The sequence below is a fragment of the Lacerta agilis genome, chromosome 11 (assembly GCF_009819535.1).
Source record: "Lacerta agilis isolate rLacAgi1 chromosome 11, rLacAgi1.pri, whole genome shotgun sequence".
In the NCBI taxonomy this organism is placed as follows: domain Eukaryota; kingdom Metazoa; phylum Chordata; class Lepidosauria; order Squamata; family Lacertidae; genus Lacerta; species Lacerta agilis.
The window spans coordinates 21,645,038-21,908,876 of NC_046322.1; the positions used below are offsets into that span (position 1 = coordinate 21,645,038).

Here is a 263,839-nt window from a genome sequence, read left to right on the forward strand (position 1 = left end):
GCAGATGGACCCGAGTTTTACTGCACTCGGACGACGCCATCTTCCCTCACAGCCACAGAACCTAACTGCCAAGTATCCTCACGCCACGATACAAGCTGTATTCTCAGTTTGTTCATTCAGACGATCTGGTACACGCACCAAGGGTTTTACTGCACTCGGGTCCATCTGCCACATGAAACCCACCAGAAAGGTTGCTAAGCGGTAGCAGTTCCATACGGCTTAGATGTCTATTCCAGGCCACCTTGAAGCCACCTTTTCCATTTAAAAGTTCAAGATGGCTTACTAAAGTTGCATTAAGAATAGGCCTGAAGTGCTTTACACCAGGGGGATAAACTTTTTGATCCACTAAAAAGGTGTGTCGTCTGTTAATCGGATGACCTTTTTAAAAAGCCAGCTGATGGAAAATTACACCTTAGAAGAGGCATCTCCCCCACCCCTTACACAGAAGGGAATGTCTCTCCTAAAAAAATGCTCTTGTGTTATTTGCTTTTAGATTTAAGATACTTAATTAGTCCATTTTAAACTCTCACTGGTTGACAGCCATGGTTAAAATAGTTGCTTAGCAAATTGGGTCCCAAAAATGGCATGGAAATTCTACAAGGAATGTGCAGTGGTGGCACAAAGATACCAGGTGATTCAGGAAAGTGCCTCTATATTTTAGGTGCCCCCCAGGATAGAGTCACTGCTACATGTAAGCTGTACTGCCACATCAAAGCATTTCCAGGCAGCTTATATTTTACTGGTGTATTAGGCCCTCACAAAGTTCCTTCTGATTTCACCTTTACATTGGTACCTTGGTTTGCAAACAGTCTGGTTTGCATACGTTTTGGATTACAAACATGTCAAACTAGGAAGTGCGTGTCCCGGTTTGCAAACTTTTTTTGGATTACGAACAATTTTTGGGGGGAGGCCCCATTGGCGAAAGCGCACCTTGGGTTACAACCTGTTTTGGTTTACAAATGGACCTCCGGAACAGATTTTGGTTGTAAACCAAGGTACCGCTAAAATAGTAGCACAGGACTGCATGGCTGAAATAAAGCAAATGGATGATTATGCAGTCTTGCTCCATAGTACATAGTCCCATGCTGATTCTTGTTGTTTGGATATGTTGTAGATTATGGCATTATTCGATAGAATGTTATACAAACATACATACATACATACATGGCAAGGAAGCTTCCTGCAAGCACAAGTTTGGATCCAGACTAAGTTGCAGTTAGGTTCTACTGAAGTCAACTGGAAAAGTTAGTAAGATTGATAGATTTCAGTGGGAACTGGCACTGTAATACTATCCATGTCTACTCAGAAGTCTCATTGGGTTCAGTGGTTCCCGTGAAATGTGCAACACCTTGTATCCAACCGGTACAACTCTTTCTGATTGCTACTAGAACTTGACCCCAAATCCAAGCCATTCTAATCATTCCATCACATGTGCTGCTTGGAATGTTGGAATGGTAGTTTCTATTAAGAGGTATCGTTATCAATATTTTGACTGTTAGGTGCACAAATGTCATGTTTTGAAAGACTTTTCTGTTGTGCTTTGCACTACATGTGTACCACGTTTCAACTTGTTACGTATCTTTGAAGTACCTTATCCATGACACTTTGAACTCATTTTGACAGTTAGCAAATGTCCTATTTTCAGTTCCCCCCCCCTACTAAACACATGTACAATATTTGAAATGTCAGGGTTGTAGCTAACGTAACAATTTCACTAGCCCTCATATTGAGAAAATGATCTCACTCTGTTATTAATTTGACCAGATAATGTACCAATATGCCATCTGTTAAAACATGTAAAAAGGAGCATAAGGCAGGTGCTAGTTTTCACAGGTCTTGGTCTTCTGTGCGGGGTTGTGCAGGGCAGACATTGCCCTCAATGCAACAATGTACCCAAAATGCAGCACTTTATTCTTTCTGATAGGAGTAAAAGGCAACTCACAACTAAAGGAGGAAGTAACGTGGGATCACTTTCCAAAACAAAATGGTAAATCTGGGATGGCATTTTGATGAGGACAATGTTATGCAATGAACTTGTATGTATGAGCAGTGCAAGTCCATCATAAATTGATATGTGTGCATCAGCCCTGCTCTCTGCCCTAAAGACCCCAGACATCAAAAATCAAGTTGTGTTTTTAACTGCATAGCCCTGTTCTAGACAGCTTATTGTTCATTGCTTTGGCAGGATGGAGAGAACTCGTTATTATATCTTCAAATACTCAAGTCTGTGAAATTTCATGGGAGTGTTGAAACTAGGGGTGTCCTTGCCTTGCCTTACACCTCCCCAGATCTTCTACTCTCTATGCACCCCCTCCCAAACATTGCCACAACCCACTATTATATTACTCTTGCTTACCACTGAACTGTAAGGTGTCCCCCTCAAAATATCCTCTGCCATATTACATCATACTCCTAGGAATGAATGCAACCATTCATTTATGGAGGAGAAAGTAAAGGGATTCAAATTGCAGGGGAATATTATGAGGGCAGTGACCAAATCTGTTCTTTCCCTTGGGGATCTCAACCATTAAAAAGCTAGCTTATTCCTAGCCGTCCAATCATAAACTGTTCTTTACTCCAGGTGACTCTAGTAATTAAGTATCAACACTGCTACCAGCTGCATAATGCTGAATTGTTTCTTGATCACAGAGCAGTGTTATGACCCTAACAGACAGATGTATCTGTTCCAACTGGTACTCCCGTTAGACACGAAGAATTACAAACACTACCGAGACCTTCTAAAAAGAGTACCAAGAGCTCTCCTGCAAAGTAGAAAAGCTCAGCAAAATGGGGTGAAGAGTTCCAAAGTAGAAAACAAGTGTTTTTGTCACAAATACTACAGGGAACTATCCTAAAGAGGAAAGTTTCTTTCAACCTCTTATAGGTTGTTGTGGTTTTGACATGATGCTGAAACCATAAACTTCCCTCATAAGCAAGCCTCTCTATAGAACAGAGAAACATGCCAGGTTGTAACCTGTCACTTAAAAAGCACACCTATGATGTGAAGTTTCTTTAGCTTAATGCCTGAAAAGCAATTTATTCAGGCAAATTGTTCCCTCTGCTGGATCAATGAAGCAAGCTATCAGACTAGTTTTGTATGTTGTGTGATACAATCCTCTACATTAAATTTAGTAATTTCTTTCTTTCTTTCTTTTTCCTTCCTTCCTTCGGTTTCCCAGAATATATGTAAATCATAGCTTACACCACCTCAATTTAAGATGCATGTTGTTTACCAAACAACCTTGTATTTTTAAGCATACTACTTTGCAACTCCTATTAAAATACAATTTTTTGTATGAGAAAAAGGAGAAAGCAACTATTACCAGTGCTAGAGACCTTACTTCCCAGTCTTACTATCTTGTGTTCATGCAGAAAAATGATACATTTCTTAAATTTTTAGACTGGTTTCTGTCGTAAGAGAATTAAAACTTGAAGGTAACAACAACCAGAACCCTGATCTGTTCTTTCCCCTCAGACTTTCGACACTGTTTTTTAATCAGCCTCAGTTCCAAAAACAAGTAAATAAAGCTAAAGCGACAAAGGCAAATCCTCAATATATATATAAAGCGCTGACCAAGCACCACAGCTTGTCAGCAACAAACTATTAACTACCATAACAATAAGAAAAAAAATTATACATAGGTAGTTGCAAATGATTTCAGTGCAACTCTCTAAAAATGAAATGTAGTGTCTTAATTTATCTAGAAAGTCAATCTTTAGTGTTAATAATTGTTAACATCAAGTGTGAACAAAATATATGAACTTCATTTGTTGCATTCCAAACTACATTACAGATCTCAATCATTTCAAGGACTGGCTCATTTAAAAAAACAGGGTTCATCACCAATGGCTTATCCAGATGAGAAAACTGGAAGCTTCAGCTGGTGACAGGAAACATGTCACATTTTGCAATCTCTTAAAGTTTTCCAAAGGCCTTTTTCGTATGGTATATGCAACAAAATATTTTATCCCACTTAAAGCTAATAAATGATACCGACATCTCAATTTGCAAAATACCACATCCAAAATAAGAATAGAAAATTGCACAAGGAGCTCAGGCAGCTGTTAATTTTATATGAACATAAATTGCAACCCAGTGTTGAACCTTGATAGATCTGAGTTCACATTGTGGTGACCCTGGGGCAAATAACTCTCACCATCTTATCAACATCACAGGACTGTTGTGATGATACAGCTATATAACCCTGTATATCTTTTACCTTGATAAATCTTAGCAGGAACTTTCCTATATATTTCAATATTGGTCAGATAAATGTAATACATTCATATTTTGTTTCCCAGTTATGCTGTCTGAGCCCAAACAATGATTTGAAAGAGTTCAGCTGAATATGAGTGGGAAATATTTTATTTGGCTGGATTCATCGGTGGTATCTAAAGACTGAACACAGTTCTTGTAGCTTCTGTATTACATTTAAAAAGTAGGGAGAGAAGTCAAATTCTGTAAAGAAGACGAAGGCAAATGGATGCTTAGAAAGAGGAAGACTGCAGGAGAGAAGTTCCTCTAAGATTTAGGCTTATTAAAAAGTAACGGTTATTTTATTTTTCCTTATTATATCTTTTCTTCTGAAGAACACACTTTTAAATTCTTGATGTGCAGTGCTAAATATTTATTTGTAAAAGACCTTTAACATTTGTCTCTCAAGGTTTGGTACATACTCAATTCAGGCACATGATGTCAGGTTCTAAAGGATTAATGGAACTCCAGAACTAATGGCTTCTACAAATACTGATTTGTAATTTGCTCTCTCAAACTCACTGCATGAGTAATAATCAAAGAACAGCAATTTTGTAAAATGTATTGCATCAAATTACCATGATGTAGATAAAAATCCTATTGATAATTATGTAGCACATATACTTTGGCAAAGAAAAGTATCCTGCTCCCCAATTGCATATTCCTAAAGAGAACTAAACCCTATTCCATAAATTCAAATTCTGCTCTTGAAAACATAATCAAGATAAGTTCACACTTTCTGCATTAATACTGAAACCATTTGTGTTGATGCCACAATTTAAAAACATTCCAACAAGGGCCACCCAATTTTATTGTCAGTTTTACAATGCATTCCTATTCTTCACAGAATGACATAGAAAATATATGCAAAGTCCAAGCAGTTTCCACATGATAGTATTATGCTCTTTTACAGTTAGCATGTGCTTTACTTTAGATATAAATTTCTTCTTCCAGTTATTGTGGTTCTGTAGTTGCAGTCAAATTCTTGTTTCAGGTAGTGTTTTCTGTTTTTATCAGTTCTTTGATGATGTTCAAAATCTTATCATCTGGGGAACAGAATGACAATAAGTGCCGAAGAATGGAAAATTCAGCCATATTTCCCAACCCCATCAAGAATTATAATCGTGTATTGTAGATTGTTTTGCTGCACTCTGCCTCCTAAAAGCAGCACAAAACATCATGAAGGTTGAAATGATAAGAAAGTTATGTTCAGCCTCTTCAGATCTGGGATATCAATGTACCTGAGGTCACTTGACTTTTCTCAAATTAGAATTGTGCACACAATTAAAGACATGGACCATAGATATAGAGTTCTCAGGTTATGGTTTAAAAACCAATAAATGCCCCTTCTTGTGTTTAAAAGAACAGGTTGCAATATACAGTACTCCCAAGAGCTATCATGTTTTTATTTCTAACAATTTTGTGCATTCAGATTGTTAAGCTATTGTTATCGTTATTTAGTGTTTGCAATGCTGTCCGATCTCCCTCAGTTTTTGCTCAGAAAGAAAAACTTGCATAAAATTTAGAAAGCGTGCTAAGGAATTTGGACACATTAAGCTGTTGAACATGAAAGACAGTGAAATGATGAGAGGCCTTGTTATCTGAAGCTATGCTATGTACACACAATGCATTGTGTGTGTCTCATACTAAAATAAACTCATTGTGACTAGGGGAAAATCAGAAATGGCACTAGTGTGCTTGTTACACTGGAAATTTGAGCTGCTAAGTCACTATTCTACCCAATGAAGGGTTGTTGTTGTTGTTTTAAAAAAAGGTTTATAGTTATCTTGTTTCAGTAAGAGTTTACCTTATCAGTTTTGCATTTTATTTTGTTAACTTATCCACAGAGGACTACTCTACTCATGTTCAACGAAAGACACAATACCAAATTCAAAAATAAGTTCACACTAATGTTTACTTGCATCTCTGTGGCATACAGGATGACCTATTTGTTTCAACAGATGGATCCTTTCTGAGCACACATTCCTTTGTGTGTATGAAAGATAGGTCCCTTTATTGAAATAAATGTAGGAATCCTTAAGAGTGGGAGAAGTCCATGGATGTATGGGGACTCCTGCGTCCAAACATAACTGAAATATTGCAGTGCACTAGCTTACACCAAGAAACTGCTCAGAGCTGAAGGAAGCTGTGCAAAAAAGTGACTCCCCCCCAGTGGTATATGGATATTCATCCATCATACATAAAATCTAAGAAAATGATGCATATGTTCTGCTATTCCACAAATTTTACATACACTGAGTTCAATATTTTTATGGCTGTGCTGGGGTTGGGGAATTACCTTCAAGTGACATTTTAGGGTTTTCAAGTTTTTGCTTTAAAACAGACTCAATGAGTGCTCTCAGTTGCTTGAAAATCACTGCGATTTTGACAGGAGCCTGTAAAAATAGGAATATTAAATCTTACATTTTTCTCTTCGGAACAGTTTGTATCGGAACATATCAGATCTTAAAAATACATTTCCCACATACAAAAAGAGAGGTTATGTCAGACGCTGTCAGACATAAAACTGCTGTTCAAAACCAACCATGGTTTGCTGGGGTGAGAACAAGTGAACGACCCTTCCCATCCCTCCTTCTTTTGCATGCCTAATTTGAGAGGAAACTGATTTGCTATATCAATTTCCTGCCACATACAAAATCAGGATGATTTTATCTGATTTGTAAAGCAGATTTATAAGAAGCATTTAAACTGGTTTTCTGGCTCTGATGTGATGGGAAACTGTGTTTTAACAAGTCCTCTCCCAAGTTGGGTGGGTAAAAGGGAACCTAAACATACCTGAAAATGGATCCAGCCATCAACAGACAAAAGCCGTTCACGATGCAAGACTTCTATGTCTCCGCCAAAAAGTAAAATTGGGAAGGGGGAAATCAAAGTAGTTTCTTTCAAGTATACCTTGGCATATCTTATCTGCATGAAAAACACAAGCAAAAATAAGTATGTTACTTGACGCAACTGCTGCTTCTGATATAGCATCATTGTTCTGCCACAGGGAATTGTTACACACTGCCCTTTGAAAGCATGTTGAAGAATTACACCAAATGCCATGGGTCACAATGAAAATTTGACAGTAGCAGTTCCCAAACCTTTTCTCCCACCGACGATGTGAAAGTTGATGAAGGTCATGGCAGACTACTTAATGATTGTTCTGCCTCTTTTGGCAATTCTAAAGCACTATGCTAGATGCTGTATGGTTTTTAATTGTTTTTTTATTGCTTCTTTTACTTCTTATAGTGTATTTTATTGTATTAAACTTGAATTCCATAAAATTCACACTGCAATAAAATAAATAAGCAATAAAAATACATTTAAAAATAAACAAGAATATTTAATACAGACATGCTGTGGACCACCTGGATGAAGCTTGCAGATCTCTAGTGGTCTGTGGACCATAGTTTGGAAACCACTGTTTTACAAAGTATCATAGATCTAAGATGTTGTAAGTCATGCCCACTTAAACCAAGGTGAGAAATCCTGGTCCTAAACAGCATATCGTTTTCCTAGCACTGCAAGACATCTAACTCAAGATTTGTTGCGCCATTCCCTCTGCTTGGCAGAATGTTGCAGATCTTACCTTTTCTTGATATATCAACCACCCATAGGTTTGCAGGTCCCTGTTCACAGAGGAAGGGTGCACTTGGGCTTTACCCTGAGCAGTCTCTGTTATGCATGCCAGCTTCTCGGTAATATCTACAGACTTGGCGTACATTATCTTCCCCACATTGTCATAAAGCCCGGCCGTCAGCACAGCTTTAAGGAGGACCATTTCTTGTAGCGAAAGGGAGTGTGTCCCTTCATGGTGACAGGAGGGCGCTGCAAATCCTGCTGCCCGCACCACCCTGATTAGCTCTTTTTTAACATCCTGAAATAGATGCATAACAATTCATTCACTATTCAAACAACAGAGTTTCCAACAACGGCAGCCTATTTTCTTTTAGTTTATCAGGTAAACTACACTTGATTAATGAAGATACTAAACACATTTACATAAGAGATGAGAAAGTTGATTGCATTTCATTTTAGTTTCTAAATATATTATAAACAGATAACAAAATTTACGATTTCTGCATGCTGTTTCTATTATTAGTTTAGTTATTAGCCTATAAAGTTCACGGCCCAAATATCACGCATTACTACAGCAATTTAGAGCCTTGATTGCAAAAGGGGTTCCACACCAATCAGAAAGAGGAAATGGAGTTTAGCCCCATCTATTGTGCATTATTTGCATGGAAACAGATACCACTTTTTCCAATGACATCTAGGGTTACGGTTGTTTTAGTTGCTAGATGAGAACATTAAGGCCCCACTCCACTTGAGCATGTGGCTTAAATGAACATGTATGGGTAGGAAAGAGGCATGAGTGCATGAGCTCTGCCCCCACCCACAGCATTTTAGAATACTGGAAACATGAGCAGCCCGAGTACATGCGTTTTCCCCTTTGCAAACTGTCACCCTCTAAGTTGTGCAGAGTGAAGAGGAGGAGAAGACCTTGTTCCAACGCGCCTTTGGGAATTGACTGCTTTTAATGAAAGTGCTGGTGTTGTGATGTTTTGATTTTAATTATTTGTATGTTTTAAACATATTTTTACGTGTATATGGTTTTAATTATATTGATGTTTAATTGTTTTTAATGGTTGTCTTGTCAATGGTTTTTGCAGTTCTAGCTTTTATCTGTAAGCTGCCTCGAGTCCTGTCAGGGAAAATAATAATAATAATGTGTGGACATGTGGTGTTCTCCCCACCTTGTGTGTTCATTTAAGCCACTTATATACCCCTAAATAAGGCTGAAGTGTTTTAAATGGCAAAATTGTTGCTGGTACCTCCAGGGTCAATAGCGAAGTTCTGTTGAGGAAATTTCTCCTGCAGTAAGTCATTTCAGCACGGTATCCTCCTTCATGACGAGCTTTCTTCCACCTAGGCAAAAGAACAACAACCAGCTCTCCTAATTATTATAATATAAAAAACTCATGATGTAAGAACACAAAACAGCCACAGTCGAGGAATATGGGAAGCAGTGCTTCAGAATGGAGCATGCTTAGTCCTCATTAGGCTGTTTTTGGGTCCCCCCCCCCTTTCCCTTCCCTAAATATTTTTGTAGCTCTGCAAACCTTTGTGCTTCATTGATACTTTCCCTCTTTTGTGGGGGTGTAGTATTATAGCACTGCTGCAGTTCCTTAGCTAGAACCCCACCTCCCCCAGGTTAGCACTATGGCAGCTGCATTTGCAACATAGACCATTTCTGTTGGCACTAAAGGCAGTTTCTTCTGAAACAGAAGACACAGTGAGCAGGGAATTCAGCGACCATAACACCGTATACTTCGCACTTCCCCAGTTTCAAAAGTGTAGCACAGCACTATGACAGTAATGGGAGGGCAGACTAGTTAAGTTAACCCTAAGCACCTTGTATAGTCTGGATAATAAATAATAACTAAAGGTTTATCACAGAATGCATTTTGATCGAAATGCTTTAGGAAAGAATACTTGAGTTACCCCAGATATGCCTGGTAAATTGTTAAGTGATCTGAGTTTGCCAAAGCCAGAGATGATTTCGCAAGGTCTGCTTCATCTTTTCTTCCAATTGGTGTAGTAAATGGAGATTTTTCTGTCATTACTGCAGCAAGAGTGGCCTGCAGACCATAATAAAATATGATACATTAAATCCAATAGCAATTACATCTTTATTCCCACCGGTATCTATTTCATTACGCTTGCATGAGAAGAAGAACCAAAGTGATTACACCACCATAGAACTCTAGTACACAATTCAAAGAATTCAAAGGGACCCTGAGGATCATGTAGTCCACCCCCCCCCCCCGCAATGCAGGAATATGCAGCTGTCTCTTATGGGGATCGAGCTTGCAGCCTTGGTGTTATCAGCACCACGCTCTAACCAGCTGAGCTATAATTCGTCAGTGGAAAAATGAAAGCAAGGAGTTAGCATTATATGTGATCATAGATTTCTGAAAGATTTGGAAAGTGAAAGGCAATGGCACATAAAAGCTGCCCAGATCCATCTCGTTCAACCTTCTGTTTTTAAAAAAATGCCAAGTTGGAAATTTCTGAAACATCCTAAGTAAGGCATGATGAAGACAGCTATTTTCTTTATCCCACCAGACTTTTAATTGAGCAATGTTTCAAATATATTATTGAAAAATACATCCTATTTGGGTATTGTTACAAACTTCAGAAACATGGTGCACTCAAGTTTGCCCTGAAACAGCTAAAGTGGTGTGCAGATGTGTAAATAGATAGATAGATAGATATAGAGATACAGTGGTACCTTGGTTCTCAAACGCCTTGGTACTCAAACAACTTGGAACCAGAAGTAAGTGTTCTGGTTTGTGAACTTTTTTTCAGAAGCCGAACATGCTCTGTTTTGAGTGCCACACTTCCGTTTTGAGTGTTACACTGAGGTTTGTCTGTTTTTGCTATTTATTTTGCATTTTTGTTTTTGCGGTTCTTTTTCTTGTTTTTGTGACTGTGTGGAACTCAGTTCAGCTACTGACTGATGGATTGTGTGACTGCAGTACATTGTTTATTGCTTTCATTTTATAGATCAATGGTCTCATTAAATAGTAAAATTCATGTTAAATTGCTGTTTTAGGGGTTGTTTTTAAGTCTTCAACAGATTAATCCATTTCGCATTACTTTCTATGGGAAAGCGCGCTTTGGTTTTGGAAAGGACTTCCGGAACGGATTAAGTTCGAGAACCAAGGTACCACTGTAGATATATGCCTTAAGACCATAACAGGCCCTCAATATTAACAGTTATTTTGCAAGCACTGATATTGCCTAAAGTTTAGAAAATAGTTGATGTAATGGTGGTCAACTTACCACTGGTTCCAAGCAGCCAAAAATAGCACCAAATATCAGCATTTTACCAATCTTTACATTGACTGGTAATGCTGCAAGATGTTGGCCTAAAGGAGTCAGTTTTGGCTCACTTAATTCACAAGCCCCAATCTTCCGCAGAACGTTCATGGCATTGCCAACTACTTGAGGCTGAGGTGGGTCTAAGGCCTTGGAGAGGAACTCTTCAGGAGATCCAAGATTACATTTCTGTAGATGACCCAGGAGCAAGGAAGAGATAAATGCATCTAATAGCATCCTATAAAACATCCTATAATAATAAAGTATAACTTTATGGATATATGTCCTCCACCAAAATACACCTTTACTCAAAAATATTATTTTTTACTTGCATTCATGTGCATGGCAATATAAAACTTGAACATCTGCTCCTGCCCTCTCCCTGCACAGATCAAATAGGTGCTTAAAACATAAATAATATATATATTTTTGGCGTTCCTGCAACTTCCTGTAGGCCTTCAGAAATCAAACCCAGCATCTTATGCTTTCCTGATAAATCAGAAGCATTAATAATTGAAACAGAAAAGCTCATACCATGATGTGAAGGCACAGTTCTTCCAAGGGCACCCGCAATATTTCTGGAACGGAGTAGTCTGCAAAACTTTCAAATCTGCAAAAACCACAAAGGAGAGATGCAGTAAGATGTGGTTCATACTGCTAAATCTGCCGTGTCATTATGTATACAAGCGTAACACAGTGTTAACTAAGCTGGCAGCCATTTCATTGACTGAGGATACTGGCAAGTTAGTTCTAATCAAGATCTGACTAGTTTGGGCGCCTGTCAATGTCTATTGTGAAACTCATTGTGGGTGAAAGGGCCTTTTGCACTTACCATATTTTTCCGTGTATTAGACAATGTTTTTTGACTCAAAAATCTTCAAAAAATTGGGGTCATCCAATACATGGATAGTGGTATGGGGGGGGGGGAGAAGCGGCGTGCCTGCTAGCCAGACGGTTGGCAGGAACGGAACTTCCCCCGATGCCGCTGTGCGCGGGAAACGATCTAAGGAGTGTTTCTTGCCCGCAGCTGGGGGGGGGGGGAGCTCAACAACTTTGGGCCATCTCCCCTCATTTTCTTAAAATTGAGACCCCAACAATAGGGGGGGGTCCTTATACATGGGGGAAAATGACGGAAAAATACGGTAAGTATTATGCAGAGAAATATTTTGGGGGCAGAATACATGTAGTCATTTAACTGCCAAGTGAAGTACCATAATAGATTATTTGCAATCATTAGGCTTTGAATATATTTAAGTATTTTTACTTTTATTTTTTTAATTCTCATTGTAAAGAGCTTTGGGATTTTTGCTGTGGGAAAAGATGCATAAATTCAATAAACCTAAGCCAATCTCAGTGCTGTACTTTAAATAGATGGTTCTGAGCTAACACAGAACTACTTGCTTAGCTTCTAAATCTTGATGGCCAAGGCAGCCTTACCTATCTCTGGTGTACATTCGGAAGCAAAATCCATCCCTCACGCGTCCAGCTCTCCCTTGACGTTGCAGTGCACTAGCTTTACTGACAAATGTCTCCTCCAATGAGCTCATTTGACTGCTTTCATGGTACCTGGGTTAAAGGTAATGAAACACAAATTTCCGTTAAAGCTTCTACATGAAGAACTTTCTCTGCAAGCAGATCTGGTGGAACACTTCTGAAGATTCGGCAAGGTCTGCTTTATCTTTTATTCTACGAGTCACATCAAAATAGTTGCAATTACAGATGCTATTGACCTTCATAGAATCTACCTCAAAAGGGAGCATGGTGTTTTAAAATGCATGACGTGAATGAATTTTCTGGGAAGTAAACCTCACACTACTGTGAGAAATCAAAGTAGCTTAGAAACTTCTGTTCCTGTGAACAATGAAGATAACAAGAGCATTGGTCTTTAATTGAAGAGTCAGGGCTCAAGAGTAAAGATTTGAAAGACAGGATGATATAGGATGGATAAGCAGACAGACCAGGGCAAGCTGGATGGAGGCGGCAGCAGGGAGAGGAAATGTATTACCGGTAATATATTTTTTAAATGGGTTCAATGTAGCAAACTAGGATTTAAAAAATGGCCCTTAGTCCAAAAAAACCTGATGATTGTCCCAGACAACCTCACACTATAGCTGCAATTGGGTTCAGAAGTACTGGCTGTGGACTCTAATGTAGGAACATGGCAACTTGTTCAGAATCCTTAAACGGTCTAGTTGTTCCCCTGCCCACCTCCCTAATATTCTTAAGAGGGTCTCTTCTCTAGTCTTCAAAGAGTAGCTGGAAGTGGGTAGGTAGAAAAAGGCCCTCCTTTCCTTCCACTCTGTAGCTTTAATCTGAAATCTTAGACGCAGTACTACACCCACAGCTCAGAAACTGCTCATGCTAATGAAATTCTCTGTCACAAAATGTGCCTAGAACAATGGGAGTTTTGAGCACTGCGCTCACGTTACAAAAGCACTTCAATACCAATTGTCAACACTTGAGTATTACCTATTTTCCTTTGTCCTTCCAGCATCAATTACAAAAACAACATCAGGTATAGTAATACCTGTTTCAGCAATATTTGTGGCCAAAACAATCTGTAAAAGAAACAAACAAAAAAAGTTAGTGTTTCATTGTTAGTGTGCTGTTTTCCATTGTTATGGGGTGTGTGTCCTGCTTTTTCTATGTTGGATGGAATGTTAATATTTCATATGAATGTTTTGTCAGCACAACAGCTGATGTATTTATTAAGATGCTTTCAAACTAGGGTCTAGGGACCAGCAAACCATCATGCACTAGAATCTAGGTAAAGCCACTCAGTATTTCATCATGAATCAATATAGATGATCTTCTACATTCTCAGCAATGCAATTTGTTCACTTCTGAAGACTTTACTAAAAGCACTATGAACACCCACTTTCCATCTCCTGGAGAAACATTACTTTGCCCAGTAACTATCACCCCTTACTTCTGAAAAGTTATGCATGCCAATAGTCAACAAATTGTATGCATATTTATTCAGAACCAAGCTCCAGTTTGCTAAGAGGGACTTGGTTCCAAATAAAGGTGCAAAAGATTGCCACCTTTGAGGAAGTGATCTTGCTTATTACCCACACATTGTGCACAGGCAGACACGATTCTATAGCATAAAAGGGATGCTGGCAGCATATGTACTATTTGGCAGCATCAATCATGTTCCAAAAGATGTGACGTGAAGGCAGCCTGTTACACCAATAAAGGCAGGAGGAAACATCAAACTGGAAGGCAATATGAGAAAGACATCACCAGAGCGTAGGGAGTTATAGAAACCATACCTTTCTAACACCAAACGGGGGCAACGTAAATGCAGCTGCTTGGTCTTGGGTGGACAGAACAGAATGCAGTGCTATTAACTGGTGCCTGAAAGGATTGTGTAAACAACAACAACAACACTGAATGACACATTGCGTTTATTTCCAAGACTGCATGCATGCATATAAAAAGTAAACAATGGTCATTATGCTAATTCATATGTGGACCCATTTTAGCATTAAGACTTAAGAAAGGCTCACATGACTGCATTTAAGGAAATATGGCTTGAATGCTGCCCTCCTCCAACTGATGGCTTCTTACAAGTTTGGGAAGGCAAAATCCCATGCATGTACGGCTTGCCATATTTTCAGGCTTATATTTCTTTCAGCACCTTCAACCTTCCTCCAATACACAAAGCTGACTTTATGCATCACTGCCCCGTCTCATCCAGCATGGTGTGCAGCAGGTGGTGGGAACTTTTGGCCCTCCAGATATAGCTGAACCACAGCTCCTGTAAGCCCTAGCAAGGAAGGGATGATGGGAGTTGTAGTTCAACAGTAGCAGCTCAATCTGGACGGCCAAGAGTTCCCCACACCTGAAATGAACAATGGTTACATTAGCATTTCCTAAAAGTGTTGCAGAAACATTAATATTTTCGTCCATCGAATAAATGATAGCAAAGGGGGCTTCTCTGGAGAGGGCATTCTGGGTCCTGACTTGTGTAGCACCTAAAAATTTCTCCATTAAACAGGTGAGGCTCATATTTTCAGCTAGCAAATTGGTTTAGCCTTTCCAGAAGCTAATTAAAATTACAAACATACACACAGCACCTATTTCCCATGCGAACTGATAAAGTGGTTTTTCAAGAATTATTAGTTTACCTCTCCCTTATATTAAACCTTCTGTCAGTTGAAATGAGGTCATGCAACTGTTGGATATGAGCAAGGCCTGGCAGAAAAATCAAGACAGCTCCTTCTACATTTTTGAACTGGGGAGTTCTGTCTATAGAGGAAACAAAATAGAAAAATATTCACATTCAGATTTTTTTTTAGACTCCATGGTTAGACATCCACTGTTAAGGAAAGCAAACAATTCAACTTCGTATTTATTTTATTCATTAAATTTATACCCCACCCTTCCCCACAAAGGAGCCCAGGATGGCCATTCATACACAGAACAATCTTCTGTATGTTAACTCAGAAGTTTAATGAGACTTATGTCCAGATAAGTGTACAGCAGGGGGGGTCACATGGCAACGGTGAGTGCAGACAGAGGCAAACATTCCTTTTTAAGAGAATAAGCATATTGCTAAATTGTCAGGACAGTTTACAATAAGCTCTAAGCAGTTTTATCTCTAAGTTAGTGGAGGGATGGATGGATGTGGCTGTTTCCTTTGCATAGCAAGCTGTGTTCCTGCATTGCAAAGCCAAGGTTTCTAAGCTGCACACACACACACCCTCCTTCCATCCAGGCAAGAAAAGGCATTATGACAGGCAAGTGTCTTCAAGGAGGGCTTGCTGCAGGGCCAGTGAGGAAGTGTGACCAAGGTCCAGATAGAGAAGTCTAGAGCACTGTATTTGATCAATGGGTGTGAGATTCACCAATCCTGATATATAGGATACTTGTTGGCACACATCTGTCTCAAGATGCAATGGAATGCGCCTTAGGGAGTGAAGTCAAACCTGAAAATCGCAGCGTCTGCTGTGGCTGCAGAGATCAGTAACTTGTAACTGCCATTTTTGCTGTGTTAGCAGCACTGAAGTGACCCATCCCGAGTCCTGTTGTATGGAGGTCCTGGGATGCCCAGAGAACAAGACCTCCAGATTTGTGTAAGGTTTACTCCATAGTCTCTCTCCCCCCCCCCCCGAACATGTCTCACAAGGACATATATTAAGGATAGCGGCCTTAATATATGGCATTAAACAAAACATTTTGGTCTGTAACTTTGTAACAGCTTGAAAAAGAATTCCAAAAAGACATACCTAGGAATGCAAGCAACTCCAAGATGAGGTCAAAGTTTATCTTGTAGGGATTCATATAAAAAATGGCTTGACGGGTTCGACTGCTAAATTTTTGGTAGTAAGGTCCTAAATCAATACCTGGTGAAGCCTGAACTGGAATATGTTCCTAAGAAAGGGGGGGAGGGATGAGAAAGAACAGTGGAAATGTAAGTTCTGAAATGGGTTAACAAAATGAGTATTTGTTTATAGCTTGTTTTATAATACTGCAACATGGATGACAAATTCATAAACATAAAAATGTAAAAACAGTATAATTAATGTTATATTAACTATGATTACTAAATAAATATTTTACCTAGAAACCGAGGTCAAATGACACTGTTCAAAAACACATTTCATCTATGCTGTATTTTGGAAAGTGGTTTGTCTGTTCTCTATGCGACTGGACACTTAGGATAATGCAACCAAATTTTGCACAATGATTCCTGAGATCAAGGAGGTTTGGGTCTATGTTTGGATACAGTTGGATACCATTTTGAATCACAATGGCAGACTTAATCTTTCAAAACTGCACAATTTTTTTTTTGTTTCTTAGAATTCCAGAGCAATGCCAGGTATGAGACTTCTGGTTAAAAACATTTGTGGTAAGTCAAAATGCATAACCTCCAAATTACTTCGATATATCAGGGGTCAGCAAACTTTCAGCAGGGGGCCGGTCCACTGTCCCTCAGACCTTGTGGGGGGCCAGACTATATTTTGAAAAAAATATATGAATGAATTCCCATGCTCCACAAATAACCCAGAGATGCATTTTAAATAAAAGGACACATTCTATTCATGTAAAAACACGCCGGTTCCCGGAACGTCCGCGGGCCGGATTGATAAGGCGATTGGGCCGGCCCTGGCCCCCGGGCCTTAGTTTGCCTACCCATGGTTTCATTCTTCTGATCTGCCTTGGCTTACACAGTGTGTGAAGGACCAACATGTCATTCCACAGATACAACGTGACTGAAACCATTAGCAGTCCCAAAAGACCCTTTATTATAAGGGTTTAGTAAGAGAGCCAGTGAGCCTGTGTTGAACAGCAGATAGAATTTTGGACTTGAACTGCTGAAACCTGGATTCAGATCCCTGGTGAGTCGTGAATCTCACTGGGTGACCTTGGGCCAATTACTATCTCTCAAATAACCTACCACACAGGATCCTCATGAAGATAAATAAGGGGCAACCTCATGTATGTTTCCCTTTGAGAAGAATATGGGATGCAAGTGTATCAGTAGCATGGTTATCATATACACTCATCCTCTACGTAACAAGATCAGAGAAGCCCATTTTGGCGTTCTTAAAATGCATGTTCAGAATCCACTTTCAAACTGTTCTGCACTGCGATTTCAGTACTGTATGATGTTGAAATACTGTTCATGAAAGGAAATGAATCCTCTGTGGAGAAAGTGTCTCACCTGGTATTTTGTAACTCCTCCTCCTTTGCTAGTAACATTTATTGTTATCTCCTCTTCTTCTTCCAAAAATTTCTGACAGTATTCAGAATCTTTCTCAAGAATAAAACCAGTTTCCTCTATCACATCTTCAACATGGAAAACCTAGAGTTGTGTAAAAACGAATTATACTTTGAATGTTATTTTAAACAAACCCGAGCAGGGTTTTGAGCATTATGAAAGGAAGGGACCAGCTTTTTATTTTTGTTCAAATAGGTACCTATAAAGGCTGATCTGAAATAATGGATAATTTAAACTTTGGCACAAGGCTCCTCTTGTCATGTTGTGCTGTGAAACTATACAAGAGCAGCTCATGTTAAACATTTTCTCCCCTCAAAACATGGGTTCAAGCAAAAATAAATCAAAAATTCATTACTTGGTTCAGGTATAACTTTCAAACATTATATGGCATTTCATTGCAGGAATAAAAGAAATATGGACACATGGCTTCCTAAGAAGATTTCTTAAACGAAGAGTCTTTTCAAATAAGGACTCAGGCTTATAGCCTCTTGTTGCAAGAATAGGCAAGAATAGATTTTAATAGCACACCAAAGATATGAGTGCAATTGTATGTTTACCTCTACAGGATAACTTCTTCCTGAAATTCTTAGTATGGGACAGTGAGTGAAATAGCTGGAGAATTTCTCACTGTCTACCGTGGCACTCATCAAAATAAGATGCAGGTCTGAACGCTTGTGCAAGATCTCTCTCAGGATAATTAGCAAGAAATCTGATTGAACACTTCTTTCATGGACCTTGGAAAAAACAGAACGAAAAGCGAGTTAATGAATGAGACAGAAACAAGGGCTTTCTATAAAACATGTTGCTTTGCACTGTTCCAGTCTTCTGCGGGTAACTGTGAAAGTGTTGCTAACCTCATCTACTATAACATGAGACACGTTAGAAAGAAGAACATCTTCTTGCAGCTTTCGAAGAAGAACTCCTGTTGTACAGTAAAGCAATCTAGTGGCCTCGCCTGTTCGGGATTCCATACGGATTTGATAGCCACACATGGAATTCTTAATTTAAAAAGAAAGAAAAACAGGTTAGTATATAAAGGGTGAGCCTGTTGTAAACTTATTACTGACTGGATTTTGTGCTGTATTTTGAATAAAGTCTTACTCCTGGGGAAAAAATTGTATGGATCTAGTGTTAAAATGATTGCTTTATATAGTCTACCTATTTGACAAAAACACAGCACTCTTGGGCTTAGTCTCCTTAAACACTAAATAGCCAATGCAAGATGGTTTTTCAGTAGGGTTTGGTTTTTGGTTTACAGTGCTAACTAAATACAGATTCCCAGCTAGTCTATCCTGGTGATGCTTTCTTAAAGGATATGCAATAGCTTCTCTCTGCAGTACTAATCGTTTTTGCAAATACCAGCATTAGAACAGTATAACAGTAGGCCAGTCATTAGGAGAGATGCTTCAAGTGAAATCCACAGCAAGGAGGTGCTCTACTTGAAATCCCTATGATTAACAGGTCCCATTATAAACTGATAATTTGAAAAGGCCTAAGTCAGAGCACACGGCCACCCTCCCACAGGCAACTTACTCTTCCTCCAGGTCCACTTTCGCAGCCCAGCTCTTCACATACTCTGGTTGCCAAACTCACTGCCGAGATCCTTCGGGGCTGGGTGCAAACAATATTGCACTTATTCAGATTTCGTTCGTTATGCAACAAGTCCTCCAACAAAAAATGTGGAACTTGGGTACTTTTGCCACTGCCTGTTTCGCCAGCCACAACCACAACTCGGTGCTTTTTAAGAGTTTCTATGAGGGCATGTCGGTATCTGAACACAGGTAACTGCTCCCTCTCCTTTAAAAGCCTCTGGTATCTAGGCGTATTCTGCAGTTTCTTAAAGAGGGTCCTAGCAGGTTCCAGGTCATCTGTAACTGGGCTGTCGAGAGAGAGACCACTAAAGTCCTCTTCGGAAACTAAGTTCTCCCAAGAGTCTTCTGCATCTTCCAATATTTGGGGCTTGCTTTCCAGCGGCTGCTGGGGCTGTTGCTGTTTCAGCTTGTTTAGCAGTTTAGCAATGAACTGGTCACGGGGTTTGTTGGTTTCCATCTTGTTTTCTTCTTCCTTTTTCTTTTCAGTGTCACTCCATTCTAGCCAAACCTCCCTGTACGTGGGAGGAAGTAACTGATGGACTGACTGCAGAAGAGACAAACAAACAAGCAAACAAACAACTTTAACTGAGGAAAATATGCTCTGGGCCTGGTAACAGGACGTTTACAGTGTGCATGTTTACTGATCCACCAGCCTCCAAAGGTTACATGTTCACATACATGAGCTACCAAATGGTGAATCGGCAAGTATGAACCAACTCCTGCAAGGTGTGCTTCCCTGGGTTCCTTTGGGAGGAAGGGCAGGATATAAATCTAGTAAATAAAAATAAATACAACTGAACGATTTTAAATGTTGTCCGCACTAGGAACAGTTTTCAGAGTTCAATCATATACAAAACCTCACCTGTCCTTTGGTTAATTGGTAAAGTGCTAATGTAGCAGCCAGATGTTGAGCCTGCATGCTGTCCTCCGTAAGGATTGTTGGAATTGCTGTCATTGTTTCATCAGCCGACTTGGTAACTCTCACCCTTAAGAAGTTAAATCAAACTGTATAAATTCATTTTAAGTCATTCAGCAATCATATCTACTTTGAATAAAGGATGGCATTCAACTGCAAGATTTGAAAAGTTAACCCTTCTACACATTTGGGGTTGTAAGTGATACCACAGAGGTACAGTGGTACCTCAGTTTTCGAATGCCTCCGTAGTCGAATGTTTCGGAACTCGAAAACCCGGAAGTAAATGCCTCGGTTTTCGAACACGCTTCGGAAGTCAAACAGGAAACATGGCTTCCGTTTTGAGTTTTCCATATTGAGGCTTCCGCATTCAGTTTTCAGACGTTTCGGAACTTGAACAGACTTCCAGAATAGATTACGTTTGAAAACCGAGGTACCACTGTTACCCCTCGACCCACTTTATACTCCACATAGTCATATGTTCATTCTATTGTGTTTCAACAAACATCCTCATTTAAAAAATAATGATTGGGGGTGGGGTGGGGGGTTTCCACTTAGCAACTCCCTCCTAATAAAATCCCATGCTGATGGCTGAAGGTGGTGGTGTTTAGAATGGTACACTGTTTGCCTCTCCATCTGCCTCCATCAGCAGAATTTCATGCAACCGTGATAGGGCATATATGTGTCAATGCAGCCCACTCTTAAAAGGGGGGGGGGGGAGAGAAACACCTTCACCAAACTACTTAATCTGTACCAAATACTGACTGGCTGAGGGTGGATAGGAATTAAAATTGAAACTGAAGGGAGGGTGGAATGAAAACAGCACTTGGAACACTAACACTATTTGCTAGGGACTGTGAGAGACTGCTCAAGATCACCTTTATAATAAAAAAGCATATGCTAAGACTTTGTTCCACATTATGGATTCACTATAGCAGGGGTCCCCAAACTAAGGCCCGGGGGCCAGATGCGGCCCAACTGCCTTCTAAATCCGGCCCGCGGACAGTCCGGGAATCGTGTGTTTTTACATGAGTAGAATATCTATTCTATTTAAAATGCATCTCTGGGTTATTTGTGGGGCCTGCCTGGTGTTTTTACGTGAGTAGAATGTGTGATTTTATTTAAAATGCATCTCTGGGTTATTTGTGGGGCATAGGAATTCGTCCATTTTTTTTTTGAAAATATAGTCTGCCCCCGCCCCCCAACAAGGTCTGAGGGACAGGGGACCGGCCCCCTGCTGAAAAAGTTTGCTTACCCCTGCACTATATAGTCTCAGGCAAACAGTTTTGCCTCTGCCTCAGTTTTTCCAATTGGAAAAAAAATACCAGCAGCCTTATTCAAATACATATTGTATGAATGAGACCAGAATTAAGTCCATCTATTTTAAAGATGGGTATTTTATGTGCATTCAGTAGATATACAGCAAGTCATTAAGTATCCATTCATGACCATACTAAAATTAATGGGAAAGGCATTAAAAATTATCAAGCAAAGTCAAAAGGAAAGTTAACATCGGTAGCAGTACATACCTACATTTCCAATATCTTCCTGCTGGAACTTTTTCAAAAGATGGGTTTGGGCACTTGGGATAATGTTTTCTGCACCAGTCAATCAAAAACTGTTTCGGAGATTTCCCAGTCCAGCTTCGAGCAGTATAATCAAAATTCCTCACATCCTGAGGTTCTTTCTTTTTCACTAACATCAATCAATAAATCATTCATTATTTTGCACGACAACACAGAAGTCATTAGCAGAATTAAAGGATGAATGATTTAAACACTAGAACTATGTGAGTCAGCATTGATTTATACTGCATAGCATTGATTGATTCTTGTGTTACCTGTTCAGTCCTGACCACTAATTCAGACTCCACACCGGTCTTGCTGCAGTACAATTTATATACAGCCGCCTGCTAAGCCTCTAAACACATGCATATAGAAGAATCTCTCTCAGTCCAAAGGAAAGGGTGTGGGGAAAGTCAGGAACCTAGCTTGTACTTGTGGGACAATGCAGAGTTAAGTCTGAACACAAAACACAGCCATTACCTCCAGCACCACGTGTTTGTTGTGGGGGAGGAAGGGAAAGGAGAATGTTAGCCGCTTTGAGACTCCTTCGGGTAGTAAAAAGCGGGATATCAAATCCAAACTCTTCTTCTTCTTCTTCTTAATAATTCTATTAAAACTAGGATGCCACATTGTGCAAGAATCCAGAAATTGTAGAATCCTGTCCTATAACACATTTATGAAAAACTAGGGCAATCAGTTCAATTAAAGCTACCTACTAGCGTGTATTTAGGGTATTGTGTGGCAAGGCCCTTCTAGTTCTTCCCTTCCCAAAGAGGTCAGGATTTGTCTAACCATGTGGAGCTATTACCTAACCATATTGGCTTTTGCTTTACTTGAATGTGTGAATTCACATGGACTATTATAATGTGAAACCATATGCAACATGGCTTCCCAAGAAAGGCGCAGTTGTTTGAGTCCCATGTTGTTTGTCTTTCAAGAGCATATGAAAAGGCAAAGCAATGATGTGTTTTGAGACTAAACTACTAGAGAAAGTGCTTCAGAATCTTACTACACACTCAAGATCAGGCCTGGTAATCCCTTGAGCACTCCAGATGCAGCCGAACCACAAGTTTTATCAACCCTGGCCATGCTTACTGGGATCAAAAGCAGCTGTAGTTCAGCAAAATCTGGAGGTCTAAAAGTTTCCCATACCTGCTCAAGGCAGTAAACCAACGTCAGGCTAAATGACAGGCCTTGCAGATGTTACAGACTCATGTCAGAAAACCTGTTACCTAAGAAAATCACATCACGCCATTTTAGGCATTCTCTCCCTTGCATTTCTACACAAGGATGGTAACCTATTCTAGACAATTCTCAATAAAGGTTTTATGTTGTTTTAAACAAACTGCTCCATACCTTTTTGTTCCTCAGGAGGAGCTTGAGGTTTTTCAAGCATGCTCAAATTCAAAGCAGCACCCATTTCAAGAGGCACGGGAACCTTTTTCTTGTCACTTGGTTTGTTCGTAACTTTTATTTCAGGATTAAACACGGGGTGTTCCTCCAGTACTGCCATTTCTACCAAGAAGGAAACATATGTTAGGTAAGAGCTTGGCTACCATAGTGGGAAGGATAAAGAGAAGGGAGTGGAATGCATATCTTTAGATGGCATGGGGGAATATCTTTTTGGGTTGAAGACCAGAAAATTCTCATTCCTATGTGTGTTAGTAATGTTTGAGAAGTGCCAAGTGGGCACGAGACACGGGTCTTGTCAGTCACATTCTGAAAACTTCCTTATGTGTGTTTGTGTAACACAGAAAGGCCATGCTCTGGATTTTGAACCTGCAAATATGAAGGAACTTATTTAGCTTTCCTTTGTACCAAGTGGAATGGGATCAATTGCTGTTTGCACACACAACTTGATCAATCTCTCATAATGGAAATAAAAAAGTCAACCATGTTTGTATAGCACCAACAATAAACATGCTTCTTCACATTCAATACCAATAGTGTATTTTCCCCCCCCCCCAACGTGCTATAGATAAATGAATTTTGAGTGCTCCTACCTTGTTGAATGCGCCTTATTTTCTCTTGCGCCACCTTCTGTCCTTGCTTGTTTTTGTCTTGCTTGGAAGAACTTGCTTGTTCTTTTGCTTCCACAAGTTTCCCAGCCAAGTGTAAATATCTTTCATTCTGTTCCAGATGAGCTACTTAGTTATTATGCAAGTGCAGATTAAATGGCACACAGTCTACAACAGGAGTGGGGGACACTTTTGGCTCCATGAGCCAGGTTGGCCTCATAGGGCCAAATCTAACAGGTGGCCTACCCATGGTGTCATTATGACAAATGATTGACAGCTGGGTGGGGATGTTCACCTACCAAAATGACTTCCCCTCCAATCTCAAATGGGGAGAGGGAGAAGGCTTACAAAAACCTTTGCAATCTCCACCCCCTCCACAACCCACTAAGATCAGAGTCTCTTCGTGCCAATCTCACTCTGATCTTTAATCTCTGCTCATCTCCACAACATCAGCTGAGAAGCAACTTTCCTTTTAGAGCTCATTTAATTTCCAAAAGTGAAAGATGATGGTAAGCATATTGTACTGCATCAACTAGAGAAAAATGCTCTTAAGCACTCAGTGTAGAGTTCTAGAACTATGAAAACCATGTTCCATTTTCTTAGGCCTGCAATTATGTAACAAGCTGCTTGATGTGCATGACAAAGAACTCACACTTTAATGGATACTTGAGTAGATGTAAACATAATGAGGTTGCGTTGAAATCAAGAAGTATTTAACCTAAGGTGGTGCTTGTTAGAATTCAAAACTGCCCATGCTTTTCAGTGAACAAAGATCTATATAAAATGGCTTATCAACTTACCGGATCAAATTTTTCTTCCTCTGAATTTTTCACAGATTCACTGTTCTCCTCGTCACTCTGTTGGTCTGCATACTGCAAGATCCATTCCTTCATGCTGATATCTTTGTGTTTTCCTGTGTTTACCTTTGGATAGTGTAAAAAATAACTTGATAAGGAGGATATACATGAATTATTCACTCTACTTTCTATAATTAGCCGTTCTCGATACAAGACAGGTGCTCTCCTTAAAGACATAGTCCTACATGTTTTTATTCTCAATCTATCTATGAATGGAGAGATGTTTTCTTTAAAGATCAGCTGATACTGATACACCTGTTTCTACCACTTCAGTCAGTGAAAACAGACCATAGATTAGAGTGAAGTGGTGCAATCCTTTGCATATTTAATTAGAATGACATTCCACGGTGTCAAACCGGGATTATTTATTAGTAGGTGAGTTTAGGATTGCTAGCCTAAGGTTTATTAAATTAAACTGTACACAGGAACATGACCTAGGAAAATATGAGATATCAACAAGTAATAATAAAACCTAAAATATTTTATTAGTTGTAAGGGAACCTCTTGTTTCAATTCCTGCAATATAATTTTTCCCATATATGATTTTAAAATATTCTCACACTATTCAGGGCAAAGAAATTAAGCAATCAATAAAAAATGAAAATTGACAAGTAGTTTCCTTACTCATTGATTTTGTATTTTTTAAGGCTTCAAAAAACCCTTCACGCGGTTTCTCCATATCCAATAAAGTACCTTTTTTTCATTGTTGTCTTCCTTCTTTTTATTGTTTGGTACCTGGGGAGTTTCACTTCGAGGCAAAGGAGAATGGAATTTTGCTCTAGCCTTCTGTTGTTCTTCACCAAACTGCTGACTGAAACCTTCAGGTAATGCATCTTTAAAAGAAAAGTTGAAATTTAAATAATGCTTATGCACATGCTCTTTACATGTGCATACAGTCACAATCACTGCTAAAAAAAATCATGACTGGGCAACTACTGCTATGCTCCAGTACAGAAAAAGGAGTTTAAACCCTCCCATTATTTTCATTGAGTTCTACTCCAATAATAATTTCAACACTAATTTTTTGCTCCCAAAGTAAGAGCACTTAGCTCCAATATATATTAACTATTCTCCTCCTGCTCATCTCATGAAACCTTTGTACCTACGCCCTATAACTATTTGAACTAAATGAGGGCAAATATATGTTGTCTGAATCTTGAAACCGCCATGTTTTAATATGTGTAACACCTACTTGATTTTTTATTTAGCAGTTAAACTCTGTGCAACACAGTAAAGGAGGCTTCCTCAACCTCGGCCCTCCAGATGTTTTGGGCCTACAACTCCCATGATCCCTAGCTAGCAGGAGCAGTGGTCGGGGATAATGGGAATTTTAGTCTCAAAACATCTGGAGGGTTGAGGTTGAGGAAGCCTGCAGTAAAGTAACTCCCCATGATAGTTCCAGGTAGTAAGCAAGCTGTAAGTTACTAGCATGAATTCAAGCTTCTATAACTTTCTTAACTAATTGTAAAAGGAGTAATACATAAAGACAGGAAAAGGTCAATTTCAGTTTCAAGCAGCACTCTTAAACTTCAAAGCCAGATTTCTCCTTTATATTTACCATCAGAAAGGTTTAAGCACAGCCAGTCTAGTGCAGAATGTAGATCACCGCCATACAAAATAGTATTTTTCATAGCTTCTTCAATATCTTCAGTCTTAAAAGAAAATCCTTGCAAAGCCATGTATACATCCTATAAAGAACAGTATGTTAAGGAATCAGAGGTTACTTGCCCCAGACTTTTTTTTATCTTGGAAACACTTGAAAAAGCAATCTCCATTTACTGTTATTACATACAGTGGTGCCCCGCTAGACGAAAAACTCGCTAGACGAACGGCATTCGTCTAGCGGAAGCTGCCCCGCAAGACGAAAGTCAATGGGGCTGCTTCACAAGACGAAAAATTTTCGTCTTTTTTTTTCGTTTAGCGGAGTGCGGCTGTCATTGCCGCTTCGCTAGATGAAAAACCCGCTAGACGAAAATTTTTGCAGGACGGCTGGTTCCCTTTCTTCCTTGTTTGCTGATGAATAGTAGGACAAGGCTGAATACAACGAAAAAGTCTACACAATTTCAATGAAGATTTTTTTTTCAGACACATGGAACTATAAAAATCAAACTAACTTGAATTATGATTAAACCTTTTCAGTGACTCCCCCGTTCTCAAACATTTGTTACTACATTTGTTTCTCATACTTCACCTGTAATTTCTTTGCTGTAAGTCTTCTAGAAATCATTCCCTGTTCACCACTTTGTTTCTTATGCTCATTGATTACACCAATAATTCTTTTCTCCAAGTTACTGTTAATCACTACCTGTGAAGGCAAAAAATAGTTACAACCAGAACAAGTTCTTGCAAACTGTTAACTGCAGTGCACAAATGCAAGCCCATTGAAACAGAATATACAATGAGGCATGAAATGTTCAGATTACTATATGAAAAGATTGATGCACTAAATATGCATCTATGTAAGGGAATTACTTAATAGCGTGTGATGCTTTAAAGGTGAAGGAATGCTTAATATTACTTCTGTACAATACTTTCACTTCGGATTAGTCTAACATAACAAAACATGCATCTTTCCCTCCAAATAGATGCCCTTACCTTAAGAATAGATTTATCTGCATTTGCGGAAGCACCGGAGTCAGATGATGAACCAAAGCTGTAGGTTTTTGGACCTGTGTAGCCAAACAAAAATTATTTGAGTAATATACAGAGGCAAAACTGACAATCAAAACAAAAGTACGTTTCCGAGCACAATTCAAAGTGTTGGTGCTGACCTTTAAAGCCCTAAACGGCCTTGGTCCAGTATACCTGAAGGAGTGTCTCCACCCCCATCGTTCTGCCCAGACACTGAGGTCCAGTGCCAAGGGCCTTCTGGCAGTTCCCTCGCTGCGAGAAGCCAAGTTACAGGTCACCAGGCAGAGGGCCTTCTCGGTAGTGGCACCTGCCCTGTGGAACACACCCCCACCAGATGTCAAAGAGAAAAACAACTACCAGACTTTTAGAAGACATCTGAAGGCAGCCCTGTTTAGGGAAGCTTTTAATGTTTGATAGACTATTGTATTTTGGTATTCTGTTGGAGGCTGCCCAGAGTGGCTGGGAAAGCCCGGCCAGATGGGCGGGGTATAAATAAAAAATTATTATTATTATTGCTTTCCTGATATAAATAACTGGAATACTTGTTTGTTATCAGTGTAAGACTTTTACATATACTAGACCACGCTGGAGCTAGAGCACAAGCAAGCAATGGCATGGGCAGATATATCACTGACATCATGCCAACAACACATGAATGGTCTAGCAGACATGAGGCTTAAACATGGCTAGAATCACATATGGAAAGCTTACATGGGTAATTAATTATAATAATAATAATAATAATAATAATAATTATATATTTATTTATACCCACCTTTTCCATGCTTCATTAGAAAACATTAATATAAGTAAAACTAATATATATGATTAAAAATATACAGATGATTATAATAAAAACAGCACAGCACCAACCCTTTTATTAAAAGCAGTCAGTTCCCCAAAGCCTGTTGGAATATGAAGGTCTTCACCTGCTGGTGGAAGGTTGACATTAACCTTCCATTAACCTACCAACTGTGCCCGTGTGGGTGGTGGGACAGAGAGAAGGACATTCCCTAAAGATCTCAAAACGTGGGCAGGTTTGTATGTGGGAATCTGGTATTTCAGATAGCCTGGATCTCGGTGCTGTATAGGCTGTTTGAACTGCGCCTGGAGTCAGACCTGTAGCTAGTGGAGCTATTGTTAACAAGGGAGCTATCTGCTCCCTAGGACCAGCCTGAGTCAACCACCCTGTTCTTTGAGCCCCGTTGGAAGTTTCTGAGCACTTTTCAGTGGCAGCTCCACCTACAGCTCATGACAGCAATACAAACATATGGGCTTTCAAACATGGCCTGCATCCTTAGCATAAATCAGGTTACAAGAAGCAATACGGTAAGGTGATCAGGCTCAAGACCGATCTGGTCCAGCATTTCATCCTCACAGCGGCCAAACAAGTTCCTTGGGGAAGCCCTAAGGCGGGACCCAAGCCCCACAGCGCTCTCCCCATTTGTGATTCCCAGCAACCAGCCTTCAGAGGCACGTTGCCCGCAGGCAGTGGAGGGAGAACAGCAGTCATCGCGGCTAGTCCCAACCTTCCTTGCAGCCTGTGGAGGCAGCAACGGAAAGCTCTTCACCTGTCGGATTTCTGCCTTAAACGAGCAGCGGAAAAGCTTAATGGATGCCCACTGAAATCCTACACGACACGCAACGCGGGAGTAAGTCCTATCGAGGCCGATGGGGCTGGCTTCTGAATAGGCGTGCGGAGATCCCTGCACCCTACGAAGGCGGTTCCCCCGGCAGTACCTTGCTTCAGGCGCGGGTCCTTGACAGCAGGGCTCGGGCGGGGCGCCGAGGTTCTCTTGCCGGCAGCTTCGCCGGCAGCTCCAGACTCGGCCGTGCCGGCGCCCACCGCTTTGGCCCGGGCTGCGGCTACCGCGGCGGGATGGACCGCCCCAGCCCCCGCGGCGCCGCTGCCGCCCTTGTGCTTTTTGTTCTTGCCGCCCATGGCTGACGCCCGCGCGCGCTCCTCTCCGCCGGGGAACCCGCACAAAGACCTCGCGCCGGCTCCGCTGGCATCCGGGCACGGAAAGCCTCCAGCAGGGACAGCCTCTCTGATTGGGCCGCAGGCAGCTACGGGCACGTCCTAAGCTTTTGACTCGTGTTTACGGGCACTTCCGCCCAAAGGCGTACGCCACTTCCTGTCGTGTTAGTAGAGAACTTCCGGTTGCTCTCTTTCCCACCTCCCAACTCCTCTTCCGCTAAAAAACGAAACGCCAACAACACTTTCCCGTCTCTACGCTCACAGAGATATAAAAAGTGAAGAGTCGTTGTAAAGTGGTTCTCTGGTTCTCAGCTGCTTTTTAATTGTTTTGTGCAATGTGTCGCGGTTCTTGTAACGTGGTTCTTATTGTGAGCCGCACTAGGATCCCTTTGGGAAAGAAAGGCGGATGTTAACTTTGACATAAAAAGAAGAAATAATATTTTTAAATATCCAGCGAGGCGGGAGAGCTGCTCGTAGAAATAAATGGAGACATTCTAAAGTAGTTGTGATCCTATCCCCACTGGATTTAAAGGTGGTTGTGGTGTTAACAGAGGCGTGCAAGGGAAATGAATAAGGCTGAGCAACAGCACCATATATTCGAAGCCCATTCTTTCGCTCAAAAGAATCTGCGTACGATTGCAAAACAATTTGTAAGATGAGCGCTTTTTTAATGTGCATTAAAAGTGTATTCTGGGTGAAGTTACAAATGTGTATATTTTTATTAAACAGGTGTTATGTTCTCACATCATGGTGTAAAATAAAACACATTCAATTTAAAAAAAAAAAGAATCTGCGTACGTGTACTGTTGTTTGGTCCTCATAAAGCTATAATTATCAGCAACCCTTCCCAGCCTCTCAGCTGCAGTGCACATAATTCTTTCAAGGGTTGTGTGTGGAATGTGCTTTAAAGGTACAGCATACTGTTTCACTTTAGGCAACCCCAGGCACGAAGTGCAGATGGTGACAGTGCAGCTAGAGATAAGAATGTATGCAAACGAAATCTAATAAAGTAAAATAATCTTAATACTTTTATTATTTATACCCTTTAGGTATAAATAAAAAGGCGTAAAAAAACCTTTGTGTTGTTTTTGGTGTAACAAAATAACGCAGCTCCCTTCAAGCGGTCCTGCGAGTCTGTTTTTCTTTATCTCTGAGGATCAGGGAGGCCCTTTTCAATGTCCGCCGGAAGTTCAGCCTAAAGGGCCGCTCTAGGGCGCACGACGCTATCGTACTGCGCGCGTTGCATAACGGGAGCGGCTCGCGTGTGTGTTTGCAAGGGGAGTGGGAAAGATGGCGGACGCCTTTGGGGACGAGCTGTTCAGCGTGTTCGAAGAAGACCCTGCCGCCGCTTCCGGCTCGAAGAAGCCGAAGGGGACAGCTGAGGCGACTGCCGCTGCCGCTGCTGTAGGCAAGGCCGGGTGAGGATCCAGGGGAGAGCTTGAGAGGGAGAGGCGGAAGGGCGAAGTTCCACCGTCACTATGGAGATGGCTGCAGTTTTGCGGGTTGTTGGACACAGGGAAAGGGACGCCCTCGAAGTGCCCTGAGAGACAACTAGAGGAGGAGGCTGTAGTTCCCTGTTCCTGTTAAACGTTTCTCCGTGATAGGGGATCGCTAACTGGATAAAGTTTTGGGAGCACCACACACATCATCCCAAAGCAACTTACAAACAAACCTCACATAGATACTTTACAGCCGGGGGCGGGGGAAGAAATACATTAAAAATAGCTCTTAAATTTCTAAAAGGCCGCAGGCCTGGTTATAGAGGGAAGCTTTTGCCTGGCGCCTAAAGATATATGATGGCGCCAGAGGAGCTTCCCACATGTGGAAGCCTTTTCCCCAAAATAATCTTCTCTGAGGTCTCACTTAAAGCTTGACATCTACAGGGTTAGTTTCCCTGTCCCCACAGTATTTCAGACTGTGTTGCCTGCAGCAAATAACAGAAAATTGGAATGAATTCTGCGCATATTTGAAAGGTTTATGCAATCCCCTCACTATTGGATAGCAGATGATAGAGATGATAACAACTGGCCCTGGGAGTATGAGGGAAGTCCAAGGGAGGAGGGGGGGAATATGGAAAATTGTTAGAGAAACATTGTTAGAGGATGTAAACATAGAAACACACACACATAGCAACAACTGGCCCTGTTGCCTCTAGTAGTGTCAGATACCGTATTTTTCGGTCCATAAGGCGCTCCGGACCACAAGACGCACTTGTTTTTTAAAGGGGAAAAACCAGGGAAAAAATATTTTCCTGGTTTTCCTCCTCTAAAAAACACGGAGGGGAGTGCTGGAGGGGAAGCCCCTTCACCCTTCACAGCGGCTCATCCCCGCTTCCTTAAAGGGACATGGGGACGAGGGGAGAAGATTTCTCCCCTCCTCCCCATGTCCCTTTAAAGCAACAGGGGATAAGCCTGCTTTTGGCGTCGGGGCACAGGGTGGTGGAGAAAGCAGCAGCATCCCCGCTGTTTCCTCCACCATCCCATGCCTTGCACCGATCCCAAAAGCCTGCTTTTGGGATTGGCGGGCAGCGCGTGGGGTGGTGGAGGAAATCCTCTACCAACCTCTCTGCCGCCCACCGATCCCAAAAGCAGACATCGCAGCTGCCTCCCCCCACCTCCCGCCGAATACGGCGGGGGATGGGGGGAGGCAGCAGAGATGTTGGTGGTTCGTGCAAGCAGCTCCGTTCACGGAGCTGCTGGCACGATCCACCAACATCCCTTTCGCTTCTTGCCGCCTCCCCCCATCCCCCGTCGCGTTCGGCGGGACGTGGGGGGAGGCGGCGGAGGTGTTGGTGGATTGTGCTAGCAGCTCCGTTCATGGAGCTGCTGGCACGATCCACCAAAATCCCCTTCGCTTCTTGCCGCCTCCCCACATCCCCCGCCGCGTTCAGCGGGACGTGGGGGGAGGCGGCGGAGGTGTTGGTGGATCGTGCTAGCAGCTCCGTGAACGGAGCTGCTGGCACGATCCACCAACATCCCCTTTGCTCCCCGCCGCCTCCCCCCATCCCCCGTCGCGTTCGGCGGGACGTGGGGGGAGGCGGCGGAGGTGTTGGTGGATCGTGCTAGCAGCTCCGTTCACGGAGCTGCTGGCACGATCCTCCAACATCCCCTTCGCTTCTTGCCGCCTCCCCACATCCCCCGCCGCATTCGGCGGGACGTGGGGGGACGTGGCGGAGGTGTTGGTGGATCGTGCTAGCAGCTCCGCTCGCCGAAAGAAGCTTCTTTCGGTGAACGGAGGTGCTGGCATGATCCAGCAACATCGCTGCTGCCTCCCCCCACCTTCCGCCGAACGCGACGGGGGATGGGGGGAGGCAGTGGGAGCGAAGCCTTCGCTCCATAAGACGCACAGCGATTTTCCCTTCCATTTTAGGAGGGAAAAAGTGCGTCTTATGGAGCGTAAAATACGGTAAGTGATGGGCCCACAGCCAACCAACTTTGGAGATGCTGGGTTTTTGCTGCTTGTTCTGGGAGTAATGCATGTAAACTCCACCAGGTCATGACCTCATCTGGCAGCTTCCTTCCACATGATTTTCACCATTTGCGAAAGTCAGTGGTTATTACAGAGAGAACTTCATATCTGAATCTCAGCATGAAGCATCATTTAAAGAAATAGGAATGTAGCATTTCATATCTTGTTGGAAATCTGTTGAGCTTTGTTTAGATTTTGAGAGTTTACTAACAATGACCCTTTTTGTTTATTTGTATTTCAGGAAACAATCAGATGGCAAATCTGCAGCATCCTCTAAATTTCCAACAAAAACTAAACGAGATGCAGAGGCTGATAGCACAGAAGTTCCAGTTTTTGAAAAGAAGCCAAAGTTGGAAGATACCACCACAGAAGATCTCAGGTAAGCATGTTACAAGCTTGAATGGTTGCATGATAACTGGCCAGCAAAGATTACAATAAGCACCATAATTGAGCTTTCATAAGTGTTTTGTAAGCATTTGCTTATATAACATTATTCTGCCATAAATAATCATATGAAGGAAAGCATGTTTGAAAACTTTGTGCCATGAATACTTGTTCTCTTGCTTAACCTAAAGGAAAGACACAGCTTGGAATTTTAGGACTTTGAAGTTGAAACTGCTTCTGTTGAATGCTGTGATATACTTTTTCTGTTGTGTTTTGTTGACTAACAAATTGAGTTTTTATCTCATGCATTTATATAATCACCTTTCTTGCAAACTTGTGATGGCACAAGTTCTCTGGTCGAGGCTTCTTTTATCGTTGTCTGTTTAATATTTTGGCTAGGTACTCATGAGTTAGTATTTGTTACTGACATTCAAACGTATATTTTTTTTTCCTTAAATGCCAAATAAATAGAATTGTTTTCTGATAAGTTTGAACTAAGTAAATGAATATATGGTGTAGCCTCCTAATTATGAATCAGTTGCATTAATACATATTTGAAGGGAGTTCTCCTGTCCTGGCTGATCTAAAGCAGACATGCTACTTACAGTGCAGTCTTTACCACAACTAAATTTCCAGTCTACTAAGGTTAGCCCTATGAATAATTCATGCATGGGCATCTGCCCACTTCCCTTCTTGGCTTTCCTCTTCCCCGAAATATCATAGACTGTTACCCCAGTCCTTTAAAGATGAGGAGAAAGTGAGTAAGACTCTGTACTGTTGTTTCCTTGAAGACCAGGATGACTAGTTTGCTTTATTCTGAACATTTTGAACTTGCTGCTGCTTTTAAAGATTCACTGTTTAAGTTTAAATGTTCTTAACATTATGTGACTAGCCTCTCTGATAAAATGCTTGAGGGACAGGGTGTAGAGTGGAATAATTAGCAAATGTTTATCCATCTTTAAAAGGTTAGGGCAGATAACTGGTATACTACTATGATGATAGGGGGGGGGGATGGAGAGCAGAGAACATGCAGGAGTGTAGCACAGTTTTTATGGTGCTTTGAGCCTGGGGCATTCATTACTTGCCCCAGGTGACAAGATGAGTAGCAAATTGTCTTGCAGTTTTTTAAGTTGGCTCCGGAATTGGCATATTGTGGGAAATGTGTAATAATGATTGTACTAGCTAAGGGGTTGACAAGCATTGTTTTTTCATAGTCCTTAGTTAGGATGTCATGATAATGACTTAAACCAACAACCTTCATAAATGTATGGTTCATTAATGATTGTTAGTATTAATTTACACTTTTCCTTACAGTTTGGCAGACCTGATGCCAAAAATAAAGGTACAAGCAGTTGAAACTGTTGAAGGTTGTACACATGAGGTGAGTTTAATGTCAGTGGTTGTTCTATTTTGCTACATATGCTACTACTTGTATGAATTTCCTGGCTCTTATAGTAGCTACTTTAAAAACTCTGCTTTTAGCAATGTATTGATGTTACATTTTAAAATGAAGTACTGCACTTTTCTCTATAGGAGTGAATAGCATCATTCGCTACATTGGGGGGAATTAAAAGAGGATATAATTGGACACCTTTGCAGTGAGGGCTATCTTTGTCTCAGTGATATGTACTCCTTGATGTTAAGTGTCTGAAAATGAAAACAATTGAGCTGCCCTTTGTCTTCGTAGCACCCAGCTTTCATCTATATATTTGTGTCCTCGTTGCATTTATTGGCTAAAGTAACTGGAGAACAGAAAGTGACTTGTATAGGTAAATAGTTGGTAATTGATTGCTGTTTTAGATATTAATATTAGATATTAATAGCTAAACAGAAAAAAACAGACAAAGTTTTAAAGCTTTATCTTACTTGCCTTTTAAATCTCACCGTACTAATTTGCTGCAGCAAATATGTCAAACCCCAGATGACGGGATAATTTTCACAGGGCTTAAAATGCAACATTTCAATGTTTTTTCTTGGCTTCTCCATTAGAGGAAGTTGTCACATTTCAGCTTCAAACAATATCATAATTGTTACCATTTTTATTTTAAATGTACCTGGATGTTAAATAACAAGTTAAGTGTTGCTGTTTTTATGGAGATACTGCACTGGCATTGGATAGAGCCAATTGCTAGTGGTAGCATTTATTGATGAAAAAATTGTTTGAGATAGGTTTGTTTCTGAAACAAAGGGTTGCATGCAACAAAGTTGTACCATTAGCACAAGGACTTCCACCTGCACACTGGGACTTCATCTTCTCTTCCTGTGCTTCTCCAATCTGTTTGGGAAGGGTGTGGGGAGAGAAGTTGGAGAAGAGTTCTCATTGCACAAAACAACTTTGTTGGATACAACCCAAAGGCACTGGGAGCTTTGTTACTGAGGGAGAGTCTAACATACTTTCTGAGCAATGTTTTAACAGTGTCTTAGTTCAGTTTAGTTCTTTGCTTTTTCTGCTAATTGTAAAATGTCTTAGAAGATCAGTGGTGGGAGAGGAGTACAGGTTTGAAAGGTAGCTGCAAATGTGCAGGAAGTTAATAAATTTCATCTATTAGTGTAAATATTTAAAATATTTTTTTCTTTAGGTTGCTCTTCCTGCAGATGAAGATTTTATAGCCCTGAAGCCAAGAACTGGAAAAGCTGCAAAGGTTTGTGTTTTGAATGTTACAGAACATGCAGGAGGGATATCTGGCTGGAACTTCTGGGTATATAAGTAGTTCAAGCAGGTTAACATTTAATAACATGACTGCACCCCAGATTTCCTGTGGGGATTACTTGTATGGCCTTAAACATATATTTGGTTTGATACTCTTTAAGTGTTGCAGAAAGCTGATGCAATGAATCACTCTGCTTTCTCAAGGCACTTTGGACAAAAGCATTATCCAGAGTTCTTTGTAAAGGTCCTTGTTTCTATCCCTGGCATCTGCAAATAGGACTAAGAAACCCTGGACAGCTGCTGCCAGTCAGAGTAGACAATATGGAGCTAGATGGACCAGTGGTCTTACTCTGTATAAGGCAGTGTTTTTCAACCACTGTTCCGCGGCACACTAGTGTGCCGCGAGATGTTGCCTGGTGTGCCGTGGGAAAAATTGTGTTTATTTGATTCCTATTCAAGAGAATTACTTTATATATAGTCAATATAGGCACAGAGTTAAATTTTTTAACATTTTCTATTGGTGGTGTGCCTCGTGATTTTTTTCATAAAACAAGTGTGCCCTTGCCCAAAAAAGGTTGAAAAACACTGGTATAAGGCACCTTCCTATGACTTTTCACTTGACCAGCCTTTTGTTAAAAGTGGTTGGAAAGCTCAGTTTAACATTGGAATGAGAGTAGCAATAATATTATTAGCTGGGACTCTTGATGTCATTCTAGCATTGGGATATTTCCTTTGCTTATGGGTTGGGTGAAGGTTTTTATTCACATTCTTGTTGTGTGTTTCTCCATTAACATGAAGTATAGTAAAATCTATTAATGCAGCTTCTTAGAAGAAGGTTGGCGAACAACAGAAGTCTTAGGATGGTGGTTTTAAGGCAGCGATCATGTGTTTCTCAAAAGTGCTCTATTTTTTCAATTTGAACTAGTCAAAAATTCCATGTAGACAAGCAAGATGGCAAAGCTCTCTTCACAATTATCTTTTAAGTGTAATTTCCATCATACATGGGGATAACAGTTTCCATAGTTTAGCAGTTGCATTCATTTCAGTATCCCAAGAGATGTACAGTGTTTATAATGTCAAGACAGCTTGCAGAAATGTGCTAGCTTGTGGGGATTAGTATCAGGAGTGCAGTTTCCTATGTTTTGGAGTTTGAAGTATATATGTGAAAAGCCTTTTCTAATAATAATAATAAGAAGAAGGCTCCACTCTTTAACAAATTCAGGAGAAATGTTTGAGTGATTTATGGTCAATTGTTCTAAAAATTTAATACAAAGTCAAATTCCACAAAGATACTTGACAAAAATTAAGGTATATGTGTTTATTTTACCCCCCCCCCCCAGGAATATCCATTCATTCTTGATGCTTTTCAAAGAGAAGCTATTCTGTGTGTGGATAACAATCAGTCAGTGCTGGTGTCTGCTCATACATCAGCAGGGAAAACTGTGTGTGCAGAGTAAGTAATTGTGTGATGGATTTAAAAATAAATGCAAAGGGGGGGCATATTGTAAGTTTTTCTAAAATACTCAGTGGTGGAAAGTAAAAAAATCACTTGCACATAACCAGGTGATTTTGGGCTGCTTTTTAAATGTGTATATCACCTCTCCAATTTTGTTGCTCACGGTGTTGGCAGTTGCATTCTTTCTCTACATGAATAGGTGTGGGAGAATCGGGATGTAGGAGAGAGTCTAGAGAGGTTGGCTGTTGGCAGTGTCTTTACTCTTTATTTGCATGACTTAATTTGGTTTTCCAAATGTCTTTTTCTTGGAAGGCTGCAAGTAGAAGAGAAAGGAAAGTGATTTTTGCCAACCCCTAGTACAGTATTACCTCCCACGCTGTTTTGGAAGGCTGGGGGGTGGCATTGGAGGTTGTAGAGGGATGGGGAATCACATAATTCCCCACCAGCACCAGCTTTCTGTGGACAGAAGACGGCTTTCTGTTCACGGAGGGTAAAGTCTGGATCTGATCCTTTGTCTCTCTTGTTTATTTTTATAGATCTGCCGTTCTTAGGCTCTTAGTGTTTGAGGCAGATTGCTAGCAGGTTGTAGAAACACCAAAGAGTGTGGAATTGGAATGCTTGAGATTTTCTCATCCATTCTCCTGTTTTACATTGACTGGACTACTATTTGCATTTATTGGATTTCAGCCTGTAGCTTGTTTCTAAATGTGTTTCCTTTACAAATCTGTTGATAGATCTAATAGCAATGAAAATGTTTTGAAGTATCTTTGCTTTTAATGAATGCTCAATTGCATATGCCCTGCAGGTATGCCATCGCTTTGGCTTTAAGGGAAAAACAGCGTGTGATATTTACTAGTCCCATCAAAGCTCTCAGTAACCAAAAATATCGTGAGATGTATGAAGAATTTCAAGATGTTGGTCTGATGACAGGGGATGTCACCATCAATCCGACAGCATCTTGTCTTGTAATGACAACGGAGGTAAGTTTGTCTAGGAGTTATCCTGTCCTGACACTGGTTTGATCTGCTGGAGTGTTGGTGGCTCATATTTATGTTTGCGAAGAATTCAGTCCCACTGTGTTCAATGCGGCTTATTCTTTAGTAAGCGTGTTTAGGATTGCAGTGTGCAATACCCAATTTGTGTTATTGAAGATAAAACAAATAGTTGTCTATAGCAAAAATAACTATGAAAAGTCAATATACTATGCTGAGCCATTTTAACTTCCCTCTGTCATTGAACCTTTCCTTGTCTGTAGTCTTAAGTTCCCATATAGCAACTATTTTTTATTATACAGTGGAACCTTCCAGGTTTTCAGTGTTCAGGAGCCGGTTTGTTCATCAACTAAGCCGTTTGAGAACTAAGGTTCCACTGTAATAATTAATAATATTTTTAAAATTAATATCCTGCTGATCCGGCTGGGTTTCCCCAGCCACTCTGGGCAACTTACAACATATATAAAAATACAACAAAACATAAAACAAAAAAAAGAGAATATCCTATACAAGCAACAAGCAAATAATTAGAAACCAATAATAACAATAACAATTACAATTAAGTACATTATGAAGAGAGACTTTGTCTGTGTGGGCAACCCTGTGTGGAGGACCTGTGCCACTATTTATTGCAGTGCCCATTATATATAGACCCAAGAGACTGATTCATAAAACCCCTGTTTCTGAATGGAACTCGCTTGAATAGGGAGAAAGGGTGAAATGGCTGCTGAGCGATACTGATGACTTTGTAACTTATAAAGTAGCACTCCATGTGTTGGCAGCTAAGAAGATCAGGAGGAAAGAACTAGATAAAATAGCGGTCAACTGCAAAAGGGATTCGAATATTTAATTTGGCACATTTTACTAGAGAATCTTCTGCTATTCTATTTTATGCAGCAATCTTAATAGTTGTGACCATGGTTTATATTGTATGTGTGGTGCCTGATGATTTATATGGTAATTGCTATTTTTCCTTTTGTTATTTTTCTGAATGGTGCCATGGCCTATGGCTAGCGCAATAAAAGTCTATGATGGTGATGATAACAATAATAACAGTTTACAGTTATACCCAACTTAAAATAACCGCCAGCCCCAACTAAACATTTAACCAACCCCAACCGGACAAAAACAAAACATAGGAACCAAAATTAGAACCGTTTAAATATTGTAAACCTTTTTAGCCGGTTGTCCCAACCCAAGAGTTGTTTCAGCAATGTCCCAGGAGCCTTTTAGCTGTGAGTCTGGGCCCCGCCTCCTAGGCCAGGTGGAAATGGAACTTGCAGGAGGAGGGAGCAGGCTTCCTTCCAGCACTCACAGCAGTTGCAATCCTTTATAAGTAAAGGATTCATGAAATTACAATTTAGATCCTGGGCCTTAAAGAAATCTTGCATGACAGTGTTATTTGTAAATAGGGCTTAGATTTTGGCCAATGTATTTATTTCTGTTTATAACCTGCATTGTTCTGTGGGCTGAAGGTGAATTATGGCAGTGGCCTTGTCACAGTCTTCTTTCCTAATTGAAATTTTCAGTTAGATGGCTCATATGCAAATTTCTTTTTCTTTTTAGATTTTGAGAAGTATGCTTTACAGAGGTTCTGAGGTCATGCGTGAAGTTGCTTGGGTTATATTTGATGAAATTCATTACATGAGGGATTCAGGTATTGCATTTTTGCTAATTGTGTATGGATTCAGGCATGCAGAAACCAGATGGAAATAATGTGATGGTGTGCTGTCTTATAACATTTCCTTTGGGTTTTCTGTTTCTAGAACGTGGTGTGGTATGGGAGGAAACCATAATTTTACTCCCAGACAATGTTCACTATGTGTTCCTTTCTGCCACTATTCCAAATGCACGCCAGTTTGCTGAATGGATATGCCATCTTCACAAACAGGTAAAGTTCTATATGTGAAATAACTTTTGGAATCATACTGCATTAGAAGGCAGTGATTTCTAGAGAATGATGCCTCAGAAGTTTCTAGTTAATTCAGTGACTTCATTTGGATGTTAAACTGTGGTTTAGTGCTATGTGAATGAGCCCAACCTCCTCCTGGCTTGCATGCATCACCTCCCTGCCCCCTTGGAGGAATTAAGAAGCTTTTTATCTCACTTTTACTTAATGTCTGAACCAGGAATTGTCCCTAACTTCAAATAATGGGCAGGTCCTGTGACTGAGCTTGCCTTCACAGGAAGGGAGTCATTCATCTTGTTGAGAAGCCTGTATTGGTAACCTAGCTCAGCTGGTTGTTATATAGAAGTTGAACATGTCAAATACACTGTGTACTGCTTATAAAGGCACTATAAATTTTGTAAATAATGGGTTTCTCTCTTCCAGCCTTGTCATGTGATTTACACAGATTATCGACCCACTCCGCTGCAACATTATATCTTCCCAGCAGGGGGAGATGGACTCCATCTTGTAGTTGATGAAAATGTAAGGAATTGTTCCATTGATTTTGGTGATGCCTGTACTTGTAATGTTAAATGCAAAAATGAAAGATGTGGAGTGAAGAATAAGGGCCAGTAGGCACATCCAAGGGTTTGTGAATGCCCACTATGATATTTGATACTTTTTAAATTGAACAGCAGATATTGAGCCATAAGCATAAACTTGTGCCATATGTGCATCTATGGCACATAAATCTTGTGTCATAGCAAAGTCTGCTTTTGAATACCCCTCCTAGTTTCCAAAATGATTTGCCATGCAGCATAGAAGAACAGAAAGCTGAAAATATTTTTGTGTTTTGAAAATCTTGAGATTCCTCCAGGCTTGCTAATAACTCCCTCTTGTGCCTGGATGGTAGGGATCAGTGCTAGGAAAAGGACTTCCTCTATTAGGATATAGAGAGAGTCTTTGGTTTAGTTTGGTATTTTTTGTATCAAATAATCCTACAGTGTGGGACTCCTTAAACATTAGATCATATTTTCTTATTTAGGCTGAATTCTTCGTTAAGGTGTTGTTTTTTAATGATAGTGTTCCAGCCTCTTGAGTGTATGATACATTTTCATTGTAACTGCCCTGGGTCTGAACCTTTTCAGTATGGTGATCACAAGACCAAATTTACTTGGAATAGTGGCCCATTGATTTATAGTCACGTGAATTTTGGAGCTAAGGTCTTCGACAACCATCAGTTTCATGTATTTTAATGACAAGCTTGCCTATTTTATAACCATTACTTGAGTAACACAAGCAAAACTTTCCTTAGCACCCATATTAATGTGGAATTTTGTTGAAAGATTGATAGTACTTGTAAAGTCAATCACAGCTTTTATGGGAATGTAGGAACACCAATCATTGATTGCATCAGCTATTAAAATCTAATTCCAAAAACATAGTTTTTCACAAACAGTGTTCGTTATAACAAACTATGAATGGGCTATTTTGGCAGGCATGAGTAGGATGGCTGAGCTTGCATTTTGCCAATGAGTAGGTCAATACAGGGTTAGATGATTGTCAGACATAGCTTCAGATCATTATTAACACATAGCCTGCTACTGTATTTCATCTTCATAGCAGTCATTGCTGGAAACCTTGCCTTGCAAAGATATGCACTACCAAATGGCAGCATCACAGGTGTTGCTCCATCAGCAAGATCAGGGTATTCAGTAGTCACTGAGTAGTTTTGTTAACATGAAGTCAAAATTCAGATAATTCAGCTGCTCAGAGTGGCTGGGGAAACCCAGACAGATTGGCACGGTTTTTTTTTTTTTATAGCCTCACATTTAAAAAAAATTAATTGAGGGTCCTATCACAAGACAGCTCAATTAGTTGTTCTTTTTATAAAGATAGCTTTGTAACATCAGTTGCAAATGGGTTTCACACCCACTCAAGCTTCTCCGCAGAAAAGCACTAGACAAATTTTGACTAAGCAAACTTCAAATCACCCTTGATTAAGCTATTAACTAATTTGGTTTGCCACAAGGCCCTCCCACAGTGAGCTGTCACTGGATGTGCCGCCAGAGAGCAATTTTACAAGTGTCAACAGCACATTATATTGTGCCATCAAAACCAAGTTGTATCATGGCATTTAAGGACATTAAGGACTAAAAGCAATAATTATGTTGGATTTCCTTATAAAGCCTGAATCCCGCTTGCAGTTAATGACTCACAGGTTGGGGAATACTGCTCTAGGGAGCTGTGCCGTTGTGTAAGTTATGCTGTGATTTTTAAAATACAGGGTTTTCTAGTTTCTGTGGGATCACGAGGTTTTCCACCTTTCCCTTCCAACAGCTTCTTGGCATACTGCACATGCTCAGTGCTCATTGGGCTGTTTTGGGTTGTTCCCCTGCTCATGGGCTTTTTTCGGAGGTGGCTTTTTTTGTACTTCTGCAAATCTTGGGATTTCTCTAAACCTGGTGACACCTCTCGCATTTGGATGGTGTTGTTTACATGTCAATAAAGTTCACTTTCCCTCCCCCAGGGTGATTTTAGAGAAGATAATTTTAACACGGCCATGCAAGTCCTTCGAGATGCAGGTGACTTAGCTAAAGGGGACCAAAAAGGCAGAAAAGGAGGAACAAAAGGTGGGTATTAACATTTCAGTGTAAAATGTGTTGTGAGATAAGCAGCTACTGCACTTACAGCAGTGAAAATTAATATATTCTGTCTCCCATCCTTCCACAACATTTATACTTATTTCCGACTTTGCTGTCTTCATAGGTCCGTCAAATGTTTTTAAGATTGTAAAGATGATAATGGAAAGAAACTTTCAACCAGTAATTATATTCAGTTTCAGTAAGAAAGATTGTGAAGCGTATGCTCTTCAAATGACAAAACTGGACTTCAATACAGGTGTGTACTAACTTCTTCCTGCATATACTTCTAATAGATGGTTTACTTAACAATGACCAAGATCTAAGCTACTTATGGTTAAATTCAACTAAATTTCTCTTAGAATGGACTCATTAAAATGAATGTCTATTATAAACATAGGTGCATTTGTTTCAATAGGTCTCTTCTGAGTATAACTTAGTTGGACACAACACTTAGTCTCAAGTCAAGTGTTGTGTGCTAACCCTTTTTATTTCAAAAACATGGCTTTTGAGACTTCCTCTGATTCAAAAGCAATTTGCTTTGCAGAATATGGAACTGTTGTTTAAGACAGAAACTAGTCCCCTTGACTTACAGAGTTAGGATCATATTACTGTGGAATTTGGCACGCAATGTGACAGTGTCTTTTGCAAGAATGCTGTGTCTGTTTTCACAGTAGTACAGTTTGCAAAATAAAATGTCTTTTTAATTTATGGACCTTACTCATAAAATTTTATTTAAATAAACTAATTACAGTTTGAATCTCTTTGTGTGCTTGGGAGCATTGCAAGAACACACTGCTGCTGAGCCCATTTTCCACAGTAAGAGTTACACGTGTCATGCTCCCAGGAGAGGTCTTTTGCCACCAACCACAGGACTGCAGAAGAGAAAAGTAATCTGTCAGTTCTTTAATGATTTCTCCAACATTTCATTGTTTGACAGATGAAAAAAATGGTCGATCCCAGAATTTTTGTATGTTCTTGTTACGTATAATTAGCATTTAATGAATTCTTAGATAAACTTGTTAAAAGTGCCAGAATCTGACTTATTTATGTTGCCTGTATTTACAATTTTATAATGGGTGTGGTGTAGAGGGTTCTTTAAAGAACCCAGAGCAGCCTCTGAGCTGTGTAACATGGCAAGAGAAACATCTTACCGATTTATCCCACATCCAAATTACTAGAGTATTTATGAGTCAAGCTATTTTGTAAATAGACTTTTTTTAGTGGGCTTTTTGGCGATACTTTTGTATCCATTGGGTTACAAGCATGATTTTTTTTATATATAGAACAAAAATGTTTATACAGATATTTTTCCTTTTTTCAGATGAAGAAAAAAGGATGGTGGAAGAAGTGTTTAATAATGCAATTGACTGTTTGTCCGATGAAGACAAAAAACTTCCTCAAGTGAGTGCTTAAGGATAATTAAGACTGTTCAGAATTCTGAGACCATTATTGTGCATTTTGAAAGTGGGACATTAAACTGAGTTTATGCTACATGGCCACAAAAAAAGTAATACCCAAAATCTGTTTCCATCTTAACATTCATAAATGAGTTTAGAAAAATAAAGCTCTCTGTAGTGTTGAATGGCCTGACTGGAATCCTAGGCAATGTAGACAAAACTATGTTGCCTTGAAAAGCAAAGTTCTGATGATGTGTTCAACGGATGTAAGAGTTAACTCTTAGATTGCTCTCTCTTCAACTTATAAGGAAATCCATGAATTCATTAACTGACTGAAATTGAAGTTCATGTAGCCACACATGCCTAAATTAGCCATCTGTGGACTCAAAGAAAATAGCCAGTCTTTGTAAATCCTCCTTTCAGTTAGCCTGGAGAAAATACTTGCTTACCACAAGCAGTTAGGCAAGTGACTACTTACAAGCCTGATAAATCTATGTAATTAAGTTTGATTCTTTCTTTCTTTTATGGGTGAAATATGTGATCCATATTTGTTCTCAGGTTGAGCATGTTCTTCCACTTTTGAAGCGAGGCATTGGAATCCACCATGGGGGGTTGCTTCCTATCCTAAAGGAAACCATAGAAATACTTTTCTCTGAAGGATTGATCAAGGTACGCACTATTAGGCATATATTGGTATTTTCCTTCACTTTATGTGTGTCCTTACACGTTGGATCTTTGTCACCACAGAATGCACCATGAAACACCAGATTATAAATTAAAAACCACAGCAAATTCCTTCATAAAATGCTTTTTAGGAGCTTTATAGCTGTTAATTGCTGGGTTTTGTGATGCAGTCATACGGACAGGGCATTTACCTCTGAACTAAACTAATGTGTGCAATATTGTAAGGTCCTACTCAGCAAAAATATTGCAGAGGGGCCAAAGGCGTGAGTTGAGCGAGAGCTGAAGGAACATTCTTGCTGACGAGCACTGTAAGAATCAAGAGTTTTTCTACAACTTCCTCCTTGACTTGAAGAGCAAGAGAATTTTTGACAGATTCTTTCAGTAAATTTTTGCGACTTTTTCACATTCAATCCAGCTGCTAACTAACAGACATCTCTACCTCTCTTTGTTGCCCATGCTACAGAATAGCTTAAAGAGCCCTCTGCCTGTTACTGTTCTGATACAGAAGAGCATGGCTAAATATCCTTGGGATCAGAGGTAGTACACTGGTCAGATGGTAAACGTCCAGAAGCCAGATGCCCCTGAGCCTTCAGTTGCCTAGCTTCGTTCTGAATTTGGGTTATAGACCATCCAAATGTAGGGAAATTTAGTTCAGTCTTGTTCATCTCATGTTCCAAAGCAGAGTTACTTTGTTCTTATTCATTGCTTTGCTTCCGTAGGCCTTATTTGCAACTGAGACTTTTGCTATGGGAATAAACATGCCAGCAAGAACAGTGCTGTTCACAAGTGCCCGGAAGTTTGATGGGAAGGATTTCCGATGGGTAAGCAGTTACAACATGCTGGATAAGCAAGATGCTGTAACACATAGTGAAGTCATGTACAGTCACTTAAGTTTATGACCCATCAGTCTGACTGCAGAAAGCTACCATTAGCATGCTGAGCTTAATTTAAGGGCTTCCTTTGTTGCTGATTCTAAAGACATTGTCTCCAAACATTTACATGTTGTTGTTTGGATTTCGCCTTTCGTTTATTTTTTTATATACACGCTTTGTTTCACCAGTTCTTTGTTACTTCGCAAACCTTAAGACTGCTGCTTCAGTTTTCTGTTGTTGCCTCCCTTCTCTCTATTAGTAACCCTACTCTTGGAATACTGAAATACTGTTGGCACAGTCACTTCCTATATGCAAAAAATGCTTTAAAAATGTATCTTCTTACTCAGCCTTTGTATCCCCTCCTCCTGCCTCGTCCCTCATGTAGCTTCCCTCCCATTTGGACTAAGAGCCTTGACTTCTTTTTGCACGTATGCCTATTTGTCTAATTTTGTTATCCTTTCAGATTACCTCAGGTGAATATATTCAGATGTCTGGTCGTGCCGGACGTCGAGGCATGGATGATAGGGGAATAGTTATTCTGATGGTAGATGAGAAGATGAGCCCAACAATTGGAAAACAACTTCTTAAGGTATCTTGATCTTTCACAAGAATATTGCTAAAGGTGTATAAGGAGCATAATGTGAAATACTGCTCTTTAATTTTAACTTTCCTCCAACAGTAGTTACTGTAGTGATATATTAATCCTGTATTTCATTTAGGATAACAGTTGTGCAAGGTTATGCTGTTGGTTGGTTTTTGCATTGGTCCCCTATCCTCCAGTCAGCTGAAGTACAAATCTTAACCTGTAATCTTTATGTGAATGGGAAGCTGGTGCTAGACTTCCATTTTTCATAACCGGAGGGTTCTAGATTTGATAACAAAGCTGGCTTTTAGTGACTTCTTGCTATAGATAAGAGTGAATTCAAACTAGAGTGATGTGGCACTTTTCGTGCATAATGTGGTGAGTGTTTGGTTTTGGGTTTTTAATGTTCTCCCTAGGGTGGAGAATGCATTGCACAAAAGAGAATGTTAGTTTCCCAATACACTTCCATACACGTTGCAGTTCCACACCTGTAATACAGCTAATGTCCCACTGTGTTTCTACACCAACAGCAGCAAGTGTGATGTGAGGAAATACATAGAAGATGCTGGGAAATGAAATAATCTGCACTACACTACATGTTATGAAGGAGGGGGAACTTTACACTGGCCTGTCATCTTTGGTGGCAGACCCATGTTAATTGCTGTATTTTGTGCTTTATTGTAGGGCAGAAAATGAGCGCCTTGTATACTCTAGTTGCTTTCGTTGGAAGATGCCAGTAATACTGCTCTATTAATATCTGTAATGCTCAGGCTTAAAATAACTTACAGATTTGAACCACTATTTGAAACTATTGTTGTAGTGGGAAACTGCCAGGAAATGGCATTTCCCCTGTCCTTTGAATCCATGAGGTGCATTGCTTCTAAAGCAAGGGTCCCCAAACTAAGGTCCGCAGGCCAAGTATGGGCTGCGCGAGCCGGTTATCCGGCCATCGCCCAAAGCTGACCCCCACTCTTACTGGCGCGGCTGCCCATCTCTGGTCGACGCAGCACCGGAAATAGCTTGTGCGCATGTGCAAGTGTAATTTCTGGCGCACTTCTGGGTCTGTGGAGGCCTGTGTGCACGTGCACAAGCTATTTCCGGCGCCGTGCCAGAAGTGTGCCAGAAATGATGTATGTGTACAAGCTGTTTCCGGTGCACGCAAGGGTGCGCGTATGTGGACACGCTCCCCCGACCTCCGGCCCGCTGTGCAATCAGCGCCGGAGAAACTGGCCTGAGGCCGGGTAAGTTTGCCGACCCCTGTTCTAAAGGCTTCGTGACAGTGAGCACAGAAGGGGGTGGTTATGGGGGTAATTTAAATTTAAACTACCGTATTTTTCTGTGTATAAGACTTAGGTTTTCCCCTTAAAAATAATGTCCAATATTTGGGGGCATCTTATACATGGGGGCCATCTCCCCCCCCCCCTCATTTTCTCAAATCGGAGTCCCCAATATAGGGGGCATCTTATACATGGGGGCATCTTATAGATGGAAAAATACAGTATATTAAGCAAAATTGAGCAAGTTGCATGTGTATGCTGGTTTAGATAGCAAACTGTATTAAGGGCCAATACTTTATCCTATAGCACAACAAACGTTTATGATTAATCTTAGTTATGGCTAATGTATTCCAGATTGTGGAAAACAGAGCAGTATTCTCTTACTTCCATTCAATTAACAGACTGTTTCAAGAAAGGTCAGCTGGAAAGCTTAGTTTGCAATGCAGGTTTGAGTCCTAAGAAGTTTGGCAATATGAAAGAAAGCCTGGATCTCTAAATTGCTCATTTTATAGACTGGGATCTCAAGAGGCCAGTGCCTGCATGTATGCAAAGCGTTTCCGTGAAGGGTGGGAGATCCTGCTTTTCAGAAGGCCATGGTGACTCGTTTGTTGAATAGTTCTCCCAAAAGTCCCTCCTAAGCTAGAGGAGTGATTTTTCAGGGAACGCAAGTAACAAGAGCAGCCCTGAAGAGCTGTAGTGCACATGCAGATGACTGTACACTGCCTTGACTCCATGCAGTAATTGGTAAACCTTCCCATGGTTGGTTGGTTGGTTTGCAGGCTTTTCATTTGTAGCAGCTTAGTTTTATAAAATGACAGTTCATTTGGAAATATAATTTACCTAGACTGGAATCCTGAACATATGTCTTTTTAATCTGTTGAAACCTGTGGGAGTTGAACATGATTCTGTGACCTCTTTGGCTCACAACTAGTGGCACTTCCCACGCTTTGGTCTGCCAGATGCTCCCTCTTAAATAACTGGCTGCCAGTTATTTAAAAAAATAAAAAAGCACCTCTCAAACCCAAGGGTTACTAACCAGTTGCGAAACTGCATATCTCACCGCCCTTACTGTTGGCTATTCTGGCAGTGGCTGGAGGGAGTTGGGAGTCCCACATCATCAGGAGGTCCACATGTTAGCCACCCCTGCTGCTCTGTTGTGTTCATTCCCATTCAGTTTTCCTTCATATTATTTCTTACTGGAGGAGCCTATATTTTACATTCGACCCCCAAAGCTAATCTTTTGTTGGAAATCGTCTCCTGATCTCTGTGTTTATGACAAGACAGAGACACAAACCTTCAAGCTGCTGGGAGTGGAATGTGTCCAGCCGTGTAGAGCCCATGTGTAAACATCAGCTGAACACACAGACTTAATTGCAGGCTTGTCTGGTTTTGCATCAAGCTCATTCGCATATGTTTCCAAGCATCTCCATGTGTGGGCAGGCTTTGAAAACTTAACTGACCTCAGTTTGCCAAAGGATGTGACCTGCCAGCCCAGAGCCTGGCATGGATGAATAGCCAGGGCAGTTCAGCAGCAGTCAGTATGTTCAATGCTTTGCTACTCAGAGCACAGCAGCTAGAATAATTTCAATTCAAACCCATTTTTAAACGTTAGTTCCTGGCAGGCTTATTTTACATTAGGCTTAAATCTCTCAGGCAGCATATTACGGACCTGCATTTCAGGAAGCTACAGTATCACGTCCTTAAATCTGTATGTAGTTCCCTATCTATATAGTAGAATTACATGCATTCTGACAGTGGTATCTTATAGGTTGTTTTCGTTACCAAATTTTTAAAATTATTTGCGATCAGGATTGCCTCTAAAGAAACACATCAGGCAGTGTTGTTCACCTCAGGCAGAAGAAGTGACAGCAATTCAGTGCTTCTAGAACGGTGGCAAAGGGTGGCCTGGATCTGGCTCCCCCCCCCCCCCAATTTTGCCAATCACAGTGGAATTGGCTGAGGTGCTAGAACCAGCATTACCAGGGCTACAGGCTGCTACCGTTTTATACCTTCTGGGAAACAGCACTGAAAGAGGTTGCATCTGCCTTCACTTTCACACAAACTGCAATTAGGTGTTGTAGTGGGGGTTGTTGCTGTGGTGGTGATAATAATAATCAGCCATTCCTGTAAACGTTTGGAAGTAAAGAGGGAGGGTGGGTAATAAATGCAGTTCTGGGCTTCAGAGCAGTGACAACACTGTGCCCAGAGAACTTACGTCTGAGTAGGCCTACTTAAGTGCACACTTGTCCTTAGGTCCTTTTCCACATTGAGGATTAGGGCTGGGAGGCAGATGAAGAACATGATGGCTCCAAGTCTTACAGAGAAGGCGGCTGCAGTGGGGGGAAATGTCTAGAACAAAGCACACATGAGCAGTGGTGCCAGGGAACTTGAGGGGTGGCTATGGCAGCATCTGGTTTACTTGGGGTTTCTTCAGCCTCTTCCCAGTATCCAAGCACTTCTCATTACTCTCTTCCTGCTCATCAGATGCTTGGGTTGGGTGTGTTTGGAGTGGGTGATTTTCATCCCCACCAGGGTGCAGAGGTTTCAACCATTGCCCAGCATCATGATGAGGACAAAGCAAATGGTCTGCTCATCCGGTCAGTCATGTGTTGAGTGGAGAGGGGGCAATAACCTCTCTGCCTCCATGTTAGAAGCTCTGCCTCCCCAGTCAGAGGCAGTACACTTCTGAATGCTAGTTGCTGGAAGCCACAGAAGGGGAGAGTGCTCTTGTGTTTGGACCCTGATTGCAGATTTGCCACAGGCATCTGGTTGGCCATTGTGAGATCTGGATGCTGGACTGGATGGCCCATTGGCCTGATCCAGCAGGCTCTTCTCACATGTCCCTGTGTACTATTCATACTAGTTTTTAATTGTATTTTATTGCTTCCTTTATTTCTTACTGTATTTGAATTCCATCTGTCTTTTAAAAAGCACTGTAGCTTTTAGCACAGTTCATTACAGTTGCTGAACAACAGGCAGGATTAAGTTCCCTAGCAATTTTCAAGTGGTCGGTGGGGAGGAGGTTTGGAGTTTCTGAGCATTCATTCTTCCTCTGAAAATTTAAAGCCCAGCAGCAAAATACAGGGATTCCTGTAAAGAAGGAGAAAAAAAGACCATGCAAGATAGATGTTGGTCCACCCTGTGTCATATAGTTTGAAGCCTACATAGCTATGCTTGGTGTGCTTTTCCATCTCTGGAAAATGTTGAGCTGCTAGTTTCCCCCCTTTTTCTTTGCCCACTCTGCAGGTGCCAGATTGCTTTATTGCCGAAATTAAGTTACTTGGCAACTGCTTTGTGTTTGCCAAATTGGTCATAGTACAGTATTTTATGGTGTGCTTTTCAGTTAAAAAAGAAAACATAACTGGGTGGGAAGGATGTTAAAGTAAAAGTGTTAGTTAAATGTTTATTATTTTAGCCATTAAGACCATAACAACAAGTAGTTTGTGTGAAAATGGGAAATTTCCTGGGAAGCTGTCATCAGTTTTAGGTGTAATGCAAGATGCACTCATTGAGTAAAACACATCAAAGCCCTGAATTCAAGTCTTTATTTTTCTTCCTTCACTGGCAGGTTCCTTGAAGTCACAAACTACAGCTGGCAATCTGATTCTATGCATCTCCTGCAATTTGCAACAACCTTTTGTAATTGGCATCCTACAACCATACAAAGGGGGTGGGACTTGTGTTTTGAGATAACTTTGGGCCAGTTCAGTCCTCATGGTAAACCTCATGGTTTATCATGACAGAAATGAGTTGCAGTAAGCCTTTGTGTCACCTGCTTCTCCTGCCCCTAGCACAATTGTGAGGAGAGGTTTTTGCTTCCATTTTTATTAACAGCAATTTAGTGTTATATTTCAACCTTGGTTAATCTTTGCTACAGTTTGTTTCAAACAAACCAGCTTCATAACCCATGATATGAAGTTGGACTTGTTTCAAACAAACCATAGTGAAGTTTAACCACAGTTTTATGAGGTTGGAAAGATTTTCAACTCATATCCACCCCAGAGGGAAGGAGTAAATACACAAGCTTGAGGCTTCTTGCACCTCAGTCACAACACAGCCATCCTTGACTTATCATGATGTCTTGAACCAGCTTTGTCTTTTGTTGAGTACCAGCAAAACTTTTGACGTATGGTCCAGCCTTCGTTGAATAGCTGAAGTATAGGACTGTGGGGATGTAGGTTCAAATATCACTGCTTGGCAATGATGCTAGGTGACTTTGAGCCAGCCCTACACTCGCATTGTAAAGTACATCATAGGCCTGCTGTGAGGATAGACAGAAGAGAGAGCAATGTAAATGTCTTGAGTGCCTTGAGGAAACATGGGATTTAATAAATAAATTGCCTCAAAATAAACTCCCTTCTTAGAGCATTACAAAATCACTAGCTGACAATGATTGGTATTCCATTCTACATCAATGGGAAGGTCTTTCACCCTCAAGGCAGAAAAGAATGACTTTTACCATTATTAAGCTGAGAGCTATCATTGGCCCTCATCTTCTCCCCTATCTCTTTCCCTTCTGTGCTTACTTCATTGTTTCTATCATGGTTTGTTTAAACCACAGTTTCCTGTTAGTTCCAAGTGTGTGAACTGTGCTGTAATCTTGGTTTCTTAACTAGGATGTGAAACCAGTGTTTCTGCAGTACCAAACACACAGTTGGGAAGTTACAGATAACACAGAAAGGTCAAACTAGGTTATTGCATGCAAGACAGTGCAAGCAGTGATAAAAGACCATTTCAGCAGCTTAGTACCCTCTTTGACCCATGGCACCAGCAAATGGAGCAGTTGAAGTTTGTAAGGGGATAGTTCTGTCCAAGCCTCTGTTGCTGATCACCCTGAGGAGCAGTGGGGTGTGTGTGTGTGTGTGTGTGTGTGTGGAGCCAATATTGCTAGCTCTTCCACACTTGATCCATTTACAATATGGTAAAAATAATGCTGAGCAGAAGCACACAATTTCTCCTTGTGGCAGCAGCTTTCCATCATAAGGACTGGTTAGCTTCTCCGTACAGCTGCCATTATTGGAAGCAGAAATATGCTTAAATGTTTGGTCCCTCAAATCAAAAGCTGTTCTGAACCGGTCATTCATAATCTATAATAGCTGCTAAGTTAACCTTAACCTAGCTACCTGAATTTTCTTTTGATACCAATATAGCAGGCGTCTTTCGTTGGTGAGTTAGTTTTTAAATTTGTTTTGTTTTTTTAAATCTTCCCTGGTTAGTAATCCTACATTCTTCTATTTTGTTGTCTCCCCCCTGCCTTCAAAAAACGAATATAGTCACTTAAAGTTGAAGCTATACATTCAACCTTTGCATTGTGTGTGTGTGTTTTTAAATTTCCTTAGAGATTATCCAGATAATTCATAATGGTTCTTTTCTGTTCTTTTAGTTGGATACCTATCAAATATTTAAGCTGATATTTTAAGAGGGTGGAATCATCATTAAATAATGCAAGTGAACGACTGACTTCAAGTTCAGATGTAGTTTTCTCTTTGTATGAGTTAGGATGATATTCTTACTTTTTGTGAGACTTTTCTCAGCTTTTATTAGATGGATTAACATGATCTCTCAAGTGTGAAAGGAACACTGCAGCCATAGGCCCTAGTCCAGTAACTTTTCTTTGCACGTGAATTTCTCCCATTTCTGGGAATGGCAGCTGCTCCATAGGCAACACACCCCCTGCCATTCCCAGGTAAGCGTTACAGAGATCCACTAGGTTTGTCTGTCTCTCTGTAACGCTTACCTTGAAATACCATCCTGGAACACTTGCATGATACTGTAAAGAATAATTTGGGGATTTGAAATGTCAGGCTTCCATTTGTATTCCCAAGATTAAGTGTTTTAAACATGAATGCTGCCTGCTTTTGCTCATCTTATTTCTCTATTTTAGGGATCTGCTGACCCTCTCAACAGTGCTTTCCATTTGACATACAACATGGTATTAAATTTGCTGCGTGTGGAAGAAATTAACCCGGAATACATGTTAGAGAAATCTTTTTACCAATTCCAACATTACAGAGCTATTCCAGGAGTAGTTGAAAGTAAGTTATGTGAAATACTTAATCGTTTCGTCAATTTGTCGACCATGATTTATATTCCATGGGCTTTCCTGCACAGTATTTGCCACAGAGCCAGTTAACCTGTTACTAATGAATATGAATTTAGTTGACAAGAACCATTATTTGCTCCAATTGCCAGGATCCTAAAAGCTTGGGAATGTTCCGTGGATTTTTCCATCTTATTCTCTTTTAATAACAGATGCCCGTGCTAAATCATAAGCTGCTTTTGCAAGTGACCTCCTTTTCAAAAGGAATTTGCTATCTTGCATCTGGAGTGGGTGGAGGCAGGAGGTTCTTGTTGAAAGAACACAAGCCCAAAGTCTCCTTAGATATTGCCTGCTTGTCAGATCCCCAGCCCCTGAGTATAGCTGAAGGAAGGTTTCAGATGTTCAAATCTTTAACAAACCAAGTGTTGAATGCTGCGAATGCAGCTTTCTGACAAGCATCCCTATATCTGTTTGCTGGCACAATTCTGTTGCTTTCACACTTTGTGTATTATATTTTCTAGCGTGTGCATTTGAGTGCGCACTTAAATTGTAACGTAAAGAAGTCCTTGAAAGGGAGCATCAAATATTCTCCAACAAAATAATTTTTAAAGCATGGGTGAAACACCCAGAGGCATCCTCATAGAGGATAGAAGAATGCTCTTTCACTGTTCTCCCCCCCCCCCCGCCCCCCAGTACCCATGCTGGCACTGCACCAGGTGCCTGTAACACCCTGGGGTGTTGAGGGCCCCTGCCAGGAAGAGGAAGGAAATGGAGGGGAAATGAGACAGTCTGTGGGGGGATTCTTCTACATATGGATAGTGTGTTTCCTTGGGGAATATTCTTGCCCATGGTTTGCTACAATATTGTGCGCTTCATATAATCTGTTTATTTTACAATATTTATTTGCAGAGGTCAATAAATTGGAACAGCAGTACAATGAGATTGAAATTCCAAATGAGGAAAATGTGGTCATTTACTATAAAATCAGACAACAGCTGGCTAAGCTGGGTAAAGAAATAGAAGAGTACATTCACAAGCCAAAGTATTGCTTGCCATTTTTACAGCCAGGGAGGCTGGTAAAAGTAAGTTGTTTCCCTCCCCCACTTGAATATTTTTGTAATGTGCATTCTGCTAAAGTAGAAACACAAGCATTTTACCATCTAGTTTTCTACAAGGCTCCTGTGCCATCATAATGTTGGGGTTTTGTGCCTGTGGGTTTTAACACTCCATTAATGAGATGCACAACATACATTTATTAACAATAAGTAATAGTAATAACTACTATATAATGAAACATTTCAGAAACAGTGCAACATAATAAAATTATTAATAATATCAAAACATGTCATCATACCAAGAAAAATATCCACAGGAAAGAAAAAGTATCTCCAAAGTTCACATTGTCAATTTTGTATTTATTTGTGTTTTGTTCTGTTCTGGTTTTATCTAGAGTTTTCTCCCCCCTCCCTCATTCATATAAACTTTATGTTTTGTTAGGAGTATGTTTCTGAGAGTTTTGCTTTGTGTGTGGTATTTGCTTTATCTGTTTGTTTCGGGACATTTAGCATGATTAGGGAGGGAAATTATATTTTTAAATCTTAGTTCGTCATTTCCCCCCAAAATTGGAAAAGTCATTTCTAGTCTTGTTTATAAAGGAAATACCTTCCTACTGTCACCCATGCACAGCTAGCTCCACTATGGGTCAGATTGCTGCCTCTCTGATACTAGGCATTGCACTACATAGGAGATTGATGTGATATATCTTGAGAACTGATAATGAAATGATCCCCCCCCCCAACTGCCCACTATTTGCGGAGTTATCCTACCCCTCCACAGCCAAATGGGTTTTGGGGCAGAGAAAAAAAATCAGGGAAAGCCCTGTTGCAGTAGCTGACTTCCACTAACAGGACTGGTTACTTGAATCCAGCCCAAATGACCAGCATATTGCTGTTTGGCAGCTGTTTACACATGTAGCTGTTACATTTATTGATTGTTAATTTTCTTGGCTTGGATCCACATTTGCCACCCCACAAACAGAAGGGCTTCTGCTGGAGTGGGGAGAGGGGTGGGCGTGTGCAATTTCCACTTGATTTCTCAGCTGTCCTTGAAGTGAACAATATAATTGCCAACTTTCTTTCCAAATTCACTTCTGGACTCTGTGATAGTTTGCAACCGTCTGTTTTACAAATGATGTAATTTCCCTTAAGGTCAGAATATGTTATAAATTATTGTTTCAGATGCAGCTTTATATACAAGCTTGATTTTGATTTTAGGTGAAAAATGAAGATGATGACTTTGGCTGGGGCGTTGTGGTGAACTTCTCCAAGAAATCAAATGTGAAGGTAAAACAGTATCCGATGGCCTTTTCTTCCACTGGTAGATAAATATATACCTGAATGGAAAAAAGCCATATTTTAAAATGACACTTTAAAGTTCAGAGTTCATACCTAATATGCTGCCATCTGCTCAAGGAATCCTGTATTTCCCTGTGCTTTTTTATTGCCAGTATTAGAATGACTTTTCATATTTAGATGCCGTGTAAACTTTGTTACTTTAATGTGGGAATAATGTCCTTAGTTTTTCTAGTGCTGCCTACTCTCACTCACTGTTTTTATAATTTTAAAGATATTAACGGTACCCAGATAATTTGTATTTTTGTATTTTTTTAAAAAAGGACAGACTGAAGAACAGTTAGAATGGTGACAGGCTAACTTATTATTGTTATTATTATTATTTTATTTTAACTTGCATCTTTCTCTTTTTCGCTGCATAATGCATGCTATACCGTATGTTACCAGCAGAATTTAAAAAGACTCCCTTTTGGAGTTTTCTGCATGACATACTTGGCTACCTGTTTTAAAGTGCAGCCAGAACTGATGATGTAACCGAGTATTGGTTGTTTTGTGTGCCCTTAGAGTATTTTATGCATATATCAGCCTGTTCCAAGTTTGAGTAAATAGCACATGTTTTTAAATGTTGGCTTAAAGCTGCTTTTCCACATATGGGTTGCATTTTCAAATGCAGTTCAGATGACACAAGTAAACAGAGCTCTTTAAACCAAAATTAAAACAGCTGCTGTAAATATCTTTTGTACGAAATAGGATGGTATTATTCACAACTGTCTTTATGAATAAATACTTTGATTATTGGGTAATCTAATAGTGGAACAAATCATGTGTTTCTGTTTACAACTGGCCATTTGAAAGCTATCTATGATACAGTGTGAAATTCTTACAATGTCTTCTGATATTCCTCTTCACATGCTATGCCCTGTCAAGCAAAGCCTCTTTTCTTTTCTCAAAAGGAAGTGAGACACAAATGTCCTTAGCGTGCTGTATGTTGAAGTGAGGTGTTTCACTTCTTGCCCTCTGATTTGATCCTTTGCCCAACAGGCTTCGGCTGTATCTGTCTTTTATATATAAATACTTGAAACGCAGCCATTGGCAACTAAATTGTGGTCTAGGTGAGCAACAGATCCCTTTCTGGCAAATACCTGCCCCTGGTTGCCTCCCAGCATATGGCAAAATACCCCACCTCTTCCAAGTTTTCTATGCATCAGGGAGAACTCTGAATTGGCTTCATACTGTGCTGGTTGGGACTTGAGAGAGACAACAGTTGCCCATCTCTCAAGTTATTAGGATTAGAACTTGGGGGAAGGAGGAGGTCTTCCAAGAACCTCTTCCAAGATACTGTGAAATATTCTTACTGTTCATGAGTGCCCCAAAAACTGTGTGGGAAGAGAGGCCAGGTCCTCTCTTGAGCCTTCTGCACATGCCAGTCAATTTTTTTGGGGGGGGAGCAGAAATCAGCAGTTACCACAAATAATAGCTGGTCCAAATCTACAGCTCAGGTCACTTTAGGAGAAGCAGCAAAGCTCCCATGAATCCTAATGACCTTTAGGGTTTGACCTGCTAGCATGACCCTATTAGTTATTTTCCTGTTTATCTTTTTAAAAGGTCATATATTTGCAGCAGAGATGATAGGGAAACCTTGCAAACGAAGCAGTTAGCAAACTCTTCATGGCTTCCCCCACTTCTTCTAAATTTTGTGCGTTAAAAGAAATATTGCTACATATCAGGGTTGCTAAAACAACCTGCTTTTGTCCTTCCTTAGCCATAATTTTTGTTAGAAATTAAGCAGTTTTGTATATTAATCCTTTAAAAACTCCTGGGTGGGTAATATTTAGACCTGGTGATTTGTCAGTTTTAGGTTTGTCAGTAAGACTCTAGCTCTAGAACTTCAGCTCTTGTCACAAACTGTTATCCTCAGTTCTTCAGATTCCCTTCTTGGAAAAAACATTTTGGCAGTTATATAATTTGCCCTCCATTTCCACAATGAAGAAAGATACAAATAATTCATTAAGCTTTTATACATTTTATGAAGGAAACCTTCTTGCCTCTAAGAGCTTCTTTGACTCTGTTCTTTAACTATGCTAGTATCCTTTTAGACCATTGCATGATCTTCAATATAGTAACTGAGCTTCTGTTTTGATTTTGAATAATCCTCAAGCTTTCTGGAGTTTTGACCCGCTTCAGATTTCCTGTCAAATTATGGCAGAGAGCCATAGACAGAGTGATCTGTGTAGCTATGGATCAAAAGAGGCCCACAACCATAAGCTAATAATTTTTAACACTACTTGTCATAGCATAGATTGACTTCATTTGATCAAGAACCTTATAGTCCACCTCAGCCAAGGAGCTAGTGTGGATTTATATAAATATTCTCAGGTTTATGTAGAATAATAACATTATGTGGAGCTATATACTTTGATATTATTCAAAGAATATTTAGAACTTAACTAATGGAAACATTCTTGTTTCTCACACTGCTTTTACTAGTGTTAAAGAATAACTCCATATTCATACTAACTTGGTTTCTTGCTACCACTGTAGCCTAACTCTGGTGAGCTGGACCCACTCTATGTTGCTGAAGTCCTCCTGCACTGTAGCAAAGAAAGCTTAAAAAATTCTGCCACTGAAGCTGCAAAACCAGCAAAACCCGAAGAAAAAGGGGAGATGCAGGTGAGATTCCCCCCCCCCATAAAGTAATTAAAACAACAATTGTATGGCTTTTCCCTTTTTGAAATATGGCAACCCCAAGTATGGAAGAACGATAGACATACATTGATAATAACCAGTAGGTCCCATGTCACTGCCTGGGGATAAGTGTGGTCTCAAATGTTTGGAGATTTCCCGCTGAAGAGTGGTTTGCCTGTCATTGGAAATCACACAAGTGGTTTTAATGTAAAAGATGGTGCAGTGATCTATGGGTTGTGAAAGTATAACTCGATGAAATTGCATCTCGCAGCATACCCTGCTGGGTAGATGGGTAATCAAGTTATTTACAAACCTATAAGGGCCGTCCCTAAAGTAGGAAGGAATGCAGTTGTGTACAATAAATGCAATAGGTGTACAACCAAATGGAAAAAGATTAAGATAAGCCCAGCTATTACCCATGAGGGTTGAGCTGCTTAGCTTGCTCTAAAAATATCCCAGCCGTCTTCCTAAAGAACGGCCCAAGGCCATGTGCAGTAAGTAGCAGACGTTAAAACAATGCTGTAAAACGGCACAAAAGTGTTGGCAGACTCTTCTGATTCCAAATTCAGCCCCCCCCCTCCAAGAGGCAGTTGGTAACTAGATTTGAGTTGATCATACAGTTCTGCAATGTAATGCATTGGTTTTTGTTTGGGATTTTAAAAAAACAAAAACAAAAAAATCCTATCTTATATGCAGTTCCTTGCCTTGCTAATAATACATTTCTCCAAGAAGGAATGAAAGTCTCTTGCATTTTCATTTGTTAATTTCCCCCCCCCCCTCCCATCATTTGGGGTTAACTTTCAAATGTACATTAGCTATATTCACAAGTGATTCATAAAAACGGGAAATGGCCTATAATTTATGTGTATTTTACCCGAAGACTTAGAAATATTGCATGAACTATTAGGTAGCTAGATGGATTCTTTTACATCCATAGCTTGTCTTCCTTCCTTTTTCTGTGCTTCAGCCATTCTCTGACAGCGTAACAGTGAATTTACATAGAACAGAGGATGCATAACAGTGATTTAGAACTCTTTGGTTAAAGCAACTGTAGCAAAGTTACTTCAACTCCCATCTCCCCCGCCCTGAAAAAAAAAGATTATTCAAGCTTATAGCAGGCTTCAGTGGTAAATCCCAAAATATGCCCCTTAATATTCTGTTGACTTTTTATTTTATTTTTAGGTGGGCTCGGAGAGTCTGTTAAACTATTTGTTGGCTTGACAGGAAAAAAAGTTCCCCTTTTCATGCAGCCATTAAACATTAAAGACATTTCCCCTTCACTTCATTCCAACACAGAGTTGACAATTTATTTTGTGGCCTTTAAAAAACAAAAAGTGTCTTTGCCATAATGAAACTATTCCAGTTGGCCCCAAGCTAGGCACATTCTGTCACTGAGCATTGTTAGAAGATAATTGTAGTGACTCCATCTGGGTCAGTAGGAGACGTTCTCCTGTCAGGCAGAGTTGTAAATATAAAATCATCATTTAGATGTCATCATTTTCCAATATATCTTAAAATGGAATTTATTATTTTTGGAGCTTGCCGCTCCCCCTCCCCTCTTCAGGAAAACTACTTGTGAAGCCAGTTGAACAGACTATGTAGGAAATCAATGCTCAAATGAATGCTGTAGTTCTTAGCACATGCAATAGGCACTATTTAAATACACATGTGTAGCATGAGCTCTGAAAACCCTACGTGTATTAAGTAAAAGAAGTCTAGGCTATGCTCAATGTATGCTGTGCACAAAACAATTTAACTGCTTAGCAATCTGAGATTAATGTGCATTTTTAGTTCATCTATCACCATATGTTTTAATAGGTTGTTCCTGTTTTGGTGCATCTTCTGTCAGCAATCAGCAGTGTTCGCCTGTATATACCCAAAGACCTGAGACCTCTTGATAACAGACAGAGCGTACTGAAGTCAATACAGGTACTATAACTTTGAAAAGCTGAAAGTGCATAGCACTTCTTTTCCAAAAACAAAGTACTTCACATTCATGATCTAGTTGCTATCCTTATTGTAAGATAAGTCAGTGTTGCTATTGCCCATATTGCAGATACCTAAGGCCACTGTGAAGTTCATGGCACAGGTGAGATTTGAACTCGATCGTTCATTATTTGTAGCCCTGTCTGTTAACCAGTATATGATATCAACTATCAGAGATCTGAAAACATCTTCTTTATGCCATGATGCAAACGAGATCATACTTTTAAACACTTTAAAAAAAGGCCAGATCCTAACATTTGCTTTTATCTGTCTTTTCTTTTAAGGAAGTGCAGAAACGGTTCCCTGATGGCGTTCCTTTGCTGGATCCTATTGATGACATGGGAATTAAAGATCCAGGTCTGAAGAAAGTAATCCAAAAAATAGAAGCGTTTGAGCACAGGATGTATTCTCACCCACTTCACAATGATTCTAATTTGGAAACTGTGTACAAACTTTGTGAAAGAAAAGCACAGGTAAGGAAAAGCTTTTCAAGTGCATCTTATTTTGAAGGGACAATAATTGGGTGATAAGAGTACCCATTTTGCATACAGGTGATCCCAGATTCAATCCCCAGCATCTCCAGTTTAAAAAAGGTGGTGGGTGAAGAGAGAGAGATCTGGCCAATCTGCTGACAGGTAGTAGATAATATTGCACTAGGTGGTCAAAGAATCTGTCCTGGTATTGGTCCTGTCAATCATTCCATTAGCCTTAAAGCAATGGGCCACAGAATTACACAGGTAAATTGGTGGTAGTTCCAGATAATTTGAGTCAGGAGGATGGAATATCTCTCGAAACACATTGCTGAAACACTTTTGTGAATTGGAAATGGTAGATTTTCCTTTCATACTCAGAAGTTCAAGGCAGATTCACTGTGTAGTCTTACTCTAAAATGAGAGCAAAACATGTGCATCTCATCTAATATGAAGGGTGCTCACATGTCTACACCATGACTTTTTCCTTCAAAATGCTTGCAGGCAGGGCGATGCCACCTCTGAGGAACATTAAAGGCAAAAGACACGATTTATGTCTGTGTGTATGTTTGGTAATTACAAGCATGTATGTGAATATTGCATTTGAGTACAAGAACCAGTTGTATAAACATTATATTAAGAGCTGCTCTGAGAAATTGCTGCATTTGATATTCTTCCAGATCAGATTGGCATAAAGAATTGGGAAGGCTTAGGGTTTTGGGGCTGGTGCTGACTGTCTGTTCACTTTCCCACAAGGCCCACGACTTGGCTCTTGTCCTTGATGGAAGTGTGTCTGCAGGCATCTTGGTGTAGTGCCTCATGTGGTCTGGATAGTGTCAATTAGTCTTTACAGGGCTAAGAATTCCAGCTGGGTTTGTTTTGTTTTTTCTCAAATTGTTGTAGTCTTATACTTGAGCATACATCTCTTGCTCCATCCCATCAGAATTGAGAGAGGGGGTCGGGTGGACCAGTGCTTAGAAGCAGCAATGTGCTGGTTGTGAGCCAATAAGTGGAAGCTGAATCCTGATACAACATGGGTGTTAAGTGTCCTGAGTTCCCTGGTAGGTGGGGAGATGGCCTGTTCTGGACAGTGTTGAAAGCGACCTCTTGGGGGTACTACTGGATCCAGCATTATCACTGGAGGCTCAAGCAGCTATGCCCCCCTTTCAACAGAAATGACTTGGCCACTCTGCTCCATGCTCTGGTAACTTCCAGGTTGGATTATTGCAACACATTCCACATACTTAGCTGGTCCAAAATGCATCATTTAGAACTCATATAACCCCTGCTTTAAAACAGCTGTGCTTGTTACCAGTTTATTTCAGGGACCAGTTCAGAGTGCTCATATCAGTGTTCGAAGCCCTAAATAACTTAGGTCCAAATATCTGAAAGACCACCTACTTTTTTACATACTCTGACAGGGATTGAGATTGGCAGATGGGGCTCTTTAGGTAATTTTGCCACCCATTGAAGTTCCAGTTGGGGGGATTGCCCAGGTGAAGACAGCCCCTAAGCTCTGGAATTCCGTCCTCACAGAGTGGTGCCTGGCCCTTTTATTCTCTTGTTTTCATTATATGGTCTTAAGACCCACCTCTTTACTGTGACATTGACATCTGGGAAATATATTTCTAGTACCCACTTTGTTTTGATTGTAAACTGTTCTAACTGATTTTAATATTGTATTTACACACTGTTGTAACCTGCCCTGGGATGTTATGGGGAAGGGTGGGTTAGAAATCTTATCGATAGTTACGATAGTAATGCATTCTTGCCGTGGAAAATTCTTCAACTTTTTTTGTTTTCTTGCTCACAAATCTGTTTCTCACTTTGCTTTGCAGATATATGGGTGGATATGTGGCCTGTGGAGATTGAAGTTTTACATTCACAATAAAACTCTGGGTTGTTTTTTTCAGGAGACAGGGTCAAAAGTGTCTTAATGCCTGATTTCTCGTAACACCTCTTTGCTTATGTTTAACTTCAGATTGCTGTAGACATTAAAGCAGCAAAACGAGAACTGAAGAAAGCCAGGACTGTTTTACAAATGGATGAGCTCAAGTGTCGTAAACGTGTTTTGAGAAGGTTGGGTTTTGCAACCTCCTCGGACGTCATAGAGATGAAAGGACGAGTTGCTTGTGAAATCAGCAGGTAACATATGTTACTGTTGTAGAAAAGACAGGCTAACAGATGTTTGTATGCAGTTTTCCTCTTATCTTTGTGTAATACAGTGGGACATTCTGACACTAAGGAGAAATCTCATGTTAAAACATATGGGGGGGGCAGTATTGAAGTGATCCTAGGTTATTGAAAGTAAAACATAGGGTAAATTTGAAGGACAGAAAAGCACAGTGAGGCTGGGATCCAGAGAACGCCATGTACCAGCAGGGCTTTGGTTTGTGTTCTTCCAAACAGCAGCCCCCACATAGCCACTTAAGCAAACTACTTTTGAAATTGCAGGTCCTTTTAGAAGCAGTTTATTTGAAATACTTTTACCCCACCATTTATCAGGGTGGCACCAGGAATCTCCTGCTCAAAGGAAGTAAAGTCAAAAATTGTATTGGGTGGGCCTAGTTTGTGAGCATACCTCAAACAACTGTCTGGATCCTACTTTAAAACGTTATGTCAAAGATACATGGTATCTACTTTTTAGATCTCTATATTAGTTTATAAAACAAGTATTATGCTGTTTGTGTCATCTAAGAGTGGCACTCACTCTCTGATAGCAACACCTTAACATATTTTGAATATTCAACACTATTAATTGGTACAAAAAAGCTGCCAACCCAGAACAAGAATGTGAAATCTAGAACTTTATGCAGTTTCTTTGTGTTCAGTGTTTAGATTCTGCAGAGTGTTCCATTACAGGAGGTGGACTCTCTGTCCTTGGAGGTTCTTAAGCAGAGCTTGGGTGTCCATCTGTCATGGATGCTTTAACTGAGATTCCTACATTGCAGGGGGTGGGACTAGATAACCCCCTGAGTCCCCTCCAATTCTATGATACTATTTATATTAACTTGCTAATGTTATCTGAAAATCAGAGGTGTTTTTTTTAAAGGTATCTTGGTGTAGCTTGGCAGAATTAACCCAATATATGTTGTGAATTTGTAATAGTAACCATTAGAGCATAGAAAATTATTTGGACACTTGGTATATGGTCCTTTTTTAATTTTGTTCTTTCTCTCCAAATAAACATGCTTAGCCACGTTTGTTTATTCCCTTCAGTCTCATAAAATACACTGGGCAGGATTCAGCTAGTGAGTTGTTAGTGGAAGCCCTGCACCAAGGTTTCTGCTTATGCACTGGCCCCCTCCTGTTCCCCCAAGCACCCCAGACATTGGCTGGGGGGCGGGGTGAATCTCCAGAACAGCACATGGGAGGAGGCGAGCGGGGATTGTTTGATCTGGCAAGCCAAAACCCTTACCCCCATAGTTCTAGCAGCAGAGTGCAATGTGGATTCTGTTCTTCTGGCTTAATCTCCTCCAGCAAGTCCAGTTTCAGCTTCTGAACACTACATGACATGCTAATCTATCTTGACCTTTGTTTCCAAATTTTGTTTCTCAGGACCCCTGTAGTTTTCTGGTATGCCATCTGTAAAAGTTGTGACGGCATACAGATTCTTCGCTTGCTTGCTCCCTCTCTTTTTCTCATTGGTAGTGGAAGGGCACTTTCTGGCTTAAATGCCTTTATTATTAATTCTTCTGCGTTTTGAACAGAAGCTACTGATCAGTTTTCCAGAGAATTGCTTTCAAATGTATAAAAAGACGAAGAAATATCTAACACTGTCAATTGCATTTCCTCTTCCAGTGCTGATGAGCTGTTGCTGACGGAAATGATGTTCAATGGACTTTTCAATGACTTATCTGCTGAACAAGCAACTGCTTTACTAAGCTGCTTTGTCTTTCAAGAAAATGTAAGTTGATTTTGCATAACTAGAAAAACCTAAATTTGATCAGCCATAATTTATATCTAAATGAATGTTTTGTTCTACCTTGCTTTCTAGTCAGAAAAGGGGGCTAAAAAACATTTGTAAAACTAATATACAATCCTAGATTCATGATGTATTAAGCTGAAAAAATGGGCATGGTACACCCAGGGTTAAGTAGATAAATAGGTACCGCTCCGGCAGGAAGGTAAATGGTGTTTCCTTGCGCTGCTCTGGTTTTGCCAGAAGCGGCTTAGTCATGCTGGCCACATGACCCAGAAAAACTTCTGTGGGCAAATGCCGACTCCCTCAGCCAGTAAAGCAAGATGAGTGCTGCAACCCCAGAGTCGTTCGTGGCTGGACTTAACTGTCAGGGGTCCTTTACACCCAGGATCAGGCACTACCATGCAGGGAGGGCAAGAGAGTCCTGGACTTTCACTGGGTTGAGATTTCCTCCTGATAAGTAACACCAGAGGAAGCTGGAAGCAGACAGTCAAGCAGACAGAGCCAGAGCAGAGAAAAAGGAGATTAAATGGCACCCACAACAATCGAGAAATCTCCTTCTACTGAGTTCCTTGTCTCAAAATAATTTTTAAAAAACTCAGTTGTTTTAATTTTCCTAGTTGTTTTTATTTTAATTTTCCTGTATTATAAAGTGCATTCCAAAAGTGTCATTGGTCAGGATCCAAAAAGTTTCAGAAAGCAAAAAAGCAGTTCTGTACATTCACAAAGAAGTTTCTGGTTTCTGTTCTCCCCCCACCCTACAGCTGGGTTGTCCTGCATTGCATCCCATATTGCTGCCAAAGGGAGCCCCTGCCCCTCTGAAGAACATAAGCAGACGTGGATGTGCACATGAAACACCCAAAGATTATTGCATATATTCTGACCAACGTTCAGTAGAGAGGCAAAAGACATTTCTCTGAAAGGTGGAAATGAAAATGCCACATAAAGAAGTATCAGAAACTTAGGTGGAATCCACTGTTGTGCAGGTGGTCTTCCTCTCACACAGTGTGACTTCGCTTTCTTCTCCTCCCACTCCAGCCCCCTACACACACACACACCAGAATCTACTCTGGAGGGGTCCCCTAATCATCTGGAGCAGGTACTGAGGGCATGTGGCAGGCTGCATAGAAGAGGAAGGTGAAGGCTGTTCTACTTTTGCATGGCCAGCAATCCGTATTTCTTTCCCCACGTCATTCAGTTGCATTTTTCAGTGATAAATTATTTGTAATCACTGGCTTCTATGTCAAATATCTAAAGAGCATTTTTTAAATTCTGTGGTTCAGTGGTAATCTCAAAGTTTATTTTTGTTCCAAGTTGATGTGTTGTAATATATTGGCATTGGGATAATATTTCACTGAAAGGAAATCCAGAGGCCCATATTCTGGACTGAAGTTTGGCACTATTATTATTGGTCTATTTTCTGCAAAAGAAGCTTTCTTAGGAGTGTTAAAGGATTGATGAGCACAATCCACCAAGCATTTGATCCCGCACGTTCTCTGCTTGTTTCAGAAAGACTTTGTACACCAGCTACATAACTTGTGGTCTTTAGAGAGAAAAAAATGTAAATTAATTTAAATAATGCCAAATGAATGGATATTGATGCTTTCTTCATCTTTTTTTCAGTCTAGTGAAATGCCCAAACTAACAGAACAGTTGGCAGGCCCCCTTCGCCAAATGCAGGTAAACTTCAGCAGATTTTTCTGGCATAGGAAATGCCGCATTCATTACTAAATGGTTTTACAAGCCATTAAAAGTCAATTACCTTCCCTTTCCTGCTCCGCAGCCTAAACATACACCATAGTATATATTTGAGATATTGCACTGGCACAGCTCTTGATATACCTACACATCATGCTAGCTTGGTACATTTAAAAATTAAATTTTATGGGGTGTTTTGGATATGATCCAAAATCTTTCTTGGTATCTTTTAAAGCTTGACTTTAAATTTTAATACCATTAAGATAGCTTGAGGGTGAGGGGAGTGGTTTTGGAATATTTTATCCAATGAGGGTTTTTGCGTACTAGTGATTTATCCAATATGGTTTTTGCATACCAGTGGGCCTGTTAAACTAGCATTTTCTTCTGTGTTTACCTATGAAGGCCCATGAAGACATCTGCCTGGCAGTCTCCACTTCCTCAGTGGCTGCATTTGGATTAACAAACCAAGATACTGCTTTGTAAACTGCTTGGACATTTTAAATCAGAAATCAGTCTATAAAACAATTATCCCTCATGCACCTCTCACACAGCTGCTCTTCTCCTCTCATCAGAAGCCAGGAAATCTCCAGTTAACTATAGTTTCCTATTACATCTAAACTGGAAGGTATGGTAAATGAACAAACCAAGGTGGTTTAAATTTGTCTTAATGTCCTGACTTGTTTGGATGCCATTAGTCATAGTTTCCTGGTTTAGATGTAAAGGAAAATGATCACTATCTGATTTCCTGGCTTGCTCACTTGTTTGAAGGGAGGAGTGAAGCAGGTATGTATGAGGCAACGCGATCTGTTCATTTCCCTTCATGTACCTGCGTGATCCTTAAGATACTCGACAGAGACCTTGGAAGTGGGTGGCTGCTTGGAAGTGCAGCTTCTTGCCCATGGCACCCTGACTGGGAAGTTGACTCCATGGAACAGCTCTCCTGGCTCTATGGTCTTTTTAGCACCAGACCTTTGTATTTCTGCAGGCTTTTTATACAACTAACGTGTCAACAAGAGTCTTAGCTTTCTGTGCAAGTTGTTTTATTTTTCAAATTGAGCTTCTTGTTAGTTGTATTTTCTCTTAGCAGAAATGATGTTTTTAATCTTATTTTTGAACATTGCATTTTCTTGTTCTTTTGTAAGCTACCTACGGAACAAGTGGGCCATATAAATCTAGTGCTGCCGCCACTGAAAATAATAATCTCAACTTGTTAACAGTCAATTGTCTGGCGTGCATATTTCAGGAAGATAACTTTCATTTGGTTTGTCTCGAATTTCCAAAATCCTCTTTAAAGGAATGTGCAAAAAGAATCGCTAAAGTGTCGGCAGAAGCTAAATTGGAAATTGATGAGGAAAACTACCTGAATTCGTTTAGGCCAAACTTGATGGATGTCGTGCACACGTGGGCCAATGGAGCAACGTTTGCTCACATATGCAAAATGACAGATGTATTTGAAGGTATGTGCACTTGTATTACTACTAATGCATCTGAAGTGTGGATGGTAGGGTAGTACAGTTGTTTGCGTGACACAGCATAGTATGAACCTTTGCAGCTATTCAGAACTGAGGCCTCCTAATCAGCAGCCTGTGGAGAATCTTTCTCTCTTGCCTCTCTCCCCCCCCCCACCATGGCATGCTTTCTGCTCCTATTCTTTTTCTCTTTCTCCCCAGTGTGTCCCTTGTGTTTTGTATCTCTCATGTGCACAAATGTAGACAGCCTGATCCTTGGTTCCATTGAATTCAGTGAAGCCTACTCAAATGTTAACTATGCATAGGATTGAAACTGTCTTTTAACCTTGTGTGGTTGGTACAAGAGGGAGAATGAGAAGTTGTTGCACCTTGTCCCAGGTTGCTTCTATTGCTTCCCAGTCACTTTGGACGCAGCAGAAATGTTATTGGGGGTAAAGAATAAGAGAGGCTTGAAGTCATTTGTGTCATATACACAATTTATTTGGTAGCAGTGAAGCAGACAATCAATTCTGTGGATGGTTGCATTTGCAAATGCCATATAAAAATGTCCCCCACCCTTCTTTCCCATGCAGATAGGTAGTAGCAATAAGTTTTGCCCAATAAGTGAACTTTTTGCTTCTAGCTGGAGATGGAGACTTGCTTGATGAGCCAAGTTTGACATGCAGCATCAGGCAGGGTGGGATAATTAAGCTTTGTAAGCTGCCCACAGTAGCAATTTTCATTGGTAGGGTAGAAATTATATAAAACACAGACAAGGCACTGACCATAGTAGCATAACCCCAAACCACCATCACACCCATTTTTGCAAACGCAGAGTAAATGGCACATTCTTGTTTCCATATGGCAGATAAGCAATCCCTTTAACAGAAGGAAGTAAGGAGTAAATACTGAGAGAAAGGCACTTTTTCTCTTTGTCATGACAAAGTCCATCTAAGTGAAATTTCAGTGGCCATGTACATCATGTTGTGGTTGAGAGACTGGAAAGTAGAAAGTTCATATAGTTCAGTATGTCTAGCAGAAAGGCAGATGGAGTATATTTAAATGTCCTTTACTCCATACATACATCCTCTGTTTTAACCATACAAAAATGCTTCTGTGGATGTAAAAATGTTCTTGGTTGCATTTTCATAATGAGCCCTGTAAGAGAAGTCAGTCTATATAACCAAAGTGATGGTTTGCTCAGAATACAGCATGCAGCAAACCCTTGGAGGATATATCCCAGCTTCTTTTGGCTCAGACTTCTGTCTTTTTGGTAATTGACTCCAGGTGGCTTTTTACTAGAGTTGCTGGATCCGGAATCAAATGATTAAATTTAATCTCTTGCTGAGACTGGCTGATAAAATTTCGATTTCATTTCTTTTTAACTTACAAACAGAAGTACACACATTCCTAGCCTATAGATTTCCACACCTTATACCTGCACCACCATGTATCTAAATGTATCCCATAATCTTTGAAATGAAGCCATTCATTTCCTTCATGTACACACAAAAATATGCAGGTGGTTAGGAAGAAGGAAACTTGGTACCCTGCTTCTTATGATGGTAGCCCGAGAGCTTCAATTAGAAGTCTGTGCAAGAAGAGTAAGTTAAAACCATTGCCGTAGGTTAACGTATACGTGATAACATTAGTTGGAACCCATCCTTTCTGATAACGCAAGTTGGGAAAATTAATATTTATGACCTTATGATTATCTGTTTGGGGGAAAACTATAGGACTGAGATGCTTCAGTCCTGCTTGAGTAGACAGCTTTACAACTACCTGGTAGAAAAGGATCTGCTATTCCTCATTAGAAAATGTCTGCTTTTACTGCAAGCCCTTTTTTGCCCATGCAGGGAGCATAATACGCTGTATGAGGCGGCTAGAAGAATTGCTTCGACAGATGTGTCAAGCAGCAAAGGCCATTGGAAACACAGAACTGGAAAACAAATTTGCAGAAGGTCTGTATGTTCAGCTTCTTATAAATTGCATGCATCTTGAAATGTAGAGTCTTTTCACAGGCAATTTTTAAATTTCTTATACAAGTCAGAGTGTCCCATATGTATTAATGGTAGGTTCCATGTATCCTTTACCTGCTGTGATCCAATTCTTTCATGGAGCAGATAACTGGGAAGCCCTTATACACACATTTGAGATGGAAACTGGGGAAATGATACTCAATTTGAAATTGATAGTGAGCTTCAACTCAGGTGCATTGTTAATGTGTCTTCTGTTGCTAGAATCAGCAATAGATACAGCTACTCTTATGACATCATATTATTTTCTTCCCTTAACAGGCATTACCAAAATCAAGAGAGATATTGTATTTGCTGCAAGTCTTTACCTATAAGTATTGTCCTGACATGGAGTGTGAACATCACTAATTATTCTTCAGAGGCAGAAGTGTAAAGTTAACGACAGAATCTGCCAATCCTTCCCAAGCAGGAGAGATGCTTAATATTCTTGTATGTATTTCACCATGAGCCTCATGCTAGCAAGCATATTACATACCATTGCTGTTTGTACATAAGTGTTACCACATTATTTTTAATTAAAAAAACAGCCAGAATACTGTGTGTTTAAAGCAAAAAAGCTTGAACCAATAGAGATTTAAAGTTAGATACCTAAGTGTTACTATATACATGTAAAGTGAGCATCCAAGAAGTATAGCAGCAGCAGTCCCTTCAAGAGGCATTTAATTAATTTTTTACATAGGTCAGAAATGCTTGACATTTTCTTTTTATAGAAGGGGAGATTCCACAGGGTAATAGCAGTTGACTTTATCATGGCTGGTGATTACTGCCATAGTGATTTCCACTGGTAGGTGTCTCGTGTAAGGTTGTGTGTGAATCTTCTTCCTCCTTCTGTTTAAATGTACGACCTCTGTCTTTGAAGAAATCAGATACATACACAGCCTGGATAAACAAATTGAACACATTAGGCAGTGAGACAGCTGTCAGAGAGAGAGAGAGTACAACAAAATGATTCTTTAAATATGCCTAATAGGTCTGGGCAGTATACCAATAGATTGTCTGAAACTGGAATGGCAGTCAGATTGCCATATCGGTATCATTTTGAGCTGGCAATACATTGTGGTGGTTGGGAGCTGAGGGCCACAGCACAATGGCAGCTTCACCTGGTGGTATATCACAGGTGAAGCAGCCACTGCTCCTGAGTCCGTCCCTCTGCCACCATTCAGCAGGTAGTTTTTTAAAACTGCTCCGCGCTCCTGCGAGCTGGAGACGGATGGCTTATTCAGCTGAGAAGCAATCTTCCTTAAACCGTCTTCACAAGCCAGAGTGGGGGCTCAGCTGTGCACCCCCTCAGCAGAGCAGTTTAAAGAAGCTGTGTGTCTGAACCGCCTTTGCACAGGAATGTGGGTGGGCTACCTCTTGCCAAGGCAAGTGTTCACAGGGCTGCCTTAGCATAGGTGGAGCCAGGGCTCCTTCCTCCACGTGCCAGGCGTTGGAGGAGGAAGCAGTTTTTCCCACCCGACGCTGACAGGAAGAGGCAGAAGCTGCACACCGTGACAATAATTGTCTCCATGGTCAGTACCGTATATACCCGAGTATAAGCCGACCTGAATATAAACCGAGGCACCTAATTTTCCTACAAAAACCTGGGAAAGCTTATTGACTAGAGTATAAGCCGGTTCACCTTTGCCGCTGTGGAGGAGGAGGAGGAACGAGCAGCCTGAAAGCAGCCCTTTGGGCTGCTCCTTCCTCTTCCTCCTTTGCCAAGTTTGCATTTATGCGAGCAGTTCAGGAATGGAACAAGCTGCCTGGGGAGAGTAAAGAACCGCCGTTCTTGTAGGCTTCTTAAGGAATGGTTAACTGGGGAGAGCAGGTGGCGGCACGAGCGGAGAGAAAGGGCTTCTTTCTCGCCACCCCCACCGCCCGCCTCACTCGAGTATAAGCCGAGGGCAGCTTTTTCAGCACAAAAAATGTGCTTAAAAAGTAGGCTTATACTCAAGTATATACAGTAATTGCCTTCTTCCTCCCTGCCTCTTTTCCTACATCATAACATATCAGGAACGTATCAGGAACTTTAGTTGTGTTGGAACTTTACAGCGTTGGAAAACAGGTATCGACTAGCTCAAATTGCCTGCCTTTCAGATAGAAAGGTAGACAGAGCCTGAGAAGGTGATTGCCTCTGGTTCACGTGAGCTGGACGGTGGGTGCTTAATCAGTTGAGGGATGGGTGGGAGGCTTCCCAGCACTCTAGGCAATGTATCTCAGTTGTGTCTTCATCCCCTAAGGTGGGGAGGAAGCAGCAGCTGAGATATATTGTCAACATCATGATATATCAGCATATCACAGTATTTAGCTGCTGATATATCACGATGTTGAAAACCACGTTGCCCACTCCTAATGCCTAATTTCTGCAGCATGTTTAAAGGCACTTCAGGCATCTTCCATCTTTGTTGTAAGAAAGGGAAGTGGGGCAAGTGCCAATAATGTATGCATGCTAGTCCAAAATGGACAGGCTTTCACTTTTGTAAATAGTTCTGGGAAGAGAGATGTACCCTATCCCCACCCGTACATCATGGTTTTTGAAGGAGTGGAAAAAGAAAAGTTGAGACTGGGAGTAGTGAATATACCGTATTTTTCGCTCCATAAGACACTTTTTTCCTCCTAAAAAGTAAGGGGAAATGTCTGTGTGTCTTGTGGAGTGAATGCATGGTCCCTAGAGCCAAATTGCCTAGGGGCCAAAAGCAGATCATGCTCTTTTTTTTTTTTACAAAGAGAGAAGGGAGTGTTGAAAGGAAGCCGCTGAACAGCTGTTCAGCAAGTGATGGGGAGAGAGATAAGGCTCCCTTTCCAGCCCCGCCCCCTTGCCCAGCCCTCCATTGTTGAATGCAGAGGGAGGCTGTTTGTTTCCCCAGCGACATGTGACTGGCTGATTAGATTATCTGTCTGTAGAAATGGCTGTAGGACTAGAAGCTGCAGAACTGAGTTGAACCCCATAAAAACAGGGCTTTGCCCTTTGCAAAAAAAAAAAAAAAGCTGCACCACTTTGAGCTGATCCTCAAAAAAACAACAACAGGGCTTTCCTCCTCTAAAAACTAGGTGCGTCTTATGGGGCAAAAAATACGGTGCTACTCCCCTTTCCCCATCTCACCACTGTCCCATGGAAACTACAGGAAACCAGCAATGAACTCATCAGGAGTGTGCAGGCATCCCTCCATCCACCCCGTTTCATCATTAAGTCTCAGCAAATGTAGTTTTGCCAGAAAGCTATATTGATCAATGGCGGAGTAACTTTGCATGGACTTACAATAAGTATAGCTACCAGTGCTCCCTGGATAAGTCCGGTCAACACATCACTCCAATGATGTTTGTAATCAGAAACACGGGAGAGGCCCACGTAGATGGATGCTGCAATAAGACCGAACTGAGACGTAGGACGCACAAGTCTTGCCCAATCGCCTTTCATTCTGGCCTGAAGATAAAGCTAAAACCAAAAGGACAAAAGTTTAGAAGGACAGAAGTCTAGCTAGTTAACAGGGTGGGCAGAAATAGGATGGGTCTTTTTTTAATACTGTAGTTCTAACTTGATATTCTGTTGATTTGCTAGGGACAACGTTAAGTGCAATACTTTTGTACCATAATGAACATTGTGCTGAGTTGTGGCCTAATTTTACACATGCCCTTTCTATTGAGCTTGCAAATTGGATTTGCACAATGTTTCATAATATGTGAGGCATATTCTCCTTAATTAGCAGCTATAGCACTAAAGGAACTATTCATTACTTCAATAGGAGGTGTGAGTAGGGAGATCCTTGCTTAACACAGGCAGGTATTAAAATGCCTAGATGGGAAATGAATTCACATTTAAATAATTTGTATACTTTCCCTTCAATAAAAATGTTCAAGGTGGCTTACAAATAAAAATACAAAGTAAAATACATGGCCAAAAACCCGCAGCATAAAACCATACAGGTTAAATGGAGTTAAAAGACTTGGAAAAATAAAAAAGTTCTTTGTCTACTGCCAGAGTGGTAGAGTTGGTACAAGCTGATGCTCTCGCCTGAGAAAATTCCACAACCACAGTGCCTCCACTGAGAAGTCCCCTTGCCCCTCAAATCACCACTGCCTCATCTCTGATGGCCAAGACTCCTGCAGGAAAGCCTCCAAGAAAGAGCTCAGAGACGCTGAGGGCAAGCATCAGCCCTCCTGAGGTGTGGGTAGAAATAGACTGGGAACTTGCATTACCTTACCTTTGCCTGCTGTAAGTCAGCAACAGAGCAGCTGAATTTGAACTAACAAGTTTCCGTGGTCTTAGAAAGCAACTCCACTTAACAATGCATTCATCAAAAATGGAGGTTACTGGAGCATAGATAAGAATGGCCAAGCTGTCTGTCTGAGACAAGTCATGGCTGGCACACCAGCCTTAGCTAGTATGACGAAGCCGCTCAAGTTTATCCCCAAACTCAGCCTGCTCAAATCATTTTCTCAGGCAGACAAATGGTCCATCAGCACTGGGGTCAATAGTATATCCCTCTGATCTGAAATGAGTTTTGTTTGTTATCCCTTACAGACCATTACTAATGCCAGACACCAATTCATTATTTCCAAAGCCATCACAGGTTAGCATCTACCAAAGGCTATAGTCTAGCAAGGAGCCCCCTGCCAAGAGCTCTGTGGACCTGCTCCTTCTTTTCACCTGCCTCTTGCTCTGGCCCAGAAAACAGAGGAGCAAATGCCACTGCCTGCTTCCTTTTTGGCTCCCTGTTTGGCAAGCAACTAGGTAGTAGTAAGGTGGAAGAGGAGAAGCAGCTGTAGCTGGTGATAATGATGGTGAGGAGAAGGGCCAAGGTGTCTTCCTATCACTCCTGACCACTGGCAAGGCTGGCTGCAGCTGATGGGAATTAATTAGAGGACATCTGAAGGACACCACACTGATGACACCTGCAGAACTACACCCTGGATTCAACTGGTCAATTCCTCCCTGCTTGATGTTATGAGCTACAATACAGACAGAGGAGACTGCACTTACCCAAATGTCTTATCTATTGTCTCATGCTGCAGAAACTCAAAATAAAACAAATCCATGAAACCAGACTAGATCAAGCTTTGGATAATCTACAGACTGACCTGTAACAAAGGCATAACCTTTTCTAAAACAGGCAGTAACTGGACTTGATGGGATACAGGTTGTGGCTAGCACGTCCATAGACAACTTCAACCATTCCTTGTACCTGTTAGAACCATTATGGTTGTATAAATGAATATATACACAGAGCATGCTCTATGTGAGCAGTAGGTGCTACTTTCCAAAGTTAAATATTTGGGGAATGCCTAATCGGTTTTTCAAAGCAGCTATTACATCATAGTTTTGGCATCCAAATCTTTCATTATGCTGGTAAAAAAGCTGAAGTTTAAAGCTGCATGGAGCAATGTTTAGAAAACCAGATAAAGGTTTTTCCACAGACCAAAGTTGTATTCCAGCTATGTTTTGTTGACAGAAAACTGAAGTTTCTAAGACAGTCTGCAGCCATATTTTAAAAAAATGTATACATGTGTTCATTATCAACAGCAAAGGTAAGTAATTCCTGCTGCTGAAGTCCAACATACAAAAATTACACAGTACAGTTTCAAGGCTAATACTGTGTTTCCTCAAGGCTTGTTTTTGAGACTAACTTCTAGAGCAATGTAAATCATTTAGTCCCAGTGAGAACTTGAGACAGCAGTCATGCTGGTGGTCTAAAAAGAGCAGGCTGGCAATACAGAGCTGGCATACTTCCTTCTTTCCAGCTTAGGAATTCCACTGAAGACATTGAAAAATGCATTCCTTTGCTAATAAGGTTTTTCCACACGCAAGCAATTGCTGTAGTTGGCAGAGGGACATTATACACATAAGAGGGAAGGTGGTGTATGTGGTTATGAGTGGGAGAGAAGGTGGGACCTAAGACAGTCCCTTAGAAGATTGTGGTCCATAAGCAAAGAGATTTGAGGGCCCGGGACACAAATCTAGGTGGTAGGATTTTGTGCTATTTGCCAAGCTGTCAAAACTGAACTGATGATTAAAATGCTGTCCCCAAAACAGAAATGTATCTACAAAACTAGGCTGAGATGGCAAAACAGGAAACTCAGATTTAATGTTTATTCATGGACTTTAGGAAAGTAGCTACTTGGGCCACAGCTATTTAAGATGTGGAGCTATGTTGCAATGAGACAGGAGGCACACGTTGGGCTGTTCATTCTACCAACAAGAAAAGCAGCTGGTGTACAAATCCAAAAGAAAAAGAGGATCCAGATGCTCACTTCTGAACAATGCTGGTGACAGTCCAGACCAGTGAGTTTTCAGGTTGTATAAGCACCTCAGTCAATCTCAAGTGTTGTAGGAAGCAGCTGGATAAGAACTAGTAACTCTATACAGCCAAGAAGCAGTTTCTGCATGTACTGTAGAGGGAAGTGAGGGGCAGATGGAGCCTGTCAACCTGGGAAGGTAGCCAGTCGAGGAGAAGGAAACTGATCCTAAACCTCCACTGCCTTACAACTATACTCATTTGGGAGACTGGGAGGAGACCCTGAGTAAAAATCCATACCCACTGCCTTGCAGGACATCTTCAGAAGGCTAAGGAGTAAACCCTACACAAATCTGGAGTGGAATCCCTAAGACGGTTGGATGGTGTCTTGTACACCCCCTTCCAGCAACTCCTGCAGCCAGGCTGGTGCCAAATGTATTGCTCTGCTTTCCTTTGGACCACATCAGCGAGGCTGAGAGAAGGGGGTCTTGTTATCTGGGCAGCCCCAGAGAAGTCACTTTGTTGCTGCTAATGCAGCAAAAAACATGGGAGGCAGCAGTTACAAATTACTGGTCTCTGCAGTCACAGCAGGTGCTGTGATTCTCCAGCAGTTTGACTTCACCCCCAGAGGTGCACCCCATTGTCTCCCGAGACAGACAAATGCCAACAAGAGCCTTCCAGAGTCGTCACGTCAAATAACTGACAATTTTCCTTGAAGAGCAGCAGCAGCTGCTGTTTGTTGCACATGCATACTTTCATTTTACATGCCTGTTAGCTGATAGGACAGGTTATCTGCTTCCTTCTCTGAATTTAGATGAACAGCTTGAGCTTGGCTGGCCCCTACCTTGTCATCACAAAGAGCAACAGCAGCCGCTGCCTCTCTGCGTTCTGTGAAACAAACACCCACTTATGCATGGAGGCTGAGATGCACACAACCAATTTATTAATTGGCAGCCCTTTTCTCCTTTTATTATTGTTTACACAAGTGATCTGGCAGCTTCAAGTCATAAAGACGGCTAGCTAATTCTAGTTATGTGTCCATTTTGACACAACAACAAACAGACCTGTAGCCTCCATTAAGTCACCCCCGTTCTGCCTCTCCCTGCCCCTGGCAAGCTATTCATTAAACAAACAAGACTGAAGTTTCAGGATGGACACCACTACAGGCAGTAAGTGCCCCAACATGAATAGGGCATCCTACTCCCTAGGTTTGGAGATGAGAAAACCCATTCCCACAGTCCCAGAACAAACCGGTAGGGCATGTGTAAATACACTTTCACTTGCTTTCCAGTAAAATAATAGCTACATTGCTTTGTTGTACTAAAAAATGTATTTGTGTACTTCAAAAAGATACAGCCTTCTAATCGGAGGCTGTCATGGTGACAACTGAGCACAAAAAGAAGGAACCCACTGTATAACGACAAACACAAATATAAAAAACAGGTCCAGGCCAGCATACAAAGACAATACATGGCAAACAAAGTACAGTGGGGCTTCGGGTTACAAACTCCGCTAACCAGGAAGTGGTTGCTCCAGGTTAGAACTTTGCTCCAGGATAAGAATGGAAATTGCACGTCAGCAGCGTAGCGGCAGCAGGAGGCCCCATTAGCGAAAGCACGCCTCAGGTTAAGAACCGTTTCAGGTTAAGAACGGACCTCTGGAATGAATTAAGTTCTTAACCTGAGGTACCACTGTACAACAGATAGTATTTGTGGTGCTGTGGGTTAAACCACTGAGCCTAGGGCTTGCTGATCAGAAGGTCAGTGGTTCGAATCCCCACAACAGGGTGAGTTCCCGTTGCTCAGTCCCAGCTCCTGCCAACCTAGCAGTTTGAAAGCATGTCAAAAGTGCAAGTAGATAAATAGGTACCGCTCCGGCGGGAAGATAAACAATTCCATGCGCTGCTCTGGTTCACCAGAAGTGGCTTTGTCATGTTGGCCTCATGACCCGGAAGCTGTACGCTGGCTCCCTTGGCCAGTAACATGAGATGAACACTGCAACCCCAGAGTCGGACACGACTGGACCTAATGGTCAGGGGTCCCTTTACCTTTACCCACTATTACAAGGCATGTAGTACTCCAGAATCATCAAAATAAGTACAATACATAATTAATGATATATTTTCATATATCTTTGATGCAAGAAAATTCTTGGAAGCGGCAGAGCAGCTGTAGCAAACAAGACTAGAGCCCAGTGATCCCAGTTTCGAAGAGAAACTCCTTCAGCCAGTGAAGTTAACAAGGTCCCACATTGGGTCCGACATGTTGAGGCACCTGTTGTGTGCTGGCTAGCAGAGCCTAAAAGGTCACCTTTAAAAAAGGTTACCCACCCCTGGCCTAAGAAGCACTTGCCTTACAAACTGAAGTAATAATGTGATGTGTTTCCAGCCTGCTAGCAGAAAAGTGATGACAGAAATCACTACATGTGGAAAGTGCTTACAACAGCGCCTGCCATAGAGATGCAAATGCCAAGGCCCCTGTAACATGCAGCCTGGCCCTGAGCAAAGGGAGGAACATTCATAAATTAGCAGCATAGCAGTTGAATTTCTCCACTATCATTTTTGTCTTTCTCTGAAGGCGTCCGTTTACCTTAGGTACCAGATGCTTTTACCTTTGGTGGTCTCTGCTTAAAAGTGCTTTTAATTTGCTAAATTAGAATACCCCCACAGCTCCATTCGAGATGTGTTTATAGAATGTGGTTAAGCTTTCACTCATAATGAAAACACAGCCTCTTCACCACATACATCCTGAGCGCAGTGTTCCTCCCACTCTCTGGTGAAATGCTCCACTTCTCCCACATGCACCACCTTTTAGAAGAAGCCACAGACCCAAGTGGAAGCAGAGAATGAATTGCTTTTGGAAAGGCATTTACAAATGTTGCAGCAAGCAGAGGTTGCAGTTAAATGGATTTTGGGAGTCATTGTTAATACTCTAGAAGATCTGATCACAAGAGGAACAGTAGAAAGCAAGTAATTCTTTCCAGCCATGATGAGGGGAGTGTTATTTCCTCCTCCCCAAATGTTCTTTTGTCACAGTCTACATCATGCAACCCAATGGAGGGCAATCAGTAATTTTATGTGGGTGGCAAGGAGGGAAGAAATGGGGAAAGCTAGAGGGAGGAAGTGTTCAATAGCAAAGGAGGTGCCCTGCACCATTTTGGCTCCACCTCTGCCCACTGTCCCCCTCACATACTACCCCCAAAGGAACATGGCCCTCAACAGACCTAACCCAACCCCACCCCTGCCTTACAGCAAGTTCTGGTGACATGGCCTCCAGAGATTCCTTGGCTCTACATGTGTCTAATTCACAAAGGAAGTACCTTCTCTCCTGTGCTAGGGACCTTATTTTCTAGCATCTCATCCAGTCTGATTGTACAGGAATAAAGTAAGCTAATCTGTGGAATCTACAGGATGAAGGGTGGTATACAAATATTTTGAACAAACACTGATGAGAGATGTTCTCATGAGTCTTACATGAAGATAGGAAAGGGGGCAGTTTTATCATCTGTGCTTATAAAACTGGATCTCAGCGTGAACTTAACGTTTATAGCCTGTTTAGATTTTTAGAACTCTTTTCTGATGGGGATTGAGTGACAGGCAGAACTTTGGGGAGAAAATGAATGTGTATAGGGGACTGGGCCCAGATTAAGGGGTGTACAAGATAATGTTTTAGCTTTCAAGTTTTTCTTTAGAATTAATCCATTGTGGTTTTAGCCCTTCTCTATAGCACCATAGGGGTTACAAACAAACCGAAAGCAGAACTATTGGAGACAGTGCACCAGACTATGCCTGCTGTTTACAGCCACAACTCTGGAATCCTATTAATCCTTTATATATTTTTTAACATGAAGAGGTCATATATTTTAGGGAAGCTTTTAATATCTGAAGGACTATTGTATTTTAATGTTTTGTTGGAAGCCACCCAGAGTGGCTGGGGAAACCCAGGCAGATGGGCAGGGTATAAATAATAAAATAAAATAAAATAATAATAATAATAATTCATAAGCACATCTTTTGCAATGACAATCATGGCAGGTAATTTTGCTGAAGTATAATTAGTGTTGAAATGAATAGGCGTTGTGTGTACACAGTCACTGTCAGCCTGTATACCCAGCTGCAGCTGCTGTAGCACTGTATATAGGCTGTAGCGTGCTAAAGAACTCATGGGGCACGCACTCCAGGCAGCATGATAAAGATAATGCAAAGCCACTTCATGAATTAGGTCCAGAAGCACACTTAGTGCAGAGCTGCATGTAAGAGCTTCATGCTATTGCTTTGAAGAGTAAGGTGAGTATTCATTGTCAGTTACATACACTCCACCTCATTTTAGGACAAGGGTAGAAACCTATGGCCCACCAGAGGCTGTTGGACTACAATTCCCATCAGCCCCAGCCAGCATAAACAATGGTCAAGGATGATGGGACCTATAAGGCAGGTGAGTGAGTCTTTCACACTCTGTTCTCGCACTCTAATATAAAACATCCTACATTTACCGGTACATGACGTATTTATTTAGTTTACAATTTATATGCTTGCATGTAACAGTAACTCTTGGGGCAACTAATAAAATATTAACATAATTGCTAAATGCTTTGATTAGGAAGCTGTGCAGATACAGCAATTCAAATTACAATGTGGGCAATCGAGTAAAATAAAAGCTTACCACTGCTATTTGACTGGCCAAAGAAGAATTTTGGCAGTTTTAGAAACTGCTTCCTTTCCCAAAAGACAAAAACTGCTGCTAGCAGGGTTGCAAAGCGTGTTTTTTTAAGGGTTTAAAATATTTAGGCCAAGATCCACCCATCCAAGAGAGCATATGCAACTGCTGCCCACTCTTCTCTATTTAAAATCAAAGATAGCTGCAGTGACAGGTTATAATGGGTTGTATTCAACTGACTTTTACTCAGAGTAGACAGAGTAAAGGAAAGATGAGATATAAATGTAGTGAATAAATAATCACTGCTCCACCCACTTTTGCCTCTGGCCCCCAGAAAGTTCCCCATGAGGGAATACTGCTCTCTGTTTGAAAAAGGTTCCCCACTTGCTTGAAAAGGAAAACATTCCATGAAAAATTAGGTTTTCATTCCCTCAGCTCTGAGTAGAAATGGGGGTGCTGTTCCCTTAAGCCGCAAAAATGACTGCAAGCAATATTAAAAGTGGCCTTATGTTTCTTATTTGTAATTATTAACAGCAAGAAAACTGTAGTTTTAAGAACATTTTCTGCGAAGATGAAGAGGCTGTGTCTGTCAGACCACATATTTCTTTGGAAGAGGGCTGGAAATAGCACACCAAAATTGCTTTCAGTTACAATAATGCAACAGGTAAGCTCTCTACCTCCAGCACCAAGACTTCTAATTCCAGAAGAAAATAGGTTCATCCTATATTCCACTGTTTTGAGACAGAAAATCCAGAACTACAATAGTTATCCAGCCTCTGCTTGAAGACCTTCAGTGAGGGACAGCCCACCAGCCCTCTAGGCAACTGGTTCCACTGTAGCTTAAGCCTATTAGATCAAGTCCTGCCATCTGGCACACCTATTCTATGTGATAACCCTTTGGGTCTTCCACAGCCCCACTCCTCAGCCTCAAGCCAAAACATGCCCAGTTCCTTAAACATTTCCTTATAGGATTTGCTTTCCACACCCCTGAATATCTTTGTTGCCATTTCCTGAACCTGTTTCTAATTGAAATATCCCATTTTTAAAGTGCAGTGCCCAGAACTGGATACAGTACTCCAGAGGATGTCTGACTGATACAGAATAAAGTAGAACTTCTACTTCCTGTGACTTGGAAACTATGGCCTTCAAGTTGAAACAAGGCAGACTCCTAAGGCACCATGGGACAGCATCATAAACTATTTTCTGCTAGGGAAAGTGCAAACGGGGAAAATGTAAAAGCTTTCCGTACACTGTTCATCTGTCCCACATGAAAACAGATTATTATTACTATTATTAAGTTGTATACTACTCTTTATCCGAAGATCACAACATCAAAATATAAGATGAGAACATAAAATATATAATAAAACAAAAACAAAAACCAATAACCCCCTTCTCACAAACACGTTTAAAAGGCCATAGAATATTCAATCAGTCAAAGGCCTGGCTATAGAAAAAAGTTTTTGCCTGGTGCCTCACACAAAGAAAAGGATAGCAAAAATGTTTCATGTGCAGTTACATGCACAATTTGTACATGGTTTTCCTACACAAGTACTGTTCTGTTTTTAAAAGTCATCATGCAGAAAACCAAGACCTAGAATAGTTATGTTCTCTTTATAAATCAGTGCAAAAACTAGGTCTTGTGTTGCTCAGTGATTGGCTTTGAACCAGCAATTAGACAGAACATAACCACTGTGATATATTTTATGCATGTGGAAGTAGTAAATGATAATTATTCAGAGTTGCCTCCTCAAGCACTTCAAATAAGACTAAAACATGGTTTATAGGCTCTAATAAGTAATGGTTATTACCATTAGACAAAGATTACAGTACGGAAATAGATACAGATCTCTGTTTCACTTAGGGCCAAAAGAGACATGACACGGCAGAGCCATGATTGCATCTCTCTCTTTTAAAGGGACACTTAAAAGGAGCTGCTTGGGCTCAATTTTACTCAGAGAAGTAGTGCCTGGGGAGGTGGTTTTCAGTTTTGTTTAAAATGCCCCACAAGCTACTGTTAAATCTTACTTTTGAGCAGGATGGGGGAAATATATTCTTTCATTCTAGGAAAAAGAATCCTTGTATCATTTTATATTTCCCAAAAGTATAAGAAGGCCTAGACTCGAGTAACAGCTCTGTGACAGCCTAGAAAGATGTGGCCACCTATCTCTTTGGCAACTCCCATGCCTTCAGGTTAATAGCAAACCTGTTGAGTCTTTGAGCATCTAAATTGAAGGCGCAGCTGAAGATGGACACAGACTCTAAAATTACACCAGAGCTGGTTCTGGGCTTGGGAGGAATCCCCATTAGCAAATAAGATGGCTTCTTTCTGCACCAACTAGGGACACAATGGGTGCCTGGATTGCCAACATTATGTTAATATTTTGGCACACGTTACAAACACGCAGGTAGCGCTGTGGGTTAAACCACAGAGCCTAGGGCTTGCTGATCAGAAGGTCGGCGGTTCGAATCCCCGCGATGGGGTGAGCTCCTGTTGCTCGGTCCCTGCTCCTGCCAACCTAGCAGTTCGAAAGCACGTCAAAGTGCAAGTAGATAAATAGGTACCGCTCCGGCTGGAAGGTAAACAGCGTTTCCGTGCGCTGCTCTGTTTCACCAGAAGCGGCTTAGTCATGCTGGCCACATGACCCAGAAGCTCTACACCGGCTCCCTCGGCCAGTAACGCGAGATGAGCGCCGCAACCCCAGAGTCAGACATGACTGGACCTAATGGTCAGGGGTCCCTTTACCTTTACCTACAAGCACAAGACCATAGATAAAGGTGTAAAATTCCAACTAATGAGTGGATTAAATTAAAGATTGCCACATCCTATATAAAAAATGTCATTTGCCTCTTGTGCAGTTCAAATCCACTAATAGCTCATTTCAGCAAATGCTTCACCTCGGTTTCTCTTCAATATACTGGGAACAGTGAGGGGAAAGGCCGCTTTCGATGCAGCTTGCAGCATTTTATTGCAGGTCCCACTTATATTGAGTTTGTGGGCAGCATGTGAAAAAAGGGAAGAACCCACACAGTGCAACCTTATATACTTCCTTTTTGGCTCTCAGAAGAGAAGCAAGATTTCTCTACTCAGTCCTGCTTCTGCTTTCCAAGAACACTGATTTCTAGTTGCTCTTTATTGTATGCTCCAAGTACAGTCTTCCTCTTCCTCTAAGGAGCTCAGAAATTACACCTGCATGAGTCTAGAGCAAATATTTGGTGGAGGAGTTACAAAGAAAGAGCACAAAGACCCACCATCCCATTTAACAGAAACTGGGAAATTAAACTTCATTGACTGGAGGCACAATGTAGGCCTATTTTGCTTTCAATTAGCCAACTGCTTTGAGGTTGTTGTTTTTTTTACAATCAAGCAGTATGTAAATTTTATGAAATTAAGTAATACAGTGGAAAGGGAGTCTCCATCAGGACATATAATCACAAATACTCTGGCTGGTTTTATGCTCCCCAAAGATTTCAGCTCATGTCTTGTGTATGTGGTTGACAGGAGAGGACCTCAGTTTAGAGAAAACATGCATCGTTGAAGTGTTAGTACTGCTCACTAGGGCCAAATGATGGATCAACCCCCACCCACAAATGTTTTGCTGCGTCAGAACAAAGACCTACCCAGTTCAACATTCTATTGCCAGCATCAGCCAGCCAGATGCTTCTGTGTACCCAGCAAGTAGGACATAAAGGTGACAACCTTTTCCTAACATGATAACTCCCAAATTAACTTCAAGGATCTGTTCACAGAGTCCCGTTAGCAACAGAGAACAGATGTATCTGTCTGCAAAAAGATCGAACCTGGCTTGCAAACAGCTATTTACCAGCTTACTTATGTAGAGCAAGAATTGATGCCAGTCAGGCAAAGGAGGGAGGTTTGGGTGGATAAGTATGGATAATGGATTCCCCAGTTCCCCCACCCAGGCCGTTGACATACCGCAAATTACTTCATCAGTATGTATGTTAAGACTAGCTACAAAATATGGGATAGCAACTTTTGGACTAAAAGGTGCATGTATGGACCAAATCTTCAAGACCCTGGCAAGACATGGGACAGCAACACATTTGCTCTGTCTTACTGGCTTCCATGGGCAGCTGGGAGATTTACCAGTACACCCCCTCCCCTTTCTCTTATTGCTTTATTTGTAAGTTAAGGATTCATGGCAGCTCAGAGCAATGTTGTTTTGCTTATCTTAAGACATATATATAAACAATCTCAATGATAAAACAGGGTTATCTGCTAGCCTTCCTGATAACATGCTGCCATATAGTATACATTGGGTGTGTAATAGGAGTATTTATTTAAATTGCTAGGCAACAAATCTAAAGGAGGCTTAAATTTAAGTCTGTAAGCAATTTTGTAGCATCTGAAGCAAAGGGATCATGTCAACACAAAGCAAACGGCACAGATTACGGTTAAGACCCATGTAAATATCTGCTACAAAACCCAGCAAACAGCTTATATGCAGACAACTGCCTGTGAACGTGTTTGGTCCAACATGAGTCTCGTATTCCGGGTACAGTTTATTTGCTGACTGCTACCTTCTTCATGAACTATGGAAGACAATGTAGCCCTGTCTCCTGGGATACCCCTACAAGGACAGCAAGTCATGAATCACCTCTATATAGGATTTTTATTTTTCCACGCTTTGGCTGGGTTGGGGGAGGGATAGGCCATTTTCAATAAACGCAAATGCTAAAGACACGACAACAGCTGCATTTTCATAGGCAAAGGACAAGTCCAATTTCCACGTCAAGTAAATCTTTCCACTCCTGAGTCAGTAAGATTCAGGGCAGCTGCCCAGCTAACCAGAAGTTAGATTCCAAACAAGAACGGGGAAGGGATCAAAATCCACATCATAAAACCAACTTTATTTACCTTAAAATCTTGCTAATGTTTCCCCTTTAAAAGCGTTTCTTCAGAAATTAGATTTTTTTAAATCTTTTCTTTTTAAGTCAATTTTGCATTTTATTCTTCAGTTGTTGCCCCCATTATACCAGTCAAAGAATAGACTACATTCTCTCAATTGTCCACAAGGGAATAAACATGAATCATTCCCTTCATTCAGTTCTCTCTAAATAGATGCAACCCCTTGCCGTCAGCCAGTTGTGCCCTGTAAGGAAGCAAAGGGGAGGGAAATGGACTATCATTAGCTCACTCCGTTAAAGGAACCTTCACTCATTAGTTGTCTGCCTTCAGTATTCTCAAGGCATGCTAGCGTGCAATTTTATAAATTCTTCCCAGATAACAGAATATCTGCGAACATTCAATAGCCAAAATAAAAACCAGCCCATAAGTGTTTTTGCTAGTTCCTTCACTTTGCCACTTAGCTCCTCACCAGTCTAACAAACAGATTGACCTGGCTGAGAGCTGTGCGAGAGCTTACCCTTTCAAAATGACTCAAGTCCAAGCCCCATGGGAGGGAGTTGAAAAGGAGAGGGTTTGTCTGAGTTCCCTCTGTCCCGTCCCCCCTGGCCCACTTCCCAAGGATTACTTTGCACACGACTACGTTACTACAAAAATGTCACTTTCATGTAGAAAGCAAGCGAATTTTGTTAGAATCATAGAGTCAAAGAATTGTAGAGTTGGAAGGGACCCCAAGCGCCATCTAGTCCAACCCCCTGCAAAGCAGGAATGTTAGTAGTGAGTGACATGTGTGTATGTGAAAACTGACAGATGGGTACACTCACTGCTGAAACCACAATACTGGAGCTATGGATATTGCTAGCCATGGATATTTGCACACACAATACATTATTAAGGTTACAAGTCTCAAATGAATTAACTGATTAATTAATTAAGGGAGGAAGGACTCTACTCTTTTCATTTTCCTACTGTGAACATCCAAAGCATTTTAGACAGAAACACAGAGGTACATCAGCTAAGCAAGCTGTGGCGTTGCTTGGTCATGCATAAAGAGCTCAGGATATATCAGCCAACAGTGGAAGGGACTCAAGAGCAGAGGATTAAATAGTTCAGCCTCTCCCCTTGATAAAAGAAGACGGATAAGACAGAGATTACACCTAGTTGTGAGCACATTTATCCTAGCATGTCACCTCCCTTGAAAAGGGGACACTACAGAAAATGAAACGTCTTCAGCTCAACTGACACATCTCCAGATATTTCTAATGAGTAGAAATAAGTCAGCAAACATGCAAGGGAGATGTGTGGGTGTGTCCTCACAGTTGCTGTCGAAACCTATCACCCTAATGACCATCTCCAGGTGTAAAAAAAAGGTCTTAAATGCTTTTCTAAGACAACAATTCAAATCTAAATTGCCTGTTACAGCAGCATCAGTATTACTGGAGAGGGAGGGGCAAAAGGAATTAACACTCTGACACAGACTGTGGCCGTTACAATCCTGGGATTGTGGTTCAGCAAACTGATTTAAGTAACTGACAAACTGTGGGATCTACCCGAAGGCCAGAGCAGACACTCCCACAGAAAAGAAGCTGCAATTTATTGCAATCTGGAATAAGTTAAGGGGTATAGTTTGAAGTGAATGGCAATGGGCTGAGGAGAGTCTTGGGAAATTCTATTGGTTCCTTCAGTCATCCTGGCAGAACTGTAATCTAGTTGCCAATGTGGTGGCTGTACTATCATAGCCTTTTTGGTTGGGTTGTGTGTGTGTGCATGCACAGTCAGTCACACTAACATAAGTCAGATTCCTCCAACCCTCAGGAGGCTGAAATTTCAGGCGACTGGTTATGATTAACTCAGGCTGTGAGTAATGCCACATGTTAGGAACTGGGGAGTCACGAGCAGCACACAACTGCAGCTGGAGTCAAGCATGCAAATGGCAAGTTGAAGCTAGTCAGAAAGTACATTTTTTGGGAGGAAGGTTATCAGATGCATAAGACTTGACACGGGGCCATTGGCAGAACTCTGTTGCCGCATGGAAAAGTTAGGAGCCGTGAAATGTCTACGGAGAGGGAAAGATGATCACATCTGTATCTTGTAAGCAGCAAACTGCAATAATAGGCAGAACCAGCCTTAGGGTAAGCCCTTTCTTATTGCACAAGACATAGCCACTAACTCGTTAAGGATTGAGAGCATTCCAAACAGGGAGAAGTTCCATATAAATTCTCAATGCTCTCTTTAGCTCATCCTGGTTAATACTGATGGGGTGTAGTAAATGGGAGAGACCTATTTACTACACCATCATTCGAATACATTATAAAGTGGTCAAGGATTAGATTGGTCTGCTTGTAAATGTAGCATTTTCCCCACCAATGTGCCAAGGTCAACCTAAGATAGACTTCTCTGTTATGCTGAACAACTAAACCAGTCTTCAAAATTGTCCAGCACATACCACACACAGCTTAGTACATCTCAATTCAACCTATTTTTCTGTAGAATGTTTTATGTGGCTAGTTGTGATCTGGGCATGCATGGAGGCATTTGCAAGACTAGCTCAGCACACCAAAGTCTACTAAAAGTGTGAAGTCTGTTCACTTTGCCATGCAAAATTGATAAAGAGAGTCACTCATCCCTCTGATTTTGGGCTGACTCCTCAACTTACTAAAGACTAAATAATAATTAATACACCCTTGGATAGATAGAAGCATATGAAGCATCAATGTTCTTTGCATTGAAATGACAGTGTTGGAGCACATGCGTTGCACGCATAAGGCTCTGGTTTCAGTACCAAACATCTCCAGCTGATGGATTTTTCAGTAGCAGTGCCAGAAAATTTCCCTGCCTTAGACAGCAGCTGCCAGGCAGAGCAGCTGGACACAGGACAGTTCTATAGCACAGCTCAAATCGGTCAGAGCCAGCAGAGACTTTTAAGACACCGCTGTCAGTAGTACTGCCACTGTCCACGACTGGATAATTTTATTCCGTATACTGTAAAGAAAGTTGACTTGGAAGCCTACAATTAGGCTCCAAGAACAACAACAAAAATAAGAGGTCTGATTTCAGGAAATAATCAGTCAATGCTTAACTATGGTTCCCAACCAAAAAAAGGAGGTATTTTTATTAATGTCACTACAGGCTAGATGATCAGGCTTGTAATTCTCTTGGGAATAATGCAGCTTTGAAATGCTTCAGAGAAATAATAAAACACTGCAAATTAAGTGCTCTTAAAAAAACACAAATATTTTCCTCCTGTGAACAATCCTACAGCAAGAAACCTTTCTATGCAAAATTTTAAAGCATTGTTTTTAACAGTTTTAATTGTTCAGGTTCTGATAAATCTACATGTCCACAGAGCCATTCTGGGAATAACTTGCAATATTCATTCCTACACACCCCACTGAAAAAGTGTGGACATTTTTTTGTATTCATTTGTTTGCTTAAATACACAGACATAAAGCTAAAGTCTCCATTTTGACTAGATTGCCCCATCTGCTTTGGTAAGTTACTTCTCTCCTGGCCAAAAACAAAGAGCAACAAACAGCTAGAATGTAGCTTATCAGGACTGGGGGGCAGTCACAAATTAGTATTTATGTTGCTGAAGCCTGTAAAACATTTGATGGGTGGATTCCCATCCCCTGCTTCCTTCCTTGCTTTGTTTGCTTAAAGTAGAGACTGGTTGCGCTGGATAGACCATCATCTGCATCACATTCCCTGCCTCATGCTAAGCCTACCCAAATCACCCAGAGCAAAGCATAAAGTTACAAAAATAATGTCTAGAACTCTCAGTTAGAAAGAGTCCTACTGCTTCTTACAAGCTTAGTTTGCCAGAGATAGTAAGGGAACAAGAGACTCTCCCCCTACAAAGCGAGCCTGGCCATGCTGCTTATTGAAGTGCCTCAGCTTCAGATAAGTGGCGTTTGCTGCATTTTATGAGCTGCTCACTTTTCAGGATAGGCTCAGCCATAGAGGCAGAGTAGACAGCTGCCTAGGGTGCCACACTTCAAAGGTGCCTTCCATATCAGAAGCTGTGCATTAGTCCCGGGTCTTGAATCACTGCTGGTGTGGCTGATAGCTGATACTAACTGAAAGCATCCTGGTGCCCTCTGTAATGTCACAGGTGGGCCTGGGATGCACTTTCTGAGACTTCCACCTAGGGTTGCAAAAAAAAAAAAAAGCCTGAACTGGCCTTCACACAAAGCCTCCCTGGAAAATTTAGGGAAAAGCCTACCTAACACGCAGTGGCCAAATATTCCAACCGTCAAGTGAAAAGATCTCAGAGGAAGCATCCACCCCACCCCAGTCTTTTTCATTTTAATGCTTCCCCTGCATAAACAGCCCAAACGAAATGCTGATGCAGCAAATGTTTCAACTTCATGCTATGCAACATAAACAGATCTTTTAAGCAAAAAAACCCCAAAAAACCCCATCATAACTGGCTGCTAAAAAGTATACTTACTGCTAGGAACAGCATGCAATACATGGAAAACGAAGAATGTCCAGAGTAAAACGACAGTCTGAAAAACAAGAGAATGGCCGCATACTTATTACAATTTATACATACGTCATTAAGATTTTGACACTCTGCAATTGTATAACAAAGTTCACCTTTGATTTGAAAATAAAGCTTCAACAAAGCTCACACAGGACGCTCCTTTATACTGAGTTAGGGCACTAGTACACCGAGCTCAGTATTGTCTGCACCAGTGATTCCCAAACTCCCCCCCCCCGCCCCCAACAGCCCACCTGAAAATTGTTGAGGGTCATGGATGACTGTTTAATGGTTTCTCTGCCTGTTGCATCAACTGAGGAACCATTTTAAAGGGGGTTTCAATGCAAGCCCTTTCCTGATCCTACTAGAGCAAGACATGGTCACAATGCCCATTAGGAGAAACTGGTGGGCAGTGGGAGTGTGGCACTCTCCAGCAAAGGAATAGTCGGAAACTCATTTTTACTCCCCCCCCCCATAAAATGTATATACTGTTTGATTGTTAAAAACAAAACACCTCAAGTCAGTTTCCAAAAAGAATGACACAATGAGGTTATCAGTAAAAACACCTATTAAAGCAGTTATTTTGCAAACCTGGGTCCCAGATGTTGTTGGACTACAACTCCCATCATCCCTGACCACTAGTGCTGCTAGCTAGGGATAATGGGAGTTGTAGTCCATCAACACCTGGGCACCCAAGTTTGAGAAACACTGATTAAAGCATTGAACAAACGATTAAAATTAATGGCAGATTAAAAACACATGGAAATATTTTACACATCTGGGTGGAAATGTTTTTAGAAAGGCTGGGTGAAAATGTTTTTAGCAGGCACAGAAGAGAGTTCAGTGAATATGCCCACCTGGGAGCTCCAAAGTATGGTTCCTGTAACATTAAAAGATCAATGTAAAGCTTCCAATTTTTCCTTTGAAGCCACGTTAGTACCTGCGCTACACATGATGCCACATATGACATCAGGTGTGGAGCAGGTGGGTGTGGTTTCCTAGGAGTAGCTTGATGGGAGAAACTGGGACCCCTGGCTGGCCAAACTGGACCTGTGGTCTGGAGGTTTCCCACCTCTGTGGTAAGGCTTGGTCTTATTATCCTTGCAATACTGGTGGAGGGGTGGGTTGGGATTGACAGAGGGCAAACAGCTTGCCTAGGAAAATTCACAACAGAGGTAAGCCTTTTCTGTTCTTGGATATAAGTTTGCCATTACTGAGAAACTACATTGTGCTTTATAAATATTCATGTCTTGACTACATTATAGGGGTTCCCATGTTTGTGCTTCGGTTTATTCATATCACAAACACACGAACATCACACTCGTCCCGGCACACAGACTACTATGGCCAAAACGATATCCCTCGGTGCAGCTTCAGCAAAAGTAACCTACTACGGCATCCAAATTCCAGCTGGAAATAGTATCTGTCACTTATTAACCTGTCAGCTGCACACACATTTGTTTTCTCTCTTCCCTCCTCCTGCCCCACAGTTTTAATACATTAAACAGAGAGAGGCAGAGGGATGGAGAAATAGACAATAGAAAGGCCTGCTAAACATTCCTTTGCAGGCAGCTAACCCCCTTCTTCCAAAAGCAGCTCTGACTCAGAACATTCCGTCTCCCCTGCCAGCCAAGAGCCTGAATGTTCATTCCAGGCTCCTCTCCAGTGCTGGTGAGCGTAAACTCCCTTGGTCTCCACCCTGCCACCTTTCCCACCCACCAGTCCCCAACCCCACCACTGGATAAATACTGTAAGCATTCCCCAAAGTGAAAGTACCCCACTGGTGGAAACATCAAGCCCTTACTTTATTGTATCTCTCCCCTCTCCTTCATCACATTCTTAAAAGACTTAAATCATCCCAGTAGCAGCCATACATCAGGCCTCCAGAGCTGTCAGAATGTATATTATTGTTTCATGACAACTGGCTTCACATATTTTTCTCTTGGAAGGGTTTATTTCAACAAGTCAGATAATACAAACCCAGAGTGCATATTTTATTTTGACTTCTCACTCTGGCTCATTAAGTCTAATGTTGACACTTCTTTTTAGAATAAGCTATTTAGGGCTGCGAAGGAGCCTCTAACACAAGGATGACTTGCACCAAAACCTATTTGTGGGGCCACTAAGCAGGAAATAATCTAGCATGGATTCTTCCCATGCACATATACATGTTGAAAAGCATCTAATGGGATCCATCTGAAAAGCACCATCAAGACAGTGGGAAGTTAGGATTTTAATGCCTTGACATAGTCTGCACACTGGATTTTGTAGTTCCGGGGTATGTCTGTTTTTACTGTAAAACTCTATATCCCCTGAAGCAGCTTTGCAGACATTTCATAAATGTCACGTGCGTTCTATTTAAAAAATAATAAAAGACAGCTTTACGTTCCACATAGTAATAATGTGACCCAATTATGTTAAGCATTTCAGCCTGTTACTACAAACTCACATTTCACACAATTAGAAGAGAGCAGAGGTTGAATCCGGGGCAGGGAGAAAGGGCATGAAAGTGAGAGGACTGGAACAGATGGAACAACATTAGAAACATTTTGGGTGGATCTTCCAAGCTGTTTCCAGAATAGTGAGATGGGGCAGGTGAGCAAATGACCATCTGGCATATTATGCTGCAATAAATCTACATTTGCCACAAATGTACATTCCATGTTGTCACAGTAGCCAAACAGATGTATATGAGAAGTCCATAGGTAGGGCATGTGCACAAGTTTTTATAGAATCATAGAGCTGGAAGGGACCCTAGTCCAACCTCCTGCAGCAATATGCAGCTATCTCCTATGGAGACTGAACCTGCAACCTTGCGAGTTATCAGCACCACACTCAATCTAACCAACTGAGCTATCCAGTAATCTCCAACTCATGATTCCCAGAAACTGGTATTCAGAAGCATGCTGCCTCTGATACTGATGATAGTACAGAGGCATCGTGATAAGCAGTTAATGACAGCCATCTTGTCCATGATCTTGTCTAATCCACTTTTAAATCAATCTACAGTAAATTGGCAACCATTTCTACATCCTTATGATAGCAAAGTCAGTTGACTGTGTGCATAAGTACTTCCTTTTATCCTGAATGTTCCAACTGCTAGTACCACTTCCTAGTCCACTTAATATTCCTAGGTTTTATTCCACAGCTTGGGGAGGATGTAGAAATAAATAATCTGTGTATGTGTAATATTTTCCCATAGGGAATTTATGGGGTTCCTTGTTACCAGTCCTGTGTGGTACATTTAAGATTAACCAACTAGGGCTGCAATCCTGTATATATTTACCGGGGGGACTGAATGCCCATGGAATTCAGAGGGCCTTACCCTCTGAGTAATGTACAGTTATTGTGACATGAATACACACTACAAATTGTGAAAGCAAGGACTCTTTCTGAAGAAAGACCCTCAGTGCTAAGTATTTACAGAATTGCAATATTTAAGTGTCCACTATTTCTTTGCAAAGGAGTAGGATAGGAAAAGAACCAGAACAGGTGGAAAAGAACCTTGATTTTTTTAAATCCCAGCAGAGAAGCAATTGTGGCAGCAGGGACCCGTTCTGAACCAAAATAAAACTTTTTTTTCAGTTTAGTAAGGTGTTAACTGTGAAATAGTTATGCTTAAATGTCTACTATAGTATATTTGCAAGGGAGGAAGTTGGGGGGGGGGAACCAGAACTTGGCCACAACCCTGTGACCTCTTAGTGGCCCCACCAGATCGAGTGGGCATCAGCTGCCATAACATACAGGCCAAACTGTAATGCTTCCTGAAACTTAACCAACACATCTATTGTATTGTTCACTGCTTACTGTGATTCTTGGAATTATTGTTGTCCTTATGTTGGGACAGGCTGGTTACTATCTCTGCAACTTACTGGAAGTATAGTACCACAGAATACCAGGAATAATTTCTTCAACAGGAATGGAGTATGAATTTCTTTTTTAAAAGCCAAACATGAAAGATAAATATAGATGTGTGTTTCTTATTCTTCAGGTTTTCAGAGTCACAACATGATTTAAATAGTTATGCATTCTTAAAAAGAACAAACTGCACAGCATATTCTCTTCTTAAATCATTAGGACAGGCCATCTTATGCTCAAAGTACAAGCACAGATTCCTGAGAACAACTATAGCAACCACTCTCAATTCATGTTCTATGTATTTACTTACATTTGTAAATAACCAGAGTATCACAGTGAGTTCATGATTTGTAATTGCTGTGTGTACAAAAAAACAAAAGTGTTTCTCTATAACTGTATTCTAAGATACATTAAGAGAAAACAAGCTAATCACCCACTATCTCCTAATGTGATACATGATACAAGAGAAAACATTGCCAATTTTCTGGGGTGGAAAATAGATTTCCCATCCTCCTCTGTGGCTTAATACAGAAATGACTTTTCCAAGGACACAGAGACTACAATGAAGCAAAGGTTAGAACACAATGGTCATATCAAACATAAATGAGAAGTCAGCCTTTCTGGCTTATCATGGTTTACTGACATCAAGCAATGATCTTCCCTTGAGCAAAACAAGCAAACAAAAATCCCAGGAAGCCTTGGCTTTGTGTTACATCTGAACTAGGATCGTGGTTTGTTTCTCCCTAGCAAGTCAATGGACAGTGCTCTCGAAGCTACTAACATGAGTTTGGCCAAACTACGAGAGGCAGTGAAGGATAGGCGTGCCTGGCGTGCTCTGGTCCATGGGGTCACGAAGAGTCGGACACGACTGAACGACTGAACAACAACAAAGCAAGTCAAGATTGCTAGTGAACGTGGAGCAATGGTTTGTTGTTGTGTTGCTGATTGTAGCTTGTTAGGGAACAGCAAAATACAATCTCTGGTTAGGAGGTAACATGAAGCCCATGCGTCCTGGTTTGTTTCTGCTCTTCACATTAAGGGAGGAGTGAAGTGGGAACAATTGTACCTGCATGCTGCTTGTTCTCAATAAATCATAACAAAGCAGAAAGTCTGGTTTAATGTCCTGTGAAAACATGGCCAACAGAGTTTGTTTTCTTTCCATAAATAGCTTTCTAGCAGAGTTCCCCACCTCACCCTCAATGAGAAAAGGAATATAGGTAACTGGATCCAGAATACAGAATTCTTACAAAACTTACAGATTGCATTAACGGGACTGTTTATATGCAACATGGACTGTTTAAGCACAGTTTAAGTATTTGGTCACAGCATTTCAGAACATTTTGCTTCAGCAGTACAGTATGGAGTTCCTGCAAATGCCCATCAGTGGGAATTAGGCACCTGCTTTTAAAGGACATTTTAAGCAATTACTCCCCTTAAGATTCCTCTGTCAACCACATCCAGAAGCTGTGTTCAGCTGGTTGCCAGGGGTCTGCTGGACTGCAAATGCTAATTTTCTCAATCATGTGCTAACCTGCTAAGCATAAAGCTATTTTCACATTTTCCCAGTAAAAGTAAGATTAATTGGTATTTTTAAGAACCCAAGGGGTGTATAATTCAGTGTACATCATGCACTCATTTTGGCACAACTGCCATTAGCTGCTAAAATAAAACGGAAGTACTGTGGCTTATCAACAATGGGACTACTAAATATGAGAAGTTTGTACTCTTTCCAAGGTTTACATTTGAACCAGACCTCATGTGGAATCTATTTTAAAATGACATTTCTGCTACAAAGAGCACCTCTGAGCATGTGCATGATAGATTAAAGAATGCTTTTGCTCATAAGAAATGTACTACATGAATATTAGAGCAAGCCTGTAGTTCTAACCCCAGAACTATAACCACAATCCAAGCTAACGGAAGACGTAAAGTATGGATTTTTTTTTCCAAAAGCATTATTTCAGAAAGCTGACTTAAGTGAGCATTTTTCTGTTTCTGTTTTAAAGAGCCAGCATTAAACAACACCTTGCCCTGAGTAATGGCCATATCTGATGGATCAGCCCTCAGTCTATCTAGCCCAGCACTCCTGTCTTCAGCAGACACTGGCAAATGGCCTATTATTTCTTAAAAGCCATCTACAATATATAGGACAACACAACACTCCATATCACACTAATGATCATTGCAATGTCTTTTCGCTTTTAAGAAATGCAATCCAGCAACTGAAATTGGGCCGGCGGGGGGGGGGGGGAGCATTTAGACCAGATGACCCAGAGTCCTTTCCAACTCTACAATTCTATGATTCTATTATTCAGAATTGACTTTGACAATATTGCCACCCTCAATGGGAATGTTACTGGTGATCATTCAAAATTTCTTACTTGGGCCTCAAAGCAACAGGTATACAGCACTGGCTGCTTCCTGTAACCAATATTTTTGAGTTCTCCTCTATTAAAAACATCAGTTTCAAAAACTTGCGTTCCATTCCTGTCATTTGTGATTCCAGAAGGGCTGAAAGAAAACCACCCTTCATGCTTCTGAAGGCACCATTTCCTATGCAGCAAGTCCTCTGAAGTTACAGGCAAACCCTTTATCAAATTGAAATATTTGCAAAATGTTATGAGCTACCCACCAATTCATCTTCCTAGTCAAAACTGACCCGAACACCTGGTTAAACAACTCTGCAGAGCTATCTCTGGAGAAACTTTTTGATGCATGCTGCAATTAAGAGTCTGTCAGGCTGGATCAGGATTGCAAACTCCATTTTTATGCTTGATTGCCAAGTACTGCCTCAATTGCACTAAATGCAAAGAAGCCAATTAATCAAGCCTCCCACTACTCATGATTGTTTTGCTTTTGAACATATATAACCTAAAAACTGAAGCAATGTTTTCTGTTCTCCAACTTAAAGACAGCAAATTTGAAAACATCTGAAGATCTTATTTCAGTGCTCTGTATAAAGAGAAACTCTATCCCTATCCTGGCTTGCGCCTGAAAATAGTTTCCAAAATACAGAGATGTATTACCTCAATAGCAAAACCCTTGCAGGGTTCATTTGATGAGAAAGACAGAGCTACCTTCTATTGTAGGCCGTGAAATTGTATCCTGAACAAACTACTAGCTTCCACCCATGGTATATATGAATATGCATCGCTCACCTCAAAGACTCCCATACACGAAATCCAACAATAAATCAGATCTGCAAGGTGCTGGTTGAAACCATTCCACAAGTTCAAGTGGAACTTTGGCATATTATAGGAGAGTGGGCGTCCAGCCCTGCTGGTAGGAGCCAAGATTTCTGTTACAATTTCTGAGAAAATGTCAGCATGGATATCACTCTCATTCAAGACCACTACTAAAATCACAGACAATGTGGAGAACTCAAAGTAGCAGTTTGCTTTAAATAAAGTAAGCCAAGAGAGCCAGAGCAGTGTAGTGGTCAAGTGCTGGACTAAGAGCTGGGGGGACCAGGGTTCCAGTCCCCACCCAGTTATGAAGCTCACTGGGTGACCTTGGGCCAGTCATTGTTTCTTAACTTAACCTACCGCACAAGGTTTGTTTTTGAATTGACAGATTGACAGTACACAATATTCAAAACAATTACAGTCTTTCTAAGTCATATATGGTTATATATAACATGGAATATGTAACAATATAAAAGGAAAGAATAAAATAAAAAAATAAAATAAACAAATCTTATGCACTCTTCAATCTTTTGAAATATGTTGTTGTTGTTTTTAAATATGTTGCACAGGATGGTGTATTGCCACTATGAAGAGTGCTATATATTCACATACCCAGCTGGAATACTATTAGAGGAGAGAAATTTACTCTGTTGTTAGCTGAAAATGACAATCTTTTAAAGTTGCACTGTGTTTCCTTTTATCAAGTTTTTAAATTGGGAACTATATTGAGTTATATGTAACATGTTTAGAAAAGCAGATTATTTTAAATTCTATATATTATTAAATAAATTAATAAGACCTCAAGTGAGGCAGATACGTTGTTGAACAAAGCTGGAAAAATAAATATCTGGGTGACAACAATTAAATTAGGGGAAGCGTATAAGGAAATGTATCATTACTCTACATCCAACTTCAAAAATGCATTCTAGAAAACAAAACAAAAAGTGGGGGATGCTATAATTGTAACTTGTCTGAAGTAGCAAAACCTCCCTTTGGAGCACTTTTTCCATATATGCAATATTAATTTTATTTTGAATATGTAAATTTTCTCCATGTTTAAACTGGAACAGTCAGTTTAACATTTATCACCCTAAATAAATAGAAGCATCCAAATGAATTTAAACTGAAATTTAGATTTAAAAGGCGGGACACCAACAACAGCAATAATACACATAGGTAAAGGTAAAGGGAGCCCTGACCATTAGGTCCAGTCATGTCCAACTCTGGGGTTGCGGAGCTCATCTTGCTCTATAGGCCAAGGGAGCTGGTGTTTGTCCGCAGACAGCTTCCGGGTCATGTGGGCCAGCATGACTAAGCCGCTTCTGGTGAATCAGAGCAGCGCACGGAAACGCCATTTACCTTCCCGCCAGAGCGGTCCCTATTTATCTACTTGCACTTTGACGTGCTTTCGAACTGCTAGGTGGGCAGGAGCTGGGACCGAGGCAACGGGAGCTCACCTCGTGGCAGGGATTCGAACCGCTGACCTTCTGATCGGCAAGCTCTAGACTCTGTGGTTTAACCCACAGCGCCACCTGGGGTCCCTTTAATACACATAGGTAGAAGCATCAAAATTTTATATATCACTCAGTTAGCAATTGTTAGAGTTCAGCTTTAATTTAAATAATCTCAAACTGTTCTTTGTAAATGGAGTTTTAGCCCATAATTACTAAAGTAACATTAGTTGGAATTAAAAGCAAGAAAGACAGCTTTGAATGATTTGGGTGGAGGGGATTAGGAGACCCAAGAATATCAAACTAGCCAAAATGAGGCAAGAGACTTAATGGAAAAGGACATTTTCCTAACTCGATGAGAGATGGATAATCAAACCATTTCCCCTAGAAGAGACTTGGATTTAAACCAAAAGGAGAGTTAATCTCTTGTGCAGTTCAAGGAGGCTGGACAAGATCATCCCTCTTAAACAATGAAGTAGCAGAGGCATTTCGTGCAAGCAGCACAAGTGGTTCCAAGCTGGAAACCAACTGCAGCATTAGCACACACTGGCGTGTAAGCAGCACACGAGCAAAGGTCATTGCAGAGATTGGCAATCAGGCCGGAGAGCAGAGCCAGAGAGAACATGGCTGAGCAATGAAACTCCTGGCTGACTCCAGCTGCCTGCTGAATGCTGGCCCCCACCCAGGCTTCCCAGCACAGCTCAGTTCCCTGGCTCCAAAGGACTCCCTGGCTGCCTAGTCTGATAGGGCCCTAGCCATACCCCAGCTTCTTTTTCTGAAAACCTTTAGAATTACATTTTGAGTTACCGGGTATTCAGGTATATTAGACTCAGAAGAAGATTTACACACACACACACACACACAACACAGAGAGAGAGAGAGAGAGAGAGAGAGAGAGCACATTCCAACGTCATCACATTCCTGCTATATTTTCCTACTTGTCAAACCCCAGGATTTCTTCATTTCCCACTGCCCCAGCTCTCCTTCCACTTGAAATATTCCTCCTCACTCACCCTATTCATCATGCTCTTCCTCTTTTCCAATAAACCTCTAACCTACCCCTCAATTTTCGTTAATCTTCTCCTCTCTCCTCTTCCTTCATATTCTCTCCTATTACATTCCTCCTTTAAATGTTAATGATACAAATTATTTTTATAATATACAGTATTTTATTTCAACTAGATAGATAGATAGATAGATAGATATGGTGTGTATGTATGTATGTGTATACACACACACACACACACACACACTCACACTGGACTGTAATAAAACCTCCAAGTAGTTTGCAAGAGATATTAAATTATCGTTTAAAAACAAGTAATTAAAAACATTTAAAAGATTAAAATAAAATTCACAGTAAAAAAATGCAACACATCAACATGGAGAGGCTTGCCTGATCAAAAATGTTTTAAGCAGGTGCTGAAAAAAGGTGCCTGCCTGGTGTCATAGCTAAGGAAGTTTCAAAATGGTGGTGTTCCCACACTATAAGATCAATTTCTACAACTGCAAAAGTAGTTTTATGTGGCAGATCAAAGCAGTCAAATGGGATAAGTTGATTCTGCAAGTAAACTGGTACCAAGCTGTTAAGGGCCTGTGTATTAGGTAGGATCAGAAGCACTGTAGCGTAGTGCGCCCAATTCCCAGAAGGATACCATGGTATTGAAATCTGCAGAGAGATCAAGAAGCAGCAGCAGCAAGGTCACACACACCCTGTCTCACTCTCAATCCCATGGCCAGGCCTGAAGACGGATTGGAATGGATTTAAATAAAAAGTTATTGAGAATGGATTACTGTGCCCAGACTATCTCTGTCCAGCAGCAACCATAGCTGGGGATAAGCATGCCTCGCCACTGATGACACAAGGGTTTCAGTCAAAAGGTGGAATCTAGCCCTAGCCCCCAGTATATGCATGTTATTTCAGGCATAATGCAACCCTATCAAGAACACTTAATTCCTGGACTGAGGATAACACAGCATCTGTATTATCAGGATTCAGTTTTGAATTAGACACCCACTTCCAACTCATTGCAGTGACCAGACACTGGACCAAACGTGCATGACCTCACCTGATTAAGATGACAAGAAGAAATAGAGCAGGGTGTCATCAGTATAGTGGTAGCACCCAATATGCTACTGAATTTGGTAGCATATATGCGTGCCTGACAGTTGTGACAGTTATTAACCTACCATTCACTTCTAAGAACTGAGAGATAATCTATACCACTTTAACCATCCATGACACCCAGAACAGGACACTGTAATATACAGCAACTGACATCACCACTTGATTTACCGTAATCAAGTTACCCACTGTAACCTCAAGTCTGCATGGGTAAATTATTAAATTTGTTGTAATATAATCCTTTGGAAACTCAGTGTTTCATCCTGCAAAAATTTAAGTATATTCATCTAAGAGGATCGTTTTGAGATATGTGGCATAAAAGCTTCCAAAATGCTAGAAACCCTGTGAAACTGTCAGCAAACATTTGTTACTGAAGAGTTAGCTGTGAAGTAGAAGAGTCCATAATTCACTGGTAGAACAGATACTCTGAATGCAGAAGGTCCCAGTTCAACCCCTGACTACTCCAGATAGGGCTGGTAAACACTCCAGTCTGAAAAACCATCCATGTAAACCAGAGATACGAGTAGTCGTTGTGTCCAGATGTTATTGAACTACAAAAAATCCCCTTCCAGAACGATCCTGCTCCTGAAATAAGAAAACACCAGACACAATACATCACATAATTTTGGATTGCCCTCTTCTCAACACCCTTTGCAGAGATCTCCTAGTGACTCCCTTACAGCTTAAATATTGATTTACAAGAGTCTGTAATCCAATATTTGTTGAGGGGTGATACTCCCAAATTGCCTGATTTACTCAATGGTGGCTATCTAGTCTTTCATTTATTGGAGTGATTGGATTATGTGATTCTATGATTTTGTTGTTTAAACTTATGCCAATAAAGGCCAATAACAACTACAACTCCCATCATTACTGGTCATAGGCTGGGGCTGATGGGAGTTGAATTCCACAACTTCTGGATTACAACCATATTGGATACCATGTTGGCTACCCCTAGTGTAGACAATACTGAACTAGATGAACCAACTGCCTGCTGACTCAGTGTAAGGTAGATTCCTGTGTCCTTATGTGAAGTAACTGACATATTTAATGCAGGGTTTTTTTTTGGAGCGGGCAGCAGGGGAAAGGAAAGGAAGGGGAAATGTCATTTGCACAGGCAGAATTCCATTGTGCAAATGGGCTGACACACTTGGATGTCACCCAGTGATTTTTTGTTTGTTCTTAGGAAGCACATGCAACAAGATAAATAAGAAAGAAGTAGGGTAAATTTCAACTAGTGCCCCTCACACAGACCTCTTTTGTTTGCCAGCTGGACTATTCATGGAAAAAACAAGTACACAAGGTCAAGTCAAGTGCTGCTGCTCTGCTTTCCTTCAGTGTTATAGTTACTATGCTGAGAAGTTGGATCAGCAAGTCTAGGAATGCTCAACTTAATATACCTGACCTTTCTACAAAAGAACTGGGGTGTATCATTTTCCACTATGAAAATGTATACAATTGGCAATACAAATCCCATATTAAATCCTAAAAATATTTTAAAGTGTATGTAGCACGTACGCCAGAGTTATTTTAGCTTCCTTCCAGTTTTGATGTTAGCACTCTAACCTCACCTACAAATAGAAAAGTTTTCCCTGGTTAAATTTTGTTGCTCTACCCTCCTGTAATACTTAAAGACACATTATGAACAGATGGGCACCTTATGCTAAAAATATATGTTTATACCTGCATTTGCTTTTGGCCATTTCACACATGACCCTTCCCTGCCATGGGTACAGAGAAAAAAAGGAGGAGAGCATAGCCATCATGCATGACCAGTTCAAATGGGTGTATTGTGCTATGGCTAAAATAAGTGGCTGTTTTAGTGGTGCACCCTTATTAATGATTTCAGCCATTTAAATATTTTATTAAATTAACTATTTGGTGCTTTAATCTGAATATATGTTATATGTTGCCTCTCTTCCTGGAAAGTGACTTTGAGAAAACCAATGGCTTCTCTGAAATATAAGGCAGTATACGATTTAACAAATATTACCACACATTGCTTTAACATTTCCTTTCTCCAATTTGAAAGCACAGCACATGCCCTATTAAAAAGTAAACCAAAACACTTAAAAAAAAAAAGACAAGGCTATCAGTATTGTGGAAGATCCACTGAAGAGAGGCAAATATACAGTTCATCCAATCACTGTTGGATTCAGCCATCTGCTCTTACTGTTAGAATGAAAGCAACTATAGTGCCACTTTGAATGACAAATTTTTTTTATTACCGTATACTGAGATATACACTGGATGAGAAACCAGCTTAACTGAACAGGGAGTTAAATGCAGCTTTTGCACAGACAAAAACTAGACAACTTGTTCTGAATCTGAAGGTAGCAACACAGTTATTTTTTTAGATCAGGTGAACTGCAACCCTGGGGAAATGTTATTAACATGAACTATTTATATTTACTGAAACATTTGTTGAAGGCTGATTTCAAAATAACCTTACGTACTTTGCTCCCTAGATGCTTCTTCTTCTTCTTTTTAAGTTTAAAAATACCAAGTGCCCTTCCTTAGGCCAGACAAAGGCGATTTAAATTTAGATGTGCATATTTATGTGCAGTTGTGGGAATCACTCTTTCAGTAAGGTTTAAAGTTGTATGTTAATTGCAGTAAGACAGCTCATGTTAGCACAGCAACTTAAAAAAATATATAGACCAATGCTTTGAGTAAAATGAAAACTGACACCAACATTTAGACATTATGGACATATAAAACATATAAAAAAACTTTAAGTAACAATTTTAAGATATTCTGGCCACTCAACGTGCTCATAAAGCTGCTGTTGAAACAGCACAAGCAAACAGCCCAAATAAAACTTCTCACTTTTACGAGCAATCCAGCTTCTCCCATAGGAATCATAACTCTGGACATAATCCAGCCAATTAAACACTCTCCGCATTGATTTCAATGGACAAGAATTAAAAATGTGGTTGTAATCCTATGCCTTTCTAGAGAGTAAATTCTACTGAACAGGACTTACTGCTGGCCAAAGATGCTTCAGACTATGCTGCAAATCTATCTGTTAACAGAAAACTGGACTTTAACTTAACTTTCATTGGATAATGCTCTTTGAGGTAAACAGCTTTGAAGGTTGCATTAGGGACAAACTCAACTGTAAATAATGTGTAAATATAATCTTATAAAACACATATACACCACTTATGAACAGAGTCGTGGTGTAGAACTAATGCAATCATTAAAGTGCCAGCATCTGTTAAGTTTCATTCACCTGGACATCTGTGGGCATATCCACATGTTCACAGAAGCAGAGTGCCAGTGCTAGTCTTGGATATTTTGGCATCTGTTGCAAAACGTTAAAATCACACTTGCAAAGCCCTTAGCATTTCAATGAGCTTCTCACCAACAACAGATGTCAACCAGATCTTGGTCACAGGACTTTAATGGGGAGCCAAGTCTAGAGGGATGGAGGAGTAGAAGTATGTGGCACTGCAAAAACCCAGGTGCTTTGCTGTTTTTCCCCCTCCCATGTTATGTGAAGCAACACAGGACAGGCACTTCTAAAATTAACAGCTGTTGAGTCTCACAGCAGCAAGCACATATTTGTCTTAATTGGCATTGCATTTCAATTGCTAGCTGACACTGTACTGCTTTTACTATAAGCAAGATTTAGTCAAGATGCTCAGAATGGATGTGGCACCCACAGGGAAAGAATCCCCATTGCTTTCCCCCTTACACTTGGAAACCTCCCATTTTCCCATTTTGTTATTATTAAATGTTTATATATTAAAACAATGCTATGAACAACAGAAAAACAAACAAAATGCAGATATAAGGTAATGGATACACAAATATAACATCAAACAAAATTTACAGAACTGTATATGTGAATATCTCATTATTTATAAATGCTATTTAGGCCACATAAATATAAACACCTATTGGAACATGAGTAATAAATGTTTTTTATGTTTATTATCAACAAATATTGCTATATCCCCTAGCATATACTTTGTACTTTTTTACTCCAGTAGAGAAAAAACCAACTAGTTTTTCCAATTACCCGGTAATTTATATTTTTGTCTGCCTTAACCTTCTCAAATTTTCTCTATTTGTCCATATAACCCGGGGACAATGCTACACACAAAAAAACCTGTGTGTGATACTTCGCTATATGATCTGGCTAGGGGAGGGGCAACAAGTAGAATAATTTGAGGGAAAAGAGGCAAGGAGAAAGAAAGAAAGAAAGAGAAAAGAAGAAAAAGAAAGGAGAGAAAAAAGAGAAAGAAGAAAAGAAAGAAAGAAAAAAAGAAAAAAAAAAAAACGAAAAAGAAAGAAAAGAAAAAAGAAGAAAAAGAAAAAAGGAAAAAGAAAGAAGAAGAAAAGAAGAAAAGAAAAAGAAAAGAAAGAAGAAGAAAAGAAGAAAAAAAGAAAGAAAGAAAGAAAGAAAAGAAAAAAGAAGAAAAAGAAAAAGAAAGAAGAAAGAAGAAAGAAAGACCACAGCTCACTTCCTTAAGATAGTCAACCTATATAAAGCAGGCACATGTTCTGAAGGGGACTCAAAGCAGCTGCCACCACCATGGGGCTTTTCTTGGTTTTGTCCTTCTCGGCAGCTTATTTCTCTTCAAAATTCAGACTGGTAAGTTAGTTCTACATCTGTTTTGTCTTCCCTCCCCAACACCTTCAGTGTAAGGAAAACAGGGCTGGCTTCTGATTCACAGGATCTCTGATATCCCTCGATACCCAACCAACCTGCATCCTACAAGACTTACCCCCCTCTTGTCAAGTTTGCAAAACCTGGCTGTCCAGCCATTCCCCATTTGAAGGAGTTACCACTGATTGCTAATGGCAAGTAGGTAGAATCTTTGCTGCTGTTAAAAGATTTCAAATTCAGGCAGGTAAGTTGGCATGTTGGTTAAGTTCAGAACATGCATTGAAAGGGGCAAATATGGCCACAGAAAGTGTTGCAGCAGAGGCAATGCTACTGCCAACAGTGTGCCCCAAAAGGGATGTCATGGCAGCTGGGCGAGAGCTAGGCCAGCCATGGATCCAGCTTCTGGAGAAGGGCTGATTTGGACACCTCTGCTGCACCAACATAGAGCTAGTACAGCAAAAGATTGCGGAAGCTGCCCATTTTCCACTGTGGCTGGCAGGAGGCACCTTCAAGCCACGAGTTAGGACTGCTCTGCCAAGGCAAAACTTTATTTTGCTTCTCTACATAATTTATATCCCACAGCAGAAATGTATGTTTCCAGGGCAGCTAATGAAGTAGCACAATAGAATAAATGTGCAATACTTAAAAAAAAATGAAATAAAGGATACAAAGGAAAACAGGAAGAGTCCGTTCAATTAGACTGCAAACTCATAATTATTCTGAATTAAAAATTAGCAGTTCTTAAAGCCTAGGAAAATGGAATGTTTTTGCCTGGCAACCTGTATTAAATTGATTATACTAAATTCAAGACAGAAGGGACAGAGCTACTTCAATTGCTGGGGAGGGGATGTATCTGAAAAACCTACCCTGCAAGAAGAAAATAAGCACATCAGGTAGAGAGGTTTTAGCCCAGCACTACCTCTGCCATGCTAGCTTCTACTTGCAGGGGGCTTTTAAAGTACAGTATCTCAGAGGGATTTTAAAAATGTGATCACCTCTTCCATCTGAAATGTTACAGATTATCCACTTTTCCCCACTTCATTCTGCTGCATCTGTAAAGCTAGACAAAAAGAGAACTGATTGGGAAAACACGCAGACTGAACAAGGTTTAAGCATACATAATTCCATGTAAACTATTGATATTTAGGTACTTGCTATTTATTAAATTTCTGTTAGTTTAATGGGACTTGGGCCCACCCAACATTTTCTTTATAGCATCTGGAAAGTATAACACCACAGAAAAGAATTCTCAGTTCTATGTCAATGTTCTATTTTCAATCATATGGCCGAAGTCCCATGTAGGTGGGATGAAAATAAAACCCTTTTCCATGCTGGGGTTTTTACTCAAGAGGAGATCCACTGAATTAATGGCCAATTAACTTCAGTCACTTAATTCCCATGGGTCCTACCCCTGAGAACAGTTAGCTGACTACATTGTGGGTCTCCCAATCCCACAGGTGTGATTACTTCTGGGCTGCTGCATGGATGTGATGCAGGCTCATAAACGTATCTATCTGTCATCAACTTTTGTGGGAACAGCATTAAACGTTTGCATGCCTATGCAGATCACACCATTGCAGTTTTGAGCAGCAACTATGCCAAAAGTGTTTGAATTAGGCTTAAGGAGCATTAAACTGATGTCCTAATGTTCAGCATGCCAATTGAATCAACATGAAATTCCATTGATGTGCTATCAGCATGTGCTTTAACACAATTACATTATCCTTTCTCTAACTGAAGCACAGCATATATAACACCATTTGATTAGTGTGTCTAATTCTACTTAGGTCAATCGGCAGATATAACTGGGGGTAAAGAATCAGTTCCACACTCAAGACCTTATATGGCTTGCCCTGATTATACATGTCGAAGGTAACACATCCTTATGCGGAGGTACTTTGATCAAAAGGAACTGGGTGTTAACAGCAGCTCACTGTTTCCCGTAAGTATAGAGAAGTATGTCTATTCTTCAAAGTTATTCCTGGTATCAGTTTTGTTGTTATTCTGTCAGGTCACAGCTTTTCCCTCCTAGTGTGAGCTGCTAGTAGTAGCTGCCTGCTGTAAGATCAAGATGAGAATGGCAAGAAAATCCATCAGATCAGGGTTGGGCAACTTGTGGTACTGAAGAATAGATATTGCAGGACTCCAACTTTCATCAGCCTCAGCCAGCATGGCCAGTATAGTCAGTAATGATGGGGGCTGTAATCCAGCAACATCCAAAAGGCCACTCTGCAGTAAATCATGGATTCGTGACTTAAAGTGCAATGTGATATTGCAGTGCGGGTTGAAAATCTGGGTAACATTTATTTTGTGGTCCCAAGTTCAAAGCAGTGCAGATTATTATGAAGTTACCACTTTTACAAAGGACACACAATTGCATGTCACTTGACTACTTAGTATTTGTGGCTGATTCACAAATGCATGCACATAAATTTGATTTTCCAGTGCTTGAAAGATTAACTGATGACTCACAGTTCAATGTGTACGCTTTATCTGTTGGCATTTAATCTTTAATGGCTGACATCACAGGTGCAAGCCAACACTTCATGATGATCGAAGATGAAGATGATTCCAGTAGGAATGTAATGTTTTTCCCCTTTGGTTGTTGTGCTAGTCAGTATACTGAGACCTGTAGGTAATTTACTGGTACAAAGCTGTAGCAGCTATTTTACAAGAGAAGTGGTTGATGATGTTTTATCAGCCAGCAAACTCCTGCAAATAACTTCTCCAGAGTTCCTCAAACTGTTGATTTCAAGGACAGGGAACAGAACCATTTATAGACCCAAGTTCATAGTGTTTAAAACAATGGAGAAAATTAATGAACTACTTTATAAAAATATAGTGTGAATGAAGCTTTTTTAACTTCTAGAAGTCTTAACTGATAGGTCTAGAGCAGTGTTTCCAAACGGGGGCCATATGCCCCCCTGGGGCCCCCCAGGATGATTCCAAGAGGGCCCCAGGTGAAAAATTTTTTTGGGTCAATTCAAAGGTCAAAGCTATTCAATGAAGGAGGTCAGATGCACCTCTGTTTGAGGGGGAATTCCACAGCCTAGGGCAGTGGTTTTCAACCAGTGTGCTGTGGCACCCTGGGGTGCCTTGTATGATGGTCAGAGGTGCTGTGGGCAACACTGGCCTCTGTCCCTCTTTCCTTCCCCTCCTCCTCTGATGCCCTCTTACGTCTCTGCCTCCCAAAGGCTTGCACAGCTGTTTGTTGCAGCAGCCCTGGCTACAAGCTCCCCGGTGAATGATGCTTCTGGGGCTGGCCAGAGGGTGCTTCCCAGGCCCCTGTAGGGCAGTGTCAGGAGGCAGCTATCTTTGGGGCAGGGGGCAGCAGCTAAGAAACCAGGGGCGGCAACTGTGGCTGCCCAGAGGACTCCCAAGTAGAGGGGAGAGGGGCTGAGGGAACTCTCCACAAGGGAGGGTGTTCGAAAAGAGGTGAGGGGCTGCCAGCTCTGCAGGCAAGGGGTGACATTACTGGGCTCCTGAGCCCACAGGGGTGCTGCAGAAAGAATGTAGCTGGTCAAGGGAGCCGTGAACTCAGAAGGTTGTGAAAACCTCTGGCTTAGGTTCTCCTAGAGACAATACAATCTTCTGGGTTACCATCCACTGAACTTCCAAGGGCAGCAGCACTACCAAGTGGAATCTCTGCTGATATTAACAGCCAAGAGCATCTGTTGGGAAGGAGGCAGTCTTTCAGATATTATGACGTATTCTGTATCAGGAAACAGATGCTGGCTTTCTGTGCAATGCTCAATAGACTTTGGCTTCTCAACCACACAGTAAGCAATGGGGTATTATATCCTGTACTATTTAAATAGACGATAAAGTTCAAAATGGATAAAAAACAGCGAAATCTTACATGTTTATTCAGAAGGGCCATTGTGGGCTTACTCCTAATTAAGTATGTTTCAGACTGCAGCCTAAGTATGTAGTATGCAGATTGTGAAATGTACTGTATGACAGCATAGACTCAAGAACATTGTGTAAAGCACAGGAGAAATATTAATGCACTTGCTAGAAGCAAATGTAGATCAAACCTTTGATCTTTTTATCTTTTCAGAAAAGAAAGGAAAAAATCAATTCCGCAAGCAAGAGTTTTTCTTGGTGCTCATTCACTAATTGGGGAACAACAACAACGACGCATTAAAATTATTGGAAGATATGGTCACCCACAGTATAATGAAAAGACAATGGAAAATGACATTATGCTTTTGAAGGTACTTTTAAATTGAATGTGAATATTCTGGGGGCAAAAAATAATTTTATACTTGTCTTTCTAAATATCTTTCTTGTCAAGTGAAGAGGATGCCTAAAATTTTAAATACTGAAAAAATAAACCTATGCTGCCAATACTATAGTAAACAGTATACAGTAAGCAGCACATAAACGGCGCACGGAAATCTACCAAACCATTCCATGTTCTGAATCCTATATTAGTAATCCAAAAATAGAGAGGACAATGTGAAAATCTAATAAAAAAGCCACAAACAGAAAACTCATTCAAGTTAATGCACCGGAAAATTTCAGTCTTTAAGTTCCTTTAGCCAGGCTCCTGTGGATATTGACGAAGGTAAGTCCAGTCAGATGAAATATCAAAGATGTTACGCCACAAATGTTAGACAGGGTGCCGGCGTTTGTCCCCTGTTTCGTCCATTGACAGTTTCGGGCTTCTTCAGTAAATTCCTTCCCAGGGTTTACTGTATTTTCATACATTCAAATTTACATGTTACATCTCATCTTGACTACAACGTTTAATCTTCTTCAGAATATTCTGCCTCAAGGCATTTAGATAAATGAATAAATGCTTAAGCCAAGAAACAACTTAGCATATGAAGTTGAAAGTATGTAAATATACCAAAACCTTGAGGCAGAATATTCTGAAGATTATTAAATGTTGTAGTCAAGATGAGATGTAACATGTAAATGTTTACTATGAATTTTAAATAGGCAACAGTGCAATCAATGCACATGTCTACTCAGAGGTAAGTCCCACAGAGTTCAATGGGAAACATAATACAGCTTAGTTGGTTATTCAACTAGAAAGCATAGGAAAGTGTTAGTGTTATTCTTTGGCAAAATTAGTGATCATCATCTGGCTGTTCTTATTCAGCCTGCTTAGTTATATGAGTTTTCCCAGGAGACTTGCCAAAGCCTGAGCTTAAGCAACTTCCACAAGAAGCATAAAGCAGAGCTTCCTCCTCTTTAGTCTCAATATTGCCCTTGTAGAACTCAGCAACAAGGATGGATACAAAAATAGAATTAGTTGGCTCTGCTTGTCATTGGCTCCACCTACTGTTGGTCTCCCAGCCCTCAGCTCCACCAAGCCCAATGGGCACCACTGACATGTCATTAGAGACTGATGATTGGTTTCTCCTGCAGATTTTTTTTAAAGTAGCTGAAGGCTGAATCATTTAGATAACTCAATATCATATAGTATAATAGTAATATTGTACAGGTGCAGCTGTGTAGTTAGGTAGGTAGGGCTTTCTGACCTTGGAACTATTAATTCCTGATTCTTGGATCTCTGTGATCCTCCATGAATCTGTAGTAACTCTACCTGTTTGTCATTGAATCATTAGGAGAAACCAATGTTGTACATTATATTACAAATATGTTACGTCTTACAATGTACTATAAAATAAAAGGAAGTATAAATGAGATCATTCAATTGTGCTCTGTTTATAGTACTATTTCCCTTTATATTCTTTTAAGATGAAGAAAAGTGCGAAGATTGACCAACATGTCAAATGCATTGAGCTTCCTAGCACTTCCAATGATGTTAAGGCAGGAACACAGTGTCTAGTGGCTGGATGGGGAATTACTGGTAACAAAAGAAGGAATATATCCACTATGCTTCGTGAAGTTAATGTCACTGTTATTCAGAGAAGTGTCTGCAATGATGAGAATCATTATAAGCATTCAATGTATGTTACAAGTAACATGTTGTGTGCAGGAGATGACAAAGGAGGGAAAAGATGCTTGTGTGGTAAGTGTTTTTATTTACCAATTCTGTCTTCCTTGAAAAAGCTATCAACTGCTTAAATAACTTAACCATCTACCTATCCACTGTTTGACAGATAAATAAATTGTATTTAATCAAAGTCACATGTGTGGTCTATGAGATATTGAAAGAAGTGTACAATAAACTGCAGTGCAATCCACAGGTTTACAAGGAAATAAGTTCTAATATATTATGAGATACTTACTGTAGGAATGTATATTAGGGTTGCAATCTTAAAAGTTAATGAACAAAACCTAATGAATAGGAGGAAAGATCACCTGACATTTTCTTTTTCATTCATTATTACAGTAGCACACTTGCACCAAAAAGAAACCGTCAAACAAAGAACCAAGAAAGCCTCAATTTGCAGCTCCACCAATTAAAAGTTGCCCTTGCTAATTAGAATTGACTCTCTGCTCACTTTGATTAATTTCTGATTAAGGAATGCCAACCTAGTTAAAAGATGAAATAATAGCCTCAGCTTTTGTGTGTATGGCATCTTGCCTGGCAGATCTGAGAATTTAAGCTACAGTTGTATATAGCAGTGGGGAGCCAACATAGTGCCTTCCAAATGCTGTAGGACTGGAACTCCCATCACTCCCAAGTCAGCATGGCCAGTGGTGAAATCCTTCCTCAATTATCAGCATTTATTTATGCATGCAGCATTATCACCTATTTAGCCCTTTAGCAAAAAAAAAGGGGGGGGGAGAAAAAGCAAAAAGCAGATCCCTACGCAAGAATTTCTAAATAAATTAGAAGTGAGGCAATCAGTTTTGAGTAAATATGCATGTGATTATTATGTCCTTCTGCACCCCTATGGACACTTACTAAAGTGTGTCCTCCATAAGAGGGCACATGTTGCGGTGCAACCTGGCCACCTGACCCAGTGTTGTGGTGTTGTGGGTGGGTAATCTTGGATCAGCCACAACCCCTGATAGGTGGGTCTCGTGTTGCTGGGGTGCAATCTGAACCAATGGGGTCCTGAGAAAGAGCAGCAATGCAGGACCTATATAAGCCATGCGAGGCTACTGAGCTTCCTCTTTGAGGCTATTGCATCGGAACACCCTCCCACCTCTCCCTATATTTAGGGCTTGCGCTTGACCTTGCTATGCTGTCATGTGTCGTCTGTCATTGGGACAGGGGCACGGCAGGAATTTTCCCCACTTGGCTGGTGCCATTTGGGTTTCGCCTGCCGCATAGCAAATAGTCACAACTTGTAAGTTGCGGATAGGCTCTGGTTCATGTGATAGGCATGGCACGTGATGTGGCCACGCCTATGCAAATGTAGGATATTCTGGTACAGGAATCCAAGGACTCACTGGTTTGGTGTTCCCCGAAAGGGGTTCGGCCCGCGCCCGAGTCCAGGGGACATTAGGTCGGCTGTTTGGTGCTCCTTCCATCAGCTGTCCCTGGTGTTCATCCTTGGCTGTCCTTAGAATGTGGCTCTGAGACAGCACTGCCTGCAAGGGTGCAGGGAGATAGTCGAACCAGAACCTATGCAACCACTCACTTGATTGTAATCAATAAAGTTGTGGCCTAAATTCTGCCAAAAACCAAACCAAATATCTGTCTCCCGTGTAAATTTATTTTGGGGAAAGGTAAAAGGTCTAAACACGCAAAAGCCAGCCACACTAAATTCAGTCGAACTCACTTCAGGGCAAACATGGACAGGATTATGTTGGATTACATTTTTTGACTTCTAACCATTTCATAGAAGTTTTCTCACTTGTTTCAGACATTAAAAAATGTGAATGTTGAATGCATCACTACATATAACATTATGCTGAACTCAACTACTCTTTTAGAATCAATAAATGCAAGAGCTGGATTTTTCAAAATGGTAACATGTCTCCGTTTAATCTTTCCTCGGGGTGACTCTGGTGGTCCTTTGATATGCAATGGGAAGCAAAGAGGCATTGTCTCCTTTGGTGCTAAATCAGAATGTGGAAATGAACGCTACCCTGGTATCTATACTCTTCTCACAGAGGACTATCTTGCCTGGATAAGAAAAATCACAGAACCTTTTACAGGTTGAGCACTTGATGTTACGATTCTTTTCCAGATACTCATGAATTAAACCTCTCTTTTTTTCTTTCTTTTAAAAAAGAGAATGTGATTTAGTTTATGCTAATCTCATTTATTTCTGTAGCTGTAGTGCCCTATATGTAGCTGGTTTAAAGTGATGAGGAACCTGTGGTGTTTATGGACTGCAAATCCCATCTTCTGTGAACACTGGCCCTGACGGCTGGGGCTAATGAGAGTTGGAAGCCAACAGCATTTGGTTCACATCCCTATTGCACACTGCAAAGCTGCTTCCTTCATGTGTAAGAATGCCATTTGGATCTCATGCAGGGCCGCCTTAAGCATATCTGCCGCAGTGGTGCAAAGACCCCCCCCCCCGAGTTGTTGACCTTTTTTTAGGGAGCTAAGACCACCTTATCTCTGCTTGGGAAAAGAAAACAGGAAACATAAATAAAGAACCAGTAAACAGTTAGGATGCAGCTTAACTTTATCAGAAAAGCACCCAGCCAATTTGGTTGCCAATAAATATTCCTGCAGACATTTCTGAGATCATGGTCTTTCCAACTAGTGGCTTTAAATGTTGTGATGATCCTATGCCCTTTTAAAATGTGGTTTTGGGAGTGGGGAGCAGGGGCGTAGCAAGGTAAATTGGTACCCGGGTGCAAAAAAAATTTTTGTCAACCCCCCCCCCAAACTACAATGCTTCATCCAGGCCACATCATAGAAACGGCTCCCCCTCCCCTTTTAATTTCGTGGGGAGGGGAGAGCAGGGTATCCTTATCAGCCGCACTCAATAGAAATCATACCCCACCACATACCCAACTATTAAAACTCCCTCTTGCCAAGTGGCACGTGGGGGGCAGGCACAGCGGCGGAGGAAGCCTCTCGGCACCGCCCATAGGGATGACATGGGAGCTGCCCAGGAGGCAGCAAAAGAGGATGTGTGGCTGGGAGGGATGCAGTCCTTGGCTCCCCCCCCCCCCCCACAGCCACCTCCGTCTCCTCCTCCTCCTCCTTTCGGGGCAGGGCTGGGACTTGGAGCCTCGCTGGAAGCCAGAGAAAGCCTCTCAGCACGGCCCCTTGACAGCCCTACGCCAATCCCAGGCACACAGGGAGGAGCTGGGCAGCTACCACAGTGCCTCACTTGGCCCCAAACTCATGCAGAGCCGCAGCAAAAGAGCCTGCTCGGCGCCCCAGGAGCCCAGCGCTGTGGCGATATGCGCCACTAGAGCCAACGGTTAAGATGTCCCTGATCTCATGTGTGTTTATAAAGCTGGGGGAAATGTGCTTTTCCACTATAGAAGAAACTACTTACACAGTAAGCGTGGATGAATGTGAAAGAACCCTCTCCTCAAATGGCCAGTGTGAAAATTTTGCAAAGAAGTTGGGACATGTCTCCTATTGTACAGGAGCTGATGTCTGGGTATTCATTCAGAATTAACTGCATGGTTACTTACAGTGCCATGCTAAACATAGCTACAAGATGTACAAGATGGCAGCCCAGCCTTTGGTTTAGGATTGGCGTGGGCAAAACAGTGTTGTTAAGCCTTTAACTGCTGACTTCCCGTGGTAAACATGAGGGTTGCCCAGGGATGGGGGTGGAGAGCAAACAATGAATGCACTCTAATTTTGTTTTCTGCCAGTACATCCCTTCTCCACCATAGCAGCCATTGTGTGACTGGGACACACAACACTCAAAATATATGTCCACTAGTCCAAAAAAGACCCAATATAATTATCTCCCAAATTAGATAAGACTGAAGGTGACATAGAGCTTTTCCAGTTTTGACAAATCATCATTTAAGCTGCTGTTAATAGGTGAGCTATCAGTTCAAAGTCTTCCTCTGGCATGATGTCCTTAAAATAAAAAATATTACTACAAAAGGTCCCTTAGAAAATCAAGATTCTAAAGGCTCGTTATGTCTCTCAGTTCAGATTCCCAGAAAGTCCTAATTACAACGCACTCACATTAAATGAAATATATACAGGCAGCGCGCATCCAACTGACACACAACCACCAATGTGTGGGTCCTTTTGGACCCAGAAGAGGGCAGAATGGGGCAGAATGTATTGGGGGCGTAACAGGGCAGAATGAGCTTATGCGTGTGGGGGCCACGAACAAAACCCCTGCAAAAAATGGTTGCAGCCGGTATGCATTAGGTGCACCAGTGCTCTGTGCAACATCAAAATTCAGCACATACCCCACCACTTGCCTTCTGTCCTAAGTTGATGCTGCAGTGCCCTCAAAGCTTGGTGCCCTGTGCGGGCAAACCAGTCATGCTTCCCTTCAGTGTATGTGTGTTATATCCTTAAAAATTCAGACAGAGAGTTAAGTCAAAGAATATTCTTCCAAATCTGAACTCATTTTTCTAATGGTACATGAGTACAGATATCTTTCTAATCATATAGTTATACTAATTTAATTATATGTCTAACCTGAAGAAAACATTTAACACAAAGTTTGTACTTCTTAAATGCCTAGGCTGGGGTTTAACAGGAAACCAACAGTTCCCACAAGCACAGCTATCCTTCAGGTTGCCAATCCCCTAGTGATGTGCTGCCACCCTTTCAATTCAGTTTTATACCATTAAACCCTTGCCTGTTTTAGAATGAACTTCATTTTACTGGCAAGCACAACAGCCAATATTTATTATTTAAAAAGTATGCTGATCTTTATTTACTAAGACATTATAGTTGTTGACTACATCCTCCTAAGATCCAGAGACTTGTGGACTGCAAAGCCTTACCTAATGTAAATCAATGGTTTAAGTTAAGTCTATTGCTTTAAATAGGTCTATCTACTTTAACTAATGGTGGAAATCTCCCAGAGTTGGAATGCCCCTCAAAGATCATATACCCCCTTTGTTAGTGCAGAAAAAACTGCTGCAAAGAATCACTCATAGGTAGCCTTCCAGCCTCTGCTGAAAAATTGCTAATGAAAGAGTAGACACGACCTTCCGATGATTTTCCACAGTTAAACAGCTTTAGTCTTCCTGAGGCTTAGTCAAAATCCCCTTTCTACTAATTTGAGCCTGCTAAAGTGAAAAAAAAGTTCTACAATCTACATGACACCTCTTCAAATATTTAAATATAGCTATCATATCATTTGGCTATCATATCACCTCCCAATTGTCCAGGTTAAATATAACCAACTCCATTCTAGTTTCAAGAACTGTAACCCAAAGAAGTACTTCTGGCACAAATCTTCTGCCCAAACTTCTGTCCTCTCATTTTTCAAACTTGTTTTGCCACATGGCACTAGGAGTGTGGAGGAGAACAGTGTTGGTCTACAAATAACTCAAAATGTTATCTTGGATACATGAAAACATCTGCATGATTCTTTGGTGTCCTTCATCAGGATCTGTAACAGCTTATCCTACACTTACCTGTGCCATCCTGCTCTTGATGATGCCATTACATCAAAAGGGACAACCGGTGATCAAAATGCTGATGCAGGCTTAATAATGCTACAGGATTTGCTTCCCACTCTTTGTACAGCTGAGAGTGCTGCATCGCTGGGATCTTAATATGTGGACTGACAGCAACTGCAGCAGCTTGTAATTATTTGAAATCAATTAACATAATGAATTCAGGAAAATGCATTTTCCGTTCATGGAAGCACTTACCTCAGCAATACATTCTGCGTGCTGACAGTAGACAAATATGAGTTCATACACTGAGCTATACTTCAAGTACATCATCACCACAAAATTCACTTCTGCTGGGATCAGTACCCCACTTAGAAAGTAGTTAGAATTTTCACTTCTGCCAGGAAATTTCATCATACAAGTCTTCATGCCAAAATATCTTAAATTAACAGACTCACCTCGCCTCATTAATCTTTGCTTTGTTTCCAAGGCATTTGAAGTTTTCAATGTAACCTGCACTGCAGTTGATCCGTGGCCAATCTGGTACACATATGTCCAGAAAGTGAGGCCTCAGTCTACCTATAGAGTACTTGGCAATGTCCGTAAGAGACTGGCTAATAGCTGCGCCAAAAATGAATGTCCCAAGGGCTTTGTAAAGAGCGGCAATATAGTTGTTCCGCACAAATGAATTGGAGTGCAAGCGGTTGTAATACACAGAAAGTGCCTCTCCTACGATTATCTGTAATAGGAAAAAAAGAAACCAGAAAGACATGAGTTAAAGAAACACCATTAAAAGTAAAAAGGAGGATATCTGATATAAAAATTGCTCCATACATGGGTAAATATGGTGAGGTTTCTTAGTTCATTTTATTGATTTTCAGGATAGGTAAGTTTGATTTTTGACTATGTGAAATTTAAGTAATAATAAAAAGAACAAACAATTTCTGGAAATCATTTGGATGTCTGGTTCGAATGGCTGAGCCAAAAATCATTGAAGTAAACAGGAACCTCTGTTCTTTTCTCATTTGATTATGAAGCAAAGGTTTAATGAATGAATGGAAGGCAACCCTTCACCTTTTTTTCCAGAGACAAAACCTTTCCCACACTACTTCACAAAAGACCCAGTAGTAGCACCCGCAGCACACAGCACATTTTATTCCTCATCAAGTTTCCACTCATTCTTAACCTTCTACACAAAAGAAATAGTTCCTTTGCCAAGAACGTGATCATTCTGGAAACTCAGGAACCAAGTTTAAGGGTTGGACAAGAACACAGTTGCCAGGGTTGCTAAAGGCCAGATTTTAACATGGGAACCTCCCATGTTTCAGCAAAATGGAATATTTTAAAAGAGCATCCTTCCTCCAGGATGTGAAGCTTTACTGAAACAATAATAAAGGTGCTAGATTTGGAAATCTACAGGAAGATACAGCTTTGTAACTTTACTGTTATGGGGGAGGTGATGTTCAAATTTAAGCAAGTTGATTGCATGAGAAACATTTATGCTTGTTGTTTCATAACTGGGACTAATTTTAGTTTCTCCTCTTAAAATAGAAGTCTGTGCACAACATAATAGGAAACAATTCTAAACAGTAGTTGATCCACAAGCAAGGTTAGAGAATCACAAGAGTGGGTAATTTCCAGTTAAGGCAGGGATGGGGAAACTCTGGGAATTCAACTGCAATCCCCAACAGCCCCAGCCAGTTTAGCCAGTGTCAGAGATTATGTGAATTGTAGTCTAACAACATGGACTACAAGTACCTGACTGAAATTATGGTGGTTAGAAGATTTTCCCCTTAATGAAAATCTCTAGCCAAGGCTACATGACAAAAATCTACTTCTACTAAAATGAACACAATTCCTACTGTGGCAGATGTTGGATATGCACATTGGTTAGCCATCTGTCACCAACATCTCAATATGCTGCAAGTGCATCAGTAGGGCATCATATACAATAGGATCACAAATGTTTACTAGGCCTTTAAGATATCCAAAAGCTTGCATTTTAGATACCATATGATTAAATAAATATTTAGGAGCCTGAAACAGAATATAGGGAATAGTGGGTTATACACCAACATCCAGAACATCAACGACAGAATTTGATTTTAAGTATCACCACCACCCAAGAATAGCATTTATTGCATTTACAAGGGCATAAACTGGAAGATATGTTTTCCATTTGTACTTAAATCTCTGTGGATTCTAACGTTAATAAGAAGCCTTTCCACAAAACCAATGGCTAAAAGATCTCTCAGAATTCACATTCATTCATCAACATGAAGCATCCTACAGACCTTACATGTGTAACTAGGACCTGGATGAATACCATAGGCTCTGTAAAGACAGGGCTATTCACCAGTTTTGCTTTCCTTTCTTTTGGAGGGGTGAGTGGGCAATGGGAGCACTTATTCCAGGCCTCATACAAGGAGGTAACCACAACAGCAGTGAGGAAAACTGACTGATGCAGAGAGAAAGAAGCCCCCCAGGCCTTCCAGAGTCTTTAAAAACTAGTCAGGATCAGAGTTCTCAGTGATAAATTTATGCAAAACATGGTGTGATATGCTATGCAACATGCCAAGATAATCCACCTGATAACAGTTATATATTTGAGCATGGCTGCTTCCTGTGCTTCCATCAGCCCCACAGGTGGTGACCCATTTGTATACAGACCTTCCAGTAACATGTATACCAGTCATCTGAGATAGAATTCTTGGAAGCTGGTTTAGGAGATGCCCTAGGACATTTGCTCCAAGAAATTCTAATGTGATCTTGGGTGATGCTTCCTCTCAGAAACTCTGGACATACAATGACCTCACTGACTTTAATGCAGCTGGCAAGGTGCTTGACCTGAGATTGGTTTCAGGTGCTTGGTCACATTTATTGGGTGTTGCTTGGTTACCACCTTGAGAGAGTTTCAGGGCAGGTGCTTATCTAATTGGTAACACCAGAGCCACTCCATTGTTTTGTAGCTGTATAGACATCTAATTTCAATGTAATTATGCAGGCTTATGACAAGAGTTAAATCTCTACCCTTCCACATACCGTGGTCACCAATAGCTATTTTCACATCTTAGGGGCCTTCTGAGCTTTGCCTCCTTACCAGGCAGATTCCCTAATATATTTGGCTCATACTCCACTGCAGTTTAAGTAAGTTAGTGGATTTAAGGAAGCTAAAGTTAAGGGCTGAAAACAAATGTCAAACCAGTAAATATTTGCTTGGTAAGGGCACATACCATAGTACTGGTACATTTCTCAACACAAAGTGTATTAATGTCACCTTTGTTAAAGGAAAAAGTGGGTAGTCAGAGATCTGCTTCCACTTTTAGGGAAAGTAAAAATACACCACAAATACTACTACAGCAGCAGCATCTCAAAGCAATCAAGCTAGGTGGATGCTTCGTATAAGAAAAACCTGTGTTGTTTCAGTCCATCAAATTCAGCACCTTGTTTCACATAAAGGCCAACTAGGTACCTATGGAAAGCCCAGAACTAAGCAAGACATGAAGGCAATAGCACTCTTCCATTTGTGTTCTACAGCTTACTGGTATTCAGATACAGGTACATGCTGCTGCTCATTCTGGGAGTAGCATACAGTCATCAAGACTAGACATGGCAATGTGAAGAAATCTGATGTTTTTGACTGACAAAAAAGCAGACCTGTCCCAATACAGTGGAACCTCGGTTTTCAAGCGTCTTGGAAGCCGAATGTTTTGGTTTTCAAACGCCGAAAACCCAAAAGAAATTGCTTCCATTTTCAAACGCACCTTGGAAGTTGAACAGCTTCCGAGGCACGTTTCTCAATTTTCTCCATTGAAATTGTAGACCCTTTTGGAAGTCAAATGGTCTTCTGGAACAGATTACGTTTGACAACCAAGGTTCCACTGTATTTTTGCTGTCTTAGGGACTGGATGGGACCCCCCACAAATTCCATATACAGAAAATAACCGGTGGTTGTTGAATTTTACTCCAACACTGATGATGATACTTGAGTGCAGCAGGTTAGCTTAGGCAACAGAAGACAAGGAATGTGGCCCACAAACCTGTCCTCCAACATCTCACCGCCACTCCCTGCCTCCCCAGGCAGTTTCCTCACTCCGCCCAATGGTAAGGCCAGCCCCAATGGCAAGCCTAATTATACTTGACTTAAAAGGCAACAAGTGATACTAATGATAATGGTGACCCTACAAAATTGGAGGCGGTTCTAAAAAGCTTTAACATGCCAGGTGCTTTAATGTTTTCATTTTGAATAGCAGGCTGTAAGATATGGGTTGCCAACTTTTTGTGCCAGTAAGCCCATTTGGAATTTTGATAAAGTGCCCTGGGCACCATTAAGAAAATGGCTGCTGAAGGGACATCACATAGCACAAAACAGCTAGTGATATGTAATAAAATGTGGACATGTTTAAGGGGACATGTTCCATGCAAGCACAAACAGGGACTGAATTAACAGTCATGCACTGTAAAATGTTGAGGGGATATTTACGAAGACCTTTTCCAGGCACCACAGAAGGTACTGGCGAGCACACTGGCATCTGTGGGCATTACATTGGCAACCTCAGCTATGGGGATTATGTGAAGTATACACAAGCCCTAGCAGTTGTATCACTCATTCTAGAATACCTGAAAGATGCAGCCAACTGAAGGAGTCAGAGCTACCTCATATTGTAACCAGAATAGAACTGGTGTAATATAATCCAAACACTTGGCTCCCACATTCTTCGTTGTTTCCAAACAGTATTTAAGAGTTCATTGCAATAATTTAGCCTGGGCATAACCAAGATGTATGTCACTGAGACTAAGTCCATGGATTTGACAGGTGCAGCACTAAGCTTGTAAGAAGTACTTCTGGCACCAATGTCACCTGTACTTTCTTAAACAGAAGGCAGTGAGTCTGGGAAAAGTCCCAGGTGGGGTACTTGACTCTTCAGGGGGAGTGCAGCTCTATCCAGAACCAGCTACACAACTCCATCAAAAAAATAATTTTGGCTATTAATTGCTTGGCTCTGTTGTTATAGTGCTTTATGCAGATGTTTTAGGTTTTTAATTTTTCACCGGCTCTCAAATTGCTTGCAATGAAGAGCTGGATAGAATGTTGTGTTTGTGTGTGTGTGTGTGTGTGTGTGTGTGTGTGAGTGAGAGAGAGAGAGAGAGAGAGAGAGAGAGAGAGAGAAGTAGTAATCCAGATTCTGTATTTTGTAAACTGTGTTTACATTAAAAAAAGAAGAGGTCAGGCTGACTTAACCCTGCAACTGCCCAGTCATGTACTCAATGTGATGCAAATGCAGTCACATGTAGGACTGTCACAAAAATAGGTGGTTGGGGTGTGAATCAGTTTTACCACTTCTTCTTTTTTTGGTATCTTTTTATTTTTTATTAAAGATTTTCTTAATTTACAAAAGTGTGTGCAATGTCTCTCTTATTTTTTTCCCCATGTAACATTTTTACAAATCAGTTTTGGTTGTTGAGACGTTAGGGAGAGAAGGGGGAAAGAGGTGGGGGATGGGGGTGGGGTGGGTGAGGTGGGGAGACGATGTTTCTAGTATATGTAGGGTTTGGTGTCAGCATTGTTTGTGTAGGTTCTCTGTTGTTCGCTTGTGTTTCTTTGGCGGTGAGAGAGGTCGGGATTGGCATAGGGCATATGCAGCGTCTGGGTTTTCTCCCTCCAACATATGTGGATCAAAGCAAGTTATCAGGGCTTCACACATTTCAATGCACTTTTAGAGTGTTAAGTACCCCCTGCATCTATGGCTTGCATGCACGTTGTTGTTGTTGTTGTTGTTGTTGTTGTTGTTATAGCATCATATTGAGAGTAACTGGCTTTCCATAAGATAAATATAAAAACTTCATATATATTTTCGAAAAAAGGCTAAAAATCCATCAGGCTTGTTTCTTTAATTGTCTAGCATAAGCAAGAAATAACCAGACACTGCCTTTACTCTTGATCGTGCCCATGGAGCATTGAGGATCATCCTTGGCTGAAAAGTGTTGAAACTGCTTTTAGAACAGGGAGCATTAAAAATAACTAGAGTCACTGGAAGGAAATGAGTTCTCTGAAAAAAGAAGGCTGCAGGCAAGTTTATTTTTGCTTCAACTGAGGGGCAGGGAAGAGAGAGTGAGAGAGAAAAGTAAGAATTACAAACTCACCTTCTCATCTGTGTTTCAACCAAGTGAGCAATTTGTCTACAGGTAAATAGCAACTTTGGCTCTCCTTTTACAAGTTAGCACTGACTGCTCAGTACACCTGAGCAAATGACCACATTCTAGTTAACTATAGCACAATCAATTTTCCAGTAAAGGAAAAACTTCACTAGAAATAGCTTGGTCTATAGCAAACATATATGACATGTAAGAATTGTGTTAAGATGTCCCATCTTATTTTATTTTTTTTAAAATAAGTTTTTATTTTATTTTTTAAGGCAACCATGAGGACCCTGACAAATTGCTTGGCGGGGGGGGGGGTGCTTAACCCTTCCTCTATGCCATTTTCCCTGAAATAAAATCACATGAACAGTATTAGCTTTACAGGGATGTAGAGAACAGTAGTTCAAGTGCTGTCCCTGCATTTTTTTTCATCTGCAGTGGGAGCAGCAGCTTTGGGTAGTGATTTAGATCAGGAAAGCAGCTTGTCAACAAAAAGCCATGGGCAAACTGGCCTTTTGAAGGGGGGGGGGGCTTTGGGAAAGCATACAAGGTAAATCCATAACATGTAAAATTGAAATCTCCCAGAAAGAAGGCACATATATCGTCGTTTCCTGCAGAAAGTCTGTAGCCCTGAACAAGGCAGCTAGAATCAAACTGCCTAAGGGCACCATCTAAAAGCCTAAAACTGTCTTTTAGTGGCCATTAGGGGGCTTAAACTATTTCCCTCATGCCTGTGCGGAGCCAAAGGAAGATAGGTTGGGATGGATATATTAGTTAATGGAAATGTTATGGAATTAGGGTGGACAGCTGCACAGATAAAAATTGTTTGTATCAGGCTCAAGACTACCAATCAAATATGAAATAAAGAGCAAAATATTCAAGGTTCATTTTTGTTCTCTTTAGTTGGATCCAGTTTTAACATGTTCTTATCATGAGGCTGTTTTTGTTTCCCCAGATGTCCCAGAACTTTAGAACTTCTTCCCTTACCCATGCTTTGAAAACACAGCAGGCTTATCCGATCTCAGCTGGCTTTTAAGAGCAAGCAGTGGATCCAGATTTTCAATTATTCCATTTGGAGTCTAAACCAAGTAGATAATGTACTGTATTTTTCCGTGTATAAGACTGTTTTTTTCCTTAAAAAATAATGTCAAAAATTTGGGGGGGCGTCTTATACACAGATACATCTCCCCCATTTTCTTGAATTGGAGTCCCCCAAAATAGGGTGCGTCTTATACATGGGGGCGTCTTATAGATGAATGTCAATCCACCTTAACATTAGGCATTTTTTTTCTAAATAAATGCTTAACCGTGGAGCAATGTCATTATTATTGCTCAGTTTTGATTTCACTAAGAAGTGTAACTTCTTTCTTCCAGGTCAGGAAGAGTGCTCTCCTTTGAAATCATGTTATCCAATAGCAAACAAGGTATGACAAGTTTCCAAAATGCAATGTAAAGGAGGAAAATGAGCTGTAAACTTACAACAATTACATCCAAGGGAACAATTATCCCCGCTAATAACTGATATGAAATGGTGTCTTCTTTGTAAGGATACTGGATGGATTCATCATTACAGAACACTCCTCGTTTGAAGGGAGTATTCCTCGCAGTCAGAATTGCAAAAGGCAAGCCAACTAGCAAAAAGAATAAGATAATTATTTTACACAGGGTATTTCAAAAAGGTTTAACCCCAAGCACTTTCCATCCAGAGCAGTAAGCAAGAGCGTGAAGGAGACATGCAGCAAATAGTACCACTTCACCTTTACATGCTGGTTTAATGGATGCATTAAAGGCTTTTAGCAGAATAATTTTTTTACAAAGGGAACAGGAAGAGATTTCCAGCATCTCTCCACCCACACAAGTGTGGTGAGTGCACATTCAATTTGTAAAATTTGTGCTCTTCAATATAGTTTTATGGCAACTCCAGTGCCTTCAGTGTTAGCTTGTTGCCCATAAACAGACCAGATTTGCAACTTCATCCCAAGACAACTTTTTTACACAGGGACACTTGTCAAATGGAATGATCAGTGATGCCAAAGCAGAGGGAGACAATGTAGAGGAACCTGGTATAACTTGGTCACTGCTTGTTCTGTAAAGCATCCAGCATTACCGTTGACTTCTGCCTCAAACTCTGCCTTCTACACACTCACCTTATATGAAAATATCTTCATCATAAGCATCCATGAATATCCATCAGTGAAAATAAAACAGAATTTCAAAGCCTAAGCTAGAATACATTTTAACTTATTTTTAGTTGAGGCAGGCTCAAGACTGTCAAATGATGTAAGTAAGTAATGTAAGTATGCAAACTCAAATTTAAATCCGAACAACAGATCAGAAGACAATGACTGTAGGAATGATAAGCAAAAGAGGAATGAAAAAGCACAGACAGGCTTCAACTCCTTCTAATCCCTTAATCTTATAAACTTTGGGGTGATGCAGCTAGAATTTGAGGGAGGGGTAGCGACCAGAAGCACATTTTGACCTGCTCAACCTACAGATACTACCTCAGAGAAGGCACAATTTGCCATGAAGCTGAAGGTAAAACCACATAGTCAGTTATGTACATCTAGGCTTGCAACTTATTTCTAGAAATGAATGTAATGCGATGAGATTGGATAAAATCAGTGCTTTGGGGGGACGCAGGAGTACATATAACCCTAAATATTCTGTGAATCTATGTTTGGCCTCATTTAGGGGCAGTATTTCAATATAAGTAGTAAAATGAGAGTACCCCTAAACTTTTTTTTAGGAAAAAAAAGCACTGGATAAAATTAATTCCAAAATTGGGAATGGTAAGCAAAGAATGAGCAAATTAACTTGTAAAGTTAGCAAACCTAAAGAACAGGAGATATACCAGTACTACAACTATCTTAGCACCAAGTGCTCAACATGAACATCAAAATTAAATCTGCTAAGAACTACACTTGTATTTTTCTTAAATAATAAAAAGACAAAATCTGAAAATAGTGAACACTTAACTACAGAAGTCAGTTAAAAACAAACGTTACTTCAAAGACATAACCCCATGGAACATTCTGCTTTACTGGAATCCAAGACTACAGAGTTCCACTTGTGATACTTAAAATTTTGTTTGCACAAACATCAGGAAGATGTTGGTTCATCAACCATGCAAGTAACCCAAATATTAGAATATGCCCATTATGATACATATGTCAAAAAGTACAATTTTTGTAGAAAAGTAGGTGTCGTTCCATAATTAAGTGTCAAATCAGCCCTCAGAAACCCTCAATTGCAAAATTCCATAGTTGTCCATATATAGGCATTAATATATGTCCTTTCAGGAGCGCTGGAGGTTGTGTCTCCTATTCAACAGGATTTTTTAAAGTAAAGAGGGTGGGGGAAATTGCTAAAAAAATGTCCTAATTAGTAGCTGAAACCTATTTTGTGCATTAACACACAAAAAAATAAACACTAAAAGGTTGCCAATGAAGGAAATCTGCCCAATATCAACTGTCCCTAGCAAACAAAGTACAGAGCTCAAATGTAAACAGAGAAAACAATGAGCCGAGGTACATATACATATGCTACAACAAAAAACTCTGCCATGGAAGCCTAACACTTTTAATCTACTTTAATCATTACTGGTATATCAGGGAATCTCCCCATTTATAATGCTACTGGAGGACGGAGAGCCAAGTAGGCACAGAGGACTAAACCTGCTGCCTCCCTTGCACACACCACTATATCAATCATGGCAGTTCAGCAAACAGTGTACAGAGATTTCAAAACTGTTCCATGTTTCTTAAGATTACTGTATAATTTTTCTACACTTTTATAAACAAAAACAGTCTCAGGAAGACAGTTCCATGTTGCATGCCAGACTTTGTGTGGCATGGTATGCACAAAGTCCAAGTAATAAGTAAACTTCACTAATGCAAATAGGAGCTCTGCAAATTTACATTGAGGAGCTTCCCTGTCTAGGAACAGTCTGCTCTTTTTGCTGTTATCTCTTTCTTGTCTCCTGTAATGATCTGCATATTTCAACTGAACGCGCGAGAACTTGGGAACAAGCCCATTTGTTTCTAATTTTTCTAGGCATAGTCACACAAAGTTTTTAATCAGTATGCCTTTAAAAGAGCTTTGCACATTTCCAGTTCTAATCTAATACTGAAAATATTCCAGCATGGTACCAAATCTTCCAATAAATGTTATTTTACTCATGTTCCCTCTGTCCAAAATGTTGAAAGCTGGCCTGCCAATGAGGATGGGCAGAATTAATCAATCTACCTGAGGGTAGAAATTTGTCAGTAACTTCTCAACAGCCATTACCCAGGAAGACCTTATGGAAGAACAAGGAGTTAGAAGAGACTCTCAGCTGGGACCAGCCTCTGTCCTTCTCTTCAGACACTGTCCCACCAGTCAAAAAAATGAGACAGAGCAAGACACGCAATGTAAAATCACACCCTATTTTTATTTATTTATTTATGGATTTATTTATGGAATTTATATACCCGCAGGTCTCAGGGTGGTTCACAGAGTAAAATCAGAATATAAAACCACAAAATACATAATAGTATCACATTTGTTAATTCTATGTTGGTTAGATTTAGACATTATGAAGAAGATAAGGAAAGAGATGAAGTTCCCTGTATAGTTTTGCTCTAAGAGATGTCTGAGAATGCACAGCACCCACATACATACATACACACTGCACAATGAAAACTACAGAACTCATGAAATTATCAGAAGCAGCTTGTAATGCAGCCACGCATGGGGGTAGATAAGGAAGGGTGCACTGCAGAAAAACTATCAAATAGGAACAAAGTGCTATGCAAAAGCTATCTATCCTGATCACTGCCAATCTTACAGTGACCACCTAGTTTAAAGTACATTATTCATGCAGTTTAAAACTTATCTTTCCTGTTTGTTTTAAATTAAAGCTTAGGTTCTCATGCCAAATTTTGCACTCATTTACAAGCTGATATTTTCTGTGATCTCTGCATAATTTTCCAGACCCTAGATATAGAAAACTTTATTGCATTCATCAAGGGGGAGGGAGTAGTAGAATGAATTAAAAATCCCATGTGCAGATAGCACAGAAGAAGAAGAGTTTGGATTTGATATCTTGCTTTACCCAGTTCACCAGATTACTAGTCTTAACCACTACACCACACTGAACAAAATAAACTAGTTCAGAAGTAGTACTGGAATACTCAGCATGGCAAATATACCTCCAGTCTCTTTCAAATTCATTTTCTATTTGCACTTTAATGTTTTGTGCATGCTCCATCTTCAGTTCAGGCTGCAACGAGCTCTATTTGAACAAGCCCTGAGGATCAGGCTGGTCAAATCAGTAACTGAATTAGTTTGGCAAAGGGAGTTCAAACGTAAGGCTTATGTATGTTTGCATTAGTCTTTACTCCTTAATTAAGAAATGTTTTGACAGGAAATGTTAGTAGATTTATTTTTTGCATTTACATTCCGCTCTGCTCAAGGCAGTGTTTTAGCCTCACAAACAAGCCTATACTGTAGTGAAGGTTAGGCTTAATGACTGTAACTTACCCAAAGACACTCAAGTATGGTCACTCATGAATGGGAGGCAGGAGTTTGAACTTAGGTGTGTGTGCCACATGTAAACCCAACAATAGCAAGTGCACAATACTGCCCATCTGGCTAACCACATTAATTATCTAAACTTCTCAAACTTGTTTTTCAACATTGCTGCCTATACAAGTGTTTCAGGGCCTGCTTTGAAATCATTTATATAGCACTTTTAAAATGAAAAATAAATAATGTGCCAAACACAATCTTGTCTGGACTATCCTTACAATAATAACAGCTTTGCACATTAAAGGCAAACGTGGGTTTCACACCTAGTGAGGGAGCTAAAGCCAATCCTTGCTCCCATATGCATTAATCATAGTTGACTAAGTTATTTAAATTTATTGACTGCAGTGGGTCTACTCCAAGTGTAACTTAGTTGGATATCACCCATATGTACTGAATTCACACTCTGCAATCTGTGGAGCAGCCTTAAATCCTATTTGATACTTTAAAGATGTTAATACCTTTGGGGTGGGGGAGATGGGGAGGAAAAGAAAGATACATATTACTAATACAAGGCAGGTTACAGCTAAGTTCAAATATGAAGAAATATTTCAGATCCAAGACCATTATTCTGTGCATTGGGCTACACTGCCTGCCACAAGCTCATTATGGTCAACAACAACAACAACAACAACAACAACAGGAAGTCATTCAAAGGAGTAGAAAATATCTGAAGAAGTATCTGAAGAAGTGTGCATGCACACGAAAACTCATACCAAGAACAAACTTAGTTGGTCTCTAAGGTGCTACTGGAAGGAATTTTTTATTTTGTTTTGTTTTGACTATGGCAGACCAACACGGCTACCTGCCTGTAACTAGAAAATAGAGGTATTTTTTTTCTTTTTTAAGCCAGGCATGTTACTAAGATGTATCTTGTTTTCACCACTCCCACAAAACCTGCTCTTACACCTGTGAAACCCAGTCTACTTCCACTTACAGTAATGTTTACATCCTGGCACAGCCCCGAAACAGGTTCTAAAGGCCTCAATTCCTTAGGAAAAGGTTGCACAAGGGAGGTTTGTAATGTGCACATTCAATTTTGTGAGCATACATTTTATATACAGGAATGAGAGTTCATAAATTAAAGCAAGTCCCAGAATAGTAGACATCTTTATTGCCACAGGCAAAGCAAATGTAATTACTCTTTAAGAGGGAGGGAGAGAAATCAATCACTGCTGAACCATTGGGGGGGGGGGCTAGCCACCTTTTGAGATTTTTTTCTAAAGATTTTTCATACCTCTGCAAACCTTGGGGTTCACCCACGCATGTCAATGCCTCCCTCCTATTAATGGGCGATGCAATTTTGCCACCTAAGGGAAGGCACTGTGGGAATGAATTGACTTTTAGTATGTACAAGTGTGGTCTTGCAACAAAACGTTGCAGTGTATCTGCAATGTGTGTATTTCCTGAGCCTGTGGCTGAAGGGGTTGAGAAAACAAAAGTTAACAACAAACTCAGGCACTCTGCTCTAACTCAGATTCTACTTCATGTGCAAAAAAATTATTGTACAGTATGTTTCATTTTGGGACATTAAAACTGCAATTACTGGTAGTCTGCTTGTAAGTCATTGATGGGTGAGGCCTCTGCACATAACTGTGTGCTGGATTTGGCATGCTAGAAAACCTGAGAGGGCAATTTAAGTACTCCTCTTATGGTGCAAATGTACACTTTATCAACATTTTACTGCAGGTCACACATATATTAGTACTGTCCCTGGAATTATTTAGCACTGAACATAGACAGCAACTAGACATGTTACTTGTGTGTAATGAATTAACACATGAAGGATTTAGGGCGCACTATTTATCTTAGGCAGGAAGCAGGATTAGGACCACAAGCATGGGGCAGGGAGGGGAATAGCCTTTCCCAAACATATAGTCATTCCCCTGAAGCTGTATTAGCCTCAGAATATAAAACCTTTCATTATATACAGATGAAGAATAATGAACAAAATAAAGAACAAAACAGAATACAATCAATATACAGATTACACCCATAAAGTTTTACAAAGGCCTTCTTTTTATAAAGAAACTTCAAAAAAAAGAAAGAATGCAAAATGGTAAGATATTATGTTTGCTCAGTTTTGTTCCTGCCAGCTTGCTATAGGGAAAAAATTGCTACCTTTAATTATTGTGTGTCTAACGTAAAGGTTAGTTCAACATAAAGACATAGTTAGCTCAGGAGGGCGTTTACTCCATAGCATTCAAACTGGCTCATCTAGACATCAACATCAAGTTATACTGGCTCACAACATGCAATTTAATGCTCCATGTTTGTGCACTTTAAACAGATGGTTTCAGCTGTTCAAACTCTTAATGAATAATGGCAAAGTGACTCATTTTGAATTGTACAAGAGTCAAAAGAGGAGCAGTCCCAGGGAAATCACTGGTCCTTCCCTCCCCTTTCGCCATGCTCCCCCCCCCCCTTTTGCAGAATATACTTCATGTGCAATGCATTCTAAATCCAGGCCTCAAGGTATTAGCTAAACAATAATCAAGAGCTTTCCAAGTTGTTCAGCATCAGAGAATCTGGTTCAGCAGCACCTTAGAATGGCCTTACAATCAAAGCTGGCAGAATAGTGAAAAAGACTGGCCAATGGCTCAATAGGCAGATGCCAAGTTTCTTGATTTAACACAGAGACTATTTTTACTATTTGATCTTTATTCATTTCTAGTTTAATCAGGATACCTGATTGATATTTTTTCCACAAATATCCTAATTCTGCAGCCCTATGCACACTTACTAGGAGTAACCCTCAATCAACATACCAGGACTGACCTCTCATTAAACATGCAAAGAAACTGCCTACAAGTTGCATTGCTTGAGTGTCAAACAAATATGTGCCTTCACATCCCAAGGTTTGATGAGGTCTCTGATGATGTCTCTCTTGCACAAAAGTCCAATCTTACACTTCAGGAAACATTTTTCAAATATTTGGGAATTCTGGTAACCAAAGACCTAGCCCAACTCTGAAGGCACAATTATGATCCTCAGTTGAAGCGTCTTAAGCAAGATGTTATCTCTTGGCATCCTTTATTACTCTCTTGGCTTGGTTGTGTGTCAGCTATTATTATCATTAAACCATCACTACTGTTTTTGTTTCATATACTTCCTATTATTCTCCCCCTCTCTCTAAAGGTTTCTTTCACCGAGGGGAAAGATCATGGATTCATAAACTTGTATTTTAAAAGAAAAGAAAAGAAAGAAAGAAAGCTAAGAACTGAGGTATAAGGATCACTAATCTATGCCTATATTGGGAACCTTGCCAACTCAGGCAACTGTTACCCATTATTAACTATAGCAAAGATGTCTCCTGGGACAATGGACTACTCCCATGTGTCCCCAAGATTTTAAACCCTGCCCTTTGGTACCCTTTCTCAACATGCCTTCCAAAGTCTTGAAAATCCCATTCTTCTTACTAGGCTGTATGTGTGGAGGAGATGAGAGCAGGCTTTAGCTCCAATGCCCTCCCCCCTACACCCTTACCTAGATCATCCAAAATTTTCCTGCCCAAAGTGTTATGGTCACGTTGGGGTCTGGGAGGAGGCAGGGTTTGTTCATCTGCATGACTTATTTGTTAATGGGAAATTTAAAACACCTGTGCAGCTTCTTGCCTCATTGCCAGACCCTGAAAGGCAGTGGCTTTGGGCACTTAAAGTACATAGCAAGCCTTGGTAAAAAAAAATAAAAAAAAATTGAGTGCTGCTGCCAATCTCTATCATTCATTAAACAGCTGTTAATCTGAGTTACAGCAGAGTGCCTCAGTTTGTTGTTAACTTTTGTTTTCTCAACCCCCTCGATCACAGGCTCAGGAAACACAATCAGTGCAAGGGAGTAGTTTCTGCTCTTTAATTTATGTTACTGGAATCAAATATGGAAAATTTCAAAGTTTAAAAACAGCCTGGGAAGCAGATATTGGTGAACCCATTGTAGACTTGATATGGTACTCTCTGTGGTCCTCCCCTCCCTTTAAAGCCATCTCAGCCACAGGACGGGAGACAACATTCAAGATAGTGCACTACTGGTTTTTCACAGTAGGATTAAATTATATGAATCAAACTCTGTCTCCTAACTGTTGGAGCAGTTGCTCTGTTCAGGGCTCTTACGCTCATACGTGGTAGCATTGTCTTCATGTAGCTTAGTTTTGGGATCCAAGATATATTCACGAATCACACTGTGTCCAGATATCCTTTAGCCATACCCTTCCCTTCCAAAGTGCTCTATAGAGACTTCATTATTCTTTTATTAGCAGCTGCCAGAATGACAGTAGTGGGAGGATGGAAAATGTCCCTGGCATTTACAGTAACTAACTGGTATGATCGTGTTTGGAAATTAGCCATAGTGGAAAACCTAACCCACAACATCAATTAGCTTAAAGATGATAAAGAAAGAAAAATCCTATGGCACCTTAAAGTCTAACCCATTTCTTATGGCTCTTGACTCTTTCTTGTTTTTTGCTACAATAGACCAAGTTGGCTACCCTTTGGGAAAAGTCAATGGTGCTCTTGAACAAGGCAAAGTTATTAACCATGGGGCATAGGCGAGTATCTGAAACATGTTGTGTTATCCAAGTCACTCATTGGTGTTGTTTTCTAAACTGAATTGCTAAGAACACATTCACAGACGTTATTCTCCATTACCTTGGAAGAGGTGGGGGAATCTAATGTCACATTCACACCATACATTTAAAGAATTCATGTACTACTTTAACAGTCACAGCTTTCCCCCCAAGTAGCTAAGAGTGCTCAGAACCACAGTTCTGTGAGGGGTAAACTGCAGTTCCCAGAGTCCTTTGGGGGAAGACATATCTGTTTAAGTGGTATAAGAGTGCTTTAAATATATGGTGTGGATAATACCTTAGATTATTAGGTGGGGAGCTGAACGATATCGATTCTCAATCAAGAAGTCACAGCAACTATAATGTAAACCACTGCAGACAGTCTTCTGTTTCAGAGCTCAAGCCTGTCTAGAACCTAGAGACACTTGCTAATATTTTGAAGGAGGACAGCTGCTGATGTTTTTAGCCAAGGTTTTATCTGTCTCAGAATCCTTGAATTGCATAATTTAGATCCATTTTCTATTATACTACATAATGTAGCAAATTCATCCATGGGCTCATTCCACATCAAATCAACACAAAAAAGGGTTTTTTTGGGGGGAACTTATAATAACCAATATTATGTTAATTTTTATGATGAACAACTTGGTTTCATTCGTTTTTTCTATTACAGCTATGGATTGTAGGAAAGTTGTACCTACTAGCCATTTCCCCTCCACGATGTCAAAAAAACAAAATTTTCGTTACAAGAAATAAAAAAACCCATAAATGTCATTCTTTGTCGAGAAAGAGCATGTCTTTGCAAAAAAAATCAACATCAAAAACTTGGGGTTCCATCATACCCACATGCTGAAAATTGAGGTTTTCTAAACCTAGGTTTTCCACCAAAAAAGTACATTTATAAAATCTTTTGATTGCTGGTGTATTTTTCCTGAAATCCTCATCCTCTTATTGAGCTCTGTGTAAAATTTCAAAGAGATCTGATCATTGGTTATGGAGAAAATAAATAAAATGTACATGTGCCAAGGGTCTCAAGAGGGACAGACAATGCAGATTTCACAAAACTTTGAAGTGCTATAAAATTAAAACCATTTAAGATAGAGGGGGGGAATTAAGGGGGTTTCTTTCAACCATAAGGGAAGGGTGTACACCAAGTGTCATCAAAATCTGAGACAGTGGGTGACATGATCGGGTTGACATGATGTGGAATGACCCATACATTACATTGCATACTATTTCTCCTCACACCGGTTTTCAGTGCATAACCTTGTTTTCCAAATATGCTGTACTGAAACTAAATGATATTTTCTATGTTCTTGACAAAGATGAAATCATTTTCTTACTTTCTAGGTTTACATATGACAAGAGAGGTGTGTATTTATACACAATAATGTTGGCAAAACTGTGCATGAATGTACAGTTTAAACCAAAGTGGCTTTCTTTATACGAAAAAGCAAATGGCATTCTTATATCCCAACAGCATTTTCCAGCTGAAGTAAACTATTTGGGCATTAAGTGTCAGCAGCATGTACAAGCTTAAGAGGCAAGAATTTTATTTGCTTTTAGAGAGATCTGGAGTATTAACACTGTAAAGTTATGTGTCTGAAGTAAAGAGCAAACATATGAGCACTATTGACTTTGGGTAGTGTAGACTGAAAATGAAATATTACTTCCAAGAAAAAGTTTACTGTAACAAATTAGTGTGATCTTAGCAGTTAGGTATATTTCAACTGCTCAAGGTATTTCAATGGTGGTCCTCATTTTATTTTAACAGTAAGACTCTTAAAACACTCTGCTAGTCTACACTTCGCTATATTTGCAAGAGCCTTTAATGAACAATTCCAATAGCCGTAGCTCAGAATCTCAATGATAAAAGGTTGTGCGTGAGTAAAAAATGGGTTTGGATATCTCACAAACACCCCCATGGCCCCAAGGATAAAATCCCATATACAGTTATTTAGGAGTAAACACAACTTAATTCAGTGAATCTTATATTAAAGGGGTCATGCTAAACATCTTACATTTAAATTAAGGAAGTGCTGAGGCTCTCAAATCGTCATTTTAACTGAACGTACCTCATACAGACATTCTTAATGCAGCATAATTTTAAATACAAAGACAAGCCTGCCTATTTAACTGAACACATTTTTCTAAACTCACTTCATTCATTCATTCATTCACCCAGCAGTCCCTTCAACACGAAAGCAGAGATTCTTAATTGGTTCCAAGGTGAATTGCTTTAAATCAAGACAATTAAGATAAATTTAAATAATATAACCAATTTAAATTTCCCAACAATATTCAAATAAGTGATTAAAGTGGCTTCCCATTTTGAAATGTACACATTTCCCAAGGAAGCATACAGTGCACACTAATTGTGCAAACAATTATATTGGTTTACAACTAAACAGAGCAACTTCCCCAACCTGGTGTCCTTCAGAAGTTTTGGAATACAGCTCCAATCATCCCTGACTGGGGCTAATGAGAGTTGAAATGGGGCGATGGGGCAGGCTCACCATCCTTGCTTTATTAATGCGTTTCACAGAGGCTTCTCATTCTGTTACTACAAATGTTTAGTCAGCCAAGTACATTTTAGCCAAGCCTTCTCCTTTTCTTTTCTCAAAGACTTGGTCAAATAATGAGCTCTCAGCACACACTTCAGACTCTCCCCACACAGCTGCCAGCTACTTACAGAGCAAATGGGCACAGTGAACCCCACTGTGTAGAGGACAGTGGATGTGATGGTACTGTCATGGAACGGATACTTGATGCTGTCATCATTACAGAAAAAGCCCCTCTGATACGGCTTTATTTTTGCCAAGTTTAGAACAGCAAGGGGTAAGCCAGCTGTTGGGGGAAGGGAAAAAAAGATACACAGTTAAATATTTATCTATATATGTATTATCAAGCATGGGACGAAACTACTGAGCAACATGCAAAACTCAAGAGGGTAGCGTTTTCAGTATCATGCAGTGCACACAAACTGCCTAGACTTCAAAGCCCCATTTACCTATCTGTCCCATAGATACCAGCAACCAGGCCTGCCAACTGCAGACGTGAGAATAGCGCAGAGTTCAGATACCAGAATGATGATTTCCACATAAGGCAAGTTATGAGGCAAATTATTTAGCTGCTATGTTTATTTGGATGGATAACGTGGGAATGGAAATAATCAAAAGGGAAAGAATGTGAAACTTGGACAGAATATAAATAAGAACTGGAATGACTGCAAGGAATGTAGGGCCTATTTTTATGAGACAATGTTTTTTAAAGCCAGGCTTCTTCAGCATAGAGAAAAAAAGGAAGAATATTCTGAAAGTTTGATGAAGAACACTGGTTATTAATGAAGTTACAGACTAGAAGGACAATTTGAACTAACTGTGTCTATTGAATCACTGCAGTATCCTAGCCAGTTATCACACACAATGAGCACCCCGCATCCCAAGTATAGCAAGCTGGAAGGAAGAGGGAATCCTCTCTATAGTTGCACTACACCTTAGAGGTTCTCTGACATTCAGTATATATAAAGAGAAAAGACCTCTTCCCTGCTAGGGGTTCCCTGTAGGGTTCCATGGGTTCCTCTTATTTTTATGGCTTACTCCTTGACATCAGCAACTACAACTAAAAAACAAAACAAAACATTGTTGTATCCCAGTGAAATATTTTACAGGGAGATAGACACTGTGGATTGTTTTTTTCCCTTTCACTTTCCCATATTGAGATGGGATTCATATATACTCTCCCATTTTAAATATTACATTCATCCCAACATGCATATTTCAAGGCAGGAACAACCCTCAGCCCCAAGCACACACAGACTGTACACTTTCATGTCTACCTACATAGAGTTTTTTGTAACATGCTGAAATGTGGATTATGCAGGTTAGTACCCAAACACCTCTGTAGTTTTAAATTTGCCTACCCTCGGTTTTTTTGAAGAGGACACATTTGCTGACGTCTGCTTTTAACTATGGACTCTCATTTTACTATGGACTCTCATTTTACCTACCCATGAAAAAGAAGATATGTCCCAGAAAAGGGGAACATGTGATAACCCTAAATAAATCGTTGTTTTTTTAAATTGTCTGGATGGGGATGTAGTGTGAAAAATCTAGTCTTGAGGGACCAAGTGTTGGAAGATGGTACTCAACTCTTCTGATAGTTTGCAGCCCTATGATCACTGATGTTTGAGTTGTAACTTTTAAGAAGAGGTAATTAGAGACCTATTTGAGGAACCCTATTTGGCCTATAGCTTTGACAATGAAAGGGTGGTCAAGGCTCTCAGCAGTGACAGTAGCTGTGACTCTCAAGAAGGCAGAGCTGCAGGCACGGGAATACAAGCATGGTGTCTGTGTCATTCTTAATATATTTGGCCTTGGTAGGCCCATTGCTCACATCATTCCATGGCAGATTTGCCTGGTTAGTGAAGCTCAGCTTGATAAGTTTAACCCACCTCTTATCATTCGTTACGCCTTTTAGAATTTCCAGGTTAAAAACATGAAAGGAGCCCCTGTATTTGTTACATTGAGGATTATTCTTCCCCCTCTCCCAGTATCTTTTTGTGCCATAAAAAGGTAAAGGGACCCCTGACCATTAGGTCCATTCGTGTCCGACTCTGGGGTTGCGGCGCTCATCTCGCATTACTGGCCGAGGGAGCCAGCGTACAGCTTCCGGGTCATGTGGCCAGCATGACTAAGCCACTTCTGGCGAACCAGAGCAGCGCACGGAAACGCCATTTACCTTCCCGCTGGAGCGGTACCTATTTATCTTCTTGTACTTTGACGTGCTTTCGAACTGCTAGATGGGCTGGAGCTGGGACTGAGCAACGGGAGCTCACCCCGTCACGGGGATTCGAACCGCCAACCTTCTGATCAGCAAGCCCCAGGCTCAGTGGTTTAACCCACAGCGTTACCTGCGTTTTGTTTTGTGCCATACACAACACACAACAGCACAGGCTAATCCTCCAAAACAATGTAGGACATTTACACATTCAGTTATGAGAGCCAAGAGGGCATGGGGATTAGTGCCTCCACATCCTGAGGGGCGCTGTACATTTGAGCTGCTGTGGAGGCACTAACCCCCATGCCCTCTTGACTCTCATAACTGAATGTGTAAATGTTAATGTCCTACATTGTGTTGGAGGATTAGCCAGTGCTGTTGTATGTTGTGTTCACATCAGCCTGTGCTATTTATTATCCAAATGCAACTTAACATTTGATATATGCATTATCACAGGGGTCCCCAAACTAAGGCCCAGGGGCCGGATGCGGCCCAATTACCTTCTAAATGCGGCCCGCAGACAGTCCGCGAATCAGCATGTTTTTACATTAGTAGAATGTGTCCTTTTATTTAAAATGCATCTCTGGGTTATTTGTGGGGCATAGGAATTTGTTCATATTTTTTTTCAAAATATACTCTGGCCCCCCACAAGGTCTGAGGGACACTGCTGAAAAGGTTTGCTGACCCCTGCATTATCATCATTTGATGACTGCTTGAACCAGACTCTAATCTCAAGGTAAATTTGTAAACAAGAAAAATAATTTACCAAAGTGCCCAAAGCAAAAAGGGATGTACAAAAAAGATCTCTTCCAACTTTTTTTTAAAGTGAGGAATAACCCTAACCAACTTTTTTTTTTAATTGTGAATAGTCGTGAGGGAGGTGAGGTAAAACCCTCTCTCCATAGGACATTACTTCTTCAGTCTCTTTGCTCTCCCCATCCCCCTTCTCCATAATCACAACCACACATTTACAGGATACCACAGTGAAACCATCACTTTCGCGGCAAAGCTGCTTACCATTCATTATCCAGAGACGGAATCCCAGGATTAGCACTACTGCAAATGTCATACTAACCACAGAAATAAAAACTATTCTTGCTTTTTGGTTCAAGATTACGTCAAAAGCCTATATACCCATGAAAGCCACTGTGGTGCAGTGGTTAGAGTGCTGAACTAAGACCAGGGAGACCCACATTCAGCCATGAAGCTCACTGAGTGACCTCGGGTTAGTCACTATCTGTCATCTTTATTTACCTCACAGGGCTATTCTTAAAGATAGAATTTGGGTGGAGAAACCCACTGGCAGAGGAAGAGGATTGCGGGGGGAGCGCACCGCCCCCGGCAGCACGATCCCGGTGGGGTGCCATCGCGGCTGCTCCCCGCCCGCACTGGGCACCACGCCCCCAGGACATGCGCCAGCCCCACCCCCGCCTGCTCTCCGCCCCCCAGTGCCAGAGCATGAAGCTCCGCCACTGGAGAAACCACATACACCCCCTTGAAAGGAAAGGGTATATAAATTCTCACAGGCCTTCAGCACCTTCCAATGTAATATATGGGAATATAACTCCTAAGAGTAAAACTACTGATTACCCCGATTATAATTAGATTAGATTATCCCTGGTTATAATTATTTGGGCGGGCTCCAGAATAGAAGGGATACAGTGTGGGGTGTTGCACTAGCAGAAAGCGAATGGGGGTTATTGGGTTATTTTGGTTTTCATTTTGTGCATTTGGTGTTTTATATTGTGATTTTATGTTGTAAATGCCCTGAGAACTGCGGGTAAAGGGCAGTATAGAAATTTAATAATTGCCATAAAAATAATAAAATAGCCTTCTGCTCATGCAACTGTACTTTTTGATCCAAACACCAATTTTTATTTTTATTTTAACATCCTAGATAACCATTTCTGCGAACAGAGTAGAGGGATAAAGGGTCTGGGAGTTAAAGTAGACAGGTTAGGGTGCCAAAGCAGTGTGGATGAAATGAACAGAAGCGAACCTGCAGCTTACCAAAACTTTAAGAATGGAAAGTCATGGATGTGGCAAACTCAAAGCAATTCTCATAACATTAACATGGAAAGCAGCCCATGTCAAGTCTTAAGCATAATGGTATCTCATTTTATCCAGCAACTTATTTAGCAGTTTTTGAGGGGTAGCAAAAGAACCAAGTTAGTAAAAGAAATAATCTTACACAAGTGTTTGTTATTCTACCTTGCTTTAGAATATGAATATTCACCTATACCAATTCCTGGATAGTTAAAAAAAGAAGAAGTTCTCTGTGCCCTTTCAAGCACTGGTTCAAAGCTACTCTAATTATAGCTGTAACTACCTAGAAGTACAGGATCTGGCAGCATGATTCACAAACTAATCCAAGCTTAGATTTAACACTATTTCTACTGAATGACTTCTGCAGATTTACAACCTGAACCTGCTTATATTTACTCAGAAGGAGTTCCGACAGGGTTAGATGGGGCTTACCGGTACTTCTCACGTGAACATAGGACTGCAGCCCCATGAATGCATAGTGCCACTAACTTGGCTTTTATGCAAATGCTCCATTTTAATTGCCTTATGGGTTAGTATAGTGTTCATTCAGGGAAAAATGAACAACCTGAATTTGCTATTTGATGGACATGCACATAAATTGTTACAGGTTTATTCAAAACATGGCAACGTTTTTCAAAACGTATACTCAGTCTCTCACTATGCCAACTGCTCCACAGATGCCCCACATTTAATTTCTACAACACCCTCACCAGTCAACTCAAAGTTCTGTTGAATGATGTCCCCACACTACTTGCCAAATGGCCCCTGCCAGGGTTCCTAGCTTTTCGCAACCATTTTTTCCACTGTCTTCCAAGGGCAAAAAAGTACTTTCTGCTACAACAGCAAAAACTCAGTAATGAGGATGTCTGGTTTCTATTAAGCATACATGGCAAGTTTAGAAATGTTAACAGTAGTCTATAAAATTAGATAGGGAGGATAACTTGATTCCCCCCAAGGCAATTCAGAAAAGAAATAATGCCAAGGTGACAAAGGAGGGACAAGACTCTGGCTACCATTCAAGTCTGTGCAGGATAACAATTCTAAGTTGGGTAGTATTAAAACATTTTTGTTTTTACCATCCACACTCACTCACTTTATGGTTAGGAGTAAGCCTTTATCAGGAACATTTTGCCTTGCCATGTTCCTTCTCAAGGGTAACCCCTTCTCTTGCACTTTCATTTTTAGCAGCCTTGGAAAGTTCCCCCTTCATATTTGGCTAAATTACAGAATAAAAACCAAGGCCGTTGACAGTCACGGAGAAAGATTCACTCAGGAGAGAATAATTATACCAATTCTGTAAGTAGGATCCTGCATATAAAAACATACTGACAGATATATTAACTTGCGGAATTCACTGCCACAAGATGTGATGATGGCCACTAGCTTTAGTGGCTATAAAACCATCAAAAGCAATTAACCATGACAGCTAAATGGAACCTTCATACAGAGAAACAGCATGCTTCTCATAGCACTACTACATACTGGGGCAAAGAGAGTGCTGGTTACCATCTTTACGTTCTGTTTGTGATCTCTATGTATTTAGCTGGCTCCCTAATGGAAACCAAATGATGACTGAAGGATATCTGATCCAGCTGTTCTTCTCAGGTGTAACAAAAGCTCTATTGAAGTCATCGGGTTTACCGGTAAGTGTCTAACAGTGTGCTTGTGTCCCATTAATTTCCATGGGACTCAGACACACCTTCAATTTTAACAGATTGCTGCAAATATGTCAAGGCCCATGGGAATTGTTTGTTGTTTAAAATATTTCTATACTACTCTTCTGCACAGCTTCCAGGGCAACACACAAACAGAAAAGAAAATACAAATAAAACATTGCCTCAAAACATACACCTCAAAAGAACTATTTGATTATGTTTTTCCTCCCCCCCCCTCCCCCGTAAATGGAAGGGGGGAAATGTTGGGAGAAATATGAATGGCAGAGCCTCCAAGTGTCCCTGATTTAAACATCCCTGACTTAGAGAAGCTGTCCTGGTTTCTGATTTGATCCCAGAAAGTCCCAGTTTTCCTTAGGATGTCCCTATTTTCTTTGGAGCAATGTTGGAGGGTATGGAGTTATCTGACACCTGAGCTGTCTGAAGGCAATCCTGTACACGGAAGTTTTTAAATGTTTTATTGTGGTTTTTATATATGTTGGAAGCTGCCCGGAGTGGCTGGGGCAACCCAGTAAGATGTGTGGGGTATAAATAGTAAAATCATCATTATGGAATGGGGCATCCCTATTTTCATCAGAGAAATGTTAAAGGGTATGGAATAGAGTTTCCCTCAGGGTCTCAGGCAGTCTTTCCTGCCAATGTGGGGACTGAACCATGAAGATGGGAGTGAGCCTGGAGTGCTCAGCAGATAAGAAATGAAAACAAACAAACAAGCCAAAACCATAGTTTACCTGCTGTAAGTCTGCAAATTTGTAGCTGTTGGATGCAAAACCATAGCTGGTGTGATGCGTGAACTCTCTACATTACCTGCCTAGCAGGCAACTAGTATTGTCATTTGCACCTCTACTGTTCCATGCCAGTTCAAAAACCTTAAAATATCAGTACAGTACACACTCCGATGATGGTGTGCACAAATGCCTTTTTAAAACACTGATAGGCTCAGTTGCTTTCCTTTTGCTGAACTTTCAGGGGTTTCCCAACATCTCCTCCTCTCCTTGCCAGCTTTTTCTTTTTTTCTTTTACCTTTATTGTAAGCTCCGTTGATTACATTTTAACAGAAGGGCAAGACATAAATACATACCTGCAGAAGTGATCTAAAGTGGCATGTATGACCTTATTAATGGCTTTAAGTAAGGCAACTCAACAGCTCTTTACTCCATATCCCTATGCTTAATTTATTCTTCTTAGGTTTTCTCTAAAAAAAACACATGGTTTTAAAAATTGTATTAGATTTTTGAAGAAGTTTTAAAAAAAGTTTATGGACAAAATTAATTAACTTTAAGTTATAGATTGTTGGGGTACTATAAGAGCTAGTCCAAAAGACTGAATGGTTGATCTGTGCAAGATGTAAAGTGGTATCCAACAGTACCATTCCACTCAAGTAACAGACTTCCACTTGCACAATGGAACTTCCTCCTCCTCTCCCCTAAACAACTATTCCAGAGGGCTGAGGGATTCTTCAGAGCAGATTTGGAGGGGAGGTACAATGGTGTGAAAAGGAAAGGGAAATCCTATGTGAACAGAGCTCCATTCAAGCAGCAGGTGCAACTTCAAGTTTGAAACCCCAGCTTGCCCACATACTCGGTGATCTTGAACAAGATAAAACAGACTAAATCAGAGGGGGGGAACTATAAAATAGACTTCAGATAAAGTGTTGGAGCCAGAGCTGGCTAAGTGAAACTCCATTTACACAAGAGGACCTTGCTGAACTCTTCCACTACATACCGTGGGCCTCCCCAAAAAGCCACTTCAGAAGCTTGAGGAACCACATGGAACAGGGTTTGATGGGACATAAAGAGCCGCAATGGGATGGGGAATCAGGCGAATTCAGCTTTGTGCACATGGAAGTGCCTTTTGACTATCAGAAAACATATCTGGATGCAAGCCAATGAATTACTAGAAGGTGTGCCTTATTTGCCCCTCCTAAATTACCAAATAAAAAGCCTATCTTACATTAGGAAAATAGAACTGTTAAAGGAGCTTGGGGAGACAGGTCCTATAAATTGAACATTGCTCACTTTCAAAAATATGCAACTAGAAGCAGCAGCAATTACAAACAAGTCACTGCAAGTTCTAGTGTGCCCTATATTAGCATTCATAACATTTCAGAAATATGAACTGGGAGTGGCTGTGGAGCTATTAAAAATAAAGGCCACACGAGGTTCTGGAAACAAGACAACATTGATCTGGGAGAGAAGGAATCTTAGAATAATAGAATCATAGAGTTGGAAGAGACCACAAGGGCCATACAGTCCAACCCCCTGCCAAGCAGGAAACACCATCAAAGCATTCCTGACAGTCATAAATCTTGACGTCATTTACCATTTTAAAAAAAGGAAAGATACAATATCACTTAAGAAAGGGGAACCTAATGTGGCCCTCCAGGCCTTTCTGTCTGGCTCTTTGGACTCTCCGCAGACCACACTCCTTAAAGGAGGTTTTGGAGCTCTGAGTGTTTTTGTCTGGCTGGAATTTATCCTTGAAGTGGTATTAAATCTTCTTTGCCTGGATATAAGATAGAGAGGGGTGTGAGACACTGCGTAGAAATCAGCCTATTGTATGAAGGTAAAATTTACATCCACTTGTCTACCCCCTACGCATGTGGCCTCTGGAAGGTTGCCAGTAAGGGAATGTAGTCCTCGGACTGAAAAAGGTTTCACACCCTTTACTCATGTGATACAGCATGAAGCACTAATCATGGAAATCAGAGTTTAAAAAAACACCAACAACCCTGCATTTGCCTCAAGCAGCCTTTATGTGGGGCATATATACCACAATATTTTAAAATACACCAAATATTGTGTAGACATTCAGTATGGACAACTGTAGCTCTTGTCTTCGAATCTCAGCTACCATCCTATGACATAACCACTAATGCTCATGAACAATCTCAAGAGCTAAGGAGAAGGAGGCAATTGTGTTGATTCCTCAGCAATGGAGGCACAACCTATAGGGGAGACATCAATAATGCTCACAACCAAATTACAAGCATACAATCGGTTCTGAGACTAGAAGTCACAAGCCTTGAGGTACAGATCTAATCCTTGCGGTCTGATTAAACCTGACGAATAAAAGGACAAAGAAGCTACCTATTTTCATCAGACTCATGATCCATCTTGTCTAAACTAAGACAAGGTTCCTATGATATGGCATACTTTCTGGATTCAGGAAGGTCTTCACCTTGTCATCCCCAACTCATAGGATAAATAAGCCCTATACAACTGCTGTCAGTCAAGCAGATTGGGTTAAAGCAGAGCTTTCCAAACTTTTCATGTTGGTGACACAGTTTTTAGACACGCCTCATTTTGTGACACAGTACTATAATTCAGTTTTACTAGCAAACCAGAGGTTAAACTAACCCCTTTCTAGCTCTGGGAGGCGTGCAGGAAGTGTTCGTGCGGCACACCTACACACTGTGTCACAACACGCAGTTTGGAAGCCTCTGGGTTAAAGGACTATACCCTGGCTAGGTGAAGTGCTGTATCTTAACCACTCCAGCACTAAACAAGAGAAGAATCACAAATGCAAGACAGTGCACCAACCTCATCATTTTCTTCCACAAAGCCAAAGAAAATATTTCTCTTCTCAGATACATTAACGATATAATTCTATTTAATTGGAACTGGTGGCTCTGTTCTATCAATGAATTTTAAGTCAGTTGGAGCTAAAATGAATTTAGGGATAAGGAATGAAGTAGGGGCATGAGAAAGAGGCCACCATTTGGATTTTAAGGAGCAGAGAATGCTATGGCATTTGAGAGGTAGACGTGGTAGATGAAAGGGAGCCAGATATCTGTGCTCCATTCTGCAGCCACCCAAAATTTCAAGGTGCTTTTTGTGAATGTTAGATCAACTAATGGGAAGTTGTTAACTTCTTGCTGCAATACTGAAACATGGCTGGAAAGCAAATGTGTGTCCAGACAGCTCTCAGTCTCTCTACATGGTGTCAAAGACTAGAGATAAGCCTTGAATTCTGCTGCTGTACCACCTGCCCTTCTGACTAACAATCTCCTTGTCTGAGCTTACAGAGGGAGTCTCAGAGGTGGTGCTGGCTGCTTTTCAACTTATGCCAGTCGGTGATGTGGACAAATGTACTGAAGAGTTGAGAATTAAGGCTTATCATCTGTCTATGGATCCTTACTCTACCTAATTATTAAAATCTGCCAGGTTAGGGCTTATCACCTTCACCTTGGAGGCAGTTCATGTTTCTCTGAATGAGAGTGCAATGCTTACTGATCTCAGAGAAGCAATGGTTAGACACCTGTTCCAAAAAATGCAAATGTGGACCCTCTGGCTATTAATAACTATTAGCCAGTATGTCACGTTCCACTCTTCAATAAGATACTGGAAAGGGTGGTTTCATGGCTCCAGGTGTTTCTATAGGATACTGATTGTTTAGTTCAATTCTAATCTGCTTTCCAGCCTAATTTTGGGACATTTGTTAGCCTCATTATGGAACTCCCTCCCACAGGAAGTGCTCCTTGCTCTTTCATTAGTGGCTTTTAAAGAACTGGCTGCATTACATTCACTTTTAACCTATTCGAGGCTGGTCCAGGCTTTAAAAAGTAATTTAAACACTGCTGCTATATGGGGAGACCTGCAGATTTTTAGCCTGAGTTATGTCTACATATTTGTGTTTTATTATTTTATTAAGTGAACCACCCTGAGAGGGTCGCACAGTCCTGAAAAGCCCTATACAAATACCTTAATAAAAATAAATAAAAATTAGCACAATCCTTTTCAAAGCACCAAATGACAAGATTAAAAATAAATTACAGAATTAAAACTTTTGGAATTATATCCAACACAAATATGAACTTTCGTTCCATTAACACCAGTTTATCTAACCACAGCATCCGCTAGCCAAAAAGCCAAGCATTTCAGTTGGGAGGATTGGACACAATTGTCCTGGCTTAGAAGCCTTTAGGGAAGGAAACACAAGCAGGGTGGGGGAACCAAAAGGAAATCCTCAGTTCTGAAAGTTAAAGTCCTCAGGAAAAGGAGTGCCAACATGTTAATATCCAAAGGTGAAAAATGTGCTTCCCTTGGCAAAAATATGCCTGGTTTTTTAATTAATCGGTTTACATTAGGAAAATATTCCAGCTAAGATTGAAGTTTTTATAAGCCCTGGAAAAGCACCGCACACAGCAAAAATAGCCCAACCAAGCCCGATTAACATAACAAGATGTCCCTCAACGACCTCTTGCATATGCAACAAATACAAAAGCCAACTTCATAGCTGAAACCACCACATTGATCCATGCTATATTTTTCTGTCATGATATTGATTAACAGCTGGCATTTCAGTGGTGAAATCAGATCACATTTCCACTTTTAACCACAGAGGAAAGTACAAAGGGTGCACAGGGAGTATTCCTGAATTTAAGAGAATTTGCATGCAGCTATGTGGCTTTCTAGCAGGAAGCTGGTATCCTTTGCCATGGAAAAGAGCTTCTGCAGAACACAGACAAAAGCCATAAATGCTATCTGGCAGAAACCGCATCATGCTCTAGCAATAGAGCCCCCTCCAACTTTGCTCACAGATTCAAGCATTTTCTTTTGTTTTGGATAGATACAAAGAGAGCTTTGGTTTCAGAAATATTTTCCTGGTAAACAGTATTCTGTAGCTCAAATCATTAAAGGAAGCAAGAAGTTAGATTACAGAAGCAGCACAGCAGAGGCAACCAAAAACCAAACAAATAAGGTGTGTTTTTTTTAAAGGTGACCACAGCTAAATTAATTGTTGGATTAAAAAAAAATGTATATTGCAGATTTCTTAATAAAGGGTTGTGTTTTTTTTTACATACTGAAGCATGCACACGGTAATGTTAATAAAGCCATCTTTCATATTTTTTTCATTCTCTCAGATGTCATAGACCAGAAACAAAATAGTCTCAAAAATAATAATCATGTGTGTTGTTAAGTCTCAGTACCATCAATTAAAGCTATCCTTCAAAAAAAAATTAATTCTGAAGTGGTTAATTGCTTTATCTGTATGTTAAAATAGCAATCCTGAATTATAGTTCAGTTTATGAGGTTTTATTACATTCACATGGTACATAAACACTGTGAAATAATAATAAAAATACAATTTTAGCATTGTTTCCCAATTGCACAACAGGACTTACTCCCTAAATCTTGCATTTGCATGTATAATTCATACAGAGCTGTAAAATAAAAAGTAGTTTCACAATATTTCCATCTGTCTGTCTTGAGAGACAATGGAATACAGGGGTGAAGTCAAACTGCTGTGTTAGCTGCACTGAAGTGACAACCCCGGAACACAAGCCTGGGGCAGTGTGTATAGAGGTCCTAGGCTGCCCAAACAAGAACCCCCTCTTGGCCTCACTGATGTGGTCCAAAGAACAGCAGAGCAAGACATTTGCCCAAGTTGCCAGAAGGAGGCATACAGGGCACCATCCAACCATCTTAGGGACTCCACTCCAGATTTGCCTAGGGTTTACTCCTTAACACTTCTTCCAGCAGCAGAGGTTTCCTTCTCCTAGATAAGCTACCTTCCCAAGGTTGATGAGCCCTTTCCACTAGTGCAATTTTATTATTTCACATTCTAATTTGGTTAAATTACATGGTTCATTGATTAAATATTTATTGGGCATTTCTGTAGGTTTCTTTGCAAACGACTTAGATTGCTTTTATTAAGTACTATAATATATGCAACATAAATTAATCAAATCATTGGTTTCACCAGCAGACCTATTGTGTTGGTTTATTACTCAATGCTGTGCAACACAGGAATCCATCACTAGCACAAGGGCCTTTGAGTCAGCGGACTGACAGCATTGGATACAACCCTTGGTTTGGGTCCCAGTGCAAAGAATTAAGTTACTACCTAAGTACTGTGAGAATAAAACAAGTATGGGGGACCTCTGGTCTTCCAAATATTGCTGAACTACAACTCCCAACACCCTTGACCACTGGCTATGTTTGCTGAGATTGATAGGAGTTGTAATACAGCAGCAGTGCAAGGCCAAAGGTTCCCCACACCTGGAACAGAAGATTTTGCCTTTATAAAACATCAAACCACTAGTCTATTCAGTCCAGTTTTATCTACCAAGCTTTGCAGCAGCGGGGACGCAGGTGGTGCTGTGGGTTAAACCACAGAGCCTACGGCTTGCTGATCAGAAGGTTGGCGGTTTGAATCCCCACAACTGGGTGAGCTCCCGTTGCTCATTCCCAGCTCCTGCCCACCTAGCAGTTCAAAAGCATGTCAAGTGCAAGTAGATAAATAGGTACCGCTCCGGCTGGAAGGTAAACGGTGTTTCCGTGCGCTGCTCTGGTTCACCAGAAGCAGCTTAGTCATGCTGGCCACATGACCTGGAAGCTGTACGCCGGCTCCCTCGGCCAGTGACGCAAGATGAGCGCCAAAACCTCAGAGTTGGACACGACTGGACCTAATGGTCAGTTCTCCCTTTACCTTTACCTTTGCAGCAGCTCTCAAAGTTCACAGAAAGCAACTCTTCCTTGCTCTTCAACCAGATACCTTTTTCCTCAAGATGACAAGATGCTGAACCTAGGACTTACATGTCAACCCTGTCCGAGCTACCCTCAATGCAATAGCTCAGAGGGTCAGTCCACTTCCTCCCCTATAGCAAGACAGATCACAGGTGTGTTTGCTTAAAATTACTTTGATCTTGTGTACTTTCACCATGGCTATTTAAAGTCTTATCAACTGCGCAAAGAAAACCAATAAAAGGGCAGGATGGGAAAAGAAGGCTTCATAAAAAGGCTTTAAAGAAGGCTGCCTCTAGATTACCAGTACAGTATATAGAACATTTTATGGCAGAACATCCCATGGCAGAAAAACCAATGCAAAAATCAGTTACAGAATTCCAGATACTGTGGAGTGGGGAACTATTTTTTACAAATACTGAAGAAGAGGAGAGCCCCTTTACAAAGCACTTCAGAATCAGTCACACATCATGGTTTCATCTAGAGTACAGCTATAAATGAGGCCTTTTAAAAAGCACGTTTCACTTTATGCTAGACAATTTAATCTTCACACTGGAAAGTTTAACAGATTGTCACTAGGTTTATTAAGCAACACTTTATGTTGACAAGCAAGTATTAGGCATACTTTCTCACATGAGAAAGACTTCTTTTTATAATCTAGTATTTTTCTATTCCATATAAAGCCTGTAAAATCAGCCAATAAAACATGTCTCCACCCTAAACTGGTGCACACACACTGAATGAAAAAGAAACTGGTAGCTGTGCCAGTCCATCAGAGAAAATCCAAAGCAAACAGGAGTGTAGTATCTTTTAAAGCATTACAAAAATCACAAAATACTGAGCAACTACTGAAAAGGTGAACTTGAAAGCTTCTGCACTACTTTGTAACATTTTGATGGTACCTAATGGAAAGTATTACACTACTGTCACTTTTGCGTAAGCAGAAGTAAAAGGGAGGGAATGACCATGAACTTTGTACACAACATCTGAGTAACAGGAAGAACATTCAAATGCTTCTCCTTCCAGTATAGGCTTCAATAGGACTATGGGAGTGGGTAACTGGGGACAGACAAACTAAGCCATTTCATAATCACATTATAGCATAGTATAAGTCAGAGTTGGCACAATACTGAACTAGACTAGACTATCACCTCGTACTACATGAAGCACACTGTGAAACAAAAGTACTAAACATAAAGCCCTTCTGGATATAATGGGAACCATCCCTTCCCTTGGCACACTGGAGTTTCCATAGCATGCAAGACTGGAAACATTTCCAGAACTTACTTTAAAACCATGTCATTTTTATATTGTGGGACATAAACCAAATTGCAATGTATGTTTTAAGTAGTAAAATATTTTAATAGAATATATATAGGTGCTCATATTTCTAAGGTAGCAAAGAGCTCCAGTAATGGGCATCCTAAAGTGTGTGTGTGTGCGTGCACACACACACACACGTTTTAACAAATGTGAAGGGCAGTTTGGGATTTTTCTTGGGTGGAAAACTAACCCTTCATCCTTTCCAGCAAAATGTGAGAATAACCATTATAAAATTTTCTTTTTTTAAAAAGCCACAGCTCTGGCCAAACCAAATGCAAGGAACTCTTGAAGGGAGAGCCATCTCCTGTAAAATAAAAATATTTCTGTATTTTAAAGGACACGGCAATTCTCCTTGAGAAGCTTCACTTTTGAAGTTATGCTGTAAGTGTGAATATACACTAACCAATAAGTTCCTATATAACAATCCAAACCATCATTTCATGGAGTATGGAAAATTCCCTAAAAACATTTGACTATGCCAGTTATAAAAAGGTAAAGGGACCCCTGACCATTAGGTCCTGTCGTGTCCAACTCTGGGGTTGCGGTGCTCATCTCCCGTTACTGGCTGAGGGAGCCGGTGTACAGTTTCTGGGTCATGTGGCTAGCATGACTAAGCTGCTTCTGGTGAACCAGAGCAGCGCATGGAAAAGCCATTTACCTTCCCACTGGAGCGGTACCTATTTATCTACTTGCACTTTGACGACGTGCTTTCGAACTGCTAGGTGGGCAGGAGCTGGGACCAAGCAAGGGAGCTCACCCCGTCACGGGGATTCGAACCGCCGACCTTCTGATCAGCAAGCCCTAGGCTCTGTGGTTTAACCCACAGCGCCACCCACATCCCAGTTATAGTACCTTTTAATTTTTGCAACAGGTGTGGAAGATGGAGACTTCATCCAAGTTTTCTCTTACTTTTCAAAAAGCCCATCCACAGGGCCACTCAGTGCACTAGATCTGGGTGTACTGGGGATGCTCTTTTTGTTTCCTCCACCCCACACACCTGCTAACTGCAGGGTGGCCCCAAAGGTTTGATTATATATGATTTTCATGTATATGCATAACCCTTGGAACTGGGCTTGATGCATAGATGAGGGATTACTGTCAATCTTTGCTGTCAGTTTATCTAATGTAGCAGCAAATACTAGTATTACAGAATCATAAGGACTCTGCTCATGACATCACAACTTTTTATGAGAGTTAACTGCAGCCATTTGGCAACACACGTAGCTAAACTACTACAGGCCTGCTCATGCAGAAAATCCAATCACTTATAGGTCAATTAAAGAGTCATGGGGCATTCTGGAGTTTTATTTTTTTTCACAGTCATACCACCTTGAGACTCATTCAATTACTCCCAAGAAGAGATGCCAAAGCTGTTGCTTCCAAGGTAAAGTCAGGAGATTCCCAGATGGGTCAAGGGTGAACTTGTGGGGTCTTATTAGACACATGTGAATACAAAGCATGGCATTAGGCTTATCAGAGACCTATTCAAATCATAGTTCTCTCTAAACCATTGAAATTTGGAATAGGCACAAGTTATGTTTGATTTTATTCATATTTTAAGAGCATATACTAAGAAGTAAGACTACACAAGGCAGACAAAATTGTTCCATACAGTGTTTATTTTACCGTCTCCTAATTCACTGACCCAAACATACCACTTAACTGTCAAATGCCAGTTTGATTGCACTAAACTAAATCAACCAACATAAAGTGCTCTATCACACGATTCATCAGTTGTCACATCACTTGATGGTCATTGTTTAAATTGGTTTAAAACGCCCATTTGGTTTTACTTGTAAACATACAACATTAGTTACTGGGTTTTAAATGTTCACTACATATTCAAAGTTTGTTCCACCAATATGTTCTGGCATCAAGATTCATCCAGATTTGGTCCATATGGGGAAAATTGGGGGAAGGGGGAAATATCATTGTTTTTGTAGCTATTTATTTATTGTTTTACACTTTTTAACACACACACACACACACACACACACACACACACACAAATACAAAGAAAGTTTCATATGGTTGAAATAATTGCTGTCAAGAGAAAAATGCCAGACTGCATGATAACAGATTTGGGTATATAAAACTATGCAAGAAGCAAAGAAATTTCTATACTTCCCACATGGTCAAGCCAACTGGAACAAAAATGTTCCTTAGTCAACCAATTGTAAAAGTGCTTCTAATCAACATCTGAGAACATGTTTCAGCTGCCCTTACCTCCAGCTCTTCTCCAAGCCATATTTATGGGCTGTTTCTCCATAAAAGGGGCAAAGTTGTCTATATAACAACTGGACTGCCTAGCACAGCAATCTATCTACACAAAAAGCCAGAACAGAAGCGCCAGTTGTTAAGTTGTTAACAATTTAATGCATGAGTAACAGATGGGAATAAAAGCTACAAACCCCTCAAGTATAGCTTGGTCAAAATGTACAACTTCCTATTAGATAGAAAACTGTTATAATTAATAGGTGATTGTAAGATAGGCTTTGATGACTTCAGGCTAAACTGTCTTACTGCCCTGCTTTCAAAAGAAAACGACGAGTGTGATGCCTAAAACCAATGCTGGCCTAGTGAAACCATAGTTTGGTTTTTTTTCACTTCCTCTGCAGCAAACAGAGAATTATGATGAAGGTTAACTGCCTCTGGGCCTGAGTATGGTAGATTGCCATTATGCTACACAATGATAGCGCTCCCCAGTGCTGTTCTTGGCAGCAAGAGTATCACAGGCATGACCAACCACTGAGAAACTATGCCAGACCAAGAAAGGGGGGGGGTGTTTGCAATTTAAGCCTTTCTGCTTTGTTCTACAATAAACTGTGATCTTTTACCTTGGGGAACTTAGGGAATATTTACAACAATATTTTGAAAGTAAGCTTTTCCTATTTAAGATCACCCCCACTGTACAGCAATCACCAACAGATTTCCCAAGAAGCTTTCCCATGGATTTCAGTCCATTGAAGCATGTTTATGATATCTTTTGTATCAAGAAGGCATCCTACAAACAATGGCTGCCTAAAGCATTAGACAGCAGAAGAATGACAAGGCACATGGGCAACAGCACAATTAGGTTGCCACCTTTATTAGGCATGCACCTTATGTCTTAAGTGCTGCCGTTTCCCCCAGCATTTAAATGTAACATATTTCTGTGTGTTATGCATCTGTTAGAAGAAACTCTGTCAGAAGATAAATGGCAACCTTTTATACGGCGCATTTATGCTCTGCTTTCTGACCCAAAAGAGAGAACTTCTTAGAAGCCTTAGGAACTGCTGGCACTGCCATCAGCTTCTACACCTAGACCTCTAGAGTTCTGCCATTAGACATCTAGAGATCTGTCATCTAGTGTACCTAAAAAGGCTCAGAGAAAGAAAGAAAAAAGCAACATTTTCTGCCTTGAAAGTCTTTTATCCCTGTGATGGTATGATAAGTGGTATTACACAGAACCTTGGGATTCACAGATAACAAGGGGAGTGGTAATACTCAAGCAATGCAGACTGGTCTACAGGCCCACAGAGAACTGGTCAAGGTAAAAAGGAAAGGACCCCTGGAAAGTTAAGTCCAGTCAAAGGCAGCTATGGGGTGTGGCACTCATCTCGTTCAAGGCCAAAGGAGCAGACATTTGTCCGCAGACAGTTTTCCGGGTCATGTGGCCATCATGACTAAACCACTTCTGGCACAGTGGGACACTGTGACGAGTGCCAGAGTGTACGGATACACCATTTACCTTTTTACCGCAGCAGTACCTATTTATCTACATGCACTGGTATGCTTTCGGACTGCTACGTTGGCAGGAGCACAGAGAACTGGAGCAATCTCAGATCTGTATTGAAGATGTGACCTTCTAACTCAGGCATCCCCAAACTCAGCCCTCCAGGTGTTTTGGGACTACAATTCCCATCATCCCTGACCACTGGTCCTGTTAGCTAGGGATGATGGGAGTTGTAGGCCAAAAACATCTGGAGGGCCGAGTTTAGGGATGCCTGTTCTAACTACAGAGAAAAAAAGTCAAATGACTGGAGGATCAAACTGTAACTAAAAGTAATGTTTATGTCAGAGACATAAACTACACATTGCTCTTGTTTAGATGAAGGGAGGAAATCAATTTTTGTTGCAGTGCTGGGGAGTGGAAATGCAGCAGAAAGTGGGGGCACCTAAATTTTGCTACTTCCTGTTTTCTTGCCACAGTTTTAAATGGGAAGGGGCATACACACTTAACACACTATGGGAGAAGTTACGGGGGGGGGGGAGAATAAGAGAAACAACTAGCTGGAAAAGGATTAAATGCCCCTCCTCACTGCTTCTCCTTTACTGTACCCCTGAAAGGGTAATCAGGCAGCCGTAACACACATTTACAACCTGTTTTTGAGGCCTCATCAGTAGTATTCCACAATACAACACTAGATATGTCTACTCAGAAGACCCATTGATCTCAGTATGGCTTACTTCCAGGTGAATGGGTATAGCACCGCAGCCTTATTCACCCTGCAACAGCATTTTTACAGAAAGTAGGCAAGCAAACCTGAAGTGCAGTGGAACTTAAATTACTCACAGCTTTGGAAGCAAACATCATAATTAAAGCCAAATGTAAATTAAACACCAGAATTGTTTCATCAGCTGCATTAGGAAAGCAGTAATTTAGAGTCATTGACAGGAAATAGGAAAAATGTATTTCCGCATTGCACCTAGAGCCAAGTGTTTCTACAGAGTAGAACTATAGCCCCAATTGCTAAATTTAGTGTGAGTCTTTGTGTTTTCTAGAAAATGGCACATAGGATTATTCTACTTGTATCCTTCAAAATCCTGGATTCATAACTTCCCTACTGAACAACATATGTAACTTGGGACTTCGGCTACAAATAAATATGGTCTTTCAGCAATAAATTAAGATCTCATAATTCTTAGCATTTTGAATGTTCAAGACACTTCACACTGTTGTTGGCACCTGTCTGTCTTGAGAGACAATGGAGGCCTGGGCTGTGTTGTATGGAAGTCCTAGGTTACCCACACAACAAGACACCCCCCAAGCCTTGCTGATGCGATCCAAAACAAAGCAAAGCAATACATTTGGCACCAGCTTGGCTGCAGGAGTTGCCAGAAGGAGGCGTACAAGACATCCAACCACCTTAAAAACTCCACTCCGGATTTGTGTAGTTTACTCTTAGCCTTTTCTTCTTGCAAAGATGTCCCACAAGGCAGCAGATAACACACTTTGCATGCACTTTGAATAATCCAAAGGGCCAGACTTCAAGGTAGAGAGACTAAAGCTGATCAAACAGCTTTCCTAACACATGGCCCTAATGGGTGATATCCACACAAATGTTATTAGCCACTTCCCCATTCCAGTTAAGAACATACCATTTAAAAACACAGAATAAGCAGCATCGATTTTTGATTACTCAGACCAGGGGTAATCAAAAGGCAGTTCAGCATGGGTGATTATGGGTGATTATTAGTAAGATCAGCAAGGGTTTCTGAGTCCCAGTATTATTATTATTTTTAAAACCCCACAACAACTAAAAGGCTTTCCCCCATAAATATATGTTCACACACACAACACAACCCATTACCTAGCACTTGGCTGTGGTTGGTGGATCTTGAAAGTTCTAGTAAAAACAAACAGACACACAGACAAGCCAGACACAGACACAGCACATCCTGCAAACCTAAAATCTGCCAGTCCCTGACCCAGGGAACAAGCTCCAACAACTAGGACATATTTGGGGGGAAATATCCAGAAAGGAACATTGACACAGGGCGACTGGCAACTATGAGGACCAGGATGCAGGATGAGGTAGGTCTTTGGTCTGATTCAACAAACACTTCTTATGTTATTATGCTCTTTGTCTCTTACCACTCTCTTGAATTAACATCATAACCACTCTTGTAAAAAAAAACCATTCAGTATTCTTGAGCACACAGAAATAGGTATTTCATGTCTCTGAAATAAAGTAATGTAAGAAGCAGGTCAGGTATTAGACCCACAGCTAGGCTATTTATATCCTGCCCTTAATCTGATTATCTCAGGGCAGGGTAACACCAAATTCAGCCAAATACCTATCAGCATCAATAAAATCACAAAAGAAGGTAAAAATTCAATTTTTAAAAATCAGAAATCCAAATATGTCAGGTTTTATGCTCAGACTGAAATAACAGCAGTGAATGTTCTAGCAAGATTTCATAAAGCAGAGTCCCAAGGCAGGGGAACCACCTCAAGTCAGCTCCAGTTATAAAGCTCCCACAAGCAGGACGATAAGGAGAGCAACCCTGGTAAATTAGGACTATATAGGGAGAAGTTCTTTTTCAAGTATTTAGATACCAAACCATTCAGGGCTTTATGAGTCATCTGTAACACCTTAAAATTGAGACTGGGAATGTATTGGCAGCCAGTGCAGATCTTTTAAAAACAGATGTGGGAACTCCACTCAGAAGTTAAGCCACTTCGTTTTGCACTACAGTACTTGTAGTTTCCAGGTCATCTTCAAGGAGAGCCCCAAGTAGACAGCATTACATTAATCCAAATGAGACATTATTAACAGCATGGAATACTGTGGCCAAGGTATCCCTATGCAGAAACAACCATAGCTGGGGGAAAGCATTCCATGCTGCTGAAATGTAGTGTCACATGGTGGAATCCAACAGTGCGCAAGCACACATACTCCCAACCTATACACTTGTTCTTTCAGAGAGCAGCACTGTGAAGAACAGGTTATTCACATAATTCCTAGAGCCAGGAACCACCAAAATACAGCATCTGAATTATCAGGATTCAGTTTTAATTTATACACCTTCAACCAACCCATTACAGTGACCAGAGACTACTAGTCCAGCACCTGCATGACCTCACCTGATTCTGATGACAAGAAGAAATACAGCTGGGTGTCACCTGTATAATGGTGCCACCCAATATGAGCTACCATTTCACTTCTTAAGACATGAGAGATAATCTACAGCACTTTAACTACCTGTGATGCTTGAAACAGAATGATGCAAGATACAACTGACCTCACCACTTGAGATATAATTATCAAATCACCCACCGTAACATCAAGTATACATGGGTAAATTATTAATTTTGTTGCAATATAATCCCTTGGAATCTCAGGTTTGCAGCTTGCAAAGAACTATTACCTTCTGCCCACTCTTTGCTGCTGGAGTTTCTCTTTGGCTATACCTGGGGAAATGCAATCTTTGTTATCACAAACCCTGGTTCATGTACCCACTTTAAACCATGCTTTCCAGTTCTGGTTTGCAAGCTCATCAGAAGCTATTGCTTATGCCCTGCCAACAATTGTTCAACTTGCTTAAACATGGCTTGACATACAGTATCTGAATTGGGCTTCTGGAAGTATTATCAACTACTGTATTTCATCCAAATGTTGAACGCCACTGAACCTGAAGAAAACCACACATGAACTCTCCCTTTTTCAGTTAAATGGTCATCCATGAACTATACACTGTATTCAAGAAAGGTGCATGTAAAAAAAAGATGCTGCATACATCCTTTTATTATTTAGATGCATTAGCTAGCTAGCAGATATAAAACCAGTTCCAGAAACTGTAGTAGTAGTAATAATAATAGTAATAATAATAATAATATTACTATTAAGCATTTGTATAGCACTTAATTCAAAAAGCTTCACATATACATGATCTTGAAAGTATGACAGTAACCCTGTAAGGTAGGTCAAAAAAGATTGAGATCTGAGATTTAATATTTATTTAGAAGATTTATAAACCATTCCCTAAGCGGTGTACAAACTAGCCTTAACCAGCTACTGGGTTCGTGGTACAAACCAAGGCCTTTCAAATGAATAACTCAGTCTCTTGGCCAATAGCAATATAATTTATTAGCAAAAGAAAGAAACCTGCATGGATTTTATAAGAGCATGCCACAAACAGGATACTAGTTTCCTGTCCACTCCTCTTTGCAGGTTTTTCATTTACAGTATTCAGAGGTACAGATTTTTCTCATATATTCTTCCATGCAGAAAAATGGTCACACTGAAATTGGCCTGCTGCCTCTCTGCTGCCTGCTGTCAGAATCAGAAAGGATTTCAAATAGGTAAGGTAAGTCATAGCGCAAGATCTTACGTTAACTTTGACAGAAGACAATTGCATCGAAATTCCCTCATTCTTTCAATTTAAATGCCAGAATAGACACAGCAAGAAGTTCCCTCACTCTCTCTTGTTGCATTGTGACAAATTTCAACTACTTTAATCTGTATGTTTAGCATTGGTCAAACTGCCAGGACTCATTGACTACAGACATCAGTCATCATTCCTAGTAATTAAATGATGAGTGTCTAGCAAACTAAGAGTACCACTTGCCAAGGAAAAGTGTCTAAACATTTAGCTATAAAGGCAATTGATCATTTAGTACCAAAGTTACATTTAAGTCACAATCTTTATCATAACAAGGCTCTCTAAGGCCACAGAACATAAAACTACCTAATGCAAAATGGTAAGAAATCTTACCATTCTTGAAAAAAGAAAACCTACACACTACTCATTTTTTCCCAGTTAGCTCTCTGATGTTCATTTCCTCATTTGACCAGAAAAAGGGAAAATAATATTCAGAAAATAAAGCCTAGAACTGAGTGTTCACATCTTGTGACCATAATGGGAAAACCTATTTCTTCACAGCTTGTAAGGATTACAAACAGCAGCTATAGACAAAGAATGCTGGACGCTGTTATCAAGGAAATCTGCATTTTTTGACATCAGCAACCTGGACAACTGTTCATGGCTATTCCTTTTTTAAAAAAAAAAATACAAGCCTGTCCAGATAGGAGGGAAATGATATCATCAGTTTTCCAGTAAACTTCAGCTTCATGACAACAAACCCTACCTGCGCTGTCCTACCTACTATCGGTGTACAGAGGCAGGTTTCTTAATTTTCCATGTACACCAGTGAGTCAAACCATTTATTACATCAGTCCAATCTACACAATCCTGCTATGGACAGAAGCTGCAGTGACCAAGTTTCTTCAGGTGAGACAATTGGGGGTTGGGTTGATTTCCGAATTTAGGTGAGTTTAGGGATGGAAGAAGTGCAGAGAAAAGAGCAGCGACAATAAAATGTGATGGCAAGCAGGGAAGATGGCAGAGCACATGGGGGAAGCAAGTACAGTATTTGCAGCCCACTGCCCCACCGCCCTCTTTTTCCAACCCTTCCTCAAAGCCTTGGTGGCGGGAGGTGGGAAAAGCGAAGTTTAGCCCGTCGACATGCAATGGAAGCCAAGCAGACCCGGACACACGTATCGCATATGTATGTATGTACACACGCACCCATATTTCAAGCGCGTATTAAATGCGAGGTGTTTTTTCTTTTTCAAACGCACACACTACCGCATGTGAAATTCCACACACCGCATGTCAATATATGTACGTGTTATATAGGTACATATGCGAATGCTGCTCTCAGGCGTAGTTCGCGCAGCAGCTTGCAAAAAAGCAGCGCCCGCCCCGCGAAACAAGGGTGTTGTGTGAAGGGGGGGTGGAAACGGGAGAGGGAAAAGAAGCGCGTAGCGAAGGAGCCATCCCAGGCGTCAAGCCTCCCTTTCCCCGCAGCCGCCTCCCTCCTCCCCTTTCCCCTTCCCCTCAGGGCGGCCGGCCGGCCGGCCGAGACGTACCCAGTACCAGGCACACCACATCCAGCGCCACATAAGGGAGCCTCGTCTTGTCAAACATTGCGGCGGCGGCGCCCGGCGCCCGGGACTCCGTCTGGACCGCGCCGGGCTCACGAACAGCGGCAGGGGCGCGGAGGCTGGGAACCCGAGCTCAGCCGCATCCAGCCACAGGGCCAGCTGAGGCGACGAGGGAGGAAACGAGGAGGAGGAGGAGGAGTGGGGGTGGCGGGTGTCGCGGAGCACGCTCGCTCTCTCCCCAACGGCACCACAAAGCGCCTCCTGAGGCGCCGCCACTATTATGCGGCCCTCGCGGAGGACGGGCTGGTGCTTTAAGGGAGGGGAGGGGAGATACCAAGGGAGGGGAGGGCGGGGTTCGCGCAGGCTCCGCCCACAACGCCGGCGTGCTCCGGCTCGGGACGCCGCTGCCGAGCGATTCTCTCCCACCCCCGTCATGCCAATCATCCTACCAATCTTGCCCCGCCCAGTCGTTCTTGCCATGCACACGAACCTCATACAAAGAACAAACTTAGTTGGTCTCTAAGGTGCTACTGGAAGGAATTTTTTTCATATTTTATTCTTTTTCGTTGACTTCCAACGCGGCCAATCAGAGCTCTCTTTCCGACGTTTCAAGTACGTTTCTCCAGGCCGTGCCTCCCACTAGGAGGCTGGCAATCGCCCTTCATCTCCCGCCCCCTACGCGCTTCCAGATGGGCACGCGCGCGCAGTTTTTCTCCTCACAGTTTGCCGGAAGCGGTCACGGGCATTTAAAGGAGGAGATGTGATTTTTGTTCTCTCTTACCCCACCCCCGACTCGCCCTGTCTTTCAGTTCTTAAAAATACAAATGAAAGAAGTATTTGTTTTTAAAAAATAATAAAATTCAGTGACGTAGTTTAAATATAGTTTAATAAAATTATGCAAGGGGGAGATTATACACGTGCTTTCCATTACATCTGTCTATATAGCTACACTTGCATTAAATAAAACCCAACACGTACTGGGGATCCCAGCTGCAATGGATTGCGATTGGTCTTGGTCAGAAGCGTTGGCTCTGAATCACTGTAAAGCCCTGGAACTTACTAGCTGAACTCTATCTCTCAAACTACCGGTAAATTGGAATAAGGTTTGTTGAGATATAAAATACATAAATTGCTCCGCCGACATATTGGGACGGCAGAAGAGTCCGAAATAAGTATGCAACTCTGTTTTTTTATATATATAACTAAAGGAATTATATTTCAAATGTGCTTTAAAATTCCAGGAAGTGTTGGCTCTCTGATTTTATTGTATAAAACCTTATTGGAAAAGTGGGTGGGATGTGGAAATGAGTTGATTGCAAAACATTTTAATGAAGGTAATCTATGCCTTGTCATCTTAATTACCTCTTTTGAAGGCAAAAGATTTTGTAGAATGCAAATCAGTTATAAAACCAAGAGATCAGTGATTCATTCACTGATAATAACAGACCTAACACTGTTGTTGTTGTTTAGTCGTTTAGTCATGTCCAACTCTTCGTGACCCCATGGACCAGAGCACGCCAGACACTCCTGTCTTCCACTGCCTCCCACAGTTTGATCAGACTCATGTTGGTAGCTTCAAGAACACTGCCCAACACTGTACAATCTGGAAATGCTGTGTTTTAGCTGAAAGGAAGGCTGTTCCATACACACCAATTCAATGACCATATCAGGGGAACTACTTATTTTTCCCTAAGGAAGGGTGTTGTTGCTGTTGTTGTCAACATAAAAAATGATATTTTGCCACAGAAATTTTACCCCCTTGCCAGCTGAAACTTCCACTGCAATTGTTATATAGAATATGGTTATGTAACATATAGAATTGACTGCATACAGGACTTAACATCTGATTATGTATTTGTATTGGAAGACAACACTTTGTGTTTGGTAACTGGTTTTAAAATTTTCAGTAAAATTTGTAAATAATAATAATAATCTCAAACTTTTCCATTATTCTATATTTCTGAGTATGCATTTATTACTGCCATTTCAAAACTACCACTTAGTCCTTTGATGCTACAACACATGTCAGCAAACTTTTTCAGCAGGGGGCAGGTCCACTGTCCCTCAGACCTTGTGGTGGGCCGGACTACATTTTTGGGGGGAGGGGGGGATGAACAAAATCCTATCTATGCACACTATGCACACCAGGCAGGTCCCACAAATAACCCACAGATGCATTTTAAAAGGACATATTCCACGCAAGAGCACCAAGCAGGCCAGACAGTATTGTAGATGCTAAAAATTAAAAAAATAATAATAATTCTTGCCTGCGCAGATGATAGTCATTGTTTGGATGGGGGGGGGTCCATCGCCTGGGTTTGGTTGCTACGTTGCGGTCTGCTGTGCCTCCTGCTGCCCCACCCTCTCTCTTTTCCCTCCCCCCATAAATCTCTCACCCCCTCACCTGCCCTGAATGGTGCCTCTTTTCCTGCCAGCGGCACCTCCGCCTCCTCCTGCACCTCCTGAAGGAGGACTCGCGGCAGCTTCGCTCTTTTTTGTCTTTTTTTCCAGGGAGCTCAGACACCTGCCGGGCCAGGCTAACGACCCTCATGGGCCTGATCTAGGCCGCGGCCCGTACTTTGCCGACCCCTGTGCTACAACAAAACTACTCAAAGCAACATTCTCAGCATTCAAGCATCATGTCCAAACTATTTCACCTTGCAACCTCACCGACATTTACAAGAAATAGTTGAGCAATGGATTGTCAACCTACAAGGCAACAGAGCAATGTTAAACAGGATTTAGCAGACTGACAGGTTCTCAAATTATAACCCACTACTTAATAATAAATATTAAAGATTCCTTGTATTGTTTCCTGATCCTTCGAGTTCAGATTCAGGACATTAAGAACGCTTTTTAGTCTGGAATATGCTACTTATATGTAATATTGTTAACAAGGCATAGAAAGCAAAATAAAAAATAAAAAATTACAATATTACATGACTGAAATGGCATTCTAGCAATAACCAACATTTTACAGTTGAATTATATGTGGGGGAAGTCTGGTTTAAGTGAAAATGGCCTCATGCGCTGTAAAAATGGAGCTCAGCTGGCAAGGTGGTAAACTAGGATGACACAATAGAGACATGGGTTGTTAACAGTAAAAATAATTTAACAGCAACTCCAGGTCTCCATGCAAATAAATAAAATAAATACATGCAAATAAAATTACAAAAATAATTGTTCAAGCACTTTCTGTAGAGCCGAGTTTCTCTTCTGCCTTTCCTTATACTGTATGTGATATCTAAATGACTAGTCACTAGTGGGCCATAGAACAAAATGTTGCAATGCAGAGAGCTCCTGCTCTTGCTTCCAACTAACCAGCCATGCCCTGTGCCAGGATACTCCATTCCATTACCATTCCCCTCCACTTCTCCATTTTAATAAACCTGCTGATACTTCCACTCTTGTGCAAGGATGTTTTAGCTATACAGGCACTCAGATAATGAGTTAGTATCATGGCATATAATGTAGTGGACATTACAAGAATCACTTTGGATTGTAATAAAAAATAATAAGTTTATGCAATGTGCATAATATTACAACAGTAAGATCGCTGGAGTTAAACTATTAAGTGCTTGCAATCTTTATTTTGATTCATGAGTTCTGGGTAACTACACTTAGTTCCAGGTAGATTAGCCTAATCACACTTTAGTTATTTCTGACATTTATATCTCACCCTTCAAGGGCCACTTGACATTCCCAAGACTACTTACAAAAGAGTAAATAATACTAATATTACAAAACATGATTTTTATTTATTTATTTTTTTAAAAATAATATAGGACAGTCTTAACATTCTAATCAATTGCAAGTTATCACAGATTCAAATAATTAAAAGCTTTTAAAATTACAATGCTCACATGTCTGGGGAAATTAAAACTTCTTCATTTGATACTAGTATTATAGTCAAAATTGTGTTGGGCAAGCCTCCTTGGGGTGAGCCTTTTTGATGGTGGTGTGCCACTTGTGGAGTGCCCACCCCAAAGAGGTGCATGGGGGGCACTGGGGCACATGCCCCAAGCACAAAAGATTTAAGGGTGCAAGTTGGGTAAGGGATGCTTCCCTACCTCCAAGCCTTGGTTACTGCTGAAGTATTTATGGAGAGGATGACATCTGGATTACACTCACTGAATTAGCATATCTGCAAAACAAACGCAACCCAGCATCTGTAAGATCCTAGAGAACTGCAACAAGTACGGATGCAGCATATACTATGCTTTGATAAATATAGCCTTAAAATTTATGAGAAGCATCTCTGTAGGGCAGGATTTTCAGAGCTTCTAATAATACTATTCATCTGTGCTCACAAAGGTCAGCAATGCTTTGTGTTGAGCCATAAACATATGCAGATTTTTTTCCACTGCCAGCTGTACCAAGGGAACTCATTAGTTCACAAGATTTTTTCATTTTTAAACACTAATAAAAGTCAATTGGACCAAACTCAAACTTCTCATTTGTGGACATACAACTCCCAGCACTCGCTGAATTTTGTTACAATATCAAAATAATAATTGACGTCACGGGATGCAGTGGGGGAGGAAACCCACAAGATTAAGTTAAAAACAGACTTCACAATGTGATTCTCACAGTCCTCTGCTGGATCAGCCACTGTGGTTTGTTCAGAAACTACTTTAGGGATCACATGCCAAAGCATTTACATAATAAAAAAGTGCAAATCCAATTTCAGCCACATGTAGTTATTGTGGGAACCAGCCTACACAATCACACTGAGGATGTGAATCAACGAGTATGCAAAGCTCCTCTTGGGATCAGGAACTTCCTCCACTGGGACTTGGATAGAAGTTGGAGGGTGCCTTGTGGGTCACCTAACCCAACCTCCAACTCATATCCAAAGTGAGAGCACTCCAGAACAGGTAGCAGGCTGTGGAGTGGGGAAGAGATGTCTTCGTGACACCAAAGTGACTGCAGCTTACATAGGTGGAGCAAGGCAGGACATTGGGACTGAGTGGGTGCGTTGGCTGAGACAATCTGCTTGGCAGGGGGTTGGACTGGATGGCCCTTGTGGTCTCTTCCAACTCTATGATTCTATGAATCTGATATTCCCTTTGGTGCACCCACTCATCAGCCTTGTTCTACCCTGCCACATCGCCATCCAGACAAGTTGCAGCAATGCCAGTGTGAGGAGGGCAGCTGTGCCCCATTGCAAGGGTGCCACTGTCCCCATCAGATGGTCATCCAGCCTCTTCCGCAAGACCTCAAGTGAAGGAGGGACCACCTTTCCCCTAGGCCAGTGTTCTTTTTCTTTTATCTTGGGACCCCAGATGTTGGACTACAACTCTTATACTTCCTAGTCAGTTTAGCCAATGATAAAAGATAATGAGAATTGTTGTTAAAAACATTATCATCATCATCATCATGTTTTATACATTTCAATAATTTTACAACTTGACTTCCTTCCCCCTTTTTCTGCAGTTCCTTAAATTTATTTTTAATATTTTCTGCATATCCAAATTAACTTAATTTGCTCATTTATTCATCTACTTTAAATATACTGTAAAACTGCATGTTATTACAATATCCTGCTAATGTTCTTATGTGTTTACAGTTTATTTGTAAATATTTAATAAACCATTTCCATGTTGTACAGTAGTTTGTTAAAGGTTGCTGAAAATTGTACTGTACTACATTCTCGGGATGTGGGTGTGGAATGTGCTGTCATTGATAAAAACACTGAAGACTATTGTGTTTCCTCCATGTTGATGAACCACCATTAATAAGCACTCTTACAAAGAGAGAGATAAGATTCATCTGTCAAGATTCCTTCTGAACAAATCCATGCTGACTCCTGCTAATCACTCCACTAATAAGATGCTTACAAACTGACTCCTTTGTCATCTGTTCCTAGCATCTTCCTTGTTTTCAGAGTCAAACTTGACTGGTCTCAAGTTCCCTGGGACCACCTTTTCCTGAAGATTAAGACATCTGTCTGTCTGCAGCTCTGTAACACCTTATCTGGTTTCTAAGATTTCGCAAAAAGGTTCTGATAGCAAGATTTCTTTTTTTGTTCCCTAGGAAGTAATTCAGCAGACTTGAACTCAGTTAATGTAAGCTAGTGATTTCCTGATCGATTCCTTATTAATCTAGAGCTGCAATCCTTACTTCCTTGCCAGTTGCACTACATATGTAATGTCGCATAAGATGGCACAGAAATATTACATTTGCCTTGCAATGACTTGATCTCTTTTGTGCATCCTTTCCCAATAAGGATGAATGCTTAACCATTTTTGTAAATCAAGTTTTGTAAACTGCCTTTTGAATTGGTTCTGAAAGCTCAGCTACCCATAGTCTGCACTGCGGTACTTGTCTTTATATTAACATTCAGCATAACTGAAACAAACCCGATGAGCTGAGAAGTGGGGGAAATACTCACATCACATTTTCTTAATGCTAAGAACATCAAAGAAGAGAATGAAGTTAAAAATATATAGATTTTTCATTTGTGTATGGTTTGTGAGCAATGTTACATAATCAGCCAATGTGAGCTCATCTGATTTTGTTCCCAATATATTTTGTCAACTCATCGAATGAGAAAGCAAAACAGTCAATGCAAAAAAAAAAAAGTCATTAACCTTTTGTCTATTTTTTTGGAGAGGTCTTTAACAGAACTTTAGTGGGGTGGGAAATACAGAAATTCTGGATCATCTTGCATGTCATGCTTTTGGTTGTTTTATTCATGTCTAAAATTCCATTTTGAAAAACTGTTGCCAGATCACAAAATGTTGAAAAATTATCTTTAAAATGACGTAAAGCATGTTAACTATATATATGAAAATGAAAAATAGATCTGTAGGTTGACCAATTCATGGAATTACTTGAGCATGTCCTCTCACTCAGCTACAGCCCTTCACATAAGAGAGGGGATGAGGAACCTGTGGCCTTTCAGATGTTGTTTGACTTTGTTTGACACCAGCATGAAATTAATGAATAATAATAATAATAATAGCTCTATTCGGCCTGGGTGTGGGGGGAAACAGTCCATGTTGAATTCTTTCCTGTCCATGCAGCTGTTCAAAGGCACAGAAACCTTGCCAGAAAAATAAAAAAGGTGGCAACCCTAACACTAGCTCATTGAATTTTTTTGCCTTAGCCTCATGTTCTTAACACCTCCAGTCAACTAATCCAAGTCCACAATGAAAAAGTCATTGCTGGACTTGCTCCCAAATGCTACATGTCACCTTTCAGCAGCCAAGTTCCTTGCTTTCCACACTGAACTCTCTTTAGCAGAAGACAGGAATCATCAGCTGCTGCTTTGCATTATTGCTCAGACAAAATCCCTTGGCCAGAGGTCCGTTTCCACCTGGAACTACAGATCAGGGGCAGACTTTGGCCTTCCAAATTTTTGTGGCACCCTGTGCAAGGCCAAAATTTGGTTCCCCCCCACCCCGGCATTCCGTTCTGTTCAGTTCACTATGCCATAGTTGCAATGCCCTGCAGCGCCCCCTAGGCTCGGCACCCAGTGTGACAGAACCGGTAGCACTGCCCTAAATCTGCCTCTGATTAGATGCTGGATTGTGTGCCTTCTGTATAGCATGCCCAGGTGCAAAAGAGAACTGTGCTCCTGCACCTTTAAGTGCTGCGTAGAAGAGAGAATTTCAGCAGCCATAGCATGCAGGACTATGCCTTTCCTCCACTTACCAAGTGTTGAGCCTCAGAAGGAAGATGTTTCAACAGGAGTGTAGCTTGGCCCTGAGAGCCTTCCAGACATGACAGCGAGTTCCTATGCTATAATCCCTACATGTAGAAAAGACCCCTTATGTTCATCTATGCTAGTATTTAATAGGCAGCTGTTGTTCCTGGATTGTTTTTAGCATGAAGGCACCATAGCGAGTTTGCCTGTGGGAGAATGAAAGGTAGTCTGAAGTGCAAAGGAAATAAGATGCAAAAGGTTAGAGGGTCCCTGCACCTTTATCAGCAGATGACACTTGCCACCTACAGATTCTGAAATCCTCTCTTCTGCACAACTCTTAAAGGTGCAGGAGCCCTGCCCTCGTTTGCATCTGGCCACCTTAGAAGTTGCAAAGATAGGAAATCTATACATTATGGATCTTGGCTGCAAAAATGAGTTTTTGGCATGCATTTTTTTTCCTGCTTTTGAAATTACAGCCTGATCCAACACAGATGTACTCAGAAGGAAGCCCTGCTGAATGCAACAGAACACAAAGCTGGTGTACGTGCTACCCTTGCCCAAAGCAGGATCCTTGTGAAGATTTCCTCACCTCCACCCTCTGCCGTAACGTTCAGCAGCTCTTACAAAAAAAAGCCGTAACATTCAGGTGCTCCTACCTCATGTAGCAAGTAGCTATGTCCTCACCGTATGTGCCTGACTGCTGTTGGCAACAGCGGGCAATGTTAAGGGCTATTAAATGGCACCTTTGCAAGTATGTTAGCAAAACTTGTCGGTGATGCCCTTTCCTATAGCATGTGTGTGGTGATTTCCTACCTTGCTGCCCTGGAAATAGTAGATTGTAACCAAGCCATTTGCATGTCGACAACACACACACACACACACACACACACACTCTGTCTGGCTAGAGCAGCAGCAGTTGTGGATGCAGGAGGGATCTTGGCTCAGTGGGACCAACTCCTTGCAAAGCCAATTTTCTCTCTCTTGGAACTAGTGCTGGATTGTGTATGTCGCTAACTGTCAAACCATTTCCCCCCTTCATGCAATCCAAGTATTCCAACAATTTTTCCAAATCCTCATTATGATCCCAAGTGCCGGTGTTGCCTTGGGGCTTTTGTGTGAGTAGATAAATGTTCAGCAACACATCCCTCTCCCATCTGTCTAGCAGGCTCCACATCTGTGGCTCTTGGAGAAAGAAACGGTTCCATGTCCACATGGTCCTTGGCCTCCCAACATTGCTTCCAAGGCTTACAGTACTTCATGCTGGCTTCAGATGTTGCATCTTTGGTCGACAGAAGCAACATATATAGTATATTTAAAGAATCACTTATTTTCTCCCTTGCTTTTCCGTAAATGGTTGCAGCTTATAGAAGGGAAACTAGGAATAGTGTGTGACATTTGATGCTGCATGGAGGGTGGGGGAAGAGGTGAAACACCAAGAATAAAAACTAGGGAAAAGGAGATTTAGTTACTTTTGAGCCAATTTACAGAGTAAATTAATCAGCTTGCAATTTCTCCCAGAGTTCAGGATGGGTGCTGATCATGGGCTTATGCCAATTAATTTAAGGCCATTACACATTTTAAATTGCTCATTGACTAGTATTAAGGGATTGTCCTAACTGAAACACAAAACAGATAGTAGCAAAACAAAACAAAAACATCTTGACAATTAGCCAGCTGGCCACCGAGGGAATATTTGCATATGGATTAATTTATGCCAAGAATTAAAAGAAAAAAAATCAGAGCCCATAATGCTTTTATGCATCCGATTTGATTGTGCAAACTGCTTCCCCATGAACTACCTGTGAGCCTGAATTACCATCACTAGTCCCGGGACTAGTTTTTCTAGACTCCCTAGAAAAGACCCTGATGTTGGGAAAGATGGAGGGCACAAGGAGAAGGGGACAACAGAGGATGAGATGGTTGGACAGTGTTCTTGAAGCTACTAACATGAGTTTGGCCAAACTGCGAGAGACAGTGAAGGATAGGCGTGCTCTGGTCCATGGGGTCACGAAGAGTCGGACACGACTGAACAACAACAGTCCCAGGACTGCTAGCAGATGACATCAGTCAGCCTAACACCAGGTCAGGGCCAGGAAACAGAGTCTAGCAGTTTCAGCTGGGTTTAGGTGTCAAGCCCAGTTCAGAAGCTACAGTCTCTACAGTATACAGCTTCAAGAAAATAAAATGGCTGGTGAATAAGAACACAGCCTTACATTTCTGAAAACTGGCATAAACAAAACATGTCCAAGTTCCAGGGTCGGTCTTCTGGTTAAACGGCAATCCTTACTCCCCCCCCCCATTATACAACTAGAAGATGGGGGATAAGCTCCTGGGTGCTCTTATTTCAGCTCTGGCCATGAGAGAGGAGTATCTTTTGTATGCTGTAAAAGGGAATAGCAGCAAACTGCCGGCCTCTCTAGAAAGGCTGATATGCCTGTAAAAAGGAGGAATAAGGTCACTTACATGCAGGATCACTTACCCTTAGGACAGAAGCAAGGGTGGTCTTCTCTCAAGGGTGTATTATTGATGGCATTTCCCCCTTTCCTTGGATTTCCAACTGTGTTTGGATCCATTTCCTCCTCCTTCGCTCTGGGCTTTACAAGGCTGGTATTTATTATATTATGAAAAATCTAGCACTAGCCACCTAGTTTGCAGCCCATTGTGTTAATAATAAACTGGCACAGAGTTCGTTAATTGTTGGAACTACTTGTTCTTCCCAAAAGCTTTAAATTGTTTTTTTTTATAAAAAAATCATAAAAGGACATAGCAGTCCAGGGAATAACTTGAATGTTAGGCACATGTCTCTTATTTTACTAAGATATCCTTGATCCTAGAACTTTACCCTTCACCAAACTGGTGACCTCCAGATGTTTTAGATTACACAACTCATATCAGCCCTAGTCAACATGGCCATTGGCTGGGGGTGTTGGGAATTATAGTCTTGTCAACATCTGGAGAGCACCTGGTTGGCGTAGCAAGTTCAGAGTTTCACCAAATATCATGGTTGTCTTGTATTTCAGATACTACAGCTTCAAAATACACCCTATTCTGGATATTTTGATCTGGCAAAATAAGATTTGGCAAGAGGATTTGGGGGAGACAACAGACAATAAAGGATTAAATCCCATCTCTTGTTCCAAACCAAAACCATAGCTGAATCACATGTATTGCTTTCAGTCCCACTGCTTGAAACATTTTAAAATTTGTCCACATCATTGCGACTGCAATAAATTAGTTATAAATGTGCTTAGCGACAGCTGTCTGCTTTTAACTCTGTGAAATCCGTAATTATCATCTGTTGCAAAGTGGATGGTTTGAGCCTGTTGTTGAAGGGCATACGGTGGCCAAGAGTTATGGACATGAAGGAACTTAACCTGGACATTGATTTAAAAAGTTTAAAATCATTTTTACAAAGAATGGTTGCAAAGCCTGAAGTTTACTGTTGCTGAAATCCAAAGCTCTCACCTGTCAGCCAGTATATCCCACTCGGAAACGGAGGTACAGAAAACCTGTATTGGCAGCTCTTCTCCCTGCTCCAACAATATGAAATGACAGAATGTGTCTTATTGTATTGGGCTGCTGGCACAGGGATTATGTGAAACTGCAATGGTGCCACTTTGCCTGGTCTGCTGCTCTCTGTTGTTGTTGTTGTTGTTGTTGTTGTTGTTGTTGTTGTTGTTGTTGTTGTTGTTATACATTTTTACATGTATGTCCTACCTGTCCTTCAAGGAGCTCAAGATGGTGAGCATAGCTCTTGTCTATTTTAACTTCACAAGAAGCCTATGAGGTAGGTTAGGCTGAAGTGGTGTGTGACTGGCCCAATATTACACAGGGAGCTTTATGAATGCATTGGGATTTGGTCTCCCTGCCCATAACTCAACACACAAACGGCTACGTGCACCGGCCATCACTAAGCCTCTGAGCTACCGTCCCGAAAGCATGCTTCATTATTCTATACTCAAGAGAACTGTGTGCAAGCCAGGCTGCTAAGGTGTGCAATAACTGCAATAAGTCCTGCACCAGCAGTTGGTATTTCTAGGAGGCTGGGGGAAGAGACTGACCATCATTCTCCAATGAGTGGGCACATTGTCTCTCATTTACCCCTTTGATATAGGGAGAATGCAAATTCACACTGCTTTATCGAGTATAAACTGTTTTCTATCCTAGAACAATCAGCTCTGAAACATACACATTTGAAGACCTTGTGATAGGTTTTAAGTTAATTATCTCAACCTGGTCACCTTGATCCAGTTATGCATATGTGCTGCAGGTCATGGCATTCAAAAACGAGAGCATTGTTGAGTCAGGCACTGGCTCCACCTCTTTGGGCTGAGGAGGGAACTATAGGCAGTTTAAACCAAGGTCCTATGAACACCACAATCCAGGTGCTTCCAGGTTTAAAGAATCAACTGATTCCCTAAACCAGCCCTGTGTCACTAACTGTTCAAAAAATTCCCAGCTGTACTGCACTCTCTCAGACATGGAGGTTTGTTGCCGAGGGAGATACCACTGGCTGTAGACTTTCCATGGGTATCTGGAGGAAACTACAAAAATAAAGGGACAGGTTTGTTTATGCACCCCTTCAGGGCCTGTCGAATTAAAAAACAGACAGTGGTGTTACTTAAACCTCTTCATTGCAGCAGCTGTCTCAATGCTTTTCTTGAGCAATCTGTTACAAATTTTTATTTTACTGAATTAGGCCATTGTATGCATGATGAGTATGCTTTTTTCCCTGTGCATAGCCAAGAAGTAACATACAGATATAAATAAGAAATAACATGCAGATATAAATACCTCACTATAGACATTTTCTGTTTAACTATTAGCACTTTGAAGGCTTCTGACATGGCAAGAAGCAGGAGCTCTCTGCCAAGAAAGCTTCTAATCACCACCATTTTCTTAATTATGCCAAACCCCACTTACAATGAAAATGTCACATCAGCTCTGGGCCCATTCTTGTTCTGTTTGTTTTCATAAGGCCAAAGTAACCTGCATTAGTTAGCAGGCATTTGCATCTGATGGAACATTTGGTTGCCCTGTATGTATATGATTTTCAAGATACTCTCTTTTCCCCCCCAGTGCAGGCGCTCTACTTCTTTTTCTGTAGGCTGATGTTTAAAAATAAAGCAGTAATTTGGTTCTTGGGGGGGGGGGAACCTCCAATGAAATAACTCATGTGACATGTTGCTAAAAGACAAGCTGGCACATGATCCACTGGAGTTGCCCAAGGAAAAGTTAAGTTCAGGGAAAAAAAGGAAGAAAATGGGCTTCGGTGAAGGCTGGAGTAAGGCTAAGGAAACTAACAATGCTGATTAGCAGATAAGCCATCATCCATCAAGGAACTTGATTGTTGTCATACACTACGATAACTCACCTCTCTCCCCAGAAAAAGGAATAACATGCAGCTGCTTTGCAAGGCTGGCATCGCTCACATTCTCTCAGACACAGTCCTGATCCTGCAATATTGGTGCCAGGAGTGGGTCAGCAATAAATCACACGGAGTAAGTGAACTCTTTATTAGAAGAAACAAGGCTGCTCGGTAGTGCTAGGCCTAAGAAGCACAGGTCTTGCCCCTATGAGGCAGTTGGGACTGAAGGTCCCCTGCTTCCCACAGCTGCCTAAGCCTTCTCATCTCCCGAGTCCTTCTCAAGCAATCGGAGACTCTGCCAGTGCACCTGTCTCTGCTCCTCCCACTTCACATCTCTCTCTTACGTACCTACTACATGGGATTTGACAATTGGAGAACGTAAATAGATCCTTTGTGCCTTTACTGCAGCCAAAAGACTGATATTAATGCACTGGAAAGATAAATCTATGGCCCCCTTCAGTATATGGAATTGTAATTGTTTGTGATATAATAACCTAGGTTGTTGTTTTTTACTTTTTTCTCTTTATACACGTTTGATTTACTTTTTTTTTGTTCTATCATATATTGTTGTACAATCAGGTTAACGCAGGGTTAAGCCTGGTAAGGATGTGACGTCCCTCTCTGGATATATACTGCTGATGTATTGAAGCTAGTGTGTATTCTTCTTCTGCTTTCGGTTTCGTTTGATTGAGCACCATGTGACAGGAGTGTGTTCCAGCTTAATCTGTAAATAGCTCGTGAATAAAAGTAGTTTGTAGATAAAAGACTACAGACTCCAGAAGCATCATTCTTAGGGACTAAGCTGCGCTGCTCTGCTCTGCTTTGAACTGTGAGACGAGTGCACAGGAGGAAGCGCGTGGACCCAGATCGTAAGCGTCCGAAAGCAGTCCAGCCTGCTGCTGCTTATCTAAGCAATTAATTTTACAACATATATGCTACAATAATGACCAGAGGGGCAGACTCCACCCCTGAAAGACCAGACGCATCACCCCTCCAGCACACCTAAGGAATTCCCAATCCTGGCTGCAAATTTGGTTATGATACTATGATACTATATACGTGTGCACACATACAGCACCTCTTAAAACAAAATAGGCAGTAGATCACATTCTTAGGCCCAAAGTACAACTGATTTGGTTATCCCAGTCAAATTAAGATGCAAAGCATTTAGCTCTATCACAAAGAAGCTGCAGTAAAAGGACTGGCTGGAATAGCATCAATTATTGTTTTGCTCAGCTTGCTTGCATCTATACCCTAGAGGTTGCTGTTTAATTACTTGCAATAAATGCCCCTTTCAGGGAATTATAATAGGGCAATTATTAGAGCTTTGGGTGGGAGGCATAGGCAAAGTCTGAGGACATTTCCCCCTCCCACTAAAATGACTCAGCAGCCGTTAACTTAAATGGAAAGAGCACCCTCCAAAAATTGATAACCTTTAATTATGGTTTGTCCCAGCTTGTGCTGAAACTTCAGTACAGTTCTCAGAGACAGAACCTCATTATTAATTTTTGTAGCTTAGCAAACCAAGCTTCTCAAAACGCACGTGCGTAAAATGTGTTCCAACCATGGCAAAGTACACATGACCACCCAGGTATCCTTATCTTTTGCTGGCACATGTAACAACAGGGCGCAAATTATCCATCTTCCATTCTACATGACAAAAATCAAAACTGTATTCTGCACACAAGATAAAAGTACACATTTAAACGATTAAAATAGACCAGTTTATTTTACTGTCTGTTTCTTTACGTTTTCTCACATTCTTGTTTCATGTCATTTCTTTGAAGAGACACCAATGCCAAACCAAGGAACCAAACGGCAGTGGCACTAGGGCAGGCATCCCCAAACTCTACCCCCCAGCTGTTTTGGGACTACAACTCCCATCATCCCTAGCTAATAGGACCAGTGGTCAGGGATGATGGGAATTGTAGTCCCAAAACAGCTGGGGGTAGAGTTTGGGGATGCCTGCACTAGGGAGTTTGTCCCCATTTGCTGGCACTGCCTAAGAATCCTGTATTAGTGCATACAAGGCTACGCAATAATCTGGCTAATTTGCTCCCTGCTTCAATTGAGGGCCTCCTTGAGGACTAGAGGAAAATCAGGTCCCAGGTTGCAGCAACTGCCTCCTGGGCACAGCACAGCAGATTGTGCCAGCAAAAAAAACAAAACCCTGGCACATATTCAGACACCTTCTGTCCCTAGTTTCCACCTGTGTATATGTGAGTTCTATTACATTTAAATAGAGTGCATAGATAGAGAATAGAGTGGTGACAAAAGCAGTTTCCCAACTTTAGGGAATTTCCTGATCCAGGAAATCTTGGAACCTTTCCAGGATGTGCATCAATGCTATCATGTCACAAGTGTCCAACATAAGCACACTATAAAAAGTCCGGATCTTATGAAAAAAAACACATTGACGTTTACTCTAGAAGACAAGCATGTGGACCCTGAAAACGTGACACTGGTGTAGAGTCTATTGAAACTAACAAGGCCTCTGCCAGCAGTCTCCTTTAAATGATGGGATTTTATGAAAGAGGAATCTAGATATGAAGTATAACTGCAGCCAACTCTTGTTGCTTTGAATATACCTAAGATAATCATAAGCAGAGTCCTGTTGGATCAGAACCAAACGGTCACCAGCATTCTGTTCCCCAATGTAGCCACATCAGGGGACTCTTGGATCCCCATGAGCAGAACATGAGTACTACAGTTCTCTCCTGCTCCTACCCTCCAGCAGTTAATTTGGAAGCATACTTCCACTGAACCTAAAAGTTGCATGTAGTCATCATGACAAAGAGCCACTCTCTCTCTCCATTAATTTGTATCCCTTCCTAAAGCTATCTGTCGCTAGTGGCCTTCATTAGCATCTCATTTTGGCAGTGAAGGTTGTGTGTCAGCTGCCAGCTATTCTGCCCCACAGTAGAAGAACAGAGGAAAAAAATACAAGGTCCTTTCCGGTTGGTTGCCAGACACAACTGCCCCTCCCCTCTCACCGTCTATCAATAGTCAATGAGCCTCATACAGATAGAGGGGGAAAGAGACCCTGTTTAGGAAGCAATTCACCCTGGCATCAGCTGGTCTCAGGCTGGGCAGGGAACTTGGTGGGCTATTATGGGGTAGAGACTCTTTAATTTCCTAAACTTTGTATGAAGAGGGAGTCCTGCTGGAATGTTACCTGGGATTGGCTTTCCTATTCAGGCATCATGTGTTGGGATTGGTCGCATGGCTTGCTGAGGGTGGGCTAGAAAGGCTGGTTGGCCCATCTAGGAGCAGGCTATTGGCTCATGCAACACTCTTGGTGATTGGTTCATATACAGTAGGCTAGGCCTTCTTCCCCTTCCTGGAATAGGGTTCTCCCCAAGCAGGGGCATACCTAGGGATTGGTTAGATTGGCCTCCGCAGAGGGTGCAGGTCCAGCAGGTGCAAAAATTGTGCCTCTTCGCTCTGGCTCCTAGGAGCCTGCCCACCTCTCTGTGCGCTCCCTGGGCTGATCATCTGCTGCCCTGGACAGCAGGGCAAGGTGCATAAGCTTCCTGGGGCAGTTCGGTGGAGGAATCCAGTAGCTGTACTGTGCAGCAGTTGTGTGGGGCATCCTCCCCATCAGCCGCTATTAGAAGGGTGAGCGGAGTGCCCAGCTCCTTGCACAACAGCTCTGCAAAAGGAGCCTATCTATTCAGTGCAGTAGTTAGCTAGTTTGTCTCCCTCTTTTTTGCCCCTGACATTTGCTTTGGCTTTCCTCCCCCAGGTATACAAGAGGTGAACAGGGGAATGTCAGCTCCTGGTGAGGCTCAGACTCCCCATCTCCTGCTTCCCAAACCCATGCCTTAGGCCAGGGGTAGTCAGCTTTTTTATACCCACTGCCCACTAATGCAGCTTTCTTGATGGTAAAATTTCCTTACCGCCCACCAGTGCTACAGTAACATGTGCCGTAGAACCCCCTACCGCCCACCTGGAATCCTGAAATGCCCACTAGTGGGCAGTAGGGACCAGGTTGACTACCCCTACCTTAGGCAGTGAGTCACTGACTAGGGCTATTGGAGCAGGTGCCTTCAGGTGTTGAGTGCTGTGATGCAGGGAGGTAGGCTGATGGCATCCACCCTGATCACTGCAGTTTCTTTGGCAGCCTCTGAGTATAGGCAGCATGCAAGCGGTGATGTAGGCTGCATTTAGGCTTCTGGGATGGGTACAGCTGTGTATGCCACTTTCCATTGTTTTCATATAGATTCTTCTTCTGTATTCACTCCCTTCCCTACTGGGCTGAGCAAACTGGGAGTGCAGTGGTCATTCTGCCAGCAGATCTCTTGATTCAGTGTATGGTAACTATAGGATTACACACGTGTTGTTGTTTTTTAAAGTCAAACCAGTACTATGAATTGTGGCTGGAAACGTATGAAGAGCATTGTGACCAATCTTGGTGCATGCATGAATGCCAATCTTACCGCCCCCTCCCAGATTTTGGCTCAAAAAGGTCAACTTTCTTAGTAACGGCCTTCAAGTACTAATCACAAACACAAGGGAGTTTTACAAATAATCCCTTCCACGTTGGAAAGGTAAAACATATTTGAACTTTCCTCGAAACAACAACAAAAAAAGAATTCTTATGCATATCCAGGTACAGTACAGCAACAGTCCATTTTCAAGAACCATGTACATTACATTTTCTAAAAGGCAACAGTTACAGCTTTTAAAAAAGTTATGTTCTTCAATTTGATCTGTGCTACATTTCACTTCCAAAGGATTTCAAACCACTTGTTTCAACATATAATACTGATGTCACCACTGTGTGAAATATGGTATAGAATTTTTAAGATCAGCAGAGTCCCTTAATTCTATTATGCTGCAAGAAAAGTCAACCAACCGTTTCTATATATAAAGTTTATCATGTGCCTTTTTTCCCTTTGGAAAAAAAAATATGCATTTACCTAAGAACTTAAGCTTAATTACTGCCAATTGCACTTCTACTTGATGTTTCATCAGAAAATTCACTGGGGCTGTTCAGTTTGCCATGCTGTACTATGTGTTCCAATGCATACCATCCATTTCTTGAAGAGACGTTTTGTTTCAAAGTACAGCTTTTCTTTGGAAGAATTTGGCCCCCACAGATAAGCAGTCCACAGCTTTTACAATGCTGTTGCTCAAGGTAACCTATTGAATCTTCTCTTGGAAAAGAAACTGACCTCAAGATATATGTTCACATTAGGAACTGTGCGATTAAGTTAGCCACTCCCAGAAGGATTATCGTACTATGGACAACTATAGCCAACCACGTCAGCCGATTTTCCCGATGCAAAGAGATCATGTAGATGAGTGATGGATACACAAATACAAAAGCCAGGCCGCAAGCTGCTCCAGAATACCTGAGGGGGGTGGGGGAAACCAAAGGTTTGATCTTAACCTTTTTAACAGTGCAACCCTATAGATGTCTGTTCAGAAGTAAATCCCCCTCAGTTTACGGGGGTTAATTCCCACGTAAGTGGGCATAGGATTTCTGCCTTAGAAATTTTATTGTAGGAAAAAAAAACCCAGCCCTCAGTCCACAATGAGAGGAACAGCAGTTGAAGTATGGCTAAATATTAAATGGCTGCTATGGGCAGAACAATATAGCAAAATCCTTTGTGTTTCCTCCTACCAGCCACCCCTTTCCCCCCCTTGCAGCAGGGGTGAGGAACATTTTTCAGACAGAGAGCCACATTCACTCCTGTGAAATCATCCGAGGGCCAGATGCCAGTGATGGGCCAAGCCAGAGCCAAAAATGGGTGGGACAATAAATGTAAAATCGTACCTTTGTACAGTAGGCTAGTTTCGACACAGTCCATTCCAACTAGGAAGAGGCATTACCGGTATCAGAGTTAAGGGACACATTCCAGCCAGGCAAAAACACTCAGGGAGGGAGTGCTGGGCAGAGTCAGTGGGGGTGGTGGTCTGGGGAGAGCCGAGGGCAGGCAGAGAGGCCTAGAGGGTTGCATTTGGCTCCTAGGCCTGCAGTTCCCCACCCCTGCCTTATGCAATTGGAAGAATGTGAAAAGGGCTGCTGGTTTTGAGATGTTAACTCTACTTGTGCGAACTCCATTTTATTCAACAGTGATTCTGTAAGGGCTTGGCCAAGATCCAAGGAAATAAGCTACGAAGAACAGGAAGCCCGCAATATGTACGCATGTAACTTGTGTGCATTCAGTTTAGGCACCGTCCCCGGAACACAACCGCCACATATGTTGCAGGCTTACTGTACTAGTTTGTAGGAGACTCTCCTCACCTACTCACCTTTTGATGCTACTGTGCCAATGGGCCGCCCCAGTTACATGCAGATTACCATTTCATCACACATCCTACCATATATTTTACTATACAGCTGAAGCAGTTGTGTAGCAAAAGCCACCTGGCCATGTGGGAGGATGATGGAGCTGACCAAACTATACTAGGGCAAAAGAGTTGCCCTGCTCCAGCTAGTATGGTTGTGTTTACGGGCTTCACGGTAAATCTCTTCCATGTGATGGCTGCAATGTGATGCTTAGTCTACGCATGCAGCAGAATTAGGGAGAAATGAGAAAGTGGGAGTTCTGAGGTGACAGATGTTGTGATATCAGTACATGACGAGCTGCGAACGCTGCAGCAAGGTCACAAGACAAGAGTCATGTTTCCACTCTGTGTGAAACACACCAGCGATACCAGCTCCCACACATGTGATGTCATTGTAATTTACTATTGTATTTCCTTTCTTTCTGTTTTTGCATCAGGAGATGCAGAAGCATTTACAGACAGCTCTGAAATAATGAACTGCTACGCAGAGGCATACTCTGCTCTTTATCTACAATAAAGTAGATCTTAGCCAAATGGCTTGTGTATGTTGTTTTCAAGCTGGGAACAACTGCATATTACATTGTGCCCCTGGACTCTAGGAGCCAGAGGGCACGGAAGCTTCGTCCGTCTTGGGGTCAGTCTCTCAACTTGCCCCCGCGGGAAGTTTTCATAACATGGCCTGTACCATGGGTAGGCAAACTAAGGCCTGGGGGCCAGATCTGGCCCAATCACCTTCTAAATCCGGCCTGTGGACGGTCTGGGAATTAGCATGTTTTTACACAAGTAGAATGTGTCCTTTTATTTAAAATGCATCTCTGGGTTATTTGTTGGGCCTGCCTGGTGTTTTTACATGTGTAGAATGTGTCCTTTTATTTAAAATGCATCTCTGGGTTATTTGTTGGGCCTGCCTGGTGTTTTTACATGTGTAGAATGTGTCCTTTTATTTAAAATGCATCTCTGGGTTATTTGTTGGGCCTGCCTGGTGTTTTTACATGTGTAGAATGTGTCCTTTTATTTAAAATGCATCTCTGGGTTATTTGTTGGGCCTGCCTAGTGTTTTTACATGTGTAGAATGTGTCCTTTTATTTAAAATGTATCTCTGGGTTATTTGTGGGGCATAGGAATTTCTTCATCCCCCCCCCCAAAAAATATAATCTGGCCCCTCACAAGGTCAGAGGGACAGTGGACCAGCCCCCTGCTGAAAAAGTTTGCTCACCCCTGTATGTCCGGCAGCCGAATCAGGCTTTTAAAAATTACTGCATGTGGAAAGCTCCTTGCAAGTAGAAAATTAGCACAAGAGGGAGATGGCAAGGTTCATCCCTCCCTGCCTCTCTAATGCACTATTTATTTCATGATAAAAGGGAAAGGTGAAGGACCCCTGACAGTTAAGTCCAGTCCGCAGTCAGTTTTTCCGGGTCATGTGTCCAGCATGACTAAGCTGCTTCTGGTGAAACCAGAGTAGCACACGGAAATGCTGTTTACCATCCCGCCAAAGCGGTACCTATTTATCTACTTGCACTTTGACATGCTTTCGAACTGCTAGGTTGGCAGGAGCTGGGACTGAACAACGGGAGCTCACCCCATCGCGGGGATTCAAACCACCCGACCTTCTGATCGGCAAGCCCAAGGCTCAGTGGTTTACACCACAGCGCACCTGCAACCCAATTTCATGATAGGGAGCATTAAAAATGGCACCCCATCCCCCAATGGACTGAAATTGTACATTTACACTAGTACTTAAAAAATTCTGCCTCCTCCTTCTACTGCATTTGTCAACAGGACATGATGATTCTTTATTTTCTTAGGCTGCCATGAACAAATGCTGGCTTTGCCTGCTGCTATTACAAACTTACAATCTGCACTTTGAACAACAGTCTGTATCTGCCTTCAGGAAGCCATTTGTATGGCATAATGACCAAATGCAAAATACAGAAGTACCTTATGATTCCTCCTATGTTTGGGTAAAACATAGCCATCGCGACTCCAACTCCTACCATGGCTATATTCAAAACCAGCACGTGTAGGAAACTGCAAGAGAAGAGGAAAATCAAGTCATCTACATTGTGTGTTGCTCAAGAACAACATTCTTTACTCGCTTCAGTAAGCTTGTGAAAGTCTTTCCATATCTATGACTCATATGCTAAAGGCAATTAATTTTACCCACAGCAAGCCTGACATCTACTGAATCTACCGAGTGCCAGATCCTAAAAAGTTCTCTTGAATGCTTGGACTTCCCAGCTCATTCTCAAATAGGGTATGTATGATTTGGCAATTCTTCTGAAAACAATGTAGCTTGTGGAGTATGCAGAGCTCCAAGGGTTCGGTGGTGGGTTTTTTGTTTTGTTTTTTTTGAACACAAGTTTTTTTATATATAAAAAAGCAAAACATGAAAACAATCCCCGCAACTACTCCAAACCCAAAGACGCTATAACAGAACTCCCACATGAAAAGCAGTGCTTTCGATCCAGGAAATGATTTGAGCTGAGCAAGCAGACTAATGAGTACCAGAGGAAGAATCTTCAGAAGAGTGGAAAGCATTACACAAAATGCATCTACATAAGCAAATCTTGAGCATTTTTTTCTTAGATTAAATAAATGTTTGACTTTTCAAGGTTCATGACTAGGAACAATTTTCATTAAACTGGATCTCCTACAGTACAAATGGGAAGGTTTATTGTACTCCTCTGAATTTTCTAACTGGGAAGGTTTTGTTTTTTTCCTAACTAGAAAGAATTTTCACATTCTCAACAAGACCAATCTCTTAGTGCAAGCAAAGCAATGAACTTGTTTGAAATACTGATTCAGAAACTTCTAGGAAACCTAGAATGACATGTGCTTAAAAACAGTATGTTTTGATATTTAAATAAAATATAAAAACCTTTATACATAAAATCTACTAGGTTGCTTCGTAAATCTCTGCAAATTCAGAACATGAGAAACACATCCTTTAAAAACCTTTCCTCCCAAGGTGTTAATTTCGCTTTTTTGGAATACTGCAATATATTGACTTAGAAAGAATCAGACTCCCTCCCGTTCCCAACCTAAAATGCAAAGGTAGTATGTGGTTCTTGGGAGGAGGTGTGGGGTGTGCGCAGAGGGGGAGGAGGACATCCTATTGCACTAGCCCTAATCCTTGCAGTAGCGCAACTATTTAGATAAATACTGCCCCTACACTCCAACCATAGCACCACATCATAGACTGTGCCTGCCTTGAGCAACAGATATTGGGAGCCATGTAAGGGTAGCTAATTGTGAGTTACTCATTACACTACAGTAGGGAACTGGGGCACCTTTAGGATGCCTGGTTATAAGTGTACACTAGGCAGATCTTAGCATTTAGGTTAGGATGTAGAGGAGGAAAAGCTGAGCCCAAGCCATTAAAGGCTCCATACCCATTAGTCTAAGTTGAGTCTGAAGACCATTACGATGCCTGTATAGATGCCAAAACATGGGTGTAATATACTCCAGTTATCCCATCCCCATCAGGAAGTACATGCTTATATTTGGCATCCGATAAAGCTGAAACTTTTGGACAGTTGACAGACCCCACTTAGGAATCAGACGAGGAACAATGTGTTTCTAAACAAAACTAAGTTGTCAGTAATGTGTTACTGAGCAGTGGATAAACTGCTTAATTCTTCCTTAGATATAACTATAAGATGGGTTCTGAACTTATTGCCAAATAGGGGTAGTTAAAGACTGCATTTTCACTCCAAAATTGTAGCTATCTGGTTTTTATACATCTTTTCTAGAGTTCTGTTGCCAGGAGCTATAAAACAGCAGTTTCCACATCTGCAAGTTCTAGGACTTAAAAGAAAACGTTGGTTCTGAATTGCAATGACTATGAAAATCAGGGCAGACTGTCCTGCAGGAAGTATGCTGGAGTTCAAAGATGAAGATAGGAAAATGTACTACAGAGTCCATTGCACGACATAACACTGAAGGCAAGCAAATGAAGTTTGAAGATGGGTGCATCGTTTTAAAGCAGACTTGACCGACAGGGTACAGTAGAACCAAGAACTGAACAGCTTCAGTCTCTGAAAGAGGGAACTGCATCTTATTGTACCAGGAAGGTTTACATGCTAGTCATTTGACACTCTTAAGGTGTCTGAAAGGTGGGCTCAAAAGCAGCCACTGATAATGTTAAATAGGTACTGGATTACTTGGAATTCCTGCATAACATGATGCAGCTCCTGGGCTGCATAAGGATTTCAAGTAGGAAGCTACTATTACTTGATGCCAAATGATTGCCTGGACGGATGCAAGTGAGAAGCAGTGATATGTCCAGGAACGGCAATGATCATGGTCAGGCAGAAGGCAGATGCATGGAAAGAGAGCTGTCTTTACCTCGGGTAAACATTTCCAAAGAGGTGTCCAAATAGCTGAACTCGTGCCAAGTACCCAAGCAGTGGATACACAGTCACCATCTGGAACAGCAGGAATATTCTTGCCAGAAATGACATGATGTCATTACTGGGAAAGTTGTCTAAAAAATTCTGACAGAAGAAATGGCTAATGAGATAGCAACAATGACAGTTATAGTGTGTACCTTCTTTTGCTTCCACAATTATGCAAATGCCGATTTTCTTAATCAACAGCAGTCATTATCATGTATACAATTTGTACAGGCTATGCTACAATGGCCTCATCCATATATGTTATGTTTTCTGTACTGGAGATGCTTATGCCCCAGCTAAAACCCTCTCTCTCTAACAGAACTCTCACACACCCCAAACATAACCCAATTAGCCACAGTAGTTTGGTTCCCTGAATTTAAAAAGTGAATATAGAGCCCATATATAAGAAGGTCATAATATCCAATTACTACCTGGGGCAAATTCTTATATTCCGAGACCCATAGATGTCCTAGTGGTGTATCATACACTATGCTAGCAGTACATATGTAGTTGTTTGTTTGTTTTTTAAGTAAAGGACCCCTAGACAGTTACGTCCAGTCAAAGGCAATTATGGGATGTGGCACTCATCTTGCTTTTCAGGCCAAAGGAGCCAGCATCTGTCCAAAGACAGTTTTCCGGGTCATGTGGCCGGCATGACTAAACTGCTAAAGAGGCATATGTAGAGCACTTATATATGTAGTGGTGTTGCCATTTTAGCTCCCGATACACAAATCAGGATCCCAATGAGAAACAGCATATATACATTGACACAACCATTCCAATGTTTCTTCTTGCATCTTCTCTATACATGCATCACAGCTGCATATGAATAAAAACAAAGTGAAAATTGTCGCTTGATTTTTTTTTCTAGGTGGCAGGGGGATTCAAATAAACAGCTATTTTGGGGACCATTTGTTTGGCACCACGAGTGTTAGTGAGAATAAGCTGTTCTAACTCAAAACTAGAGGCAAGATCCTTATCTATTGCCAGCTTTGAAATTCCTTGTAAATGTGGTACAAGCCAGAAAGTTATGATCTTATGATCTTGCTTACACAACAGCAGCCATGCCAGAGCAAACCAACCATTCTTGACCACCTCAGATATTTGTTTGAAGCCATACCTATGGATAAGGCTAGACCAGCCTTCCGCAACCCTAGATCAGTTTGCTGTCCAAACATTTTGGACTACAACTACCATCATCCTTGGCCACTGGCCATGCTGGTTGGGGCTGATGGGAGCTGGAGTCCAACAATGTCTGGCTAGATTATGCTAACTCCATGCAAGTGAATTTTGGTCCCTTTATTTTCTGCAGGCAGAAGACTTCAGGTCTTACACTTGATTTAGAGGAAGGAGGGAGGATTTTCTTGGCTGCAGCAAATCACATAATGACTAACAATAGTCCTCCTATTTTGAACTTCCCCTTAATATTCCCTCTGTTGACTTTTTTCAGTTTCAGAGACGGTATAGTTTTGGATTCCTGCATTGCAGGCGGTTGGACTAGACGACCCTTGTGGTACCTACCAATTCTATGATTATTTGATTTGTTCCTGGATATGCAGCTGCAGGTGCCCATATAAAACTCGACCTACTGCTAGGAACTGTTGTCTCACTTTAGACAGTGAGCCAGTTTGGACAATCGTATCTCACCTGAACAGGCAGAGATATGTAATGAATATTTTGCCCATGCTTGCCTCCCCTTCCCATGAGCCACAATTAAACCAAAGGTCTTAATGTGCCATGCTGTCCCATTTCATCTGCACTAGGAACTTAAACTTCAAACTGTGGTTTAAGTTCCTGGCTTGCCTAGAACGTGGGCTATAATCTGGATTTTTGGCGGGTTGTTTAAAAACCAAAGAAAAAAATAACTAAAAAAAGAAAAAAAGATTGTGGCTTCTCTGAAGCTGGTAACTAACCGCACGCCAGGAAAAGGCTTGTTCATATATCAGCTTCTTAAGCCAAGATATAATCACCAGAATCAGTTCACAGTTTAGGAAACTAAGCCAGTGTTGTTTCTGCACTAACGTGTTTTCCCACCAAATCAGTGCAGCCTTAGCGAGACAAACCCAATGTTGCTTTATGTGTGCCCTTGTCCACAATTCTGGCTTAGTGCCATCAAATGTGTGCAGGGTTTATGCTAAGGAGATCAGAATCAATTGAAAAGAGAGGGAACTAAAAAGAACAAGGAAAGCAGCAATATGCATTCTATGCACCGTACAACATTGTCAGTATACAAGAAACTTCCTCCTTACCTGTTCTATGCATTCTTTAGACAATGGTGGAGATGGAAAAGCAGCAAAGATTAATATCCCAACATAGAGATAAGTTAAACCCACCAGAAAATAGGCAATGGAAAGATCTCTGACCTGTAGTTTAAAAAAAAAGCAGGGGGGGGAATCAGCTAAGACAAAACTGCATAATTTGGAAGAACCTTGGTCATATGAAGCTCCTTTCTCAAATTAAATATCCCCCACACCAAAGTTAATGAAAGCATATGATTTGAATATCCCCATTTCCATTCGGGTAAATGAGACCAGAACTTATTGTTTTCAATCTTAATTTTAAGCATTATGAGGATACAATACAATGTCGGTTCTTTGAGAAAAGAACATTTTCCAGTAATATGTAGAACAGGAACACAGCTCCACAAGAAATGGTAAATGTTAACAGAATAATTAAATCATGATGGGAGGAGTTGTACTGAAAGTAAAAAAAAAAAAAAAAGTCTGTACTTTTATATTAAACCTACTGGAAGCTGCTTCTAATACTAAAACGCACACAGAGATAGCTCCCCAGTTGTACAAGAAGTACAAGAGAGTTGCTGTGCAGGAAACAAAACAAAGTAAGTTAAAAGCACCCACCACACAGATCTTGCCACAAAAACCTCTTTGGATGGAGTCAAATAGTGTGTTTTAATCATTTTATTAAAAAAAAAACTACCCTCATAGCAGCAAATGTGCTTATTTTACATTTGCTAGAGATGGATACATACAGAGGCCACAATCCCATGCATGTTTAATTGGAAGTCCAGTCCAACTGCATTCCATGCTTCATTTACTGTGGATTTTGTTACTGTAGCAATGAGCAGGGTAGTAGCAAGAGAAAACGCAGATCAATAATGGGGAAGAGGAGTATACAGTCAGGAAAAACTGACTAGTGGCTGTGAGCAAGGGACAAACATATACAGCCACAGATGGCATACATCCCCAAAACCCCAAACAGAAATGCCTTTTTAGACATCACCTAAGTGTTTTTAAATATACCTCTGCAATGATGAGGGCTAGAAACTAAACAAAAGATCAAACAAGATAGCAGGGTCTGTTAGTGTCTGGTAAAAGCTGTCAAATTCTGTCGAAGTTCACCATCAGACACATTTTCAGTTAGCAGCCCTGTCTATGCAAGCATGTTTATGGATGTAAGTGAAGCAGGCTTAGACCAAGTCCATTTAGCCTGATATTGTCCATTCAGTAATTGATCCTGGGTCATTCTGAGTCCTGATACCTGAGTTCCTTTAACTAGAGGCACCAGGGATTCAGCCCTCAGAGCTTAAGCTATGGGCCTGCACTCTTGACAAGACAATCACAGTACATTTCCTGCCTAGCGAATATATTTTCAGAGGTATGATTGCCTACCGCCAGCTCTACTAAATATTATTCCTACTATTCATTGGGTTTCTTACCCACCCTTCACCATATAGTCCTAGGGCTGGTCAAAACAATACAAAAATACAATATTAAAATTAGCTTTTAAAAAATTGCCATCAGAAGAATAGGATGGGTCATAAACATTTGTTTTACCAGAATTTACAAAACATTTAAAATACCCATTAAAATCGTTAATAAAGGTCAAGGCTAAAATAAGTTGTTGGGTTTTTAAAATATATATATATATATATGAATAAAATCAACAGTAAGAAAATATATACATTATAAACTAAAATGGATATATATATATATATATATATATATATATATATATATATATATAAAATCTGCACATGTCTAATCCCAGAGCATTCTTCTCCTCTCTTGACATTAAGAAAATAACAAGACCAATGACCTATTTAATCCAGCATCCTGTTCTTACAGTGACTTCCTGGCTGCCTATGGGGAACCCTCAAAAGCAAGATCTGAGTGCAAGAACACTCTTCTCTCCTGTGGTTTCCAGGAACTGGTATTCAGAATCATTACTGCCTCTGACCAAGCATCACCACTGGGGCTAGCAGCTATTGATAAGCCCTTATCCTCCATGAATTTGTCCAATCCTCTCTTGAAGCCACCCAAGCATTGCGTTTCCAGCTGAGCAGTGGGAGAAACTAAAAGGAAAGGCAGGTGGGGAGAGTGGGGCAGGGTGGAGAAAGCAAGAGTGCCTGAGCCTCGTTGCCTGGAGGCCGTTGTTCTTTACCACAGACAACTGTTTAAAATTACAAGGCTGATGGAGAATACAGGAGTCAACCTGCCGAGAGACCAGACCTTGACTGTTGTTATTACAATGTATTGTGTCACCGTCTAGAACACCAGACACAGATCAGCAGCCCACCATGCAAAGAACCGTACAAACACATCATAAAATGCTGGCTTTGGCCCAAGACATTGTGTAAGCATTCCTTGGGAGACGGAATCAAGGGAAGAAAGGGAAGGGGGAAGAGAATACAAATGTGAAGAATACATAGGCAGCCTTAAAACACAGGGTTCCCACTTAATCCCTGCAGTGGTTATGGAACACATTCTCCTAATGCCTTATCCACCAACAGGGCTCTTGGGCCTGGCAGGAAGAGGGAGCGTGAAGGTATCGTCTTGATATAAGATGGGAATATATCAAGGAAGGAGGAGGAGGAGAAATAAGTAGCTGGTAAAGGTCTGTGAATCACTGTTTGTAATCCCCATGAAAAGTGCAACTGAGGGAAATTGGCATGAGCCACACAGGTTTTCCTCAGAGGTGGACGCAGTCAGAAACTCTGACTTCACAGACTAGATGTTAACCAACGAATTCCAGGATTTGGCCAAAATCACTAAAGAGTATGAAAGAATGTAAGGAACAGACAGAGGAAATAGGCTTGGGCCTGCCTGCTTGTTTATTACATTTATGAGCTCCATGGAGGGAAGGCAGGAGAAGCCAGAATATATGGCATGCTCCTATCCAATTTAATCTTCAAAACAACCCTTTGAAGAGGATTGCACCAAGTCACCCAGAACGCTTCATCAAGGTCACCCAGTAATCTTAGAACCTGGGTCTCACTAGTCCTATTCCAAAACTCTGACCATTGTCCCACACTAGCTTAATTGGAACCGTGTCACAGATTAAGAACTGTGTCATTTGATTGTTAGTATTAGTTTACGAAAGTGTTAGAAGAGCCAGTGTGGTCAAAGGATGGAAAAGTTGGAACTGGCGGCATATAAATCTCATTTGGTGCCTTTTAATTCTAGTATGAAGCAAAGGAAAACAAAAAACAAAAACCCAAGCTCTTGCATTCCCTATTTATCCATTTCAACCCATTAGTGGGTTTATATGCTTCTATCAAATCCCTTCTTAGTCATTCATTTTCTAAGTTCAAGAACCCCAGTGGGTTTTTTTGCTTCTCCACGTATGGAAGGCATTCTATACTCCTGCTTATTTTTGTTGCTCAGTTCAATCATTTTTCCAGTTCCAGTCCTCAAGAGGCATTATGATGTCATAGAAACTGGCACAGAGCAAAATCATTGTTATAAAATCCTCTTGTATGAACTTTAGAGCACAACTTTAGAGCACAACTATGTGACTTTCACAATAGAACTTATCAAACTTGCAGCATGTTAACGGGATACTCTTGCAGTTGTTATATTGATTAATCTTTCCCCACTCACCCCACACAGAGAAGGATGATGAAAGAAAGGCTATCTTATGGCTCAGTTTGCTAAATAAACCCTCAATATGAGACCTTGGATAACATGGTAGAGATTTTATCTGTGTCAAAGACATGGTTTAAACAGGTTACCCGGGGCATGGGGCGGACAGACCTGAAGCATCTAAACAGCCTAGTTCTCGCAAACAATAGATTAAGTGATCCGACTTTACCACTTAAAGACTTCAGGTGGGGACTCATGCAATTGACTACTCCTTTATACAACTAAAAAATATATAATTCTTACACAAAGATGTGCAGGAGAAGAAACCTAGCCCTTTCCCCAACATGCTAATTTTTGTGGGGAACTGAATCGGGCATTACCAAAAACGAATGGAACCAGAGTCATAATTAACTTATCAGAACAGGTGCTGGCTCAGAATATAAATGATAAAAACCAAACATACTTCATCACTGGCAAAAAAAAGAACCCTGCCTGATCAGTAAACGCTCCCCAATTATCTCAGCTACTATCTTTTGCTGCCTTCATAACAACCTTTAGCTAGTATTATTGTTGCTGATGATGGTGGGAAGGGTGGTTTCAAACTAGTGGATCACATTAGGTTACACACAGCAACTTCAAGTGCTGTAATCACTAAGCAGTAATATTATCCCCAGATTACAGATCGGGGGGTGGCTTGAGGCAGATTGAGACGCGCAGGCTTGTATAAAGTCATAGGATGACCTTATGGTTGAGCTGAGATCTGAGCCAGAGATTTCAGCTCAAAGATCATGTAGCTCACAATGAAGAAGAGAAGAAGAAGAAGAAGAGTTTGGATTTGATATCCCGCTTTTCACTACCCGAAGGAGTCTCAAAGCGGCTAACATTCTCCTTTCCCTTCCTCCCCCACAACAAACACTCTGTGAGGTGAGTGGGGCTGAGAGACTTCAAAGAAGTGTGACTAGCCCAAGGTCACCCAGCAGCTGCATGTGGAGGAGTGCAGACACGAACCCGGTTCCCCAGATTATGAGTCTACCGCTCTTAACCACTACACCACACTGGCTCTCAATGGAGACCAGATCTGCCACTGCAGACAACCTGGACCTTCTGAGATATTTTTGTGCATCTTACTGGAGCCTCCAATTCAATCCTCTCCTCAATGGTCTAAAACTCATGGTTGAAGAAACAAGCTTAGACTCGTAATAACAAATACACTTGAAGTATGGAAAAGGCCAGTGCAGTAAAGCCCCATTTCCTAATGCTTTTTCAGCTCTTTGGCTGTTTATATCAGCTTATCTTTAGAAGTGACACTAACTTTCCCAGACTTGAGCATAATAATTTCAGAATGAGAAGACTGCACACAAATTAGTGGAGATTAGTTATCTAGCATGCCCAGGAAAAGGATATGCAGGATGTCTTTGTTTCATGCAAATGAACAAATGAAGAGCAGCCCTCGGAGCAAAATAAATTTGCCAACCCGGTTAAATCCTGGGAATGGTTTGCAACCCATTTTAGCTCATGCATTTTAGTTTGGGGGCTGCCATTTTGTCCATTCGAGAGGACATGCAAAGAAAACATGTTCCATCTACGTTTAAGTCTTTTGAGGCATTCAGTTCACCTAAATAATATGCATGCTGCCACTTCCTGTCTCACGGCTCTAACTTCGGGATTCAGATGTGGATCTGATTCCGTACAGCGGATCTGACCCTAACAGTAGCCAATTGCTGTATGCACAGGTTGTTCCTGCATGTAGCTCCCCACCAATTCACCCAGCCAACAGTTAAGATACGCGCAAGCGATGCAGCATAAAGGAGCATGGAGCAGGGCAGACTCTTGGGGAAAGGACCAAGAATGCGAGTTCTTTTATATCTGTGAACATCCCATCAAGTATGCAAAAGCAGCTCAGACAAGAGTGGCTCATTATATGTAGATACAAATCCCTCGTGCTGTACTTACATTGCTTTCCTGGTTCTTGTTGTTCTTAAGCAGTGTAATTACACAATTATGAATAAAGAAGGCCAGAGTCAGCACCCCTGTAAGCTGAGGAAACAGAGTCCTGAACTCTGGAGAAACAAAAATAAATTATAATTAACAAAATGGCTGCCATCACCACTGTAATAGGTACCACTGCTCTCCCACTTTACTGATTCCTGCGCCTGGTTCTGGCCAATTTTAAGGCTCCAGCTGCACCATATAGGAGAAACCTCAATCACTTTCTTAACTCAATAGGGGGGAAAGGGGAATCATGGGTTAAAAGGAGGAGGAAAGGTAATAGCCAAGCACATATCAAACACACAGCTTTACAAATTGCTTTGTTAACAAATTTGAGCAAAACCACCCATTTGCTGACTGTTGATGCAGCTCACTGGTAGGAATGAGTACAGTGTAACCTCAGAAGCCAGACGCCTGTTAACTTGAACGTTTTGGCTCCTGAACGATTGAAAACCGAAAGTGATTGTTCTGGTTTTCGAATGATTTTCAGAAGCCAAATATCCGGCACAGCTTCCGATTGGCTGCAGGACACTCCTGCAGCCAATCAGAAGCCGCACCTTGGAAGTCGAACGGACTTCCAGAATGGATTTCGTTCAACTTCCAAGGTACGCCTGTACTTTAATTATTTTAGGGGTAGGGAAGGAAGCATGCAGCCTTAAGGCTCAAAACAAACCCTGTTTTGTTGTCGCATCTGAGCAAGGCCTGAATCTGCTCTGACTGTTGAGAAAATGTAAAATAATCTCCAGTATAGTGAAGAATGAAACACCGAATTCAGTAGCGCAGGAAGTAAAATAAGGAACTATTGAAGCAGGGATTAAAGCACTTCTTTTCAATATAACTTGAAAGCTTATTGTCAGGTCTCACAAAATTTTATGAATGGAGTGTGTGTGTGTGTGTGTGTGTGTGTGTGTGTGAGAGAGAGAGAGAGAGAGAGAGAGAGAGAGAGAGAGTGTCTAGTATAGCACATGTGCAATACCAGTGCTCTAACATGACTGTTTTTATTGGGTATATTGCTCAGATGTTACAAAAAAGCAGCAGCAGTATTGGCACAAAGTCTTGAAAGCGTTCTATTTTTTAGGATGTACTGTTGAAAACTACTTTCAGAAATTGCAACAAAGGCTTGAAGGATGTCAGAAAACTGAATTCTTTGATCCTGTGCCATGAGATCAATAATGGTCCTTGGGTACACATGTTTTCTCATATGTCCTTCTGAATATTGAAACCACTAGAGAAAAGTGATTTGATATCCTGGGTTACTTTCAAAAACTCTGGGAAACACTTCTGTATGTTATGAAGGGAACATGAATGAGGAGAGAGTGCATTGAACCAACGTCAATTCCTGAAATTGGGCAGAGGAGGGAGGAACTTTTGTGTTTAATCCCCCCCCCCGAGGTTTGAATACCATCCACTCACATTGCAACAATATGTTGGTAATTAACATCAAACTGATAGCATAGTTGGTGCAACATGAGACTCTTAATCTCAGGGTCGTGGGTTTGAGTCCCATGTTGTGCAAAAGATTCTTGCATTGCAGGGGGTTGGACTAGATGACCCTCGTGGTCCCTTCCAGCTCTACAATTCTATGATTCTATGAAATTAGTGACAGGAAGCGGGAAATTTCTTATGGACTTTGTATATTTTAAATATAAAGCCTTGTATTCCTTTTATAAGCAGAATGTCTAGCTTACATTCTTCCTCCAAAATGGAGGTCCAAGGCAGCATTTTTTAAAAAGCATATATTCAGTATAACTCCCCATACTGTCTCTGTTCTATTTACCACTCTGAACACACCGTTCAATCTACATGATGGAACAAATGGGTTCAGGATGGGATATAATCAGTTTTGGCAAATGGGAGAGGAGCCAGAGAAATGCCTTCCAATAAGCATTTATGCCCTATATTGGATTAGCTTGCTGCTTTTGATGTCAGCTGCAGAAGGTCATTTGTTTCAGAGTTCCTGCTGTTTCTCTGCCCTTGCTCAAATGCGATAAAGCTCTGTCCTGGCACTTATTACTGTAAGGAGATGGCTCCTCTTAAGACAATACAATGCACATCTGTCTCCAGGACACTGTATTCCTAATTGCCCTTGGAAGTTTTCCCTTCTTCTTGATTACCAACAAACACATGCATGGGAAAAATGTTTCGTTTAGCCTACTTTAAATTCAACTTTTCTCTCCTAAAAGTAAGAATCATCCAAATGGATCCGTAACCGCTCATTACGGTCTGCGTCATATTATTCCTCCCCACTCCACCGCCTGCAAAATGACACCAATTCAGACATGGGAATTTTGAAGTTCAGAAATTGGAAGGCAACAGCAAAACACTAACCCTGAGTGTAAGGGTCTCTATGGAGGATGGGTGGAATAAAATTATTATGTAGTTGCTGCACAATTATTTTTTTAAACAAAGCACTTCTATCACAAGGAAATAGCATTCCTCCAGGAAAACCCAGTTTGCATGTTGCAAAAATATGATTCCATCACTGTAAGCGTGTTCTGCTATGGTTATGGTTGTTATTTGAAATTTGACTGCTTGAGTGTCAGGCATAGTGGTTAGTGACAGCCAATGTAAGTTTTGAGAAGGGGATGCTGATCGATGAAGAAAAGGTGTCAACAGGTTTACTAAACTTTAAGCCATGGGTAGGCAAACTAAGGCCTGGGGGCCCGATCCAACCTAATCACCTTCTAAATATGGTCCATGGACAGTCAGGGAATCAGCGTGTTTTTACATGAGTAAAATGTGTCCTTTTATTTAAGATGCATCTCTGGGTTATTTGTGGAGTATAGGAATTCATTCATTCCCCCCCCCCCAAATATAGTCCGGCCCTCCACAAGGTCTGAGGGACAGTGGACCAGTCCCCTGCTGAAAAAGTTTGCTGACCCCTGCTTTAAACACTTGAACAGCCATAAATTTATTAGCTTTTTTTTTTTTTTTAAAAAAAAAAACCGCAACCCAACTTGCACATGTATTTTTAAATAAGGATTTTAAACGTTCAGAAGATCTGTTTCATGTTTTAACCATCAATAATCTTAATCCCCCTGTTTTTTGTGCTTCTTGGTGAGTGCCACCTTTCCATTTCTCATCTGACAGCCAAAAACACCAACTAGTTTCTTCTTCTCACTACCCAATTCATATTATGCACCTTTTAAAAATTATGTTTTTTACTGTTGAGTAACAGAAATATAATTTTGCGGCTAAAGGTTTCCTTGCTGTACCAGTTGGGCGCTGGAGTGCTCATCTAGCTCCTTCAACAAATGCCACAACCATTTTGCTTTTTTGGGGTGGGGGAGAAGAAGTGTTATTACATCTGGCAAAGCGTTTTGGCAGAAATACTAAGTAAACAAACCCGAGCTTTGAGAATGGCTCAATATGAGGACAATTTTGCAGCTCAATGGTATACTTTTATTCAATGGACAAGGTGGTTGTGGGATTCCACCACCATCCACCCATGGGACTCTGTGGATTGATCCTGCTGGGATAAATAAGAGGCATTGTTTTTCTACTAATGAAATGAACCAAGATTTGTATTTCACATTTGTATTGTGAAAATGATGTACCATGGGTTACAGGGTTATTTAAATAAATAAATAAATGTTTTAAAACTTTTTTTAAAAAAACAATAACCCAGAAAAACGGTTTAAAAAAAAAAACTGTCCAACAAAATGCCTGTATTTTTTGGGGGGGGGGAGGGAAAAAACCTAGGAAATTTATGCAGAATACTGCACCAATCTGCCACCAAGACTACTATTCTAAGGCCCACCCCTTTTTTTACTGTTGCCCCAGCCTAGTGGCTGTGCAGATTGTGTCCAGTGTGCTCTTTCTGTTTCATAAAAACGGGTAGAAACATGGGGTAACTGCCTTGCCTGCTTCAGATTCAGGGATGGCTGTTGAAAGATGAGCCACTTTGCCCACCCACGATCTAACAGAATGCCAGGGGTGAACTTACAAAGTTTGTAGGACTGGTCTGATTAAAGTTTTTTTAAAAAAATCTGGATTCACCAAAATGCAGTTTGCTGGCTTGACATCTGTTCCAATTCACAAACAATTCATCAAAGCCGCATCATTCTCCAGCCCTCTTCCCTCCACCCTGCTCTGTTTGGATAACTATGCAGACTATAAACATTCACAGATTAAGTGTGCCAGTAAACAGCAAAATCTGAGCAGTGTTTTCTGACGAAGGACATCTGGAGGCCTGTCAGGGAACAGCTCTGTGCTGCATGCTAAATCAAACTAAGCTGAAATTGACGCAACTGCAGTCGCAGGTAAAATGAAATCTCTCATGTATGAATATGCATATGGCACCAACTGGACCATCTCCATGGCGTTTGCATGCGAGAGAGAACTGTGGCCCACACAAGCTAGTTGTCTGTGACTGTTCTTCTTATCTGTTTTGTCCCTGAGGCATCTTTTCTATTTGGATCTTTACCAAGGAGGACTAAGAGGAGTGTGCATCTCTCTAGCAGCACAAATGGTTTTTCCTATCCCTGCTGTCCAACTAAAGTTCAATCACTCCATATTTCATTGCTTGGATGGGAAATGATGTTTACCACAAAGATCAGCCATTGACTAGGAAACCTTTTTTAAGCACCATTATTTACACTATTATAGGGGATGGGAGAAGAGGGGAGAAACGTTTTCTAAACCACAAATCCGGAATCTCGGCATGGACTCCTTACAAATTCGTCAAAGTTGCATCTGTTTTGCATTATAGCAAGCAGCAACTCTTTTCTCTTTTAATGAGAAATGACCTTAGTTTTATGAATTTTGTCCATCGCCTATAAAAATATATACAAAAAAAAGGAATACAGAACCATATTACGGTAGGTTCTGCCATCTGTACTGAAGCACTTAAAGCTGCAGCACTCACTGTTACATGGGGCAGTAATAAATCTGGCCCAGTTTTGTAATACTCTTATTTCTCTAAATGGTGGTATGTTACAAAATTGTGCAACTTAAATTATAAAACAGGACATGACTGACCAAAAAAAAATGCGTCACTGTAACTCCTTTTTTCTACATGGTAAGCTCAACAAATCATTATTTCAAGTTTCTCCTGAAAAGGAGAAAGTATTTTTGACAGGTTAATTTATGCTGCACCCTGAGCTTCGCACAGGGGGGAAGCAGTTTATCATAAACTGGAAGTTTAACTTTCCATTTCAATGGGAGGGGCTGAAAGAGAGCAAGTTGCTTAGCGAGTTCATAGCATTTGAGCTGGGAGCTCACATTATGGGGTCACTAAATTACATCAGCTCTTGCAAGTGCACTGGCTAACGGACAACGATTGTGATAGGCAACGGCACAAGCCAGCTTTCTTGCATTTCAACGCTGCCTCCCTATCAACTGAAACCACAAAAAGGAGGCGGTTGTATTGGCGGGATAATAAATGTCACATATTTAACCTTGCTATGTGCACACAGTTGCCTCTGAATTGGCCACCATGGGGCAACTGCCTGCATGAAGACAGCCCCTTAGCATCCCTTCCTATATTGAGAGACACACACAAGAGAGAAAGGCGGGAAACAAGAATACTGAAAGTAGATTAGAGAAAGCATTTGTTAAATAGTATTTTAACTGTGCTAAAGTTTATGCATAATAGAATAAAGGCATGCAGGGCTTCCTCTCTCTCTCTCCTCAACAGCTGCAGCCCCGTGGCCTTCAGGGAGTTGGGCTAGTCTGCTTCTGTCCTGGCTTGTTCTCCAAGTAAACTGAGTGGGAGGACTCCAGAAAAATAACTTGTGGAACATGTTCATATACTAATTTCTACAGTCTTTAGAACACTGAAATAATAATAATAATAATGTGTGAGATAAGAGAAATTAACCTGGGAATATAAGAGAATTATTTCCCTCAAGTATTCCGTCCCATCACAGAGTGGGTGTGAGGGGGGGAAAGGGCTTTTCTCCTATCCACTTCCTGCCAATGTTGTTATGGGGCAAGCCAGCTGAGAGACCCAGCGTAGTATACTGACTAGATTGGGCAGAGTAATGGATTATAGGACCAGAGGAAACAACTTCAAATTCCAACACAGCCATGAAGCCTACCAGGTAAGCATGGGCCAGTCATCATCTCTCAGACTAACCTACCTTTGCATGAGCTTTCGTGTTCATGCACACTTCTTCACGAAAGCTCAAATCCAAACTCTTCTTCATACCAAGAACAAACTTAGTTGGTCTCTAAGGTGCTACTGGAAATATTTTTTTTATTTTGTTTTGACTATGGCAGACCAACACGGCTACCCACCTGTAACTGGAACTACCTTTGCAGGTTTGTTTTGGGAATAAAAGGGCATTTTTTTGGAGGGGAACCATATATGCTACCCTGAGTTCCTTGGTGGAAGAGCCGGACAAAAATATAAATTAATGATAAACTACAAACAGGTAAGAGGAGGAGGAGATACCAAACTGTGCCTATCCATCAGCTATCTCGAGACTAGATTTCATGTTTTGTGTGGGGCTCACACTTAAGAAGATGAGAAAGAAACTCTCCTTGCTCACAGCCAGCTGCACCTACAGCCTGGTTTCACTGAGTGGCCCCCATTTAAAACATTTATTCCTTTAATACCTTTCAATTTAACATAGCTCTTTTCCTCCCTTCCTTAAAGGAACTCTTCTATTTACCTCATAAAAATTTTATACTGCTAATTGTAAGGGGGAAACCCTCCTCTAATCTGTAAAAATGCACCCCCCCCCAACCAAACACATAATCTAACGCATGAGTTGATATCCTGCTGGTAGTTCCTTAAGTTCCTTAGTTGCTTACGTGAAATCTCAGGATCAACTGCCCATCAGATGGCCTTCTTAGCAAGAGCACCTCAGTTGTGGAATGCTCTTCCTCTGAAGGCTAGAAGCTTCCTCAAACCAAGGCAGATGACTGGTCCATGTAGCTTAGTAATGTCTACACCAGGCTTCCTCAACCCTGGAGAGCTGCTGCTAGTCAGTGTAGACCACGCTTCCTCAACCTCGGCCCTCCAGATGTTTTTGGCCTACAACTCCCATGATCCCTAGCTAGCAGGAACAGTGGTCAGGGATGCTGGGAATTGTAGTCTCAAAATATCTGGAGGGCCAAGGTTGAGGAAGCCTGGTCTACACTGACTAGCAGCAGCTTTTCAGGGTTTCAGATAGGGAACGTCCCTATCCCTACCTGGAAATGCCACAGACTCAACCAGGGACCTTCTGCAATCAAAGCACATGCTCTCTCTCACTGAGCTATGGCCCTTCCCCCTTCACTGTGATTTGGTTCACCATACACAGCGTAGCTTTTGGAGCTCCCTGAAGGCTTTTAAAACGGCAATATTAGCCTCTGTAGTGAGAAGACAACATATATGATGTTTTATTATTATTATTATTGTTTTGCTTTATGTATGTATTTGCAGCAGGTGTTCTGGGGTTTTCTGACAGAAGAACAGGATGCAAGTTTTACAGATAAACTTATGACAATGGCATTTGCGGGAAGACGACATTGGGTGTTCACTAGAACATGGACAGGGTCTTCTTATATAATATTTTCCACATGTGTTCTTCTGTGGAGGAAAGTTGTGTTGGGAACAGTCGCCAGAAGTTCTCTTTGGGTTTATGACGACTGATCTATTGTGACTTGGAGAACAGCTGAACTGTTCTCTAAAGCAAATGCATTACCGGGGTGGGGTGGGGCTGAACCCCTCTGAAATTCACTGGGGAGTGGGCAGAAAGGGTGTTGCTACTTCCCATAGCAAGAATTAATTGTTAGCAACTGACATAACGATTCCCCAGGCGAAAAGAGTACCTAATTCTAATCAGACACTAGATGAGGAAAACAAGTTCTCTGGAGCCCTTTTTTTTGGCAGCTGAATGAGACTCCTAGTGAAGGTGGAAAGAGGCCCTCCCTGATGCCTCATTACAAGCCTTTTGGAGGAAGAAAAAGAGGCTAATGGCCTCAAGAGCATTTTGAATAATGCCAATGCAAGCTCCAGGTGCTAGCAAGCTGGAAAAGTCAACCCACCCACAGCCTCTGACCAGAAAACTCAACCTTCATGCAGTGCTGAAATCACTTTGGAGTTGTCAGACCTGGGTGTGCTTCTTATGTGCAACCATTTCCCCACATCTGAGTAGGTTCAACTGCATGGGGGAGACCCTGAAAGTGTTGCCAAGTCTTGGATGGAGTTCTTCTCCTTCCTCCCCACTCTGATCATCCTAGGCATCACTATGGGCAAGAAGGTTAATAGGGCTAGTTGGTCCCACACAACTAGAGGCACAGCCCTTGCTCCACCTGATGCCCTTCCTGAATTGAGACTGTGTCAAATGAGGAAAGGAATTCTCTACCCATTCAAACACTGTAGTTAATCCCTCTCCCCTCCATCTCCTTTGGCAGAACTGAAGGAGAGGAAAAGCTATATACGGATGCAGGTGTGAGATGGGGACTGGTGGGGGGGCACACCAAGGGGGTTCTGGCAGCCTGACGTTTGCAGGGCTGGTGCAAGCAAAGTGCTTTAGAGCATAAATGAAAGAGCACTTGATGGCGGGAGGGGAAATCAGTTCAGTCATGAAACTTGCTTGGTGGCCTTAGTCAATCCTCAATTTCCTACACTAAAATTACTGAACCTGCAATACGGGGTGATCATACCAGCCTACCTGACAGGCTTGTTGTAAGGATTATGCAACAAGAATTGCACTAGGTACTGATGTAAAAAAAAAAAAAATCTTAAGTACTACTATTATTCTTGAGATCAGCCATCACAGAATGATATTGGGTCCAATAAATTATAATCAGGGATGGGAAAGCTGTGGTCCCCTAGCTACTGCTGGAGTCCAACAACAGCTGGAGTGTCCCCATTTTCTTTAAAGGCCTCATTTAAATTGCATGGCATGCTTGAGCATTTTCCTCCTTGGTTAATGACTCTTATAAATTGCAAATGACCAGTGCACAAATGGTCACCTACACCCTACTGTTCCAACTCAATCTACATTTCTTGCAATTAATTCCAAAAGTGATATAGTAGCCTGCACTGTACTGTACTGGTAACCAACAGGAATTACATACAGGGGTTGAAGAATACTTTTGAAACCACTTTCATCTTATCAAATGATTAAAATTGAGTGTTTTAAATTCAATACTGATGGATGTTTTATATATATATATATATAGATAAAGTTTACCTGGTACAAAATATGTGGTTGATTTAAACCAGTCAAATTCTAAATGGAATCCCAAGAGAGCAGCTTTCACAGTAACGAGGATAACTAGGTAGATGACTGAAATGGTACCTGCAATAAGGGAAGGAGGAAAACCACAAGTCACTCAGATACATTTAAATTAAGTAGGAGCAGAAGTATTGTTTTTCAATCTCTAGCTTGGACCAACCCAAAACAGCTCCCCTGCCTCCGGTACTTCCCTCTTCACTTGCCCTTTTCTGTGTTTTGTTTTTCACTTGCAAATCAGCTTTGAGATTAATGCAACCGAGATAAAATTATTTTACATCTTATTCAGCCAGGTTCAAACAAGAGAACACATGGAGGGGGGGGTCGTCAGAAAATCATGTTAATGCAAGTTTATTTGATTTTTTTATGGCTGCTCTAAATCTAAGAAATTTATAAAAGGGTGGGGGGAAAGAAGAAGAGAAAATAACAGAATTCCTCAATGAAATTTCTAAACCCTGAAGTTCTGGGAAATGAATTTTCCTGAAGAGCAAAGGATAAATAAAAAGAACTGGTTGCCTTTAAACACAAGCTTCTTGCATTAAAAAAGTACTGGAAGAGCAATGTGCCCCTCTTCCAACAGCCTATTTAGCAGGGCAGGTCAAAGAGAAAGTGACCCCACCTACTTTTGGCACTGGCTCTGCCCACTGCTGGCTTCAGTCTTGCCCACTGTGAGTGTGCAATCCCTGACAGAAAGCAGCCCTCAACAGAAAAAAGATTGCCCACCCATGTTTTAAGCTTTACAGAAGACATTGGGAGAGATCTGATCACAGATCTGTTGTGTAATGTGTAGCCTGGCCCTCACTTCAGGGGAAATGATGAAATATTGACTAACCAATTAAGTGAAAACAGTGGATATCCAATGGGAAAACATTTCAGGTCTTGTGGTAACTGTGAGGCATTCTGCCCCAACACAAACTGTACATTCTCCAGTCAATTCATTGCCTATCTCCAGTCAAATCATTGCCTACCTAAGACGTTGAATTTGGCAAAGAAAGAGGGAGACTTGAAATTCAATAGCAGAACAAGGATGCCCAAGTAAAGAGGGACCGTTTTCGATTTGCTCCATAGCCGTTCAAATTCCTCAAATCCTGAATCACCGGTAGAAGCAAAAGTCCAGGTTCTGTTCCCTGGCACTTCCTTGCCCGCATCACCTGGGCAGATTACTGTAGAACCAAAAGGGAAATAAGCAGTGGTTTACTTCAAGGAAAGCTTAACAAGGAGGGGAAATCAGAGCCTAAACATCAAAATGAGTAAGATGCCCACTGTGGTGTGACTTAGGGATAAACAGAGCGACCCACTTGGGTTCTCCATTTAAGGCAGCCAGTGGCTCTCCAGATCTTATACTGCAGTTCCCATCATCCCAGACCACTGGCTATGCTACCTGAGGCTGGTGGGAACTTGAGTCCAATAGCATTTAGAGAGTCACAGATTCCACATCCGTAATTTAGGGAAACAGCTGACCGTTTTGACTGCATGTTGTCTCTTCACACTCACTCACCCACAACCTTCACCACTTTGCAGAAAACAATATAAGAAATATCTATGGAATTTGCTTTTCTAAGAAGACAGAGAAAGTCTGCTCTTCTGTGGGGGGCAGCCATTCTGCAGTAAATCAGCAGCATGCCGTTGATTTAATTTTTCATAAGCGAACAGTTAGGGCCAGAGGTGGCAACTTGAGGGGGAAATGGAGGGGGGGCGCAATGTCACACGTGTGACATTGCGACATCCCAAAGTTGCGCACGTGAGCATCACATCTGCCTCCCTAAGCCAGCCAGAAGCTACCTGGGCTTTGGGAAGGAGGCTTTAATGCTCTAATTTACCAGGAACATTAGGGGAATAGCCTAGTCCCCTAGTCCACTGACCACACACCCCTGACATCAGCCATTCTCAAAATTCCACATGTGCCCCTGGACCCAAAAAAGCTGGCAACTATTGGTATACAGCGTTCACATGTCAGTGTAATTTCTTCCTGGACTATGGATTGCTGAGATGTGAACATGCCCCCAAAAAGGAGACATCACACAGTTTAAGGGCCTTTTTAAAAATTAAGATGCTGACCCAATAGGTACCCTAAACAGGTTTGTGTTTTGCGTGAGGCTATGCCCGGGCTTGTGCCTCGGGGAGGTCACTTCAGTGCTGCTAATGCAGCGGTTTGGCTTCTGCCCCAGAGGCACACCCCACTGTCTCTTGAAACAGAAGGATGCCAAGCATACAGAGGTAAACACCAGGGAGAGGTTTCAGTACTGCTCACCTCCACGTTCCTTTTGCTCACTTTAGATGTGATTGATTCAGATTAAGGTTAAAGCACTCTAACTTGCTATTGTCATGTGACCTTAGTCAGTGACCTGTGAAGTACAAGATTACCATTTCTGGGGTCTGATGCAAGCAGCTGTCAGTAGCAAACAGCTGTGATTTATGTGCAGAGCATGGTCTAACTATGTATTCTGTGGAATTTTCCTAGAGCAAATCTTTTCATCCCACACTGGCTGCATGCCAAGCCGGTTACAATGCCCTTAAGCACAAAGCATTTGGTCATGTTTCAGAAAAGCCAATGGACACGACCGAGTCATCAGCGCTATTTTTGCAAGTCTGTTTACTCTCCATTGTCTGCATAATAGTTACTGTTTTGAGAGAAAGTTGACAGTACTGCTGTAATTCACTTGAAACTCTTTTCTGGATTGAGGGGGGGGGGGAGAGTGACAAATTGAAAATTATTTTTCATACAGGTTTTGACGCAAACACAGAACCCTATAAATTACGTTTTTGGAAGTTACTATTTGCAATCAGGATTGTTATTAATGTGGTTTTTAAATAAACCTGGGAAAGAAACTTCTGCAATATTTTACTATTTTCAGCCAATTTTACTTTTGGTTAATGTTATTCATTTAGGATAGACCTAACTACTGCATAAAATCTCTTGGAAATGTATCCCTCTGATTCTAAAAGTATTTTATTGTATTTTAACTATACTTTTAAGCAGTTTGCTTTCATTACTTTATATTTTAAAATAATGTTTTTAAATGTTGAAAGATGCTTTGAATCTCAGTATAAATACTATCTTTTGAGAGAGAGAGAGAGAGAGAGAGAGAGAGAGAGAGAGAGAGAATATGAATTAGGGAAGGGGATTGGAAACTTACCTTTAGTGCTCCCATTTGTACCAGGAACAATATCCGTTACATTAATATCATGAGCATAATCTAAAAAGAGAAAGGAAGACAAACAATTTAGGAACATCTCAGCCCTGCAGCTAGTTTCTTCCGATGTGTATTTTGGAACAAACAGGATGTATGCTGAAAGCAACATGCAGAGGGCTACAATGTCTGAAGCTGCAGTGTCGTTTTAGGTTTTAACAACAAAAAACAACCTTCCCACAGTTCTGCTCTACTCCTCCAGATGTTGTTAAACTCCCATCAAGCCCAATCAATTCAACAACATCTGGAGGGCACCGGGTTCCCCACCCCTGATCTACAGCACTGAATTTGTGCCAATGTTCACCACCACCACTGGACCTTGTTCATAATGCCCTTGGGCATATGAAGTGAGAGGTTCACATGCACAGCAATTCCCCCTTGCTTCTGTGTAAGCACAATGAAATAATGGGGGGAGGTAGCTTCCAGGTCAGGAAAAAGGGCACCCAGGTAGACCTGGAATTGCAAGCCAGTGTGGTGTAGTGGTGAAAAGCAAACAAAACTCACTGCAGTCCACTGAAGGCAACCAACCATGCCCTGGGCCTCCCCAACCTCTCTCAATGCCAATGAAAACTAACAAGTTTACTACCCCACCTCTCTTCTCCCCTAACCTTATACTGTAATACAACATTGAAGTCTCACATCAAATACAACTTTTAAATGATAAACTAGCCAAAGAATTAATGCTTGCAAGCACACTGCAAAATTTCTGCATCTGGTATTTTCAGAGTAAAATTGTGCCCAGGCAGTGAGCCTCTTTAACCGTAAGAGTATGTCATTTGCATCAGTTCCACTGCCCTCAATTCATCCTTCCTTGCTTGTCTCCCAAGTTTCAGGAAAGCAGTAAGGAATTTCTATCAGGTTTGCACTAGATCAGTGGGCCCTGGACAGCAGCCTGATCTTGCTGCAATGCTGGCTCCGGTTATGTCTAGACCTCTGCTCACTTGCAAGCTTGTTCCAAACCCTTTTGTGTTTTTGTCATTACTTTGTCAAATATATCCCTGCAATCATTAGGTAGCAAGAACTTTTTTTAAAAAAAACAACACCGTAATCTATTTAAAGATACTTACAAGAGTCCAAGGAGGATTTTTTTAAAACAAAACCCTGTGATTCTCCAACCTAGCCTGCGCTAACCTTTCTTTTTATAGTGAACTACATTGCCATCTGCTGGATAAATGGCTTAAAACACCTGCCATATTTAAGATATCTTATATATATATGCTTTTATATACATTTAAACTAGTTAAAATTAAAATGTTAACATTGAACAGCCTCCCCAAACTGGTGCCCTTCAGATGTTTTGGACTGCAACCCAAGTCAGCCTGTAACCCAAAACATCTGGAGAGCACCACGTGGGGGGAAGGTCACCTGAGAATGATGCCCAGACCTCAAAAGATGGCCAAAAAATATAAGGACCTGCATGTTTTTATAACATATAAATTAGTTCCAGGGCACCACAATGCGCACTGTTGAAGAGCTTCCTAGGAATCAGCATCCTTAATCAAGGGCACTACTATAATAATTTATTTCAAATATTGCACATTTGTTTATACAGAGAAAAGTTTGTTTTCTCACAGAGATCTTAGTACGCACACTGTAATAGTCTACTCAGTGTGATATTTGAGTTTTATAAGCAGGTTTTCTAAGAGGCAAATTTATTTAGAGTATTTTTATAGTGCCCTTTGAGTATATTCTCAGGATGACTATAAAAATGAACAACGATGGTTTGGTTTGCACGTCGTTTTAAACCACAGTTAACCTTAACTATGATTTAAAGGTGAGTGCACAGCATTCTGGGGCACAGGAAAAACCACCACAGCTGTTTCATTTGTCACGATGCCATGCTACTTCAAGCTAAAGCATGGCTTGGTTTGGCGTTACATCCAAACCTGGGCGCATGGTTTGTCTCTCTTCGGAAAACCACGAGCTGCAACCAGATTATGTTCTTGGCCCACTCATGCATTGTTTGGAGAGAAACAAACCACAAGTCTGGTTTCAGACACAACACTAAGCCAAATCATAGCCAAGCATAAGTAGTCTTCTTCCTGAGAAGACATGTGCGGGATTGCACTACAAGTTATTTTATGTATATACCACTTTTCTACAGCAGACAGTGTCGAAAGTGGCTTGCAATAAACACTCACATAATTACACACACTGAAACATAGACCAAAACGGCTTTTAACAGATGCAGCCATGAGTTCTGCTATGAACTATAACATCTTATTTGCCAGGTAGGAAAAACCAAGGCCCAGCTGCAAGGAATTAAAAGAAAAGTTTACACTTACTATAAATAAATATCCCCGTGTTGTAAAGGAAATTGGACATGAGGACCCAGTAAACCACCATGGCTCCAATAAGGGATACCAACGAAAACAAAAGGCTAGACCATTGACCAAATGATCCAAAGTAATACTTGCAAACATCTGGGAATTCCCAAGTTGAGGTATCTATTAAAGCTGGGGTGGGGTGGGGTGGAGAGAGACATCAAGCATAGTTAGTTAATACTAGAATTCAATAATCTAATCATTACTGCTTACACATACTTTGCATTCTGAAGCTATATATCCATCCTAAACATTAAGATATCACAGCTTCTCAACAGCTGAACATCCTAACGAAGTAAAATACAAGCCTATTGCTTTAAAAAGTAACAGTAAGGAACTAACAGTAATATGGGGGCCAGATACAACAGTGAGATCGGTTGTAGCTTTTCCTGTCACTACAGTATGTGACAAGAAAAGGGAAACCAAAAATCTTTGGCCGGAGTTACAGGAAACATGACTCTGCGTAGGTCTACGAAACCACAATTGGGGAACCTGGACTACAATTCTCATCAACCCTAGCCATTGACAATGCTGGCTGGGGTTGATGGGAATTGGAGTCCAGCAACACCTAGCGCGCCAAAGGTTATTCCCTGTTGCATTAGACTCCTACATCCCTGCCACACAGCCTACTCATGTACAGTAGCCCTTATTCATTGCCATTTATAGCAAAAGGTTAATAGCTTGCTTTCAGAACAAAGTGGCATTGCACACAGCAAGTGCTCCATTATCATTATTCAGCTTGAATTGCTCCCGATGAAAAGGAGTTCTCAGTAATCTCTGTCTGATGGAACCCATCCTGCAACAGGCAGATACAGCTTAGAGTCACTATTTTGGAACCACAATGTCCTCAACTCCTGGGCGCAGTAATACATTAAGATGGTGGCTGCCAGACAGGGTACCAAGGGCAGGTTCTAGTGAATTGATGGTGGGCCCTGCTGAGAAGCCAGCAGCTGCCCAAGAGGGTAATGTGCCAATGCCAGGCCTGTGTAAGAGCTACTCCAGGATATCAGGAATGTTTACCTTATTGAAAGAGCACTAGAAGCAGTGAGCAGTCTTCCTCGGCTGTACACAGCCACAATGGAATTGGGTGCTTTAATGCACACTTTCAGGTATACACACCTAGGTGAAATAGCTCTAGGATTGGTGCATCAAGAGAACTGAGCACACGCTATAGAACATGTCCCACTGCCTACACTGGAAAAGTCAATGTGGAAGTAAGTCCCTGTAGCAGAACACCACAATCACACAGATAAATAGTACTGAAACTCATACTTACGTATCGTGGTCCTTGATTTCAAGACTCTGTAGCAACAGTAAAGTGTCAATACTCCCATTAACAAAATAATAACGATTCCAGAGGTAAATCCAGCCTGGTTGTTTTTTTTGAATGGAAAAAAGCATTAGCAAATTGTGACATTGATACAAATTAAATTACACCCACACATTGCTGCATTAAGATTGACCTTGACACACCCGTAAGTTGCCTTACCTGTTTTATTCCCCAGGGAATACTTAATATAGTTGTACCCATCATTGTATTCCAGATCATAAATCTGAGGGGAGAAAACATGCACACGTAAAAACACGAAAAACTAAAATTGATTGTGGAAGCTTTTTCTACAGATTATGAATTTGTGACAAATAATGTACTTCATATCTACCATGCTTGGAAAGCATTTCACATACATCGTTACTATGCTTGAGTTTTTGCCGTAACCATCCGTACAGCCATCTATTTTGTAAGCAGTTCCTAATGGACTATACACGTAAATTTCTTCTGGAGCAGGAAGTACGTGATCAGGAGCCACCTAACAAAAGACAAGAACACAAGGCCTTAGTGACAGTGTAAGTCTCTGGTGCTGCAATACAGTACTCCTGAATTCGCAGAAGAATTCAAGAAAGCACTCCAATCTCAATATTAACAAGTTCCGCCCATTGAGCTTACTTTAAATGCAACAGTGCTAATGTTATTTAATATTTGAGCTTATATGTTGTGTGGGAAGGGAACTCTAAAAAACTGAAAGGGGAAAAAACCTAGCAAAAGTAATGGAATAAACAAAAGAGAAATGTTAAGTGCCCATGTCTGCTGTCGAACACTTACAATCCTAAAAGTAAAATCCAAATGAATTAAATGGAACTTACTCTTAGGTGAGTGTCCATAATACGGTTAAAGGTAAAGGGACCCCTGATCATTAGGTCCAGTCATGTCCGACTCTGGGGTTGCAGCGCTCATCTCACGTTACTGGCCGAGGGAGCTGGCGTACAGCTTCCGGGTCATGTGGCCAGCATGACTAAGCCGCTTCTGGCGAACCAGAGCAGCGCACGGAAACGCCGTTTACCTTCCCACCGGATCGGTACCTATTTATCTACTTGCACTTTTGATGTGCTTTCGAACTGCTGGGTGGGCAGGAGCTGGGACCGAGCAACGGGAGCTCACCCAGTCGCGGGGATTCGAACCAATTGACTCATTCCCATATTATACAATTAAGGCACATGGTTTCTCATAAAGCAGCTTGGGAACTGTAGTTTACCCCCTCACAGAACTACCATTCACAGCAGTCTTGAACTACAGTCCCCATAATTATTTTGGGGGGAGGACGCCATGTGCTTTAAATGGATGGTGTTAATCAGCCCAGTGATAAGCCAAACCATGGTTAAGTGTGAATGAGTAAATGAGGCTGGTGTACAGTTACAAAAGCTGCTGCCTCTTCACTTCTCTCCCCGTCTTGCTGCACTACTGGAGACTAAGTACTCCAGCTTAGTATTTTATGTGAACCTGAACTTGGGGCTTGGCCAAACAAGCCATGAGTGGTAAGCCAAGAGCAAACCTTGGTTATACCTCATGGTTTGTTTGGCGCTCCCACACCTGGGAGTCTTCTAATAACTTGTCTTTTCCTTACCAGTGCTCTATCTGAGGGCGACGCGAGCCTGCTGTAGTAATGAATCCGCTTATTCATTGCTGAAGCTTCATCTGTAATTCTCTGCGTATCATCATTCACAGTAACAATATTTGTAGGTTCTATATGAAATGGCCTGGAAGAGAAAGAAAAAACGTAATAGTCTTCAAAGCCATAATCAACAGAAGACTAACATTAGAGGCTGATGATGGAACAAAACAGTCCAGCATTTGATTCCCACAATGTCCAACCAGATGCTTATCAAAAGCCTATGAGCCAGACATGAGTAAAATAGCATTTTTCTTGCTCATGTCCCCCAGTACACTGCCTTTGATACTGGAAACACAATTTAGGTGTCATCACAAAGAAAGCTCTTGCACCCAGGCTGATGCCATAATGAACCTTAGCTGTACCACCAGGAGGGCCTCTTCTGAAGATCTCAATTTGTGAGCAGGTCTGTTTAGGAGAGTAGTTGCTTAAAGTTGAAGGGAGCCTTTCAGGTTAACAAAAACACCTTAGATTTTGCTTTCCAGCACACAGGCAGCCAAAGCAGTCCCATCAAAATTGATGTTGTGTGATCATGAAACTCCCTCCTACTCTGCAAATTCTCTCCTACTCCTCAGCAATCTAGATGCCACATTCTGCACTAGCTGCAACTTCCAAAGCAGTTTTGAGGGAAGCCCCTCATACAGCACATTGCAGTAATCCAATGCATGAGTCATTATAGCCAGACTATCCATGTCCAGGAATGTCTACAGCTGGTGTACCAGCTAAAGCTAGTAAAAGGCACTCCTAGCTGCAGGGTCACTTATGCCTCCAGCAGCAATGATGGATCCAGGTGGACTCTCAGCCACCTGCTTATTTAGAGGGAAGGCAGATGGGGTTCACATGGCTGAATATTCCCTTCATACAAATATAAAAGTTCTGTAGCACCTAACAAATTTACTAAGGCCTAAGCTTTCACAGGCTCTGTATGAAAAGATTTCCTCTATACAGAAAAATGTCAGGGAGGTGGCTAGGCTTGAAGCCTGCCTAAAAGATAGCAACACTGACCGAAAACCTCAACATCGCTTCCAAATCAAATTCAAAATCATAATAGTTTTTTAAAAGACACAAAGAGTACAAGAGTTGACTCATATCTTTAGAAATCAGTTGGCCTATTTGAAAAAGATACAATCTCACTTGCTCTGTATCATTTGTTGCATGGAACCACATCATAACCACAAAGATGGTGATCAATTATGGAAGGAAAGAACCACAAAAAGCACATACTTTTTTCCTTTTAGCCACAACAGTGTCACGCCAGCTAACTAAATACCAATGACATTGTCCCCCAAAACAGCAATTTACATATACCAGAACTCGAGCAGCTTCTACTTAAGGAAACCAAGGGAACGGTATCAACATTTGAACAATATGGATTAAACATTACCTTGAAGACCTCCCAAACTGATGCAGCACTAAGTGGCTCCCATGCAGACTTATATTACTCCCCCCCCCTTCGACTGTATGCTCTTTTAACGTATAGCAAATTATCCCCCAAGCGCACAAGAATCTAAGGCTACAAGAACAAGTATTCTCAAAAAGTATCAGCTGCTGGGCCACAAGCTTCCTAACTTTCCAAAAACACACTGCAAACTAATTATTACTACAAAATTATATTCCCCACCTCTGCCGCTTTTTAGAGCCGATTCACACACATATTTACATAATTTATCAGGTCTTGTGGCAAGCTCCACCCGCCTAAATTCCCTCTTCTACACAACGATTAAAGGTGCAGGAGCACTGCCTTCTCTTTGCATCAAGCCTCCCCCAATCACAGCTGATTGCAAAGTCTCCTTTGTGGAGCTTGACCCTTTGCAAATTGCATCTGCAAGCTGTGATTGGAACAGGACACAATGCTACTGTTGTAAGAATTTTAAGGTATTTTATTTATATATAATAATTGTTATTAATGTACCAAAACAAATAAGGCCACATGTCTGAAAAACAGCACAGACAGGCCTCAGCCCATTTTGACTCCCAACTGACCAAGTCTTTCTTTGTCTCAGGAACAAAGGGGGGGGTTGCCCCTCCAGCTTCTCAGCAGACCTCTGCCTGAGTGATAATCTCTGGCATCCTGATATCTGAGTGTCAGACCAAAAGGTGTGATTAACTTGGCTGGGATATAGGGAAATGTAAATATATTTTGTTTCACATGATGGGTTTTTGGTGGAGGGCGAGAGGAGACATTGTGGCAGGGTCCAAGATGCTACCAGACCCTCCCAATTTGTGATGTAATTCTAATGTATGGAGGGGTGGTCTTGAGCTGGGGGGGGGAATTTCAAAAGTCTATATAGGAGCTTGCGTGCCTTTGTTCATGGTCTTTTGCTTGCAAAAACACCCTGCTGCAGCAGTTCTAATAAAGGGCTACCGCCTTGCTTTGGGAGATTCTGTATCGTCTCTATTTTATTCATAAGTGCTCTTGAGAGGAGGGGAGCCCTACTAAGGCTCTTCCCCGGGTTCGTGGACTCCCTTCTGGGGTTGAAACTAATTTTTATAACACTACTTAACATAAAGGCATGTTCAATGCTCCTAAGCTTTAGGTGTGTTTGCCTGAATCTGTGTAGGGGGGGGGGGTGAGGATATGCATGCAAGCCCCATCCCCTGACCGTGTCTGTGTTGAGCAATAAAAGTCTGTGGGGGAGTTTGCTTGAATGTGAGTAGATCAGGGGAACCTGCTTTATCAGGATCATTGATCACACAAAGGGTTTTACTCATGTTCAGGTGAAGAAGAAAAAAATTCCTTCCAGCAGCACCTTAGAAACCAACTAAGTTTGTTCTTGGTATGAGCTTTCGTGTGCACGCACACTTCTCCAGATACACTGGGTGAATGAGAGGAAAAAAACCAAACCCTGCAGACTTGTACTGCTCAAAGTACTCCTGGCTGACTGAGCAGTCAGGGAACATATAGGTAACAGGACAATGGGAGATGGAGCTTGCCCCCCCCCCATGGACAAGTTTAGCATTTGTGTCTTCAGGTAAATACTCAAACATGCCTTTTCGACTTTTTCCCAATCAGTGCTACTGCTACGGCATGTGGGAAACTCAGGAACTCTCCATTACAGAGGACAGCAAGGCACCTATTCAGTTCAAATCATAATACATTTTATCTTAATCCAGCAGTTATCCTGATGCAACACCACTGTTATAGCCATTCTACAAGTAACATTCAAGTTAAGAGGTTACTGAGCTGGAGGATAAATTGCAGGAAGTAGCATCAACATGAAGGAAATATGAAACCAGACCAAAAATACTAATGAACAGCAGTAAAAGAGATCTTAAGTATTTATTTCATCTCACCTTTTGTACTTAAAGTCTTCTGGGTTAAACTGAATATTGAGGGCTCCAATGTCATTTTCATCACCTCCAACAGGGACCAGAAGAGGACTAGCATCTTCTTCCATATCTGGAGAACGATCTTCTACCAAATGCAGTCAATTATTCTAACCTTAAAGAAAGTGAAATAAGTAAGCTACTGCAAGTGATCATCACTACATTTCCTCAAAATATTATTTCTTCAGGAAGACAGGACCTCCCTTAAGTTTATTAAGCTCAGAGTCTAAAATTGCCTAACTGTAGCATAGATAACCTTTCAATAAGCATCTAAGATGTAAGTTTTGAAAGTTCTTTGGCTAAATGCTTTAAATCTGGGGTGGAGAAACTGTGGTCCACCAGAAGGAGTTGGATTACAAAACCCATTATCCCGACCACTGGCGAGGTTGCCTGGGGCTGCTGTAAACTGGAAGTCCAGCAACAACTAGAAGGCCTGAGATTTCCCATGCCTGCTTTAAATGAACAATTTATATGATTATTCCCCATTGGCAGGGCTTTAAAATACACTGGTTTATTTTTAAAATTAAACCACAGGAGGTCACACGGAGATCACTGGCACCCAGGTAAGAGTGCACAGGATCATAGCCTAAGTAATAAAATGTTCAAGTGGGACAAATGAGTCCTAATGTCTGAAAAACAGTGTGAAAATTTAACATACTATCAGGAGAGGTTAGATGTTAAGTGTATTGTTTTTACAGGAGAAGTGGAAGACTGGAAATAGAAATCCATGTTCCAGAGAAGGTCCAGCGTGTTTTTAACTGATAAGAAACCTCTCCCCCAGAAACAAGCTGATTCAATGAGTAGAAAAATCAGAGTCATGGGAAGTTAAAAGATAACAATGCAAATACTGATGCTGATGTTTACCGGTCTCAGAAGTTAGGAAGCTACATGATCTTGAGCTGATTGTATAAAGCTATAAAAATGTATAGTAGTAGTTTTTTTCTGGGAAATTTCATTGAGAGGAGGCTTGGAGTTATTTTGGAGTTGCAAGTTTAAAGCTTGCTAGCAATATCCTGTAGGTCTGTTTTTGATTACACCCCTTCCTGATTTGTATTTAATAATGTTCACTTTGAATACATTCTAATCCTCTGTCAACTACTATGTTAAGTATGCTAGCACATAATCTTCACAATAGTATCTGAAAGTTTAACTGACATAAGCCATAAAACTGAGGTCAACATCTGAGTTGGAAAAATCTCAAAATCTCAGTTGTTTCAAATAAGGAGGAAATTGCTGCTTGGTTCAACACCGGATGTGTGTAAGCAATCTGAATAAACACGTTTGCAAATATCTGCTCTTCAAAGTAAGTTTTGGAACACCCTAAATCACAGGCAGGAAACCCTTATGCCATCTAAAGTTGCCCCATGCTTCCCACCCCATCAAAGTCTTGCCTGTCTGTTTCCCCTGTAATTTTATACTTAACAGTGCTTTTGCTGTCTTTCTATATAGCTTCAGAACAACTGAAAATAACAGTATTTTATTTGATTAAAAGATTTTTAAAACACTCTTTCCGTAGTTGTATGGCTTTGGGAGAAAAATTTCCCCAAACCAATAGGTGTCTGAAAACAAATTGGTAGGCTTCTGTAAATTTTAAATTACCTTGGTGCCCTCTTCTGGAGTGAAAGGTGATTCATAATTATTTTCATAAATGAATAATTTGTATGTGCAACACACTAAAGACAACATGGAATTATTTTTACTTGATTTACATTACAGAACAGTAGCTGCTCTGCTTTTTTGTATATACCGGTATTTTAAACAAAATTCTCTGTATACTGTACTTGAGAGTAACCTCATCAAGCACAATAGGGCTTAATTCTGAGCAAACCTGCATAGAATCAGAAATTCTAATCTGTAGTAGCCAAATTAGTCTTGATATAATGCAGCCTTTGACCAAAAACAAATGCTCACCCCTGCCCAGATCATATATTCCCTTGGCTGGAATACTGTCCCTAAAAGATCTCCCAGCTTTGGGGGGGGGGGGGCAGGGCAGAGGGACACTTTTACCCTGTGCCACCAAGCCAGCTCATAGGAATTAAGCCTTTACACCCCAAGATAAACCCTGGCCCACACAAATCATACACGTCTGCTACCCCTTTCAGAATTCTACCATCTGCTCCAAAGCTTCCTTTTTGCCTATCCTTTTCTATCTACTTACAAATAAGGAAATGGGCTCTTGGCCAACCCCCCCCCACCGGTTTTGAGCTCCTTCAAACCATATGCTACTGACAGAGGGATGTGCTGTCTGCACATGCGTGTCAAAGCTTTTTAAAACTATTCCTTACAATGCATTTCAGGCATGAAGACCCTCATACGGAGTTTTGTTCCCCAAAACATGATGAGCGGCAGCAGTTGAAGATCTGGGGGTGCCCAAAGCTTATTTCTGGGTGCAAAGACCCTGCAGTGGGGTAAAACATCTAAGGAACTGGCAACGAGAAGAACCAAACCAGCCTTGTTAAAGGACGGTTATCCAAACAAAAGATGAAGCATGCTTAAGTTCCATTTATATCAATGGGGCAGTGTGGGATATATTTAACATTCTCCCGAAATTTGTGGGATTTAAAAGATTCTAAACTTCTGGCTACACCATAGGCAGAGTTTTCAGTTCCCTTGATAAATCTTTAAAGCTCATCAGCACGAACAGGCTGGCGTTGTCGCTATTGTGGAGGATTTACCACAAACAGATCCTACGAACTTGAGATTTCAAACTTGGATTCTTTTCCTTCACCCATCCAAATAAAGGAGCGATTTTTATAAAACTCTGTTGCGCTACCAAAATCCCGCAGGTCCCTTTTAACTTGAAATCTGAGGATAGAGCAAGAAAGAGGCGGACTATTGTTTTCTCTAGCTAAATAGCGCCGTCGCCTTCTTTTGACAACTGATAACACATCTATTTGCAAATGGTCTGCTATATTAGGGCAGGCACGAGCAACTGACCCCTTCGCGCTCTTACTCTGTAGCAAGTCTCGCTGAGTTCCGCGGACCTTGCTCCTAGGTAAGGATGCACAGGGACTGCAGTCTAAAGGCTGGTGTTCGGTGTGTGTGTGTGTATGAGTTGTTGTTGTTATTATTATATATATATTTAACATAAGTTTAAATGAAATACAATGCAGATTCTCTACCTGGGCTCCGCTCCGCCTGATCTCGGTCTGCCACCATTCACCGGTATGAGGCTGCCTCGCTTGAGTCATTTCCAGTCGAAAGCTGTAAACAGGAAGAACTTTTGCTGCTCTCAGCACCGATAGATCGGACTCCCTCAGTCCTCCATCGGCACTTCCGCCATTCAAACGAACGGGATCCGAAGCATGGGATCCACCATAGAGATGTCGACATAGAGCGGCTCCCACTCTGCGCCCATAGAGCTAAGCCAGCCAGCTGCAGAGATATAAAATCTCAAGAGTGACACATGCCAGCTCCCCTGTCCGAGTTTAAGGTCTATTTCCCACCGCTAAGAGGGGTGGAAGCGCAGGGCGGCGCGCCTGTATAAGGTGCAAAGCGTGTGCAACCCGTTCATTTTGAGAGGCAGGTGGCAGATACTGTGATTAGCATTTCCCAGACCTTTCCTCACAAAAGTGACTTGCCAGATTTGTCATCTGGAGTTGTTTTGGAACAGAATCTCTTCTGACGTGTTCTCTGGTTTCACTGTATGTACCGCCTGCGCGGTGATTTCAGGAGACGGGGGCGAAGCTAGGCTTTATTTCACCCGGATCAAAGACCCAAGTTTGGCACACACACACGCAATGCGCATTTGCGGAAACACACACACACGTTGGGACATCACCACGGAAGTGGCCTGCGATCCTCGAAAGCTTGAGCAAGCAAATCTGTCAGGTGCCACAAGGCTCCCAAATGCATCTACAACTCTGAAAGAAATCCTGATAACGTGGGAAATGTGCAGGGTTGTACTGGAGACCGGTATTTCGCCTATACAGGTCGGACATTGTCTTTGGATTGTAGGGGCTTACACCTCCCTGTAAATACAGTCTGGCAAGTATCTGTTAAACTGAGCACACTATCAATATGTGTAAGGGATTAGGTATTTACCATCTCAAAGGAATGGCTAGGATGCCCAGGTAAAAGCAATCCGTGACCATTATCAGGTATCCTGGCAGACAGGTTTTCTGCTGTAGACCTCAGTGGTGTATGTATGATGTTTTTTGGGGTGGTCTTGAGCTACAAGGGAGGGAATTTTCAAATGTTTATATAAGAGTTTGCACACCATTGTTGTAGGTTCCTCTACTCCCCCCCAATGTGGGGTGAGCAGGGGACCCTGTTGCAACGGTTTAATAAAGATTATGTTTACTAGCTGCTTTGCTTCTCAATATTCTCTGGTTGGCCTTTGTTATTTTCTCCTACTGATAGAGAACCTACTTAAGGACTCTATACAGTATGGGCTCTTGGATACCCCATAAGGGGAAGGGATATATCTCAGCCACACCCCCAATTTGCAATATGGAACAATAATATTAAAGCTCCCCCACACACACACCTTCTAGCACAGGAAGCATTCACAAATTAAAAGAACTTTAAAACCTCACCTTTTGTGCTTGCTTCGGCAGCACATATACTAAAATTGGAACGATACAGAGAATATTAGCATGGCCCCTGCGCAAGGATGACACGCAAATTTGTGAAGCGTTCCATTTTTTTTTAAAAAAAACCCACCTTTTCCCCACACAAGCAGACTTCTGCTTTGCTTTTACTTTTTTAGGAGTATGTGGGTTGTTGTTGTGGTGGTGGTGGGGCGCTTATTAATGGAAGAAATGCACTCGTTCCTGAAAAACACGACTGTGTCTGCACCCCCACAGCCCTCCCTGTGTGTTAAACTTTTTGTGACTCTTTGTATCCTTGCCCACTGGTCCTCCAATGTGCTTGCATAAGAACACACAAACCTACCCAAGTCAGGAGAAGGGATCTTTATTAAGCAAATAAAACTGTAAGACAGGGGTCAGCAAACTTTTTCAGCAGGGGGCCGGTCCACTGTCCCTCAGACCTTGTGGGGGCTGGACTATATTTTGAAAAAAATAAATAAGAACAAATTCCTATGCTCCACAAATAACCCAGAGATGCATTTTAAATAAAAGCATACATTCTACTCATGTAAAAACACCAGGCAGGCCCAACAAATAACCCAGAGATGCATTTTAAATAAAAGGACACATTCTACTCATGTAAAAACACGCTGATTCCCAGACTGTCCGGAGGCCACATTTAGAAAGCGATTGAGCCGCATCTGGCCCCTGGGCCTTAGTTTGGGGACCCCTGCTGTAGGGCAAATGCGCACACAAAATAAAATCCTGTCTGGCGGCTCCTGGCAGTTCCACAATTCCCTGTAGACAAGGGGAAGGGACATCATCGTTAATGGACACCCACAAGGACAACGGCCACCTGGAAAACACCTTTTGTATCTAAATGTGACTCTCCATCAGGAACCCCTCCCTTCAGACACCTGGTCAAATCTCTTACCTCACCCATGTAATGCTATTTTCTCTTTTGTTCTGTACTGTGTCAAATGTGTATAAAAGTTCGCCTGCTCTTTTGTTCTGGGTTCTTCTCCATTGTCTGTCATGTGAGCAAGAACCCTGTCGCCAACAGTTCTATACTTTAAAAATAAACTGATCAGGCTTAATTAGCCGCCTTGCTTTTCGTTAGAACTCTGGTCTGGTCTCTGTTATTTGTATGCCAGCAGGGGTTTCAAACAATGTCCTGCTGGAGTTCAGGATTCCACCCGTGAAATATACTCGGAGTCAAGTGTGAATTTCATGCTCTTTATTCAGCTCATAGTAGTGAGGAATGCAGTTTCCCCAAAACGTTTGCTTTATATACACTATTTACACAATGGGCCCCATGTGATTGGCTAATTCCGGGATACTCCTGTATGCCAATCGGAGTGCAGATTCACTTCCACCTGGAGCTGGATTGGGTGGCTCCTGCGGACCAATCAGACTGCTGCAATCTCAATCCTATTGTTCTGGGACCAGTCAGACTGCTGCAATCTGAATCCTATTGTTCTAGGACCAATCAGACTGCTGCATTTTGGATCCTATTCAACTCAGTACATAACAACCCGGAATCGGACCCTTTGCCGGGATAATTCCCATAAATTCTTACAACAGGGTAAATATGCTCTTTGCAAGTAACTGCAATAAAATCTTCCTGGATTTCTACACAGGATCCCTGCAGACTGTTTATTTTGCTTTGGCTGGTGTATTCTGCAACATGTCATTGATACATTAATAGTGCATTAGTGGTGGATTTATAATTGTCAGCACATCAGTCTGTTTTATTAGTTGAAACAAAATTTTAAAAAAAATCCTTCCAGTAGCACCATGGAGACCAACTAAGTTTGTTATTAGTATGAGCTTTTGTGTGCATGCACACTTCTTCAGTGTTTTATTAGTTGTTCTGCAAAGCTTTCCCCATTTTATCACATTATTGCTGTCCGGAGGGATTCCTGTTAAGTTTCTAAATTACAGAATTAAGTGTCCTAGCTTTCTATGTTACTTCTGGCTTTGGGGTTTCTGTATTTTAATCCTTTTTTATATGTACTGGCTGGACTGTGGTTTTTTTATTTTTGTGGAAAGCTTTAATGATGAAAAATAACAGCTGTTTACAGACGGCGACCACCCTTTCTGTGAGTGCTGTCTGAAGGGATGGGGTGACATCCTCAATGCGCTCCAGCAGTCTCACCTTGCCCTAATCTTGCAAGACAATGATCCTTGCAGGTAGCAAGGTTTTTAAACTCTGTTTTGTCCCAAAAAAGGCGAAATGGCCAACTACATGACTACTAAAGGTTTTTGTCATTTCCCCTTTCGATTGCAGTCTTAATACCCCTGGGTGTAGCTTTACTTTTGATGGCCGTGGTACGTTCTTCTGTTACAGTGGGTTCTGTGTATTCCTGTGTTTTTTATGTTTTTATGTTATGTTTATATGGGCTTATAGCCACAATAAACCACCTGTAGCCCGCAACTTGATGCGAAGGGCAGTGATTCCCAGCTCCTTGCATCTCTGAGCTACAGGTACATCCTGGGCAGCCAACGTAGAAGCATAAGGAGACGACTCATCCCTGTCAGCCTTCACTTTCATGCCACCAGTTACTCGGCAGATTGTTTCCTTGCCAGACAGGTCAGTTACATGGGCAAAAGTGTCATTGAAGGAAGCAAAGATGACAGACTCCAAACACATTCTCTCCTTCAGCCACCTGTGGTCCCAGATTCATAACCTGTTCTTCCTTCTTTTCCTTGCCCTTACGAGGTGCCATTTTTGCACATCTCTGCAGGCAGCAACCAACACTGGAAAGGAAGAACTATACTGGCCTGTTTTGTACAGCAAGGAAAATCAAACTTTGACTTACTGGAACTATATGAACATGTGAGCTCCCAGGAAGGAACTCACGGCTGCTTTGTTTCTCCCTGGACCTTTTTGTACCTGCAACCACACTGAGCTAAGCCAATATTTATTTTTAAAAAAAACCAGGGAGAAGAAAAACAATCAGCTGAAGGTTCCTCTCCAGGAGCCCACGCATGGCCCCAGGCAGCTACTCTGGTGAACTAAGCCACCACTACAATGTCTTCTTTGCTGTTTTATTGTTTTCAGTTGAATTAATTTTATTTCCTGGCCATGTTTGATTCATTTGTAACAGCAATGTGCATTTTATAATTGACTGGCTGGCAATTAGCTTCTGAGTTCAATTCAAAGTGCAGGTTTTGACCTATAAAGCCTTGAATGGCTCAGGACTGCATCTCTCCAGATGAACCAACCCAGACCCTGCAATCATATTCTGAGGCCCTTCTTCATATGCCTCCACAAGAGTTCTGGAAGGTGGCAACATGAGACCAGGCCTTGTGGCACCCCACTTGTGGAAAGCACTCCCCAGGAAAGTTTGGGTGACACCTTCATTATATACCTTTAGATGCCAGATGAAAGCATTCTTCTTCAGTTAGGCCTTTGGCTGATTACCATCCGATACCAATTTTAAATGTGGGATGCAGGAGAGGAGGTTATTGGTGGTTGTTGTTTTAATTCTTGTTTTTATCTACTCTGAGTTCTGTAGATAAAGGGCAGTATACAAATTTAATAAATCAATAAATTATGCAGCACAAAAACTCATACACTTTTTATATATACTAACCACCACCATTCAGCTGAGCTGACACTTGAATATACTAAAAGTACACACTCTAGTATATACTTCAGATTTAAGAGCTGAAAAATCAAACTTGCACATTGCTTTTGCTTCTTGTTGAGAATTGCCATGGTTATGCAACCAATGATTTTCTCAAGTGAAGCACAATCCTTATTGGTGAAGAGCGCTTTTAGCTGCGGGAAAGTCATGTGTGTTTTTTTGTTTGTTTGTTTGTTTTGCTGGGTTCCACATACAAATATGCTTCCAATGTAAGTAGAAAAGAGTGAGGCAGAAAGGTAAAGACATTATCAGGGTCTGCTGCTTTAGTTGAGCTGTTGTACCCTCCGCCCCAGGCTATATTTATACTTGTTTTGTTTTAGTACAGCAAAATTGTAAATTGCCTTGGCAGAAAGTTGGTATAAAAATGCAATAAATAATAACATCCCCACCTGAGTATCTGATTTTATTGTTGTAAACTGCCTAGAAGCCATTTTGGCATATAAGCAGTGGGTATTTATGTGTATATCATCATCATCATCATCTCCAGCTTTACGTTTTGCATGACTGGCAGAAATTCAACTGTGCATGCTTTCTCATCACAGTGCTGCTGCCTTGACCTGTTGAATTGTTTCCTGCCAATCAGCTGGCAAAAGGAGCCAGTCAGAACCATAAGAGAGTAAAAGCAGCAGATGGCCAGAGACAAAGCAGTAAAAGCTTTGATGGGTATTGAACTGCTGAAGAGAACCACACCACGCATATATACAGCCACTCCTGAAAAGCCGGAGACTTTAAGCATTTTATAAAGAACAGATGTGTCAGATATCAGAACTGAATAGTTTACCTTGGGTCATTCAACAGGTCTTATATTTAATTTGAGCTGCCTAAACTGCTTTGTAAAATTGTGCTTTGAATTCTATGGCAGTCATCAACTTCTGCTGTCTGGCTGAAACCAATTATAATCAGGATGGTGGTGATTAAGACTGCATATTCATTAGTAGCTTAAAACACAAAATTGTGTGTAAAAATATGAATAAAAATCATACAGCATCAAGCACAACACATTACAACAGGAAAATATCATTATATAGTCTGCCAAAACTTTCAACAATTTTCAAGTGTGTGTGGGGGGTGGTGGAGTTTGATAACCACTGATCTGGGACACTTGGCAGACAACCAAATGGTTTTTCTCCTGTTGTAGCAATTGTAATTCAATGTGCTAGATCAGGCATAGGCGAACTCCGGCCCTCCAGATGTTTTGGAACTACAATTCTCATCTTCCCTAGCTAACAGGACCAGTGGTCAGGGATGATGGGAATTGTAGTCTCAAAACATCTGGAGGGCCGGAGTTTGCTTATGCCTGTGCTAGATGCATTATGATTTTAATTGCTTCTTTTATTTTTTTAATTGCATTTTATTGTATTATACCTTGAATTCCATATAATTCAAAATTGTAAATGTTATTTACAGATCACCTGATTGAAGCTCACAAACCATGGTTCACGGACCAGTTTGGGAACCACTGTTCTGGGCACTAGGGCTCCACTTGCTAGAGTCTGCAATACTAACTATAGTTCTGAACATGTTTTTTGTGATTAGGAGGAAGTTAACATCCATGTCAGCAATTCTTAAATATGTCATGTGTTACAGTAAAAGACTCTTAACGCTGCAAAATTATTTTCCACAATCTTTTGCAACGTCTGTCCAGGGACATTATCATGACACATTATCTTCCCTCAATATATGAACTCTCACATGTTTGACAAAGGTTGATTGAGGCTATAACCACAGGCACCCCACCCATTTTACCCCTAGGCTTACCAACCTTTTTATTGGCAGGATTCTCACCCTTTCAGTGACAGCCTGTGAGGTGAAGCTTTTCCTGCCGTAGAACTAAACTAGAAAATGCTTCCTGGGAGTCCAGCTTGAAAAGCTGCCATCTCAATAGGCATAGAGGGGATTGTCACATTTTCCTGGAATTATTCATATGCCTTTGAACATGTAATAAAAGCAAAATAAATGCTTAACCAGCAGAACTTTTTATACGAAGTTGTTTGAATTTCTGTATCCAATCTGTTAAATGCTCTACCTGAAGGTGGCAATCCTAATAATAAATGCTCTAGGTATACTTTCCCCCTTTATTATTTATTAATTAAATTTATTAGTACTATTAATAATAATTTTAATTAATTAATTATTTTACATGCCACTCTTCATCACAAGATTTCAGGATGGTTCACAGAAGTTTATACTGTATAAACGTCTTCAAACTGAGTTCTGGGGAACAAGGTTGCTTAGAACTTATAGAAGACAAACCTTCCCAAAATATAACTTACTCATCTTCCTTAGCAAAGCAGTTGCAGTTCCAAGTCTCAGTCTGCCAACAAAAGTGGCCAGCGCCTTTGTTAGTGTCAAAATATGGTCCTGCAGTGCATCTGGCTTTTGTGATAGACAGGTAAAAATTCCTTAGCAAGGGGGATGGAGAAGAATCAAAAGGAGCCGTGCTAGTCCTGTTGTTGTTGTTGTTGTTTAGTCATGTCCGACTCTTCATGACCCCTTGGACCAGAGCATGCCAGGCCTCCTGCAGTTTTGTCAGACTCATGTTGGTAGCTTCGAGAACACTGTCCAACCATCTTGTCCTCTGTCTAGTCCAGTAGGAATAATTAAAAAACCATTGTAAAGCAATACCTTCATTTGGTTCAATCAAAGTATCACAAAATAGTGAGCAAGCTTCTGAATGCTCCAGACCTCCTATCTACCTACATTATAGGTAAATAAAAAGAGGGAGGGAGATGGAAACCTGGGCATGATGTCAGAATTCTAACATTTATAGTTTGTATTATTAATGGAGTGCAGGCAGGTGTCTGGAAGCCTTAGGCCCAGCTCCCAAACTATTTCAGGTTGTGCTGAGGGTTGCTAGGACAAAGGAACATCTCATTTTTGCACCTAGTAGCAAGTCTTATCTTGTTCCCTCCACCAGAAGTTGTGTTTATTGGCATAGTGACTTTACACATCTGCAGCGAAGAGCAAGGAGCAGTGGTGTACAAGCACACTCATGAGCCTTACATGTTACAGATCAGATCTTGCACATTGGTCCTTTTATATTTTCACTCTTTTCACGTCTGCTCTACCTCTGCTTTAAACTGTGGTTTTAGTGTGTTGTAAGAAAAAACTATCCCTTATGGGTATCCAAGAGCCCGTATAGAGTCCTTATGAGAGGCCAGCCAGAGAATATTGAGATGCAAAGCAGCTAGTAAGCATTATCTTTATTAAACTGTTGCAACAGGGTCCCCCACTCATATAGACTTTTGAAATTGCCTACCCTGTAGCTCAAGGTGAAGGGTAAAGGGTCCCCTGACAGTTAAGTCCAGTCGTGAACATCTCTGGGGTTGCAGCGCTCGCTTTATTGGCCGAGGGATCCGACGTCACGTACAGCTTTCGGATCATGTGGCCAGCATGACTAAGTCGCTTCTGGTGAAACCAGAGCAGCGCACGGAAAAGCCATTTACCTTCCCGCCAGAGCAGTACCTATTTATCTACTTGCACTTTGATATGCTTTCGAACTGCTACGATGGCAGGAGCTGGGACCGAGCAACGGGAGCTCACCCCATCACGGGGATTCGAACCGCTGACCTTCCCATCAGAAAGCCCTAGGCTCAGTGGTTTAGACCACAGCGCCATCCCCCAAAACATCATACATACATCACAGAAAGAGGTGGTCCCCAACAGAAATGAGTGTGTTGCTTCTCTGCTGTCTGCCAGGATACCTGATAATGCCTTATCTGACTGCCTTTTCTGGGCATCCTTGCGATTCCTTTGTGATGGTAAATACTTAGTTCCTGAATCTTTGCATATTGATAGTGCACTCAGCTTAACAGATGCTTGCCAGACTGTATTCACAGGGAGGTGTAAGCTTTTCCCATTTCCTTCCTCCTTGCAGAGAACATATATAAAACATATATACAATATATATACATATATATATATGACCTTATAATTCCTATAACAAATGTGCCTTTCATACCGGATGTAGCTGAGCCCAGCTTGTCTCCCATAGCACACCATAGCTCCCACTTCACTTCTCAGCAGGTGGCAGCGCAGCAGCCGCCCTTGCGCACATGCCATCCGTCTGGGCAAATGCACATGCAGGTCATGCCCAGTTACCTTTCAGCCTCACCTCAAATTGAAATTGCAAGGTGCGCCAGGAACTAGTGCGGGCTGTCCTGAACTTTTTTCTTCTTGCGGTTTTTTTTGGTGAACATCTCCCTCCAAACCCAACCCCCCCTCCCAAAAATTTCCCAGCTTTTAAAGCATGTTTGAAGCATTTTCCTTTGAAAATAGCCCTGGTTGCCATATATCCGGGTTTTCCCAGACATTTTGCCGCTTTTCAGTCCTAGAAATAATTAACTAGCACCAAGATGTCCCCTCCTGCTGCCCCAGACGGCCACGCACACCCTTCCTGCAAGGGGGCGGAACGAACTCCCAATTTTTAATAGCATGAACTAGAAGGCAGTGGAACTGTTTTGTGGGGAGGCAGAAGTAACGAAACTTCAGACACAGCGAGACTTTCGTTTTTCCAGGAATAAAAGAAACGAAACCAAAACCACCAGCAGTAGCAGGAAAGCTGGCAAAGGACAAAGGCGCTCTGGACACTTATGTAAGAGCGGATGCACCAAGCCCTGCTTAACTCGACGGGGCTTGATTTCCAAATAAAGCACACGCGTTTGATCGTCTTGAGAACGCTTTGCGTCGATTGCATTCCTAGGCAAGCAAGCAAGCAAACAAACAAACAAAAAAAACTATCACAAAGTTTGCTAGGAAGCGCCCTGAGGGCAAAGTCTTCCTCTCTTTTTTTCCTGAATGCGCGCGACGGCGGCGACAAACCGCAACTCTCGCAGGGGGGGAAAAAAAAAAGAACGAACGGGGTGAGGTACGCTACGTGAGAAGCGCAGGCTGGGAGCTCCTTTTTTTCTTTTTTACGCTACTGCCCTAACCTCCCCTCCCGCGCCTTGAGCAGCTCTCCTGAGCCCCAGCGGCCCTGCAATTGGTGGGGTGGGGTGGGGAGGCGAGGAAGGCAGCGAAGGCGAAAGCGGCACGTGACCAGAGCCCCGGCAGGGGCTGGAGCGGCGGCGAGGGCGAGTGCGCGCGCGCGTACGGAGGGGGGAGGGGCTGAGGAGGGCAAGAAGCAGTAGTAGTAGCGAGAGCCGCGGCGGCAGCTGCGGCACGTGCTGCCTGGTTGGTAGGTGACGAGGCGTTCCGTTCGCGTCAGGGGAGGCGTTAAAAGAGCCGTCGCGCGGCCTGCGTTCGATGGGCGGGGTTAACGGTCTGGCCTCCCTTGTCCCCTTCCGACGGGGAGAAGACGGGTAGCGGTAGTCGGTGAGCCGCGCTTTGGGCGGGAACAGGTCCGTCGCCTGGGCCCCGCCTCGTGGCGGGCTGCTTGAAGCCGGAGTGAGAAGGAGAGAAAAGGGGCGTTGGTCTGGGACAGGTGTGGGGAGAAGAACGGGGTGGTGGTGGGCAGGCTTTGAACGGGGTTGGTATGGGCGTAGCCAATATTTTTGTTTGGGCGGGCAGAACTTTGTTAGCAGGGGCGGGGGGGGGGCAGGACCGATGTAATTGGTTAAGTATTCCGAGGGAGCACCTGCCCCTCCCTGCCCCCCTTGGCTATGCCCATGGTGTGGGGCGGGGGCGGGGGGAGACTGCAGCCAGTAGTTCAGTTTGAGGTGATGTGAACGTGGCGTTGGGGCTCAAGAGCCTTTTCCGCTGCTCTCGTTTCACTTGTTCTTGGTTTGTTTTTCCCCCTTCTCCCAAATCACAGGGCCTATTCGGAGTAGGTTACATCTGAGGGTGCCACTATGGAGGAGGAAGATTGGGACGAGGAGATCACAGATGACAACAGGAGCAGCACTAGTGGTGGCGGAGGTGGCAGGAGTGCTTTGCCGCACTTCAAACCCAGCTTCGAAAAGCTGGTGGGTGGCCCTGGGAATCCACAAATTAGGGTGAGTGAAGAGGTTCCTCCTCCTCTCTGGCCAACATAACCCATTGCGTTGTATTCCTGTAAATGTGTCTCTTTGCGTGTCAGTGGGTTGGTGAAAAAATGGGAGGGGAGATTGCATTGGGTTGGCATATTTCAAAAAGTGAAAATCCAGACGGAAAAGTTTTTGAGCTTTTTATTTTACTTTTTGAAGTTTTTTAGATATTTTAAAGAAAAATTGCCAAAAATGACACTGTCGACATTGGTTTCCATACATCCGTATTTTCCCAGACGTTTCAGTGAATTCCGCCCAGACACTGTTTTCAACAGCCGATTGCCGGCTATTTCTGGGAAATTCTGGAGGCATGGCAACTCTATTAATTGAGCTCCGGGACTTTTTAAGACCCACTAGAGAGTGCTGTGTTTTTATTTATTGGTTTTGTTTTGATAACATTTACATACTGCTTGTCTGTAAAGCGGTTTGCAAACAACAACAACACACTTCAAAATGGTTTTTAGGAAGTTGTTACAACTTAAAAGTGGTTTAGAAAGAAGGTAGTCAGAATTTTGCTGCGCTGAATCCTGGTGCTTAAATTTTATCTCCTGTTGGGGGATTACAGTAGCTGCTATTCTAGTGGTTTGAAGTCCAGATAGGCCACTAATATTGGTGTGGGTGCTTGCAATCCAAATGATTAATTGTGTTAAAACCTTGCCTATGCTAGTCATGCAACCCAGTGCATGCTTACCTTGGAGTGAGACCTATTAAATAAATATAGGGAGGTCTGATTTAGGTATAGAATGGCATTGTGTTGTAAGGCATGGTCTATCCATGCAACAAAATAGGTTGTAGAGTGAAATGCCACTGTACAGTGAAGCTATGAATAGTTTTTCATGTTGAGAATATGAACCGATCTCCCCTGGAAGTAAACTGTAGTGTACATTAAGGAGAGATATTCTGGCCTAGTCAACTTCCTTCTTATTAGCAGGAAAGGGTTTGCTGTGAAGTGGCACAGGCTATTCTACTTTTGTACTTAAGTCCTACTTCATGCTACACATGTGTAGACAAAGCCTAATGCTGAGGTACTTTCACTTTGCTGTTTTGAGCAATGATCACTGTTGGAAGCTGCTCTTTGGATGCAGCTTTAGGTTGCACTTCTATACGAAGTTAACTTAAGAATGCGACACTTTTATTTGATTTTGACTTGGTTACAAGCAAGCAAGCATGCACAGGACTGAGCTATTGCCTTGTTATTTTGTCTCTGAACTTCACTGTCACCTTGATTTATTTTCTTCCTCTTCTCTCCCCCCCTGCCCCAAGCATCTGTTATGTGGATGGTGGCTTGAACGTTCATGGAATAGAAGGGGATATTTTTTCATGGATTAGTTGATCCAGTACTATACTATCCATGTGAGCAGCTCTCCTATGTTTATATGCTGAGCATGCAGGAAGAGACTTCATTTTTCTACATGTGCAGTGGAGAAATGATGTGATTTGTGTCTCTGCTGCAAGTCAGTCTGCTTGTACTTGGGCTGGATGTGCAGGGGGCTGCTGTGCATTGCATGCTTCTAGCATAGATGCTTAGGTTGGTGTCAAATGCACAGATGGCTTTGCCCCATCTTTACTAGCATGCCTTGTTTTTCTGCAATTCATGCAGAAGGTTTGCCTCCTGGATGCATATGAGGAGTCTTACCACTTCGGGCTCCATTAGAAGGAAGAGTGGGATATCAATTGATTAAAGAAATATTAAAATATAAAAACACAATAGACTGCTGGAGGCATCAAATGCTCCATCCCTTTCTACAGAAGTTTTCCTTGGCTGCTATATTAAGCAAGGGAGTAGGGAAAGTGTCCTTCTCCATGCCAAGCACAGACACATTGTGGGTTGCTTGAGTAAGGCTTGGACACTCCATTCTTCTGCCAAAATAATTTAAAATGTGACTGTGAAATCTTCTGGTTACCAGTTGAGTGGTTAAAAGCAAGGCTCTAGTAGACTATACTTGGGGCGGGGGGAATGGTTGGTATAGTAGTTCCAGCATGGTCTTAACTCTTCACGCAACCCAGTCAAATGGGCAAGATACAATTAATAAAATTATTATTTTATTGTAGGGCAGCTTGTCTACAGGAGCAAATGAAACCTCATACAATTTCAATCAGAATGCAACCCCCCCAGGTATGTGATAAGGACTTTAAAAAGGAATGTTCTGTCTAGAAAAAAGCTGGTACCAAAAACTTTGTAGTCAAGTGTTCCTAACAGTTGAAGCCTGTTAAATTGGGTTGACAATGAAGTCTTGTATGAGATCAGTTATCACTTTAATTATGGTATTGTTGAAATTAAGTTCACCTGAGGGGTTTGAAAGCCCTACAGCTGGGCTGTAGAGTGAATTGGGCTAAATATAAGTTGTTGATCCTTTTTAACTTGTCTGCATAAATTTGCAATTGAATAAAATGGTAGTGAAGAAAAGAATTTTTAAAGAGAGGAAACGTATTTGCAGCAAGAAATAAGGTATATTAGAGGCAATTTTCCTGCTGTGAGAAAGGGAAAATAAATTCCTCTTCTACAGTAGCAAGTCTGCTACCTATATTACTTTAAATGCTTCTGTTAAGAAGAAGGGACACGGGTGGCGCTGTTGGTTAAACGACAGAGCCTAGGGCTTGCCGATCAGAAGGTCAACGGTTCGAATCCCCGCAACGGGGTGAGCTCCTGTTGTTCGGTCCCTGTTCCTGCCAACCTAGCAGTTTGAAAGCACAAAGTGCAAGTAGATAAATAGGTACTGCTCTGACAGGAAGGTAAATGGCGTTTCTGTGCGCTGCTCTGGTTTGCCAGAAGTGGCTTAGTCATGCTGGGCACATGACCCGGAAGCTGTACGCTGGCTCCCTCGGCCAGTAAAGCGAGATGAGCGCTGCAACCCCAGAGTCGTCCGTGACTGGACCTAATGGTCGGGTCCCTTTACCTTTACCTATTAAGAAGAAAAATAGTAATTAAAACCTACTGTCTGATTAATCCGGATCACTGTAGCCAGCTACCTACAATCAGTCCTATCATCTAGACCAGGCATAGGCAAACTCTGGCCCTCCAGATGTTTGGGACTACAATTCCCATCATCCCTGACCACTGGGCCTGTTAGCTAGGGATGATGGGAATTGTAGTCCCAAACACCTGGAGGGCCAGAGTTTGCCTGTGCCTGACCTAGAGGGATGAAACTTAAGTTTTGAAGAAATTGTTTGCTTCTTAAAAAGATCAGACTCTGTTCTGTAAGAAGTGAATTATTGTTATTTAATTAGTACCAGCCGCTATTTGCACAATGTTACACGAATTGGCACTTGTTAACAATGTAGAGATAGTTTGTGGACATGAGCTACAGTCCGAAACGTCACTGAACACTTCTAAGGAAATGTGTATAGAAGTGTGCCGCATACTGAGTTAGATTGCCCCTGGAGAACGAACGGGCTTTGTGAAGTAGTCTGCACATTGCTTTGATTTTTTTGTTGGTCCTAAAAAGTCCATTCATCTAGGATTTTTCCCCTTGAATGGATAGTCAGATATTTATACCTTTTGTCGAGAATGCTGAGTAATTCTTAAGGATTCCCTCCTTCCCCCATTATGGCAGTTTATGGATGATTACTTGTGTTTATTGCAACTAGTGTGAATTTACTGTATTTTTTGCTCCATAAGACACACTTTTTTCCTCCTAAAAATTAAGGGAAAATATCTGTGCTTCTTATGGAGGGAATGGTGGTCCCTGGAGCCGAATTGCCCAGGGGCCAAAAGCAGATAGTGCTTTTTATTTTACAAAGAGAAAAAGGGGTGTTGAAAGGACCCCGCTCAGCAGCTGATCAGCAAGAGATCGGGAGAGAAATAAGAGTCCTGGCTCCCTTTCAGCCCCACCCTCTATTGTTGAATGTGCTGCAGAGGGAGGTTGCTTGTTTCCCCAGCAACATGTGTCTGGCTGATTAGATTATCTGTCTGGAAACTGTAGAAATGGCTCCCTTTCCTTCAGATGCTGCAGAAATGTGAGTTGAACCCCATAAAAAATTGGGCTTTTCCTTTTTGCTTTTCCCCCTTTGCAAAAAAGCTGCAAAACTTTTAGCTGATCCTCAAAAAAAACAGGGCTTTTCCCTTTGCAAAAAAAAGCTGCAAAACTTTTAGCTGATCTTCAAAAAAAAAAAACAGGGCTTTTAGAGGAGGAAAACCATTTTTTTTTTCTTGTTTCCTCTAAAAATGAGGTGCGCCCTATGGTCCGGTGCGCCCTATGGAGCGAAAAATACGGTAATTCCTAAGGTGTTTATGTTTTAAGATACTTAGTATGCAAATCCAGAAAGTTCTATCATCAGTATAATTTATTACATTTTGTCATTTGAAAATTTGTGCATTGAACCACTGCCAGCTTGTTTTATACTTACCTTTTCATAAGTATTTGAGTTTTCAGCAGATCTGTTAATATTTAACCATTCTTCTGATTATGTACCTTATGAACATCTTCAAAATGTCCAATGTAATAACTTCTTTTTAGGACATGGTTCCACTGAAAATGCAGCTCCTTGGGGTCGTACGTTTGGAGGTATATAACTGTGTATATTCCCATTTGTGTTCTAGGAAATATAAATCATATTGGGCTTTCTAAATATGTCTCTTAATGTTGTGCACGCACACCTTTTGCTTTTCACTGGGCACAGTAATGTAACTTAATGTTGGTATATGTTTTCACTGCATGTATGGTGGTTTTGGAAAACAATTGTGGCCATGAGTGATGCCATGATACTTCTCTGAACACTTTAAAATTAAAAATTCTTTTTGCCTGTTGGAGGGGTGGGGAGCCTTTTTCAGCCTAAGGGCTGCATTCCTCAATGACCAACTTTCTGGGGACCATAAGCCAGTGGTGGCATGGTCTAAATTAACATGGGTGGGGTCACCCCTACATTGTGTTACACATGCAAACACACATTGCATGCATGCACGCACACATCCTGTATTGCATATTAATCTCCCTTTTCTGCTACAATTAGGCTAGGAAAAGGTGTTCTTATTGCAGCCAATACAAACTTAACGGGTGCCTATTTTTCGGAGATGGAAGTCACAGTACAGGGTGAAAGAAGGTTAACCTTTTCATCCACCACCACCTCATCTGTGACCCTTCCCCTGAAATGGCTGCCCATGCAGTGTTTAGTTTAGAAAAAAGCCTCTGATCAGCTGTACTAGGTGAGTTTTATTAAGTCCAATTTTGGCTGTGGCGAGGGCTGCTGGCCAGATGGGGAGGTGAGATCCCTTTGGTATGCGGGTCAGAGTGTCTCAACCCCTGGCCTAGAGCATTTACATAGACCACTGTGTATAGGAAAGGGCATAGGAGATACTTAGTGAGTTCTTTCATTGTGTTGTGAGCCATGTGTGCACACATATACCTACGACCAACTGCACGGATGAGCTAAGAAGTCATTAGTTAATTTGGAAGCTCATTATTCCTTACTTCAAACAAGCAAGAATATAAAGCAAGTTTTAGGCTCTGGCTTCATAGTTTGGCTTGTTTGGAAGCCATTCATCATAGTTTGAATGGAAACCTGGGCTGCAATCCTAGCTGCATATACCTGTGAGTAAGCCCCATTGCATTCAGTAGGCATTCTGAGTAGGCAAACATTAGGATTACAGTGTTAGCTGTAAAAAAAATTCCTGGGTTATGTAAAGGGAAGAGAAAAATGGCTGTATTAAGTCAAGATAAGACCACAGAAATAAAACCACAGAGCCTAAGGCTTGCCAATCAGAAGGTCAGTGGTTCAAATCCCTGCGATGGGGTGAGCTCCCATTGCTCGGTCCCAGCTCCTGCCAACCCAGCAGTTCAAAGCACGCCCAAAAGTGCAAGTAGATAAATAGGTACTGCTCCGGCGGGAAGGTAAACGGCATTTCCGTGCGCTGCTCTGGTTCACCAGAAGCGGCTTAGTCATGCTGGCCACATGACCCAGAAGCTGTCTGTAGAGAAACGCCGGCTCCCTCGGCGTATAGAGCGAGATGAGCGCGCAACCCCAGATTCGTCCATGACTGGACCTAACAGTCAGGGGTACCTTTACCTTTAAGATCCAACTAAATGCAGTCATTGGCTGCATTTAGAAATGACATTAAATAATTGTCAGAAGTAGAAGCAAGTTTCCCACTAAGCAAAGGATGGAAGTATTTGGGCAGTACAAGGGTAGACAGGCACACAAGTTGGGTGCTAATCTCTGCTATTAGTACTAGATCAAAGTTTAGCAATGTGTTGTAATAAGGAAGCATTGCAGTGAGTTGAGTAATTGTTTTGCATCAATGTCTGAACTGAGCCATAGAGCAGGCTTGCAATACACAGTAGGCCAAGCTATGACTTGCTGAGGCCACACAAATGTCTGGACACTCATAGGAGCTTGTAGCAGCGTTGCTTTTCACTAGTCCTTACTGCTGCACCGTGCTGAGCTGAAGCTAGAGTTCATAATTCTCTTCTTGCTAACCACATGCTGTAAACCTTGTCTTAGTTCAGTTCAACACAGCTTGACAGTGAAAAGGAGAACTGAAGAGCAAAGTGACTGCAGGGCCCTCTGGGAGCCTGCACATTGGCTTACCATCTTATGCAAACTAGTTCATACTGAACAGTTCAGTACAGTGGTACCTTGGTTTACGAACTTAATCCGTTTGGGAAGTCCCTTCTTAAACTGAAACAGTTCTTAAACCAAGGCACGCTTTCCCTAATGAGGCCTCCCGCCACCAGTGCCCTTCCACCATTCGGCTTCTGTTCTCAGACCGAGGTAAAGTTCACAAACCGGGACACTACTTCCGGTTTTGCAGGGTTCGTAAACCGAATAGTTCGTAAACAGGGCTTTTCTTACACTGTACTGTATATCTAAACAAAGTAAAGAAAGTAATCACCTGTGGTAAACAAATCTTTTAACATTTGTCAGGTGTTGGTGGAAAACCAAATGGAGAAGACAAACCAATAGGTGGATTTGGAAGTGGAAGGACTTTTGGAAACAGAGGTAGATTGTTTGGTCAAACTTGTGTTTATCACACGCAGGTGCTGGTAGTTTATGGCATCTGCAATTTTATCTTAATCCTAACCATGCTTTTAAATGCTGAACTAACTTGGTCAAATAGTTCTAATTGCTTCAGTGACTTTGAAAAAGCTCTAGTGTGCATAAGGTTATTTGATAAAAATGAAGGCATTTCATGAGAGAGCTAATAGTGTAATTTGATAAAAAATATATTCTTAATGGTAAATGTAAATCATGATAATTGAAATCAGTGTAATGCTTAATATGAGGGTGCTTTGAGTATTCTGGTTCAACTGAAATGTGTGTCTCTATATCTTTTACCTGTGGTTCCAAAACCTTTGCCTGCATGGACCACTGAAAAATTGCTGAGGGTCTTGTTGAACCACTTAATGATTTTTTCTGCCAGTTGTAGCAATTGTAATACATTGTGTCAATTTTAATTTAATTTTTATTGCTGCTTTTATTTCTTGTAATACAATAAAGATTAAGATACAATTAACATCAACATAAATATTTAATGCAGACATGCTGCAGATTACCAGGATGAAGCTTGTAGACCTCTAGTGGTTTATGGACCACATTTTGGGAACCATTGCATTGGGTCTTTTTTGCAGGGAAGGGGGAGTGAAATATCAGTTTGAGGCTATAGCCCTGGGAGTTGCCCCACTAATTCTAAGTAGATGTGCATTGGGTTGTGCTGAAAATGTATCAAAAAGTAGAAAATAAGCAGTTTACTTTCAGCATGCAATAGTCATGTGACATTGCCTGTTTCTCTGCCATATTAAATATGTATTAATGCTAGGCGGCCAGTGGAGACAATGTGCCAAGAAGAGGGAAGGACAGGCACTAGTAAGGGATAGAAATTCTGGTAATAAATGCTAATATTCCTCAGTGCTACTTAAAATATTCATGTCTGTTTTGAAATGTAAGTGAATGGAATTGTAGAATGCTTGCCTTTCTCGCTTTCTACAGTTACATCTGGAAATAGATTTGAAGAAAGACAGTTTTCAAGCTTTGAGAGAGGTACAGTTGCAAACATCCCCAGACTCATCTATCTGTTGATTTACTTTAAAATCTCATTAAAATATATTTTCTAGACTGACTAAATATAAAGCAAGACAGTACTGTATAGCCCCTGTTTTACCATGGAAACGGCCTTGGTTGCCTAGTATGATTACGTCTGTTGGGAGAGGGACAGGAGGAGTGTGCCTCTTTTAATTCTCCTTGAGTTTTCAGTAACTTTTGATAATATTGACCATTATACTTTTCAAGATGGCTGTCTGGACAGGGACAGCCTAACTTATGTTTTCTAAGCTCTGGTAACCTAGGTTGGATTACTGCAATGTATTATACACGGGGCTGCCCTTGAAGATGGTTTGAAAAATGCAGAATTTGGCCAGATTGTTGATTGTGGTGGGACGGTCTGAACATAAAACAGCAATTCTGACATGACTGCTTGGCTATCAGTTTCCAGGCTGAGTTCAAAGTGAAGGTTTTGACCATAAAGCCTTACACAGCTCTGGACCTCAGTATGCTTTCTGTCGCTTTTGTGAGGAAATAAATAACCCCACCAATAGTACAATAATATTTGCACATGTTTGGTATAGAGAAATAAGATGTGATTGTCTGATGAAGGGCGGTGTACAAATTTAATAATAAACACCTGTTTTTTTAATAAATTGAAATAAAAATGTAAGCTGTGCTTACATCCATAAGAGAACTTTTAAGTATCTGCAGAACTGAGAATTTTTTATTGCTTATTTTTGTCATAGAAGTAGTTGATGATGATCAAGAAAGCCAGCCAAACAGAGGAGCTCCTAGGAGAGGAGGTAAAGCCCTGAAAACAACAAAGCTTAGAATTCCCATGCTTGCTTTTTTCTTCCTGGTTTTGGAACATAAGTTCTTTTAAGATCAGAAAGTTATTGATCAAGTACTGTTGTATTTTTTTCCTCAAGGAATGAGTGCTGGTGGCAATAGGGGTGGAAGAGGATCTGGCAGAGGAGGATTTGGGCGATTTGGAAGTAAGCTCTATAGTTTTTAATTGTGTTAGTAACCAAGTAAAATGTAATTATTCGGTCTAGCCTGGAGAGTCTGGAAATGAAAATATGTCAGATGGGTTTTGTGGTTAAGAATTTTTTTTATATACCTTAAATACTCTTATTTGGGGAGGAAAAAAACCTTTACACATACTCACTGTCTTGAAGAGTCATTAGTTACTAACAGATTAAGACCAAGATTTGTTTTTATCCCAGATGTATATAAACTTTGTAAATTGTAATGTTGGACCAGAACGGGATGTGGATTACATGGTGAAATGAGCATAAAATATAGGGGAAAATATCTCAGTGCACATCTAGGAGAGAACTCACATACATATGGGTGGTATGAAGAAAATGTGGCAGTGTTACTTAATCACTTAAACCGATGCATTTTATAAGAATAAAAGAAAAGAACCACAGTACAAGTTTATTTCAAATTGGTCTATCCTTAGTAATTAATGTAAGGTGAACTATGAACTCAGCACTTTCAAAAATACACTTTTTCAGTATTTGAGTGAAGTAGGTATGAGTTTTTATTCATTTAATATCAGTCTGTATTATAATTGTTTTACTTGGTAAGATGTATTTTTAATGCTAATAGTTGTTTTTTAAATACTAGTAGTTCATGTGGGCTGGAGAGTGCTATTTTAGAAAAGTTGCTTTTAACATTTAAAATATTTATATTCTACCATTGCATGAAAACCTTTTCAACCTTTAAAACAGAAGAAATCCTTATGTTTGTGTTCAATTATAACAGATGATGAAACTGAGCAACAAGATAGAAGACAGACTTTTGGTGGATTTGGTTCTAAAAGAGGAGGGTTTGGCGCTTCAACTGGTAAGAATTAAAACTGAAATTTAATGTACTGTATATTCTGGCGTATAAGACTACTTTTTAATCCAGGAAAATCTTCTCAAAAGTCGGAGGTCGTCTTATACGCCGGGTGGAAAATCTTCGGTCGAGTATATCTCAAACTCTATATTTTAACTGGAAAAGTTGGGGGTCGTCTTATACGCCCAGTCATCTTATACGCCGGAAAATACGGTGTGTGTGTGTGTGTGTGTGTGTGTGTATTGCTGAATTGCAACTAATTACCAAACTTAAACCATGGAGAGACCTGGTCTGAACAAAGACATTGGATTCTTATCTCATATTATACATGACAAAGCTATCTTTAGCCATCTCAGCCCTTGCTTTTTCCTGTAAGACCAATTGCAGTCGTTAACAGTCAACAAGTTTTCCACACCTATCAGCCCATTCGTGTGCCCATTCCCACCACCCTTCTGAGTAATACCCCTCCCCACTCCCTCACTATATATAAGGGTCTGGTGACTTCCGTTTCAGTGTATCTGAAGAAGTGTGCATGCACACGAAAGCTCATACCAAGAACAAACTTAGTTGATCTCTAAGGTGCTACTGGAAGGAATTTTTTTATTTTGTTTTGACTATGGCAGACCAACACGGCTACCTACCTGTAACTTGATATATATACAGGTGGGTAGCCGTGTTGGTCTGCCATAGTCAAAACAAAATAAAAATTTCTTTCCAGTAGCACCTTAGAGACCAACTAAGTTTGTTCTTGGTATGAGCTTTCGTGTGCATGCACACTTCTTCAGATACCTTCTTCAGATACTGGAAAGAAATTTTTATTTTGTTTTGATATATATAGTTTGCTTTATTCCCTTTGTCTCTGTGGTGGTATTGATTTCAAAACTGCCTGGAATTGTTGGCAGTTGATGTGACTAAAATGGTAGATTATAGACATGCACAATCTAGAAACCAATTAAATTGACAGGTGATTGATTTTACATTGCGCTTCATTTGTAACCACATTCTTCCAATTATGCACTTGTTTTTCAGGTGACTCTGAAAATAGAGGCAGAGGAGGCAGAGGTAAGAATCCATTGTTCACATAAATTCATTCCTATTTTGACCTTTTTTTTTGTCTCCAAGCATAACTGTTTTGTTCATTACTCACCTTGGTGCCTGATAATCTGTCTCAATCCAGCCAAGTCCCATATATGTTCACTTTGAATTCCTAGCATAAGGATCTGCAATATAATTGCCAGATCCTTTCTAATTGTATTGTTAAAACTGCTTTTATCTTCAACCATTCCTTTCAACATTTTTAACAGGTGGCTACAAAGGAAGTAACGAAGAAGTAATCGGAGGTTTTCGAAGAGGTATGTGTCTGGTGCGATTGAGTTTTGGGTATTATTTGGGTATGAAGTGTAGCATTGTTTGTGTGTGCAATTGGGTGTTCACAGGCTGGGAGTCTAGATTGGGATATACCTGGGCAAGGAGAGCAGGGATAGAATGGGTATGATGCCCCTGTTACAGTGACCATGGGCAAAGAAAGATATGGTGCTTGAAGGAGGTCACTGTTAAGTGTAGAGGGTATGCATGTGTGCAGGCCATTCCCTCTTCTTGCTCTCTTATTATGTTCCTGATTCCTTAGCTACTGGATCCTCTACTTTTGATTGATTTTCTCTGCAGCTTTTGATACCTTCAGCCATGGTATCGTCCATGACTGTGATAATGGGGTGTTTGAGTCACTGTACTGTACTCGTGGTTCCACTCCTTCCTGCATGTTGGTTTCCAGAAAGTAATAATGGGGATGGAGGCAACAAGATACTACATTGTCTCCAATACTATTTAACATATATATATAAAGTCATTGAAAGTGAATCTGAGGAGATTTGAGGCACCAGTATGCCAATGACACAGCTCTATTTCTCTATCACATCTGAGTTTAGAGGAGCCATGCAGGTTCCTAGGCTGGTACCTGGATGAGGGCCAATAAACTCAAAGGGAATCCTGATAAGATGGAGACCCTGTGAACAAGTGGGTAACTTGTTTGTTTTGGATGGGAAGGAAGGGAGGGGCCTGCATTCTAGGGCTGGTCCTTGAGCCATCATTGTCACTAGAGGCCCAGGTGACCTCAGTAACTAGGAGCACCTACTGGTTTTGATCACTGTGCCCATTTACTGAACAGAAATAGCTTGATCCATGGATTGGTAACTGGATGATTGGACTAGTGTAATGTATTGTGTGGGATTTCCTTTTAACAGGTTCAGCTCAGGACTAGGTTACTCAAGAAATTACTTTTTCCCACCTGGTCACAAAGGTCTATGGAGATGGCCTGTTGGCTGTGCTATGACCTGCTTTATATCAGCAGGAATTCCCTGTGGCAGCAGCTACCCTATTCCCTGTGGAGAGGTGGCAACAAACTGTTACATGCTTTCACTAACAATGAAAGACTCTTCACTGTGGTATTTTCCTAGCTGCTAATGTTAGTTCTTCAGTTTTGAATTTAGTGATAATGGCTTTCTGGAATGTTAATTGTTTGCGTTGTACTTTTTAATTGTTGTGTAAAGTGTTCTGTGTTCTCTGAATGAAAAGCAATATGCACATTGCAATAATAAATAATTATTTAGCTATAAGAAACTTTTAAAAATATCTGCCTGTTTCCTTCCTCTACTGATATTGTTTTCTTCCAAACATTCTTAAGGTATGGGGAAATCGGATGGTGATTCAGAAGCAGGTGATAGTGCTGGTACGTTAAATTAGAGCAAATTAAGTGGCAAGAGATATTAAGAAAATTGATAAATTACTGATGTTCATGAACATAAAGACAACTCCCGCTTTTAACTTTTAAAATACCTAATGGCACATTATGACTAAATATCTAGACAAAACAAAATAAAAAAAACCCTTCCAGTAGCACCTTAGAGACCAACTAAGTTTGTTCTTGGTATGTGCTTTCGTGTGCCAAGAACAAACTTAACCGAGTTTGTTCTACTAGAAGGATTTTGTGCTACTAGAAGGATTTTTTTATTTTTTATTTTGTTTTGACTATGGCAGACCAACACGACTATCTACCTGTAACTAAAATATCTGGAGCATTTCTACCTTCCTTTTGGGAATAAAAATTAAATGGCTACGATTACATCCAGATGTCACAATTTCAGGTGGCTATTTCCTTTCTTGCTTTTTAACAGAAAAAGGTTTTAAATATAATAGTACTTTCAAAAATGATAAGTAATATATTTAATTAGTTGTGTGAGTCCATTCTCAAATCACCAATTATTCCCACTCTTTCCTGATTAGTTTTACTATTATGGCCAGTATTCAATACAGTACTGTTTTCTTGTCATGCATACATTTAAAATAGTGCATATAATTGGAGAGCTATGTATTATAAAAGGAAGAAGACTAGAGTGTACTAGTACATGTTGTTATCCATATTGTTTCTTGCCAGAAGCTCATAGGATTCAAGGGATCTACTAGCTATTTTATTTTAGAAAAAAACACAATCTTGATTTTGTCACTAAAGTTTTTAGCGAGGGAAAAAATAATGCAAGTAAAACAATCTGAAAAGCATTGTCACGAAATGATTGTGGTGGTTGTGAAAATGAAGATATGGTTGTGTTGTACCCAAAATTTATGTTACTAGAAATTCTGTGCTCAGATGGTGGCATCCAACTTAATGCTTGTAGACATGTACTGGCACAGTGGGGCTTATCCTTCATCTCCTATCTCACTGCAGCTCATAATGTGCCCCCAAAATCTGTTCCAAGGTTTGGGAGACCCTCTAGAGCAGATTGTGGAGGTTGAAGGGGGATAATTGAAACTGGAAGTTGCATTCTGCAAGCAGATTTCCAGTGCACCAAGCAAGCAGACATTGGTGAATGTTGCCCAAAACATAACGAAATGGAGAAATTTTGTATAGCTAGCCCACTTGCTGCTTAACGATTAAATTTAACTTGTACGATTAAATTTAACTTTGCAGGTCCAAAGGTGACATACGTACCACCACCACCACCAGAAGAAGAAGAAGCCATCTTTGCACATTACCAGACAGGGATAAACTTTGACAAATATGATAACATTCTTGTGGAAGTTTCAGGACATGACCCCCCACCAGCAATACTGGTTAGTGCTGCTGCTTTAAATATTTCTAACAAGTAACTTTGTTAGTCTCAAGAGACTGAACAGTTGTGCAAAGTCACAAAGTTTGGGGTGGTTTGATACCGATCTACTTGCTTAAAATATTGGACTATAATAGGCTCACTTGCTGCTTTGACTTCTAAAAAAAACTCCTTAATTCAACTTGACTTTTGTTTTTTCTTGATCTTAAAGAAGTTAGCAGGTCAAGATTTTCTTCTTGAACTCCTTTAGAACTGTAATCCTTTCACCTCATATTAATGTGGAGAAAGTCCTTTGTAAGGTACCTTTCAGACTGAATGCTATTGATTGGTATCAGCTGTAGTAGCAGTTGATTTTATGTTACAAGGTTAAAAGAAAGAAGTAACTACTAGTGTGTCCTGTGCTGTGTTTACAGTTATGAAATTTTTTAATGCCCAGCTATGGCATATAAAGAAACCACTTTGTGTGTACTGTGCTCTTTTTGCCAGACTCTGCAGATTTGAAGAGAAATTTCATATTTTTATATATATAATTTTTATTATTTTTATACTAAACTACTACAATAATATTTAAACAAACATTTTCATACATTTTCCATTTGGCTGTCAAGCCGTGACTTCCATCAATCCCTTTACATGGCTTTCTAAATTTTAACTTAGCATTATACTTCTTTAATCAACCATTGCTTACATTATCAAAAAAAAAATTCCCTTACTTTACTATCCTACTTACAATAATAATTCTACACATTCACTACAAAACTTCTTGAAATCCTATTAACGTATTCAAATGTAAATTGTCTTTCAGATAATTCGTAAATTTTAACCAGTCTGATGAATTTCTGGTCCCGCTGCTCTCGGATTCTTCCCGTTAGTTTGTCCATTTCTGCATATTCAGTCAATTTCACTGTCCATTCTTCTTTCGTCGGTAATTCTTCTTGTTTCCATTTTTGTGCTAGAAGAATTCTAGCTGCGGCCATTGCGTATTGGAAAAGTCTAATGTCCTTTTTTTCAATGTCTGTACCTACAATACCTAACAAAAAGGCTTCAGGTTTCTTAACAAAATTATATTTCAACATTTTTCTTAACTCATGATATATCATATCCCAATACACTCTCACCTTTTTACATTCCCACCACATATGATAAAAAGTACCGACATTTTCTTTACATTTCCAACATTTATTGTCCAACTTATACATCTTAGCTAGTTTAACTGGGGTAATATGCCATCTGTACATCATTTTTAATAAGTTTTCTTTTATTGACGTACATGCCGTAAATTTCATTCCTTCCCTCCATAGTTTTTCCCAGTCTTCTAGCATAATGTTATGTCCAATATCTTTTGCCCAATGAATCATCACCGACTTCACTTCTTCATCTTTCAAGTTCCATTCCAACAGCATTTTATACATCTTAGCAAGTACTTTAAAGTCACTATTAAGTATTTCAACTTCAAACTTTGATTTTGTCTCACTAAATCCCGTCTTTTTCATATCGCTTTTAAACATTTCATTAATTTGGTGGTACTGCAACCAATTATTGACATGTTCTTTCACTTCCTCATACGGTTTTAATTTCCATTTGTTACCTTCTTTTTTAAACAATATCTCATATGTTATCCATTTTTGACTCATATTTGTCTTTTTCAAACTAATTATTTCAATTGGGGATAACCACCATGGTGTTTTCCTTTCCAATAAATTTTTATATCTGTCCCAAACTTCATAGAGAGACTTCCGGAAGACGTGGTTTCCCAAACTTCTATGTACCTTTATCTTTTCTTGCCAGAGATATGCGTGCCAACCGAATCTATTATCATGTCCTTCCAGGTCTAAAAGATCTGGTTTCTTCAAATTTATCCATTCCTTTATCCAACATAGACAAGCTGCCTCATAGTATAGCTTTAAGTCCGGTAAGGAAAAACCTCCTCTTTCCTTACTATCTGTCAATAGCTTAAATCTTATCCGGGGTTTTTCCCCCTGCCAGATAAATCTTGAGATTTTCTTTTGCCATTCTCTGAAGACAGCTGTCCTTTTTATTATCAGTATTGTTTGAAACAAAAATAGCATTCTTGGTAGCACGCTCATTTTTACTGCTGAGATTCTTCCCAATAGAGAAAGTTTCATCCTCTCCCACACTTCCAAGTCTCTCTTAAGATTTGAAGAGAAATTTCATGTACCAGCAACCTGTTTTCTCCTTTGCTGATTTCAGAAATATAGTGACATAAATGATTGTTTTATTTTTATAAAGTGGATCCGTGCCCTACTCTTCCCAGCCCCACTTCATCCTATAAGTTTCAAAAATGGTTATACAAAAAAGAATCTGTAAGACCTAAAGTGTTAAAATTAGTTCCTGTAACTGATTAGCTCAACCTACATTATATTGCTCTCTGGACTGTGTAGATACAAAAAATGCTTAGGGAAGCCCTCAATAACACACTTTTATTTATTTTGTTTTATATATGAATTAAATCCTATGAAATACTTCAAAACATCTGAACAATAAAAACATAAACAATAAGACATATATAAACCATTTCAAAGCTGATTCAGACTGGGATAGACTTTTTCACTGAAAAGGCTTGTTGAAAAAGGGAGGTCTTCAGTAGGCATTGAAACTGCAGCTGTTGTGTGCAACAGGAAGGAGTTCCAAAGAGTTTGTGCTGCTGTTCTCAAGGTCTGCTTCCTAGTAATACAGAGTGGACCTCCAGGTGAGATGCTATCTACAGGAGGCCCCCTGTCTTCCAAACTATAGTGAATAGTTAGTTTACAAATGCTTTGCTATTTTAAGAAAGAGAATGGATTCATCCAAAGGTCCTTTGTTTAGAGGTATCATTAAGTCTGGCCACCTGCTCAGTTTTAAGGTTGCAGGTTGTGTTAAAAAATAATAGCACATAATGAGAGCTAGTGGTAACCCCTAGGTTATGGTACTCTTTCTCCTAGAAAAGATGTTTTTTAGCCTCTGCCTTGCTATTCCAGAGACGGTGCAAAACTTTTGAACTGCCTTTTTATTTAAAGAATATTTCTGTACTTGAAGGACAGTACTTAAGGACCTACTGATTCACTCAATTTCTACTCATTTGTTGCTAGGGAAGACAAGAAAATGCTACTTTATATTCTTTTTGTGCTTTTTTGATGCTAGTATTGATCTGCTTAGCTTTCTCAATTTTATTTGTTTTTAACATGTCCATTCTGTTCTTAGACCTTTGAAGAAGCTAATCTATGTCCAACATTAATGAAGAACATTGCTAGAAGTGGTTATCTTAAACTTACTCCAGTGCAGAAATACAGTATTCCTATTATAATGGCAGGGCGTGATTTAATGGCATGTGCCCAGACAGGATCTGGAAAAACAGTAAGTATAAAATGAAGGATTCTGCTATTTGAGGTGGAGGATTTGTGGCCGCAATAATAACCTGACACTTGGTTTTTTTGTCTTTGAAAAACATATTTTTGAACTGCCTATAACTCATCTTAATTTATATTATGAAAACCTGTTAGAAAAAAAGTTGGGTTTGTACAAACATAAGAAAATAAGTGTCACTTTCTAGAAATACTAGAAATTATTCATTGTGAAAAGAGTTGCTTTCACTTAATAAACACTCTATCAGGCTAAATTGGATTTTTCCTACTTTAAGCATGTTACAGATAGCATAAAAAAACACATGTGCCTTGCTTGGGCACATAGCACTTACTCTTACCCTCAGATTCCCTCCCAAAATCTGTTCTGGGGGGTTAGGAGAAGGAAAATAAGGGGGAATCCTGTCATGTCCACTGGTGCAATGGTTCATATCTCCCAGTACAGGTGTTCTGTGAATATCTTAATTTGTTGTCAAAATGTGCATATTTCGTATACTGGTTGAATATTTTAATACAGCTCCTTTGCTGCCGCCTTTAGGTCTATACTTTAGTTCCATCGTTTTTTGTCAGAACTTTGGTGTATTGTGCTTCGATCCCCTCTACTCATTATGGGACTTGGAACAAAGATTCAATTAAGAATTATCCTAAATCTGCCTCCCAGAAATGTATTTATCTGTTGATAGGAAGGAGGGAAAAGAAAGATGCTGGACCATAGTCACCTAGTTATTTTTGAACATGTTCTGCTAATTTTGCTTTCTGTAGGCTTCTTTACACTGAGATTAGAGAGCACATCCTGGGGTTTTCCCTTTTTGGGGGGTGAGAAACTTGTCAACTATAATATATTTGCCCTTTAGGCAGCTTTTCTTATACCAATTTTGGCTCATATGATGCGTGATGGAGTTACTGCCAGTCAATTTGAACATCAGCAACAACCAGAATGTATAATTGTAGCCCCAACTAGAGAACTGATAAACCAGATCTTTTTGGAATCAAGAAAATTTGCACATGGGTAAGTGTTTGAACAAGCTAAATCTCAAAGATAGTAGTGTGTGTTTCGTAAGTAAGTGAATTTGGGTTGTAAAAGTGCTGTAATGTTTGTGTAATTAAGGAAGCCCTGCCAGGTTGGTGTGGTGAAATGTGAACCTGTTTGGTGAAGCAAGTTGCCAAATGTATTCTGACTTTTATTACTCTGACATGAGCAAAATGCTTGCTTCATAAATATGTATACTGTGCTGAAAAAGGGAATTTGATGATAAAAATGTGAGGGCACAAACAGAGGGGGAGGTAGGTGGGTCGGTTGGCATAGGCCCATGATTATGAGGAGGCCTACTCCCGAGTACCCCTTTGGTTAAATGGGACCTACATTTCCCATTTGGCCTGGGCCTATTACCAGCTTTGCACGACTCTGAATGTGTGCTTGAAGATTAAACATTATACCAAATGGCTTCCACAAGCTGCATGTTAAATGATCGCTCTGACCCTATAAGAATGCACTTACTAGGCCTGTTTGCATTGGTCAATGGAAGGCAATGTAAAACACCTGAAACTTCCCGTCAGAAATAAAAAAGTAGTATTGAAAGCATTGAGGCATGATCTATAGGAAAGTCATGGTCTGTTTTATTGCAGATATATGCTGATGCATACTGCTCATTTGTGGAACCCTCCTCTGGTATCGCATAAGAGAAAAAACAACCAGAGCATTGGCTTAGCATTGATGTGCACACCAGAGCTTGTGGTTTGTTTCACCCAAACAAACCACAGGTGACCCAACAGCAACTACATCCTACTGATGTGTAAAAGTAATAACCATTCAGGAACTCTTAATTCATACCTTCAGGGAATTGAGTTGGAGAGAAGTATACTAACTCCAGTATGAATTAATATTGGATATCTTTAGATATCCCAGATTCAATTCCTATATAGTCGAACCCCTGTTCTATAAGCAATACTTAAAATGGTTAACATTTTATTGGAGTGACAAGTGTTATCTTTACCATGCAATGTATCTTAATGCTCTTCTGGAATTCAGTCTTGATGGAACAGCCATTGTGTTGTATTTTCTTATATTTGTTTATTGCTTGATTCCAATATCAGCTTAGCAAAATGCTTTATGCACATGCAGGGGGTGTTTAAAATGTGATTACCATATATACTTGAGTATAAGCCTAGTTTTTCAGCACATTTTTTGTGCTGAAAAAGCTGCCCTCGGCTTATACTTGAGTGAGGCGAGCGGCAGGAGCGGCGAGAAAGAAGCCCTTTCTCTCCGCTCATGCTGCCACCCGCTCTCCCCAGTCAACCATTCCTTAAGAAGCATACAAGAACAGCGGTTCTTTACTCTCCCCAGGCAGCTTGTTCCATTCCTGAACTCGCATAAATGCAAACTTGGCAAAGGAGGAAGAGGATGGAGCAGCCCAAAGGGCTGCTTTTGGGCTGCTCGTTCCTCCTCCTCCTCCACAGCGGCAAAGGTGAACTGGCTTATACTCGAGTCAATAAGCTTTCCCAGGTTTTTGTAGGAAAATTAGGTGCCTCGGTTTATATTTGGGTCGGCTTATACTCGGGTATATACGGTATGTAACTTTGAGTTCAATCCATCAAACACTCCTGCAGTACAGTCTCCATGCATTTTCAGTGAGTTTTCCTAATTATGTAGAATTCAAGCCCTGTTAAAATGCACAATTGATGTAAAATAAAAAGATAATGCAGCTTTGTTAAGGCCATGGTGTTATGTCAATATGTATGTGGGTATTGAGACATTCAAATGCGTTCACTATCACTAAATGAGAAATGCAATATATTTTCTTGTGCCTAGAACTTGTATAAGACCAGTTGTGACTTACGGAGGAACACAAACAGGTCATTCACTTCGTCAGATAATGCAAGGTTGTAATATATTGTGTGCTACCCCTGGAAGGCTTTTGGATTTCATAGGCAGAGAAAAGGTGAGATCTGTGTGGCAATGGTTTTTTTTTCGTAAATTGAAGTGTTTTCTCATTATAACAAATACTGATAATCCACTATATTATTTTAAAAAACCAAGTGGTTTATAGTAATATTTAGAACAAAAAACGGAAAAATTGAAATTGGAGTCTCATCAACTACGTATTGTGGAAATACATTTTAATTGCCTTTATGGCATTGGTTTACTACAGACATATAGATACAAAACAATATAAAATATTTTGTTAAGGATGGCCTAGCACTGACCTAGGCAGAACAAGTGCTGTGCTGATGGCTCTTGAGGGGTTTTGCTTAGCCTTAGATCATTTAGTAATGTACAGTAATACAGTAAGAGCTAAGTTGGCAATGAACAGTGTACAGATGCTGTTTGCAACTCGGTTGCCTGTGGTAAAATGCTTACCAAGGTTACTGCTGAAATCCGCATGTGTTAGCTGTAACCTCTGAGTCAATATGCTCCTGCAGAAGCACTTGCTGTCATAGAACTCTAGTGGAGTAACTAGTGGAGTTTTCTGTGGGTAACACTGATGTAGCTGTACTGTGTATGAAGTGAATCAGTTCCTGTCTAAATGTAGCAGCTTGACACCTGGAATCTACTGCTGCCGCTAGGTGGCAACCATGTTGTAGAAGTTAATGTATACTTTCATGTGGAGTTTAATTATGCTGAGCGTTATAGCAAAGGAAGTAGGATGAAAAGTGTTGGGGGTTTTTTTAATACTGTACCATGTTAAGTTTGTATAGCTGTCACATACAATGGAAGTCAGTTTTCTTCATTTTTGGGTTAACTTTAAATTTCTTTAGATTGGGCTGAGCAAGCTACAATATTTGGTGTTAGATGAAGCTGATCGCATGCTGGATATGGGATTTGGCCCAGATATGAAGAAATTAATTTTATCTCCAGGCATGCCATCAAAGGAAAAACGCCAAACACTAATGTTTAGTGCCACTTTCCCTGAAGAAATCCAGAGGTATGTTCATTTTAAAAGCATGAATCCTAAATTTTAAATCACTAATAAGAGTGAGAACATTTCAATGAGTTTTTCCGAAAGGTCAACAACTGTACATTTAATACGAGAGGCATTTATTTATCTGACAATTACTCATATGAGTAGTCATTGTCAATTGTGCAAGTTGGTTATGTTTCAGAACACAGTATTGGAAAATGCATTTTCATGCGGGGCTATGTGTAATATGAACGTATAAGTGTGTTTTGTAGAACTAGCTGACTGATAGTTAACTTGCTTTCTTGCATATACACTAGATTAGAAGAACATCTTACTATCCAACCTATTTCTCTGATTCTCCTCAACTTAACTTACTTCCAAGTTAATTTGATTTATTTGTTCATTTTAAAGGCTAGCTGGAGAATTCTTGAAAGCAGAGTACTTATTTGTTGTTGTTGGACAAGTAGGTGGAGCCTGTAGTGATGTTCAGCAGACAATACTTAAAGTGAATCAGTACGACAAGAGAGAGAAGCTTGTTGAGATTCTCAATGGCACAGGTAACTACTTCCTCGTAACTGGTCTCTTAGAAAAATAATGAAATGTAACCAATCGATACAGAATTTTGTTACACTTTAGTTGTCGGCTCTTAGGCCCCTTGAAACCAAAAAGTTGTGGAACTGGGCAATATAGTGGAATTTTTCTTATGTACTATGTGGAATATGTAGATGAGATCATTAGAGAGATGCAAGATAGCCTGCTCGGTCAAACCAAACTTTTTTGGACCAGTGTGAAATCAGGGCTAAAAGTATAAATTATCCTATTCATCAGTAAAATAACTCTTATTTTTATTTGGAATAATTTGTGCAAATTGTATCCTTCTCCCTAAAATACTTAGGAATCTGAAATGCTGTGTATGGAAAACTTAATTGTTGCCACCCAAGTTTTACTTAGGGCCCTTACCTTCAGTGGGTATATTCTAACTTCAGTAGGCCTATTTGGAGTATGTCTAATGTTGGATACAACTCTATGAGAGCAGAACCATGAACTATATACCTTTTATTTATGGATTGTGGTTAAAAAAAAAAAAGTATAATGTTGCTTAATCCAGATTGCTATATTTAGGAAGTTAATGAGAGAGGTGTTTTATTTTTCAGATTGGCCTTGGACAAAAATATTGTCCTTTCCTTAAATACTGTACTGTCGGTCATTCTACTATCCATTGTCTGTTTGTCTAGCTGTTACAGAATTAATTGGAAGTGCAATTTGGAATTTTGTATTTTTTCTATGCTTTTATTTGACTTTATACTGGTTAACATTTAAGATTGTTGCTGTGTGTCCCTTAAAACCTATTTGTATAGGCTACAAGTCTTGCTTTTGCATCTTACCCTGACTAGTAGTTACTGGCTGAAGATTTCAGAGGCAGCATGCTTCTCAGTACCAGTTGCTGGGGAGCCAGAACAGGAGAGAGTGGGAGTGTATGTGCCTTCATGGATTGCTTCTCGGATTCCCAGAGTAATCTGATTGGCCTCTGTGGGATGCTGGACTAGATGGACCTTTAACCAGATCCAGCTGGACTTTCCTTAATATAGTATGGTGGGGATTACTAGAAACTACTGGCTTCATTCCAAGCATGTAATTGCACTTTGTGCTAAATGGTAGAAAGTTATATGGTGGAGTACTATTAATAACTATTGCTCATAAAATGCCTAAAATCACTAAACATTGTCCAGAAAGCTAAAAATAAAGCAGTCTTCCCAATCTAAAGCTAAAGATGATATTTTAAGGAGGGTTACTTGAGAAAAGCTGGGATGAGTAAATGTCTGGGAGCTTAACGTAAAATACTGAAAAGCAAAGAAATTAGATTTTTAACAATCTTACTAATGTGGGCATCAGAATTACTACTGGCACTTGAAAGCTATTGATTTACTATTTTATTTGAAAAGATACATCTTAACATTATGTCTGCCTTTGTAAAGGTGATAAGCGAACCATGGTGTTTGTGGAAACTAAGAAAAAAGCAGACTTTATTGCAACCTTCCTTTGCCAAGAAAACATAGCAACAACAAGTATTCATGGGTAAGTAAATATTCATAGTAAATCATGATTCAATTACTTTTAAAGCACCCTATAAGCTGGTGGCATTCAAATAGCTAACTGCATTGATTATTATTATTATTTTTAAAAAGAGAGAAAAGTTCTTTCCTTCCATGGGGGCAAGATGGTTCTTTGCTTGCCCCATTATATGGTATGTCTGTTCTTAATAATTATCCTAACCTTCAATTTGCCCTTTTCATTGCCTGAAGTGTATATTACTTTGTCCTTATTTTCAATCATCCTACCATTCTTTAGTAAGGAGATCCCAGTTCAGTATAGCCAAAAGTATTGGCTTCAGAAGTATGCTGTCTTAATGAAGTAGCAGCATGTCTTTTTGCACTTGAGGTAGCATTTTTATGTTCAGGAAGGGCTTTGTAAGGTATGAGTCTGGTGGCTTCAGCTTATTTGGAATAGTGTTCTTTCTCAGCTTCAGGGTAAACATATGGGGATATATTTATCAGTACAACTAGTGTGCTATTCCATACAATAAAAAGGTATCTGTCATATCATTTCTTTGTCAATTCTAAAGTGGTCTTTTTCAAACACAGAAAAACATGCAGGAATTGTTTCAAACTTCTGGGGTTGCGTAACTTGGTAGGTGCACCATTCCATAGTAGGATGCAATGCATACTTTTCTGTGTATCTAGATGACCTGAAAACTGCATTTGCACCTTGTACCATACCATGGTTTATTAGAGTGTGCTTATCTCAAAACTCTGAGCAAAAAAAGTCTGACGTGCACACTCCCACTTCCTCCCATACAGTAAGGAGAAGGACTTATGATATTATTTTTACTTTTTAAGTAATTTAGCTTAGAATTATGCTCCCATCAGAGATGCTTGTTTAAAGCAAGCTTCATGCCATGAGTTATGGAACTGCAGGGGCGGAGGGAGCCAATCTGCCGCCCGGGGCGGCAAACTTGAAAGGCACCCCTCCCCACGCATGCGTCGTGGCATCACGACACGTGCGCAGCCTCCTGGGTGGACTGCACATGTGTGGCGTGCGGCGCCGGCCGAAAGGGGTGCCGGCCGATCGCGCCCGCCATCTTGGGTGGACTGTGCATGTCCACCCAAGATGGCGGGCGCAATCGCCGGCACCGCTTCTGACCGGCACTGGGCCGCACCGCGCTGCAGCCTTAAAACGTGGCATGGCGCAATCGCCAGTTGAAAGTGGTGCCAGCCGATCGCGCCCGCCATCTTGGGTGGACTGCGCATGTCCACCCAAGATGGCGGGCGCAATCGGCCGGCACCCCTTCTGTGCGGTACGGTAACCTTTAAGGCTGCAGCGCGTGAACAGCAGCACAGACGCTGTGCTGCTGTTCGCGCGTTGCAGCCTGTTAAAAGTTGCCGCGCTTGATCGGGGGGGTGGGACCTGCCCCCAGAGTGTCACCCACCCGAGGGCGGTACCCGGGGTGGACCGCCCCGCCCCCTTGCTCCGCCCCTGTGGAACTGTCATCTCTGGTTTGAACGTAACACTGAGATGAGTTTCTTTAAAGTGAAACTTATTTCAGCAGTGTTCCACCTCCTGGTTGTAGAAGGGGAGGGAAGCTAGTTAAGGCTCATCCATATAGCACCATATCATAAGTCATTAGTACATGTGACACGGATAGAATGCCTCAATCAAATATTGTTGGAGTGGATGTCCACACTGTGGGTACAATTTCCTTTTCTCCTATGTGAAAGACTTGCTCTGAGGAGGTTTTGCTTCCCCCCACCTGCCCTGCAAAAAAATGAACATAGAGTAGACACAGGTTGCAAAAGCAAAAGCAAGAACAAACCCTGAATGTTTGCCAAGAGTTTTGGCCAAACTTCTATGGGTATTATGTACCAAACCAGCCCAAAGACACAAAGGAAATCTTTTCAACAGTATGTAGGCTAGAGCACATGACACAAGCAACTTACACAAGGTATCTTCTTTACAATTGTTTGTTTTCCTGTTTCTCTCCCTATTGCTTTCAACATTTTAGATTGCAGTCGGATCTGGACTTTTAACTCTATGGTCTTTATACTAATCCAAACCTACGTTCTCAGTTGGTTTCATTTCTTTCTTCCTGAATTTACTTCCTGTTTTATTTTGGATGTATGGCTACTTCCCATGCATAAAGGTTGGTAGCAAAAGACTTGTTAAACGGTTGTGCATGCCTGTTTTTCTTGTAAGGCAACATTGCCACAAGTGGACAAGCAACAGTGGTTTTTGCTGTATGAGCATAAACTCAAAAGCGTGGCATGATACTGGAATTCATCTGCTTTTTTACAATGTACTCTTTGCTCCCAGCTTGGTACATGAAGCAAAATTACCAGCAGGTTACATGCATATTAATACACATTTACCACTTTCAAATCTAGTGGAGGTTCATACACTTTTGAGCTTGGAAAAGGGTAGGTGCCCCCCAATAATGTTTTTAGCTTCTCCAAAATTCTAAAAGTAGTGAGGTTCTTGCTGCCCTGAATATTTCCAGTTGTTGACAGCTTGACAGAAAGGAGTGCCACAGCTCCCCACCCAGTTTGAAGCTAGTGAAGAGTCTGGAGGATTGCTCTTGTACCCAAAGGCCTCCAAAGCATCAAAGAATGCATAGGGATGTTTGGAGTATAAGTCTTGGCTGGTCTCTGAATTGAAGTGATTATGATCTTCTAAATGGTTTTAACTTTTATTTTATTTGTGTATTTTGATACAAAGTCAGTTAAACATTGTTTTTTGAAAGATTAGATATGCTTTTGTTTAATTAAATAACTATTGTACATTATTAATAACTGTCAATATGTTTATGGTAACTACAGCTGAAGAGTAAATTGCATGTTCTTGTTTCCCATCCTCTTGCAAGCTGGAACTTACAATATAGGGAATTCTAAAAATTGGAATAAGACTTTTGAAGTCATGATAGGAGCTGATACACTCTTTAGATTATTCCTCTTTTCATATATTGCTTTATTTCTCTGAGCTCTGTAGAAACACACAACTATTTGAGACAAGAATTAAACTTTATGATAAACAGTAAGAAATGCCCCCCCCAAAAAAAACCATTAGCTGTAAAGTTTTGTAATAATAAAATTGTAATAGAATATACGTTACCTTATGCTCAGAACAAATGAAATGTGTTTTGCCATGTCGTATATGCTGCAAACTTTGAATGACCCCAAATATCTGCAAAGTTGGCCTCTCCTGCCATTTATCATTACATACTAGCTTTTAGTTACATGTTTAACTTGGCAAATATGCATTTGAAGAAGAATCTTGCTGGTGTTGTTTGCTTGTATATTAGAATTGCTGAACTTCACTCAATGTTTGTAAAGAGATGTAATTATTTTTCTATTTACAGTGATCGGGAACAGAGAGAGCGAGAAGAAGCTCTTTATTATTTTCGTTCTGGAAAATGCCCTGTTCTTGTTGCTACATCAGTAGCAGCAAGAGGTCTGGATATTGAAAATGTTCAACATGTCATAAATTTTGATCTTCCTTCTGCAATTGATGAGTATGTTCATAGGATTGGACGAACTGGGCGTTGTGGTAATATTGGCAAAGCAACTTCTTTCTTTGATCCTAGTTCAGACAGTGCTATTGCACAGCCTCTAGTCAAAGTGCTTGCAGATGTAAGTTTTTTGTTCTGGAAATTTGCTTTTATTATTACTAATAAACTGTAAGTCACAAAACAAATGACACACTATCACATTTCTTTGAAGGCTCAGCAAGAAGTGCCAGTGTGGCTAGAAGAGATTGCTTGTACTTCTGGTGTAATTGGTTTTAGCAGTCCAAGGGGAAACATGTTTGCATCTGTTGACTCTCGAAAGGTAAATCTTAAGCAGAACCACTGATAATGATTGATCCGAAAACTTTATTTTGGATAATGGGTAATCTTGAAAGTTTTTAGGGTCTTGAAGAACACTTTTAAACAAGCTGCTCTCTGAAGCACCTCAGCTCCCTCTCTCCCCATTTTAACATCCCACTCCAGGAAGCTTTAATAAAGGGGGGGGGGGTGCTTCAGAAAGCAGTTTACCCAGCCACTCTGTTAAAGGTAGCCCTGAGGAGGTTTGATGGTGAGTGAGAGGCGCATCAGAGAAGAGTTTGCCAAACTGCTCTCTGAAGGACTCCTCTGTTAAGGTTGCTTCAGCTGCTGCACAAGTAAGTGGTGCTTCCTAGAAAAGGGGGGAAATGGGAAAGCTGATCCTTTCAAAAACAGTTACTTTTTTATTCCCCCTGCAAGCTGCATTCAGCAAACCTGAGCCAAATTTAACCCCTGCTCAGCATGTGTTTCCAGGGAGAGGGGGGAAATAACCCATTTTCCAAGGATCAGCCTTCCTTAATTGATTCTCTCATCCTGGGGATGCAGGGGGGAAAGACATCTGCTTTCTTTCTCTGTAGACACCTCTTCCCAGGGAACAGCATATGCTGCAAAAGCAAGCAAACAGTGCTTTTCTGCTGTTTCCTGTGAGGTTAGAAGTAATCCACTGCTAGCTCTTCAGCTTCTAGATCGGAGTGGGTGGGAGCTCATCACATTTGCCAGAGTGGGTCAGGGGCTCGGGTTTTCTGTATACAGATGCTATTTTCTCATGGCCCTTGTTTAATAATGTAAGTTTAAACAAGGTACTCACTTGCCTAGAGATGCTAAAACCAGCAGTGGGGACGGGAATTAACTCCCTTCAATGTGGTATTTAAAACTAGTTTTTGTGTTAAGATTTCTCTGTGGCAGCTACTGCAAAAAAGCCTCTGTGTTGCCAGTTTTCAATCTCTCAGCAGTAATGTAATATCTTGAGTGACGCATAAGAGCCTTCATATTGGTACAGGATTCTCTTGGTGATATGAGCACTCTGTGTAATGGCAACAATCCATAGGTTCAGGTTCTCTATAGACATAAACATGCTGCAGTTACATCAATCAAGAAGGTAACATGTATTTGCAAGTATAGTAAGTAAATTTGTATCTGACAACCTTACTAAATGAAAGTATCATTGGTATTGGTTGAGTTGTGGCATAGTTTGTCATTTTCTTAGGGCTATTGTGCACAAGACCAATTTGTAATGTAGAATATCTCTGAATACAAATTAAACAGATAAATTGTGAAAATAATAATAATATACCCCTACCCATCTGGCTCAGTTTCCCCAGCCATTGTGGGTGGCTCCCAGTCAAGTGTTAAAAACAATACAGCATTAAATATTAAAAACTTCCCTAAACAGGGCTGCCTTCAGATGTCTTTTAAAAATAGGATAGCTGCTTATTTCCTTGACATCTGATGGGAGGGCATTCCACAGGGCGGGCACCACTACTGAGAAGGCCTTCTGTCTTCCCTGTAACCTCACTTCTCGCAATGAGGGAATCGCCAGGAGGCCCTCGGCGCTAGATCTCAGTGTCCGGGCTGAACAATTGGGGTGGAGACTGTCCTTCAGGTATACTGGACCGAGGCTGTTTAGGGCTTTAAAGGTCAGCACCAACAGTTTGAAATGTGCTCTGAAACGTACTGGGAGCCAATGCAGATCTCTCAGAACCGGCGGCCACTCCCAGTCACCAGTCTAGCTGCCGCATTCTGGATTAATTGCAGTTTCTGGGTCACTTTCAAAGGTAGCCCCACATAGAGCGCATTGCAGTAGTCCAAGCGGGAGATAACTAGAGCATGCACCACTCTGGCAAGACAGTCCGCAGGCAGATAGGGTCTCAGCCTGCGTACCAGATGGAGCTGGTAGACAACCACCCTGGACACAGAATTAACCCGTGCCTCCATGGACAGTTGCGAGTCCAAAATGACTCCCAGGCTGTGCTCCTGGTCCTTCAGGGGCACAAACCACAAATGTGGAAGTGAACTATAGAGCTCATTTATTTCAGAATACCTTGTGTTCAGTACTGATGGCTATAGGTTTTCTGATCTCTGAGCAGCCAGAATCTGGCAGGTACTTTCTAAGGTATAAAAAGAAAAGTAATCATGTTGCATACCTTCTCATTGCAATACATAGTTTTGAAAATCTGCTCAACTTTGATTTAATGTAGGTTTACCATGGCAAAGAGAATCACCCCAGCGGAGGAGGCGGAGGATTTGCAGCATCAAATATAAGTGCACCTGATGAGTCATGGGATTGAGGCTACCACCTGTCATGGAACTATGTTCTTAATTTACCATGCTAAATCTTCCAAACAAGATGGTTATATGTGAAACTGGCTGGTTTCTAAACACATTTATTTGATTAAAAACCCTGTGATTTCAGTGTGACTTGCTTCTAAGTAAATGTGCTTAGGATTGTGACTTTAAAATGTTCAAGAAATGGTTAATGTTCTGCCCCCTGTTGTTCAGGAAAGGTGATTGGGATAAACATAAAGGAGTTATTTGTTTTTGAATTACTTATTTTGCTGATCTGTTCAATGGTTGTGTGAAATAACACCAGTTTTCCACAAGGAACTGTTGTAAATTATTGTAAAAACACTTAATAAAAACTTAGGATCATGTTCTGTGCGTTATAGAACACACACTACATAATAATCATACCACCCTGTGCTTTTTGACATGCAGGTATTAAGGCAAGGAGAAAGTTTAACACTTCCTGCTTTTCCCTAATTCCCTCAAACCTTTCAAAACTAGAACCATCATGGCTTTTATGGTGGTTACACATTTACTGCAAACAGCATTCATGATCAAAGTGGACTTTTGTGCATTGGCACGAATGTTGGCAATACACCCTGTATTTTCTGTTCTCCCCTGCTGCACAGTGTTCTTTTCCCCCTCTTACGTTGAAAGTACATTGGAATTAAATCTTTCATCTAGTACTGTACACAACTGCAGCCTGCTACTGTGCAGGAGTTTCCTTTTGATGACATTGCAGATAGACATCACCCTGTTTCCTTAGCAAATTGAACTGGTGCCCAAGACAAAAGTTTCACAAAACTTGTATGGTTTTGTCATACTTGGATGTGAGATCATACAGGTGAGCTTGACAATTTAGCAAAGATTTTCAGTAATTGTATTTTACACAAATAAAGCTGAATGATGTGTCAATAGTTGCATTTTGCAGTAAACCCCCCCCCCAAAAAAAATGATTGGGTTGCAACTGTTGATATATTATAATAGATTGGATTAAGTACAACTTTGACCTCCCTGCTTTTTTAACATTTAGAAGAACCACTAGGACTAGCATGTACCATTTAGGCAAGATTTGTTTTCTTCCGCTGTTGGTCACTCACCACCCCGCGTATGGGTACCTGGGAAGTTTCTCAGTCCCTGGAAAAGCAGCCCTTTTCTCCAGAGATAATGTGATAACCAAGATTTATGGCTTGGCTATCACTAATCACATAATTATCTCTGCTGATGAGCTGTCAACAGGGAACTTCTAGCCTGCCATGATTCCTCCCCAGACGGCTGTTGGTATATCATGGCCCAAATCATTTCCCCACTTTAATTTACAGGTGAGCAGGTGCTGTTCAAGTGCCTTCAGAGAACAGCACCAAACACTCCTACTCTACCACCTGGCCTTTCCTGTAGTCATTAATCGGGTTAGCAACCTTTTTCAGCCATGGGCTGGTGGGCTGGGCTATATTTTGGAAACATATATATGAACGAATACCTATGCCCCACAAATAACCCAGAGATGCATCTATAGATATAAAAATGTTCCCATTGTGTGCGTGGCAGACACCGCTGCACCAAACAACATCAAATTAGGACAAAGTGGCACGCCTATTATACCTCACCAGCAAAAGGAATGAAGACTCCAACAGCATCCAATAGAAAGGCAGATTGCCCGTCGACATCATCAGACCTGGCCAGAGCAACAATGCCCTGTCCACCATTTTATAACTGCCATTTGTAAGCGCCCGAGGACTTTCTGACACAAACCGCTCAGTGGAAACTTGCTTTTGGTGGGGGGCGGTCTGGGGGTGGTCCCCAGTGCCCTCACCTAAAATGGCCACCGCAGCTTCACATGCGCCAAGAAAAAAAAACAGACTGAGCAGGAGGCATGCCTGAGAGGTTGCACTGAGTAAGACCAGCTCTGAGGGGATTATGTCGCCGGGGTGCGTAATTTTGGGACTAGGGTGGGGGAGAATGCTCTTTAAGGTCCCCAGTGCCCTCACTTAAAATGGCCACTGCTGTTTTTACATGAGTAGAATGTGTTCTTTTATTTAAAATGCATCTCTGGGTTATTTGTGGGGCATAGGAATTAGTTCATTCCCCCCCCCCAAAAAAATACATAGTCCGGCCTACCACATGGTCTGAGGGAAAGTGGACCGGCCCACGGGTGGAAAAGGTTGCTGACCCCTGCTCTAAAGGGACAGAGAAGAATGAAAACAGGAGCTTCCAGAATACTCTCGGGGTCAGGAGAATGTTAAAAAGCAAAGGTTGTCTACCCCTGCTTTAAATGAAATTCTGCTTTGTTGCATGTAGTCATGTCTAGGACCTTTCCCTGAAATTGCGCAGTTTACTTCGTATCTTGGAAAACATTTTTACCATCCAAGGTTCTTACAGGAAACACTGCAAGCTAAGGAAGGATTGCTCATTTTAAAAATACAGAAGCAAGCAATTGAATTCCTTGAATTTCCCTGCCCCCAAGGAAATACAGCTTGCTTTCCTGAATTGCAGCAAAGCATCCATACAATAAGCAGAGTCAACATTGAAGTTTTCCTGAGCAAATCTTAGTGGAATGAACAAATGTTAACCTCATGTAAGATGTTTGTGCAAGCCTGTAAATTGCATAGCAACTTACCGGGTACTTCATATCCATTAGTCATTTTATGCACCCCAATATTGTGAGGGCCATTATGAAAGTTGTAAGAACTACATAAAATAAATTGGCCCTTATTCAGAAGATACTAAAATAAGAGAAAACCAACAAAGTAACCATAGGAGCCAACTCCTAGGTGCCGAGGTCCCTTCACTCCAGCTGAAATATGTGAGGGGGCCGCCAGCCAAAAGTTGATTGGTATTGCCATTCAGATGGGGTTCGTGTGCCATGTCTTGTTGGCATATTAAGCTGAGCAGAGCAGTTGCACAACAAGAAGGTTGAGGAGACTGTAGAGCAAAACTAGGAGTGGTTTAATGAAAAGCAAAAATAACAGAAATTACATCAGCTAACATTACATTACATTACAGAAACATGACCCATACGGTGACCCACCACCCAGGGCAACTGAGGAAGGTACGCAGACCTCCTTATATACCGTACCCGATTACTGTCACGCCCAAATCAAGACAAACTCAGCATCACCTGCTGCACTGTCCCACAGCTGGAAAACTAGGTCAATTTACTTCTTTCATTCTCTTAAAGAGATATCCCTGTGGAACAATAATGAACCTTGAATTAACATCCAACAGTCTTGTGATTGATTACGTGGGTGGAGCTCCCCCCCCCCCAAAAAAAATTTATTTAAGTTGGCATCCCTGAATATAACTAAATTTCTCACACAACAATATATTTTAAGTTCTTGGTTGAGGATTGCCCTGTCTCTGAAAAGCATCTCTTTTATAAAGAAATGAGTTGCTTTCTGCTCTAAAAAAATAGGCAGATATGGCTCTTCACACTTATTATTCCAGGCTGGTGCAAAAGACAACTGTCTTTCCCCCACAGTAAAAATACAGTAATAACTTAAGAATTTGAGGTCCTTTCATGTGTCCTTTGGTTGCCTCACTCGGCCTAATAGTAAGGCTAGCCCTCAGGGGACTTTCACAAGAAGAACTTTCAGGACTTTTCACAAGAAGCAACAGCAATTTTGTTATGGACGAATTTCTCTCTCTGAAAGAACATGCCGTCAAAAAGCAGTAAATTATGCCTCAGTTGCATCATTCACCTCTCTAGACGATTTGTTAGGGGGAAAGTCTTCACAGCATATTTTAAAATAGACATATAATACGATAGAGGCACTTTCACCAAAAACAAAACACTGCTATGCAATTAATGTTTTATAAACTATAACAGGAAGGCAACGTCATTTATAAGTCCTCTGTAGTTGTGAGTTCAGTCTACGTAGCCTTCCACTCCATTTTGTCTGAGGTGATGGGCACAACTCTTACTATAACTAAAAATATTCCATGTGCGCATGTGGTGTTCCTTGCTCTCCTTTCCTTAAGTAGCTACACTTTTAGTCGCAATGCATTCTAGCCCATCTTTTCATCTCCCTGAAAAGAGGACATGGCGGGGGCGGGGAGCAGAACCTCAGTTCATTGAGTACATTTTTAATGCTTTTCAATCATTTTGGCCGGGCTCCGTGTGGGTTAGAACTGGAAGTCTCCGCAACTATTCTCCCAGTTTGGAGGCCGATGAGGCCCGCCTAGAGGGAGAGAAAGAACATGGTTGGTGGCGCCAGGGAACATGTGGAGCCAGAGAGCTGGGGAAGGCTTATAAAGCTCGGCCTCATTCCTCCGGCAGAGACCACGTGGCGGGCTGCTGTAGCTTGAGGAGGTAGAGGAGCCCCAGGATCAGTGAGTGGACTAGGTTTCCCCTCTTCACACACTCCTTTCCCTGGCTCGGCTGACACTTCTCCGCCTTGCTTCTAGGCAGTTGCAACCGAAAATATGCTCCTCTCGCTTCCTTTCCTGCATCTTTTATTGCACAAGGACAGCTTCTTACTCAACTTATGCCATAAGGGGCCTTTGGCTTCGAGCGCCACATTTGCTTTTTCATCCTCCCATTCCCCCGTCATCGTACACTTCTTCCCACCCCCCACCTCCTGCACTTCCCCATATTTCTTTTTCTTTCTTTCTTTAAAGGCTGTTTTCACAATGCCCAAACTCAGCAGGTTTTTTTGTTTTGTTTGCTTTGTGCTGTTGATATTAACAGTTCCAGTCGAGGACTTGAATGATCCGTCGGGTAGAGAACGACGCTTCGTTTCGTCCTTCACAACTTTGGATTCCTGACCCCAGACCCTCAAAACAGAACATAAATTAGAACTTTTGGACAGGTGTAGCTTTAAAGGGCTGACCCACGTGCTCATGTTGTTTATCTTTCAATAACTCTCAGCTCGGTGTGAAATACCTTTAAAGTGCATTTGAAGAACATACTCCCACCTAAGAATTTTGGGCACTGAAGTTTATCCCGGTTCCCGGCAACCCATAACAAAGCAAAGTTGCCTTGTGGTGGGTGGGGGGATGATGTGTAGGCAGTCTGTTCCACACTGGAATTTGGCTTCAACCAGGAGTAGGCAGATAGTAGGTCATGTTCTACTGGTAAGTCTGTAGAAGCTTTGCAGTAGGTGAAGCGTTCCTGACTCCTGATTTTTTAACAACAGCAACAAAAGGATGCCTTTCACCACCTCGTGATTGTAATGCTCAAGCTTGAAGTAACGAAAAGTAAGCTTCATTCAGTTTTTAGTCCTAGATTGGGAATTCTTTAATTCTAAGGGGTTGGGTTTTTAGCATTAGATAGTATAAAGAAAAGAAAAAAGTGAATCCCACAAGTTACAAGAAAGGAGATTCTGACAAAACTTCAGGAAAATGTCTCTGACAGTAAGAGCTGTTCAACGGTGGAGCAGTCTCCCTCGGAAGGTTGTGGACTCTCCTTCCTTGGAGGTTCTTAAGCAGAGCTTCAATGGCCATTTAGCTGAGATTCCTGCATTGCAGGGGATTGGACTAGATGAACCTCGGGATCCCTTCCAACTCTACAATTCTATTATTCTAATTATCCTACAAATAGTGAACATCATAGAATGGAAGCAATTGACTCATGAATTACAGTGAGCTGGAAAAAATATTTATTTTTATTATTTATTGAATGTTCTATACTGCCCTATACTCAGAGGTAGCAACCTGATTTTACATTCCCCATAAAGTGCAACACGTGTAAGTGTGTATGAAGACGATGCCTGTACTATATATACAGGAGCACTCCTGACCTGAATGGAGAAAACAATCTTAATTTTGTTACAGCATTTTTGCCCACGCACAATGATTCTAAATAAAATCTTCCAAGCCTCACTTTGGATCTTAACCATGCCTTGTGGATTCTGTTCCCTAGGTAAGTTGAAGCTTTTCTGCACTTATTATTAGATTGCAATCCTAATCCTACAGAATTTTTTTTATTGAAGTCAATAGTATCAACTTCCTGGTGACTTGAATTAAAGCAGATGATTTATATAAACAGTTTAAAGCATCTAATTTAACTGGACTAAATCCCAAATAAGATAACTTCGTCCTGGGGCTAAATAGGTGGTTTTGGCCAGCTGTTTGATACCACAGTTGGGGGTGAAAAAGTTAAACCCGTGTTCCTTGTGTGCTGCAGTCCAAAACCATATCTGCTTTTAAAAAGCAAACACACTGATGTGATTTCCCACTGAGTTGTTTAGTGCTGAGTCTAGTTTGGCCCTGAGTGGCACAAAGAAAGCTGAAAATGTATGAAGTCTAAACTGGCTTCAAAGTCGTATAATGGCAAAAAGTCCAAGATACCATATTATGAAAAACTATGTGGGGAATTAAAACATGTTATCCAGTTGATACTGACGCAAAACCCCACACATACATTATAATAAAAGAATATAAATTTAACCATCACCCCTCCCCCCCACTTCTTCCCCGACCTATACTGTACTCAACATTAATGTCTCATAACAAATGTAACTGATCTGTAGAAAAGACTTCACAACCTGAAAAAAAAAGAGACAATGCAGGTAACTTTTGTAAACCAATAAAATATTTATTTTTTTAAAGAAAAAATGTGGTATGTCAAGTCTGAGGGGTGGTATGAGAACACATGAATCTGTTAAAGGGACGAGATAGAACCCTTCTTTGTTCATTTTCCCATCGCTACTGTGTTTTTTTGTGTTTTGCTGTTAGTATATCTGATCTAAGTGATTTTTCTTTAAAAATAGATGGAGATGCTGTGGCTCACATCTTTCCTCCATCCCCTTTAATTGAAAGTGGTTCTACCTTTAACAGTTTTTTGTAGACTGGGCAAAAAACTCTTTCCTTATAAAAATGCAAGTCATATCATCTGGATACTGATGGATGTTATGATTGCAGAAGAAAACTACCACATTATCAATGATTCTGTCTCTGGAGTAGTTATTCATAATTTCACTTATGGAAGAGCTCACGTTAAATGTTTTGTTGATTCTCCGTTTAAAAGCAACACCTGGCTCACTCTGAAGTTAGATCAGGGTGTAAGTAAGCTTAAAAGTCTTGAACTGAAAATGGGTGATTTAAGCAGTTTAACAATACTTAAAAACCTTTGACAATATTTACGTGGAACGGCATCCTGGTGGGTGTAATATTTTAAAAGATGTGAATGGTAAGATTTTACTGATGCCAAGTAGTTAAAGTCTTTTTACCAAACGAAGCTGGTCATTCAAATGCCTGAGAAATCTATTGTTTTTTTCCTTTCTTGGTTTGCAGCTCCTCCACAGCCTCCTAAAATTATTGCCTGCTTATTTTATTACAAAAGTGGCTCAACTCTTACTTGCGTCTGGACATATGAAAGGGACCCTGAAATAGAATATACTCTCACTAAACAGTAAGTGCTAAGAGTTTGGCTACTAAATATTATATAAAGGGGTGTGGGTACCAGTCAAGAAGTGGTTGCTGTGGGTATGCTGTGGGCATAGTACAAAATGGCTT

At 41.0% G+C, this 263,839-nt stretch overlaps 5 protein-coding genes, 1 long non-coding RNA gene and 1 other non-coding gene across 15 annotated transcripts; 3 read left to right on the forward strand and 4 right to left on the reverse strand.

Annotated features, from left to right (window-relative positions):
* Positions 1 to 4,613: 4,613 nt before the first annotated feature.
* On the reverse strand, positions 4,614 to 29,477 carry DHX29 (DExH-box helicase 29). Of its 3 annotated transcripts, none has more exons than XM_033163696.1 (27): positions 29,190 to 29,477; positions 27,414 to 27,487; positions 27,010 to 27,123; positions 26,377 to 26,506; positions 25,512 to 25,651; positions 24,762 to 24,884; positions 23,947 to 24,073; positions 23,300 to 23,458; positions 21,908 to 22,073; positions 20,328 to 20,451; positions 19,407 to 20,009; positions 18,728 to 18,871; positions 18,431 to 18,607; positions 17,817 to 17,957; positions 16,378 to 16,522; positions 15,277 to 15,397; positions 14,419 to 14,503; positions 13,613 to 13,701; positions 12,581 to 12,709; positions 11,678 to 11,753; positions 11,108 to 11,332; positions 9,764 to 9,900; positions 9,094 to 9,187; positions 7,848 to 8,135; positions 7,052 to 7,183; positions 6,555 to 6,651; positions 4,614 to 5,301 (listed from the first exon to the last, which is right to left on the reverse strand). In XM_033163696.1, the coding sequence occupies exons 1-27, from the start codon at positions 29,389 to 29,391 to the stop codon at positions 5,246 to 5,248; spliced, it is 4,098 nt and encodes a 1,365-aa protein (XP_033019587.1). In that variant the 5' UTR covers positions 29,392 to 29,477; the 3' UTR covers positions 4,614 to 5,245. The 3 variants fall into 3 exon arrangements, with proteins under 3 accessions (XP_033019587.1, XP_033019588.1, XP_033019589.1); XM_033163697.1 differs by lacking the exon at positions 29,190 to 29,477 and adding an exon at positions 29,021 to 29,045; XM_033163698.1 differs by lacking the exons at positions 23,300 to 23,458; positions 23,947 to 24,073; positions 24,762 to 24,884; ... (3 more) ...; positions 27,414 to 27,487; positions 29,190 to 29,477 and having other exon boundaries at positions 21,912 to 22,040.
* Positions 29,478 to 30,685: 1,208 nt separating this feature from the next.
* Positions 30,686 to 70,892, forward strand: MTREX (Mtr4 exosome RNA helicase). The gene is made up of 27 exons (XM_033163754.1): positions 30,686 to 30,845; positions 33,137 to 33,274; positions 34,594 to 34,660; positions 35,859 to 35,921; positions 37,270 to 37,382; positions 38,191 to 38,365; positions 39,944 to 40,034; positions 40,144 to 40,268; positions 40,710 to 40,808; positions 42,796 to 42,898; positions 43,035 to 43,166; positions 44,232 to 44,311; positions 44,866 to 44,976; positions 45,711 to 45,812; positions 46,327 to 46,452; positions 53,608 to 53,758; positions 54,673 to 54,845; positions 56,037 to 56,105; positions 58,656 to 58,784; positions 60,618 to 60,728; positions 61,070 to 61,258; positions 63,237 to 63,400; positions 65,057 to 65,162; positions 66,801 to 66,857; positions 68,170 to 68,332; positions 70,180 to 70,284; positions 70,621 to 70,892. Exons 1-27 carry the CDS (start codon positions 30,718 to 30,720, stop codon positions 70,671 to 70,673), a joined length of 3,123 nt encoding a protein of 1,040 aa, XP_033019645.1. The 5' UTR covers positions 30,686 to 30,717; the 3' UTR covers positions 70,674 to 70,892.
* PLPP1 (phospholipid phosphatase 1) lies at positions 68,800 to 160,860 on the reverse strand. 4 transcript variants are annotated; one of them, XM_033163757.1, is made up of 6 exons: positions 160,403 to 160,592; positions 124,828 to 124,979; positions 117,666 to 117,946; positions 90,547 to 90,604; positions 73,601 to 73,777; positions 68,800 to 71,238 (listed from the first exon to the last, which is right to left on the reverse strand). In XM_033163757.1, exons 1-6 carry the CDS (start codon positions 160,458 to 160,460, stop codon positions 71,107 to 71,109), a joined length of 858 nt encoding a protein of 285 aa, XP_033019648.1. In that variant the 5' UTR covers positions 160,461 to 160,592; the 3' UTR covers positions 68,800 to 71,106. The 4 variants fall into 4 exon arrangements, with proteins under 4 accessions (XP_033019648.1, XP_033019647.1, XP_033019649.1 ...); XM_033163756.1 differs by lacking the exon at positions 124,828 to 124,979 and adding an exon at positions 136,167 to 136,321; XM_033163758.1 differs by lacking the exons at positions 124,828 to 124,979; positions 160,403 to 160,592 and adding exons at positions 136,167 to 136,321; positions 136,485 to 136,512.
* On the reverse strand, positions 139,389 to 156,693 carry LOC117054729. The gene is made up of 3 exons (XR_004427543.1): positions 156,520 to 156,693; positions 153,288 to 153,291; positions 139,389 to 139,399 (listed from the first exon to the last, which is right to left on the reverse strand). It is a non-coding gene; the product is annotated as an uncharacterized LOC117054729 (long non-coding RNA).
* A 17,192-nt stretch (positions 160,861 to 178,052) lies between the features above and the next one.
* Positions 178,053 to 216,248, reverse strand: SLC38A9 (solute carrier family 38 member 9). 3 transcript variants are annotated; one of them, XM_033164176.1, is made up of 15 exons: positions 216,024 to 216,244; positions 212,869 to 213,016; positions 209,530 to 209,662; positions 208,316 to 208,437; positions 208,119 to 208,182; positions 207,906 to 207,999; positions 206,591 to 206,761; positions 204,252 to 204,311; positions 202,083 to 202,277; positions 201,073 to 201,180; positions 191,906 to 192,012; positions 186,380 to 186,493; positions 184,081 to 184,229; positions 181,672 to 181,761; positions 178,053 to 178,793 (listed from the first exon to the last, which is right to left on the reverse strand). In XM_033164176.1, exons 2-15 carry the CDS (start codon positions 212,970 to 212,972, stop codon positions 178,628 to 178,630), a joined length of 1,677 nt encoding a protein of 558 aa, XP_033020067.1. In that variant the 5' UTR covers positions 212,973 to 213,016; positions 216,024 to 216,244; the 3' UTR covers positions 178,053 to 178,627. The 3 variants fall into 3 exon arrangements, with proteins under 3 accessions (XP_033020067.1, XP_033020068.1, XP_033020069.1); XM_033164177.1 differs by lacking the exon at positions 184,081 to 184,229 and having other exon boundaries at positions 216,024 to 216,248; XM_033164178.1 differs by lacking the exons at positions 209,530 to 209,662; positions 212,869 to 213,016; positions 216,024 to 216,244 and having other exon boundaries at positions 208,291 to 208,429.
* A 1,196-nt stretch (positions 216,249 to 217,444) lies between these two features.
* Positions 217,445 to 217,551, forward strand: LOC117055369. Its single transcript, XR_004427624.1, has one exon. It is a non-coding gene; the product is annotated as a U6 spliceosomal RNA (small nuclear RNA).
* Positions 217,552 to 226,839: 9,288 nt separating this feature from the next.
* Positions 226,840 to 256,752, forward strand: DDX4 (DEAD-box helicase 4). Of its 2 annotated transcripts, none has more exons than XM_033164081.1 (21): positions 226,840 to 227,019; positions 229,102 to 229,165; positions 231,507 to 231,554; positions 233,911 to 233,985; positions 234,973 to 235,023; positions 235,773 to 235,829; positions 235,956 to 236,021; positions 236,797 to 236,877; positions 237,901 to 237,933; positions 238,176 to 238,223; positions 239,552 to 239,596; positions 240,833 to 240,975; positions 244,173 to 244,325; positions 245,185 to 245,339; positions 247,140 to 247,269; positions 248,087 to 248,253; positions 248,641 to 248,786; positions 250,206 to 250,305; positions 253,640 to 253,910; positions 254,001 to 254,108; positions 256,300 to 256,752. In XM_033164081.1, the coding sequence occupies exons 1-21, from the start codon at positions 226,876 to 226,878 to the stop codon at positions 256,387 to 256,389; spliced, it is 2,175 nt and encodes a 724-aa protein (XP_033019972.1). In that variant the 5' UTR covers positions 226,840 to 226,875; the 3' UTR covers positions 256,390 to 256,752. The 2 variants fall into 2 exon arrangements, with proteins under 2 accessions (XP_033019972.1, XP_033019973.1); XM_033164082.1 differs by having other exon boundaries at positions 226,840 to 226,989.
* Positions 256,753 to 263,839: the final 7,087 nt, after the last annotated feature.

What these genes read in the sequence shown, in the direction of transcription:
- DHX29 (XM_033163696.1), bottom strand. Translation starts at nt 29,391, where the DNA reads ATGGGCGGCAAGAACAAAAAGCACAAGGGCGGCAGCGGCGCCGCGGGG. An exon ending in GTGCTTAAACCTTTCTGATG is followed by an intron (nt 25,652 to 26,376) that starts GTAAATATAAAG and finishes TTTCTTTTAAAG; the next exon opens with ATGCATTACCTGAAGGTTTC. An exon ending in ATGGCTGGATCCATTTTCAG is followed by an intron (nt 6,652 to 7,051) that starts GTATGTTTAGGT and finishes CTATTTTTACAG; the next exon opens with GCTCCTGTCAAAATCGCAGT.
- MTREX (XM_033163754.1), top strand. Translation starts at nt 30,718, where the DNA reads ATGGCGGACGCCTTTGGGGACGAGCTGTTCAGCGTGTTCGAAGAAGAC. An exon ending in GAACTGGAAAAGCTGCAAAG is followed by an intron (nt 35,922 to 37,269) that starts GTTTGTGTTTTG and finishes CCCCCCCCCCAG; the next exon opens with GAATATCCATTCATTCTTGA. An exon ending in AATGACAGATGTATTTGAAG is followed by an intron (nt 68,333 to 70,179) that starts GTATGTGCACTT and finishes TTGCCCATGCAG; the next exon opens with GGAGCATAATACGCTGTATG.
- PLPP1 (XM_033163755.1), bottom strand. Translation starts at nt 160,852, where the DNA reads ATGACGGGGGTGGGAGAGAATCGCTCGGCAGCGGCGTCCCGAGCCGGA. An exon ending in TGTGGTGTGCCTGGTACTGG is followed by an intron (nt 117,947 to 160,402) that starts GTACGTCTCGGC and finishes TTCCTATTACAG; the next exon opens with ATAATCGTAGGAGAGGCACT. An exon ending in GCAAAGATTAATGAGGCGAG is followed by an intron (nt 90,605 to 117,665) that starts GTGAGTCTGTTA and finishes CTTGTTTTTCAG; the next exon opens with ACTGTCGTTTTACTCTGGAC.
- SLC38A9 (XM_033164176.1), bottom strand. Translation starts at nt 212,972, where the DNA reads ATGGAAGAAGATGCTAGTCCTCTTCTGGTCCCTGTTGGAGGTGATGAA. An exon ending in CACGGGGATATTTATTTATA is followed by an intron (nt 204,312 to 206,590) that starts GTAAGTGTAAAC and finishes TTCTCTTTTTAG; the next exon opens with ATTATGCTCATGATATTAAT. An exon ending in ACAAGAACCAGGAAAGCAAT is followed by an intron (nt 186,494 to 191,905) that starts GTAAGTACAGCA and finishes TTTAAACTACAG; the next exon opens with GTCAGAGATCTTTCCATTGC.
- DDX4 (XM_033164081.1), top strand. Translation starts at nt 226,876, where the DNA reads ATGGAGGAGGAAGATTGGGACGAGGAGATCACAGATGACAACAGGAGC. An exon ending in AGAAGCAGGTGATAGTGCTG is followed by an intron (nt 239,597 to 240,832) that starts GTACGTTAAATT and finishes TTAACTTTGCAG; the next exon opens with GTCCAAAGGTGACATACGTA. An exon ending in GCAACAACAAGTATTCATGG is followed by an intron (nt 250,306 to 253,639) that starts GTAAGTAAATAT and finishes TTCTATTTACAG; the next exon opens with TGATCGGGAACAGAGAGAGC.